The 282,190-nt window shown below is 35.2% G+C and overlaps 8 protein-coding genes and 4 long non-coding RNA genes across 18 annotated transcripts; 8 read left to right on the top strand and 4 right to left on the bottom strand.

Moving 5' to 3' along the window:
• The first annotated feature begins 54,846 nt into the window (after nt 1-54,846).
• Nucleotides 54,847-57,375, top strand: LOC149414687 (uncharacterized). Its single transcript, XR_016303889.1, has 4 exons — nt 54,847-55,498; nt 55,998-56,159; nt 56,391-56,489; nt 57,153-57,375. It is a non-coding gene; the product is annotated as an uncharacterized LOC149414687 (long non-coding RNA).
• Nucleotides 57,376-92,825: 35,450 nt separating this feature from the next.
• On the top strand, nt 92,826-97,042 carry LOC149414686 (uncharacterized). The gene is made up of 2 exons (XR_016303863.1): nt 92,826-93,028; nt 94,785-97,042. It is a non-coding gene; the product is annotated as an uncharacterized LOC149414686 (long non-coding RNA).
• A 5,995-nt stretch (nt 97,043-103,037) lies between these two features.
• Nucleotides 103,038-107,229, top strand: LOC149414685 (uncharacterized). Its single transcript, XR_016303913.1, has 2 exons — nt 103,038-103,399; nt 106,457-107,229. It is a non-coding gene; the product is annotated as an uncharacterized LOC149414685 (long non-coding RNA).
• Nucleotides 107,230-111,496: 4,267 nt separating this feature from the next.
• LOC149414684 (uncharacterized) lies at nt 111,497-114,203 on the top strand. Its single transcript, XR_016303909.1, has 2 exons — nt 111,497-111,658; nt 113,103-114,203. It is a non-coding gene; the product is annotated as an uncharacterized LOC149414684 (long non-coding RNA).
• Nucleotides 114,204-117,287: 3,084 nt separating this feature from the next.
• LOC149414683 (uncharacterized) lies at nt 117,288-119,460 on the bottom strand. The gene is made up of 3 exons (XM_089643371.1): nt 119,245-119,460; nt 117,726-117,890; nt 117,288-117,343 (listed from the first exon to the last, which is right to left on the bottom strand). The coding sequence occupies exons 1-3, from the start codon at nt 119,414-119,416 to the stop codon at nt 117,288-117,290; spliced, it is 393 nt and encodes a 130-aa protein (XP_089499497.1). The 5' UTR covers nt 119,417-119,460.
• A 14,890-nt stretch (nt 119,461-134,350) lies between these two features.
• LOC149414682 (UPF0415 protein C7orf25 homolog) lies at nt 134,351-151,103 on the top strand. Its single transcript, XM_089642867.1, has 8 exons — nt 134,351-134,582; nt 137,277-137,460; nt 137,606-137,742; nt 140,316-140,494; nt 142,108-142,331; nt 142,704-142,838; nt 147,924-148,066; nt 148,804-151,103. Exons 1-8 carry the CDS (start codon nt 134,430-134,432, stop codon nt 148,894-148,896), a joined length of 1,248 nt encoding a protein of 415 aa, XP_089498993.1. The 5' UTR covers nt 134,351-134,429; the 3' UTR covers nt 148,897-151,103.
• A 112-nt stretch (nt 151,104-151,215) lies between these two features.
• Mvd (mevalonate diphosphate decarboxylase) lies at nt 151,216-161,392 on the bottom strand. The gene has a single exon (XM_089643478.1). The coding sequence runs from the start codon at nt 161,304-161,306 to the stop codon at nt 160,140-160,142; it is 1,167 nt and encodes a 388-aa protein (XP_089499604.1). The 5' UTR covers nt 161,307-161,392; the 3' UTR covers nt 151,216-160,139.
• Nucleotides 161,393-162,569: 1,177 nt separating this feature from the next.
• LOC149414679 (uncharacterized) lies at nt 162,570-176,128 on the top strand. The gene is made up of 6 exons (XM_089643477.1): nt 162,570-163,201; nt 163,929-165,687; nt 167,967-168,027; nt 173,551-173,663; nt 174,391-174,638; nt 175,968-176,128. Exons 1-6 carry the CDS (start codon nt 162,661-162,663, stop codon nt 176,114-176,116), a joined length of 2,871 nt encoding a protein of 956 aa, XP_089499603.1. The 5' UTR covers nt 162,570-162,660; the 3' UTR covers nt 176,117-176,128.
• LOC149414680 (uncharacterized) lies at nt 169,462-173,326 on the top strand. The gene is made up of 3 exons (XM_089643344.1): nt 169,462-169,657; nt 170,594-171,121; nt 173,217-173,326. The coding sequence occupies exons 1-3, from the start codon at nt 169,462-169,464 to the stop codon at nt 173,324-173,326; spliced, it is 834 nt and encodes a 277-aa protein (XP_089499470.1).
• Nucleotides 176,129-179,701: 3,573 nt separating the features above from the next.
• On the top strand, nt 179,702-281,813 carry Agpat1 (1-Acylglycerol-3-phosphate O-acyltransferase 1). 3 transcript variants are annotated; one of them, XM_089643446.1, is made up of 6 exons: nt 180,166-180,283; nt 258,513-259,282; nt 271,205-271,338; nt 273,933-274,114; nt 280,071-280,236; nt 280,984-281,813. In XM_089643446.1, exons 2-6 carry the CDS (start codon nt 259,086-259,088, stop codon nt 281,151-281,153), a joined length of 849 nt encoding a protein of 282 aa, XP_089499572.1. In that variant the 5' UTR covers nt 180,166-180,283; nt 258,513-259,085; the 3' UTR covers nt 281,154-281,813. The 3 variants fall into 3 exon arrangements, with proteins under 3 accessions (XP_089499569.1, XP_089499572.1, XP_089499570.1); XM_089643444.1 differs by lacking the exon at nt 180,166-180,283 and adding an exon at nt 230,979-231,421; XM_089643443.1 differs by lacking the exons at nt 258,513-259,282; nt 271,205-271,338; nt 273,933-274,114; nt 280,071-280,236; nt 280,984-281,813 and adding an exon at nt 180,657-185,790 and having other exon boundaries at nt 179,702-180,283.
• Nucleotides 187,162-195,609, bottom strand: LOC149414678 (uncharacterized). The gene is made up of 3 exons (XM_089643103.1): nt 194,949-195,609; nt 188,141-190,412; nt 187,162-187,389 (listed from the first exon to the last, which is right to left on the bottom strand). The coding sequence occupies exon 2, from the start codon at nt 190,357-190,359 to the stop codon at nt 188,488-188,490; it is 1,872 nt and encodes a 623-aa protein (XP_089499229.1). The 5' UTR covers nt 190,360-190,412; nt 194,949-195,609; the 3' UTR covers nt 187,162-187,389; nt 188,141-188,487.
• On the bottom strand, nt 243,478-250,954 carry LOC149414677 (uncharacterized). 5 transcript variants are annotated; one of them, XM_089643172.1, is made up of 8 exons: nt 249,225-250,954; nt 248,782-249,123; nt 248,247-248,697; nt 247,901-248,166; nt 247,559-247,669; nt 247,249-247,456; nt 246,900-247,087; nt 243,478-246,804 (listed from the first exon to the last, which is right to left on the bottom strand). In XM_089643172.1, exons 1-8 carry the CDS (start codon nt 249,762-249,764, stop codon nt 246,544-246,546), a joined length of 2,367 nt encoding a protein of 788 aa, XP_089499298.1. In that variant the 5' UTR covers nt 249,765-250,954; the 3' UTR covers nt 243,478-246,543. The 5 variants fall into 5 exon arrangements, with proteins under 5 accessions (XP_089499298.1, XP_089499302.1, XP_089499303.1 ...); XM_089643173.1 differs by having other exon boundaries at nt 246,662-247,087; nt 247,349-247,456; nt 247,545-247,669; XM_089643174.1 differs by having other exon boundaries at nt 246,662-247,087; nt 247,349-247,456.
• Nucleotides 281,814-282,190: the final 377 nt, after the last annotated feature.

Here is a 282,190-nt window from a genome sequence, read left to right as displayed (position 1 = left end):
GAGTGTTTCAGGCTAATAATTATTGCTTATAAAAATAATTATTACCCTTTATGTTATGCATAAAAAATCTTGTCTTAAACATTAGTTTACCAAAAAATATTAATGAATAGTATATTAATCCGTCATTAATCCAATAATTACAGTACAAAAATTAATACTGAGAAATATATTTAAATGCCAACCTACCCACCCTTCCAATTTGCTATTTGCTAAAATCAGGGTCTTAGACAGCGGCGTAGCTACCTAGGGGCTACGCGGGGCAGAGCCCCGGGGCCCTCCAGCTCAGGGGGCCCTCGAATCCTTACCAGAAACCTCGATCGAACTGAACTTTTGGAAATTTTCAAAATAAATATGACAGGTTGCAACTTACAACCCCACTTTAATCATGACAACACAGTTGAGAGAAGTTCAAAAGTTATGCCTAGGGAATTCCCCTAAATTCTTTCTATAGGTTGGCAGTGTTGTCAATTTGACGGATAGTGATATGTGCGTCATTCCCCAATGGTTTATTTATGTTCCCCAACGACACTTAAATATAAAAATATGGATAAAAAGAAGAAACCCAGTGGTGCATTTAAACGCAAACAACGCCAAGAAAGAGAAGATAGTAAACAAAAATTGCCCAAAATTGACAAGTTTTTTAGTCAACCTTCTGCAAGTACATCTGTCCAAAATATTTCTATTAATAGTGACTCAAATAATGTGGTAACTGCAGTGTTGGTTGAGAAGCCTACTGATAAAAGATTCTACAATTTGATTCTACAACTTTGCCTAAGAAGATTCGACAATTATTGCAGTTGGAGATACCTCCGCCGCCGATCGTGTGAACGTGGATGATGTTTGCATGACACACATAAGAGCGGAGGGTTTGGAGGAACCACAGATCTCAAATCTTCTTATGACTTGGGAAACTTCACGAACAAAATATTAAGTGATGACGAAAAACGTCAAATTCTTGATATGGGGCCTTTACAGCCTTCAGGACCTTTTCCAACAGACATCAACCAGAACAATAGGTGTTTTTCAAAATCGTACTACTTTTCGTGTTCTAAATATGGGCCAGTTAATCGTTTTTGGTTGTGTTATTCCAAAATACTAGACGCTGCCTATTTTCAACCCTGCTGCTTATTTGCTTCACAAAGGAATAATGTTTGGTGTACGGGAATTCGAGATTGGAAGCATTTATCAGAAAGAATTAAACAACACAGTTGTTCGAGTGGCCATTCGGAAGCATGTGGTGTATATGAATTTTGGAAAAAAACGATACTTATACTATCGACAAGGAACTTGAAAATAAAATTCGCAAAGAAGCATCATTTGTTCTTCAAAGGTTATGCGATATCATACTTTCCCTAGCAAAGAGTTCTTTGGCTTTGAGAGGACATCAAGAAGACTTAAGTCAGGAAGGATACCACGGAAATTTTCTGTCCTTTTTAGAGCTTGTCGCCCGATATGATCACATTTTGCGGCAAGTTTTGGATATTCCCAAAGGTAATAATAATTATTTCTAAGTTTTTTTATCGTTTTATTTTGTTAATTAACTGTTTAAATTGACTTGACTTTTTTGAAATTGTGTTTTTTTTATGTTTTTAGGATCTACAAGATATCTGAGTGCAACAATTCAAAATGAAATGATTGAGAGCTTGGGGACCAAACTCGAAACCCATCTACTAGAACAAATTAGAGCGTCGCCGTTTTTTGCTATCATAATGGATACGACTAAATAGAGGGTCAATACGATATCTGCAATAAAACTTTGTTATTTTGATATTATCAAAGCATTATCAGAAATAGTTCTAAATATTCCTAGTAAAGATGAGCATAGTGAAGCAGAGAGTATTAAAACAAAAATGCTAAATTTCGAGTTCGTGTTGCTTTGCGAATTCATGCACAGTGTATTGAACGACACCAATTATGCATCCAAAACTTTACAAAAATGCGACATCAATTTGGGCGAGGCGAGTAAAGTTTTAGCAGAGACCAAAGCAAAGTTGCAAATTTATAGAAATGATTTCGAATTATTTAAGTGCAAAGCCAGTGAAACTGCAAGAAAATATGGTATTCATACCCATTTTCAAGAAAAAAAGCAAAAGTTAAAAAACGCTGATCACCGATTTCCAAACCGAGAAAAAATATTTAAAATTAAGATTTTCAATAATGTACTAGACACAGTAATATCTCATTTACATACACGTTTTATTGGTATGAGTGCAGTCTGTCATATATTCGATTTTCTAACACCAAAATTTTTATTACATGTTGATGAAGCAACTTTATTACAAAAGTGTGACGAATTCCAAAGAAAATATTCAGATATAATAGGCCCTAGTTTTTCACTTCAATTTATTAATTTTTTTATTTTTTATTTTATTTTATTGGGAACATTAACAGGTTTATAACATAACATGCATAGAGAGAGAGAGAAAAAATAAATAAAAGAATTAGGTTACAACCCAATAACCAATGTTCACACCATGCAATAAAGATAAAGAAGGTTAAAAAGCAATAAACAAACAAAGAAAACAAAGAAAGGTTAAAAACAAAGAAATGTTAAAAACAAGGAAATAATAAGAGAAAATGTCTAATATATTTAAATGTCTAATACAGATTTAGATAACTTAGAAAGATTAATTAGAACTACGCTAACAAAGTTTAATTGCCATCATCCAAATTCAGCTATAGAACGAGTAAATTTACCTAGAAATTTAGGAGGTAGAGGTATAGTCAAAATAACTTCTTTGAAACATAATCAGGTAGAAATGCTAAGAACTTTTTTCCATAGGAAAGCTCATAGCTCAGAAATGCACAAAATAATTTGCAAGGCAGATATAAATATTACACCTTTAAATTTATATGATGAGAATGCCACCATTTTTATAAATCCCAACCAGGAATTATTAGATTCCTGGTCAAATAAAATTTTACACGCAAAACACTTCAATTATCTCAACCAAACGTATGTTGACAAAATTTCGTCAAACAAATGGTTGAGTATTGGAGAGTTGAGCGTAGAAATAGAAGGATTTATGCTTGCTATTCAGGATAGAGTCATTAATACTAAAAATTATAGAAAGCATATAATCAAAGATACAAATCAAATTGATGATTTATGTAGAAAATGTTTGGCTTTTCCGGAAACTATAGAACATATTATATCGGGATGTTCTATATTAGCACCGTCCGAATATACATTTAGGCACAATCAAGTTTTAAAAATAATTCACCAAAATTTGGTAATTAAACATAACTTGATTGACTGCCGTAATGTAGTACCATATTATGAATACGAACCAAATTCATTTTTAGAAAACGAATTTTATAAAATATATTATGATAAAACTATACTAACAGACCGAGCGATTAGTCATAATAGACCCGATATAGTTTTACATGACAAAATTAAAAAAAATAACTTATATAATTGATGTCGCTATACCAAATTCCTGTAATATTCAAAAATCTGTTAGCGAAAAAATAAGAAAATACATAGATTTAGGAAATGAAATAAAAAGAATTTGGCATTCTCAGACTATAAAAATATTACCATTCGTTATTTCGGCTACTGGCATTATACCTAGCTCTCTAATTAAAAATTTAGGCGTATTAGATCTATCAAAAAAATTATATATAAAGATGCAAAAGTCGGTCATTTTGAATACATGTAGGATAACAAAAGATTTTTTAAATATTTATGTTGAGGGATCAGTAGGATTTATAGGCCCTGTTAGAAGTTCTACCGAGCCGAACCCTCTGATATGAAAATATCTGGAGTCGGTGAATTATTTTCCCATTTGATCTCTGGTGATTTGACGTGTTGTTGTTCTTGTATTGTTTTGTATTTATTTTGCTTATATAATGCACTTACGTAATGTTGATTGACTAGATGATCATTTGTGGAAAAGTGAGTGGAAGGGTTAAGTTTTTCCTTTGGGGAAGATTTAACCCGGACAACTAAATCGGAAGTTAAAAAAAAAATATATATATATACACGAATAAACACATACATACATATATATACAAACACATGCATATAGGGTAGTTCCGGGGGAGATGGCCTTAGTAACTTTAAGACGCTATTGTGAAGGAATTATGATGAATAAAACATTTAATCACTATAGAACATAAACTTTATTTATTTTTCGGAATAACTTTATTGAGTAAAACCTCAAATTGTAATATTTAAATATTGAAGACAATATTAGTGATTTCTAAACGAAAATCTGAAACAGAAAAATCAGAAAAGGAAACGGTCACATCTGGGACTCGAGTCCCAGATGTGACCGTTTCCTTTTCTGATTTTTCTGTTTCAGATTTTCGTTTAGAAATCACTAATATTGTCTTCAATTATAAACTTTATTTATTAATCTTTTCAAATATTAACAATAAATCACTTCAACTAATGAAAACAATATAATTTTAAACTTTAAAAAAAAACTAGGACTGGCCATCTCTCCCAGAGTGTCCGGGGGTGATGGCCATAGTGGTTGGGGGGAGATGGCCAGTACTTTTTTTGCCTTTCCCTTTGCCCTTGTGACATTTTAACTCCATTCTTTTCTTATTGCCGTAATAAGAACACATGTCCTCAAACTCGGTGCAATTTTCATGCACCCAAAGCATGCAAATATTGCATTGTATCCAATCTTCAACTAATTGTGTCCTGTAATAATTATCACCGCAACCTCGGCAATTATCTTTTTCTCTATCTTCAGATTCACTTTCAGAGGTATCGTTGAAAACGATGGGAATTTCTTCACAACTGCTATCAGACAACCTACGAATTGCCTTTCGTTTCTTAACAGTATTTTTTTCTTAGGTCTTTCAGTCTTAATTTAATTTCAGTTTTTATTATTTTTTGTTTTTTTTATCTTTCTTCCCTTTTTTCCTTTTCATTTTCTTTCATTTTTCGTTTTTCCATTGTAGCAGTCATTTCCTGCCCGCTACAGAGCATTAGCATTATTCACTGCCCATCTCTATTTACAACTCCGCATCTATGGCAACTCTGGACAACAAGGAAGGGGCTCGCGATCAAGACACGCACCTCAACAATTTAGTATTTATCTGGCCGCGGTTTCGGGACGTCGTGAAACTAGGGGAAGACAAGAACCACTCCATGAGCGAACACGATTACGAACAAGGATGACGACACCGTTTTGTGGTTTTACCTTTGGTCATCCTTGTCTCTTCATTTAAATAACAGCTATGCATAACCGCATCGCTTGGCGCCCGTTATTACATTCTTCAGGTTAGTTTATTATAAATGCCACCCACTTGTTGCTTTCAATGCAATATTTAAAATTAGCAATCGTGCTTTCATCCTTCGGATGTAGCACACGCCTGAGATAAATGTCACAAAATAAAGAGTTCTCATGTTATTTAAAGGTTAATGAAGTGTTGTAGAAATAAATGTTGTGTCATGGAATTCATTTCCCTTATCTTTTATTTAATACACTGTTGTTACATACATTCCTGAGGCACTCATGCCCTACACCTTTTATAATTTTGTTTCAACACCGCCCAATGTGGCAATAATCCTCTTACAATGGCGCACCACGTGGTTTAACCCGATTGGCATTTAATTTTATTTATTTCGGTCTCGTTGGCATTGAGAGTTGAGAATAATTTTTGCAGGTGGCATTTTTTTAACTAGCTTGTTGAAGGTGATTCTTATGTCGGCTCATGGGGGTCTCTCTGTTTCGCGACGTTCCGGCCGCATTTCTTATAATATTTGCTATGCATTTCTTATAATATTTTGATATAACCATAATTATACGATAATTATTTTAAAATTAATTTTTGGCCGTGAATACTCTGCGGGACTGGTGGGTGTCCCGTATATTTTATTTTATTATTGTTGTAATGTTGTTCCAGATTCCCACATCTGAAATTATAGTATTGGTGTATGTCAATTTCTGAACTTTTGTCCATTAGATGTGTAGGTACAAATAATTTTACACCCATTTTTCCTCTTTTGGGAATTTTACTTTTTATTATTGCCGTCTTCGGACGTGATTAATGTTGCCTTGTTTTTTTTTCCAATTAATCTTTAGGTACATCTAGTCACAATGCCTGATACAAGGAGTCAAGTAAAAGAATCCGCCATGTCTTCCGTCAAGGACTCGGACATTATTGTTCCCACATCTCCGTTGGTTCCACTGCATTTATGGAATATCAAGTATGATGGCACTACTTGCATTAGGAAGTTTCTTGAACGTGTTGAAGAACTCGCCCTGTCTCGCTCTGTAAGTAAGCACAATCTTTTTTTAGGCGCGTTTGAACTTTTTGATGGGATTGCCCTTGATTGGCTGAGGGTCAATCGCTCCCTTTTCGAATCCTGGGATGACCTTGTGGGAGGCCTCAAGGAGGAATATGAAATTCTCGATTATGACCGTAGACTCCTTGCACAGTTGAGGTCAACTATGCAAGCACCTCATGATTCACTTGGCACCTTTATCACTAATGTTCTCATCCTAAATAAAAGATTAAACAAGAAATTGCCTGATGTAGAAATTTTGGAAATTCTCCAGTGCAATATGCTTCCCAGATATATTCAGAAGCTTGCATTAAACTCCATTCCGGACATAACTACCCTAAAAAGATTGGGCAAACTAATTGAATTGGCAGACAGTCGTTCTGACCAGAGGAAAGGTTCAAAGTCCCCTCAAACCCCTTCAACTGCCAGCGTAAAGGCGCCACCAAATACAAATGCTCCTTCTAAACCTAATTCTTTCAGGCATGTGAATTCTTCTCATAAAAACATGTCTTTCAAACGTCATAACGTGAATTCCAGGGAGGAGATTCATTGCTTCCGCTGTGGATGTCCAGGCGTTAAGACTCCCGACTGCACTTGCGTTAGGTCAAAAAACGCGAGAGCCGGACGTTAGCTGTGCCGCTGGCGGAAGACGTCTCCACCAGTATCACTGCTCTCGATCCGGCGTGGCAAGAATGGCTTTCGGTAGTCAGGAATTTTTACAGAAATTTAGGAGCATCAGGTTACGGAGGGAAGGCTGACAGGGACGGCCGTCCTTTCGTATCCTTTTCTACACTTGGAACTGTTTTTTCTGGCCTGTTGGACTCAGGCTCACATGTTTCTATTCTCGGTAACAATTTTCATTTAAAACTTTTAAAACTTGGTGCCAGGTTGGCTAAGCTCAATAATTCATTTTCTTTAACCTCTGCGACGGGTCATTCCGTTTGCTGTAACTTGAAAATCTCGCTTCCTATAACATGTAATAATGTTGTAAAAGAGTTTATTTTTGTTGTCATGCCAGATATAAAGACGGATGTTATTCTCGGTATTGATTTTTGGAAATCTTTTAACATTTGTCCGGATATTTATAAGTTTATGAATACGAAGGTAGTAAAATCTGCTCCTCGGGTTACTTCTGAAGTCAGAGGTATTGTGGACAAACATCACTTATCCAAATATCAACAAAATTTACTTGATAATGTAGTTAAAGATTATATTTCAATTTCTGGGGACAAACTTGGTCGTACGCATTTAGAGGAACATGTCATAGACACTGGTAATAGTATACCTGTAAAACAGCGCTACTATCCGATTTCACCTCACCTGCTCCCGGTTGTACACAAGGAACTTGATAGAATGTTGGAGATGGGCGTCGTTGAACCGAGCAGTAGTGCTTGGAACAGTCCCATCTTACTAGTACCAAAGAAAAATGGCACTTACCGCCTTTGCTTGGATTCCAGACGAATTAATTCGATCTCTAAGAGGGACGCTTTTCCGTTACCATACATTTCAAATATTTTAGACAGCTTGGGGGGAGCTCGTATTCTGTCCACTATTGATCTAAAAGATGCATTTTATCAAATTCCACTAGAACGTAGTTCAAGGGAAAAAACGGCTTTTACTATTCCTAAAAGGGGTCTTTTTCAATTTACTTCCATGCCTTTCGGTCTTCATGGAGCCAGTTCGAGAATGATGCGGCTCATGAGTAAAATCTTTGGCCCAGAATTTGATGGTAAAGTTTTCTTTTATTTAGACGATATTATTGTAATTTCCAGTACTTTTGAAGAGCATTTAGCATTACTTAAACTTGTGAAACGTAAACTGTTCGAGGCGGGTCTCACGATTAACTTTGAAAAGTCAGTATTCTGTAGAGAATCTCTTAAATATCTCGGTTATGTCATAGATAGTAATGGTCTGAGAACTGACCCAGACAAAGTTAAGGCTGTGGTTGATTTTCCGGTACCTACCTCACAAAAGAGTCTGAGACGTTTCATCGGTATTATATCATGGTACAAGCGTTTTATTTTGAATTTCTCTATTACTGCTGCTCCGTTACTCAACTTAACCAAAAAAGAGTTCATTGGTAAAAAATTTTCTTGGAATAATCAAGCGCAGGCGGCGTTCTCTAAATTAAAGGAAACTCTTGTCGCGGCTCCGGTTTTAGCATGCCCAGATTTTAATAAACCGTTTACTATTTCTTGTGATGCATCAAACGAAGGTTTAGGCGCAGTACTCTCTCAATTAGATGAACAAAATAGGGAACACCCTATTTCCTTCATTAGTAGATCGTTATCGGCTCAGGAAAGGAACCACTCTACTACTGAGAAAGAACTTAATGCGTTAATTTTTGTTTTGGAGAAATTCAGGGGTTACATTGAAGGGTCACCCATCCCTGTAAAAGTAATTACGGATCATTATAGTCTGAAGTGGCTAGTAAACTTAAAATCACCTTCTGGAAGATTAGCTCGGTGGGCTGTCAGATTGCAGCAATTTAACTTTATTATTGAACACAGGAAAGGGAAGGAAAATTTTGTGCCAGATGCTTTATCTCGCGATCCTTTAGTTATTTCATCAATTGTTCAATCTCCCATTATTAGTACTGATCGGTGGTACAATAAAATGTGTCGTGACGTTTTAGCTAAACCTGAGCTATTTTCTAAGTGGAAACTTGTAGAGGGAGTTTTATATAAGCATGTGCAGAGTATGGAAGCCCTGCATAAGCCTAATGATTGGAAGGAAGTTGTTCCTAAGGATCAAAGACAAGAGTTGATTGCGTTACATCACGTACCTCCTACATCTGCCCATTTTGGGATTATGAAAACTCTGAATAGGATTTGTTTGAAATTTTACTGGCCTAGAATGTCCTCAGACGTAAGGAAATTTGTTTCTAAATGTCACACTTGTTTAGGACAGAAAAGTTCAAATCAGGCTGCACCCGGTCTTATGGGAGATCCTAAGTTGGTCCAGCGTCCTTGGCAGGTTATCTCGACAGATTTATTGGGACCTCTTCCCAGCTCCTACAAGAAAGGTTATAAATATCTATTAGTTGTCGCTGATTTCTTCACTAAATTTACAAAAATTTTTCCGCTGAGAAGTGCGAATGGGAAAAATGTCTCTGCTATTATAGAGGATGAAATTTTCCTAAAATTTGGCGTTCCGGATTGCATCATCGCAGACAATGGTCCCCAATACATTTCGAAAGAACTGAAACATTTAGTTGACAGATATCATGTACGTCACATGTTTTTTAACTGTAGATATCATCCACAGAATAATCCTGTAGAGAGAATTAACAGAGTTTTAGTTACAGCCTTAAGTTCGTACGTGGGAACGGATCATCGAACTTGGGCAAATCATTTACCTGAAATAGAGCTTGCTATCAACACTGCTGTACATGAGGTAACAGGTTACACCCCTTTCTTTTTAAATTTCGGCAGGGAAGCCATTATTTCAGGCAAAGATTACAAATCACCTGATTTTTCTTCGGAAGATTTAACATTCTCGAAACGTGACACATGGGCTCAAGATGTTTCTGAGCTTAATGACATTTTCTGCCAAGTTAGGACGTGTTTACGTCAATCTTACGAACGGAATAAAGTTCACTATGACCTTCGTAGAAGGAATGTGGAATTCAAAGTTGGTGACATTGTTTGGAGACGCTCTTTCGTGTTGTCCGATGCTTCTAAGCATTTCTCCGCTAAACTTGCTCCAAAATTTTTAAGAAGCAAAATTATTGATAAGGTCTCGGCCGTCGTTTACAAACTGGCAGATATGAAGGGAAAGCCTATTGGAACATTCCATATTAAAGATTTAATTAGGGCAGAAAATTAATTGTTTTTATTATTATTTACAAAGGGAAAAAAGTGAACGGGTTTTCGGTACCTACACTGATCACGTGGGTACAGGAAACTTATTTCCTTTTTGTTACCTTGTTGATTGGGAGTAATGGTTTTCTTTTCCCTGGAGAATTCCATTCCGCCTTTCAACCTGCTTTGTATGTTGCTATGTCGTCATTTCTAATGATTATTACGTATCTATTGTTAATTGTGTTTTGTCTGGAAATTGTCATACACATCTATTTCTCTTATGAGGATCCGCTCTCTTCGTTATGTTTATTGTTTACCGCTATTTTCTCAGCATCATTGATTAAGATGTGCTTATTTGGCGCTCTACCTTACTTATTAAGTTGTCATGTCTGGTTGAATGACCTTATCATAAGCTTATGAGCTTCGTGCTTTTGTTTTCACACATTAGCATACTAGCTCTTCTGTTGTGTTTCAGTATGTTGAAGGAAATATACCTTCTATCTAGATGCTGTCATTTCAGCACTTATTTGGGATAGTTGTTGTGGGGTTATAATGGCTTAGGCTCTTTAGCACATGATAGCCCTCATCAGGCTTACAATTAAGATATTTTTGTTGTTTTTTTTATGAAAATTTCAATATCAATAGTCGGTAAGCCATTATCACATTCACAGGTTTATGGTGGTTGGTTCTGTAATGGGTTTTATGTCTTACATATTTAATCATAGTGCATGTCCTTAAATTTTTCTTCGTAATTTGATTCCTTCCCTGCTTTTCCAGAGCTCGGAAAAGTATGGAATGAATCAGGTGTTCTGTCAATTATTCATCGGTATTCTTCAGCCACCCACTGGTTCACTTGGTGACGGAAGAATATGTGTATGAATATGAAATTATTTATTAAATTAATTTTCGAGATAATTTCTACAAACTATCGGTACACTGTTCTATAATAATTCCAAGAAGATTTATTATTGTTCATTTAATACATTACTGCCATCTATGTCGAGATGAGCTAACTATTACCTACTGATCTTCAGTTTGGTTTAATTTCTGGATGCTTTTATCAATTTTTCACTGGAATGTTGTTTGTCATTTTTCGTGGAGATTTAATTACAAATAAAATTACTTCATAGGGAATTTTAAAATAATTTCTAGCTGTCACGTAGACACTTTGGGTGGTTTTGACTTGTCATATAGTTAGGCATTGTTCATTTAAGCTATTCACAACTCTGTTGCAAATTTTGCTCAACCTTTTTTAAGATTGTTTTTAAGCTATTACTATTAAATCTTTGTGTTTAGAACAATGATTCTTTTATATACATTATTTCTTCGATAAGGGCCTGCCATTTTACTCAATATTTCTTTTTATTTATTTCAACGGTGACCAAGGGTTGAGTATGTGTAGACTTCTTCAATCTTCAAGGAAACTTCGCCATACTACGTCAACTGAAGACATCTGGACTACACTCTTCTCTCGTCATCTCCAGAATACGTCAACCAAAGACATCCGGACCGCTCTCTTCTCTCGTCATCTCCATGCGGGGTTTCAACCGCTCCAGACCTTACCGAACCTCAGGGAATATTTGGATTCGGAACTCTGCAATGCCGAAGCCGCTACTACCCGCCTAATCCGCACCATACATTTCTACTGCTGGAGGGTGCATCAAACTTGTCAGGAGGTGTCAGGCGAACCTCAGACTTATAGCCATAAGTCCTTTGGCTGAGGGGGCATTGTAGCAGTCATTTCCTGCCCGCTACAGAGCATTAGCATTATTCACTGCCCATCTCTATTTACAACTCCGCATCTATGGCAACTCTGGACAACAAGGAAGGGGCTCGCGATCAAGACACGCACCTCAACAATTTAGTATTTATCTGGCCGCGGTTCCGGGACGTCGTGAAACTAGGGGAAGACAAGAACCACTCCATGAGCGAACACGATTACGAACAAGGATGACGACACCGTTTTGTGGTTTTACCTTTGGTCATCCTTGTCTCTTCATTTAAATAACAGCTATGCATAACCGCATCGCTTGGCGCCCGTTATTACATTCTTCAGGTTAGTTTATTATAAATGCCACCCACTTGTCGCTTTCAATGCAATATTTAAAATTAGCAATCGTGCTTTCATCCTTCGGATGTAGCACACGCCTGAGATAAATGTCACAAAATAAAGAGTTCTCATGTTATTTAAAGGTTAATGAAGTGTTGTAGAAATAAATGTTGTGTCATGGAATTCATTTCCCTTATCTTTTATTTAATACACTGTTGTTACATACATTCCTGAGGCACTCATGCCCTACACCTTTTATAATTTTGTTTCAACACCGCCCAATGTGGCAATAATCCTCTTACACCATATACTCTTCAGATGTCAAGAGAATGCTTACTTGTTTGGCTCGTTTCCGAACCTGGTTTAGTTTTACAGGCAGTGGAGATACTTCGTTCAGTAATCTAGTGTTGATTGGTCCACAGTCTGAAAGGATGTACTCGGGCCTGAATCTGAAATTGATTGGACCTGCGCTGCATGTTCAATGTTTCTTTCAATAGGTTGCTCGATGTTCTCACTAAATGCGTACTCCGGAATGGCTCCTGGATTTAATGGAAAACTCCTGCTGCCCTGAATCCTGATATTGCATTTCCACTTGTCGCTGATTTTTCCCAGGCTTGGTTTAATAAGAAGCCAAATTGTTGTCTTGTTAGACGGCTTCCGGGGTGCTGTTTCATCCATAACCTGCAAGATTCGTAGAAGAAAGTTTTCACAGACTTGAACACAGCCACATCCAGTGGCTGTCGATAGTGGGATGTGTGTGATGGCATTGACAGTAAAATGATGTCATTATCATTAGCAAACTCCAGCATTTTAACTGAGTTGCAGTGTGTAGAATGACCGTCCAGCAAAAGGTTTTCGAGGAAAGAAATGCGATTTCATCCATTCTAGAAAAATGTCAGAGGTTATATAGGCAGATTTTTGTGACATATAAACCACTGAACCTGGAGGCAGTCCATCTTCAAATTCAGGTTTCTTCTTTTGCCCTTTCATAATACATGTAGGAGGTATAAAATTACCTTCAGCATTGCAGCAACCAATTACCGTGATCGTTTCTCCTTTTTCTGTAGACGTTGACATAGCTACAGCTTTGGAGCCTCTTTCATCCAAAACGTGACCTGGTCGATTATTCAATTGCAACCCATACTTGTCCATGTTGTAAATATGGCCAGGTTTATTTATTAGGTCATTATCACTGAGAATCCTCTCAAGCATTTCAAAATAGGCGTTTACTTCTGCTTTATTCATCCCTTGACTTTTAGCATATGACACCCCTTCTAATTTCCTTAATGAAATATTGGAATTCCTTCTCAAAAACAATTGAACCCAATCATAGCCCGCCTTTTCAGATTTCATATTGAATCTGTGTTTAATTCCTAATTGCTCAGCATACCTACTTGAATGAAATTCTTCTTAAATCATCGATAGTCAAAGGAAAGCCTCTCGATTGCATGTCTTTTATATGCTTGCTCAGTCTTTTTTCGTTATCTGCACCAAAGGTTGATGATGGTCCCATAGATCACTTTGTGTAGTTGTTTTGTTTTAACCTTCTTTCTAGTGTTTTTCTTGGGATATGATAGATAAAAGAGGCCCTATAAACAGTCATCCCTCCACTTTGTACTTCTCCCATAGCATTTTTAAGTCTTCTTGGCTCCAGGCACCTTGTCCAGCAGCTGCCTTCCGTATGTATTGGTTAGGCATCTGTAGAAAATATTAAATATTAAAAATAAATTAAAATTATGACATTAAATTTTATGCCTATCTCTCCCGTAAATACTATGGCCATCTTTGCCGATTGTCCGGGTGAGATGGCCACATGACATAATAAAAGCAACTTCTCAATTTATTAGTTAATTTTGAGGTTAGAACACGCGAAAGTTTTTTACTTCACAAAGAAATCACCAAAACCGTCAAAACTTTGAAAACTTTAATGTAAGTATGTTAATATCTTAACCCCTTTAGTTTAAATCGAACGTGTTATTAAAAAAAAGTCAAATTACTCACCTTTCCATATTTTTTACGCACAAAACTCCGCTAATACTTGTTGCCCGTGCCGAAACGAAGCGAACTAAGTTAAAAGACGCGCCATCTATGAATTATTCCTAGAACTTTTTTCTATTGGCCATCTCTCCCGTACGGCCATCTTCCCCGGAATTACCCTACAGATATAAATACATACGTACACACATACATAATACATAGTTGCATACATACATACGCATACATACATGCATACATACATACATACACACACGTACATTTGATATTAAATACAAATAATATGTAAGAGTGATAATGAATAAATGATGAATGTAATGTATTAAATTTAGAAAAGGGTTAATTATTACAATACTCTGTTAACAATTTTTTTAAAAGCTCCTAAGGTACACGACAGGATATCAGCATCAAAATAAGTTTTATTATAATGATTGCAAGTTCTTAGTAAGAAAGAATTTTGCCTGAGACTCGTTGAAGCAATTTCGATATGAAACAATGATTTGTCTCTAGTTTTCTTACTTGGGACTCTAATATTGATTGATGACAAAAGGGCTGGACAGTCAATATGACCACTCAAGACTTTGTCTAAGTAAATCATGTCCGCAGTGTCTCTCCTGCTTTTTAATGTTTTAAGTCCGTAGTGCTTGATAGAGCTTTCCATATCGTAATAACGTAATTGTCTCCTGAAGTTCAAGTGATGTACTAACTTTCTTTGAACAGCTTCAATGCGTTTTGTGTGAATGTTATAAAAAGGATTCCATATGGCAGAAGCGTACTCAAGATGACTACGGACGTAGGAGTAATACAAAATTTTGAGTGTATGGATATTGTTGAATTCCTTTCCAATACGGAATAAAAATCCTAACATGCTCAATGATTTCTTGACAATCTTATCCACATGTGCCTTGAATGAAAGTTTGTCGTCAATCAGTACACCGAGGTCTCGAATTTGATTGACTTTTTGAGTTGTTGACTGTTTGTAATATGGCAATTATATTCAATTTTATTTTTATTTTTTGTAAAGGTTATTACATAACATTTGGCAGTATTCATGTGGAGATAGTTGACAGTACAATAATCACTAAGCCTATTAAGATCTTGTTGCAGTTTATAACATTCAGTAATAGAGTTAATAGAAAGAAATATTTTCATGTCATCAGCAAAAAGTAAAACTTTAGCATGCTTAAAGCATTTTACAATGTCATTGATAAATATTGTAAAAAGCAACGGTCCCAGGTGAGATCCTTGAGGGACACCTGAAGGTACATTGACAATCTCAGAATTGGAACCGTTTACTGCTATTTTCTGGGAGCGTCCGTTTAGGTATGAAACTAGCCATCGGTACAAATTACCGTGTATTCCTAAAGCTAAAAGTTTAGACAATAATAGGCTGTGGTCGATTTTATCGAACGCTTTGGAGAAATCTGTATATATAGCATCCACTTGGATTCGTTTGTCCATTGATTTTGAAATATGTTCGGTGAATACTGCAAGATTGGATATAGTTGATCTTTTTTTCATAAAGCCGTGTTGATTATTAGTTATAACAGACTTAACACAGTCATAGAGTTGCTCATGAACAATCTTTTCAAGAATCTTACTGAAGATAGATAGTTTTGAAATTGGCCGATAGTTCTGGACGTCGTTTTTAGAGCCGGATTTGAATACTGGTGTAATGAGAGCACATTTCCATCGGTCTGGGAAGATGCCTTCTTTCAGTGATGATTGAAAAAGCAGTAGGAGAGGCTTAGCTAATTGCTTGCTGCACATTTTTATAAAGTAAGATGGTATTTTGTCATATCATTCTCCCAACGACCATGAGATATCATTAATTATTTTTTCTATCTGTTCCTTGGAAATTGAAATAGTAGAAATATTTATAGGATTATCGGTTTGGGGTTATTAGCGAAAGCCTTTGGAGTAACATTATGATTATAAGTGGATGCAAAATGATTTGAAAACATATTACATATAGCTAAAGGATCGTTAGCAGTTACATTCATTAGTTTCATAGTGTTGGGTAACCCCGTACTATTTCTTTTACTTCTAACATAGGACCAGAAATTCTTTTGGTCATGCGATATTTTGACTTCTGCATTTATTATGAATTGTCTATGACATTCGTTCGAAACTTTTTTTTGTCTCGTTCGCAGAACACAGAATTCATGATAATCTAAAGGATTTGACCATTTTTTCCACTTTTTAAATATTCTGTATTTTTCTTTTGTTAATTTTATTAAAGCCGGGTTATACCAATATGGATATGTGCTGTTATCCTGTACTTTTTTGATGGTACGTTACAGTGAATGATTTCATCCAATATATCGTAAAAACGGTTAATAGCTATATCGGTTGTTAGATTAGAAAATTCAGCATCCCAATCAACATTGTTGAGGAAGTGTTTTAATATTAACCATCTAGTTTTACCTCAACTAACTCAAGCATGGACTGTTCACCAATTATGTAAGGAAATAATGAGCAAATATGGAGTGCTAGAATGCGACCTAACGGAAGTATTTACAGCAATATTATTATTCTTTACAATTCCTGTCACTTCTGCAGCAGCTGAAAGGTCATTTATCAAATTAAAAATTATTTAAGAAATAAGATGGGCCAAACTCGACTCCGACATTTATCGCTAATAGCAATTGAAAACAAAATCGCATCAAGCCTGGATTTAAACGAAGTCATTGATTCTTTTGCGAAAACTAAAGCTAGGAAAAAATTGTAAATATAATTGTTATTTAGTCAGTTGGTAGGCCCGACCTTTATATAATAAACCCTTGAATCTTCTCTATTTCGTTTTATTAGCCAAACCTACAACGAGTATTAATTGTAATTTATGTTGTTACTGTTTAATATTTTTACTACCTGCCCTGAAGTCTGCAGTGCACAAAAAATAGCTTAAGTAGCTTAGCATTTTTAAAGTGTTTGTATATTTCATATTTTTATTTGATAAAACTTAATCAGTTTACATAGCAGTGGGGCCCCATTTTTTAATTTGCCCCAGGGCCCTTGGTTACCTAGCTACGCCACTGGTCTTAGATATTCACCAACTATTCACTGAGACAAGTTTATCCTACATACGTAAAAATAGCCAGCTGTTGGCTCCACAACATCAAGTACACACCCGCTTTTTATCAAACTTGGGATGCGAGCTCCCAAAAACTAGAACCACATTCGCTCGGCGACAATCCTGGTTCATCGCCCCTAAAATATACAACGCATTGAGCGCCGATATAAAATCAACTGATAACTAATAATCCCTTTTTACTATAGGTGTTCAACGCTGGATTTGAAAGGGGGGAGAATTCTTTAAAGAATTTCAAAAAATTCTAAAAAATATATATCTTATATCTTCACCTTTATATTATTTTAACCCTTTCACATCCGCATTATTGTTTCCACATAAATAAGATATGTAATGCTTGATAATACCTCAAAAAATTATTTAAAAAATTTTGACATTTAATTTTTTTTTTTTTTTAGAAATTATTCTATGTTTATTTGGATTAACATTGGATGTCAGAGGGTATTTTTAAAATAGTAAGGTAAAATAAACATAACACAAAAGTAATACAAATGAGTGTTTCATGTCAAAAATGCTCATTTACAATGTAGTGATAATCTCTAAAGGTACAAACAAATAACATTTCAACTAAAATTCATTCAGAAATAAAGAAATATTCTAGGATAATAAATCTTTAAAAATTCGCCATACTAGTAGAAAACATTTTCGCCACTACCAGTGTTAATTTGAATGAACATTGCAATTCATTTACAATATTCTGAAATGACTGTGAACAGTGAATTGAACTGATGTTATTATTATAGAACACATCCCAATGCGTTATAATATTTGAAATTTGCGTATAAAATATTGATATCTCACCTTAAATTCAGTAATCAATGACGGCAAAAATTCGATGAAACTCACAATCAGCAGATGTCAATAATTATCGTTTTTGTGGCGGGAATAAGGATTTCAACCGAGCGAAAAAAATAAAAGCCACAGAAAAGACTACACAGCTATAAGAAAAAAAACGTGGCTTTTCTAAATCGCTACCGTTACGGTAAAAAAAATCACAAAGTTCATGTTAATTTGAATTAACACTGGGGCTGAAAGGGTTAACACTTTTTATTTTTTTTGTTCACATATTATAATTTGTATGATTACCATAACACGGCATTAGCCTATTATGGTAGTTGACAATTGTAACGTTTAAAAATCTATAAAATAAAAAATAATAAAAATATCTATTAGTTACCAAAAAAATGTTATTTTCGAAATGTATTTTCCTTCTTTTGTGTTTGAGAGATGCTTATATGTTCTTTACGATGTCTTTTATCAGGAATCCACTTCAATGTTACAGTATATTCCAACGGCGTGGCCCATGGTGCAAGTATTATTTTGGCGCCTCTTGTCAAACCAGATGGTGATTGGCCTAGGTTGGTTATTAGTTATTACATAACAGAACTGTAATCAATACTATTTGTATGGTTTGTATTTTTGTGTTGTGCCGTTTTAAATTCTTGACCGGCCAGGATGCCAAACACAACGTCTGTAAGCAAGTGGGTCTTCCGTCGACTCCATACATTTTCTGTCTTATGGTCTGTTAAAATATAGAAATCCCAATTATTCAGTCAATTATTATTGTTAAATTATGTTTTTACACAGAAATACGTAAAATGATTAGTCAAGTATTTAAGCTAATACAGAGTTTTCCAATAAGAGGTGTTATTTTGATATTCAATCGTAAAAGATCAATGGTTTCGTTGCTTGTGTGGAACGTAGCGCCGTCTTTTTGAAAACAAACGTTGTCCAGATCAATACCATCCAATTTCTGCCATAAAAAATCATTAATCATCTCTCGATAGCGCAATCCATTCACCGTAACTGTTGCTCAAGCCTCATTTTCCAAAAAGTAAGGTCCAATCACTCCACTGGACCATAAACCGCACCAAACAGTCACACGTTGCGGGTAGAGAGGCTTTTAAATAATAACTATTGGGTTTTCCAAGCCCCAAATGCGACAATTTTGATGGTGACAAAATAACACCTCTTATTGGAAAACCCTGTATAAGGAGGATAGTAATTTTGGGAACTACCTACTCCCCCACCTGGCTGCGGGATAGTTGAGAAAAATAATATCAAGGGCGACGTGTTAAGTGTTGGTATGATCAGTGCCTTGGCAATTCGACGCTTGCTCCAGTTGCGCCCGCACAAGGTCGGCCCTGAGTACACAGTAAAGAACGCTGGGTTATTCAACACTCAATTTGGCACAAATGTTAGTTACCCACGTGTCGCTCTCCGACGTCGTATACAGTTACGTTATTTCTTAATTTTTCTAAGTTTAATTTCATTTTAATAGAGTCCATTTTGAAGACAATATTAGTGATTTCTAAACGAAAATCTGAAACAGAAAAATCAGAAAAGGAAACGGTCACATCTGGGACTCGAACCCTTTAAAAATAAAAAAATAAGATAGGTTTATCTAAAAAGACGCTGTCTGGATTGCATTTAGTTCGGGTTGAATCTTGCGATCATACATAAAGATAGTTGCCAGTAAAAATGTGCGGTGAAAAAATGAAGACAATGTTAGTAGTTCTTATTCGAAGTATGATACAGTTAAAAGTGACCGAGGGGAATATAGGGTCCCATTAGCTCAGTGGTAGAGCACTGTCCCGGAAAGACAAGGGTCCTGGGTTCGAGTCCCAGATGTGACCGTTTCCTTTTCTGATTGTTCTGTTTCAGATTTTCGTTTAGAAATCACTAATATTGTCTTCAATATTTAAATATTACAGTTTGAGGTTTTACTCAATAAAGTTATTCCGAAAAATAAAGAGTCCATTTTATTTACAAACATATTTTGTTTCCTATAAAATAATTGTAAAATGGGAACCTAGGTCTAGGCCTAAGCAGTAAGCACCCATTATGGGTGCAAATTAACAAACAATATTTTATTAAAAAAATACTGCTGATTTATCAATCATAAAATATAAATAAATAAACAAAAACATTTAAATTTAGACTAAAAATAAACGATACTAAAGATAAACGATAATTTAGTATGCAATAATTGTTTTTTAACTTCATTTGTGCAAAATTTAAAAAACGTTTAATAGTAAAGCCGATAGTGTATATTTTATACCCTATGACATAATACATATAATAGAGAAAGAGAGACAGATGTCTAGAAATAAGCCAACAAAACATACCAATACAAATACATAATAAAGGGCATTATGGGTTGGTATTTCGGGAATGTAATGGATTTTGTAACCATATTAACTGTAGGTTAGCACATAATCCGGCTCTATAGCTATGGCCAGGTATATCAATCAGCCCGTATCCTCGCTATGTACGACATTCCTCGCTCAATGCAGGCTAAAATCGACCGCCCAAACCAGGATAAGCAGCAAAATAGTTCCCATTTTAGACGCCGAGACGCTGTCAAACTTAACGTTTACCTAAGCAAATAACTGCATACTTACATCTCACAAAAATATACGTAAATTGCCTAGTTTTATCAATGTGGATATTATATTAATCGAACGATGATTAATTTCGATGTTATTAATCGATCAATCCATCATTATATCAAACTACAAATATATTAATGTATCCTCGCTATTTCAGACACTCCTCGCTCAAATTTAAGCGGGCTAAATATGCCGCTCAAGGCTTGATAAGCTGCAGAAAATTTTTAGACGCCGAGGTGATAGCAGTGGGTAACACGCGTGAAATCTGTAGTTTACGCTCACTGAAATTTTCGTACATTGCTTAATTTTACCATCAATCATTAAAAATTGTCTGGTAAGGTTTTATCAGAAGGATTTTAAAGTGTCAACGTCAGGACAGTTTGTTGTTAGTTCGTCGTAATTTCACGATGAGTGCACTACTCCAGCTAAACAAATATTATTTAAAATTAGTATCCTCGCATATACCATGCCGATTGAAGTGGGGAACTTAATCAAAATCAAATTTTAAAAATACTGCGGTTGTTGACATTTTGAAACATCGCAATGGCAGTGGCTTAATTTTGCAAATACTCAAAAAATTATAGTCGAAACATGTAATATTAGTGATATCGATGCTAACGACCAATACATGAATTTATGTGCTAAGCTCGACATTCCAAAAAAGCCGAGCTTAAAATCAACTGATATACCGGGCCTGAGTGATTCAAACCGCGATGAAACCTTCACTTAAACATCACAGATGGTAGTTTAGTAATGCTGTGTTGTCGCTAGATCCTTAAGCTGACAGCTTGCCGCTAGGTCAGCTGAAATTTATCATAATGGCAAATGAATGAATTCATTTTTATTTGCACTTCGGTGGCCTCCATAGTGCAGTAGCATTTGATTTGTGGATGTCACAATACATTGATATTAAATCGTAAAAGATCAATGGTTTTGTTGCTTGTGTGGCACGTAACACCGTCTTGTTGAAATTAAACGTTGTCCAAATCAATACCATCCAATTCCTGCCATAAAAAATCATTAATCATGTCTCGATAGCGCAATCCATTCACCGTAACTGTTGCTCCAGCCTCATTTTCGAAAAAGTAAGGTCCAATGACTCCGCCGGACCATAAACCACACCAAAAAGTCACACGTTGAGGATTAGAAGGCTTTTCAACAATAACTCTTGGGTTTTCCGAGCCACAGATGCGACAATTTTGCTTGTTGACGAAGCCACCGAGATGGAAATGGGCCTCATCACTCAAGATGATTTGCATTTGATTCACTCAAGTGAATTTTAATAATTTCAATGCGTTGTTGAAGCGTGCATTGTTCCATTTTTATTAATGGCGTAGTTTCTACTTGTCAAATGTTAAAAATGACAGCTTCAAAAGTAACATCTAGCGAAATAGCGGGTTATTCAAAATAACACCTCTTATTGGAAAATCCTGTATTTAGATAATATTTCTCCTTATTAACAAGACATGGTTGTGTTTAATTAATTGCATCACTGGCGGTACAATACTTCACTTAACGCCGGCTGATTCCTTCACTGCACGCCAAGGTCAGACATACAAATGCATCATTATTTATTTAATGAGTCTAGCATGCTCCATGAATACATGTATAGCCTTTATTATAGTCTGATGTACACGTGAAGGTACCATCAGTATATGATGCATTCAAAGAACATATAAACATGTCAAATAAACAACCACATTATTATTTAAAAAATTCACTTTTTTGGTATAAATAATAAGGAAAAATATATTAATATCGTCAACCAAACTATAGGTAAACAAACGCTGATTCTGAATTTATAAGTTTTAACACCATGCCATTAAAACAGACTGTTTGGTCGTTTGGATTGAACTTTCAGTGTCATCACAACCAGTCTACGTAAGTAATATATTTATGGTCTTAAAAATCGATATCAGGGCTGCCATTTCGTGGAGAATTCCCCAAATTTTAAATAAATTGTTTTTTTACGGGGAGAACCTTTTTGGGCGGGTATTCTGGGCATTTCGTGACCATCCAATATTGAAAAATAAAATTGTAAGAACGTTTTATATTTCATTTTCTTTCACAATTAATTTTTAAAAAAGTCTATTTTTAAATCCAGTCGAAAGAGAAAATCCTACAATGACTGGATACTAAAAAAAATAAACATATTGCTAATTTCAATAGAATTTTATTTAATTTGGGAGATAAAGTAACATATGCATTGACAAATCTGTTCCACATTCACATCTAAACCGATGGAAATTTGAATGAATGTGTTGCAGGGCAGACCTCCGAACATGTGGTCAACGAATGCCCGCTCCATTCATTCCCCGGCTGGATTGATGAGGTCCACATGGCGACGCCTGAGGCCCTAGACTGGCTCGCAGACCTAGATGTCCCCCTCTAACCCCCCCACCATACGAAAGAAGAAGAAGATAACAAGTTTTCAAACAACAGGTGCGGTCACGAATGCATATTTGCATTTTGATTCAATACGATAACATTAGTGATACGATGCTAACATTTTATCTCGTGTTTTTTTATTCTAAAAGCGGGTAATCTTATGAATAAAAAAACGTCTAGACCCCATACAAAGAGCTTTTTGTAACTGGTCATCGGTGAGGTCACGGATCACGTATACCTACAGATTTGATGGGTTTTTTAGAGACCCAGAAAATTAAAACATTGAAATTATTTTAACTATCAAAACCAACAATAACAATAAACAAAAATATACTGGTATTTAAGTTAGAAGGTCATTATTAATAAAATTATTAAAAAAATGGATTTGCAGTTCCTCATTAAAATTAGAATTAAATAACTTAGTTTGAATATCGTACATTGGTTTTATAAATATACTAAAATAATTAGAGTTACTGTACATTACGCTGTACCATTCTTTGTTACCTGGACACTGTAAATTTGTAATTAATTTAGCACGTTTATAAATCCCTGATGAAGGTTTAGCTCGAATCAAAACCGGTTGTTTATAAATTATATTCAAATAAAGTGGTATCCAAAGTAATTTATTTCATTTTTCCGACTTTATGTCCCCACAGGAAAAACTAAACCCTTCCACACACTTTTCCACAAATGATCAGCTAGTCAATCCACATTTTGCAAGTGTATTATATGAGCATAATAAATACAAAACAATACAAGAACAACACGTCAACTCACCAGAGATCAAATGGGAAAATAATTCACCGACTCCAGATATTTTCATATCAGAGGGTTCGGCTCCGTAGAACTCCTAACTGGACCTATAAATCCTACTGAACCCTCAATATAAAATTCTTTAAATCATACTACATGTATTTAAAATGACTGATTTTTTGAATTTTTATGTATAAATTCTTTGATAGATCTAATACGCCTAAATTTTGAATGGGAGAGCTAGGTATAATGCCAGTAGTTGAAATAACAAATGGTAATATTTTTAGAGTCTGAGAATGCCAAATTCTTTTAATCTCATTTCCTAAGTATTTTCTTATTTTTTCCGAAAACATTACAGTAAATTATATTTTTCCGATTTTATGTCCGGGTTAAATCTTCCCCAGAGGAAAAACTAAACACTTCCACACACTTTCCACAAATGATCATCTAGTCAATCCACATTATGCAAGTGCATTATATAAGTATAATAAATATAAAACAATACAAGAACAACACGTCAACTCACTAGTAGGCCAGTGCAATTAGCGCCAAAAAGGGGGTCGCGATCGAAGTAATTCCGGTAGTCCCAATTTTTTTATATGTTATATAAACTGATCCCCTGATGTAAAATCTGATTTTCCGACCTTGGCGCACCTGTGCTCGCGCCGCCATTTTGAAAAAACTGGCCGAAATCGGGCCAAAATCTAGTTTTTCCCAAATATCTCATTTCCAATGCAAATTTCGGCTAAAGTATCTTAACAAGTATAATATAACATAAAATAACCTACAACTTTTTTTGTAAAAATTTCTTCTATCTCTCATAGATACCGAGGTAGAAAGTCGTAAAGGTGCGTATATTTTTGCAAAAACAAGTTTTTTGCGGGACTAAGTTTGGTTTTTTATAAATACCTCGTTTCCAGTAGAATTTCATGAAAATTTTATTGATACCAATTATGTAGAACATAAAATTTCAAAAAAAGCTGTGCCGTTTTTATGTTTATATAGTTTTTTACCGATATAAAGAATAAACAAATCTAGGTAGGTACGCACAGAAAATCTATCACGGTTTATTATCACGTTATTAGATTTTTTTTTGCATTTTTAAATACAAACATCTATAAATTTACTAGAGGGCACTTCGGTATGGGGGGGGCTACCCCCCACCCTTCTACTCCTACCCTCTGGTTCCCTTCAGTTGCCGCATGTCACGTCTTGAGCCTGGAGCGGAGCTGGACAGCGTCAGTGTCACAGCAGCGTTCAGTTCGAAATGATTCAGTGCAATCGAGTATGAAAGATTTACAAAAGAGGGCTACTTTACGATCCGACGGTCTCATAAATTTTGGTCAGGGATTTGGTCTAACATGACCATCGAACAAACTCTGATGAGATCGATGAAAACATCTGGAGGTTTGACCCAAGGACGGGGAATCACAGACAGTTCCATCCTTCGTTGGACTGCTGGATTCGTTTATCTGCATAACATTTGTGAGGGTATCGAGTCATTTTGTGGGATTGAATCAGGAACGTTAGAGCAACATGTAGAGATGAGGCCTGCAAGAATTAAGAGGGATGATCGAGACGTTCAAACTCTCATTGATTGGTTTGCTTGCCATGAACCATTTCCTAAAACAAACGTGATTATGTCTATTAGCAGTGGCACAATCGGGGATAGCAAAGTCACTTGTCACATGGCTGAAAAGATGGGGAAATTAGCTATGTCTAAAGTTATCAACAAGAACTTTGGAAACCTACACTTAAAACGTAATGATGCAATAGTTTCTCTTGCGGCGGTGACCAGCAGTGTCAAAAATCAGGGTGTGACTATGTCAATAGATCCATTAATGCTATTCCATCGTATGTGTATTGCCAAAAAGTCTGAAAGTGAACTTAATAATATTTTCAATATGAACTCTCTCCGGTACCATTGTCTCTTTTCTCAGAAGAAAGCATGCGCAAAAGAACGAAGTCTATATTTTATTCATCATTATACCCTCTACCAAATAATACAGAACTGGGAAGCAGTAAAATACAGGTAATTGATGGAGGATATTTAATGCACAAAGTTGTATGGGGCTCGTGCTCAACCTTTTTCAGTAATTTTCCAGCAATATGTCAGATATGTACAAAATCACTATGGATCCAATGCAGTAGTGGTATTCGATGGATACCCAGATTCTATGGAAAAGAAAAGCACTAAAGGGGTGGAAAGAGCACGGCGTGCCAGAGTTACAACTTCTGCTGAAGTTTTGTTTTTTGAAAGCATGCACCCACAAGTGCCACAGGAAAAGTTTCTGGGAAATGAGAAGAACAAGTCTCGTTTTGTTTCCCTACTCAGAACCTCATTTGCACGATCCCACATAACGACAGTACAAGCTGAAGAGGATGCTGACGTTCTCATAGTGAACACAGCAAATTCGTTGTCATCTCAACATGATGTAGTCATAATCGTTGGTCAGGATATTGATCTGCTGGTACTCCTCACAGCTCTCTCACCTCTCAACGTATATTACCAAAAAGTTCTAACGCGTTGTACTCGAAAAAATGTTTTAAACACATTGAAATAGTTGAAAACATTTTATTACTTCATGCCATAAGTGGTTGCGATACAACTGGAGCTCCGTTCGGTCAAGGCAAACACAAATTTTGTAATATTCTTCTCAAGAACCACTCAGTGAATGAACTTGTTCGTGTATTTCAAGACCCAAAAGAAAAGACAGAAACAATCACTTTGGCTGCCGAACAACTATTTGCACTTTTGTATGGCGGCAACGAGAAATCAAATTTGAAAAATTTAAGGTACATCATTTTCGTCAAAGGAGTAAAAAAAAACAAATTCAATTTATCCAGGCTACCACCCACCAAATATGCAGTCCAGCAACACGCTTCAAGAACATACTTGCAAGTGCAGACTTGGCTTGATCACGATAAAGATCCGACTGAATGGGGGTGGAAAAAGGATGCTGTTGGGTTACTTACTCCAGTAACAATGTTGAAGGAAGCTGCACCTCAGGCCTTGCTGAACTTCATATCATGTCAATGTAAAAAAGGTTGCGCTGGAAAGTGCGGGTTTGAAATGTTCCCTACTCTGCATTCATTGCAATGGCAACTCCTGCGAGAATGCTGTAGAAGCCTTCGTTGATGACGATGACAGGAATATGATGACCCAGTCGCCACAAATTTGGGTGATAAGACAGATGAAGAAGCTATTCAGGGCCAGAAGTAAGAAACTATAGTCAAGGGCTCGTACTTCTGTCTAAACTGATCTACCATTAATTTTATTTTTTGTTATGCAGACAACTTAACTAATAAAGAAAATAATGTCAATAAATGTGAATTTTACGAAAATACCAATTTTTTATCTTTTTTATGTACCTTATCATCTTAATTGTATTAATAATCTTAAATGTATGTTGTGATTACGTTGATAGGCATGTCAGACCAAGCTGCGAGCACAAATGTAGTGGCTTGGCCTATTTTAGTGGTCTTCTCATTGGGAATGTATGGCGACTGATATGCTGAAATAGTCTATCTACTATATTTATAGCTAGGTCTGACACAGGCATGACGATTGTTGTCAACGTATATGTTCTTAGAACAATAATTGTTAAAGAAAAATAAAATCAAGGAATGCCAAGTTTAAAACACCTAACCTCAGTTTCAATTTTTGGCCTGGTTTTGGTGGATTAGAGTTTGGATACGTAATAGAGATAAAAAATATAAATTATATACCTATTTCTTTAACGAAATTTTATTTTCTACAAAATTACTATCAATAAATTTTTCACAAAATTGTACTGGAAACGAGGTATTTATAAAAAACCAAACCTAGTCGCGCAAAAAACTTGTTTTTTCAAAAATATACGCACCTTTACGACTTTCTACCTCGGTACCTATTAGAGATAGAAGAAATTTTTATTAACAAAAGTTGTAGGTTATTTTATGTTATATTATACTTGTTAAGATACTTTAGCCGAAATTTGCATTGGAAATGAGATATTTGGGAAAAACTAGATTTTGGCCCGATTTCGGCCAGTTTTTTCAAAATGGCGGCGCGAGCACAGGTGCGCCAAGGTCGGAAAATCAGATTTTACATCAGGGGATCAGTTTATATAACATATAAAAAAATTGGGACTACCGGAATTACTTCGATCGCGAATCGCTAATTGCACTGGCCTATAGAGATCAAATGGGAAAATAATTTACCGATTCCAGATATTTTCATATCAGAGGGTTCGGCTCGGTAGAACTCCTAACTGGACCTATAAATCCTATTGATCCCTCCATATAAAAATTTTAAATCATACAAATGACTGTTTTTTGAATTTTTACATATAAATTCTTTGACAGATCTAATACGCCTAAATTTTGAATGAGAGAGCTATAATGCAAGTAGTCCGAGAATGCCAAATTCTTTTAATCTCATTTCCTAAATCTGTGTATTTTCTTATTTTTTCAGAAACAGATTTTTGAATATTACATTAAATTATTCTAATTATGTATTTTCTTAATTACTCGCAGAAAAGCGTTAGTCACAAAGAAGGCCTTTTATCGAATTCTTATGTGCGAAAATTATTAGTTCAGTTTTATACCTAAAACAGTAACACATAATAATGTTTCGACTGTGCGTCGCCAGAAGCCGATATTGTCAACCAAGGAAAATAAGTCAATCGTAGTAAGGGCTGTTATTTCTCGGTAATTTTATCAGTCGGCTAAAGTTTACTGTACCAGAGACGAACGCAAAAAGAAACTGAAATACCAGCTAGTAATAACTAATACCATTGCTAGCTTCCAAGAGTGCACGTCTCTTGGAAGCTACGAGTAGCAATGCTTTCAGATTAAAGAAATAATATCAACAATCCTTTGGCAGTAAATCGGTAGAGGTCGTACTTAATACATAGTGAGTCCTCGATACGAGGTAACTGCTACATATAAATCGCCCAAATGGACGTTCATTGATAGATTGATTGTTCGCAGACTGGATTTGATACAATCAATATGATAATGTCTTATTTCTTTGAAACATTTTTTATTATTTTATTTTATTTATTGTTCTTCAAAGTACAATCCCAAAACCGCAATTAAGTAGTTTGTCAACAGGATGTTCATGTTCAATTACAATATAACATATTTTCATAATATTATTACTTATTAGTTATTACAATACAACATATACATCATATTTATCACCAACCACTGCCATAATCAAAAGTATTACTAATACAGAGTATCTCTGCTTAGTAGCCATGTTTTCAGCATATATCTGAATCTCTGAGGTAATTCGCATTTTTTTATATTGCTTGGTAGCATGTTGAATATTTTGGGGACGTTGTATTCCAGGGTTCGCTGTCCGTATTTATTGTTATGTTTTGGTACAAGCATTCCTTCATTTTTTGTGAATCTAGTATTATGTTCATGTTCGACTTTCCTCTTGATAGATTGATTATTAATTATTTTCTATTAAGTCTATTAAAACGAGAAGTTGTCTCGTAGTTTTCGTGTGCCCGGAGTAAACTCATTTTTTTCTTCTTTCTTCTGGTGAGATTAATCTAAACTAAAAAATTGTCAAAAATTATTTAGTTTCATGTCAATACCACACACAAGAGTCCCAACTGCTCCCAACCATCTGGAGCCAGTGAGACTATGGCATCTTCAACTGGGCGATACAGAACTTATCTATCGCTCTGGAACTAAAAATGCATAAATTAAAATCAATAAATTGTACAAAAAAAATAATCCGTAAAAAAAAGAATTTTCAGATTGAAATTTATTTAAAATTTTCGTTTAAAACTTAAAAAGTGGTTTTACTGAGAATTGAACCTTCCTATCCAGGAACCATTAAACGACATATATTTTTCGTATATAAAATGCGTGTATTTTCGCGTGTCTATACGTGATTTCCACCAAAGGTTGATAGAATTCGTTGTAATCAACGGCGATTAGGTATATCTGCCGAGTTTTAGATCGATCGGATCTGGAGAATGGGCTAATTTCTGCTTCCAAGATTTGCATTCATTCATTCATTCATTCATTCCTCCCAAAACAAAAGCATTTAATAAATGAAAGAAAATGTACTGGATCGTAATCACTAAACCACGGAGGTAGTCAATCAATTATACTCAGATCAAACTTCTAGCTGTGATCTATTCAGTTGTAGGCAGCAAACTTTATTTTATTTCTGTTAGAATACAAAAAATAACATGCAATGCAAACCTGAAAAAAAATTAGTATCTACTCGTACTTACAGATAAAAAAAGTATTAGTCACGTATTATTTCTGCTTAGAAATTGATTGTAAAAAACGGAAAATTCATGTTGTAGCTCAAAAAGCATGACGTGCCGCGGGTTTTCGTAAAGTTTTCAAGAAAAACATTATGTCGATGAATTATCAAAGGAGATTGTTTACTTATTGCTGATAATACGTGAACGCTGGCACGGGATACGGGAATTTATTCATACATCGGTTATATTAAAAGAAATTGATTCAACGTTTTTCTGGGAACGTTGCGTCAAACTAAGTATGTATTATTTACGCTTTCATTGCTGAATAGATAATACGCACTAGAAATGCTTTCTATAAAACCAATGTTGATGGTGACTATACATTTTGGTTCTAGAACATTCAGCATGCGATCTGTCTTTCTTATTGAAAAAATTTCTTAATGTCAAAGAATTTATATGTAAAAATTTAAAAATCAGCCTTTTTAAATACATGTAGGATTACGAAAGATTTTTTAAATATTTATATTGAGGGATCAGTAGGATTTATAGGTCCAGTTAGAAGTTCTACCGAGCCGAACTTTCTGATATGAAAATATTTGGAGTCGGTGAATTATTTTCCCATTTGAACTCTGATGATTTGACGTGTTGTTCTTGTATTATTTTGTATTTATTATGCTTGCATAATGTGGATTGGCTAGATGATCATTAGTGGAAAAGTGTGTGGAAGGGTTTAGTTTTTCCTATGGGGAAGATTTAACCCGGACATAAAATCGGAAATAAGACTGATTTGTAAATCGCCATTTTTTTGTGAAAAATCACCTCAAGGGCGCTGTACAAGTAAACATATACTAAAATTAATATAATTGGTTTACAACTTAGATTTCTAATTATAACTAATGACTTACATATAATAGCGAGTGACTTACGAATAAGACTAATACTTAAAACTAGTGACATAAAATGATGTACATATCTACAACTGTAGTTTAAAGTAAGAGCCTTACAACTAGCAAAATTATATATAGATAATGCAAAAAAAAAATTATGAACAAAATATCATAGCGGAACAGTAGAGTTTATTATTTTGATGATCTCATAAGGTTAGCAATGTAAGCGCCCGAAAATTATTTTTTTACCACTCGATCACAAAACATCAACTTTTCTATGCTTTCTATAAATAGAATATGCATGTATTAAATATACCGGTAGAAATTTTCTAAATTATAGTAAAAACCATATCAAAATCCGTTGCATAGTTTATAACTACCAAGCGCACAAACTGACCGTCGCGGATAGCTACTTTGTTTTATACTATTTAGAGATGAAACGCAGTTCTTCATACGAAATTTAATCAAAGAATGATCAGACTTTTGGATCACGAAACACGTCCACATCGAATTTCTTGAGTTCTTTTCTATTCTATGCTTCTGATAAATAAACGTTTTTTTGCGCATATTCAACATAGGGACTTAGCTTAATAGTTCTTACGGCCGCTGTTCCCAACTTTTTAATCGTTATCTAAGTTCAAATCTTTGTTTTTGCTCAGCCAAGCGATTTTTAAGCATTTTGTAGGGAACGTTCGATTTGCGTTGTTCCCAATCATTTTATCTTTGAAAATCTTAAGTAGCCCCACACACTACCGCACATTACCATAGACAATAAAATGACATCAAATTAAAAACTTTCTATGTTAAATTAATATGAAAGAATTAATTATTGTAGCTCTTATTAATACACATTACTTCTTTTAAATACCGTTATTCATAAACTGGTATTTCATATTTTTTAAACTAACGTATATAATATATTAAAAATAAAGTGACAACTTGAACGTGATGCCACAATCGGGACTTCCCATTTGATTTGGCAGATCGACGTAAGTTTTTTCTCCGTGCGACAGCAAAACAAACCCAAACAAACCTTAAAATGGAGATCAAAGCAAAGCGTGCGAAGAATAACATTAAATTGATAGAATAGAAAGGTTTTCAGATCTGACATGAGGTAAGGGCAAAATATTTCGCACATTCATCGCAAAAATGACACTTGCGTAAATAAAATTAAATTCTCCTCAATTAGGTTCAAAATATACAAAAAACACGTTTTCGTCATCCGAAAACGGTCAAAAAATTCTTTGTAGTTATTTTCTATATGTACTTTTTCTATTTTACATTGTCTTTGCCCTTCACATACATGTACTCTCCATTCACTGTCATCTATGTTTTCTTATTCGTGTCAATATTATGGTTTTAATGGACATATTGTCCGTAAATTAATAAATAAATAAATAGTTCGATGTAATTGACATCCACACCCTGTCGCCGCCTGTATAACCCGATGTTTTCATCAATTACTTCGGCCCATTCCGCAATATCTAGTATATCTAATATGTCTAAAACTTCTCTATCCATTTTAAAACGATAATGACAAATGCAACACAAAAAACTGAAAGGAGCGCGACTGTCGATTGTCAGAGTGACATTTGATCATTGATTCGCGGTATTTTTTCACTCTCTCGACACTTTTTGTAACTAGCTTTTTCCTTACATATTGCTTAAATAGCTAATCCAGCTGTCCGGCTGGCTTAGACTGAGCGGCTTGCTTGAGCAATTATTGTGTGTTGGAATTACGTAGTGCAGTGGTGATTCGCTTAGAATTTGATTATTAGGATTGGGAACAGCGGCCGTTAGTATCTAATACTTGATGACTACACCAAAACTGAACGTCGAAAACCTTATTAATTTTAACAATGATTACACTGAAACATCGTCCATCAGAGGATTAAAGCGTACAACACGTTATCTCTTCTGCATACATAAACACACACTTCACCACAATCTACAGATCTACCCTGATGTTAGACACTGCAACGCTCAGTCTGAACGTGGTTTTACTCAAAACTCAATGCAAACATCACTTCACCAGACGTGTTTATTTATCTTCAGCTGAAAATTTTTTTTGATGTAATATTTGCTTGTTCGTTGAGAGACCACTTTAGAGCGTTGTTACCGGATAAAGACAGGACGGTTATTTCGGAGAATTTGAACAATTCTTCTCTTAATTTAAAAGTTAATTTTAAAGTTCTATGAAAGATTTTTTCCGAGTTCTTTTGAAGTGAAACTTCTTTACGCGCGTCATGCAATTTCGAGGACCGGAGTAAAACCGACTCATGACCGAAACGAAAATGCGGGTACCCCCACCACCGATTAAAGTTCATTTGATCTAGTCAAAGTTTTGAAGTAACATATAAATGCTTCTTAGCTCATCCCGACAACTGGCGTTGGTGGTGTAATGGTCAGCATAGTTGCCTTCCAAGCAGTTGATCCGAGTTCGATTCTCGGCCATCGCACATTATTTTTTTGTTTTTAACGCCTTTTTCATTCAATATCTTATTTTTTAGTAGGTCAGAACATTTTTTAAAAGAAAATAATATTGCAAAATAATAAAAACACTTATCTCACTGTGATAAAACATTACTCCGCTAGAGCGCGCTTTGCGTTATTGTGTTGGATTAAAATTATTATCTAATCCGTATATTATGATAATTGTATTACATTTATTTAATTAATTTATTTATTTTGATAATATGTAATAATTTACAGAAAAAAAAATTAAAACTATCTCCCTCTGATAAAATATCCGTTCGCTAGAGCGCACTACGCGATCTTGTGTGGGATTCTATTTCTGTACATTGTACATTATTTTTAAAAATATATTATATTTTGGGTGTGATGTAGGTAACATTATAAAACATAACAAGCTCTCATATTTTCAGAACCTACATAATATAATCAATTTATGCGGCTTTGCTTACAGTTGGTGCTCAGCGTGGTTGGCTTTCAATCAGTTAAGCGAGGTTCGATTCTCGGCTGTGGCATTTTTGAAGTGAAACCTTGTTGAGGTGGGGGAGCCGCTCACGAACGTTCTCTCTCTTCTCTTCTTTCCTCTCTCTCAGACACCAGCGAACTGCGCCACGCCAAGCATCAGCTGAAACTAGAAGTTTCACTTCTGTCTTGCGTAGGCTTGACACACCCACTTTTTTTTTTATTATTTCAGTTCTTTCAAGCAATTAACATATAATTATATAATAACAGAACTTGAATAGAACCCGAAAATGAACGATGAAATTGGATGAATTGTTCAAATTCTCCGAAACAACCCGTCCTTAGGAATATACTTATTCGATTTTATAATATTATCATCATTTTTTACATTAGCTTCACACAGGCGGCCCTGGGGAAACTAATTCGCTAATGTCATCTTTGGGGATGCTGTATGGAGGGTACTTTTGGGAAAGAAGGAAGAAGAGGAAGCTTTGAGAATATGAGAGATGAGTAGGAATCTGCGGGTCAGTGTGTCCAGGAGTGACAGACATATGAATCCATTCCTCCCACTGCGATGCAAGGCGATCTTTCGAGAGAGACCTGCTAGAGAGGTGACTTAACTAGTCTCTCCCGCAGATGTATAGCAGATGAATCCACCACCTAGACCCGGACAAGCCTCTCCCGTGAGCCCGGACACCCCTGCTATATCACCAAATGTAACGAACCACTTGGGGTGACCCATAGCAAAGGTGTTGGTTATCTAATAAATGATGCCCGGGGCGGCGGTACCCATAACCGCCTTCGGTATGGAGTATGGATAGTGTGGGTTATCTGATTTCTTCGATGAATAAATGTTAACAAAATTATTAATTGACAATAATTCGAAGGGCTTAATTAATTTAACACCAGAACACTAACCATCGTCGAATAGACTACGCCGTAACACAAACTTTAATGTCATATTTATTTTAATTCATTTTAAATTAAGTTTAAGCCAGTATTGCGTTTTGAACGCAACTTAAAATTCGATTTGCGAACTCATCTGTAGACGCAAGACGCAATTCATGGGAAACTATTCTCGCGTTCCGAGTACATTTTTTGTAAATTTTTAGTAGGAGACTCATTTGTGAACATCACGTATTTTCCATTTTTTTATTCGAAGAATTCTTGTCAGGTGATAAAAATAAAATAAAATCTTTACTTAGTAATATGAGGTTATGATTATATATCGCTACCAAATCTAAGTTTGGCTACCTTAAGAAAACGAACCATGCAAGTATTATAAAATCATATTACACTTAAGAAGTAGGTAAGGAACCAGCAATTAATTTATTCAACTGACCACAACAATCAGCGGAGTGATAACATAATAGCCATTTTCTCCTATTATCTATTTTCAATGCACAATAATTTAATTTCGGCTTAGAATTATTCGAAGCCAAAATTAAAGGTCTACCCACATTCAGCGTGTTCAAGCACGCGCGTCGTCGAATTTTTCCAAACCTTTTTTTTACAAACACATGTTCATTTATTTTCTGGTGAAAAGTCTAACAATATCTACGTTTTTTTTATAGTTAGTATATTTATTTTTCTTCCGACTGTAATACTTTTATATTTGGTATCAGTACTTAATCATAATTGTTTTAATATGATGGGATAGAAGTGATTTTTTTTCAACGCGCGACGGTTTAAGAACACATTAAGGCGAAGCTTAATGCTAAATCACTATTTTGATTAATGTTTATAACGAATTGGTGTACATTATGAATACCAAAAATATGCTATATATAAATTGAAGGTTTTCCTATCGTTTCGCTGAGTAGAATAAGAATTAAATAATAAATTACTCAATAAAAAATATAAATGTAAACTACTAAAAAAATTTTTTTTTTCAATAGAAATGTATGAACGCGAAAAGGAAACAACTTTAAAAAAATCAGTATTAGGGCTAAGATTATCTGTGACAGTTTGACTTGATTAACTTTTTTGCTTTCTTATGAAATTATTTATAAAATAAATAAAAACTAGTTTTGTGCTTGAAATTGAACGTTTCTAAACTCCGTTTGTTAAGCGATTTTAATGTCTATTACCTACAATATAAGGTATTCCAAAAATATACACATTTTTGGCTTGGAGCTTCCTCTTAACACTTAGCCGAACCGACGAAGGTTAATAATAATAAAATTTCCAGGTTAAGTACCTACCTATTGAGATAAATACGTTATAATTATAATAATTTATGGTAATATTTCGACTGTTGTCAAATTTAGACATCTGGCGTTGCGTGGGATAACTTGTATTTAGCTAAGACTAAACAGATAAGCACTTGTAAATGAGATGTTTATTACTACGACGATTACCATTTCCCAGGGTCCAGTGGCAGCTCGAGCACTTCTTTGATGGTGTACTGTACTGAAATCTCAGTACCCGGAGACGTATTTCGTTTTCCGTGTTCAATATAAGGCTGTAATAGAGTTTAGAAAGAGAATTAGCAAACCCGTGCGTGTTTTAAGACGGTATTGCCTCCTATTGAACACGGAAAAGGAATACGCTACCTGGAGAATTCATAAAATTTCTTAAGGCGATGCACTACATCGTGTAACATTTTAAATTGAGCCGTTATCAATAACAACCTTTGCGTATATGGCGATAAGGCTTAAATTCCCGCTTAACACCATCCAGCTGTTTTGATTTAAGCGAGAAAAAAACATGGCCAAAAAGTGCCTTTTGTTTTATTTTGTGGATGTTCAGGCATAAATATTTAAATGTTTTCCGATCATTTTATAAATAACTTAATTTTCCACATTATACAATAAAATTATAACCGAAAATCGGTTTGTAAGTAGGAGATTTTGATCTTTAAAGCAGTTTTCAGGACTTATATATTATTTTTTTCTGGGCTTATAAAAAGACTAATCTAAAAAATATTCGATTATTTCAAAGACCAAGATGTATTCTACTCGCAGTATTTAATTAAAGCATCTGAAACATTTCTAGGCGACCAAATTTTCAAACCAAAAACACATGATTTTGCATTACTACGTATGGCATTGCCTCAATTTCCTCTTGTTTTTAAGATCATATGCCGCGCGTCACAGAGCGCGACACTCTTTTAAATAAATAGATAAATAGAATTCTGCAAAATTTAATAGCCAGTATGTTTTAAGAATTGAAAAGACAGAGCATCTACAATTTTTTTTCTCTTATATTAGGTTTCGTGAATACCTGATGGTGATCTTCCCCACTGAACCGCCATTGCAAAGGCATGGGGAGATTATTGCGCCGCATCTTGTACCACCATTATCTAACATTAATCTTCATCACGATTACTAGCACTAATGTAAATTGTGATAAACTTATTCCTCTAATCATCAGATCTGAACAAAGTCATTCATAATAATTCAACTAATAAGAAGAATAAATGTGCCCCATTCACTGGACAGATAATCGCTACAAGTGTGAAATATTATACCCATACCTTTCGACTCTTCTAGCACGGACGATCGATAGGCAGTTAGCGATATTTACGAGCACGGTCAAAGACTGATAAGATATATAGATAGACAATTTGTAGTGCGGCATTAATAGTATCAAATAAGCTTCGGTTAACTGACAATATACACATTTTTTTTATTAATGTCGTTAGTTTCGCAAAATTTGGGAGTTGAATAAAACGAAGCTCTTAGAACTGAAAGAATTCGTATACGCGGCGGGTTGAATCCGTTCGCGCCAATGACGCTGTGTTGTTTGTGAATAATTACATCAATTACTCCATTTTAAGTATCAAGAAGTAAATGCGGACTACCAACGCACATGTAGGTTAGTATTTCAATTCAAAATTGCCAATTTATTAATATTTTTTACATACGTTTGACATTTCGGAATCACGAAATACGTCATTTCATAGATAATACCGCAGTATTGCCAGAGTTTGTTGACTTCTTATTTATTTATTGCATCTAACAATACTATACATAAAACACTTTTTTTTCACATAAAAATCAACCTTACTAGGACTAAGCCTGTATCGAGGTTAACAATTTACATTTGAGTGAAGCAAACATAAGAGTAATCACAAACATAAAATAATTCTACATACAAACACAAAATATTTCAAAATTAAAGAAAAATAAGTATTAAATGTGTTACCAGATGGGTAAATTGACAGAATATTGTAACAACATTTGAACCATAACTAATCATTTATCATTATTCAAAAGAAGAAGCAAAGTAGATAATATAGACAGATAGGGTTACATTCAGTTTTCAGTAAATGGGACTTATATAAAATCTCATTTTTTAAGAAAGGACAAGGATGAAAAAATATTAAGACAATCGTCTGTCAATACAAAAACCTTAATTAACTGTTTAAATTTAACTAAGGAATTGGTAGACTTAATATGATTTGGAAGAATATTAAACATAAGTGGTGCCTGATATAAATAATTTCTTTGACCAAAAGAAGTTTTAGTATGTACCTACCGCCACAAAGTTCAAGCTAATTCTAGTTGTCCGCATTTGTTGTGTTCTTTCAGCAAATTTAATAATGATAAAAAATCGACAAAGTATTTGAGTGATATATAGCTGTTTTATGCACATAACACTACATTCCTTATAAAGTAGGTTGGATGGATAACAGAATTTGTTGTTGTAAATCACTTTAAGGACCAATTTTTGAGTAATATTTAATGGTTCAACATTATTTATTACTTTATCAATATCCGACTGGCTATCAACAGCGCGACCGTTCTCGGAAAATCGGTATAAAATCGTCGGTTTCACTGTGCTAGACCCTCCTGGCAGGCCAATGAAATTGATTTTGTGTTTAGTGTAGATTTTCGAATTATAAACAAGTTTGTTCAGTTTCACCTGAAATAAACAGAACAAAGGTTACGGGCATACCCACTGTAGATCCATCAGTGGGTACGAAGCGTACATGAATATCTGGGATAGAAATACTGAAGAAACCAGTGTTTGATTATTCCGTTGCCATGTGTTTTCACTTTTCACCGTTTATTTTGGTATTTAGTATCGTGCCTAAATGTTTGAAAGTGAAAACGCCACACATTACAAGTAAGCCATGCGTCATAGGATGTGTTAGTCAAATAGGATGCCAAGAAATTTCACATAAGGTGATTTCAAGTTGACTATACCGTGCTCAGTGTTATTACCTCAATTAGTCGAACTTAATACGTGAGCACTCATACAAAGCATTTTATTGCAAACTTGTTATACGACATCAGAAAAGATAATTCTATTGAATTGTTAATTTTCAAAACTTCCTGTGAAAACTTTTCTAATATTCAAATTTTAGTCATTTCGCTTACATAAAGGCGTAAGCAAGACAAAAGGCTGTTTCTCAATGACGTTTTGCAAGAACATCACTACTATCAAATACCCTACAATATAAATTACACCTCCAACTTCTGACATTTCCCATACATTCTGATGACAGCATGCTACCCTAGCGTCTCTCATCGGCGTGAGTTGTGCGCTTTAGTTTTATTTCATACATTAATGGATTTTATGTAAAAAATCTTATTTTTACGTTAATAATTAATTTTAAATACTATATAACTTTTAATTTTGGCAATCGAAAAAAAATTACAACCTGCGTACGACCTAACTGTTTTTTGTTAATACATAAAAAATATTAAAACTACTCTGTCTTTGACGGTTTAGAAAGGTAGGATGATTATTATTATTAATTATTTTTAAATGCTATGAGGACCAATTAATATTATAAGGTATTTACTATTTATTGGAATTAATTATTTAATATTATATTATACCGGTTATTATACCGGTCAGTGGTTGAGTGGGCATAGCGCTTGGGTCTCACCCGAGCGTCGCGTGTTCGATTCCTCGGCTGGCTAAGTCCTCCATCACAACACAAGCAACATTTTCGGCTTTCTGTGGTGGTAGTAGGAGATTTTCAAACATTGTTGGGTTATCCGTGACCCGGGAATGTTTGTCTTTCTTTTTAAATAAAAAAAAAAAAAAAAAAAATATTAATTCATTTCAATTCCCACAATTATGACTAACCTGTCAATGTTTTTTGGCATACTGAAAAACGACTTGTAGTGTTTTTGTTGTTTGTAATTATTACAACTACACAAACATAACCTCATTTTTCGACTTTTTATATATATATGTGTGTGTATATTTTATATATATATATATATATATATATATTTGTATAAAGCATACTTTGAGCCACATTATATACACTTTTTTTTTAATGCCATTTTGTTTAATCAACCCTAAAAAACTACCCCCTCACAGCTATATACGTCTATGATGTATCGTTTAAAATATATATCGATACATACATCTAGAGCATACTTTGAAGACATATTTTTATTCTGTACAGACGATAGTTTGAAGACAGTCCTCAATGTATGCGTTATATATAATTTCCCGTCGTGGTCTCAAACAATGCTTTTCACAGAGAGGTGTTTCGTGTACATATAGCATACTTTCGACCTATGGTAAGTAGGAAACTTCCATTGGAATAATGTGTAATTATTAATATTCTTGACGCCAGATGGCACAAATAATAATATCAAATATGTAGATATTTACGCGCTGTGAATTTGGTACATTATGATAAAGTAATGTTTCGTCTTCAAGTCAAATCCTTTATGAAACTTATTCGCTGAGTTTTTCGAAAGATAAAAGAGTGAAAAATTTCATCCATCTCGAAAAAAATAATTTTCAATACTTATTGTTAATTTTAGCTTTTTTATGGGTACCAACAAACTTTTACCCATAGATAATAGAAACAAATCGGATATGGCATGGAAGCGTGCCAACTGTCATCGAGCTTAGACCATACTGCACGGGTTGTACGTTTGGTGACTATGTAGGAGTGTAGATGCAGGGTATTGTTAAGTTATCTGATGTTGGCGACACTACACACAAACTATCAACGATTAATGGCCTATCTTCCCTGTTCCGTTACACATTTTGACTTATCTGTTAGGTAGGTACCTAAATGGCTTTACCCATAGATAATAGAAACAAAGCAGATATGGCATGGAAGCTTGCCAACTGTCATCGAGCTTAGACCATACTGCACGGGTTGTACGTTTGGTGACTATGTAGGAGTGTAGATGCAGGGTATTGTTAAGTTATATGATGTTGGCGACACTACACACAAACTAACAACGATTAATGGCCTATCTTCCTTGTTCCGTTACACATTTTAACTTTTGTGTTAGGTAGGCACCTAGATGGTTTTATCCATAGATAATAGAAACAAAGCTGATATGGCATGGAAGCTTGCCAACTTTCATCGAGCTTAGACCATACTGCACGGGTTGTACGTTTGGTGACTATGTAGGAGTGTAGATGCAGGGCATTGTTAAGTTATATGATGTTGGCGACACTACACACAAACTCACAACGATTAATGGCCTATCTTCCTTGTTCCGTTACACATTTTTACTTTTGTGTTAGGTAGGCACCTAGATGGTTTTATCCATAGATAATAGAAACAAAGCTGATATGGCATGGAAGCTTGCCAACTTTCATCGAGCTTAGACCATACTGCACGGGTTGTACGTTTGGTGACTATGTAGAAGTGTAGATGCAGGGCATTGTTAAGTTATATGATGTTGGCGACACTACACACAAACTAACAACGATTAATGGCCTATCTTCCTTGTTCCGTTACACATTTTAACTTTTGTGTTAGGTAGGCACCTAGATGGTTTTATCCATAGATAATAGAAACAAAGCGGGTATGGCATGGAAGTTTGCCAACTGTCGTCGAGCTTAGACCATACTGCACGGGTTGCACGTTTGGTGACTATGTAGAAGTGTAGATGCAGGGCATTGTTAAGTTATATGATGTTGGCGACACTACACACAAACTAACAACGATTAATGGCCTATCTTCCTTGTTCCGTTACACATTTTAACTTTTGTGTTAGGTAGGCACCTAGATGGTTTTATCCATAGATAATAGAAACAAAGCGGGTATGGCATGGAAGTTTGCCAACTGTCGTCGAGCTTAGACCATACTGCACGGGTTGTACGTTTGGTGACTATGTAGGAGTGTAGATGCAGGGCATTGTTAGGTTATATGATGTTGGCGACACTACACACAAACTAACAACGATTAATGGCCTATCTTCCTTGTTCCGTTACACAATTTAACTTTTGTGTTAGGTAGGCACCTAGATGGTTTTACCCATAGATAAAAGTAACAAAGCAGATATGGCATTGTATTTTTTCACAATTTATCTTTAAAAATAATATAAGGTATATTTGCGATACGTTCCAGATTGGAGGGTACTCTCAGTATTGCCCTGGTGTAATACCATCATTCAGAATTGAAAATTTGATTGAAATGGCTTTAGCCGTGTTTGGTGACCAGGTACTTCCCCACCTTTCTCTTCCACATCTCCTTCCTCTCTCCAATACTTTTAGCTTATCAACAAGCAATTTCGAGCTACCGGCATCTGTTTTTCCTCCATCCTATAATCCGAGCCTCTTCAAGGCCCGCAATAACAAATCCCTTCCTACAGCCCCTACCTTATTCCGCCTCACAACGCCGCCCAACCGGGTGGTGACATAGTTCCCCTGTCTGTACACTGCACAGGCAGGGACGCTCTTGTGAGGTGTTACATATATGTATATAAAAACATACCCCAATTATTTGGGATGCCCTCACTGCAATCTCACTGGCTCCAGGCGGTTCGGAGCACTCGGGACTCTTGTGATGTATTCACATAAATTACTATTATACCATCGTTCTACCATAGCGACCATCTGTAAATGTATCTTTACTACGAATCATTTATGTAAGTATCTCTATTATTCGACTCGGTTTACAAGGTGAACACCAATAAATATGCTTTTGATAAAGTTTTTCCCATCCTTTTGCTTGAGTGGAATTAACATATATTTGTTCAATTACTTTGTATCATTGTATAATTTTAAAATATAATTGTAAAATACTAAAAACTGTATTTTATCATTAGAACGCACATGAGTAACTAGGTACTTAAAAACACACAGAATTATGGCTAAGATTATCTGTGACAAAAATTAACTTTTTGTCTTTCTTATAAAGATGCGCTGAGGAACCAGCATCATTGATCCCTTCGGCACCTTGTCGTTTCGTTTTTAACACTGGTTCTTGAGTTCAACAGCTCGGCTGTGGAACGATTTTATCAAATCAAATTTACTTGCGCACGCCGGAATTCGAATCCGCGACCTCAAAATGCGTAGCCAAGGATCGTAATCTCAACCTCATACTATTAACAACTATTTTGTAGTTTTTAAAATATTGCATTATTAATTTAACATGGCGATACTGAAAGTACTTATTTTCATTCTTCAACATGCCGCAAATATACGATATAGTTATTAACGTATTATTTTAAACTAATAAATATTGTGAAATTATACAAATTTATCAATTAAAATTCACATTCGCACGCCGTAATTTGAACCCGCGACCTCCGAATTCATAGCCAAGGATTGTTATCTCAATCTCAAAGTAGAAACTGGTAACAGTCATTTTTGTATTTTCTGTTTCGTTCGGGCTATAATAATACACATTTGTTTCAAAAAATTGCCGCAAAAGAAACCCAAATTAGATAATTATTGTAAATATTACTTTTTGAATAATAATATGATAGTAGGTATATGAGGCTGGCTGGGCACTACATGGGCCGATGCGCGACGACCGGATGTGCAGATGTTTTTTTTACTGTTTTTTTCGTTGTTGACATTTTTTGTATACAATTATTATTAGTTCTCAAACTGTGAAGATATGTTCGTGTGTTTTTTTTTAAATATTATTTTTTTATACTTTTAAATACACCTTCTTGAATTTCACATGCGTTTTCTTAAATGAATGTATGAATGAAGTGGATATTCACCCATTTTCCAACATCCAATAAAGCTGAAATTTGGCAGATAGACTCGTTGTTGATTACAATGAACTGGCGGCAATCACGTGAATACACGCGGACATATTTGCATTTCTCTGAAATTGAATGACATTACAGCAGTTAATATAAAAAATAAATGCCGGTCATACCAAATCGGGATTTAGTTCATTTAGTTGGCGCGGTTGATTCCAGTCCTTGGAGAGGAAGATTCAATCCTTAATCAAACCAAAAAATATATTTTCAAATACATCTTTTGATAAATACAGATGTTTCATATATTTAGTAGACGAACTTTTTACGGGTTGATTTTGAATTATTGTTGCTTACTACGGGGGTAGTGGGAGAATATAAAACATTGTCAGGTTATTCGTATTTGGTGTTCGTCTTTCTTTTAAATTAAACATAAATAAATAAAATTGTAACCGTTGTATAGTTCAAAAAGATAAGAGATTATTTCAAAAATTTAGAAAACATAATATATATCCGAAGATAAGATAAAAAAGAGGTATTATAAGATTGATGCCAATTGCGGTATTTTCGTTCCTTTCCCTAATTCGTGGTTCGACTCGATAAAACTTTGCCTGTTTATACGCACCCTTTTACTATACATTGTAAAATATAATAAATGTTGGTTTTCCGTATTAAAATAAATTACAAAAATTTAATTTTATAAAAAAAAAAAATATTAATCAGTAATCCTTAAAGTTGGAGAATTATCGGCAGTTAAAAGTAGACGCGTTCTCGACCGCGAGTTGTCAAAAACCACCGGTAGTTAAAAAGTCCACCTATTAAAAAGAGTTAGTTTCAGTTAGTGTTCGACGGGAGATCCCGCCTGGCGCTTTTTACTTATTGCAGATGAGTACTCCATTATTTTAAAATGACTTGCCCCGCGCAGACTAGACAAACCATACGCACTAGCCCAGTCAATGAAGGTTTTGTGTCGGAACTAATTCCCCGGAAGCTGAATTTTTCACAGATGTTAGAAGACCTTTAGACATGTATTTTTACAAAAGTCCCCGACTTTCCCCCTTGTGCTTCCTTCCCCACCCCCCCTTGAATATATTTTTCAAAGCCTTTCGGAATACGCTAATATCTCCTTAATGGTTTTATTAAATCATATTATTTATTTTTTGTTTAGTTTCTTATTAGTTACTCTAAAAAATTGTACTCTTTCATTTTTGCAAGAAAAGCTATACAATCTCTACAATTTATTAGTAAAGGAAAAATATTAGTTTTTAAAATAGTATTTCAGAATATATTTGCCCATAAATTTTTTCTGAGCCTGTTAACGAAAAAAAATAAATCAACAAAACTTGTAGACAATATTTCTAGCTATAAAATTATGTATATAATAACGGGTTTTAATTTATAATAAGGCACGTAGGCTGTCAATAAGGAGCACGGCGCGCGGCGGCTCGAACGCGCAGCGGTTCGCGGAGCAGCGAGAAATTACAAAAACCTTAGGAAAGTAATGATTAATTCATGTGTTTGCTTTTTTTATAACAAATTCATCTAACGTTGAAGAGTTTTATTGTTATTTACCAGTTTTAGTTCGGAGGGGAGGGGGGGAATATAAATATTTTCCCTGCCCAATGAAGCGCCTTCATTATCAGCCAACCGCCGTGCCCCGGTCTGGCTAAACAGTCATATTATGTTGTATGATTGTTTGTAACTTATTATTTAAATAAGCCAAAAATACCTACAACAGCGTAGGACTACCCTTTCACAACATTAAAATATTGCAGACCTTATGTTATTGCGAAGTTCTGAAAAATCTTTTGTGGAGATTCTCACTTGTTTTATTATGTGCACCTATCAACAATAAAATACCGAAACAACAAATCACTTAAAATAGTGCATAGATCTAAAATGGTTTACTTTCAAACAAGCTTCTTAAAATATACCTCAAAAAATATTATAATGAAAAAACGGTTTGTAAATTATATTATATACTTATCAATATTAGGTATCTATGAATCGGTATAATTGAATCGGTTAAAGGAAAGATAAACAAGTTGATTTACTTTTTCAAAAACGTGAGAAATATACTGAACATATTTGATATTAAGAATATATACCTCGCAATAGCACAATCTATAATGGAATACGGCATTATTGCCTGGGGCTATGCCAGTAAAAAATACATTAACACACTATATAAAGCTCAGAAAACCTTAATAAAAGTAATACTTAAAGTACCAATACTAACACCCACTTCAACCATATTTAAACAATTCCCAGTGTTGAAGATTCAATAACTATATTCAAAACAAATACTTACTTTCCTTTACAAGAACCTAAACACATTTAAAACTTCACAAACTTCTCGCAATACCAGAACAAGACATGCACACCAACTACTAATACCAAAAACCAACACATCCTTTGGACAAAAACACTACAGATTCCAGGCTATAAAACTATTCAATTCACTTCCAACACAATATAAAACATCTAATCTTACAGAATACAAAAAACACATATGGAACTGGCTACAATCCTGTTAATATTTAATTTTTTATATTTCACTTTTTTGGAATAACTATGGAAAAACTACTGTCATAACTATGGAAAAATCGATTTTATATTTTAATTTTTAATGTTTCTCTGTGTAACCAACTCCACTGTATTATTTTAGAATTATATAACTTTACAATTGAAAAAGTCCTCCACAACACAGGTGAACTCCTAGCGTGGAGGACAATATACTATACCATTGTTTAACAAATATATTAAAGAATAAATAAAAATAAAATAAAATAAATAAATAAAAATGAAAAAATTAGGCAAATATTTAAATAATTTTCTAGTCAAGAGAGTCTTCCATTTATTCGTCATACTGGGGTGTGTTCAGACATGATAATCCGTTACGGTTGTAGCACATGGCAGAGCAGGTAAATCCAGATTTTCTGCAGCTACAGTAATTTCCACATCCAGACTTGCAGGAACAGTACACCATAGAAAGAAGGTCATCAGGAGCAAATTATTTCAAAAATTTCTTCTTTCCACCATTTTCATTTACATTTTCATACCTCCATCCCCAGTTTATAGGGTTTAGTTTGTTTCCTAACCAAAACTGTACTTGCAAATAAACTCTCAACAAATCTTGATGACACGATTCTGAAGTCGGTGGTAGTTTTGCCAAGTCAAATTTAGTTTTTAAAGCTGATTTTGTCGTTAATCTGGTAAACTTATAGCATCGAGCTTCGTTTCAATTAGAGTAGCTACCAAAACCATACATGGCGAGAGCGAATTTTTCTCCATTTTGCAAAAAGTTCTCTTCAGTTGCATTTTTTTCCAGAAATGCCTCAGCTGCGTGTTTTGCTTCGAGATTGTTTTTCATCATGTCAACAACTTTTATCTTTCCTAACCCATATAAAGATAGGGTAGTATCGCAGCCCGTAATGGCATGGGTAAATAGCATGTGTTTTCGAATATCTTTATGTAAAATTATAGGTTTCTCTATGATGTAGAATTTTCTTGAAGGGGGCTTTCCACCAACATTACAAGTACATTACAAGACTTACAAGTAATACCAAAAGATCACTATCCGTGCCAACAACAATCACTTTTGAGAAGATGTTGAGTTGTTCGATGCCGGTTAGTACAATGTCAATATCGGCATCACCTGCGGCCGTGACTGTTTACAAACCAGATTCGCTAAATTCATGACACAGTGCTTCAATCATTATTTTTGTTGTTTTTCTTATTAGATAAGAAAGCTTCCTTCTTAGTCAAACAACTTGTAGTGCAGTTTAATTCAATATCGCACGATGAGTTGTTAGCCGACCTTCGTTTTTGCTCTTCATATTTTACAGTTGGTTCTTCAGGGTATCCATCGAAAACGACAATAGAATGTTTGCCAAATTTAGTATGGACGAAACGTGAGTATGATTTAATGATGTCTCCGTAAGTAGTTTAAGTTTGCCAAACAACAGAGTGTATCGATGACTATTGCAGCATTTTCCAAATCAACTTCGTCATGAATACTTTCGATTAATACTTTCGCCATACATGATTTTGTTCCTTTACGAAGGGAGACTTCATCAAAAATGGGAGGGGTCTTGAAGCCAATTCATTTCCTAAGTAGGTCTAAAGCTTGCTAGGACTATCACTAATGCACAGCATTCTGTTAAATAGCTGCTGGGGGCTTACTGCAGCTTGTCTCGTCCCAACAATTGCGGATTTGAATCTTGCTGGGTAGTCGCCATGTCTTTCCTTTTCAGTCGTATATCTCCAAAATTACATCCTTTCATTTTTTGCATAGCTGCCAGGCCCACCTCATAAGCGTTATCACAATTGACACTATTATCCGAAACAAACCCTGAAGATAAAGACACCAGCTCCCCCAAGAGCTTGGTGAACGGGCTGTGCTGTCTTAGCCATGATATATATTTTCCTATATCGAGCTAATCCCTTTTCTTCTGCGATTCGCGCAGCTCAACATGCTGTTCAGTAAAATGAAATTCTATACCGATGAATTCTTCAATGCTCTCTTGCACTTTCACGCAGTAAGTGGTTCCAAGTTTCCACTTTGACAAAGCGCTGTCAGTGATTCCGCGCCCAAGTGTCAAACCTCCTACTGACTTCATTGGTCGCATGAGACACTGCTCGATGATCATGTCCGTCCACATACCGGACCAATATCTGTCGCTTCTTCTTAATGTAAAGTACCCATTTTCAGTGAATAGTTTATATTCTTCTTTAGTTATTCTTGATTCGAGTTGCAACATACTTTGAACGTACATATGTGCTGATTTTGCGTATGGTAAATGTCCTGCCGGGTGGAATAATGGAAGCATATCAACAATAGTATTTAGGTGCATTTTCCGATTCTCGGACTTCTCTGCAAATATAAATCTAAGCATGAGGTCGATACAATGTAGAAGGTAAAGCCACAACTTGGCAGTCCTACTCGATGATTCCTTAATCCTGTCTTCACTTGCTTCAGTATATGAAATCGTCTCTTTTAGATTGTCATCATTATTACCCTCCTCATATCTTTTTTCCACGTAACACGTAAAATCTTGATACATATTTTCTATTTGTCTTAATTTCCCATCAATATCTCGGTATTCTTCTCTGATTACGTGGACAAGAGACGCTGCTGTTAAAGTGTAGGCTCTGTTTGCCCGAGAATATTCATGTCCCTGGAGCATCTGGGTTACTGTTGAGGACGCGTAAACTGATTCCCATAAATTTCCCACATACCTTTATTTAAATAATAAGTTACATACAATCATACAACATAATATGGCTGTTTAGCCAGACCGGGGCACGGCGGTTGGCTGATAATGAAAGCGCTTCATTGGGCAGGGGAAAATATTTATATCCCCCCCCTCCCCTCCGAACTAAAACAGTGTAAATAACAATAAAACTCTTCAACGTTAGATGAATTTGTTATAAAAAAGCAAACACATGAATTAATCATTACTTTCATAAGGTTTTTGTAATTTCTCGCTGCGCCGCGAACCGCTGCGCGTTCGAGTCATCGCGCGCCGTGCTCCTTATTGACAGCCTACGTGCCTTATTATAAATTAAAACCCATCATTATATACATTATTTTATAGCTAGAAATATTGTCTACAAGTTTTGTTGATTTATTTTTTTTCGTTATCAGGCTCAGAAAAAAGTTATGTGCAAATATATTCTGAAATACTATTTTAAAAACTAATATTTTTCCTTTACTAATAAATTGTAGAGATTGTATAGCTTTTCTTGCAAAAATGAAAGAGTACAATTTTTTAGAGTAACTAATAAAAAACTAAACAAAAAATAAATAATTTGATTTTATAAAACCATTAAGGAGATATTAGCGTATTCCAAAAGGCTTTGAAAAATACATTCAAGAGGGGGTGGGGAAGGAAGCACAAGGGGGAAAGTCGGGGACTTTTGTAAAAATACATGTCTAAAGGTCTTCTAACATCTGTAAAAAATTCAGCTTCCGGGGAATTAGTTCCGACATTGGGTCTTTTTTTCCCTTCATTGACTGGGCTACACGGAAACAGAAGCTCGTATGTCACTATATCAAAAAAATACGGAAGAGGTAAAAACGAAAATATTTTTAGCGTCCATTCCAGGCAATTTTTTGAAGAATCAACTATACTTTCCAGAACCGAAAAGCACCTTGCTTGGAAACATATATGCAATGTATAAAATGTTTAGTATTTATATTTTGATGTTTTGCTTTTCTATTGCTAAACTAACTTACCAACCATCTCGCCGTTTCACCGCAGGGGTAGGCAGAGAGGACGGACCGCAAAACAACTCGGTCTTGGCACACACTTCTTGCCTCATTCACATTCACACATACTCTTCTATTATTCTGAATCTTTACATGGCCCGACTCTAGTATCTGATTCACTCGATCGTGCCACATCTTCCTCCGGCGTCCCCGACTTCTGCTACCATTCACATTTGTATCATATATTCTCCTTACACTCCTATCTTCGCTCATTCGCTCTAATGCCCAAACCATCTAAGCGTCCATTTCTTGATTTTACTCATTACACTTACATCAGCTTTACACTATTTGCGGATCTCCACATTTCTCACACGAGCATTCATGGTTTTACCACACAAACTGATTTCTGTTGCAGCAGCATTAGCTTCCAAGCATTTTTTTAAATTTATCTTTTGCAGTAATTACCACTTACTTCTGTAAACTGCAGATCGAAACATTTTTTATTGGTGTAATTTAAATAATTTTTTCATTAATTTTTAACGTTTTTCAAATTCATGAAATGACCTGCCATTTAATCTATTTTTTATTTATGTTAATATTAACCCGCATAAGAGCCCCAACTGCTTCAAACCATCTGTAGCCAGTGAGACTATGAAATCCCCAATTGGGGTATGTTGCGAAGCTGATAATAGTGGGGAGGGTAACCAAACACAGTTAAAGCCATTTCAAGCCACGTTTCAAGACTGGTGGTCTTACACAAGGGTGATACTGAGAGTATTTTCCACTTTGGAAAGTTCAGAAGCCATCTGGTTTGAAAAAGATAATAAAAGTACTAGAAGAGGCTACCAATAAATAATACTGTAAGTGCCATTGAGGTGATTGAATCACAGAGCGGCTCTGTATTCACTGGCGAATTGTAATAATTACCACTAAATAATGAGTTTGTAGTGTTATATTTTGAATTATGATGTCACATCACAAAGTATCTGCTTCCTATTCAAATATTTTCATTAATTACTCTTTGTAAACCTACTTATACAAAATTTGATATTTTTTATTTATTTAAAATGAGATAAAAATTATTTTCTTGTCTGTCAAATCATTTTTATTTTATTTTATTTGCGTGTTAACAATAATAATACTAACCATAAAAATGAAGACATGAAAGTATAGGCCAGTAATTTTCAAAATAAAATCACTGTGCGCCCGTGAGCGCATTCTGTAGCAAAAAATAATCACGCGTATTTTGCGTGTCAGTTGGTTTCACAAAAAAATTATCACGTCTTCGGCGCGTGATCGCTACGGCTGGCTGTAAGTACCTATCTACATGTACCTACATATTTGGTTGGGACATGTGGTTACAAGTTCATGCTAAACAAATTCGGGAACGGACATTTTTACCAAATTATAGAAATGATAATATTATATTACCATAAGTAGGTACCTATTGATAGGTGCATATTATCTCATGGTCCGATGGTTTCATGATTTAGATTATATATTTTACGACAATTTGTAGGAATGTAGTTATGTTACAAACGTTTACTAGTACCTGGTACGGGGATGGGAAGGGGATGAGAAAGAGGAAGGTAAAGAAGTACCTGACTATTCAGATCTAGCACTATTATATTTTTAATTATAATGTCAAAACACAAAGTATCTGCTTCTTATTAAAATAGATCTATCTATATATGTAATAATTACCCTTTAGGTCTGAGTCCCACCCAGGCTTAGTGAATTCAATTCCTCGGCTGGCTAAGTCCTCCATCATGACACAAGCAACATTTTCCGCTTACTGTGATAGTAGTGGGATATATTTAAAGATTGTCAGGTTATTGGTCACCTGGGTATGTTTGTCTCTGTTTAAAAAAATATTACGTGGGCCCCACTGTTGTACAAATCGCTAGCCAAATAGCCAAGAGCCTTAAAATAATTGAAAAGACCTTTTTCCCTGTGCAGAAAACTATCTTTAGAGAACAGCCGTGAAGTATGTGTGCTCTTATTGATCTACCGGTATTACAATGAAAGATGCTCTGAAGAACCAGCATCATTGATCTCTTCGGTACCTACGACTGGTTCTTGAGTTCAACAGCTCGGCTGTGGGACGATTTGCCGGCCTCTGTGTTTCCTCCCTCCTACAACATGGGTCTCTTCCAGTGCCTTGTTCAATCCTTCCTCTCATCCAAAAGACCCTTCATACAGTATCCCCAAAGATGTCATAAACCATGAGAGAAAATATTTTCCTCGGGGCCTCCTATGTGATATTAATGTTAAAAACAAGTCTGAGCGGAGCGCATCATCGTAATAAAATATGGATCATTTTATTTATATTGCGCTGTTTTTGTGAAAGATAGGCGGTATTCAAAAAAGTCACTCAAGAGTCTGCTCCTAACCGCCTGGCGACACTGAAAGTACACATTTACAAATGTTCCGAAAGAGCCTGTGCAAAGTGAAAGTGCCGGAAATATACTATAGTATATGTACCAACGTCAACTTAATAAACTGTTAATTACACCTATTTACCAAATATTTTTTTCTTGCGCACGCCGTAATTTGAACCCGCGACCTCCTAATTCGTAGCCAAGGATCGTAATCTCAATCTCAACGGCGAAAAAATTAACAACTATTTTGTAGTTATTTAAAATATTGCATTATTCACGTAACATTATGATACTGAAAGTACCTATCTACCATTCATGAACGTGCCGCAAATATACCATATAGGTACTAACGAATTATTTAAAACTAATAAATATTGTGAAATTATAGAAATTTATCAAATAAAATTTACTTGCGCACGCCCTAATTTGAACCCGCGACCTCCTAATTCGTAGTCAAGGATCGTAATCTCAATCTCAGCTGCGAAAAAAGTTATTTAAAATATTGCATTTTTCACGTAACGTGGCGATACTGAAAGTACCTATCTACCATTCTTGAACTTGCCGCAAATATACCATATAGGTAGGTACTAACGAATTATTTAAAACTAATAAATATTGTGAAATTATAGAAATTTATCAAATAAAATTTACTTGCGCACGCCCTAATTTGAACCCGCGACCTCCTAATTCGTAGTCAAGGATCGTAATCTCAATCTCAGCGGCGAAAAAAGTTATTTAAAATATTGCATTTTTCACGTAACATGGCGATACTGAAAGTACCTATCTACCATTCTTGAACTTGCCGCAAATATACCATATAGGTACTAACGAATTATTTAAAACTAATAAATATTGTGAAATTATAGAAATTTATTAAATAAAATTTACTTGCGCACGCCCTAATTTGAACCCGCGACCTCCGAATTCGTAGCCAAGGATCGTAATCTCAATCTCAACGGCGAAACAATGAACAACTATTTTGTAGTTATTTAAAATATTGCATTATTCACGTAACATGGCGATACTGAAAGTACCTATCTACCATTCTTGAACTTGCCGCAAATATACCATATAGGTACTAACGAATTATTTAAAACTAATAAATATTGTGAAATTATAGAAATTTATCAAATAAAATTTACTTGCGCACGCCCTAATTTGAACCCGCGACCTCCTAATTCGTAGTCAAGGATCGTAATCTCAATCTCAGCGGCGAAAAAAGTTATTTAAAATATTGCATTTTTCACGTAACATGGCGATACTGAAAGTACCTATCTACCATTCTTGAACTTGCCGCAAATATACCATATAGGTAGGTACTAACGAATTATTCAAAACTAATAAATATTGTGAAATTATAGAAATTTATCAAATAAAATTTACTTGCGCACGCCCTAATTTGAACCCGCGACCTCCGAATTCGTAGCCAAGGATCGTAATCTCAATCTCAACGGCGAAACAATGAACAACTATTTTGTAGTTATTTAAAATATATTGCATTATTCACGTAACATGGCGATACTGAAAGTACCTATCTACCATTCTTGAACTTGCCGCAAATATACCATATAGGCTCTAACGTATTATTTAAACAAATAAATATTGTGAAATTATGCAAATTGCACGCCGTAATTTGAACCCGCGATTTCTGATCTCTTTTTTTATAGTTATATTATTATTGCATTATTCACGTTACATGAGAGTAGGAAGTATGTACTTCTCATTATTATTTTACATACATTTATACTTTTGAATAGGTAACAAGAAAAAAAACCATAAAAATAAAAAGTATAAAACTCAGTATGGGTAGTGAAGCCCACATTATGACAAAGTATGAAAATAAATTTATTTTGAAAATACATGTATCTGTAATATGATTAAAAATTATGAAAGTATTTTTTTGTAATGTTTACACAAACGTTATATGTGTAATTATTTTATTAGATTATTTTATAATCAGTTTTTAATACACCATCATATTATGTACGAGCATATATTATAAGCATGTTAATTTTATTACTATCTAATGAGAAAAAATAATACTAACAATTAAATAAAAAAAATATTTGCGGACACCGGGTTTAAAAATACGACATTCTCTGACAAAAGCAAGCGAAAAAGAATACAAACATAAATTAGGTAAATAGGTACCGAGCCTTTGCTAATTCGAAAATTCACAATAGAAAATTTCAAAAATCTGAGAACGATACGATAGTGGCATCTATGGATATTTTAGTAATGTATGGCTCAAAGCATGCCTTCTGCATAATTTTAAAATTGGCTTCAATCTATGCGTTGCGTATATAATGCAAAGTGTTAGTTTGGGGACAGATACTTTGGGCCTGTCCCCAAACTATACAAATGTCCCCGAAGTATGGGCGCGCTCGAAAAACTGTCCTCATTCTATGCTTCCCACATATATATATATATATATATATATATATATATATATATATATATATATATATATATATATATATATATATAGGTTTATGATACGGCACTTTGTACATCTTAGCGTCTGCAAATAACCGGAACTATTGGATCATTTCGACTTACTTGATCATTGAGCACTTACTTGATCATCGACAAATTGAGATTTAAATGCCATTTTAATCGTCTCGGCGAGACGAGATCAGTGGCATTTTCAACTCAATTTGATGTGACAAGTGCGATTTTCGTGAGCATTAGATATGCTCCTATATGCGATTTTATCTCAGATATTCAACCTGACTTTGTTAATTATTTCTATCGTATGTTAAACTAACTTCATTGATCTCAAAAAGCGACGTTGCCATCGTTATTTGTGTCAAACGCAGGTGTACAAATAATTTTCTAAAGTAATTAAATGTTTTAACAATTGTATGCAAAAATAGCCTCTAAAGTAATATTATTTAGAGCTTATTATCGTACGACATTGCGTATTGGTCTAAACAATATTCGAAAGGAACTATAAGGCTCAAGAATTGTATGCAAAATTAACCTCTAAAGTTATATTATTTAGAGCCCATTATCGAATGATGTTGTTTGCTAGCACAAGGCTGGTTTGTTTGTATTGGTCCATTTGAAGCTAGCTTCAGGTTAGTTTTCTGAAACACTTAATGACTTGTAACTGGCTAACAGATAATATTAAATATTACCGTTATTCAATGTTCGTATATCACGAATCAGTTGACAGGTTGATTTGTTTTTGCGTTTTATTAGCTTTATTACGAAGGAGATTTAATAAAATCTTTCAGCTTTGCGAAATGGATTTTAAATACGGTAAGCTATTACATATTTCTAAATAGGTAATAACCTAAATTGTAAAATATAGAATTAATATAATAAATATAATATTAACAATTTTAATCTATGCTTATCAAATGAGTACAGAATAATTACCGTATTTTATTATATAGGTCATGATTTTTTTCTTTCTTTTTTGAGAACCCAAGCAGTAAAATTATTTTGAATAATAGATATATATTATGTATTAACAAAATTCAAAAAAGCTAACCTAACAACTTGTGGTAAAAATGTCAAATCAAACTAAAGCCATATTCCTATACTAAAATATGCATTTAAAAGCATGTTTTGTTTTCAAACAGTTGTTTCTTAAAATAATTAAGTTAAAACGAAGTTTTACACGTCGGATAATCACCCATTAATTTGTTCATATTCAAATTAAACAAATTCCTTTGTGGAAATAAAATTTGCAAAAACAGAAAACTGCAGGTACATATATGTATGTTTCAATGTGTTTGTTCTTGATATTTTATAGATGTTCCAAGAACCAGTGATTTACGTACATCAATAAACAGTACTGACGACATGATCTCGTCTTCACCCTTTTCGCTAATTTCCAAAGGACAAAGTTTAATCATCAGCAATATGCAGAGCATACTGGGCGAAGAAATTAACCATGAAACTTCCTCAGATTCAGGTAATATTCACTGATAATAATCTGAAATATTACAGAGCTACCTTAGCTTATAGTAAATTGTTATAGGTAATATCAGAAATGCTGCTAATTAAATATTCCGTTGCAAATGCTTAATTAGTCTGTTGTTTTGTCATTATATTAGGTTAGGTTTCATATTTGTGCACATGACTTACTTACTACATTGAGATATTATTATTGGATAAATATATAATATATTATGCTTTATTTTAGAAACCAAAACTGAAGTAATGTTAGAAAGGAGTCCGCCGACGTCCGAAGATGATGATTCACTATACAAACCGAACAACGTTACTTCTTCGATAGAATCAGGTATCTACAGAAAACATGTTTAATACTCTTGAAACAATCAATACGTAACATATAATTTGATTATTATATGGTCAGAGGTGCGGCCCAGAAAGCCGAAGGTCCGGTGCGAGTCCCAGATGTGACCGTATCTTTTCTGTTTCAGATTTTAGATTGAGTGATGCTAATATTGTCTTCATTTAATTAAATAATTTAATTTAATTATAATTATTTTAAAAGCAATAATTATTCGCCTGAAACACTCATCCACATTGAAAAATCTCCTGATAAAAGATATTTTATTTATTTATTTATTTATTTAAACGCCCATAGGGCTTTTACAGATAATAATGTACATCTTTATTTATTTATATATTTTTTTAATTATACAGATCTTATATCTTATATGATAAATATATGTTATACAAAATAATATAAGAAAATATCCGAGTTAACAAAATATAGGTACAAATAATTGAGATTTACATAACGCCAACGGGACTCGAACCCGTGTCCCCTCGATTTCCGGTCGACAGCTCTGACCACTGAGCTATGGCGGCTTATCGCTTATCCGCGAAATAATTCAGTATATACTAGTGTTTCATTCAACAATGACTGCTTTCTTATAATTTGAGGTTTTACTAATTAAGTTTAAAGAAAGCTAAATAATGTATTGTTACTTTTTAGATATGAAAATTTCCAACGCCGATGATGAGCAACATCATTTAGAGAAGCAGGAGGCAATCGAAGTGTCATCGACTACAACTCGAAGCACTATTTCTACTAGTAAATGAGCACGAGTGCATGACCGTAAAAACTCATGTCCATATTGTACTAAACTGGTAACGAACATACCTTCAATTTCAACCTTTGATTTAGCGTTTGACCCTGTGCATTTTGATGTTTTTATTAAAGCCGTACAAATAAATAGTGGTTACGATGAAATTACAGGTTCTGTAAAAAATCCTAGCATGTCTCAACGACTTTGTACAATCTTTTATAGCCGTACAAAGTCGTTGAGACATGCTAGGAATTTTTACAGAACCTGTAATTTCATCGTAACCACTATTTATTTGTACGGCTTTAATAAAAACATCAAAATGCACAGGGTCAAACGCTAAATCAAAGGTTGAAATTGAAGGTTTCTGTTCTTTAATAACTATATACACCTTGGCTAAATCCCTCATCTTCGATGTTATATGTGTATTCAAATGGTGTTCCGTGTGATTACTTAATAATAAAGACCCATATGAACATATTAATGGGTCAGACATTGCTATTTTTGCAATATTTTCATTTTTAAATACATGAAATATTTGAGTTTCTTAGAGATTCTGAAATTTCAGAATTGTCTGGGCATAATAATATAGAAGATGATTTTAGTACTCTAACACGATCATGTGGATTTTTCTCAGGTAACGTACTTTTTGTACATTTTAAAGATAATTACCTCTGTTTCTAAAGGATGAGTTGAATTTGCATTTTCTGGCTGTTCTGAAGGATGAGTTGAATTTGCATTTATTGTAGTGTCTGTAAAAGTTGGTTTTCTAAATATTTCAAAAGTATGTTTATTATTATTCTTTCCAATTGTTAGATCTAAAAAAAATATTTTACCTTTGATCTCATGTTCGACTGTGAAGCAGATTTTATTATTAACAGTGTTGGCCCAATTAATAAAGATATCTAATTGACGGTTGGTGCCTTTCCAACATATTAAGATATCGTCTACATATCTGACATAGTATATTATATATTTAGCTAAGGGAGACTTTAGAATAATATTTTCAATATGATCCATAAATATCTCCGCTAGAAGTGGGCTTAAAGGGCATCCCATGGGAAGTCCGTCCAATTGCTCAAAATATGTATCATTAAAAAGAAAATAATTTGTTTGTATGCAAATTTTATGAGCTGGAATAACTCTTTTCTTATTATTGGGTTGACATTAGATTGTTCTAGGATATTTTCAATTATTTTAAGGCATTCTTTAATGGGGATGTTGTTAAATAAGGATTTTACTAAATAAGGAAAATTAATTAGTTGAAAATGAATGCAATTTTTTTTTAAGTGTGATTTATTTCTCTATTTTGTTAAACTCTGATAATGTCAGTTTGGTATGACGTTTTCCATATTATTTTAAACTGAAATTATGTAAAAATCATTAATTAATTATTTTTTAAGTATGTTTTATTTCAATCGATTTTGCTATTATATATTTTGTTAATATCTGATAATGTCAGTTTGGTATGACGTTTTCCATATTATTTTAAACTGAAATTATGTAAAAATCATTACTTCATTATTTTTTAAGTATGTTTTGTTTCTCTCGATTTTGCTATTATATATTTTGTTAAACTCTGATAATGGCAGTTTTGTATAACGTATTGTATATTTTTTAAACTGCAATTATGTAAAAATCATTACTTAATTAGTTTTAAAGTTTGTTTTAGTTCTGTTGAATTTCCTAATGAAAGTTTTTAAAAATGTCTGAAAATAAATAAATTAAAATGTGAATTTTTTCAAATTTGTTTTTATTTTACCAAACAATGAATTTGTGCAAAATTTTATTAAAACACAAGACTTGTGCAATATGTGGCTATGGTAGATTATACTACAGCTACTGCCGGGTACATTCCAGAGTGGAAGACGTGACTGGTAACCCCATGGGGAATGGCGACCATTCAGGAAAGTATCTTCTAATCTATTTACAATTTGGTACTGCCACCCCGGGAACCATTTATTGGATAACTACACCTCTGCCATAGGTCACCCCAAGTGGTTTGGTGACTGTGCCCGGGTTCATGGGGTGAGGTTTGCTCGGGTCTTGGCGGTGGATGTGTCCTCCAGCTACGTGGAAGGCCGGAGAGACAGGTTGAGGGAAACCTTTCAGGCAGAACTCTTTGGGAACATCGTCTTGCACCGCAGTGGGAGGGATGGATTCATACGTCCGTCACTCCTGGACCCACAGACCCCACCCACCCACCCCTTATCCTTCCTCTCCTTCCCTTCCTTTAAAATACCCTCCACACAGCATCTTCAAAGATGACATAGGCCTGAGGGAAAATATTTTCCTCAGGGCTTCCTGTGTGGAGCTATTGTTAAACAAACAAAAAAATGGCTCAGTAACATAACTAGTTCGAAGGTCGCGGGTTCGAACCCGGCGTGCGCAAATAAATTTTATTTGATTAATTTGTGTTATTTCACAATTAATTAATTAAAATAATATATAGTATATTTGCGGCACGTTCCAGAGTGGAAGATACTACCAGTATCGCCCTGGTGTAAGACCACCATTCAGAATTGAAACGTTGCTCCAAATGGGTTTAGCCGTGTTTAGTGACTAGATCTGAATAGCCAGGTACTTCCCCACCTTCCTCTTTCCCTTCCCCACTTACCCTCAGCCACACAACATCCCCCAATTGGGGATGCCATATTCTCACTGGCTCTAGACGGGAGCAGTTGGGACTCTTGTGAGGTATTCACTATAAAACAATTCACTATAAAACAGTTCTGAATATTTCAATTAATTGAGGTTAATGAGGGCGTACTGTACAGGGCCCGCAAATACTTGAATAGTACACAACTGCTAACCCTGTACAAATCACAAGGGCGCCCCACGGTTGGATTTGGCAGCCACCTCTGGTGTGAAGCCCGAAAATACCTGAAAAAACCCTCGACTCTGTGCAGAAACGGGCGGTCTGTTTGATAGATTCTCCCATCTTAACAAACGGATTGCAATTTTTAGAGCATATGCTTGTTCTACCGGTATTTCTATGGAAGATGCTCCGAGGAACTAGCATCATTAATCCCTTCAGCACCGGAGCATAGTCGGGAAACACGCCAAATGCATGCCCAACATATGTACACGGTTAACATTAGTCGCATGAGAACGGGTCGTTTCTACGACTCGTTTCGGTGTTCAACGGCTCGGCTCTGGATCAAATTTCCGGCCTCTGTGTTTCCTCCCTCATATGACATGGGTCTCTTCAAGACACATGTTCACTCCTTCCTCTCCTCAAAAAGACCCTCCACACAGCATCTTCAAAGATGACATAGGCCCTGAGGGAAATTATTATCCTCAGGGCCTCTTGTGTGGAGTAAATGTAAAAAAAAAATCAAAGATTTATTCCACTAAAAAATAATAATAATATCTTTATTTAGGAAAGTTTACACATTACAACTATACATACATATTATGGTGTACATTGATTTGTAACTTTTATATTTAAGGTTATAAAATTAACAAAAATGAAGAACTATTAATACAAAATATGTATTAATAGTTATTATTATACACCAGCACAAATATTGTGTACAAAAATCGTTTTCTGAAAATCATATAATAGGTATTTTATAATAAAAGGAAAGAAAACAACTCAAATAAATCAGATTTTATAAAATATACTTCCAATAATACTGTAAACACAATACTAATATTATTGAACTTTGGTATTTTAATTGTAAATCAATCTACATTTTCAAATAATAAATTAATGCTATTAAAAAGATAGAATATCTTATAAAAGCCTGTTCTACAAAACTAATTTTAAAATAATTAATTCAACTGTAAACGTAATATAAATAAGTTTTGATTGTATAACTTTACTTTTAAATAAACCCGCAATTTTAAATATTCGCGCCAAACGTTCCAATGCATTACGTATTTTCGAATATTCAACCAACAAATAAATCTGTTCAAGTCCGTCCAAACAGAAGCTCGACAGAAGGACAAAAGATTTGGCAACATTGCATATCAAGTAAGTGCTTTCATAAAAAAGATCAACATGCGTTCATGATTTAATGATGAAAATTTTGTGAGCATATGCATAAAATAGCTGTATATATAATAGCTGACCACATTTTAAATTTATTTCACAAAAAAACATGTTGCCACGTAATTTATAGCGTTATATATCACATGTGAAAGGATGATCAAGAAAGGTGGTTTACTCAAAGATGTTCCAATAAGTGTTGTCCGATATAAATATATATATATATATATATATATATATATATATATATAGATGTGTATATATTTTATCAATATTGATCAAAATACAAATTAGAAAGCGCAAAACACCACCTAAGTAAATAAATTCAATTTTCCGCCATTGAAGGGAATGTCAACGTCAATATGCTACTCTAACGCCTCTAGCGACCAAAATTGTTGATAATGCCATAATGATAAACATAATGTTACACTCCAAACCAATACATACTTATAAAGTGTGTGATGGTCGTCTCAACTCGAAATATGCAACCTATTACCTGCCTTAAGGTTAAACGCAACGCTCGTTGTATTCTACGTGTTCACAGATGGCGTTAATGAATTAATTTTGTTTAAATACGCTTTTGCAAGGTATTGCTTTGCAGTATTAAGACAAATTATTTGTTTGCGCCCTCATATACGCAATATGAATATGAATAAATAGTTTTGTCCATATAAAAACTCAATTCTATCGAGAAAGGCATACAAATACAATATTGGATTGAATCATCGGTAAAATATTGTATTTGTGTGCCTTTCTCGAAAGAATTAAGTCTTTAAACGAACAAAACTATTGATTCATATTCATATTGCGTATATACGGGCGCAAACAAATGATTTGTCTTAATATTGTAAAGCAATACCTTGCAAAAGCGTATTTAAACAAAATTAATTAATTAACGCCATCTGTGAACACGTAGAATACAACGAGCGTTGCGTTTAACCTTAAGGCGATGCACTACGTCGTTTAATATTTTAAATTGAGCCGTTATCAATAACAACCCTTACGTAGATGGCGATAAGGTTTAAATTCCCGCTTAACACCATCCGCCTGTTTTGATTTATCCGTGAAAAAAATATGGCCAAGAAGTGCCTTTTTTATTTTGTGGATGTTCAGGCATAAATTTTTTTTTTCGATCATTTTATAAATAACTTAATTTGCCACATCATACTATAAAATCATAAACGAAAATGAGTTCATAAGTAGGGGATTTTGAACTCTAAAGCAGTTTTCATAGGCAAAAATATGAAAATACTCGATTATTTCAAAGGCCAAGATGTATTCTACTTGCAGTATTTAATTAAAGCATCTGAAACATTTCTAGGCGACCAAATTTTCAAACCAAAAACACATGATTTTGCATTACTACGTATGGCATAGCCTTAATTATAATGCCCATCACTTTTGTAGGTAATTACCGGATCTAGTTATAATGAGTACAAAAAAAATGTATGGGAAAAAGATACATTTATTATTTTTTTAAATCCTTCGTTACGTTCCCACTTCAGGTAATAAATTTAATAATGCTCAATTTAAATTAATCATGAGTTTTTTTAAGGTTTACCAAATTATCCATAGTTGTTATTTAACTAACAATTAATTAATTAGTGTGATGTATGGTAATAAGTTGGGCATTTAAGCGATAGATGGCACCAGTCATAAAGCTTACTCCAGAGTCCGACGGATGTCGCTAGAGTGTAGAAATTGCCTGTGGGATATTATTAATTATTGTAAAGAACCTTTTACTTTATCAAGAGTTCCCAACACACTAAGGCAGAGATATAACAATTAATTAATTAATTTAACAGTAATTAAAAACAAATTAATGTTTTTTAATAGCTTACTCATTGAATAAAATTATTAAGAACTATTAATGATATTCTTAATAGTTCTTACATGAACCGAGCGCGGGGTTTCACCGAGGTCGAAAACTATGAATAGTAAACACCTTTCCATTCACAGTTTTTCTAACCAAAAAATATATGTTCAGAAAAACTAAAAAAACACATCAGAATTAAAAAAAATTCGTGCCATACACATCCAAGTACATCTAAAGGAAAAACCCTACTCTCTTTTATGTACCTAAATGTCAGAAGCCTGAGAGGTAAACTAGATGACATCAAATGCTTACTGAAATCCACTAACTCGAACTTCAACATCATCCTCTTGTGTGAGACTTGGCTTAAAGAAGCGGACCTGAAGTACTTCAACTTAGAAGGATACAAACACGAAGCATCCTGCCGGCCGCAGGGAGCTGGACTTGGTGGCGGACTCTCTATATTTCTACAAAATTCTTTAGAATACAATGTGATTGCTAACACGTGTGACTCTGATAACAACTTTCTATGGATTCATGTAAACAAGCTCAATCTTAAAATAGGATTAGTATATAAAAAACCAAATACTGTTTTCAAAGACTTCTTAGAGACACTTTCCTCTCAGCTAGAAACAAATAAAAGAGGTATTATATTTGGAGACTTTAACATAAATCTGCTTGATCCAACTAATACACACACTCGTAAATACACAAATACTATTAGTTTAAATAATTATACCATTTTGAACAAAATAAACAAAAAACACGCAACACGCATCACAGAAAATACAAACACAATCATTGATCATATACTCACCGACATAAAACTAGAATACTCATTAACGAACTATGATAATTCAATATCCGACCCCAATATATTACTCCTTGATGTAATTCACACATATACTAAAAACACATCTATAAAGTCGTCCCGAAAATATACACATATTGATTTTGATAATCTAAAGAATGATATCATCCAAAATCCCTTTCATCTTAACATGAATGACGACTCGGTATTAAACTATGACAATCTTGTAAACTACCTCACAAATAAAATTAATTATAATAGCATCACTAAAATTAACACAAAAAACATAAATAACCCAGACTGGATAACCAAAGACCTTATAAAATTAATCAACAAAAGAAACAGATTACACCTGAAACTAAAAAAAACAACCAAACAACACGTTATTGAAAACAGAATTCCTAGTAGTAAGAAATAATATCACTAAGAAAAAACGAAACTTAAAACAAACACACTACGGTGATCTTTTTAAAAAATGCGAAAATAACAGTAAAAAAACCTGGAAGTTAATAAACAACATCATACAGAACCAATCGAATACTTTGAATACTTTTTGTAATAAATTAATCATTAACAACGAAATAATCACAAACAACGTAGAGATATGCGACCACTTTAACAATTTCTTTTGTAACATTGGCTCCTCTTTAGCTAATAATATACACAACAAAATCACACACAATATAGCCAATGAAATAACATTAGTGCATGATAGCATGGAATCATTATATCTTCAACCTACCACGGAATTAGAAATAAGTAAAATAATAAAATCCTTAAAACAAAATGCAAGCGCTGGTTATGATACACTCAAATGTAAGACAGTTCTAAATCTCTCCACAGAATTGGTTCCTATTTTATCAAAGTTAATTAATCAGTGTCTTAAAGAGGGAACTTTTCCAGATAGTTGCAAAATTGCTAAGGTAATACCAATTCACAAAGGTGGGTCCAAAACGGATACCTCAAATTACAGACCCATTTCTATCTTACCAATCTTATCTAAAATCTTTGAACGTGTAATCTACGATATATTAAACAACTTTCTATCAAAAAAATCGTTCTTATATAAAAAAACAATATGGCTTTAGGAAAAAATCAAACACACTTGCGGCAATAAATGACTTAATCAGTAAACTTAGAAGCAGCATTGATGGTGGAAATTATATTTTATCCATACTAATTGACCTTCAAAAAGCCTTCGATACAGTAAGCCATGACATGCTTCTCAAGAAACTCGAGAAAATTGGTGTAGTTGGTCCTGCTCTTAATCTATTCAAATTATATATATTTTATATTTTATTAAAAACATTTTATATGTTCTTTGAATCTAGTTGAGAAAGCCCTTCCCGTCTGTCCGATATAAGATATAATAGCCCAGTCAATGAAGGGAAAAAAAGACCCAATGTCGGAACTAATTCCCCGGAAGCTGAATTTTTTACAGATGTTAGAAGACCTTTAGACATGTATTTTTACAAAAGTCCCCGACTTTCCCCCTTGTGCTTCCTTCCCCACCCCCTCTTGAATGTATTTTTCAAAGCCTTTTGGAATACGCTAATATCTCCTTAATGGTTTTATAAAATCAAATTATTTATTTTTTGTTTAGTTTTTTATTAGTTACTCTAAAAAATTGTACTCTTTCATTTTTGCAAGAAAAGCTATACAATCTCTACAATTTATTAGTAAAGGAAAAATATTAGTTTTTAAAATAGTATTTCAGAATATATTTGCACATAACTTTTTTCTGAGCCTGTTAACGAAAAAAAATAAATCAACAAAACTTGTAGACAATATTTCTAGCTATAAAATAATGTATATAATGATGGGTTTTAATTTATAATAAGGCACGTAGGCTGTCAATAAGGAGCACGGCGCGCGATGACTCGAACGCGCAGCGGTTCGCGGCGCAGCGAGAAATTACAAAAACCTTATGAAAGTAATGATTAATTCATGTGTTTGCTTTTTTATAACAAATTCATCTAACGTTGAAGAGTTTTATTGTTATTTACACTGTTTTAGTTCGGAGGGGAGGGGGGGGATATAAATATTTTCCCCTGCCCAATGAAGCGCTTTCATTATCAGCCAACCGCCGTGCCCCGGTCTGGCTAAACAGCCATATTATGTTGTATGATTGTATGTAACTTATTATTTAAATAAAGGTATGTGGGAAATTTATGGGAATCAGTTTACGCGTCCTCAACAGTAACCCAGATGCTCCAGGGACATGAATATTCTCGGGCAAACAGAGCCTACACTTTAACAGCAGCGTCTCTTGTCCACGTAATCAGAGAAGAATACCGAGATATTGATGGGAAATTAAGACAAATAGAAAATATGTATCAAGATTTTACGTGTTACGTGGAAAAAAGATATGAGGAGGGTAATAATGATGACAATCTAAAAGAGACGATTTCATATACTGAAGCAAGTGAAGACAGGATTAAGGAATCATCGAGTAGGACTGCCAAGTTGTGGCTTTACCTTCTACATTGTATCGACCTCATGCTTAGATTTATATTTGCAGAGAAGTCCGAGAATCGGAAAATGCACCTAAATACTATTGTTGATATGCTTCCATTATTCCACCCGGCAGGACATTTACCATACGCAAAATCAGCACATATGTACGTTCAAAGTATGTTGCAACTCGAATCAAGAATAACTAAAGAAGAATATAAACTATTCACTGAAAATGGGTACTTTACATTAAGAAGAAGCGACAGATATTGGTCCGGTATGTGGACGGACATGATCATCGAGCAGTGTCTCATGCGACCAATGAAGTCAGTAGGAGGTTTGACACTTGGGCGCGGAATCACTGACAGCGCTTTGTCAAAGTGGAAACTTGGAACCACTTACTGCGTGAAAGTGCAAGAGAGCATTGAAGAATTCATCGGTATAGAATTTCATTTTACTGAACAGCATGTTGAGCTGCGCGAATCGCAGAAGAAAAGGGATTAGCTCGATATAGGAAAATATATATCATGGCTAAGACAGCACAGCCCGTTCACCAAGCTCTTGGGGGAGCTGGTGTCTTTATCTTCAGGGTTTGTTTCGGATAATAGTGTCAATTGTGATAACGCTTATGAGGTGGGCCTGGCAGCTATGCAAAAAATGAAAGGATGTAATTTTGGAGATATACGACTGAAAAGGAAAGACATGGCGACTACCCAGCAAGATTCAAATCCGCAATTGTTGGGACGAGACAAGCTGCAGTAAGCCCCCAGCAGCTATTTAACAGAATGCTGTGCATTAGTGATAGTCCTAGCAAGCTTTAGACCTACTTAGGAAATGAATTGGCTTCAAGACCCCTCCCATTTTTGATGAAGTCTCCCTTCGTAAAGGAACAAAATCATGTATGGCGAAAGTATTAATCGAAAGTATTCATGACGAAGTTGATTTGGAAAATGCTGCAATAGTCATCGATACACTCTGTTGTTTGGCAAACTTAAACTACTTACGGAGACATCATTAAATCATACTCACGTTTCGTCCATACTAAATTTGGCAAACATTCTATTGTCGTTTTCGATGGATACCCTGAAGAACCAACTGTAAAATATGAAGAGCAAAAACGAAGGTCGGCTAACAACTCATCGTGCGATATTGAATTAAACTGCACTACAAGTTGTTTGACTAAGAAGGAAGCTTTCTTATCTAATAAGAAAAACAACAAAAATAATGATTGAAGCACTGTGTCATGAATTTAGCGAATCTGGTTTGTAAACAGTCACGGCCGCAGGTGATGCCGATATTGACATTGTACTAACCGGCATCGAACAACTCAACATCTTCTCAAAAGTGATTGTTGTTGGCACGGATAGTGATCTTTTGGTATTACTTGTAAGTCTTGTAATGTACTTGTAATGTTGGTGGAAAGCCCCCTTCAAGAAAATTCTACATCATAGAGAAACCTATAATTTTACATAAAGATATTCGAAAACACATGCTATTTACCCATGCCATTACGGGCTGCGATACTACCCTATCTTTATATGGGTTAGGAAAGATAAAAGTTGTTGACATGATGAAAAACAATCTCGAAGCAAAACACGCAGCTGAGGCATTTCTGGAAAAAAATGCAACTGAAGAGAACTTTTTGCAAAATGGAGAAAAATTCGCTCTCGCCATGTATGGTTTTGTTAGCTACTCTAATTGAAACGAAGCTCGATGCTATAAGTTTACCAGATTAACGACAAAATCAGCTTTAAAAACTAAATTTGACTTGGCAAAACTACCACCGACTTCAGAATCGTGTCATCAAGATTTGTTGAGAGTTTATTTGCAAGTACAGTTTTGGTTAGGAAACAAACTAAACCCTATAAACTGGGGATGGAGGTATGAAAATGTAAATGAAAATGGTGGAAAGAAGAAATTTTTGAAATAATTTGCTCCTGATGACCTTCTTTCTATGGTGTACTGTTCCTGCAAGTCTGGATGTGGAAATTACTGTAGCTGCAGAAAATCTGGATTTACCTGCTCTGCCATGTGCTACAACCGTAACGGATTATCATGTCTGAACACACCCCAGTATGACGAATAAATGGAAGACTCTCTTGACTAGAAAATTATTTAAATATTTGCCTAATTTTTTCATTTTTATTTATTTATTTTATTTTATTTTTATTTATTCTTTAATATATTTGTTAAACAATGGTATAGTATATTGTCCTCCACGCTAGGAGTTCACCTGTGTTGTGGAGGACTTTTTCAATTGTAAAGTTATATAATTCTAAAATAATACAGTGGAGTTGGTTACACAGAGAAACATTAAAAATTAAAATATAAAATCGATTTTTCCATAGTTATGACAGTAGTTTTTCCATAGTTATTCCAAAAAAGTGAAATATAAAAAATTAAATATTAACAGGATTGTAGCCAGTTCCATATGTGTTTTTTGTATTCTGTAAGATTAGATGTTTTATATTGTGTTGGAAGTGAATTGAATAGTTTTATAGCCTGGAATCTGTAGTGTTTTTGTCCAAAGGATGTGTTGGTTTTTGGTATTAGTAGTTGGTGTGCATGTCTTGTTCTGGTATTGCGAGAAGTTTGTGAAGTTTTAAATGTGTTTAGGTTCTTGTAAAGGAAAGTAAGTATTTGTTTTGAATATAGTTTTTGAATCTTCAACACTGGGAATTGTTTAAATATGGTTGAAGTGGGTGTTAGTATTGGTACTTTAAGTATTACTTTTATTAAGGTTTTCTGAGCTTTATATAGTGTGTTAATGTATTTTTTACTGGCATAGCCCCAGGCAATAATGCCGTATTCCATTATAGATTGTGCTATTGCGAGGTATATATTCTTAATATCAAATATGTTCAGTATATTTCTCACGTTTTTGAAAAAGTAAATCAACTTGTTTATCTTTCCTTTAACCGATTCAATTATACCGATTCATAGATACCTAATATTGATAAGTATATAATATAATTTACAAACCGTTTTTTCATTATAATATTTTTTGAGGTATATTTTAAGAAGCTTGTTTGAAAGTAAACCATTTTAGATCTATGCACTATTTTAAGTGATTTGTTGTTTCGGTATTTTATTGTTGATAGGTGCACATAATAAAACAAGTGAGAATCTCCACAAAAGATTTTTCAGAACTTCGCAATAACATAAGGTCTGCAATATTTTAATGTTGTGAAAGGGTAGTCCTACGCTGTTGTAGGTATTTTTGGCTTATTTAAATAATAAGTTACAAACAATCATACAACATAATATGACTGTTTAGCCAGACCGGGGCACGGCGGTTGGCTGATAATGAAGGCGCTTCATTGGGCAGGGAAAATATTTATATTCCCCCCCTCCCCTCCGAACTAAAACTGGTAAATAACAATAAAACTCTTCAACGTTAGATGAATTTGTTATAAAAAAAGCAAACACATGAATTAATCATTACTTTCCTAAGGTTTTTGTAATTTCTCGCTGCTCCGCGAACCGCTGCGCGTTCGAGCCGCCGCGCGCCGTGCTCCTTATTGACAGCCTACGTGCCTTATTATAAATTAAAACCCGTTATTATATACATAATTTTATAGCTAGAAATATTGTCTACAAGTTTTGTTGATTTATTTTTTTTCGTTAACAGGCTCAGAAAAAATTTATGGGCAAATATATTCTGAAATACTATTTTAAAAACTAATATTTTTCCTTTACTAATAAATTGTAGAGATTGTATAGCTTTTCTTGCAAAAATGAAAGAGTACAATTTTTTAGAGTAACTAATAAGAAACTAAACAAAAAATAAATAATATGATTTAATAAAACCATTAAGGAGATATTAGCGTATTCCGAAAGGCTTTGAAAAATATATTCAAGGGGGGGTGGGGAAGGAAGCACAAGGGGGAAAGTCGGGGACTTTTGTAAAAATACATGTCTAAAGGTCTTCTAACATCTGTGAAAAATTCAGCTTCCGGGGAATTAGTTCCGACACAAAACCTTCATTGACTGGGCTATAAGTAGCGTTGCAGTCGGCGTGGTCACATTTTAATTCATATATGCCACTATTATTAAGTCTTCTTCTTATTAATAATAACAAAATAGATTCTCTACATACCTGAGCTTTGCCCTCTTTCAAGGCCTATAATAGAATCATTAGACCAAGCGACCATGCTTTTTTTGTATCAATCATCAAGACGTATTGTGTCCGAGATAGATTTAACAATGCAGCAAATGGGAAGATAGCAAAAAACATGATAGATATTCTAAAAAAATGGTTAAAAAAATACGGTCTAGCTGAGTTATTTTGCCACAGAGATTTTATGTATTCTATCAAACTCATCTAACCACTGACCAGTAAATTCCTAGAAGTGTGATCTACAATGATTTGAAATAAAACTGATGTGGCTAATTTACATAAGACTTTTCAACCTCTAGGCCACAGACAAGCATATGAAATTGATTATATTCTGTCCAAGAAAGAACATCGATATTTGAAAATGTGATTCATTGTGGGATCAAATTGATCTTACTTCAGGCAACCAACGAGATGCAAATCGCAAACCAAGCCACTGTACCATCTGATATCAGTACCAAAAATCGATTCATAAAAAAAGGCGAGGTATTCATGTATAAAATCACGTATTCCTTATAAAAAATCCTGTTTTTTACAAATTCGTCGCGACTGGCAAATAAAGGAAATTACGACGAATTGTGTGGCTTAATCGAATGCGGTGTTCTCTGTGATATTTAAACATTTCAAGTATTGGTTTTACTAATGTTTTGCAAGTAATCTAGCAAATAATTTAGTACATGCAGAAATTGATGTACTAAATATATCAACAACATCGGAGTATTTGTTTCCTAGCTGTTGAATCCGTCGCACAGGAGTGTAATTTTGGGACTTTGATGTAGAATTGCTACAATAATATGGTAGGTACTATCTACATATAATAAATCAGGGGTATCAATCAATGAATTTATGATTTTATACAAACAGGTTAAATAAGAAATGATTTTACGATCAGATAATTTTATTAAATTTAATGAACAAAGTACTTTATCGTAATTTAGGCAATCTCTAGGAATGCCCATTTTTAAATTTACATAAAATGGGCATTCCTAGAGAATTAAACAAATTCCAGAACCAATATATTATGTATGCACCAGGGAAAGCCCAAAAGTAATATCTTCTTTTATTTTAATAATTTTTACATGTTTTAAAGCTTGAAAATTTATGTATTTTTCCATATAATCACCCATTTCGCACACACGTTCCGATAACGTCAAAAAATCGAAAGGTGAAAGACGACCACCAGGTGAAAGAAAGATTCAACGCTTCATCAATAACGTGGCGGCGAGCTGACGTGACATGGGCATACAAAAATTACACTGGTCGACATTTATTTTTTTAAGTGCAGTCCCTTAAGCATAGCTAATTTTTTTATATGTATTTAGTATCCATAAACACGACATGAAACAATTTTTTTTTATAGGTCAGGTTTTTGTATTATTTAACAATGTTTTTTTACATAATCCTTCCATAGTATGACGGGTACTTACTTAACAAAATTTCAAACCTAATTCAATTAAATTTTTTTGCTCCTGATTTGCGCTTGTGAGTATCTTGAGAGTCTCTCTGCAGGGTTCAGCAATAGTCTGCTAGCATAGATGGACTCCACTTTCCTTGGTATCGCTTTTCCATAGCCGCAATGTCCTGGTGAAATCGTTCGCCGTGCTCGTCACTGACATCTCCTATATTTTCGGGGAAAAATTCAAATAAGAGTGAAGGAAGTGTATTTTTAGTGACATGTTACATCCCATATTTTATAGGCCATGAGAATTTCAGACACAATGCTGATATAGTCTTCACTTTTATGACTTCTAAGAAAGTTCTCGACAACATTCTTGAAGGCTGACCAAGCGGCTAGCTCGACTGTTCTCAACACTGCTATAAAATTCGGATCAGTCAAGATCTCCTTTATTTGTGGTCCCACGAATATTCCTTCTTTGATTTTTGCGTCGCTGATCTTAGGAAACTTTTGCTGTAGTAAATCATGCCATTTCCATCATTAGACAAGCCTTTAAAAAAATTTCATCAATCCCAATGTAATGTGTAAGGGTGGAAGTAAGATATCTTTAGATTTTACTAAAGGATGATGTTGAACATTCTTCGTGCCAGGTTTAAGGTGCTTTCTAGTAGGCCAGTCCTTGGTCTTTCCTGTCTCTGCTGTCCCACTCGCACAGAAAACAACAATACTTTGTGTATCCCGCTTGCAGTCCTAGTAGGAGCTCTATTACTTTTATATCACCACATATTTTCCATTCGTATTTTACATATTTAATTTTTGTTAACAGCAGCTTCATGTTGTCATAGTTCTCTTTCATGTTTGTGAGATTCAAATGACATTCGAGCCTAGTTTTGCCATATTATAAAAAAAATCAATGATAACTCACGAATAAATATGAATTAATACACATTTTAGTAAAACTTAAAACCCATAAAAACCTTACGTGATAGAAAAAAACTAATCACATATCTGAAATCAGCGTGAAATTTCCTGTCAGATTTGGCTACTTTCGTTAAAGGGACAAAAAATGTGTTGACCAGTGTTATCGCAGCTCTTACAAAAGTGAATCGACCAAAATGAAGATTATGTATAAAAATAGATAAATATTCAGGCTTCAAATAATGTAAAAAAGAAAAATTAAAAATAATACTTATTTTGGGATTACCTTCTTAGCTGGGTAATTATATTTCAAGCCCTTCCATATTAAATATTACGCGGCACGTAACTCCAGAACAGTGAAGAGCTTGACTTATTACCATTGCGTTTGTTTGGTTAAAACGGTCTTATACCAGGCTCAAGGCCGGCTTTACCACACCAACGTTGAACGCGCGTGTAAGAATCTAATTGGTAAGACCGTTTGTCTACTACTACACTAATTCACATTTGACTATCTAACCGTAGGTACAGAATTTACAAAATAAATCATTATTTATAGTGTTGCTCGGATTACAAAAAATATAGAAAGGTTTATGTATTTTGAGTGCGTAATATCAATAATAATATTTATAATACCGATACACATATTCGTCTAAGCAAGGTTAAAAATAATTATTAGTCTTAAACGTAAACATGCATGATAAGATGTTTAAAATTGACATTTTTAATAGTAGGATAAGCTAAAACATCAGAGTTTTACGATGTTTTTTTGATGAACCTAAGTATTACCAATAATAATTTTATTACATGTCAATATTTATTCGAGGTTTTAACGAGAAAGAAAATATGGCTTAGTTACGACATGCCAGAGTGGTAAATACGCGAATGTACGCCTACTTAAGGCGATGCACTACGTCGTGTAATATTTTAAAATGAGCCGCTATCAATAATAACCCTTACGTAGATGGTGATAAGGTTTAAATTCCCGCTTAACACCATCCGCCTGTTTTGATTTATGCAAGAAAAAAACATGGCCAAAAGTGCCTTTTATTTTATTTGTGGATGTTCGATCATTTTATATATAACTTAATTTGTCACATTATACAATAAAATCATAACCGAAAATGGGTTCGTAGGTAGGAGATTTTGAACTTTAAAGCAATTTTCATAGGCCTTATACATTTTTTTTGGCTTTTAAAAAGATTTATCTAAAAAATACTCGATTGTTTTACAGGCCAAGATGTATTCTCGCAGTATTTAATTAAAGCGTCTGAAACATTTCTAGGCGACCAAATTTTCAAACCAAAAACACATGATTTTGCATTACTACGTATGGCATTGCCTCAATTTCCTCTTGTTTTTAAGATCATATGCCGCGCGTCACAGAGCGCGACACTCCTTTAAATAAATAGATAAATAGAATTCTGCAAAATTTAATAGCCAGTATGTTTTAAGAATTGAAAAATTTATTTTTTCCTAAGCAGTACTGAGGCCGATGGGAGGGGTTTGAACAACTTAAAGTCCCCTTCCCCACAATCGTCGCAAAAACTTAGATAGGTCTAAAAATAAGTTCAAATAACCAATTATTTACTTTGTCAAAGTGTCGCACACCCATTCGAGCGATATTTTACCATATTATGGCAAGTTCGCAAAAATGTTTTGAGCGATCGCTCGTCATAATCTGCCAAATTTACAAAACCTAAAAATATTGCATAACCTGCGAAATCTAGGTGGATTTATTGGCTTACAACTAGCGATGGCATGAATATTGATGAGTAAGCAGCATAATTGAGCTAGCTCTTTTCGATGAGCCGTATTACGGCTCAATTGAACTGTTACCTTTTTCTTATCTGGAGACATTTCTGAAAACAAACGCCATTAAAATTATCCTATTATTGATTGTGATTACATATTATAATCCGACATCAGGACTATGTACCTACACCTACTAACAACATAGGATCTTATTTATCTCGTGTATCGTGTACCAAAAGTCTTACGATTCATTCATATGCTGGGAGCCGTATCAGGGAGCCGTATTGTACAAGTCGTATCGGGCGAGCGCAGTGTTCTCACGAGAGCTCACGGCTCCCGTTAAATTGAGCCGTCGTTCAATTGAGTCGACTTTTGAGCCGTGCTAAAATATTGATCTGGTACCGTGGCTCCTGCTCTTAATAAAATGAGTCATGGCCCATAGTTTTACAACCAATCGCTCGAGTGGATACATGGGTATATTTTGAGACACGACAAACAGCGTGGTAACAAGGTAATAATATTATTTCATACTTCTATTAAGTTCCCTTGAAATCAAGTAGGTAATTTGTATTAAGAGGAAGCTACAAGCCAAAAATGTGTATATTCTTGGGTTACCTTATATTGCTGGTAATAAGCATTAAAATCGCTTGACAAACGGAGTCTAGAAACGTTCGGTTTCAGGCAAAAAACTGGTTTTTATTTATTTTGTAAATAATTTTATAAGAAAGCAAAAAAGTTAATCAAGTCAAATCAGATAATCTTAGCTATAATAATGTAATTTTTAAAAGTTGTTTCCTTTACGCGTTCAAACATTTCTATTGAAAAAATATTTTTTTTAGTAGTTAACATTTATATTTTTTATTGAGTAATTTATTATTTTATTTGTATTCTACTCAAGCAAAACGATAGTAAAACCTTTAATTTATCTAAAACATATTTTTTTTGTATTTATAATGTACACCAATTCGTTAAAAAGATTAATCAAAATAGTGATTTAGAATTAAGCTTCGCCTTAAAATTAGGTCGGTGTGTGTAAATCCGGTTACCTAAGTAAAGTTGTACCTAACCTAAATGCATAAAATATCAATTCTATGCATTTTAACCGGTGGATTTGTACCTTTTTCTGATATTATGTGGTTTATATTTATTATAAGGCCAGAAATGGATTGCGTACAAACATTTATTATATAATTAAATAGATTAATAGTCGCTTACGTAGATTTGCAGGCACACCACACACATCATTCTCAAATGAGTCAAATGGAACTTTGAAAACGTGGCAACATTTACTACAGGTGATTTGGTGCATTTCACTAATCACCGCCCAACTATTGAATTTGGGAGCCACCTTTGGGCTGGTGTCCCAAAATACTTAATAAACCTGCTTGAATCTGTGCAAAGGAGAGCGATCCGTCTGATTGACAATCCATTGTTAACAGACCGATTGCATTCTCTAATGCATAGACGCAATGTAGGCATGCTGTATCTGTTCTACAGGTATTTCAATGGAGCCTGCTCCAAGGAGCTAGCAGCATTGATTCCTGATGCACCGGTGCACGTGCGCTAAACTCGACGGACACGAACTGATCACCCGTTCACGGTTGACGTTGGCTTCATGAGAACGGGCCGTTTATACGACTCGTTTTTGTGTAAGTCGGCTCCCGAGCCTCTTCAAGGCCCGCATTAACAAATCCCTTCCTACAACCCCTACCTTATTCCGCTTCTCAACGCCGCCCAACCGGGTGGTGACATAGTTCCCCTGTCTGCACACTGCACAGGCAGGGACACTCTTATGAGGTGTCACATAAAAATAAAAAAAAATGGTGATTTCTAACTTCCTTTCGTTGAAAAACGAAGCCAGCAGGTTTGTGAAGATTATAGTAAAGTAATATGTTATTGAGTGAACAAATGCGCCGATTTGCTGCCGTAAGTCTAAGGCTCTGTTATAAGAGTTCAAAAAGAAGAAAATAAAAATACTAAAGATTGTATGAAACGGAGATATGTAAATAATATTTAATTATTGAAGACAATATTAGCGATTCCTAAACGAAAAATTTAAAACGGAAAAGATACTGTCACATCTAGGACTTGAACCCAGTGCTCAGACAAGGCAAGGGTCAAGGCAAGGCATAATTAAATTTTACAATTTGAGGTTTTACTCATAAGTTATTCCAAAAATAAAATATTCATCCTAGACTTGCAGAAAAACTCAACAGATGTCGCACATTAAAATTAAAATAAGATATATTTATCTAAGACACTGTATAGGTTGCATTTAGTTCGAGTTGAATCTTGCGATCGTATATAAAGATGTGATATGACCAATAAAAATGGCATAGTTAAATTTTACAATTTGAGGTTTTACTCATTAAGTTATTCCAAAAATAAAATATTCATCCTAGACTTGCAGAAAAACTCAATAGATGTGGTACACTAAAATTAAAATAAGATATATTTATCTAAGACACTGTATAGATTGCATTTAGTTCGAGTTGAATCTTGCGATCATTTGTAAAGATAGCAGTCAATAAAAATGTGTGATGAGAAAATTAAGACAATGTCGTTAGTTCTTATTCGAAGTATGTTACAGTTAAATATGACCGAAGGAGATAGGGTCCCATTAGCTCAGTTGGTAGAGCGGTGCCCCGGCAAGGCAAGGGTCCTGGGTTCAAGTCCTAGATGTGACCGTATATTTTTCTGACATTTAGGAATCGCTAATATTGTCTTCAATAATTGATTAATTGAGGTTTCACTCATTAAGTTATTCCAAAAAAGAAATTAATAATATTTAAAAACATAAACGAATTTAATTAATAGGCGTAAGCAACTTGTGTGAAAATAATTTTAAAAAAAAATCAATACTTATTTCAAAGAGAGCAAAAATCTCTTGGCATGAGGAAATTAACAAACACGAAGATCATTGAAACATGACGTAACACCAATCGCCTCGGAACAGGAATCCCTAGTGAGGAGGACTGTAAATAAACTGCCTTATTTTGTATTTGGGAATAGTCGCATTATGTAATAAAAAATAAAAAAAACATATAAAAATTAAATCGTTTTAAATAGAGGTATAAATAAACAGTGTATTTTTAAATTCCTTAACGTGTTAAATAAGATAACCAGATGTATTTTAATTCCTTGGCGTGTTAAATAAGATAACCAGATGTATTTTAATTCCTTGGCGTGTTAAATAAGATAACCAGATGTATTTTAATTCCTTGGCGTGTTAAATAAGATAACCAGATGTATTTTAATTCCTTGGCGTGTTAAATAAGATAACCAGATGTATTTTAATTCCTTGGCGTGTTAAATAAGATAACCAGATGTATTTTAATTCCTTGGCGTGTTAAATAAGATAACCAGATGTATTTTAATTCCTCAACGTGTTAAATAAGATAACCAGATGTATTTTAATTCCTTGGCGTGTTAAATAAGATAACCAGATGTATTTTAATTCCTTAACGTGTTAAATAAGATAACCAGATGTATTTTAATTCCTTGGCGTGTTAAATAAGATAACCAGATGTATTTTAATTCCTTAACGTGTTAAATAAGATAACCAGATGTATTTTAATTCATTAACGTGTTAAATAAGATAACCAGATGTATTTTAATTCCTTGGCGTGTTAAATAAGATAACCAGATGTATTTTAATTCCTTGGCGTGTTAAATAAGATAACCAGATGTATTTTAATTCCTTAACGTGTTAAATAAGATAACCAGATGTATTTTAATTCCTTAACGTGTTAAATAAGATAACCAGATGTATTTTAATTCCTTGGCGTGTTAAATAAGATAACCAGATGTATTTTAATTCCTTAACGTGTTAAATAAGATAACCAGATATATTTTTTTATAATTATCGTGACATGTTTTGCGTTTTTTTCCATAAAGGAAATTTCATATTAGAGATTATCTTAAAAAATAAAACTTTATATTTTTTAAGACCATAAAAACTTAAAGCATCCAAGAGAAGTATGTTTCATGTCGGTAGAAATTCAGAATTCGGGATCCCCTACTCATTTATTCCATCAACGCACAGCATCGAAATTAATAATTTCCACTAATGGAATTGAGAAGAAAACAAATATTGTCAGGTTGGTCGTAACCCGGGAATGTTTGTCTTTCATTATTTTTTCTTAATACTTAACACTGTGGTGATCGAGTGTTTGCGAATGTGGATGCGACCGCTTGCCTGAGGGAGACAGCATGAATGGCAGTATAAATAGGACGTACGTTGTCCATTTTGTATCTATTGTCTTTCATTTTAACGGAACAATAACCTTACATTGTACACCTTTCCGAAAAACGAACGTATAAAGTACCTACGTATCATTATTATCGCAAAGAAAAATCTGAGTAATTCGTCGGCCACGACTCACAATTACTACAAACACTTCTTAATAAAAAACGTGGTGAAAATTTATTTAATTGATAAACGACCGTGTATGTGAAAACCGTACTAATTGAAACGTAAAATAGAAACTGGCATATAATAGTTTATGGAAAGATACATAAGATATATAAATATCTTACCCAGTCACAGGAGGTTGTTTATCTGTTATGTAAACTTGAAATAATAATAATTTCTCATCGAATTTTGATGTCGTAATTTTAGAATAATTTCAGCTCGGTCTTTGAACAATTTACTACCAGTACTGTACCTACCTACTATTATTTCGTACCTAATAAGTACATTTTTATTTTTATATCTTATTTTTTCTAAGTTTAATAACTATTATATTATTTAAGTAATATTTTTTATTTTTTAGTTTGTAATTAAATTTCTTATTTTCTTAATTATATAGTCTTTGAACAATTTACTACCAGTACTGTACCTACCTACTATTATTTCGTACCTAATAAGTACATTTTTATTTTTATATTTTATTTTTTCTAAGTTTAATAACTATTATATTATTTAAGTTATATTTTTTTATTTTTTAGTTTGTAATTAAATTTCTTATTTTTTTAATTATATAGTGTTATCAAATTTATCATCTAGTTTTATAGCTATTTGTTAATTTTTAGCTACATCAACTAGTGAAATTTTACAACCTACAAACCATAATGACTCACAACACTTCCCAACTCAAACAAGAGAAATAATTTCTCAATTGAGTTGGGCAATTTTTTGTTAAAAATTTCTAATTTTTTCGCAATCAGCCTCGAAATATCTACATTTGTAAATTTTGTAATGTGTTTATATATTCAATAAAAAAAATTGAATAATCATACCATTTTAGAATCTAGATAAAATTAACTTTTAGATTTTTCTATTCTAAAATACTTAAAAAGTGCAATATTTCCAATTCAAACATTAAAAAAGGTGAAAAAAATCACAAACAACTTGAAAAAAAAAATTCCTGGAAACGACATAAAACAACTAAAATGTTTAACGCATTGCTTGCACATTTAAAAACGTTTATTTCTTCACTTTAAGGTAGTTCTTGTAAAATATAGAACATAAAAATCAATTTGTATAATGGCATAGCCGTTTTAGACTAACTTTATGACATAACATGAAAGTAGATTATTAAAAATTCTATTATTATACAATTACTTGTCTAAAACTGACGAAAAATAACACAAGTAAGTTATAAATATGTTTAATAGCACGAGTAATTCAATAATTTTATGAACAAAACACGATCTGTGAAGATATTTCAATAGACAGCTGTCAACTGCGGCTTTCGCGCTTGAAAAATATTTTAATGCGCATTTGTGAAGTGGCAAAAAACATTGCTACCAAATTTAAAAACAGAGTTAAAGTATTTTTTTATTGTTACCAACTCGAATATTAACTTTCACATCCTTTATACACTGTGCGACGAAAACACCGTTTATAGAATGTGAAGTGGTTTTTCTTTAGTAAGGCTGCTAGTAATAACACTACTCCTATGAGACACACAATTTTTTTATACTAAAAAAATAGCCATCACTTAGCCTTACGTGAAACATCGAAATTGATTTTTATTGAAGGGAGTGTAAATAAACAAATTATTTTTTATTATTAAAGCATGCACAAAGACATAATATTACAAATTAAAACAAAATACATTTACATTGTATCGAAAACGAAAAAATTTTCACAAAAACATTTATTCTCTAGAAAATATTGATGATTTTAGTTCAAATATTGATATTAAACAAAGCATTACTGCACAACAACAAACCATTCCTTCCATTGATATGCTTGGTGTAACTATAAGTGACCAGCTCAGGTACGGGGGCTCCATCGAAGCTAGAGTAAAGTTGGCCTCTCAGAAGCTGGGCGTACTGTACAGGGCCCGCAGATACTTTAATAGTACACAACTGCTCACCCTGTACAAATCGCAAGTGCGCCCTACTGTCGAATTTGGCAGCCATCTCTGGTCTGGAGCCCCAAAATACCTGAAAAAAACCCTTGACTCTGTGCAGAAACGGGCGGTCCGTTTGATAGATTCCCCAATCTTAACAAACGGACTGCAATCTTTAGAGCACAGGCGTCAGGTAGGTATGCTGTCCTTGTTCTATCGGTATTACAATGGAAGATGCTCTGAAGAACTAGCGTCATTGATCCCTTCGGCACCGGTGCGTAGTTGGGATACACGCCAAACGCGCGCCCAACATTTGTACACAGTTGACACTTGTCACATGAGAACGGGTCGCTTCTACGATTCGTTCTTAAGTTCAACAGCTCGGCTGTGGAACGAACTGCCGGCCTCTGTGTTTCCTCCCTCCTACAACATGGGACTCTTCAAGACCCATGTTCACTCCTTCCTCTCCACAAAAAGACCCTCCACACAGCATCCCCAAAGATGACATAGGCCCTGAGGGAAATTATTTTCTTCAGGGCCTCCTGTGTGGAGTAAATATAAACTTTGCTTTAGAATAAAGAAAAATATTTAAGATTAGCTTCAGGGCAAATCTGAAAACATCCCACAAAGTTTACTCATCGCTGAACCTTCCCCGCACAGAGTTTTAGCCGCCAGACAAAAAGATTTTTCATATCAATAATAAATTAAATAAAAACCGTTATGGTAAAGTTAATTGATTGCACACATAAATGTTATCAGATGCAGTTAATATGGGCACTGATAATAATGTTGACATTGGAAATGAACTAATGTGAATCAACATCTTGAAGTGTTATTTCAGTGGATTCAATGGGTATTGTGAATATACTGAGTGTGGCAGTGTCCAGAGGCGGATTTGCAGTCTTGGCCGCCCTAGGCCCTAAGGCCCCAGACCATGTAGCCGCCCCTTTCTCAGTACCCATCATATTGACCAGGAGTATCCAAACTTTTCAGTAAGTTCCTAGGGTCAAAACCGTTTTAATTTTCCTGCCATTATCATTCATGGTTCATGGGGTGAGATTTGTCCAGGTCTTGGCGGCGGATACGTCTGCCCACCTGCTGCGTGGCGGGCCGGATCGAGAGAGACTGGGTGAGGGAGGCCTTTTGACCTTTACAGCCGGACTATCTTGACCCATCGCCTTGCACCGCAGTTGGAGGGATGTATTCATACGTATGTCACTCCTGGACACACTAATCCCCAGATTCCTACCCACCCCTCATACATTTTCCTTTTCAGAACTTCCTATCCTTCCCTTCCTTAAAAAGACCCTCCACACAGCATCACCTAAGATGACATAGGTCGTGAGGGAAAATATTTTCCTCAAAGCCTCCTCTGTGGAATTAATGTAAAAAAATACGCTTGCTAAATTCGCTAGTTCAATTACTGTATAATTGTAATATAGCTGACAAGTACTTATGTATGCACCTACATTACTGGAAAGCAGTTTAGACAAATCAATAACCGATCCACCACCCCTTTTAAAATTATTTTTAATTTCCTACTATTTTACCAAAAAGATATCAAGGCGATGCACTACGTATTAATGCAAAATCATGTGTTTTTGGTTTGAAAATTTGGTCGTCTAGAAATGTTTCAGATACTTTAATTAAATACTTCGAGTAGAATACATCTTGGCCTTTAAGTCATTTTATAAGCCCAGAAAAAAATAATGTATAAGGCCTATGAAAACTGCTTTTAAGGTCAAAATCTCCTACTTACGAACCCATTTTCGGTTATGATTTTATTGTTTAATGTGGAAAATTAAATCATTTATAAAATAATCGGAAAACATTTAAATATTTATGCCTGAAAATCCACAAAATAAAATAAAGGCACTTTTTGGCCATGTTTTTTTCTCGCCTAAATCAAAACAGCTGGATGGTGTTAAGCGGGAATTTAAACCTTATCGCCATCTACGTAAGGAGTGTTATTGATGGCGGCTCGATTTAAAATATTACACGACGTAGTGCATCGCCTTAATGTTAACAGTTTTGTTTTCATATATATATTTTTAGTGGATGTTTTGGGTTTGAAGTGAAATAGCTTTTTGAATAATACTGTTTTGTGTTACCTGTAGTTCATTTATATATGTTTATAATAATTACGTAAGTTATAATAGGTACGTACCTACCATTGAACCGCAGATCTTCGTTTTTTGTCGCCTCATTGTGATTCGTTTCGTCATGTACACATTATTAATATGCAATCGTATTTTCGTGATTAATGTGTATGTAGGTCCAAGTGATATTTGATTATATGTGTGCGTTTAAATTAATTCATTCAATAGTACGTACTTATTTTCAAGTAAGTTCTACATGACGTAGGTACAATACAATTCAGCCCACATGTACATTGTAGATAAACAATTGGATAATGTTAAACATCCTACTCGGGCATATAATGGTTACATAAATTTTTTTAAATAATATTTATGTTAATGTGTATTTTTAACAGGTACCTAGTAGGACCGAGGTTTTAGAAGTGAGGAAACGGTCCGTGTAATCTTACTAGTAAATACAAATTGTCCATCTAAAATTTGTGACAGAAAAATATTCCGTCGCATTTGGAATTCATAGTATCTATGGGATCAACTGATCGCTAAATTATGGGAAATTATTGCCGTTATGATTTTTTTATTATCAATATGAAGTTGTTTTACAGGTGTTTTTCGATATCTGTCTCACTAGGATATACCTGTGTCGAGACAGACGTATTGGATTCTTAAATGAGTATTTACATATTATTTGATACATGCATACTATAACTAAAATACAAATTATAAAGTTGTGTAGGGTAAATTAAATTAAAAGTTTACATCTCCCGAAAATAATGACAACATTACTTTTACCTAAATTCATGTGAGACTGGTATCACTGTAAGCCTGCGCGCGGCAAATAATTATTCTGTTTCCAGCAGTCTAGCCGTTGGTTTAGCCCAGAGGTTCCCAAAGTGGTCTATATGGACCCCCAGGGGTCGATATTGGCTTGGTGGGGGTCTATGTTAGCAAGAAAAAAATTTGGGGGTCCACGAGATTCAAATGGGGGTACATACGAGCGGACCCCCATTTACCTCAAGTCAACATTTAAGAGTTCCGTAAATGACACAATCGACCTAACACAAATATAATAGATTGGGAAATTACTTATTCGATATTTGCATTTTTATATTTTTCTAAAGTTGTTAATTGAGGTATATAAATAGAGTCTACGTTCCTTTTCTCGTCAGAATTAATATATTGAAGCAAAACATTGCACATTGGAAGCCGCAAACTTTCCTAGTTCCCCAACTTGTTTTTGAAAAACGTCAGGGTAATAATGACGTTTAACATTTAAATGTACTTCACACAGACTTCAAAACTAAGTTTGAGGACATTTTGACTATCGAAATGGAACGTTGAAGAATCGGATATCATGTGACAAGAAGAACTGACCGGAATAAGCACTGACAAATAACTTAAGGGGCAGTTTTGTATGGCCAGCTACAGAAAGAAATTCCCGTTGCTTATCCTGCTTCATTCATGTGACAAGAAGAACTGACCGGAATAAGCACTGAAAAAGAACTTAAGGGGCAGGTCTGTAGGGCTAGCTACATAAAGAAATTCCCGTTGCTTATCCTGCTTCATTTTCATTTGGTGTAATACCTCACAAGGGTGCCCCTGTCGCACAGTGTAAAGACATAGGAACTGTACCGCCACCCGGTTGTTGGACAGCAAGGGAAGGGAATCTTTTCACTAAAAAGATAAATGATTATCACATGGGACGTTAATAGTTTTAGGAAAATTCAATATTCGGCAGGCAGGGGGTCTACGGAAAAAAAAGTATTTGGCAAGTGGTCTACGGGGCAAAAAGGTTTGGGAACCTCTGGTTTAGCCCTAAATCTCCTCTAGCGAACGCGATCTGTTTTGTTCATAAAATTATTGTAACGTGAGTTTGTTAAAATTAAAACTAAATTGAAAATATTCGAATTCTCATTATTACACACCGAGAGTAATCACTTCACCTTGGATTCTGCGGATTGGAGAACCACAGAATCAGTAAGCCAAAAATACATTTAAATTGGCGATAATCTCAATCCTCCAAAGTTTTATGAATTTTAAAGCGTTAAGACATAATAGAAGTGTAGGTTATCCTACAGGGATAACAATATTATAAATGTATATGGAATAGTTAAGATAGAAATGTATATGGAATAGTTAAGATATAGTTAGTTAAATAATAAATGGAAGTTAATATAAGCAGTATAACCTAAGATAACATATATAACAATATCAATAACATTAAATGACAGAGGTCAATCAGCATGTAGTTGCAGTACATACTTATGAAGAGGTTTTTATAAATTGTTTGATCTTAGATCTGTCTTGGCTGATGATCCAAGATTTGGTGTCTGTTTCACATTTAAAAAATATTGTGTTTAGTATAAAACAAGGAAAATGTTAATAATTATAATTTTTTTTTCTTTTATAAATTTATACTGTGTACGGAAAACCGTGGTGATGTAATACCTTTACCTAGAAACTAAAGATTATCGAGTAGTTTTGAACTAGGTAAAAGTTGATTACGAGCGAGTAATTCTTTGTAGTTGTCAATGCACCTAAAAAGGACGTTGAGAGAAATCTATAAATTTTATCGGAATCGGTAAAAGTCGCCAGGCACCCGGTATCTTTGGGAGAAAGATGGAACTGCGGGCGATACTATCGGGGTTCACAGAAACATTGAAACGTTTTGCACACTTGTCAATGATACCCCATTCAGACAGAGCGATTTTAGTTGATCAACTCTATGTTGAATGACACTTGAAAGTTAATCGACAAGTGTGAACACCCTTTCAACAGAGTTGATCAAGTTTTTAGTTGAGCGATGAATGTAAAAATCCCGTCTACTTTTGTTGTTCAGGTATGAGTCATCGTTCGATTTTCCGGCCGAATCGAATCGTGTGAACATATGTTTCAAGTCGCTTGCGATTTTTAGTTACAGTCGAAAGTAGACATTAGACGTTCCTAGTGAGTGGTTTAATTATGCGTACCTAGTACCTACCAACATGGCATCTACTTCAATGAAAGAATGTATTGAGTTACAAAGCCATCCCTGTCTTTGGGATCAGAAGCAAGAAATTTACAAAAATAATAATGGCCGTGAATCTGCAATTAATAATATTATTTTTGAAATGTTACTGTAACTTAGTAGTTATTATAATTAAATAACACGTCTCTGAATGTTAGAAAAAATATATTTTTTTTACTATTAAAAGGTCAGAAATCACAGGGACGCACGCAGCGACAACTTCACTTGACGCCATCTTGATTAACAATATCGGTTCGAGTTAAATTGAAACGTCTGAATGAAAATTTCTTCAAAATTTTTTGTCGTTCAATAAAAGTCGTTCAACTAAACTCGCTCTGTCTGAACGGGGCATTAGCTTGCAAATGTCTTTCAACAGAGAGTTGATCAACTAAAATCGCTATGTCTGAACAGGGTATTAAGAATAGTACAAAAAAGAAATTAAATTAGTCGAAGCAGAGCTATACTTGGACAGTTTATTTAATTATATTTGTTGTTCTACTTTCCGATATGAATTCTACTAGACCTGTTTATATTTAGTGATTGACAGCATCATCCTAATAATCATTACCGAAATTCTGTATACGGCGAATGGGAGTATAGGTACAATTGTGATTCCGTGTTGTAGTTGTCGCAATAATAAGTAAATATTGATGTTTGTTAGGTATACGGAAAGAAATAAAGTATAGGGTAGACCGAGGCTATTCGGATCATTTTTTATGTTTTATTGAAAAAAATTAAAACTAATGCATTTTCGAAAAAAAAAATTATATTATATTAAGCATTTGACATTTTTAATGATCATAACATAAAGTAACTTTAAAAAAACATATGACTATTACTGTAGACCTCTCCACTGATCCGAATCACCACATATATATGCTACTCGGCTACTCGGATCAAACCCGAAAAAATAGTTAAGTATGAAAAAAAAAACGAAAACCAAAAATACGTTTTAGAACCCATAACTTTTATGAAAGTATCATGACACTTATTACACTCTTATTGGCTTACCCACCGCACAACTAAAAACTTTATTAAAAACTTTCTTGTCGTAACATTTTTCGTGGCACCATTCTTCGCAAGAAGAACATTGAATCCAATCTTCCTTTGGAGGATGTACAAAAGCTTCATTGCAATAAATGCAAAACCACTTTCTTGAAGCCCCAGCCGATGAAGAAGCTGTTACGGAAGATTTTTTTAACTTTAAGTCCCGGGGTACCTTTTCCTTTGAACTATAATTTTGGGCGGTTTTTGGCGAGAGTTATTTTGATTTCCTTTGCGTTCGAGGCTTTTATTTTTTCTTCAGTAGTCTAATTTGGAAACGTTTACTGGAGATTTAATATGAAAAATTGGCACCTTTGCAACGCGGGAGTACTTTTTAGTTGGCACATCCTTTTCAGGAGGATATGCCAACTACAATTGTTGTGTATGGGATTCCGTAGCTCACAGCAGCACTGCGTAATCCCATTTCACCGGATTCTACTTTCCTAACGGTTTCATCCATTGCAATTTTCGAACATGATTGATTAGTCGTCTTTTTCACATAGTTGCTCACCATCTGTTTCAAATAAAAATATAAAACAATTAACGCATCGAATTTTAAAAGCATTAAAATATGATCCAAATAGCCCCCCCACCGTCGGCCCGTTTTACCTCACATTTATTAATATGATATTTACTCAAAGTAAAGTACAAAAACATACAAAATGCAATTTATTGCGCTTTAATTCTGTTTAATGTGCATTTGATTGATAAATATATAACATATGAGCATGACTAAATAGCTTACCTTTTCAGAAAAAAACACTAAGAACGCAGAGAACAATATTACATTAGGCATTTATTTGAGACGTAACTTGTACAATCTTCACACATATCGATTTTTAGCAGTCAACCCACGCAATCTGTAATATCGGTAATTTTACTATTATGACATATGGTAGATGGGGAAGCTATGTCCAAATTCTTTCATTGTCATTTGGTTACAATAGCCGAGATATATCCATATTGCTTAGCTTGATCCGAATAACTCACCCGATCCGAATAGCCTCGGTCTACCCTAACAGTTCAGCGTATATAATACTTATTATAATATATTTTGTCCAAAAGAAAGCTAGCTTAGCAGTCCATAATGGAGTTCTAATAGCAACCCCGATGTATATACCGTGGGCAGTGGAAAAAAAGTAGACTGTATGTATGCATATATAAGATCTCTAAGGCGTGGGTGTGGTACATCCGTATATTTATGAGAAGATCCAAAAAAAGCCAGGATTAAGAGCCCGATCTTAGATTTGGTTATGTGGAGCAGACGGATGGAGAAAGGAATGTCGGTATTTCGACTGGAGATGCAGTTTTTTACGTGAATATCACACAAAATCTCAACTATTCAGAGCCAGTGGAGCTAAGGCATCCCTAATTGGGATATGTTAAGGATATTCAAGGCTGAAGGAAGTGGGGATGTTAATGGTAAGGTTAGGAAGTACTAACCTGGCAATTTCAAGAAATGATTCGTTTTTAAAACTTGGTCTTTCACCGGAGCTGAAAGTACCCGCAACCTCCTGTACAACATAAAATACATCAATCAGTGCCAATTTTGGAAATGTCACACACGTACGCCACGAGGAAAATTTTATACTTTTTTAATCACAGATTAAAAAGCAAATTAAAATATTTATACAAAATAATAGTTAGATATCCCATTGTAGTACCTACTTGATGAAATGCAATGTGGTATACGTGTATTAATTTGCTTATTTCCTGGTAATTTTCCGCTAATCGCAAAATCCCGCACCAGATATTCCCAATGAAAGAAGATAGAATAATGGTAGGTACCTACATACTATTAGTGTTGTACTATAAATACAGATAGCGGTATTGCTGTATTGGTGTTGAAGTTTTACTAAGGAAACGACTCATGCCCGTTTCGACTCATTGGTAATGATACGAAGGAGGTAGCCACTTTTGAAAGGAGAATATAATTTTTAATTTATACATCGCCAACTTGTGCGATTGCATATATATAATTCTGTTTGTTGTTCTGCTTTTAGTGACTGACAAAAACATCCTAATAATAATTATCCGAAATTCTGTATACGATGAATGGGAGTATAGGTACAATTGTGATTCCGTGTTGGAGTTGTCGCAATAATACGGAAGATATTGCCTCGATGTTTGAGAGGTATACGGAAATAAATCAAGTATAATAAATAGTTCAGGGTAGAATAATTTTCTCGGTTTAACCGCGTAACGTGGTCCTTAAAAGGACTTTTAACTCCTGACGTTTCACTTAGGTTTTGATTTCTGGATCGAACAGACACGCGAAAGCGATCAGTTTGAGACAAAACTCAAGAAAACGCCTGTGAAGATGGACAGTGAGATCTGTCCGAAACGTCAGAAGTTAAAAAGTCATTTTAAGGACTACGCTTCGCGGGTAACCTCAACCATAACACATATATACAGAGTTCTCCAATAAGAAGTGTTATTTTGAATAGCCCGCTATTTCAGTAGATTTTACTTTTGAAGCTGTCATTTTTTGACATTTGACAAGTAGAAATTACGCCATTAATAAAAATGGAACGATAAACGCTTCAACAACGCATTGAAATTATTAAAATTCACTTGAGTGAATCAAATGCAAATCATCTTGAGTGATGAGGCCCAATTCCACCTGGGGCTCGGAAAACCCAAGAGATATTGTTGAAAAGCCTCTCTATCCTCAACGTGTGACTGTTTGGTGCGGTTTATGGTCCGGCAGAGTCATTGGACCTTACTTTTTCGAAAATAAGGCTGGAGCAACAGTTACGGTGAATGGATTGCGCTATCGAGAGATGATTAATGATTTTTTATAGCCGGAATTGGATGGTATTGATCTCGACAACTTTTACTTTCAACAAGACAGCGCTACGTGCCACACAAGTAACGAAACCATTGATCTTTTACGATTGAATATCAAAATAACACCTCTTATTAGAAAACCCTGTATATACCGTATATTTAATTGACACCATTCCTAAAATATTAATATGGAATTATATGAACTGCTTACTGCGTCTTAAACCCAATAAATCCACATTGATTTCGCCGTTCATCCCATATTTTTAGGTTTCATAAAAATGGCAAAATTTGAGTGATCGTTTGTCATAAAAATTATGACAAACGATCACTCAAAACGTTTTGCAAACTTGGCATTATATGCCAAGAATCGCTCCAATGGATATTGGTTTCATTACTCATTTTCTATCAGTTTCATAACTTTTATTTTTGAAGTGAAACTTCTTTACGCGCGTCATGCATTTTCGAGGACCGGAGTAAAACCGACTCATGACCGTCACGAAAAACCGTGATCATTTGGTGGTGGGGGTACGGGACCCCCACCACCGCTCACCGTTCACTGTCGCTCTCTCACTGTAGTCGCTTACTGAGGTGAGGGAGCCACTGACGAACGTTCTCTCTCTCTCTTCTCTCTTTTCCTCTCTCTCTAGCCAACGACGCCACGCCAGGCATCAGCTGCTTGCTTCGTGTACTGCGAGGTGAGTGTAATACGAGTGAAATACGTAATTGATTGTGGTTTATTCGATTTGGAACAGAGTTTTAGTGTCAAAAAAGAGAGAATGAAATGAAAAGAGAGAGAGAAGAATACTAAAAGTTTCACTTCCGTCGTGCGTAGGCTTGCCACACACTGTATTTTTTGTTATTAGTGTAAGATAGATGTTGTTGTATAGTGGTAGTTGCTAGTGACACGTTTTACCACAGATTAATTATTGGCTACGTCCAGCGCAACGCACAGAGCCGCTCCCAACTAGCAAATGAATAATTAAGTACTCAAAAGGTTTACATAAAGTGTATCTTAAGGCGGTGCACTACATCGTGTAATATTTTGAATCGAGCCGCCATCGATAACACTCCTTACGTAGATGGCGATAAGGTTTAAATTCCCGCTTAACACAATCCAGCTGTTTTGATTTAGGCGAGAAAAAAACATGGCAAAAGAGTGCCTTTTGTTTTATTTTGTGGATGTTCAGGCATAAATATTCAAATTTTTTCCGGTCATTTTATAAATAACTTACATTATTAATTATACAATAAAACCATAGCCGAAAATGGGTTCGTAAGTAGGAAATTTTGAACTTTAAAGCAGTTTTCATAGGCCTTATACATTATTTTTTTCTGGGCTTATAAAAAGACTAATCTAAAAAATACTCGATTGTTTCAAAGGCCAAGATGTATTCTACTCGCAGTATTTAATTAAAGCATCAGAAACATTTCGACTAAATTTTCAAACCAAAAACGCGTGACTTTGCATTCATTCGTAGTGCATCGCCTTAATCGTGCCTTCGCTTAAAAGGGATAAGTCATAACAAATACAAAATTTGTGTCGTTTGAGTCAACTCTAAGTGCGCGCTTATAACAATATTCCAATACAAAATGTAGTGAATGGTTTCTTCACAACAAAACCCCGTGTCTTTAGTTATAATAAATACTGTTACAATCAGGAACAAGTGTGTAGGACACCCTCTATACTGAAGTCTCTGTTGCTAGAACCATCTAGAATGCAACTACAAGCCCACCTCGGTTCTGAACATGAAGTGTGGAACCTAGTAAGCCCTAGACCAAGGCTGCCCAACCTTTTTAGCAGTTGGGCGAAATTGACGATTTTGAATCACTGGCGGGCCACTGAATACCTGACGGTTCCTATTTCCATGGGGGGGGGGGGGTTGTTAGAGAATTTCTATAAAACATAATTCCCCACAAAAAAAAATCTAAATATTTGAAATCCATGGGGGGGGGGTTGTTACGGAACTTCGCTGAAAAAAAATTCCGCACGCCCGAACATCATATGTGATACCCCACAGCAATTTTTCGAATTCCATGGGGGGGGGGTGGGTACAGGATTCCATTTCGACGCAAAAAATATTATGTCGAAAACCGGTGTATTTTTGTTTCAAAAGTAAGTTCAACAGGTTAGATTTTTTCGTCGCTGATTCTCGTTCTGAGTAGCCTAAATAGCGATAAATCGCCGTCGTTGGCAACACTGGTGACCGCGCGCAAGCTGCATTGTTTGTTTTACTGCGGGCCCGCGACACTTTTTCAAATTGGCGGATTGGCAGGTTTTTTGAAAATGTTTCACGCGGGCCACTTATAATTCGTTCGCGGGCCACATTGTGGCCCGCGGGCCTGGGGTTGGGCAGCCTTGCCCTAGACGGAACTATTGTAGAACAATTTGAAGCCGTATGTTGAGGGGAAGATGTTTTAAAACTGTGGAAGTGCTCCATTTTTTAATTGCAAGTCCCATTCCCTGTCTCATCAAATACCAAACAAATCGTAAGCCGTTATAATTGCATTAAAAATAGGAAATTAAATTAAAATGGTGACAATAATACCACTTCACACATTAATCGTTTCAAAAGTTTGTCATACAAGATGGCTGCTAGTCAATTTCCCCTCTCCATAGATTTGGCCTCAGTACCATTCATACGAAATCGCACTAATTCTCTGTCCAAGGCTTTTTATGTTTATGACATGGAGGGGCACATCTAAATACTACCGACATCTGTCGGTAAACTTAATAGTTTACTAAAACTAAGTTTAACTTAAAGACATTAAAATTCAATTCATACTTCAAATTGCTTTATATAGCTCATTATTTGGCTCAGGGAAACGGTTGCAAATAATTGACAAACATTTTAATGAGTGAGATCCCTTACATTCTTAAATCCGTATACTTCAGACGTAGGTTAGCTAATCTGGCACATGGCATTCCTCTGCTATTGACTTATAAACATATTTACCTTTCTAGGTATATCCACTTCAGTTCGCATATCAACACTATTGCAAACTTCTAACCATACAATTACATAGTAAGCACTGAAGCGCGGTATTATAGACTAGAGACTTGCTTTAGTAACGGCAATCGAAATAAAGTTTCTTAAAGAGATAGACGTGAAATCTATGATCGCTTCAAATTTAAAATTAGATGTTGTTTGCCGTCATAAGATAATCGTGTTTATTCAAGAAGTTAGTATTAAAACAGTGTGAAAACCAAATACAATAACAGTGCTTGTAAAACAGGAAATAATTCATTGTTTTAAAACATCTCTCCAGAACGAGTTGCTACGATATTTTACAGTGAGTTATTTTATGCTCTTCGTAATTTTTACCTGTGACGATTTTATGTTTGTATGTTTATTGTGTAGGATCTGTACAGCTAAAAGTATTTATAAAGGATCTCTTTTCAAAAACAAATATGTATTGTGCCAATTTTCTTTATAATAGGTATGCTCATTTTTTTGTTGAAAAAATAGAATTTAACACCGTTAGTAAAACCTTGAAAAATAACCAAATCTGTAAAAATATTTAAACAAAAGAAATACACATTTCAAATATAAATTTATTTTTTTCCTTCTATCGCTTGTATGAATTAACACAATCAGTTATATTTTTTGAATTTAAAAATAATTTCCACGCGGGAATATTTCACTATGTTTATGATTATTATATGTATGTATTATTATTTTATTAAAAATGTTTTTAAAAAGTTGTAGTTCAACATAATAATACTAGTTATAATTTGCAATGTGTGGTGTGTGCTACAAATTAACAATTTAAAATGTATTATTGGAAGTTGCAATAATTTTGAAAATTAATAACCCGAAACGTTTTCATAAAAATGGAAACTGGTGAATATACATCATATTACTTTGGACACGATTATGTAGTACAACTTATTGGGTAGTATAACTTATTTTGTAGTATAACTTATTTTGTAGAATAACTTTTTTTGTAGAATAACTTTTTTGTAGTATAAATTATTTTGTAGTACCTACCTATAACTTAGTTTGTAGTATAACTTATTCTGCACTATAACTTATTTTGTAGTATAACTTATTTTGTAGTATAAATTATTTTGTAGTAGGTACCTATAACTTATTTTGCAGCATAACTTATCTGCAGTATAACTTATTTTGTAGTATAACTTATTTGGTAGTATAACTTATTTTGCAGTATAACTTATTTTGTAGTATAACTTATTTTGTAGTTTAACTTATTTGGTAGTATAACTTATTTTGCAGTATAACTTATTTTGTAGTATAACTTATTTTGTAGTATAACTTATTTTGATTCGAGCTTTCGCTATCGAGTAAGTAGAGTGGGGACTTAAGTGGGGATTTTTTAATATAAAAAGCGAATAAATTTGAAAAGAAAAATCAAAACGTTAAAAAATATTACATTACATCTATTTTAAAATTAATTTTAAAAATTAAATAATTTTCGAAATAAAATACAAAAGAATTGTTTGATAAAATCAACAAAGTTTTTTTTTACAATTATATATTTTTAAATGTCTTTCAAATAAAAGAAAAAATGGTTTGATCGAAGAAATTGATTGAGAAGGAGTCGACAAGTCTACCAACCTCGCCAAATGCCGATCGGGTCGGACCGACATTTGTTTTGTATATTAACTGCTGTAATGTCATCAACTGTTTTTACGGGTTGTTGAACTTACCGGGAAGACTTTATGTAATTTAGCTCTCAATTTGTTTTAACTGACGCTGATGAACCGATGAACACCTGATGAAGCGCATCTGATATTAATTTTCCAGTCAGTCAGTATGTTTGTGTTTATTTTAATAGAAACCAATGTCAGTGTACCTTTTGGTTCTAGCCCATTTAGCACGCACACTCTCTCTTTCTCTCTTACACTTCCTGACCAGGTAATATCTAACCCATTTGAACTTCATGATGATGATAAAACACGGTTTTGTGTTTGAAATCTAAGCCTCGTTAGCCAGATTTTCTGATCACGAAACACGTCCTTCGCAATTTATTGTATCCTTTGTTCTATGATGTTTGGCATCTAAAAACTTTGTGTCTTTTTTTGCAGATAAATCGAAATACCCTGAACTTTAAAAATGGCCGATGAAGACAGGATCGTGTTCGAGGACTCCACAACGGTAGAGAGCACTCCCCCCGCCACCGAGGTGCAGCAGGAGCCCGACCAAGAAGCGGAAGTGTCGCTGACCACCAGGAACATGATAGACGCTCCGATAGGCGACTGTCCCCCAGGATACGCGAGGGACGCTAACGGGGAGTGCCGCCCCATATTCTAGTGAAAGGAGAACTCTTCAATAACCCTTCATACCAAATCCACATATTATCTTGGAAATCACATAATGAGGTTGTCTCCCAATAGTCACACGGAAAAAACGATCCTGCTTAAAAGTGATAGCATGCCGATTCCCTAACAAAACATTAGTCATTCAGAACATATCTAGAACACGTGATCTTTTAATAATAAATATCATAACGGAATGCACAATATCAGTATGTTAATATCAATATTTGTCTGAACACGTATTCCGCAGTCCTCATTAAACATTCGCTTTTCACTGATAGGTACTTTATTAGGTACTCTGTCAATTTATTCGTTAAAGGCCTGAAGTACCGTTTTTAACAGATTTTTTTTTCAATTAATTAACAGTGTTTAATATAAGTATGTTTTTGTGCCCATGCTAGTAATAATTGAAAAGCTGTAACGTCAGTAAAATCAGTTTTTCGATATCTACAAAATGACGAACCTTCAAAGTAAACTTGAGTAAAACCAATAATCATAGAGTATTAATTTTCTCTGATTATTTTCACTCATAAAAATACCATAATAAAGCCATTTTAATTTTTTTATTTATTCATTTTCGGTAAATCGACAGTTTACATTTAATCAGTTTGTACAAAAGTATTATATAGTAAAATAAAACCAATTATGGATTTCCTCCTTGTGACTTTAACTGAGATAGCATAATATGGAATAAGTTATTTAAATTTGTGAGAAAAGAATATGAATTAAAAAATTTATACAAAACAAAAGATTATATAAAACGAAAAATTTACAAAACAATTCATTTATAAACATGGAGAGAGGTTGTAGATATAAATCAAATCATAATAGAGATATAAACAGTAGAGACAAACATTATTTATGGACCTCTTGTATTTGGTAAATTCGCAACTGAAAATATCAACGTTGGATAATTCGCTATTGTAATTATCGCATAGTCTGTTCAGGCAAGAATTCTGTTTAGAGTTCGTTTTGCTTTGATCAACCCTGAACAGGACACAAGAGCGTGTTGAACGCGCAGACATTTTAACGATTTAAAATGTGTAATTTTTGATTTGCCGCGAAAAATCACATGTTCGTGTTTTTGTTTGTGAATATGGCGTTGTTGAAGTCACACCGGCCAATGTCGGTGACAGCCGTCTTCTAACAGCCAGTGAGAAGCGTTTTCTACGTCATAATGACCTTGCGGCCGGTTGTAACCGTTTCGGGGTGTGCGGTTTTACATCGTTTTTAAAATCACTAATAATCATTAATGAAAATGTTAAAATACACATGTTTTAATGCGATGGTCAGAATCGGAAACTAAACTTTAAATTACTCATTTTTAATGGTATTAAAAGTTTACGAAAATATCCCATTTAAATGGTATTACAGCATACTTAACATCAATTTTTTGACGGCTTGTATCTTCGGTACTACAAATTCGATATTTAAAAAAAATTCCGCGTGCTCTAAATATGATAAATTTGTAATAACATGACATATCATTGTAGGAGACAACCTCTTAATATAGAAATTTGATAAAAATCAAACAATAACAAATCATGGCCATGGATGGCATCATTGAGTGACACCGATTATTAAAAAAAAGTTAAACTTTGAGGTTATGATCGGAAAAAATTACATAACTCAACTTTTATTCACACCAACCGCACATAATCGACTTACGACAGTAGTAAGTTTACAATCAGACAATATAATACTTTAATTATTTAAATATGTATTACTTTACAAATAAATAAGCTACTTTTTATACTATTACTTATATTTATTTATTTACGATACAAGTACCTTTAACTACAGATTCTAATGTAACTATATAATCTATTTTTTAACAAAAAAGGAATTACAAAAAATGCTATAGGATACAAAATTTTAATTAATAACTATTTTAAAAAAATATGTGAAATGCTTTATAATAATAACTATTTTATAATAAATTTATGTAATGTATCTATTCTATTTTACGTTGCAAATAAAATTGTATGTGAAAAAGTTCGATGGATTAATATTAATAAATAAAAATGTTTGCTTTACGTTCATAAATATTTTTCTTCGTCATCTTTCTTTCTCACCTTAACATATTCCTTTCAGTTAGTCCCATCACTTTCCTTTAGGCTAGATCCTCTTACCGCATTCCTTTCAGTTAGTCCCATCACTTTCCTTTAGGCTAGATCTTCTTACCATATTCCTTTCAGTTAGTCCCATCACTTTCCTTTAGGCTAGATCCTCTAACCATATTCCTTTCAGTTAGTCCCATCACTTTCCTTTAGGCTAGATCTTCTTACCATATTCCTTTCAGTTAGTCCCATCACTTTCCTTTAGGCTAGATCCTCTTGCCACATTAATTTCAGTTGATTCTGCGTCCCATTGTTTTCATATTGGCTAAATCCTCAACATACCACTTTCCTTTCAATATTCCTCTAGTCTTTTCCTTTAAGTTAAGTTTTCGCCTCGTGCGTTTTGTCAGATGGTACTAGATACTTGATTGAACAAGTATATTTCTATAATAAAACAATATAAATTTCAGCATCCTACTTATTATTTTTGTCAAAAGAGTTGGGAAACAACTGGCATCTATCAAAACTCGAGAAAACAATGAACAACGAATATCCAATAATAATGTATGATAAATAATACATTTATATATTATACATCTCATTTCTATTGATAATTACCGAAATAACCATTTATTACGGAACCGCGATTATCGTACATAAAAGCATTTATTTTTTTCACCTGTAAGCAGTAATTGTTGATTGAGGTACTAGTACATATTGAATCATTTGGCGGGTTGGAAATAAGCCGACATAGCTCTGTGGATACAGAGCACCTGACCGGACATCAGAAGGCACGGGTTCAATTCCCGTTGGCGGCATTTATTTTTACTCGGGAGATATTTTCAATTTGTATTAGTATTTCGGATGACTAATTATTGCTTATATTTATTTAAAGTGAATCGTATATTGTGAGAAAAGTATTACCTTTTTAAATCAAATAATAAAAATCTCCGTCTTCTCAATTGCTAAGAGTTGGCAAAATACTGCCATCTATGAAGATGGTAAAAATTGGTATAAATAAGATTATTCAATATTCATTACCTGCAATCAAGTGATAGCCGTGTTTTACTGTGCTCCCTAAGGCTGGCCGCATACATACGTTTTTCGTATTCGATTTCCGAATTCGTTTTCCGTATTCGCACATCCGAATGCACGGAATCAGTAGAAAATACATTAACTGCCGCACACGTTCGTTTTAGTTCCGAACGGAACAAATTCCTTACGCACGTTCCGAATGCGAGCCGGCGCGTTCGGAGAAACCGAATGGAAAAAACCTAATGACGTCATGTGGAACGCAGCTATTGCATACAGTTTGTTTGTGCCGACGCAAACGTACGGAAATTTCATAACATAAGGTAGCGTAAAGTAGCCGAATTTGCTGTTAGGTGGGACATGTTAAAAATTGATGTTTTTACGTGAAAATAAAAATTTTGTGGGGGGGGGGTGGCTAGAGAATTTCAAAAAAATAAAATTTGTCACCAGAAAATAAAAAAAATTCATGGGGAGGGTGGCTAGAGAATTTCAAGAAAATATAAAATTTGTCCTTAGAAAAATAAATTTCATGGGGGGGGGGTGGCTAGAGAATTTCGGGACATCTGACGTTTATACATTCCGAATGAAGAAAAACGAACGTTTGCGCTAGTCTCACGGAATTCCGAATACGGAAAACGAATTCGGAAATCGAATACGAAAAACGTATGTATGCGGCCAGCCTAAATAAACTTAAAATAGGTATTATGTTATAGTGAACTTTTTGCACAAGACGACGCTTTCTGTTTGCTTGGAAGTAATTTAACAAATTTGAGAAGTGGTGAAGTTGAGTGTATTTAGAGTCATTACGTTGTAGATTTTGAAGTAATTAGGCATCATAGGGTTAATATTTTTGCCTCGTACTTTCGTTTATTCTGCAAGGTGTACACTGTACAATGTAAGGTTATTGTTCCGCTGAAATCCAAGATAAGAGAGATATAAAGTTTATATAAAAGATATAGATTCTTATAACGTCGTCATATGCGCCTATATGAGGCATAATGGACAACGTACGTCCTATTTATACTGCTGTTCATGCTGTCTCCCTCAGGCACGCGGTCTCTTCCACATTCGCAAACACACGATCACCACAGTGTTTAGTACTGCCGCTGTTCAGCTTCGTGTTTAGTTCAAGACAAACATTCCCGGGTTACGACCAACCTGACAATATTTGTTTTCCTCTCGATTCCATTAGTGGAAATTATTAATTTCGATGCTGTGCGTTGATGGAGTAAATGAGTAGGGGACCCAGAATTCTGAATTTCTACTGGCATAAAACATACTTCCCTTGAATGCTTTAAGTTTTTATGATCTTAAAAAATATCATGATTATTTTTGAAGATTTCTATTCAGATGCCGAGTTGATAAAATAATTTTATGAAATTTCCTCTATGGAAAAACCGCAAAGCATGTCAAGATAATTATAAAAAAATACATCTTCTCGTATTTAACATGTAGAGGAATTTAAAAAAATACTTTGTTTCTTTATGCTATATATATATAAATGTATGTTCTATTTATAATTTTTTTTTTTTTATTCTTTTTAATGGCCGCAAGCAGTTCGTCCTTCTTCCTTTTGGAGATGAATTTAGCCACCACGTTTCGAGGGCGGGCGTCATGGAGAGCTGCTGCTATCCGTCTTGAGAATGTTGGCGAGGTTTGGCTCGAGTAACAAATTCAATGTCCTCTTCTTTAATGATTTGTCCAATGATAGATGCGATTTTTATTAGACTGTCTGCTAGGTTTTCATCCTTATTTTCGGGGAGACCGAAGATTCCAATGTTATTGAGGAGCAGCTGCTGTTCTCTTTCATTGTTTGTTTTGTTCAGATAAGTTACGAACTTTTTTAGTTCGATTACTTCGGCTTCAAGCTTGTCCATTTTTTCAGCTTTTCTTCTAAAACCAAAATTTTGTTTTTGTAGTCTTCGATGGTGCTATTGTTATAAACGATCGTCTGTTCAACGGAAGCTAGTTTTGAGTTCATTGAGTGCATCTGGGAAGAGAGTTTCTTGATTTCGCTAAGAAGAATTGACAGTTCTCAAATCGACAGAGTTGAGATTGCTGGAGAGCGGTGATTGGCCTGTTTTGCATTTAGCGCACATCCATGACTCCCTGTTCTCCTCCGAAATCTTCTTAAAAAATGCAGAGGTAGTTTTGGCACAGCTGAGATGCATTTGGTCTTTACAACTTATATAACAACTTGATGTACAGTTGTCTAAAATTCAAGAAAAAATCCAAAACAGGACACAGTTATGCGTGCGGCTGTCCCGGCAAAAATTAAGTTACAAATTACGCTAAGATAATTGGCAAAAAGGGGGATTCTTTGTCAAGTCTGGCTTATATGTACAGAGTTCCAAAAAATACGATATCATTGTTTATAAAAGAAGTGTTCGTTGCAATAGTTGATGCCCTAAAATCTGTTACGAAGGAAAAAAAAAGATATTATTTTTTCTAACGTTCAGAGACGTGTTATTTAATAATAATAACTTATAATTAATAATATAATTAATTGCAGTGTCAAAGACATTATTATTTTTGTAAACTTCTTGCTTCTGATCTCAAAGACAGGGATGGCTTTTGGTATAGATCCTTAAATCTTTGGGGATCTAGTGAGAGGCACGAAATGAAAGACGGTGATGAAGGTCACAGTGTTCATTGAGTCAGTTTTCCGTGATGAGAGTTGACGTAGGACAGATGTAGTATTCTCCGGATGTAGGCTGTGATGGCTGGTCAAGCGCGGGTCAGTGAGTCGACGCCGGGCGCTGGTGACCGGACTCGTTGACTGTCAGGCACTGGCGATCTTGGCAATCAGTACTCCAGTGCTGACGGGAAGGCCGAAGGTGCGGTGGACCTTGTAGGCGGTTGAGCGGGAGCTGCGTAGACCAGTGAGGCGCTGGAACCAGGGCGTTGTAATCCGTTGTAGCGCTGGCCAGGGACGGTGGAAAAGGCCCTAGGATGATGTCCCGATGGAGTCCATAGTTGAAACAGGGCGGAGCCGGGAATATCTTCCTTCGCGTAAATAAGGTGCGCGGATTATCACTCGTGAGACTTGTAAATAGTTGGCGGCAGATTGATGACTGACTGACTGCTCGCTGCGTCGGGCTTATTTATACTGTACAGCCGACGGCAACAGTAGGTAGATGAATTGCAAATAAATCGGAGCCATTCACTCACTCTAGACGGGCTTTCTACTCTCATCGCTCAGCTAAAAACTTGATCAACTCTGTTGAAAGGGTGTTCACACTTGTCATTCAGCTTTCAAGTATCATACATCATAGAGTTAATCAACTAAAATCGCACTGTCTTAACGGGGTATCATCGACAAGTGTGAACACCTTGAGCTGGTACCAATCCTGGTGTAATTTATACTTGTTAAATAGGTACAGGCAAATCGTTAAGAAGATACGTTTGAATGTTTTTGTGAACCCCGTTAGTATTGCCTGCAGTCCCATTTTTCTCCCAAAGATACCGGTTGCGTTTTATATTCCGATTCCGATAAAATGAATAGACTCTTCTTTGAACGTCCTTATCAGTACGAAGTACGCCTTGTAATAAACGTGTTTGTAGAACTGAGGTGCATTGATGACTTTATAAAATAATTACCCACTCGTAAGTAACTTTTACCTACTTCAAAACTACTCTAGAATGAATTAATTTAAACGCACACATATAATCAAATATCACTAGTACCTAACTTATACACTCATAATTTCTTAAGGGGATGTTACCGCAAGCGCAGCATAATTGCGGTTTTTGGCGCAGCTTTTAGAAATTTCTATATTGTTTATCAGAAAATAATATTATGTTTTGAACAGAAAATTTATTCTTCTAAACAATGAGAAAACAAAACGTATTAAAATGTTTAAAACAATTGCGTTAAAAAAATTAACAGAACCTCTAAAAATAGCTTTAACTTCGATTATATCCTTTTATTCTAAATACAGGAGAATTTTAAATATATACATTATCACCACGTCAATGTCGTCTAAACGATTAGAGAATAAAATTATTTTAAAAAGTATTAAAACAAGGCTTAAATAAATAAAAACAGTTTTTCAATACTAAGATATTATTCCTTGTATCACCGCATTATATAAATCACAACATTTAATTTATTAGTAGTAAAATATAAAGAAATTAAAATTAAATTCACAAGGGATGTTGGAACGCCTATTTATTTATGTCTAAATTGCTTTCTAGTGATGTAGGTGCGTACATGACTACCTGTCAGATATATTATACGTTTCTCTAGCTTTTGTTATAATGTCTTAAAATGTGTCTGAAACACCGTGACTGGTATCTGGAGATGCGTTTTTTTTACGTGAACACCTCACAAAATCTCAACTATTCGGAGCCAGTGGAACTAAGGCATCCCTAATTGGGATATGTTTAGGATATTTTAGGCTGAAGGCAGTGGGGAAGGTAAGGGTAAGGTTAGGAAGTACCTACCTGGCAATTTCAAGAAATGATTCGTTTTTAAAAGTTGGTCTTTCACCGGAGCTGAAAGTACCCGCAACCTCCTGTACAACATAAAATACATCAATCAGTGCCAATTTTGGAAATGTCACACACGTACCCCACGAGGTAAGTTTTATATATTTGTAATCGCAGACTAAAACATAATAGTTAGATTTCCCATTTTAATTCTTGAAAAAATGCAATCGTATACGTAATCATTTGCTTATTTCCTGGTAATTTACCGGTTTCATTTAATTCAATATTATTGTTTTGCACCGAACGCATTAATTTCAAATAATTTGGTAATTGATGTTTATCAGCGCTTGTAGATCAGATAAATAATTTCACTTTGTAGATTGAGTAAAACTGTATTGATTTAGTACCGGAGTTTTAGATTAGGACACTTATTTTTTATTGATTATCACAATAATTAAAGAGACTCTTAAATATACCAGTCACCGATGTTTATCAACTGTCAAACGTTAGTAGGTAGTATTATATGAATTAGGTATATCAACTTCAGTTCGCATATCAACACTCTTGCGCATACGATTACATTGTAAGCACTAAAGCGCTGGATTATAGACTATTAGAGACAAAATATTGCTTTAGTAACGGCAATCGAAATATAGCTTCTTAGAGAGATAGACGTGAAATCTATGATCGCTTCAAATTTAAAATTAGATGTTGTTTGCCGTCATTGGATAATTGTGTTCAATTCAAGAAGTTAGTATTAAAACAGTGTGAAAACCAAATACAATAACAGTGCTTGTAAAACAGGAAATAATTCATTGGTTTAAAACTTCTCTCCAGAACGAGTTGCTACGATATTTTACAGTGAGTTATTTTTTGGTATTCGTGATTTTTACATGTGACGATTTTATGGGAAATATATATAATTAGCGCGGAGCCGTAAAACATCACCGGACATTATATGTATTATGTAGGATTTGTGAAGCTGAAAGTATTTATACAGGATCTCCTTTCAAAAACAAATACGTATATTACCTATTTTCTTTATAATATACTCAAAAATAACCAAATCTGTAAAAATATTTAAACAAAAGAAACACACATTTCGAATATAAACTTATTTATATACCTGCTATATAGCTTGTCTGAATTCTCACAATCAGTTCTATCTTTAAAATGCAAAGCAAATTTCACGCGGGTATATTTCATTTTACGCGCCGACAGCGAAATTAGTATTTTAATGATTATTATAATTTTAATTTCCGACATTATGTCCGGGTTAAATTTTTCCCCACAGTAAAAACTAAACCCTTCTACACACTTTTTCACAAATGATCATCTAGTCAATCCATATTATGCAAGTGCATTATATAAACATAATAAATACAAAACAATACAAGAACAACAAGTCAACTCAAAAGAGATCAATTGGTTAAATAATTCACCGACTCCAGATATTTTCATATCAGAGGGTTCGGCTCGGTAGTCCTAACTGGACCTATAAATCCTACTGATCCCTCAACATAAATATTTTAAAAATCTTTCGTAATCCTACATGTATTTAAAATTACTAATTTTTGCATTTTTATATATATAAATTCTTTGATAGATCTAATACGCCTAAATTTTTGATGAGAGATCTAGGTATAATGCCAGTAGTCGAAATAACAAATAGTAATATTTTTATTGTCTGAGAATGCCAAATTATTTTTATCTCATTTCGTAAATCTGTGCATTTTCTTATTTTTTCACTAACAGATTTTTTGAGATTACAAGAATTTGTAATAGCGACATCAATGATATAAGTTTTTTTTTTTTTTTAAATTTTCCCCTTCCATACACAAGCAAATGCTTTCAATGGAAGAGTAGTAAAAAGACCCAAGATGTAAAATGAATTATGTACCATATAAACATATTATTAAAAATAAAAAATAATTACTAAAAAAAAAAAAAAAAAATTGTAATGTAAAACTATATCGGGTCTATTATGACTAATCGTTCGGTCTGTTAGTATAGTTTTATCATAATATATTTTATAAAATTCATTTTCTAAAAATGAATTTGCTCGTATTCATAATATGGTACTATATTACTGCAGACAATCAAGTTATGTTTAATTGCCAAACTTTGGTGAATTATTTTTAAAACTTGATTGTGCCTATAATTTTTAGTATTAATGACTGAATGGAAAGCATAAATCTTTCTATTTCTGCGCTCAACTCTCCAATACTCAACCATTTGTTTGACGAAAATTTGTCAGCATACGTTTGGTTGAGATAATTGTAATTGTAATTATAATAAAAGTGTTTTGCGTGAATAATTTTATTTGACCAGGAATCTAATAATTCCTGGTTGGGATTTATAAAAAAATTGGCATTCTCGTCGTATAAATTTAAAGGTGTAATGTTTCTATCTGCCTTGCAAATTATTTTGAGCATTTCTGAGCTATAAGCTTTCCTATGGAAAAAAAGTTCTTCGCATTCCTACCTGATTATGTTTCAAAGAAGTTATTTTGACTATTCCTCTACCTCCTAAATTTCTAGGTAAATTTATTCGTTCTATAGCTAAATTTGGATGATGGTAATTAAACATTGTTAGCGTAGTTCAAATTAATCGTTCTAAGTTATCTAAATCTGTATTGGACCATTTAATTATGCCAAATGAGTACGTTAATAGAGGTATTGCCCAAGTATTTATTGCTTTTACAAAATTTTTAGCAGATGGATTGCATTTTAAAAAATTTCTGATCCTAGTTTGAAATTTAATCCTAATATCATTTTTAATACTAGTATGGTCTAATCTTTTTGTTTGTGGGTATCGTAAATATTTATAAACCTCATCCCTTTTTATACTAGTAATTTGGAAATTTCTAAATATACTCTCGTCCCCATCTTCAATTTTGCCTTTCTCTATATGGATCGTTCTACATTTATCTAAACCAAAAGTCATTTTAATATCATCTGAAAAGTTTTTAACCACCTTGATCATTTTTTCTAAATTTTGTTCAGAATTCGAAAATAATTTTACATCATCCATAAATAATAAATGCGAAATTGTACTACTCTCCCTTGTATTACTCTTAATTTTTATTCCAAACTTGCTTTTAATTAACATTTTAGATAGAGGATTCAATGCTAAGCAAAACCAAAGAGGACTCAATGAGTCTCCTTGAAAAATCCCTCTTTTATTTGAAATGCCCGGTATTACAATTTTCTTACCTTTAAAATTGATAATTAAATTGATATTCCAAAAGTATATAGTATTTTCCAAAAATCTAATAATAATGTGGTTAATTTTACAAATATTTAATACTTTGATCAGCCACGAGTGCGGGACACTATCGAAAGCCTTTTGGTACTCTATATAGCAAGTATGTAAATTACGCTTTCGAGTTTGAATCTATTTTAGAATTAAAGAATCATTAACTAATTGTTCTTTACCCCATATATCCCATATGTTTTCTGCGACAACCTTTTTGTTGTTCAGATAAAATATTTTTTTCATCTAAATGAATATATATTAAATCTGTCAAGTCACAACTGTTTTTACGGGTTGTCAAAGTTACCGGGAAGACTTTACTTTAGTTATTTAACTCACAATTTTATTTCACTGACACTAATGAACCGATTTGAATTTTCCTTTCAGTCGGTATTTCCGTGTTTATTTTAATAGAAACCAATGTCTCCACTGACTTAATACCTTTTGGTTCTAGCAACTCTCTTTCTATCTCTCTTACACTTCCTGACCAGGTAAATAGCTTACCTATTTGAACTTCATGATGATGATAAAACACGGTTTTGTGTTTGAAATCTAAGCCTCGATTAGCCAGATTTTCGGATCACGAAACACGCCCTTCGCAATGTATTGTGTCTTTTGTTCTATGGTATTTGGCATCTAAAAACTTTGTGTCTTTTTTTGCAGATAAATCGAAATACCCTAAACATTAAAAATGGCCGATGAAGACAGGATCGTATTCGAGGACTCCATTCCGGTAGAGAACACTCAGGTGCCGCAGGTGCCCGACCAAGAAGTGGAAGTGTCGCTGACCACCAGGAACATGATAGACGCTCCGTTAAATGACTGTCCCCCAGGATACGCGAGGGACGCCGGGGGGGAGTTCCGCCCCATATTCTAGTGAAAGGAGAAATCTTCAATAACCCCTTATACCAAATCCACATATTATTTTGGAAATCACATAATGAGGTTGCCTCTTAATAGTCACACGGAAAAAATTACCCTGTTATAAAACTGATTCTCCTAAAACATCAATTTTTTGACGGCTTATATCTTTGGTACTACATATTCGGTATTTTTTTAAATTCTGCGTGCTCTAAATATGATAAATTTGTAATACCATGAAGAATCGTTGTAGGAGATAACCTCGTTATCCAGAAATTTGATAAAAATCAAACAGTAACAAATCATGACCATGGCATCATCAAGCGTCACCCATTATTAAAAAAAATGGTTATTTTTTGAGGTTATGATCGGAAAAAAATTACATAACTCAACTTTTATCCACACCGACCGCACATAATCGACTTACAACAGTAGTGAGCTTACAAATAAATAATCTACGTGTTTATATTTATATATTTATTTACGGTACGAGTAACTTTAAGTACAGAATTCTATGTAACCATATAATTTAATTTTAAACAAAAATGGGATTAGAAAAAAATTATACAGTGTGAACAAACAAATATGACCACTAAAATGTACAACCATGCTATAGGATACAAAATGTTAATTAATGACTTTTTTTTAAATATGTGAAATGCTTTTATAATAATAACTATTTTTATACTAACTTTATTTAATGTGGGTATCTATTCGATTTTACGTTGCAAATAAAATTGTGTGAAAAGTTTAGATGGATTAATAAATAAAATTGTTCGCTTTACGTTCATAATTTTTTCTCTTCGACATCTTTCTTTCTCACCTTACCACATTCCTTTCAATTGGTCCCATCACTTTCCTTTAGGTTAGATTCTCTTACCACATTCCTTTCAGTTGGTCACATCACTTTTCTTTAGGCTCGATCCTCTTACCACATTCCTTTCAGTTGGTCCCATCACTTTCCTTTAGGCTAGATCCTCTTACCACATTCCTTTCAGTTGGTCCCATCACTTTCCTTTAGGCTAGATCCTCTTACCACATTCCTTTCAGTTGGTCCCATCACTTTCCTTTAGGTTCGATCCTCTTACCACATTCCTTTCAGTTGATCCCATAACTTTCATTTAGGCTAGATCTTCTTACCACATTCCTTTCAGTGGGTCCCATCACTTTCCTTTGTGCTAGATCCTCTTGCCACATTAATTTCAGTTGATTCTGCGTCCCATTGCTTTTCTATTGGCTAAATCCTGAACATACCACTTTCCTTTCAGATACCTCTAGTCTTTTTCTTTCAGTAAAATTTTCGCCTCCTGCGTTTTGTCAGTTGGTACTGGACACTTGATTGAACAAGTATATTTCTTTAATAAAACAATATAAATTTCCAAATATAATATATAATCAACCACCACAACACGGACATGTGTCTAGCTTGGTGGTCTTAACATACCCAAAAATTGTAATAACCAAAAAACACTGAATATACTGATATACTGATCGATAGAGTCCTGTTGGAAAAGTCAAAGGGTCTCAACCAGTGTCTCCGGATCTGGCCTGCAATGCAGTAGGTGAGCAGACGAATCCGCCGTCAGGACCTAGACAAACCTCACCCATGAACACGGGAACCCCTGCTAAGTCGCCAAACGTATCAAACCACCTGGGTTAACATATGGTAGAGGTGTTGGTTTTCCAATAAATGGTTCGCGAGGCGGCGGTACCCGCCTCCTAAATTGATCTGATCAACATCAATCAAATCAAATATATTATTGTATTGGTGATTTGTATGTCTTTCTTGGAAGAATTTAGTTTTTATATGGAAAAACTATTTATTTATTTTACGGGCGCAAAAAAAATCATCTTAATATTTTACAGCATAACTTTCAAATGGTTTTTTCCTAAAATAATTAAATTACCGCCATCTATGAATGAGCAGATTATAAATTATTTTATGTTTACCACTAAGACGAGACAATACCCTTAAGGTTAAACGCAACGCTTGTTATATTCTACGTGTTCATAGATGGCGTTAATTAAATAATTTTATTAAAATACGCTTTTGCAAAGTATTTCTTTACAATATTAAGAAAAATCATTTGTTTGCGCCCGTATATACGCAATATGAATATGAATCAATAGTTTTGTTCGTTTAAAAACTCAATTCTTTCGAGAAAGGCATACAAATACAATATTGTACCGATTATTCAATCCAATATTGTATTTGCATGCCTTTCTCGATAGAATTGAGTTTTTATATAGACAAAACTATTTATTCATATTCACATTGCGTATATGCGGGCGCAAACATATAATTTGTCTTAATACTGTAAAGCAATACCTTGCAAAAAGCGAATTTTGATCAAATTAATTAATTACGCCATCTATGAACACGTAGAATATTACGAGCGTTGCGTTTAACCTTAAATAAAGTCAGAATCATAAGGACATAAGTGAACCAGCCGTGCACAAAAAATTGTGACGCGTGGACCTGGTGTATTGAACAGACCTGCGGTTGAATTTGCCCTATCAAATCCCTAAAATAAAGTGGGAATCACGACATGAGTGATAATTTTGCATAAGGACATTATTCGATATGAAGGATCTACGGTTGACTGGCCTAGAAAGTTGAAATTTCCGTGGGTTTTATTTTGATTATTTCTGATAAACGTATTACTAAATTCTCAAATGTTTCTAGAGGGATCCCTCGGAAAGTTACTAATTCACCGTCTATAAAAATAAAATTTGCTGCTCACTGCTAATTTTATAGTTTTTAGCCACGCGGCGGGGCTCTCGCAGGCCGACCTCCGGGAAGCCCGATTACAGGTGAAGCCGCGCCCCCGGTCGGAGAGATTGACAAATTACACCATTTTAATTGCGGGCAGGGATCAAATCATTAATTATAAAAATAACTCTCAATCTTTAGTTATATTTTTCTTCTGGTGTCCTCTCTAATTGGAGGTTGGCTTTGTGTCCGACAAAACATAAGCAATAGACAGCTTACTCTTAGGTCAGCAGATCTAGAAGTTAGTAATCGTCTAATCGAACTTTCTAGATCAAATCGAGCCGTTTACTATGATCGCTCTTTTAGTGTAACAGGCCCGCTCATCTGGAATAGACTTCCCTCAGCTCTTACTAATCTCCAGAATTTGGCTGAATTTAAACGGGCTTTAAAAACAAAATTATTTAAAAAAATCTTACCATTCATAAATCTTAACTTCTTTTCAATATTTTATAATAAGCCATATTCTAAAACTTCCGGTAATTGTTTGGTTTCGGTTGCCTTCTCATTGTACCTTTTAACATATCTGCTTAAAAGATTCTCATTTCTGAGCACAAACTGCCTCCTGTTTTATATTATGTTTTAGTTTTAATATTCTTGTTTTGTTCTGTTCTGCTTTTATTGTTATTCTAAGTTTTGTCATCACTTTGTATAAACAGTATATTTAGTGTTATAATATTATTTCTTTATTTATTTATTCATTTTCGGTAAATCGACATTTTACATTTAAACAGTTTGTACATAAGTATTATATAGTAAAATAAAACCAATTATGGAATTCCTCCTTGTGACTTTAACTGAGACAGCATAATATGAAATGAAGTTATTTAAATTTGTGAGAAAGGAATATGAATTAAAAAATTTATACAAATCAAAGATTATATAAAACGAAAAATTTACAAAACAATACATTTATAGCCATGGAGAGAGGTTGTAGATATAAATCAAATCATAATATAGATATAAACAATAGAGACATAAACATTATTCACAAACCATCAGAGAAATATTCCTTTATGGACCTCTTGTATTTGGTAAGTTCACAACTGAAAATATCAACTTTGGATAATAAGCTATTGTAATTATTGAATAGTCTGTTCAGGCAAGAATTCTGCTTAGAGTTCGTTTTGCTTTGATCAACCCTGAACAGGACACAAGAGCGTGTTGAACGCACAGGTACATTGAATTAGATCTGTATTGAGTAAGGCACACTGTAGGAATAATTTTAAGAACATGACCACCTATACTGAATTACCGTTTTTAAGTTTGTTATAGTAGAGCGCACTTGAAGTGAAATGACAATAAACTAAGCCATATAAATGCCATGTTATTATTATTATTATCATACCATTATTCTTGCATACAACTTATATTACTTATTTGTTTAAAAAAATCATGCACTAAAAATCATTTCTATAATATTTCATTAAGATAATTAAATAAAAAATCATAAAGCGGCCTGTCAGCAGAATATGTAACTCTAGTGATAAACATGTTTAAAATTAGAAATGCAAACAAAATTATAATCACACTAATTTCAATTATTTATTTATTTATTATAAGTTGTCGATGTATCGGAGTTTGCATAAAGTAATTTGAAATATTCCTCAATATTCGTATTCCTGCGACAAATTATTCACGTTCAAATCTTCAAAATTGAAACTCCATTCTGACGAGCGATTAATTAGTTTATTAGTAATTAGGTAATTAGTATCTAATTGTGATTTACAATTACTAATGAGATAATTTATCATTGTGATTCAATTAGTAATTACCAAAAATATTTTCTTTTAACAATATTGCTGTATTTTTAAATGTTTATTTTTTTACAGATGTCACATCTTTTCAAGTAAATCGGTGTTCATTAGAAAGATAAATTTCTGACGTCTCTTTAATTTGTCAACCAAAAATTATAATTATAGAAAATTGATAGTAAATATTTGCATATTGACACACTACGCACAATATACTTTCATAGTAAGCACTGAAGCGTTGTATTCTAGACTAGATATGAAAACATAGCTTTAGTAACGTCAATCGAAATATAGCTTCTTAGAGAGATAGACGTGAATTCTATGATCGCTTCAAATTTAAAATTAGATGATAATTGTGTAAAATTCAAGAAGTTTGTATTAAAAGTGTAAAAACCACATACAATAACAGTGTTTGTATACTAGGAAATAATTCATTGGTTTAAAACTTCTCTCCAGAACGAGTTGCTACGATATTTTACAGTAAGTTATTTTTTGCTCTTAGTATTTTTACACGTAAAAATTTTATGGGAAATATATATTACTAGTGCGGACCAGTAAAAAATCACGGGACATTATATTATGTAGGCTTTGTGAAGCTAAAAGTATTTATAAAGGATCTCCTTTCAAAAACAAATATGTATATTGCCAATTTTCTTTATAATGTAATCATATTTTTATTGACAAATAGAATTATACCTTTCGAATGAACACCGTTAGTCAAACCTAGAAAAATATTAAAACAAAAGTAATACAGATATCAAATATAAATTTATTTCTATACCTACTCTATCGCTTGTCTGAATTCTCACAATCAGTTTTATTTTTAAAATTTCAAAGCAAATTTACGTTCATTGAACGTGACTAATTTCACTTTATAATTCGCTTTAGTGTTTTGATGATAATAACACCTTTTTATTAATAATGTTTTTAAAAAATCTTTTTTGTAGCACGACTTATTTTGATTTGAGCTTCCGTTATCGAGTAAATCGAGTCCGAATTGAGATTTTTTTGGGTTGAATAATTTTGGAAGTAATATATAAAAAAAATTGAAAACAACCCGTAAAAAGCAAAGTTTTTTTACAATGATAGATCTATTTTAAAATGTCTTTTGTAAGTTAAATTTTGTAAATAATATACTTTGACATTAAAACATGGTTTGACTGTGAATTAAAGAAATTGATTACCCAGGAGTCGTCAACTCTACCAACCTCGCCAAATTCCGATCGAGTAGGATTGACATTTGTTTCTTATATTAACTGATTTCAGTTGAAATGCAAATCTTGGATGCGGAAATTAAGCCACTTCCCGACATCCCATCAAGCTGAAACTCGGCGGATATACTCGTTGTCGATGATAAAACATTCTTTTAACTTTTGGCGGCAATCACATACGCAGACATATTCGCATTTCTCTGAAATCAGATAACATTGCAGCAGATAATTTACGAAATAAATGTCGGTCCTTTCCGATCTGCATTTGGCAAAGTTGCTAGAACTGTCAACTCCAGTTCCTAGAGAGGAAGGTACAATCCTCAGTCAAACAAAACAAAAACAAGATTTTTTTAAGACATTTTCAAATAGATGTATTATAGTAAAAAAACCTTTGTTTACCGATTGTTGAAGTTACCGGGAAAACTTAACTTCAGTTATTTAACTCACAACTGTTTTTACCTGAACGGTTGTGGAAGTTACCTGAAAGACTTTACTATAATAATAATTGCACAGTTTGTATAGCGCCGCTTTTGTGAGATACCACCTCAGGGACGCTATTTATTATAACTGTTTTTACGGGTTGTTGATTCAAGTCTCAAATTCAAGCCTCGATTTTCCAGACTTTTGGATCACGAAACTCACCCGTCGCAATTTATTTTGTCCTTTATTCTATGGTATTTGGCATCTAAAACTTTTGTGTCTTTTTTGCGCAGATAAATCGAAATATCCCAACCTTAAAAAATGGCCGATATAGACAGTATCATATACGAGGACTTCATTCCGGTAGAAAGCACTCCCTCCGCAACCGATGTTCCGCAGGTGCCCGACCAAGAAGTGACCACCAGGAACATGATAGGCGCTTTGACAAGCGACTGTCCCCCAGGAAACTCAAGGGACGCTACCGGGGAGTGCCGCCCCATATTCTAGTGAAGGGAGAACTCTTCAAGAACCCTTCATACCAAATCCACATATTATCTTTGAAATCACAAAATGAGTTTGTCTTCTAATAGTCACACGGAGAAAAATGATCCTGTTAAAAAAGTGATCACATGCCGATTTCCTAACAAAATATTAGTCATTTAGGATTTATCCAGAACACGTGTTCTTTTCTTAATAAATGTCACGAAGGAATGCGACAATATCAATACTTGTATGAACACGTGTTACAATACTTTGTTAGGAACTCATTCGTTAAAGGCCTGCAGTCCCGTTTTTAGCAGGAAAACGAAACATTTGACCATTTTTTAATAAATTAACAGTATTTTATATCAGAAAGTTTTCTCCGTGCAGTAAATTTTTCGATTTGTATAAAAAATTACGAACTTATAAGCCATCAAAGTAAACGTTAGTAAAACAAATATAAAGTAGATATTTGATAAATTTGTAATTACGTGAAATATCGTTGTAGGACAACCTCATTATCTAGAAATTTGATAAAAAACCAACAATAACAAATCATGACCATGAAAACATCGAGTGAACCGATTATTAAAAAAATAGGTTAAACATTGAGGTTATGGTCGGAAAAAAATCACATATCTCAACTTTTATTCACACCAACCGCATATAATCGACTTACAACAATAGTAAGATTACAATCAAACAATTTAAATGTGTAGTATTTAACAAATAACTAACAGACGTGTTTATACTTTTATTTATTTACGGTATAAGTACATTTAACTACAGAATCCAATGTGATTATACAATCTATTTTTTTGTTAAAATACTACATGTTAATTAATAACGATTTTTAAAAAATATGTGAAATGCTTTTAAAATTATTTTTATTTTTGTTTTATTGAGTTCTATGTTCCAATGGTATATTGAGTTTTATTGAGTTCTATGTTCCAATGGTATATTGAGTTTTATTGAGTTCTATGTTCCAATGGTATATTGAGTTTTATTGAGTTCTATGTTCCAATGGTATATTGAGTTTTATTGAGTTCTATGTTCCAATGGTATATTGAGTTTTATTGAGTTCTATGTTCCAATGGTATATTGAGTTTTATTGAGTTCTATGTTCCAATTGTATATTGAGTTTTATTGAGTTCTATGTTCCAATGGTATATGTGTTACTTAAATATTGTTTACTTTGCTACCGGTTTTGACATAACTAGCAATCTTAAAACATAGTTAATGACACGGTTGTGTTGAAAATTGTAGCAAAGTAAACAAAATTTAAGTAACACATATATTATTGGAAAATAAAACTAAATAAAACATTTGAAAATAAAATTATGTATGAAAAGTTTCGATGGATTAATATTAATAAATAAAAATATTCGCTTTACGTTCAAAAATATTTTTCTTCGTCATCTTTCTTTTTCACAGATTCCAGATTCCTTTCAGTTGATCCCATCACTTTCCTTTAGGCTAGATCCTCTTACCACATTCCTTTTAGTTGGTCCCATCACTTTCCTTTCGGCTAGATCCTCTTACCACATTAATTTCAGTTAGTTCCTCTCCCCATTACTTTCATTTGGGTCAAATTAACATCATACACTTTTCTTTCATTTGATATCACTCGTAGCATTGCTTTCCTGTTGGTTAAATCCTTATCATACTACTTTCCTTTCGGTTGATTCATCGTCCCATTACATTCCTGCTAGCTAAATCCTTATCGCGACACTTTCTTTTCAGTAGATTCTTCGTCCGATTGCTTTCCTGTTGGCTTAATCCTCATCAAACTACTTTCTTTTCAGTTGATTCTGCGTCCCATTGCTTTCCTATTGGATAAATCCTCAAATACCACTTTCCTTGCAGTCTTCCTCTCGTTCTTTCCTTTTAGTTAAATTTTCGCCTTATGCGTTTTTTCAGTCGATTCCTCATCATGTCTTCTTTACCCAAACTTTTCGAAAGCCTAGAACTAGACAAGTTGAAATCTCACTTTAAACGAGTAATCTCACCCTTTCAACATGAATTTATTAAAGGAAGATCAACGCTTTCCTATTTAATGATATCGATGATCTTTAATAATTGATACAAATCAATGATATCGTTAATGCCTTTAACGCATCATATCAAACTGAATCCATATATACTGACTTATATGTAAAGCATCTGATAAAGCACACCACAGAATCTTAATACGAAAATTAAAATTGTTAGGAGTGAGAGGGAGCATGTAAGAAAGGTTTAAAAGTTGGGTCTGTTGGGAAGGTACTTACCGGTAAAGGTGGATTCATTCACTTCTTACAAATTTGCGGCATCAAGCGAAGTACCGCAAGGATCTCATTTCGGCCCAATATTATTTTGTTTGTTCATCAATGATATATTTGTAGTAAATAATTTTAGCAAAGTCAAAGTTCTGTTGTTTGCCAATGATCTGAAGATCTACATAGTAATTAAAAATTAAAGTTGAACCAGAATAAACTATTTGCTTGGTGTTCAGAAAATTATTTGAAACTGAATATTAGTAAATGCCAGATTATTAGTTTTAGCAAAGGTAAAAATCCTCTTCATGTTTCTTATTTAATTAATGGCGCAAATCTTCTTAGAATTTCACAGATTCAAAATCTCGGTGTCTTATTCCACGAGAGTCTGCAGTTTAACTTAACATCGATGAAACTTGTAATGTATGCCAAATGTAGTTGGTGCCAATGTGGTGTAGAGGCTGAGTATTATTGTAGCGGGTGAAGGTAGTACTCAATAATGATACTTGATCTTGTACTGATATTTATTGGGGAGCTGCTTCAAACAAAAGAGGCACACAACTAACGTGCATCGCTTTTTATAAGATCTTGCAAGCATTCCATCTCGCTTGCACTCATCCACATTCGTACAGACATCACAAAACTGCAAGCGATGCGATGAGAATGCTCGATTATATTTTGAGAATGGAGGCACAGTTTAAAAATGTGTTAACTTTAAAACATCTATATTGCTCATTAGTACGAAGTAAATTAGAATATAATTCAACAGTATGGTCACCGTACTACATAGTCCATTCTCAAGCCTTAGCAAAGGTACAAAACAAATTCCTTCGATACATAAAAATATTTTAAAATGAACATTTCCATGGAATTTATAAATTATAATAACTTACTAGCTGAAACCAGATTTATTAAACTAGCACATAGAAGAGTTTTAACGGGTTTATTATTTTTATTCAAAATTATCAAATTTCTAATTGACAGCCCTGAATTATTGTAATTAATTTATATAAATGTACCTGCCAGACAAACTCGAAGCAAAGACACTTTTAAATGTAACAATAACCTCAATACTAACTACTCTATGTATTCACCAATTCCAAGAATTCATCACCTTGCAAATAAACACTAAGGCCAGGCTACACGAGCGGTTCTCCCGCCGCGGGAGAACCGCTTGTAAACCGCTACAGACGGGCCCAGGCTACACGAGCGGTTCTCCCGCCGCGGGAAACCGCTCGAGAAAGCGACCGCGGACATTATTTGGTTCATTCTTCAAAATGGATCCGCCAATGATCACTGCTCTTGCAGCGCTTATTTTAATAGAGTTATTAAAAAAAAAAAAAACGACGAAGTGTTTGGGTGGCACCAATATTAAGTAATCGTTTAAATTCCGGAATATTTCATTTAATGTTTAGTGTACACCGAGATAATCCTCAAAAGTTCTTCACATACTACAGAATGTCTGTGAACTCGTTTGATGAACTTCTATCAATTGTGAGCCATAGTATTAACAAACAAGATACAAACATGCGACGATCCATCAAACCTGCAGAACGCTTGGCTATCATACTCAGGTAAATAAAATCACATAATATTATTTATTATTTTATTTAAAAAAAATTATTAATAAAAAGTAGACCAGAGTAATTTATTGAAGAGGTAGGTAAGATATAATATTATAATAATCATCATTTTCTTGTGATGTGTCAGAAGCAGTCTCATTTTGTGGCGATGCTACTCTGCTTATTGGAGAAAATGCTTCAGAATATGTTCTTGAGCCTGAGCTCCCATCCTGGTTTCTGCGGTAAATAAATTCAGACAAGTTGCTGGGAATATCGGGATTTGTATTTTCATTATTTGCGTAGGTTGTTTGCTTTCTTTGTATATTTCTGAATAAACTGGTGATTTGATATCTGGTTTCCATAGCCAAATCTGGTGTCATCGAATTCATAATGGGTACAAACGACATAAGAAATGCACGATTTCCCTTTTCATCTTTATCCTTGTTATCTTTTTGCAATTGCAAACTTTCGTTCAAAATTTTGGTTATTTGAGGAATTGCATTTTTTTCTTTTTGGTTTTTCTTCATAGAAACTTGTCTTTCTTGAGGTGGTCTCATCAGAACATCTGCTTCTATCTCCTGATTTTGTGTTAAAACCACAGGAGAAATATTAGACTCACGTTCGTCTGAAGTACTGGCTGCAGTAGGGCGTAAAAAGGACAAGAGGTCAAAATAAATATATCTTTTTTTTTGTGCTGATTGTCCCGACACTGTGTTGGTTTCTGACTTTACTTCTTTCATATAACTGTCTTTGATGTTCTTCCACTTCTTCATGAGATCTTTTACTGTAAAAAAAAGAAATATATTATATTTATAATGCATCTATTATTTTTTAAGTTGTGGCGAGCTCTGAGACAGGCCTATGTTCAGCAGTAGACAATATTGGCTGATGATGACAATGATTTATTTTTTCAGATATTTGGCTTCAGGAGGAACATTCACAGATTTGGAATACGATTTTCAAATTTCACGAAAAACCATACCATTTATTGTAAAAGAAACATGTCAAGCTATTTGGGAAGAACTGGCACCTTTAGAAATGCCAAAACCAAATAAAGAAAAATGGATCAATATTGCTGAGAAATTTTACAAAGAAGCGAACTTCCCTAATTGCGTTGGCGCCATGGACGGCAAACATATTAGAATTATTTGCCCTCCGAAAGGTGGATCTAAATATTTTAATTACAAAAAATACCATTCTCTTATTTTATTTGGAGTGGTGGACGCAGACTACTGTTTTACATCCATTGATATTGGTGCTCCAGGTGGAGAAGCTGACTCATCAATCTTCAAAAGTTCAAATTTTGGGCAAAAGTTAATAAATTCTCAGTTAGATCTACCAGAGCCCGCTTATCTTCCTGACAATATAGGACAACCACCTGTGCCTTTTGTATTTGTAGGTGACGCTGCGTTTGGTCTAAACAAAAATGTTATGAGACCATTTTCTTTACGAAACATAACATTGCCCAAGAAAATTTATAACTATCGATTATCAAGAGCTCGCCGTTTTGTCGAATGTGCGTTTGGTATTCTCAGCGCAAAGTGGAGAATTTTTTATTCAAGCATCATGATCAATCGACCGAGTGCCATACCCATTATAAAAGCAGCTTGTGTGCTACACAACTTTGTAAGACGCAGAGATGGGTATCGATTTGAAGACACGATTGAATGTGATTTCGAAGAATACGATGTAGTTCAGGCAGTTGCAGGCCGATCTACTGGCATTACAGTAAGAGATTCGTTTATTCGATACTTCAATGGTCCTGGTGCCGTTCCTTGGCAAAACAGGATGATTCATTAAGACGCTGGTTACTAACATTAAATTTCAATTATTATAACATTATTATTTAGCGTTTATGATTTTTAAAAAACTGTATATTCGTAAATGCCATATGGTTACCCTGTGATCCCAAAAATATTGGTGAAACTTTTCAAGATGGAGAAGCGTTCATTATAATCGTCAAATTCGCGTACATTTATTCATACTCACGTTAACTGCATCGCAAAACCAAACAATTTCAAGCATATTTCAATTAATAGGAACTGATCTAGAATGTTCATTATCGATACAAAACCACCCTATAAAGTTTCTCTAACATTTTTGAGGTCACCCTGTATAAGAATAAAAAGTATACTCACTAGATCTGTTTTTATCTTCTGGTCCTAAATCATCCCAATGATCCATCATTTGTTGTCCTATCTCCATCCATAACTTTGCTTTTAATTCTCGATTGGCGTAATCATTTAACTTTACATCATATAAAGCAGGCCGATCTTGTATTTCTATTATGAATCGCTCCGTATCAAACATGTTGTAACATGAATCCTTCACGCGCACGACCGACCAACAACGCTCTCTCGCAGGGAATGATCAAAAGCGGGGAAACCGCTCGTGTACTATGAACGTGGCGGTTATCCGCTGCGGGAGAACCGTTGCATGCGGCGGCGGTCGAATTTCTCCCGCCCGTGAACCGCGAGCGGCCGCGGCGGGAGAACCGCTCGTGTAGCCTGGGCCATACAACGTTCATAGTAAATTGTGTCTGGAGCGGTTTACAGCGGTTCTCCCGCGGCGGGAGAACCGCTCGTGTAGCCTGGGCCTAAGCACTCTTTTCAGGGTGAAATGCCTAAAACCAAAAACAAAAAAAAACACTGTGAACTTATTGAGATATTTGGTGTTATCAATTTTGTGAGTTTCAAAAGGAAAAACTAATTTCAGACCTATTTGCTAGTTATTAACTTGTGTTATTTATTAGCTTTTTTAAAAAAAGTCTCGTCTCTATACCTTCCAACGTTTAAATCACATAGTACTCCTTAGTTTATTTGTTTTTTTTTATACGCATACTAATGACTGTATGCATGTACGGACATACTTGATATGTATATTATACTTTGATTTATTTACCATTTCAAGTATTACTATTTAAATTCGATATTAATTACAGCGTTGGTATTTTGCCATTACTTATTTTTTTTTCTATAGATACAACAGACATTATTTTTCTTCTTTTTTTTAAATTTCTATTTTATAATTCATGTCAGTATGTTATATTTTTACCGTTTTTTCTTTTATATGGACAAAACTATTAATATTCATATTGCGCATTTACGGGCCCGAAAAAATAGTTCATCTTAATATTTTACAGCATAACTTGCAAAGGGTTTTTTTTCCTAAAAACAATTAAATTACCGCCATCTATGAACGAGCCGATGCTAAATTATTTTAAGTTTGTTCGTTGGATGGCATTAATTAATTTATTTTATTTAAATACGCTTTTTTCAAAGTATTGCTGTACAATATTAAGACAAATTATTTGTTTCGATATTTCCTTAGGGTTTATTATAATTTTTTATGATGAACGTATTACTAAAATTTCAACTGTTTCTAGAAAAACGTTCTAGTGGTACGCAACTACTTCATTCGAACGAAATTCTTGAAGTCTCGATTGTTCCAAACAAGCTTCTTGGATGTTCTTTTATTTTTTATTTATTTGTTTGGAAAATTTTACATAGCAACCAAATTGTTCCAGAAGCTTCTTCACCTTTTAAAAGCGACAGCGTGAAGAAAGCAGTCAGTCAGTCGAATAGTCGAGTCAGTGTCGAGCGTGAAGGAACTAACGAGCCACAGTCGAACTTCAGTGTAAAAAAAAACCAGCAAACCAGAACTCAGGCCAGCCGAGTCAGTCGGAGTCATGAACCTGACACAAAACCTCGAGTCGCTACTGAATGACCTCCGCACCAAAAACCCACCTCTGGCAGTCATTCAAGCTTTTATTACCACTCTCCCACCAGCCACCACAGCCACGACCTCGCTTTCGACCACCACACCACCACCCAGGCTCCCGACTACAAACTACACTCCTCAGCTCCTGTCTTCCATAGTGTCGCCCGTAAAGGCCCCCGCCCCGCCGCAAACCAAGCTTGCTCCCAAGACCCAGCTAAACCTCACCACCATACTCCAACCGACCACCACCGCACAAATCCACGCCCCCCAGCCCACGGAAGATTTCCCCCCGCTGAACGGTGAATGGAGTGCCCCTGCCCGGAAGAAAAGGAGGGCCCCCGCCTCTTCCCCCCGCCCCTCTTCACCGATACCGACCCATAACAGCTTCACCATCCTGACCACCCCGGACTCCGACCCAACTGAAACCATCATCACCGACGTACCCGCTACCGCTGGCCCCTTCACCACCCCCACCGCACACTCTCACCGCACGGCCATTTTAATCAAATCTGCAACAAACTGGAACGCCCTCCGTACAAAACTGATGGCGGCGGGGGTAAACATCGCCCACGCAAAGGTCATCCCCCACGGCATCGCACTCACCACCTCCAACTCTTTCAGTTTCCGTCTTGCGACAAAGATGCTTGATGAGCAGCTGACCCCCTTCCACACTTTCGAGTTGTCCGAAGACAAAACGACAAAGGCAGTTCTCCGTGGCATCCCTACATCAATAACCACCGAAGAAATTAGAGTGGAGCTGGAAAACCAACAACTCCCGGTGATTTCAGTGACAAGAATGCGAGCTGGACCCGACCGCACCGACGCGACGTACCAATGGTGCTCGTCCAGCTCACCCACGGAGAAACAGGGAGGCAGATCTTCCAACTTACCTCCATATTCCACCTTATCATAAAGGTGGAATTCCTTGATCAGAAATCTGCCCCCTCCCAATGCCACCGATGCCAGTTCTTCGGACACTCCTCGAAGGGCTGCCACCTCCCCCCCCGCTGCGTCAAATGCGCGGGGCCTCACTTCACCGCTGAATGCCTGAAGCAGAGGGAAGACGGCCCCGGCAAATGCGCAAACTGCTCTGGACCCCACACCGCCAACTACTCTCTCTGCCCAAAGAGACCAGCACCATCCGCCCTCCGAACAAACTCACGTGCGCAGGTACCCTCCCAAACCACCTTCTCCTCCCGCCCATCTGACCCAACCATCTCCTACGCCAGGGCCTCAAACCCGAGCGCCCCCCCAACCCTTACCGCCCCCCTTAACATTAACGCCCCCCATACCGCCCCCCTCACAACCACCACCCCCCTTATCGCCCCCTTATCGCCCCCTCTATACCGCCCCCATATCTACCGCCCCCCTCTCTACCGCCCCCTCTCTACCGCCCCCTCTCTACCGCCCCCCTCTCTACCGCCCCCCCTTTCAGTTTTTTCGATTTTATCGCCAAAATAAATTTCTCCAAGATCGGAGAACTCTTCTTCGATCTCCTCCCAAAGTTCATGTCGGCGGGCTCACCGTCCGACTACGTCACCATCCTTCTAGCAGCAGTCCCCCAAATCTTTGGTCTTTTCTCCAACTAAAATGGCTAGCTCGACTACCCTGCCCTCCGCGCTACGCATTGCATTCTGGAATTCAAACGGTATCGGAAACAAACTCCCAGAGCTCCGTCTGTTCACCAACACTCACAAATTGGACATTTTATTAATCAACGAAACTCACCTCACCCCCGCTCACACACCAAAAATCGCAAACTACACGATGTACCGGAATGACCGCACACACTCTCGCGGAGGCGGCACCGCCATCTACGTGAGAACTAAACTCGCACACTTACACAACCCCACACCCACATTAACAACGCTCGAATGCACCACCATAACCATATACACGAAACACTCCGGCCCGCTGAGACTTAGCTCGATTTACAACCCCCCCCAGCAGCGGCTACGGGAGTCGGATCTCGAGCTACTTCTTGCCGGCGACGTACCTACTATCCTAGCGGGAGACTTTAACGCAAAGCACCCCGCCTGGAATAGTAGAGTCACCAACCCCAACGGCATCTTTTTACACAAATTTCTCGATACCCATCCAGACACCATAGCCGTCGCCCCCGTGGACCCCACCCATTTCTCCGACCTGGGCTACACCCCCGACGTACTCGACATAGCTCTATTCTACAAATCACCCTGGAATTACTGTATTGAATCCAACACCGACCTCAGCTCTGACCACAACCCCGTGTTGTTAACCCTCCAACGTTTCGCCCCCACGCCACCACCTACAATGAAAACCAAAACTGATTGGACATACTTTTCGCACAGAGTCGGCGAAAAAACCCAAATAAATTCATCCATCCAAAACACCGCGGACCTGGACCTCGCGGTTGACGAACTCACCGAAACCATCTCCTCAGCAATATCCGAAGCCTCAAAATCTCACCTCATGAAAAGCCCCCCCCCACTCCAAGATTCTCTCCCCTCTCCAATAAAATCACTCATCCAAACAAAAAACTCCCTTCGTCGCCAATGGCACAAATATCAAAACCCCAGAATCAAAACGGTCATCAACCGCCTTCAAGCCCAAATTAAAAAAGCACTAACACAGCACTCCAATTCAACCTGGAACGACAAGCTACAAAGCATCAACCTACAAGATGGCTCCTTATGGAAACTTGCAAAAGCCCTTCAAACCACCTCCACACCAAACCACCCCATCCAAACCTCATCCGGGCTCGTCTTCGATGACCCGGACAAAGCTGAGGCGTTCGCAGACAGCCTAGAAAAACAATTTAGCCCCAGCCTCAAACACGCCGACCCCATACACATTACTAACGTCAACCGCAAAGTAAACTCAATCTTCAACAACCTCCCCTCCACCAACATTCATTTCACCACACCCGCAGAAGTTCGCCGAACTATAAAAAGTCGGAAGAACAAAAAAGCTCCAGGTCCCGACGGCATCACAAATTTCGCACTAAAAGCCCTCCCCCGCAAAACAATTCTGGCCCTAGTAAACCTCTTCAACACCGCCCTTCGACTGCGCCACTTCCCCAAAAGCTGGAAGCACGCACACGTCATCGTTTTAGCCAAACCTGGCAAAGACCGGCTCCAGTGCGAAAACCACCGACCAATCAGCCTCCTCTCCAACATTGGAAAAATCTTCTAACAAATCCTCCTCACCAGGCTCCTCAAGCATTTACACGAAGTCTCTACACTTCCCGACGAGCAACACGGCTTCAGAGCTGAACATTCTACCCTTCATCAACTCCTAAGAGTCACCGAACTCATTCTCGGCGGCTTCAACTCCCAGCGGTCAACTGGCACCATATTCCTGGACATAGCCAAAGCTTTCGACAAAGTATGGCTCAACGGCCTACTTTTCAAACTCCACGACACAGGGATCGATCCCCAGCTACTCGGGACCCTAAAATCTTTCCTACATCGCCGCACCTTCCAAGTGAAGTACGGCAGTGCCCTCTCCACCACTCGCTTCATGACAACAGGCGTCCCCCAAGGATCCCTGCTGTCCCCCACCCTCTTCAATATCTACACACACGATATTCCCCTTCCAGAAAATTCAACCCCCCACTCCAAAAAAGCAATTTATGCCGACGACACGGCCCTTCTGGCGCAATACAGTTCTCCCAGGATGATAACTTACCGACTCCAACAAGACATCAACAAACTCCAAGACTGGTATGACAAGTGGCGCATCGATGTGAACCCCTCCAAAAGTGTAGCGGTTTTCTTCTCCCATAGAAAGAACCGTTGCACCCCTTGGAGGGCTGTAACTCTTCACGGCGAAGTCATACCATGGCACAACACCGCCAAATATCTTGGAGTGACCCTTGAAAAAAAACTTTCCTGGACCGCCCACATTTCAGAAACGCTTAACAAGGCCAGGAAAACCTCTAGTGCCCTCTACCCCCTCCTTCATGCAAACTCAAAAACCTCTCTTTACAATAAACTCACCATCTACCGCGCTAAAATCAGACCTATCATTACCTACGCCTCCCCCATCTGGGCCACGGGGAACACCAAACGTCTGGAACAATTCCAAAATGCAACGCTCAGACGATACACCAAAAGTCCATGGTTTGTCAGAAACTCGATAATAAATTCAGGCACGAAAATCCCCCCTCTTAGGAAACACATAGTCGATCTGGCCAAAACTTTCTTCAGCAACCTAGCATCAAACCCCAACCCCAGCATCTCTAGCCTGGGTAAACCCAATCCAAGCGACACCCTCTCCAAATACCCATACCCCATCTCCATTCTACTCCCCCCCTAATGTGCGGGCTTAAAACAATATATTTTTAAAAATAAATAAATAAATCACACATACCAAAATAAAAAATAAAACAATCTCACATCACTCAGTCGCCTAAAGGCAGCCCGCACATAGGGCACAAAACCCCCCCTCCAGGTACCTGCGCACTTCAGACAACGAGAAAAAAAGCTCCTAACAAGAGACTTTGCACCTCGGAAAAAAAAAATCCATTAGATATCAAGCAGTCAGTCAGTCATCAATCTGCCATCAGTTAACAAGGTGCTCAACGAGTGATAATCCGCGCACCTCACTTGCGCGAAGGACATTCTTCCCGGCTCTCATCATGGACTCCATCGGGACATCATCATAGCGCTTTGACCAGATCGCCGTTCCTGGCCAACGCTACGTGGATTACAGCGCCCTGGTTCCAGCGTCTCTGACCAGCGCTTCATCCACTCACCATGACCACCACGAGGACACGCAGCATCCTCACTGGTCTACCAGCTCCCGCTCAACCGCATACAAGGTCCACCGCACCTTCGGTATTCTCGTCAGCACTGGAGTACTGATTGCCAAGATCGCCAGTGCCTGACAGACACGAGTCCGGTCACCAGCGCCCGGCGTCGACTCACAGACCCGCGCTTGACCTGCCATCACCGCCTGCATCCGGAGAATACTACACCTGTCCTACGTCCACTCTCATCACGGCTACCTGACTCATCAAATATACACTCTGACCTTCACAACAACATCTTTCATTCCGTGCCTCCTCACCAGATCACCAAAACGTTTTGTAAAATTTTCGAAACAGTTTTACATAAAATATTTTAATGGTAAGGTGCTATTTGTGTTAATCTTAAATATAAATAACTTACATCCAAAGGCATCCCTTTATTTATTTCACGCCTATTAAGGCTTTTACATACATATATATAATATATATAAAAAATATTTACGAAATTATACATGAAAATAGTGCAGGCGACTATTTAAAACAATTGCAGAAAAATAACTATAAAGTCAAAATATCACTGAACTTTATCTACACAGTATGCAGGCACAAAACATAAAAAATCCTAAATATTTTTTTCTGTTTCAGTTGACAAAATTATTATGTGTAAAATTCCACTACTTGATGAAAAAACTTCAATAGGGTATTTTTTTTTTTTTTTTTACAGTGAATACCTCACAAGAGTCCCAACTGCTCCCGTCTGGAGCCAGTGAGACTATGGCATCCCCAATTGGGGGGTGTTGTGAGGCTGAAGGTAAGTGGGGAAGGGAAAGAGGAAGGTGGGGAAGTACCTGGCTATTCAGATCTAGTCACTAAACACGGCTAAAGCCATTTGGAGCAACGTTTCAATTCTGAATGGTGGTCTTACACCAGGGCGATACTGGTAGTATCTTCCACTCTGGAACGTGCCGCAAATATACTATATATTATTTTAATTAATTAATTGTGAAATAACACAAATTAATCAAATAAAATTTATTTGCGCACGCTGGGTTCGAACCCGCGACCTTCGGAATGGCAGTCCAATGCGTTACCACTGGACTATGCCGGCCGTCAAATATGCTATGTATGCTTATATATTGAAATTGATGTACTAAATATATGCTTGGATTTGTTCTTCGTAATGCGAGATCATTTACTTATGGAATTGCAATACGGAGAACATATGAAGCACTTGTCCGCAGCATCCTGGAATACAGCTCCATTATTTGGGCCCCTTCTAAACAAAACCATATCTTAGAAATAGAAAAAGTACAAAAAAGGTTTATGCGTTACCTGTATATGAGGGAATATACATACTATCCATTCCTGTATCCATCCTTGTTCTTAACAGGAATGCTCGATTTCAATACATTAAAAGCCCGCAGAAAAATATTTTTAGGTAAACACTTTTTTAAGTTAATCTCTGGTACTCACAATCCGCCTATGTTGAAAGAGGCTAACAATTATACTCGAGGGAGATGCCATGCACTCTTATATGCTCCGAAAGCGAGGACTTCTGCCTATCAGAACGCGCCAATAAACAGCGATTCTGCATTAGCCATCGACATTTTCAATGTCACCCACAGACAATTCAGTAAATATCTTTTAACACATGTCACAAAATAGTAAAACTGCCTCTGTAAACTTTTTAATTTGTAATCTTCTCCGTGATATATTGGTGTATAACCGTTTTATGGAGAACATGAAAAAATAAATAAATGTGTAATTTCACACAGATCTGAATAGTCAGGAACTTCTCCGTCTTCCTCTCCTACATCTTCTTACCCTCCCAACTACCTTCGGCCTAACAACTCATACTCAACATATCCCCCCATTAGGGATGCAACAGTCTCACTGGCTCCAGACGATTGGCAGCAGTTGGGATTCTTATGTATGGATTATTAAGTGCCTTCCATACTAATTTGAATGGAAACAAATATCGTGAAATGTGAATGAAAACAAATGGTCCAATAGCCCAGGGCACCTTCTTACTTACACGCGCCAGACATCGAAGATCTACATCCTATTAGAAATTCGTAAACACAGTTTTGTATTGGAATTTTAAGCCTCGCTTAGGCAAATATTTGTATCACGAAACACGCCCACAAGGCACTTTTGTGTTATTATTTATTCTTTATTCTATATTCTTGATTCTTTATTCTTGATTCTTGATTCTTTATTATTTATTCTTTATTCTTTATTATTTATACTTTATTCTATATTCTTTATTCTTTATTCTTTATTCTTTATTCTTTATTCTTTATTCTTTATTCTTTATTCTTTATTCTTTATTCTTTATTCTTTATTCTTTATTCTTTATTCTTTATTCTTTATTCTTTATTCTTTATTCTTTATTCTTTATTCTTTATTCTTTATTCTTTATTCTTTATTCTTTATTCTTTATTCTTTATTCTTTATTCTTTATTCTTTATTCTTTATTCTTTATTCTATATTATTTATTCTTTATTCTTTATTATTTATACTTTGTCTTTATTCTTTATTATTTAAACTCACTTTCACAGCAAATTTTGAATATGTGCTAAAGAAGGTATCAAAAAAGTCAATTTTGTTAAACTACAAAGCTCATTTATAAAACTATAGTTGTTCCACATTTAGATTATTGCTCTACTATGTTATATTTAGCCAGTGAAGGAAATTTGAACAAACTAGATGTTATACAGAATAGATCTATGAGATGTATACTGGGAAAAGGCAAATACGCAAGCATTAATCAAATGAGAGAGCAGTTAAATTGGATCCCAATAAAAAAGAGACTGTTATTTAATGTGTTAATTTTTGTGCATAAAGTCATGAGCAACTAAATGCCAAAATATTTTAAGGATGAAATTGTTTTTAATAGAGATGTTCATAATTATTAATTACGAAACCAGAAATGTAAATAGAATTAGATTTCCACATATGAAGAAATCAAAATCACAGAACTGCCTAATGTACAAAGGACTAAAGATGTATGATGAAATGCCTGAAAGTCTGAAGAATTAATGTATTTAAGGCGATGCCATACGTAGTAATGCAAAATCATGTGTTTTGATGAAAATTTGATCGCCTAGAAATGTTTCAGATGCTTTAATTAAATACTGCGAATAGAATACATCTTTGAAATAATCGAGTATTTTTTAGATAAGTTTTTTTATAAGAACAGAAAAAAAATGTATGAGGCCTATGAAAACTTCTTTAAAGTTCAAAATCTCCTACTTACGAACCCATTTTCGGTTATGATTTTATTTTATAATGTGGCAAATTAAGTTATTTATAAAATGAAAAATTAATATTTATGCCTTATTTATCCACAAAATAAAATAAAAGGCACTTTTTGGCCATGTTTTTTTCTTGTATAAATCAAAATAGGCGGATGGTGTTAAGCTGGAATTTAAACCTTATCGCCATCTACGTAAGGGTTATTATTGATAGCGGCTCAATTTAAAATATTACACGACGTAGTGCATCGCCTTAAAAAGAAATGTTGTGTTTATTGTAAAAATATTTAAAGATACAAAATGAAATATTATCTTGTTTATATTCAAATGTTGTATAAACTAACTCAATAAATAATAAATAAATAAAAAACTACTCGCATAAAAAAAAGTTCTCTCATTCTGTCGTTCTGTCATTCCGGCATAAGAGGAAGCTACAAGTCATAATTGTGTATATTCTTGGTATATTGTAGGTAATAGGCATTAAAATCGCTTGACAAACGGAGTCCATAAACGTTCGATTTCAAGCACAAAACTGGTTTTTATTTATTTTGTAAATAATTTTATAAGAAAGCAAAAAAGTTAATCAGGTCAAACTGTCACAGATAATCTTAGCTATAATACTGTATTTTTTAAAGTTGTTTCTTTTACGCGTTCATACATTTCTATTGAAATAATATTTTTTTAGTAGAAAAACCTTCAATTTATCTAAATCATATATTTTTTATATTCATAATGTACACCAATGCGTTATAAAGATTAATCAAAATAGTGATTTAGCATTAAGCTTCGCCTTAAAAAAAATGTATATTATAAGACGGCCCCGATTAGGGAGAAAATTAGTTTGCAGTTGTGCAAAAAGGCTGTAGTCGCCCCCGTCGCGTCCATGGCTAGCCCATCCGCCGACTAGTATTCGGAACCCCCGCACACGCGTTGGCCCTCCGCCCCCACCGAGCGGGCGGGTCGGTCCCGCGGGCCGGCGCCCCCCCCCGGCCGCGCTGCCCGACGCGGCCTGGGGGCACGGCGCGCCCGACCTCCAGTAGGTGCAGGCCGGGCGGCGACGGAGCGCGCGGGCGGGGGCCACGCGGCGGGGCTCCCGCAGCCCGACCTCCGGGAAGCCGGATTACAGGGGAAGCCGCGCCCCCGGTCGGAGAGAGCGACAAATTACCACTATTTCAATTGCGGGCAGGGATCAAATCCTGGTCAAAACATTCATTATGAAAAAAAAACTGTCCATCTTTAGATATATTTTTCTTCTGGTGTCCTCTCTAATTGGAGGTTGGTTAACATCAGACGATAATTATTATTTATATGTAGGTGGTACAATTTTAATGACAGACAGTTTTGAAACATGAGAAAGAAATAATAAAAATAAAATTACATTAAAAAATAATATATGCAAGAAAAAAAATTAAAAATAACAAGAACATAAATTAAAAAATACAGCGATTTCACTGGTTTACAAAAATATATTTTCCATTTAGGAATAGTGTTGAAATAAATCTTTTACGTAATCCACAAAATTCGCAAAGTTAATATTAAATATATCGACATCACCTAAGTACCTATTGGTTTCCTATAGTGTGAAACCGTTGTATTGGGGAGTTCGCAATGTAATTGCGCTTATGTTTGTTGCAGTGGAATAGTGTATTTTGTCGTGTTGTTATTGTAGGTATTCGTAAGTTTATGAGTTGCAGAACTAATTTCACAACAGTCGAATTTAGAGTTTAAAATCTTGAATAAAAAAGTTAAGTCGTTTATTTTACGCCTGTGTTCCAATGTGTGTATATAATAAGAAATTATATTGTAAGTCTTCTAGTGGGATATTTAATTATATTCTTACATACAAGTTATGTCTTAATTTTTTCAAAAATATTCTGCTATCCTCAAAGCAATTTTATTTTATTTTTGGAGAGAGGCATTGAAAAATCATTTCTATAATATTTTATTAAGATAATTAAATATAATTACAAAATTCCTAGTTCGGCCTATCAGAAGAATAAAAAACATTTTTTTAATTAGCAATGAAAACAAAATTATAATCATGCGAATGGTATGATTTTTTTTATTTTTTATTATAGGTTGTCAATGTATCGATGTTTGTGTGAAGTAATCTGAAGTATTCGTATTCCTGCGACAAATTATTCACGTTCAAATCTTTAAAATTGGAACTCCATTCTGACGAGCGATTAATTAGGTTATTAGTAATTAGGTAATTAGTATCTAATTGTGATTAACAATTACTAATTAGTAATTGTAATTTAATTATTAATTACCAAAATGACTTTCTTTTTATAATATTGCTGTATTTTAAATGTATATTTTTGACAGATGTCGCAATTTTAAGTTAAGTTAATCTGTGTTCATTTGAAGATAAATTTCTGGCGTCTCTCTAATTTGCTAACCAAAAATTTTAACTATAGAAAATGTATAATAAATATTCGTTTTTCAATGGCAGCGATCTAGATGCAAATATGTAATAAATAATTTCCGCTTCACAAATCCAACAATAATTATAAAATCCCATGATTTTTCACTGGTCTGCGTTCTCTATAATTTACAAAATAATCTTCAAACAATATCGTAATAATAAGCAATCTTGTTCCCAAAGTAAGGTCAATTTTATCTTACTTCGGGTGAAAATGGAAATATTTTCAAACATCGATATTCTTTCTTTTCCCCGTAGTTGAGGTGTAAATCTCCCGACTGCGAATCCGGAGGTCCCGGGTTCGAATTACTAGTGACGGCCTTATGAATCCATCCCTTCCGATGCGGTGCACCCGCCCCGAAGCCGGTGGGTAGACGAATCCACTGCCAAGACCTGTATAAACCATGAACCTGTGCACCCCTGCTAAGTCACGTCTTGGCGGTACCCATACCCGCCTCCCAAATAAGTAAGAATAAATGTATTAAAAAATTTATTATATTATTTTACTAAAGCAACGTCACTTTCGTCTAATTTCACAAACATGGGAAGATCAATGTGTATTTTTCGATATTGAAATATTCGTTGCTGTCGTCGAATTCTCATAGATGGCAGCACATATCGTCTTTTTCAGAAATGAGAAATTATTTCATTCCAATATTATTTTTGTTTTCGATAATTAATTAATGTAAATCTTGGAAGCGGAAAATAAACTGCTTTCCGATATCCGACCGAGCTAAAAGACTCGTTATCGATGACAATGCATTCAATCAATTTTTGTTGTCGTGTTCACACACGCAGTCATAAAGCATTTCTCTGATAAATGTCGGACCTACCCGCTCTGCATCTGGCAAGGTTGGTAGAGCGGTTGACTCTGGTCCCTGGGAATTAATGTTCATTCCTCAGCCAAATCAAATCTATTTTTATTTTTTATTTTTAGTTATTTAATTTTTATTTGACAAAAAAAGTTTTGTCAAAGAAAATGAGAAGTAATTAAATGGTTTGCCATTTATATATTGGGTTATAGTCATTGACTATATTTATATACATCGATGGTTATAGTAAGAAATATACATGATTATTTTGCACATCATACTATTATTCTGACGGCAGTGAAAAAATATTAGGTTGAATACGTGGTTAGGTTAGGTGTTGACATTAGTGGCTGCTCAACTGACTACATTTGTCGGCAGAAAACATTTTAGAGCTTGTAACCAAAACCTCAATATTGTGTATAATGCTAACCATTTAATGTTGGCCAAACATATTATTTAAACACACTTACAGTATATTTTCATTAGGTACAATAGGTACCTACGTGGTACCTACCTATATCATAGTATGTTGGCAGTGGCGGCTTGGAGTTGAAAAGTGGGGAGGCACAAACTTTTAGAGTCTATTTATTATATATTTATTTATTTATTCATTTTCGGAAAATCGGCAGCTTACATTTAATCATATATAAGTATTATATAGTAAAAAAACAATAATGGATTTCCTCCTTGTATCTTTACCTCTACTGAGACAGCATAATATGGAATACGTTATTTAAATTTGTGAGAAAGGAATATAAAATCAAAAATTTATACAAAACAAATGATTATATAACACGAAAAATTTACAAAACAATACATTTATAGCCATGGAGAGAGGTTGTAGATATAAATCAAATCATAAAAGAGATATAAACAATAGAGACATACACATTATTCACAAACCAGAGAAATATTCTTTTATGGACCTCTTGTATTTGGTAAGTTCGCAACTGAAAATATCAACCTTGATTCAGGCAAGAGTTAGTTTTGCTTTGATCAACCCTGAACAGGACACAAGAGCGTGTTGAACGCGCATGTACATTGAATGGAATCTTGTTTAGCAACTCTGGGCATTGAATATTATTTTTAACTACTTTATACAGGAATAGTGCATCCTTATGATGCCTCCGTACAGTCAGTGAATCAATTTTAAAGTATGAAGCTACCTCTGCATAATTATTAAATCTTACAAATGACTTGTAACAAAGATATTTTAGGAATTGCTTCGATTTTATTTTAAGTGGATTTTGTAAAATGGAGATCAAACAACTGATGCAAACTCCAAATGACTTCGTACATAGGCAAAGTAGAGTTGCAATGATATCGATGCTATTAAAAAGTTTCGTGTTTCTTATGATGAAGCCTAACATTTTAGCAGCTTTATTTGTGATTTGATGTATATGAAGGTTGTATTGTAGTTTACTATCAAGGGTTATTCCGAGATCACGAATATCTGAGACTGTTGCAATGTTGTTGTTTAAATAATATTTTATTTTTATTTATCGAAAAGACAATGTGACGACATTTTGAAACATTTAGATATAGTTGATTTTGTTGGCAATAGGTGGATATATTGTTTTAAATCATGTTGTAAATTGACACAATCGTTTAGACTTTTTATTGACTTGTATAGCTTAGCATCATCAGCAAATAATTCTATTTCAGAGTATTTTACAATCCTATCAAACAGAAAAAAATTGTAAAAAAACATTAATTTATTATGTATATATTACAGCCCTCGTGTAATTATATTTTTTGATTAGTAAATATGATGCAGTTTTAAAAATAATAATTACCGTTGTTACAAGCTTTGTTTTATAACAATTTTAAAGGTATGAACATAAAAAAACCACTCACGGTATAAACTTTTATTTTAAAATTTCAAACCTTTCAAACGCTTTGAAAACAATAATGAACTCAATGTTATAGCTAATTAGTGAAAAAATCACAGCCATCTTCTAAAATCCATAATATTTTGTTAAAAAATACCTATTTGTTGAGTTCCTGTTTATTTTGCAAATCTCTTTGAAATATAGGTTCCGAATAACTTAACAATATTATTTTGAATTCACTCTTCCATCATCATTAAAGTCCTCCAAGCTTAATTATATATATTTTTTATTATGTTACAATGTATTATTATAAGGTTTGAATTTTTATTTTCAATGAGTTCCGTTATTTTCAAATTTCTTTATTACATTCGTAAAAAAAGTTCGTACTTACTTGTTAACTTATTTTGTCTAATATAATTTTGAATTTTGCATTATGGCAGCACTACAAAACAGAACATAGCAGCTGTCAAAGTTATACCAAATGTTGTCTTTCGTCAGCTGATATTATTCATAGTGAATTAAATATATATTTATTTTAGTTAATAATGGAGAAAAGCAACGAAGAACTGTTGCAGGAAGTGGACAGAAAGATCCACTTTGGAGAAGAGTTGATAGAGAAGCTCACAGACGTGCTCAATGTCGACGGAGTTACGAAACTCCAGCGAAAAATCAAACAAGAAATCGTTTTTCTGAAGAAGGTTCGTCTACAAACTTTATTTTCTTTATTCTGGATGATTTATAAATCATCTGTGCGTGTAAATTAAAAGTTTAGCAAATATTGTGCTACGGTTTTTGATAGAAATTTGTTGATCAAAAATATGTTAGCTAGCACGTCTTGTAGCCTTGATAGTTTGTATAGCCCTTCACAATTCACGTCAATACCGGTTACCAATGTTGAATGGCAATTCAGTCCCTAACTCTTTATACTAGTCCTAATGCTAAACATATGAATTATTAAGACTTTTTATGTGTAATTTTCTATTGTTATTTTAACCTTTCCTGTGTTGTTAACCGAGTTGATATCATTTGTAATTTAAGTAAATATACTAAACACAAAGTTCATATTTTGTGTATTCCTCCGAAATAGATTTTTGACTACTAAGTTTAATATAAATATTATACCAAAAGCATATTGTAAGTCTTGTGATAAGTGATGTGATTTTTGGGGTATTATGCCTTGTTGCACATTCTCCTCCTTTAGCCTTCGTTTCAGACAGTGTTACAGTGCCCATCACATCTGCCCTGGTAACATACACAATAACACTGTCCGAAACATTGGCGAGAGGAGGAATCGCAACACGGCAGGCGTAATACCCCAAAAACACTATAATACTTTTGGCCGTAAGAATCTCAAATCATCTAAGGGCCAGTTGTTTCACCAATATTCAAATTTAACAATCACGGGTTCAACCCACTGCTAACTAAGTCCTCCATCATTGTTCAAGCAACATTTTCCTAGCAGAGAGACGTAAATATTTACTATTTAGACTACCCTTAATACGCACGCACACCAAAAAAACTTTGTTTCAAGTTTACTGTGAGAAAAAAATTATTTAAATTACCTGAAATGGAAAAATACCTAATAGTAATTTCGTTCAAATCTATAAGGATAGTTGTCTAGTTTGCGGCCATCTTGAATTTTGATGGAACTATTACCTATAAATACTATCAATGTGATATTTGCCAAATAGGACGAAATTAGAAAGAAAAGTCCAAAATATTGACATTATGTCAAATTTAGTAGTCCGCCGCGTATCTAGACATGTGCACCGACGGGTCGGGTCATTTTACTCTTAAACACTCAGTTACTATACCGCCGTCTGCTTTGCTAGAGATTACTATTTTACCAGTCACCAGGGTTCATTATTGTTGTTTTATGACATTTCGGTGTATTCTCACAACAGCTATCGCATAATATGTTTCTGTTCTTTTCGTTCTGCCACGTTTTTTGTTTGAATTAGTTTACAAAATGGACTCTTCTCCCAACGTAAATATGACGCTTTGACTTTAAACCATAAAATCAAAATTTAACGAAAGCTCAATAGCGATAGGTTGATCCCGCCGATATCACACCACTTACTGAAGCTCCAACATCAGATCCCACTGATAGCACACTACTTACTGAAGCTTTAACTACAGATCCCACCAATAGCACACCACCTAATGAAGCTCCAACAACAGATTCTTTACCGGCAACTGACAACACAATAATACTTTCTCCGCAGTTAGATAATCGGAAAATCGTTTCCATAGTCATTCTTGCGGCCTGTAGTTGTTTTATAGTTTTCACTGTTTTCCTGGCGTTTTTCTATTTTTCCCTAAGGCAAAAGTTAATTTTGCAAAGTAACACCAAAGTTACTGAACCCATTGATAGTATTCCTAGAGTGGTGCTAAGAAAACAAGAGGTAAAATCTACGATATGTGACATGCCAGTAGACCAAAAGTCAGTTACTAATTCCAGTAGCCAATAATGACCCAAACAGGTTAACATTTTATGATTTAGGATTCTCTTGTCTTGGGTTATCATGTTGATTGATACCTTTATACCCTCATACCTTTTTCCTTCCCAGATCTTTCTCTCCTTCTTCTCCATTCTTTTCTTTAAGTTTGTTTATTTTATCTAAACAATCTTATTTCCTTCCACAGCGTGTATTTCCATGTATCTAAACTATCTAATCTTCTTCCCACCAATTTCCTATCAATATGAAACATTGCACAGCATGTCTTTCCATGTATCTAAACTATTCTAATCTTATTCATACCAATATGAAACATTCCACAGCGTGTCTTTCCATATATCTAAACTATCTAATCTTCATCCCACCAAAATTAAACATTGGCACCATAGTCGAATCGAAGATTTATTTAAATCTATTTTTTATTGCATAATATAGTTAAAGAAATATAAATATTTCACTTTCTAACACACATAAAAATAATAATTTTACACAACATAACAATAGTACATAATACCTCATCTTAACAATCACTCTACATTCTGTTCGCTTATCTTAGGATCCAACAGTTTTTCTTAAATTTACTTATTCGATTCTCGGTTTTCAGGCTATCGGGAAGGACATTGTAAATATTTAAACCCTCATGGGCTACGCTTCTCTTAACCAATTTCAGTCTTTACTGTATTAGTGTACAATTTATTATGTTGTCTTGTATAGTTTTTGTGTACTTTTGACGTTTTTATAAATGTTGTGTTTGTACTTAATAATCCATTTTGTATTTTGTTGATTAAAAGACATATGCTATATTCGTACAATTTTCAATAAGTTCATTTCTTGGTATAGTTTTTTCATGGGGGTATCTAGGAAACGATTGCAGATTAAATGCCTACATTGAACAAATGTTTTTCTATTCTTACGAAATGTATAATTTTGCAGTTGCGTAGCTTGGGTGCGGTGAAGAAGGAGCAGCTATCCTGTTCCAACCTGCGTCACCTGGCCTGCGTGGTAGAGTGCTGCTTGCGGCCCGGGGTCCTCTCCGTCAGCAAGGGTATGCAGTGTCGGGGCGGTGGGAAGGTCAGCATCGATGTCATCAGCGACAACGGACGCGTCTGGACCAAAGGTGCTTTCAGCTATGAAGAATTAAATACTCTATTACTCTATTACGCTCTACTGCCACATTTATGATGATGCAGTACCGAATTGAAGAAACTGATGGCTCTGATATGCTAACTGTCTATCTAATATGACTTTTTTGTATTTTCCAGTGATAGCCAGGAACCCCAAATCTCTGTCAGCCCTCAGCGGGGGAAATGCATCGTACGGAGCCAGATCAGTTCTGGACCAGGCGCAGGACTATATGGAGTGTGCTATGGAGCATCCATCCTTCTACCAAACTCCACAGGTTGGTATAGAGAACAGATCTATCAATCTTAGGACATGTTGTTTCACAAAAATTCAAATGTAACATTGTCTTTTTTCTTTGACATTTGAAAGGTTTCAAAATCCATTTCGGCTTTGGATTCAATTTTTATATGTAAAAGAGGACACCAACTATCATGTTGTTGAGCTTGCCAGCTTATTACAATTTGATGGAAAGCTGAAACGCACCCAGCATCCGCTTTTAACAGGACCTTTCAAATGTCAATGAAACAATGAATGGCCATTTCATGACTTTATCATACGTGAATTTCTGTGAAACAACTGGGCCTAATTGACTTTGTCACAGTACTCACACAGATGTATAACTCTTACATACAGCGTGTTTCGTTCAGACTTGATGTCGGTTATATAAAATGTATTGTTTTATTTCATTGTTATTAAAATACAGTTTGTCTGAATGTAATAATCTTTAGGACTGAATTCAAATGAAAAATATACAATGACAAGTCACGCACTCTTAGAATATTCTAACACAGTGAACATAATATATTATAAACTTGCTGTCCCTTACCTGCTAGTCACAATAAGTAGGCTTATACGAAGAAAGAAAATTTTTGCATAAAAACTAACACAAATATAACGATGCGAACATGAAGTAATGAAAACTGAGATTATTTATTACCTGATCGAATTGGAACCTCATATTTAATTATTTATTTATGTATTCATGTTATCCGTAAAAACGGTTATGCACCAATATATTACGGAGAAGATTACAATTTTCAGGTACATGTAAGAATAAAAGGTCATGGAGACAATTTTACTATTTTGTAACATGCGTCAAAAGATAGTTGCTAAACTGTCTGTAAGTGACGTTAAAAATGTCGATGGTCGATGTAGAATCGTTAAGCAGTTGAGTCGCTCTGTTGATTGGCGAGTTCTGATAGGCAGCAGTCCTCGTTATCGGAGATTAAAAGAGTGCATGGGATCTCCCACGAGTATACTTTTATGGACATATTAATTAACCTCTTTCAATATAAGTGGATTGGAGTATAATTCCAGAGACTATTTTTTAAAAAATTTGCCCAATATATACGCTATGTTGTAGGCTTCGTAACTATATTATTTTACAAGCATCGTATCTTCCGATAGTGACAATAAGTAGGTGTAAACGAGACAAAGGGCTGTTCCTCGCCGGTGGAAGCGTATACCGATGCACAAATACAAGGGTAAGGTTAAAAATTTCCGGCCTCATCGACATGAAGTAACTGTAGGATAAAAATTCTATTGCCGTCCGATAGACGGCCTTAACATTTGTAAACTGTAAAAATTTCAAGTCATTCTGAGCATTACTTTGTCTATGGCACTCTTCCAAAGTTGTCAACTGACATTGTCTGTTAACAATAGAGAAAATTAAGTGTCGCGCAGTGATAAAATTCCTTTATTCGAAAGGTAAGAAGACTCAGGAAATAAAAGATAAGTTAGACTCTGTATATGGTGAAGCCTCCCCTTCATTTACTCGGTCAAACATTGGGTGGCCGAGTAGAAACGAGCATTTTAGACGAGAAACGTTGTGGTCGCCCGAAAACCGCTACAACTGACGAAGTGGTCAGTGGTCTGAGGCTCGTGGGATATCATCTGAACGGGTGCACAAGATTTTACATTAAGATTACATGGATATGAGAAAATTATTCGCGCGCTGGGGGACGCGCTTGTTGACGATCAACCAAAAGTGCATACAGACGGACATGTCACGCGAGTGTCTTAGCCAGCATCAAAAAAATCCAGCAGAATTTTTGCGACGAATGATAACCGTCGATGAAACCTGGGTACACCACCATCAAATCTTAGCTTTGAAAAATGTGTTTTTCTTAAAAAAGCCGGAAACTTTTCGAATGACCCTCGTATATTTAATGCCAAGCTTGTTTATTGCAGTCCATTCTCGCTGCGTTACCCATACTACTTTTCTAGGAGTCAGAATGTACATATGTGATGACTCCATACAACAGCCAACTGTATGCGTTTCACATTAGTTGGTTTCTAGTTATGTTGCGTTTCACATTAGTTGGTTTCTAATTATGTTGCGTTTCACATTAGTTGGTTTCTAGTTATGTATATTCAAGCATATTGTCGGTTGAATTGTGAAGCTGTTTAAGATTAACTAACTAACTAACTAACCATCACGCCTTTGCTGATTTTTCTATTGTTCTGACTCTTGACATGGCCCGACTCAAGTATCTGATTCACTTGGTCGTGCCATGTCTTCCTCGGGCGTCCCCGAATTCTGCTACCATTCACATTTGCATCGTATATTCTCCTTACACTCCTTTCTTCGCTCATTCGCTCTACATGCCCAAACCATCTAAGCGTCCCTTTCTTGATCTACTCATTACGCTTACATCAGCCTTGCACTCTTTGCGGATCTCCACATTCCTCACATTGTTTAAGATAATTACAAATTTAGTTGGTTTCTAGCTGTGTATATTCAAGCATATTTTCGGAACGCCTAATAACCGACGTGGCTAAGTCTAATGAACTCCCCGCATTCCCGTATGTACACATTATAGAATATTGCTAAGCACCGTCTGTTTTCAGGTTGTGTTTGAGTTTGTCAGTGGCATCGAGGATGCATTGGCCTCCAAACTCCAGGAACTGGGCATCACTGTGAAGGGAACCATCATCCCCACCTGCCACGGCTCCGACAGCGAGGAGTCCAGCTCCGACTGCAGCGGCAGTGGCTCCGAAGAAGACTATGAAGATGACACTTGCATTAGGTACGTTAATTCATTCTGTTGCACCACTCTAGACATATTAACCATCCATTTACAGTACAAGATTTTTTATTTTAAAATTGTTAACATTTGGGAAGATAGGTAAACAAAAAGGTTCAATACAAAGTGCCATGCCTCTTGTCATGCTATGCTTGGCCGTGTTACGACAAAACCATGCAATCCGGGGTGCATGTTTTGTTGTAACATCGCTTATTTGATTCCACTCATCTATATCCATCCACCCAAAATTCACAGATGTTTTTAATATGCTTTCCTTAAATAGATTTTCCTACTGAAATATATCACGGTTTGTTATATTTCAGTAGGAAAATCTCTAAATCTTCAAACGCGATTTACTTAATTGCCCCTTTTTTGGATTGCATGGTTTTCTCATAACACTGCAGTGCTGTGGTAGAACACTTTTTCTGTCGTGAAGTTTTGGGTTGCTTGGTTTTCTTATAACACTGCAGTGCTGTGGTAGAACACCTGTTCTGCCGTTAATTTTTGGGTTGCATGGTTTTCTCATAACACTGCAGTGCTGTGCTAGAACACCTTTTTTGCTGTGAAGTTTTGGGTTGCCTGGTTTTCTCATAACATTGCAGTGCTGTTGTAGAACACCAGTTCTGCCGTGAAGTTTTGGATTGCATGGTTTTCTCATAACACTGCAGTGTTGTGCTAGAACACCTGTTCTGCCATGAAGTTTTGGGTTGTATGATTTTCTTATAATACTGCAGTGCTGTGCTAGAACACCTGTTCTGCTGTGAAATTTTGGGTTGCATGGTTTTCTCATAACACTGCAGTGCTGTGCTAGAACACCTGTTATTAATGCCATCTATTAAAACTAAGTATTGCAAGATTTGCATAACATCTGGTTTCTAGGCTAAATCGTATTAGTCCATACGGTGCATGAACCTCGGATAAATTCCATGTATCCGAATTAGTGCTGCGTCAAAATATAACTAGCATTGAAAATAATACTGCACGTATTCCTTCAAAGCCCATCGCTGTTGAAAGTAATAGCTGCACATATTCATTCAGCAAAATTTGTGTCAACAGTTATAATATATCACCTATACGCGAATATTATTCAAGGAAGTCAACGATTCAACTGCCTATGTACCTATTGTTATTGTTTTGGTGAATAAGAACGCCTTACAGTTTGCACTTCGCGAATGATATTATACCTAATTTGGAATGGTCTTTTGGATATGTTCCTTCCTACTATTTTCTTTCTTCACTCTTTCTCTCTTTCTGGATTTCTTATTTTTCTTTTTGGATCCTCTCTTGGCCATTTCATTGATCCTCCAAACAGCATCCCCAAAGACAGAATCAATGTAAAAAAAATAATATATCGTCGTCAACGCGAAAATACCTCCCATGCGTCAAAAACGTAATTTTTCAGGAGGAGCTAAAGCTGATTTTAAGAGTTACAGATTACTGAACAATTACGTTTTTGACACATGAGAGGTATTTTCGCGTTGACGACTTTATGATCAACATTGGGTATTGGCCATGTCCTTCTGGAACATTCATGTTATATGTATAAATATTCTCGAAATTTGGTCTTGAAAGTTTGTGAAGATTAATAGATGAAATTTGTTTGCATCTTGTTCTAGTTCGGCGTCCCGTCTAGCCCCACGTCCGCCACCTCCCTCCCTCGGCCCCAACGACCTAACAGAGCTGGACACGCTGAACCTGGATGTGACCAGCATGATGGCTTATGTCAGTAACCTGACCAACGGCAGCCGCCACTTCCAGTTCCGCCAGCCACTGCTCAGCCAGCAGGCGGCCTGGGAAGCTCTGCGTCCCGTCAAGCCCGTGCTGGAGAGGCTGTTCGAAGGTGCGTACACGTCAAGCAATCAAATCATTATATCGAGCAATACTTCAACACCTGACCCGGCTGGACACGCTGAACCTGGTTGTGACCAGCATGATCACACTGTTGTGTGCATAATTACATCTTCTTCACAACAAAATACTGTCTTTTATTTAGATCAAAAACTCTTATAAAATAGGTTAGGTTTGGTTATTAGTCCGTAGAATAACATACATACTCTCTATTATGTTCTCAAAATGTCTGTGGTTAGAAACCTAACTGCTCGCCCATCTTGGTTCTGAACATGGACGAGCAAACCTGTATACTACCGACATCTGCACTAGAGCCATATATGTCTTGTAGCTCGAACTATCACATACACTATTCTGTCTCCAGGGAAGAAGTTGGTATGCTGTGAGGCCGCCTGGGATGACTTCCACAAGATAGTGGAGGTGTTGGGAGGTCCCCACGAGAAGGAGCGAGCCGCCCAACTGAGAACCCGGCTCACCGTCATGCAAGATGATGAAAATGGTAAGTTTTTCTTATAGAAAATGCTGCTTACAGTAACCAATGTAATATGTGATTGAATCACTAAACGGCACTGTATAAAGTTAACTATTCATTATAATTGAGGACACGCGGAAGAATGACTTAACATCCTTTAACCCTTACCAATCCTTTGTCGGATGCCAGCCGACATCACTATTTGTACGCTACAACTCAGTTGTCGGCTGGGGGCTGACAAGATAAGACGTGCGCGCTCGGTGTATTTTCGTTCGCAAAACTTTACACGTGACGTTATTTCTTGTGATTATTCAACAATAAAAACATTTAAATTCACGTTGCCATTAATTAAATTAGAGTTGGCTGACAAAAAATATTAAAAAATAATGGAGTGGTAAGGGTTAAGTCGTTTGTCCGGCCAATGCATGTTATTTAGTATAATGCATGTCTTAGCTGTCACTAAACAATAAATAGTCACTCTACATTGTTAACAGAGGTCTCTTCATGCAAGAATATCAACATATCAACAATAATGTAATAACAATTCTCACTTTTACTTCAGAACAGTAAACCCTAGTGAGGAGGACTGTGGAAAAAAAAAATATTTATACTCAAATTATACTTTATACCTACATCATGTACAAACTTTGCAATTGCAACTAATTTTACCGCCATTATCGCTATTTCTAACCTCACTTTCATCTGTCAGATTGCCATTCGTTAAAGGTTAGCATTTCGGTTTCAGCTCATAAGATTTGCTTCATTACTAGCTAAAGTCCCCGGCGTTGCCCGGGCACACTGAATTTTTCGAAATCAGACCTAGACTGTAGTGTTTTGAAGGTCAAGTGTGCCAAATTTCTTAAATTTCGAAATAAAACTGCAGATTTGTATAGAAATCAAACAAACGCCGCCCGCCCGCCACCTCTTCTTTATGTAAATAGATTATTTTTATTCAGTTGTATAGTGTAAAAGATGATGAAAAGTGAACACATTTTTTTATAATCCCATGTAGGCCAGTGCAATTAGCGCCAAAAAGGGGGTCGCGATCGAAGTAATTCCGGTAGTCCCAATTTTTTTTATATGTTATATAAACTGATTTCCTGATGTAAAATCTGATTTTCCGACCTTGGCGCACCTGTGCTCGCGCCGCCATTTTGAAAAAACTGGCCGAAATCGGGCCAAAATCTAGTTTTTCCCAAATATCTCATTTCCAATGCAAATTTTGGCTAAAGTATCTTAACAAGTATAATAGAACATAAAATAACCTACAACTTTTGTTAATTAAAATTTCTTCTATCTCTAATAGGTACCGAGGTAGAAAGTCGTAAAGGTGCGTATATTTTTGAAAAAACAAGTTTTTTGCGGGACTAAGTTTGGTTTTTTATAAATACCTCGTTTCCAGTGGAATTTCATGAAAATTTTATTGATACCAATTATGTAGAACATAAAATTTCAAAAAAAGCTGTGCCGTTTTTATGTTTATATAGTTTTTTTACCGATATAAAGAATAAACAAATCTAGGTAAGTACGCACAGAAAATCTATCACGGTTTATTATCACGTTATTAGATTTTTTTTGCATTTTTAAATACAAACATCTATAAATTTACTAGAGGGCACTTCGGTATGGGGGGGCTACCCCCCACCCTTCTACTCCTCCCCTCCGGTTCCCTTCAGTTGCCGCGTGTCACGTCTTGAGCCTGGAGCGGAGCTTCACAGCGTTAGTGTCACAGCAGCGTTCAGTTCGAAATGATTCAGTGCAAACGTGTATGAAAGATTTACAAAAGAGGGCTACTTTACGATCCGACGGTCTCATAAATTTTGGTCAGGGATTTGGTCTGACATGACCATCGAACAAACTCTGATGAGATCGATGAAAACATCTGGAGATTTGACCCAAGGACGAGGAATCACAGACAGTTCCATCCTTCGTTGGACTGCTGGATTCGTTTATCTGCATAACATTTGTGAGGGTATCGAGTCATTTTGTGGGATTGAATCAGGAACGTCAGAGCAACATGTAGAGATGAGGCCTGCAAGAATTAAGAGGGATGATCGAGACGTTCAAACTCTCATTGATTGGTTTGCTTGCCATGAACCATTTCCTAAAACAAACGTGATTATGTCTATTAGCAGTGGCACAATCGGGGATAGCAAATTCACTTGTCACATGGCTGAAAAGATGGGGAAATTAGCTATGTCTAAAGTTATCAACAAGAACTTTGGAAACCTACACTTAAAACGTAATGATGCAATAGTTTCTCTTGCGGCGGTGACCAGCAGTGTCAAAAATCAGGGTGTGACTATGTCAATAGATCCATTAATGCTATTCCATCGTATGTGTATTGCCAAAAAGTCTGAAAGTGAACTTAAATAATATTTTCAATATGAACTCTCTCCTGTACCATTGTCTCTTTTCTCAGAAGAAGGCATGCGCAAAAGAACGAAGTCTATATTTTATTCATCATTAAACCCTCTACCAAATAATACAGAACTGGGAAGCAGTAAAATACAGGTAATTGATGGAGGATATTTACTGCACAAAGTTGTATGGGGTCGTGCTCAACCTTTTTCAGTAATTTTCCAGCAATATGTCAGATATGTACAAAATCACTATGGATCCAATGCAGTAGTGGTATTCGATGGATACCCAGATTCTATGGAAAAGAAAAGCACTAAAGGGGTGGAAAGAGCACGGCGTGCCAGAGTTACAACTTCTGCTGAAGTTTTGTTTTTTGAAAGCATGCACCCACAAGTGCCACAGGAAAAGTTTCTGGGAAATGAGAAGAACAAGTCTCGTTTTATTTCCCTACTCAGAACCTCATTTGCACGATCCCACATAACGACAGTACAAGCTGAAGAGGATGCTGACGTTCTCATAGTGAACACAGCAAATTCGTTGTCATCTCAACATGATGTAGTCATAATCGTTGGTCAGGATATTGATCTGCTGGTACTCCTCACAGCTCTCTCACCTCTCAACGTATATTACCAAAAAGTTCTAACGCGTTGTACTCGAAAAAATGTTTTAAACACATTGAAATAGTTGAAAACATTTTATTACTTCATGCCATAAGTGGTTGCGATACAACTGGAGCTCCGTTCACTCAAGGCAAACACAAATTTTGTAATATTCTTCTCAAGAACCACTCAGTGAATGAACTTGTTCGTGTATTTCAAGACCCAAAAGCAAAGACAGAAACAATCACTTTGGCTGCCGAACAACTATTTGCACTTTTGTATGGCGGCAACGAGAAATCAAATTTGGAAAATTTAAGATACATCATTTTCGTCAAAGGAGTAAAAAAGAACAAATTCAATTTATCCAGGCTACCACCCACCAAAGATGCAGTCCAGCAACACGCTTCAAGAACATACTTGCAAGTGCAGACTTGGCTTGATCACGATAAAGATCCGACTGAATGGGGGTGGAAAAAGGATGCTGTTGGGTTACTTACTCCAGTAACAATGTTGAAGGAAGCTGCACCTCAGGCCTTGCTGAACTTCATATCATGTCAATGCAAAAAAGGTTGCGCTGGAAAGTGCACCTGCAGAAAGTCGGGTTTGAAATGTTCCCTACTCTGCATTCATTGCAATGGCAACTCCTGCGAGAATGCTGTAGAAGCCTTCGTTGATGACGATGACAGGAATATGATGACCCAGTCGCCACAAATTTGGGTGATAAGATAGATGAAGAAGCTATTCAGGGCCAGAAGTAAGAAACTATAGTCAAGGGCTCGTACTTCTGTCTAAATTGATCTACCGTTAATTTTATTTTTTGTTATGCTGACAACTTAACTAATAAAGAAAATAATGTCAATAAATGTTAATTTTACGAAAATGCCAATTTTTTATCTTTTTTATGTACCTTATCATCTTAATTGTATTAATAATCTTAAATGTATGTTGTGATTACGTTGATAGGCATGTCAGACCAAGCTGCGAGCACAAATGTAGTGGCTTGGCCTATTTTAGTGGTCTTCCCATTGGGAATGTATGGCGACCGATATGCTGAAATAGTCTATCTACTATATTTATAGCTAGGTCTGACACAGGCATGACGATTGTTGTCAACGTATATGTTCTTAGAACAATAATTGTTAAAGAAAAATAAAATCAAGGAATGCCATGCCAATTTGTGCCAATGCCAATTAAAACACCTAACCTCAGTTTCAATTTTTGGCCTGGTTTTGGTGGATTAGAGTTTGGATACGTAATAGAGATAAAAAATATAAATTGTATACCTATATCTTTAACGAAATTTTATTTTCTACAAAATTATTATCAATAAATTTTTCACAAAATTGTACTGGAAACGAGGTATTTATAAAAAACTAAACCTAGTCGCGCAAAAAACTTGTTTTTTCAAAAATATACGCACCTTTACGACTTTCTACCTCGGTACCTATTAGAGATAGAAGAAATTTTTATAAACAAACGTTGTAGGTTATTTTATGTTATATTATACTTGTTAAAATACTTCAGCCGAAATGTGCATTGGAAATGAGATATTTGGGAAAAACTAGATTTTGGCCCGATTTCGGCCAGTTTTTTCAAAATGGCGGCGCGAGCACAGGTGCGCCAAGGTCGGAAAATCAGATTTTACATCAGGGGATCAGTTTATATAACATATAAAAAAATTGGGACTACCGGAATTACTTCGATCGCGAATCGCTAATTGCACTGGCCTAATGATTTTGGTAAAGAAAATTCATACCTGCGCTCATTTTTACTTAAAAAATGTATTCAGATAACAATAAATAAAATAAAAAAACCTCTTTTAATAGCTAAATAACAAATTAAACTTTTATAGATAACAAAATATTTAACTTGTCAAGCGCCAAAAGTACCTATCGGATATTAAAAATTTGTATTCTTTGATTGTCAGCATATCGAAATGATAATCAGAAAATAATTATTTCTGTTTGTTAGATTTTTACTCTTTGGACACTACAGAGGTATTAAGCACATCAAAAATTTTTAATAAAAAATCCAAACGTATGTACAAAAATCCTTAAAAAATTTGAACAGAGATTTTCTCAAAACTTGTAGGTTTGGTTGTTAGTCCACCAGTGTCCTCAATTATTACTAACCATTGTTTGTTTGTGTCCAGGTCCCGATGAGTCGAAGCGGGGAGATCTGAGGGTCAGAGGAAGGATCCGGCTGCGCTCCAAAGTGGTCTTCAATTTCGGGCAGAGGATCAAAGCGCTGACTATATCCGCTAATGAGGGATTTGTGCGGGCTGCCCAACAGCAGGTTAATCTATATTTAAATATATAAACATCACGCACACCTTTGCCCTTCTTCCGATTTACTGATAAAATAATTGTGACAATAGATTTCATATTCTGTGGGGGTATTTTGAAGTCTGTTTTCCCCACATTAATGTTATCTCAATTGTTTAATAATGATTTAGCAGTTATTAATATAAATTTTAATTTAATATAACACATTTAAATAAATTAATAACAGTTATTAATTTTAATTTTAACTTAATGTAACACATTTAAATAAATTAATAACTGCTACATCGATACTACTAATATAAACACTTCCTTGCAAATAGAGTAGTAGAACAATGGAACAAACTTCCACAACATATCATTGATACTACTAATACAAACACTTCCTTGCAAATAGAGTAGTAGAAGCATGGAACAAACTTCCACAACATGTCATCGATACTACTAATATAAACACTTCCTTGCAAATAGAGTAGTAGAACAATGGAACAAACTTCCACAACATGTCATCGATACTACTAATATAAACACTTCCTTGCAAATAGACTTAGATATCAGCAAAATGCTGCCCTGCTCATTAAATAATGATAATAATAAATGGGATTGAACCAAAATGTATTAAGTCAGTGGCGACATTGATTTCCATTGAAATGTATATGAAAGGCATTTCTAGTGTATATTATGTAGTCGTTGGTCCAGAGTCATAGTATTAATGATAGGTATTTGATAAATAATTGATAATGATTTCAGGGTATCACATACGCGGCAATAATCCACGAATCCCGCGCCCTGACGGAGCAGAAAGAATCCACCGCCACCCCGTGTCTGCTGCCCACATCCTGACATCAGATCTCGCCGCCCTACTTCAATCTACGTACCGCCACAGCGGTCATCTCTCATTAGTTACGCCTTTAAAATGCTGATGTGTTACAAGTATAAAATATCAGCTAAGCTATTGTCCAAAATATGTAATCGAGTATTTCATACACTGAACGAAAAACGGTAACGATTTGAAAGGAAACTTCTGTCACCATTTTACATAAGATCTTTCGACTCCCAGACAGGCCAATGATGAAAGAATGTTCATATTTGTTCAATTTCAGCGGAAAATAAGCTTTTTTTAGGGCACACCATCGCTCCCACAATTCCCTTCGTTTATCTCTGGGGCTAAAAACTAGAAGTGCCCATGTCAAGTTTGTGAATCACTCGAGATTGAAGATTGTTAAACTAAATCAATATTTTGATGTCTACATTAGATGGTAACAATTTCCTGGATCTAGCGCAACAGGTATAGGTGTTAATAATATTCAAATAAGGGACGCTAAAAAATACTTTCTGGTACGAAAATACCAAAAAACTGGCACTTTTAGCGTTAACCCCTAGGTCTGTTTTCAGTGGTTTTATACTTACTCATCCCAAATTTTAAAAACATCAGTCAAAAATACGACGATTCATCAATTTTCTTCTAAATTGATCTAACGGCAAGTAAAAGCTCGAAGCAGATGGCGCTAGTGTTGTCAGCGTTCATTTACACGTTATGGTAGCTATGGATTTTATGGGTGTTGAGGAATTAAAGGCTTTTAAAAAAATGGTTGATTGGTTATTATTAGTTGGAGTTTCAAAGAGTTCAAAAATGAATTGAGAAATAGAAATGAAAAATTTGGGATTTAATAATTAATTATTTTATTAATCTATCTTAAATAGTCCTTTAAAAGTTAAAAAAAAAATGCTTCGACTTAGGATTGAACCTTCCTAACCAGGAACTGGAGTCGACAACTCTATCAACCTCTCCAAATGTCGATATTGCGGGACTGACATTTATTTTCTTTGTCTGCTGTAATGTCGTCAAATTTCAGAGAAATGCGTATATGTCTGCGTATGTGTTCGTGATTGCCACCAAAAGTTGAGAGAATGCATTGTCATCGACAACGAGTATATCTGCCGAGTTTCAGCTCAATCGGATGTCTGGAAGTGGGTTAAATTTGCTATCATTCATTACTGAAAAAAAAAGTGAAATTCAGATAGAAGTATTTAAAGAGGAAGACTTAGTTAGTTGTTTATAACCTCGTCTTATTTCCGATTGATTTCCTATTAACGTATTTATCTACACATACTTTTAACAGAATAAGATGAATTTATGCTGTTTAATTTCATATTGGCGGCGCACAATAGAAATATCAATCATCAGATAATTTTCTCAGAGACATAAAGTTGAAAAGTGAGGTTAATCAAGTTTTGAAAGTGGTGTACTTGTGCTTATTCATATGTATATTGCCATTCAACAGGGCCGGCCCTGAACCAAACGGCGCCTGGCGAGAGTTAAATGTTGGTGTCCCTTGTCAAAACCAGTAGACGTCGGTAGAGGTGATCACTATAATCAATAATATTTAGATGATTTGTATTTTTAAGTAGCGCCGTTTTTAAGAAAAAAAATTTCAAGGGCGATTTGTTTGGACTGTTAGGTGTTAGGTATTATCAGCGCCTTGGCAATTGGGCGCCCGGAGCGGACTGCTCCAATTGCGCCCTTAAAGGGCCGGCCCTGCCATAAAAATATCATTTTGCTCAAATTAGACTGTAGTTACTATTAGAACAGATTCCAGAGGCATCACATAGTCTGATTGAACAAAATGTTTGTTGCAAATATGAGAATTTTTTTTATCAGTTTATATTTATCCTTTTCGTAGCATAATCCACACTTTTCTTAACTTATCAACACTAACTTGGAAATCTACTTCCAGACGTTCTCGAGCAGCTCGAAGGCACAATACAACATTGAGAAATTTTAACCAAAATGAGGAATTGTAAAGGAACCTTGTAACTTTAATACCAGTATTTTGTTTTTTTAAATGTCATTTTCATTGTTAAAATAATTATCAAAGTTTGCATTTTTTCAAAGCCCGTCAAAATGATTGAAATCTGACTAATGTAACGTCATACATACCTCGGTTTTATCAGTTAACAGTAATATCAATCTCACTCGGTTCAGTATGAAAACAAAAAACCCAATTTAAATATTAAAATAGAAAATAAAACATTTTTTAAACTTATTTCCACTTTTTTTATTTGAATAAAATAATAATAATAATACTTTTTTTATTTTTATAACCCAATAATATGTACCTACCTTGACATTGTGTACCTAATTTTGTATAAATTCTGTAACAAAAGAATTTCAATTGCCAGCCTGAAGATGTCCATAATAGGATGAAACCGGTAGTGGTAAAATAAAAAAAGTGGAAATAAGTTTAAAAAATGTTTTATTTTCTATTTTAATAATATATAATTCCACCAAGTATAACAGTATAATAAATAAAGTCCAATTTAAATATATAGCAAAATTTTAAAAATACATGAATTCTTTTGAAATAATTTGTAGACCGCCATAGTGACCGTGTGCAAGTACACGCATCGTAACTCAACAAAAATTGTCCGTATTCTTAATGCACGTGGCCAGTCAACCTGTGAGGTAGCGGTTTAAGTGCTGGCAGAACCTGCCAATCAGTTCTAATTCTTTTTAAATGACAATTTATTCATTCTGCTTGTAATTATCTGTAATCAAACTTATGTACTCAGAATCAGCGTTTGTTGATCTTTGTGAATTAATGTTTTTTAAGCCATAATATTTTTCACAAGTTCCTATATAAACTTTAAAAAAAAAGCTTTTATCTCTGAATAAACAAAGATTGACAGCTAGCGTAACCCCCAGCTGACCAGCGCCAACGGCTAATTCCAGCATTCCAGATTACCTGTCATTATGCTCGGATGTTGTACATCGTAGTTATATGCATGCGTTTATAAATAATTGTTTAATGTAATAAAAAATGTAACATGAACTGTATTTATATTATCTATTTAATTAGCAGAATGATTACTTTGCAATTAACTGAGCTAATGCTTCACTAGCCTTGCAGTATTTTTTTGTGATACTCCACTAAAGACACAACTGCCCTGGAACCAGCAAGATTGGCATCCCCAATTTTTGGGGAGTGTTGTTGGCTGTAGGAAGGAAAGGAAAGAGAATGGTTAGGAAACGCCAACTGGTCTGTTCATATCTGCTCACTAAACATGTCAAAAGTCATTTTAACACATTGACAGACACTTGCCGAAAATCAGAGATTCGTGATATGATAAATGCTGTCACATGTCTTTTTGTGAACTCAATTAAAATCGGTAATAAAAAATGTTAAACTTGAGTGTGACCCTATCGAGTATATAAGTCGCACACCTAGATAAGGGTAGCACAACTCGAAATAATTCAAAATTGAGTTATTGCGATTTTCGGAATCTGCGCCGAAAACTACACAAACTACAAAGACACCTGTTTTAAAATCTCCATCAATAATAATGTGATGGCGATGTAAGTTAGTCTTTCTGAGTTGCTCCACGTACACCCACCACCAACAACAGTAACACATCACCAATTACGACATACCAGCTGTAGGGGAAGGTGCTGTCAATACGCACAAAGACTGGATTATTTCGACTTAGTTTTGTATTCGTGATTAACTGCAGTCATAAAGCGTGAATTATTTTAGTTGATTTGGTATTCGTGATTGAACCTGTCTTGTTTCTCGGGCGTTCTACATATCAACTCCACATACTCCGGTTTTGTTTACAAAAGTAAGTAATTTTAATTTTACTAATTCATAATAGTTGATTAATTTGAGTTGATAAAATTATTAAACAATGATTTAGTCACGAATACTAAAATAACACGAAGTTAATTAATAAACAAGTGATACGTGTATTTGATGATAAGTAATTGAGCAAATAAATATCCTAGTAAAATAAAATACAACATTATATAAAAATATTTTTAATCGGTCACATAAAAATCGAGTAAAATGTTTTTTGCTGTTCCTGAAAAAAGAGGTATTTTGAGTTGTACTACTCTTCATCTAGGTGTGCGAAGTGTTCACATTGTGACGCAAATGGACAAGCTGCATACTATTGGAATACAAAACTTGACTTCCCTGGCCGTTGTTTCGGATTGCGTCTCTGACTAAAAGACGTATTTATGTACATTGTGTCGTAAAACAACATCAATAGATGTTTTGTCTGTGAATGTGTTAAGCGTTTTTTCGATTCTGAATGATGATTCTTGCCTCGGTCTCTCAGTCTGAGATGCAAAAACACTACAAAAATGTGATCATACAAAAAAGTATTTATTAATTTTTTTTACATAATATATAAAGATCTGTGTAGAAACATCGTAACAACAAATAATATATATATATATCCAACAAAACACAACTACAATGTTTATTTTAATAATACCCTGAATATTTATTTTATTTTCCATTTTATAAATACATAATCCGTTAATCTAAGGGAAAATAATATATAACCTTCAATTCTTTTTATCCTTAGGAAACATCTGTCGGTTTCGAAGGAGGAATCAGTCGGTAACTGCTGTAGGATTTAAAGTCAAATCTCTCTAAAGCTAGCCCAGTTTTTTTAACACTGGCTTATCGACAATGCTGTCTGAACACTTCAAGGTAAATCGTCATATTTGGCCACGTGTCGGGAAAGACAAAATACATTTAAAATTTATACCTATGTATTACAAAATTATGGTAGAATCTAATTTCTTTTGTACAATGTTTAACTCCTTTACATAATAAATTTATAAAGTTGTACAAATGCATACAGAGTTTGTCAAAATGAAATGTTATATGAAATAAAGACATTGAAAAAATTTAAGAAAAACTACCAAGTTTTATAGCTCGTGCAGGTGACTGCTCAAACGCTCTTTAAAGCCTACTTTGTATTATCCACAGTCATAACGATAAAAAAGAGCATAATAATAAAGACAGCGGTAACGGCAAAGTCAATAGCAACAGTTTAAAATCAATAATAAAATATAGATAGTATATTTTAAAAATACATAAGCACCTGATAACACAACAGAAACTACTAAATGCTTTTTACAACCACAATTTATTTTTATTACAGACTAATAAAACCTTGTCATGTTTTCAAACCTTCCTTAATCTTTCCCTTATTGTGCTAAAAAAATCCACGCTTTCCGGTGTTGTGTAGTCAATACACATCTCAAAATAAGCGATTTAATATCGGAAAAATATTAATATTCATAGCTAATCGATTATGTTTATTATATTTTATATCAAAAGTGATAATAATTGTAATTTTATTGCTGAAAACATGAAAAAACCATCGGCAGATGCTAAAAAAAACGTGCAGGGCTGGCGGCTGGCACAAACACAGCTGTGCGGTCGTAGGTATCGATGGACTAAATCAAAATATAACTGCAGACGTGTAGATGTCTCGTGTTCCCGCATAGCGAATTAAAGCGGGACATCAATAGCGTGTCATTTCCTCACACACTCTTCGCGTGTTGGTATCACACGGTTGATTGTATTGGTGTATTTGTTCCCGATTTTTGACAAAAATCACCGATTTTTAATTGAATTTGAAAACTATGTAAAATATTATTTTTTAATTCAGTGCATAAATGTTTAGCGGAGAAATACTTAAAATCTGAACCCTGAATTTATTATATTTATAGAGTTATCAAAGTTATTAGAAGCAATGTGTAGTAAATACACACCACAGATAAGGAAAGGTTAACAACAATTTCATGGAACTCTTTGCTCGAGCCATGATGGAACATTTAAAATCACCACGCAAAATCATTCGCACATGCCTTCATAGAGCAGTGTTTAATAAATACATTACTAAAGAGATTTCAAATTATGGCGCTACTGTCTGCAACCTGATCTTGTCAATACCTAAAACTTAACAACTAAATACAATAATATCTTATTATTTTTAAGCAATAATTATAAGCCTGAAACATCTAAGTACATAAATAAGAAAAAAAATATCTAATAAGCAATAATTGTTTGATGATAAATACCAGTACATATTGAATAATTTGGCAGGTTTTGAATAAGCTGACGTAGCGCGATTAGTAGAGCACCTAACCAGCAATGAGAAGGCGGCAAGATTTTTTAAATTTATATAGGTGTTTCAAGCTAATAATTATTGCTTAAAAATAACATCTTATCATAAAAAAACCTTGTCCCTTAAACATTAGTTTATCATTAAAAATAACAATAATATCTATTCACCGGAAGACAAATGAATCTATTTTATTTTTCAAAAATGCACTATTTCTAATTCTAGTACCCTGCACCTAAACTAAGGAACGGATATAGAATGAAAACATAAATAATAATAATATAAGGCACTTCTTCTACAGGGAAACACAAGTATCCGATACTCAAGTATGTGTACTCACGTCGCAAACAACTTGCAGTCTGTGCACGTCGCTACTGAACTCAAAAGACTTACGTCGCCACCAATCATTATTGAATTCTTGAAACATCGAAACTAGAATGCTTTCATAATCACAATCTGGTTGTCAGTCTTTGTTGACTGTTTTGTTTCTAGTACATAATGATCTAAAGCAGTGATAAGCTAGTTAGGAGAGTTGGGACTGAAAAAAATTGACACGGATACCTATGCAGCCAGAGACATTGCGGCCATATACAGAGTGTTGAGGAATGTGCTTGACTTACTTTAACCAGTGATTCCTGGCATTATTTGGTGTAAAAAATATATTGAAATTTTGGATTCCGGTGACATTTTTTTGATGTTTTTTTTTTTTAACTTAAATCATAAAATTAGTAGGTAGAGTAAAGACGCCATTTACCGGGTAGTTGCTCAATTCCGGGTACCCCTTTATGTCGAAACTGGTGCCAACTGCGGAAACCAATCGACCGGTAAAACAGAGATCTTACCATCCGCCATCATAAGGCAAAGATCGACAACTGTCACTCGCACGTTCATTAAGTGGCAGGCATTTTTGCAAAAAATCTGATTAATAGTTTATCAAGGTAGTTTTAACACGGCATATTTTGAACACAAGGGTAAGTGTTTTTTAGAGTTATTATTATTTTTCTTTTAAACTATGTAGTTAAGTTCACACGACATGCATTCTTTGGACATTTTATCGCTCTGTTACATTTCTGTCATCATTTCATTGTTCAGATTTGTGATATCCGCAATACCAGGTACCCGGTAATGGCCAACTTCGGGTACCCGATAAAAAGCTTAATTTATTCAGCTAATATTTGTTTTAGATGGCAACTTCAACACGCAAAAAATGGGATCCTTCAGATATGAAAAGAGCTATAGAAGCTGTTCAAAACAAAACGATGGGATATATGAAAGCAGCCCGGGAGTTCCATGTCCCACAGACTACTTTGGAAGATTACGTGAGAAATAAGAAGCAAATAAGTTGCATCGACAAACTGATTTCCCAGAAGTCTGGAAGAAAGCCTACACTTTCAGCAGGATTTGAAAAACAGCTTGTGCGGTACTGTATTCAAATGGATGAACGGTTCTACGGACTCACTCTCGCTGATGTCAAAAGTTTAGCTTTTCAACTTGCCGATTTAAACAAAATACCACATCCGTTTAACGTCGAAAAAATGTCTGCTGGTGCGAAATGGCTTAAATCATTTTTAAAGAGACACCCTCATCTTGCCAAGAGGAAGCCCTAAGGCACGTCTTTGGCACGTATTAAAGGTTTCAACCCAGACAATGTTTCAAAAATTTTTGATATTTTGGAGGCACAACTAGACAGTGTTGATAATTCCCCAACTAGAATTTACAACGTAGATGAAACCGGTATCAGCGTTGTGCAAAGTAAATTGCCAAAAATATTATCGCTGAAAGGAAAGAAGCAAGTCGGAGCTATAACATCTGCAGAAAGAGGAGCCCCCATAACTGTTATAACATGTATGAGTGCATCTGGCAACTACGTACCTCCGATGCTCATATTTCCCCGTAAAAACATAAAAGCAGAACTCATGAATGGAGCTCCTCCAGGAGCTATATCGGCGTGCCATCCTTCAGGCTGGGTTCAGCAAAATATTTTTACTGATTGGTTTCGCCACTTTGTTAAATACACCAGGCCTTCTAAAGGGGATCAAATTATTCTTTTTCTTGATGGTCATTACTCGCATACACGAAATATTGACGTAATCAACATTGCCCGCGACAATGGCGTTATAATAATTTGTTTACCGCCACATTCAACTCATAAGATGCAACCGCTAGACCTAGCTTTTATGGGGCCATTTAAAACATATTATTCAAAAGCTGTAACTACGTGGTTGAGGAATAATGTCGGAAGAATAGTGACTCCATTACAAGTCGCAAGTTTTATGGGGCAAGCATACCAACGTAGTGCAACTGTTGAAGTGGCCATCAATGGTTTCCGCAAAAGTGGCATATTTCCTTGCAATCGTTTCATATTCAGAGACCACGATTTTGCTGCTCACGATGTTCCAGAACCGGAAGAATCACAAAATATTACGCTAGAAGAGTTACTTGATTCTGGCACACATCTCACTCAGGCGTTGGCAACTGTTGGCACTGTAGATACCCCTGCTGCATCTTCGAGCAATGATCCTATTAGATGTATTGACATTAAAAAACTACCCACTGTTAAACCTAACACAAGTAAAAGAACCGGATCTGCTTGTTTAATTTCAGGATCCCCATAAAAAAACAATTTAAGTGAGTCTTTAGCTAAACAAGATAAGAAAGGCGTCAGTAAATTAAATTTGGTTATAGGTAAACAACGCATTATGAAAAAACAGACGAAAACTGAAAATACAACGAAGATGAAACGGAAGCAAAAAAAAGTGGACACATCAGATTCCAGCAGTGGTGAGAGTAACGATGACTCTGTTATTTTCATGGATACCGACGATGATCCAGATACCGATGAAGAAGATGCAGCGTGCGTTTACTGTAACAAAGCATATTCATCTAATTTCAGAGGAGAAAAATGCATTGCATGTAAAAAATGGGCTCACAAAAAATGGGCTCATGTATAATGTTCCGGTAACGGGAATTTCGATTTCATATGTGATATTTGCCTTAACGGTTGAACTTAACAGTACGAAAATAAACAGCCTTTTTATAACTTAATTAACTGTGTTTTATTAAAAAAAAAAAAAATTTCAAAGCACCTGTAGAAATACTTTTTATGCGTATTACCGGGTACCCGATAAATGGTAGGCATCCTATCACCGGGTTCCCGATAAAAGGCAGGTATGGTACCCGATATAAGGACCTCTTTTTTTCAAAGACAAAATTTCTCCTTTCACATATTTTTCTTTTTGTGTTTTTAAATATGGCCGCTAAATTATTTTTATTGTACATACATGATAAAAGATTAATACAGTTATACACATACAAACTCATTTTCAGAAATTTCAATCATTTCTTCGTTTTATGGCTGATCAAAAAAAAGTACCCGGTAAATGGCATCCTTACTCTATTGGACAGTTATGATCAGGTTGAGGGGTTGGTCGGTTAATAGGCTGAGTGACCAGTGACGACATGTGAAAGAATTTTTTTTTTTAGTTTGGTTTTGAAAAACTAAAAAATAAAAACCAAAAAAAAAGTCGCTGGATTCCAAAATTGCAATTAGATTTTTTACTCCAAATAATGTCAGGAATCACTGGTTCGTCCCTTAACCGTTTGAGTGCCAAAAAATTTATACATTTGCTTGTAAAATGTCACCAAAAAAACATTCTTTTTTATGAAACTATATATTTTTTTAAAACCCCATAAATTCTTTGAATTTTCAAGGATTTCGATAAATCATAATATGATATTGGTTTAGAATCACGCGGAGGAGGATCCCGAAGTCCAGGCGTTTCGAAAAAATGAGAATTTTCCGTAGAAAAATTGGTTCCGGGAGGTACATTTGAAAATGAGTAATTTACGGTGTTACTCTCCATTTCTTGGTCACGATCCGAAGAATTACTGGAAATTCGCATCCTGCGGTTGGGAAACACAGGTATGACATCACTGACATCACTCTCATCAGAGCTACTCTTACTCGAACTTGAATTAGAGGAGTGGAAATCGTCGCTCCCGCTGTCAGACATTTCAGAGGACGCCCTCGACGTTATATTTTTTCAATTAACTAAAATAAAAAAAATAATAAATGAATCTGAAATTTAAACGGTTTACTACGATCTTACAACTATTAAGATAATATTAACACCCTGTTTATAGGGATTACAGTGCAAAAAATCAACTAATCTGTCGTAGAATAAAGAAGAACACGAGAAATGCGATGTGAGCGTGCTTTATGATCCAAGTCTGGGAGATTTACCCTAAATTTCGATCAAATGAGATGGCAATATACAATATCAGGCAAGTGTAATAGAGCCAGAGCGCGTGCTAGATGAGCTAGAACCCAAAGGTATTAAGTCAGTGGCAACATTGGTTTCCATTCAAATTTACAAAGAAGGCATTTCTAGTGTTTATTATCTACTACCGGCATTGCTGGGAGTTATCCTTAGGACATAGACATATTGACTTTTCTGTAAACCTTTTTGAAGTTATACAATTCCTTAAATGATTACTGTGGGTATCCTTATTAGATACACATATACCACTGTGGACTTTTCTGTAGGATTTTTCAAGATATACAATTCCGTAGTACATTATTTTGAGGTATCTCATAAGGTTTAGCTAGCGTTAGCGATGTAATCGCCTGAAAATATTTTTTTTACAACTTGATTACAAAACATTGACATTTCTATACTTTCTATAAATATAATATGCATGGATTATATATTTAAACCTTCCGGAAGAAATTCTCTAAATGATAGTGAAAATCTTATCAAAATCCATTGCGTTGTATGGAAGAACAAAGAGAAACTAATTTTATACTATTTAGAGATTCAGTGAATATTACATATTTCCATTGAACAGATGTGTAATGTACTTTTACTGATTTGAGGAAAAATTGCTGAGATGGCATCGCCCAGGCGTAGCATGTTCAATTCCTCGGCTGGTCAAGTCCTCCATCACAACACAAGTTCACATTTTCCGCTTACTGAGGAGTAGTAGGAGATTTTTAAATATTATCAGATTATTCGTAACCTGGGAATATTTGTCTTTCTTTTGAAAAAAAAAAAAATAATATATTAATCCGTTCCCTACTTGTAACAAATAACTCAATTAAAACAATCAAATTCTATTCTAATACCCCGTACCTAAAAACAAAGAGAAAGTCAATTTCTATGTCATGTAAATTTAGGAACTCCGGCAATATCCAAAAGGTGGCTGTTTGCTTCGACCAATTGCTGTGGCCCTTCCCCAACTTTAGTATGAATCAAATATTGCAAAAGATTCAGGTCTTGTTTATCTATGCTTGATCTAACATTCTCCGGTAACGGTTTCAAATCCACAGCGATACCTTTTAAAAATTCCACATCTTTGTTTAAATCTGTTGGAAAAGTTTCTTTAATCAGTGACAGAGCAAATGGTACTTGTTCCTCCAGCATGTACAAGCAAGCGTTCGGTCCTGCGTCAAACGTGTACGCAATTTTATTACCGCCGCAAGCGACGTTGTATTTGTGGACCATATCAACGATTGCGTGAGAAACTTCGTTCATATATACGCACGGTGGAAAAGTATCCAAACATATCGCGTGAAATTGATTACTGTCTTTCATTGTGATTTCGGCGAATTTTTCAAAGTCCTTTTTTAATATGGCTTCTTTGATTGCCGCTGTGCGTTCTGGTACGCATTTTTCGATGCGTAGTTTCAAGAGATCAGACGTGGCGACACTGTTCTTCATTCCGTTTGTAGAGCTCGTCTTTTTCTTTTTGTCGCTTACGACGATGATTAAAATTCTCATTTGAGGCCAATGGTCGGCTGGAGCGACTTGAGATGCGATCGAATCCGTTCCATCGTCTTTAATTCCCGCGTGCCATTGCACAAATCCGCCATAAACACTTCTGCAAGCACTACCTGATCCCAATCTTGCGATGCTGCTTATTTCTCCATCAACTTTATACAGTTTGGCCAGGGTAGCAACTAAGCAGGCGTAACCTGCGGCGGAAGAAGCGAGACCCGCAGCAGTGGGGAAGTTATTTTCGGAGCAAATATGCAAATTCCAAGAGAGTAGGTCAGAGGTTACTGTCGACTGCTCCGCCGCCCTTTTCTTTATCTCCTTCAAACAATTGAGCAATCTCGCATTGTCGAACGACTCTTCTTTTCCGTTGAGCCAAAGCTTGTTTTCTTTTAACGTGGCACTGGCTAAGATACTAGTTTTTGCGTGCATAACATCCGTAGACAAAGTTGCGCTTAATGAATCATTTAAAGGAATGATGAGAGATTCGTCCCTTTTCCCCCAGTATTTTATCACCGCGATGTTAACGGGGGCGATGCAAGTCACTAGACTCATGTTTAAGATAGTTTTATGCGAATATACTTGGAACACTTCACAACGCAACTTTCCGACAAATTCCGACCTACTGACACTGACAGAAAGTAACGGAATCAATGATCAATTTGACATTGACATTGACAGTTGAGTGTGGCAATAAAGAAAAAATACCTCAATTAATATAAATAGTACCTACATAAAATATTTTTATATGTTTATGATATAATGTTGTAAGTCGTCAGATTTTTTTAGAGAACTAGGGAAATAATTATTTTATTCGGTAAATATACAGAAAAGTGAGAAATGGTTAATAGTTCGTACACACTTTCCGGAAATATAAAATAATGAATTTTAATAGTTATTTCGTTGAAATTAAAATTGAATGTTCACTTGGCACCTATTATTATTGATGTAAAAGTTTAAAGGTTAGTTAAATTTCTTCTTCTATTTAACCCAAAATATGAACTTAGACACCTTAAATCGGTTCTTAGTTTTGGTTTAATTTTTAAAAATACATAAAACTAGCTTAAAAACTTTTTAATATGATTGTTTCAAAACGTATTAAAATAGTAGTGGCGTAAAGAAAGGATGCCAAAACAAAAAAAGCTTTTAAAGTGAAATTTATGAAAAAAAAATTAAAAATCGTTTTTCCATTTTCGGTCACTGAAAAAGTTTCTCATTGTTATTTACCGCATCCCACTTTTTGTGTATTTACCTTTTATTCGTATTCCGATTAACACACGTTTGCATGTACACGAATAAAATGCAAGAAACACACAGATTTTATTTACATATAAAACAATACTCCGAGTTTTGTTTTACGTTCCGCCCTTCCCTCAATTTTTTTATAATTTATTTTTTTGAATATTTCAATTTTTAAAAATAAAAAGAGTCGCTCCTTCGGCATCATGGTGGTACAGGTTGACATAATCAACTTTGGAGTAATTATTGCAAATTTTAGGTATGTATGCGAAAAATGATTCAAGTAAAAAATCGTTAGTTCCTACTTTAGCACACTGCACAAACAGATTTTGATAATCCATACACACTACTACGAATCTGGGAAAACTTTTGTACCTAGCCGAAGGGAAATTTTTTTTTGGGCATGACAACACTTCTGTTTTCTATTCTCTATGCTTCATATTTATTTGAATTTTAAAAGTTTGTTGAAAATCTTTGATCGCTGGTAAATTTTTGACATTTCGTTCGCGGAAAACAGAATAAACTAACATTTTCGAACAAAGATCATACAATTGACTGGCAGCGGTGTTTACAAACTCTAGTATTTTCGCTTAAAAGTTTATCAATATAAACTTGGAAATAAACATATTATTTCTCAACGGGCAAGGGTTATTTTGCCTTGAATCTAAAAATGAAGGAAAACTGCTCCCCATCTTACAATCAACAACCTAAAAAGCAAGTCCGCTTCAATACCTCACTGAAGATGGCCTCTTCGCCATCGGACCACCAGTTCCCGAGGCCTTTATCCGATATTCAAAACACAAACATCGAGAGAAAACAACACGAACAACATTTATTACTAAAGCAATGTGAAACACATGAACCGATATTCAATTCAAATGTCGTTATTAAAAATAAACCAAACCCGAGTGCGTATTTCGATAAGGACTGTGTTATAAACTTACCTTCGAAACAAATCTATCCCAAATCAAAATTACAAGCAACTGGACAAAATTTTGCATTGCCGAAGCCTTCTGATGATTTGGATTTGAGCATTCTAGATTCGTTTGGTGTTTTCAAAGGCAATGGACATGATAATAATGACAAAATGAATGGATTAAGCCGAAAGATGTATGAGAATGACACGCCATACTGTTTTTCACCTTCTAAAATGCCTTTACAAAGTGTCTACAATCAAACGCCATCTGAAAAACTGTTCAATCTTACTCCAGGTAACTATACCTATTTACTATATTATTTTATTTTATATATCGTGGTGGACAATTACCAATCTCCATAAATAAACAATACATTTAGATGAAATCAATTTAAAAAATGAATAGGCCTTTCCTGTGTTTGGTGACCAGATCTGTACTAATAGTCAGGTACTTTTTTAACGTTTATCTTCTCCTTCAGCTTCACAACATAGACTAGCTTCGGGCTGTTGGGACTCTTGTGCTGTGTTAAAAAAAATTAGCGCTTATAACTCCATTGTAACCTCTTTCTCATGAGTGACACATGCAACAAACATAAAGGTTACAGTGGAGCTCTAAGCGGCAGAAGTATAGGCTTACCCGGAACCAAATATCTGCAGTTGGGTTACCAGTAATGCTGTAGATACTCTCAGTATCCATTCAGAATCGAAACGTTGCTTGAAATGGCTTTAGCCGTGTTTTGGCTGAGGTTGGGTGACCAGATCTGAATAATCGTATACTTCTTAACCTTCCTCTTCCTCATCTCCTGGTGACCATCACGTTTGGTGTCCTTGTTCATGGGGTGAGGTATGCCCAGGTCTTGGTGGCGGATGTATCTGCCCACATACTGCGTGGCGGGAGAGGCCGGAGAGATGTATTCATACGTTGGTCACTCCTGGACTCACTGCACCCCAGGTTCCTACCCCTCGTACCTTTGTTGTTTTCCTCAAGTATGAAGTTGATGTAGAATTCTTTTCTCTTTTAGGTTTGATGAGTTCAGCTGCTCAATCTAAAAAAGATTTTCATGCTGACAAATCTGACTCCAATCCTGGTCTGGGTTTTTTCACCTTACCTAACTCCGCCGGATTATACCAAGATAAAAAATCTGCGGCAACACCCGGTGACAATGTTGCCGCCGCTAAAAATAACCTGATGAATCAGAAAACCAATCATTATGAACATAATTTTGGTAATAAACAAGATTTTAATGTCGATTCGCATAGTGCCGGTGTGTTGAGACAATTTGCTGCTGATAAAACTAATGTTGGTTTTATGTCTCAATCTCAAAATGGTAATGGATTCAACAAACAAGAACAAAATTCTAATGGATTCAACAAACAAGGACAAAATGCTAATGGATTTAGCTCCCAAGGACAAAGTGCTTATGGGTTTAGTTCACAAGCACAAAATGTTCATGGTTTTGGTCTGCAAGGAAAAAATGCTAATATATTTGGCTCACAACATCAAATTGTTCAAGGGTTTGGCGCAGAACGGCAAAATGCTGATGGATTTAGCACAAAAAGACAAAATTTTCAATGTTTTGGCTCAAAACAGCAAAATGTTAATGATTTTAACTCACATGGGCAAAATGTTCACGGTTTTGACTCACAAGGGCAGAATATTCATGGTTTTGGCTCACAAGGGCAGAATATTCATGGTTTTGGTTCAGATGAGCACATACAATCCCATGGTACTAATTCTCATGGTTCTAAGACAAACGGTGCACAAGTTCACTATAGAAAAGACAATGTACAATGTTCTAGAACCTCAACTGACCATAACCAACAAATCATAAACCAATCAGAATACGGTCAGAGCTATGAACAATGTTTGCATAGTGATCCAAATAATTACTTTTGTCCTCGCAATGTGAACACGAGACGTCCGTGTTGTAATCAGAGAGATTGCGATCCGCATTACGAAGAAACCATTACGAACAAAGCCGAAATTATTACAAATGGTTTAGAGATGAAACAAAAAGCTATAGAAGCTAGGGAAAAGCTTGCAAAAGGGGGTCAAAATATATTAAAAAACATTGGAAAATGTGATGATGATAAAGAAAATGTTTTAGTTTGTAGTCAAAATACAAACGAACCAACCGTTTCAGATTTGTATGAAATAATCAAATTACAAAATAAACAGTTGCAAATGTTGCAAAATAGAGTCGATAGATTGCTGACTGTTAACGAAGCGAAAAACAACGATCAATGCGAACTTCCCGAAGCTCGTAAAATGCAAGTATTAACTAATGGACAAAGCAATTGCAATTTGCCGCAAGCCGACGTAAATGTAAACTGTATCGAACATATATCAATTGGTGTAATGACGAGTTTTGAATTAGTAATGAGTTCGAATTATGTTAATAAACGAAACGTTACATTTAATCCTGAAGCCATCAATAATCAAGATAACCGTAGAGACGAATGCGTACAAACTACTCCAAGTAAGTCTAATAGCGTATTGTTACAACCTAATAATGGAAAATCTCCGATCTCAGAATATGGTGGTAATTTCTTGGATGGTATAACCCGTTGTAACAAGGCTTGCGCTCCAAATGATCCAGCATCGGAAACTCCCAAGAAACTTGGTGATGATGGAAGAAAGCTCGGCGTAATTGAAGATACCACGCAAATCGATGATCAGGTTACTCCGAAAATGAATGATTTGCACCGAAAAGCTAGGACTTGGGTTCAAAGGAGTGATACTTCACCGGTTGCAGAGAACGATGAGGAGTGCTTTGATGAGTAAGTGTGTTTTACCAATACTCTCAGTATCGCCCCTGTGAAAGACCACTGTTTAGCCTTGTAAAGTGTCCTTGAGGTGATATGGCGCTATATAAATTATCTAATATTATTTTCTTTGTTCAGCTTTTTATTAAATACAGCTATTTGAATTTTGATTTTGTTTTCGTGAATGAATGATTGCAAATCTAGAGTGTGGAAATTAACCCACTTCCCGACATCCGATCGAGCTTAAACTCGGCAGATAGTCTCGCTGTCGATGACAATGCATTCTATCAACTTTTGGTGGCACTCATGCAATCAAACACAGGTTGATTTTTTGGTAGACTGAAGGACTATCTTTGAATAAGGATTTTAATTTTACTATGTACAAACATATTTACTACTTTATTTAATATATTTTAGTTCATATTGGATTTATTACAATTTCTTATCATTGATTTTATTACTTCGTTTTGTTTCTCTAAATAGTATAAAATAAATTGGCTATGTGCGTCTATCTGTTTTTGCGCTTAGTTCCTCTAAACTACGCAATGGATTTCGATAGAATTTTTACTATCATTTAGATAATTTCTTCCGGAAGGTTTACATATACGATACATGCATATTATATTTATAATCAATCAAATATTTTTCCAACAACCGTAATTAAACTCATGATGAAAGAGAAAGGGGCCTTTTTGGCCCGCAGCTCTGTATGCCATTATTTATATCAAAAAGTCGAAAAATATTTATAATCAATTCGTAAAAATATATTTTCGGTCACTACATTGCTAAACGCTGGCTAACCCTTATGAGATACATCAAAATTAAGTACTAAGGAATTGTATATCTTAAAAAGGTCTACAGAAGTGTCCGCGACGGTATATCTCTTAAGGATAACCCCCAGCAACGCCGAGTACACGTCAGCTCGTATGTATTTAAGAAAGTCAAACATTGACAAGTTACAAATTACCTGACAATATTTTACTTGGAGCATTTTACGTGTGCAATAAATAAAAACTGAAATCAGAAGACCCGCGTCACCACCAATCAAGACTAGAATGCTTTCATAACCTCACTCAAAACCACTGTTGTAGCTGTCTTTATATTTTGTTGACACACATTGCCACAAAATGTCTGGCGCTAGTGACGTCATGTTTAAAGTCTCGACTACGTAAGTAGCAACATGTGGCTGTGTACAAACCTCCACGCAGATGTATGGTGGTAGTCAAGTATTATTTTTTGCAGATGACACACTTTTATATATTATAGCAAATAATATTGAAGATGCGTTGTCAAAAATACAATATGAACTTAATGAATTATCTAAGTGGTTAAACATAAATAAATTGAAATTAAATGTAACTAAAAGTAAATTTATGGTATTAGGGAAAAAACTAAACGTACATACTGTCCTAAATATAGACAATCAAAATATGGAAGAAGTAAAAGAAATTAAATACCTGGGAATCATAATAGATAACAAGTTAAAATTTAACACTAACTTTGAAATTTTAAATAAAAAAATGGCGAAAAAGGTTAATTTCTTAAGTAGGATAAAAGGAAAATTGGACATTAAAACAAGGATATTGGTCTACAATACCACTGTAGCATCCCATCTAAATTATTGTACAAGTGTAATATTTCTAACAAAACCCAAATTAAGAGAATGGAAGTAATCCAGAACAGAGGCATGAGGTCAATACTGTGTTGTAGCAGGTACACCAGAAGAAAAACCATGCAACGTCAACTCAATATTTTAAGTGTGTGGCAACGATTAGTTTATAATACCTTAGTGTTTATTTATAAGCTAAAAAATAAAATGTTACCTGACTATATGTCAAAGAATGTTAGAATTAATAGTGCAGTTCATTTATATCCTACGAGAAACTGCAACGATTTTAGGCTTCATAAAACACACTTATCAGAAACACAAAACAATATTTATTATAAAGGTTTTAAAATGTTCAATGAACTCCCGGTAATTGTTAAGGAAGCTAAAAGTCTTGCAGTTTTTCGTGGATTATGTCTCAATGTTGTGAAATCTAAATTTTAGTATGTAAGAAGTAAATAATATTGTAGTAGTCATAGAAAATAATATATTAGGTATAAGATGTAAACTCTTATAACTAAATAAAATATACATTAAAAAAAAAAAAAAAATTATAGTGGAGTATTGGATACTTGCTTATCCCTGTTGACGAAGGGCCTTATTAAAAATCCATTGTAGATTCCTGACCAAAATGCTCCTTGTGTACTGTGAATTAACTGGACTTAAATATGCATTTTTTAATTTACAGGACTGAACCAAATGAATGCTCACAGCCAAACGTGGGATGGACCTTCTACAATAATGTTATGGTTAGTATCATTATTGTATTCCCTGAATAAACATGCATTCTATAATCATTTTAACTAAAACTAATTACGCATTTTCGTCATCACAAGAAGCAAGCTGGAGTGTATGCTAGTGGTGTATGGACTCTGCACCAAACAGAATACATAAATAATTCTGGAACAAATCCTATGTGGAGGCATGGAACTTATCCGAGGTTCATGCACCAAAGGGACTTGAAGCAATCAATAGATTTATCCTAGAAACCAGAGCAATGCAAATCTTGCAATACTTAGTTTTAACATAGTGCATAACTCTTGATAGCCCATTTCCCTTAGAATTTTATAAAAACTTCAGACTTAGTTGTTCAAGTAACCTTACGGCAGAACAGACATTCTAGCACTGCATAGCACGACAAGAAGAATGGTGCTATTAAATGAAATGTCTAAAACATTTGAAGTATTTAATTACTCTTTTAATGATCTTAATGTTAGATTTCCGATGATTCGTACTGTTGGAAACTCTACCGGTAGTACAAGTTGTTCAAGAAACCTCACGGCAGAACAGACGTTCTAGCACTGCGTGCATGACAAGAGGAATGGTGCTATTGAATGAAATTTCTACAACATTAGACTATTTAATTACATACTATTTAGTACGAAGAGTAATTATAATTTAAAAAAAAAAAATTATGGGCGAACTCGGTTTACACATAGTTCCCGTGAGCACTTAGGCCATAGGCCCATTGTGCTATCTCCCTTTTTACCTCATTCCTTTAACCTTTCCTCATCTGTGGTGTGTATTTACTACACATTGCTTATAATATCTTTAATAACTCTATAAATATAATAAATTCTGGGTTCAGATTTTAGGTATTCCTCCGTTATACATTTATGCACTGAATTAAAAAATAATATTTAACATAGTTTTCAAATTCAATTAAAAATCAGAGATTTTTGTAAGAAATCGGGAACAAATACACCAATACAATCAACCGTGTGCCATTGCTACGTGAAGAGTGTGCGGGGAAATGACACGCTATTGATGTCCCGCTTTACTTCGCTATACGGGCACATGAGAAATCCACTTGTCCCCAGTTCTATTTAGACCATCGATACCTACGGCCGCATTGTGTAGCTTCGTCTCGTGACCAACTTGTGCAGGGGTACTAAAGTGAATCATTATTTCCGTTCGATAATTAAATTAATAATTTTTGGTAAGTACTTTTTCATTTATTTCCGAATACTGTGTTATACTATTACCTTATATTATAGTATTGAAAAGTGTGTATTACGTAACTATTTATCCGTGCGCTTTCGTCATTTAATCATTGATCTAAGATTTATTTTTGAATATTTATTTCAAATGTTACATTTTTTTTCTTTTTCGTTATAATATTCAGCTAAGCAATACTGCGTTTTACATTATTTACAAAAACACTTACATTTTCAGGAAGAATAATGACTGTCAGAAATTTAACAGAAGAAGAGATAGCGCAAGAACTTGATTATGATAGTGATATTGAGTTTGAAATGAACAATGACATATCAGATACTGAAGATTTGGTTGAACATTTAGAAGAATCGGACTCGGAATCGACTAGTGAAAATGAAGACGAGGGAGAAATACTAGTTTCAAAACATGGATTCGAATGGAGTGTATTACCACCATCATCATCGAGACGTCGGCAATGCAATATTGTCAATGAAACTTCCGGCCTGAAAAATGGTAGTTTATTAGCTAACACAATAAGAGAAATGTTTGCTTTATTTATAAGCGCAGATATGGTGACAGAAATATGCCAAGAAACGAATCGTCAATTGAGGCGTTTACCCGGGAATATGATTGAGCAATTATCCGAAGATGAATTATATGCATTCATCGGTATAATGCTTGCTTCCGGCAGAAATCGCACCCGAAAACTAAGTTTGAATGAGTTGTGGACAAGTGAAAGTCCATTTTGTCAGCCGTTTTTCACGGCAGCTATGTCTCGAGACAGGTTCATAAATATTTATAGTCAGATCCGTTTTGATAATAGAGATACAAGACGAGAGAGATTTGAAGCTTCTTCAGACAAGCTAGAGCCAATTAAGTCGATTTTCAGTAAATTGGTAGATGCGTGTAAATCAAATTACTCTCCATCGCTTGACATAACCGTGGATGAGCGTTTGGCGGCGTTTAGAGGTAAATGTCCTTTTCGGGTATATATGAAGTCAAAGCCAGCTAGGTATGGCATCAAAATATGGATCGCTGCAGATGCTAAAACCGCATATATATGTAACATGCAAATATACAGCGGTATGATAAATAATAAAAGAGAAATAAATCAAGGCAATCGTGTCGTTATGGAATTGGTGGAACCTCAATATGGCACCAATAGAGGCATAACCACAGATAATTTTTTTACGTCAGTACCACTGGCGGACAATCTTTTGTCTAAAAATCTGACCATAACTGGCACTCTTCGCAAAAATAAGAGGGAAATCCCTAAAGAGTTTTTGCCATCAAAAGAAAGGCCATTGTATAGTAGCCAGTTTGGTTTTACATCAAATAAAACACTTGTGTCATATGTGCCTCAGCAAAATAAAGCAGTTTTGCTGCTATCAACTCAATTCCTTGGAAATGAAATAAGCCAAACCGATACAAAAAAACCAGAGATTATTTTACATTACAATAAAACCAAAGGTGCCGTTGACACAGGGGACAAAATGACCTCCGAGTATTCGTGTGTAAGGTCGACAAGAAGATGGCCGTTTCGTTTATTCATGGAAATGTTAGACATTGCTGCACTGAACACATATTTATTATGGATTCAAAAGTATCCGGAGTGGAAAAAAAATAATAGAAGTAAAAGGAAATTATTCATAAGACAGCTAGGTTTAGAGTTGGCTAAGCCCAATGTAATGAAAAGAAAAAACAGCACGGTCAAATTTCACAAACAACAACAAGATGCTTTCGAGACAGTTTTGTCATATTATCAAGAAACACCACCCGCAACTGCTGTTACGAATGATATTACGAGTGATTCAAGAAATGTACTAGTGTCCCGAGCACCGTCGAAAACTTGCAGATTTTGCCCATACAACACAAAAAAAAGAAGCACCATAGTTTGTCATATTTGTCAAAAATCTGTATGCAAAAGCCACAGAAAAGAAAAAAAATATATTTCCTGCCACAATTGCGATGCAATTTAGATTAACAATTTTATATATTTGGTTTTAAATTTTTATTATTTTTAATTTCGCTGTATTGTTTTGTTCTTACATAATTTTGCTGTTATATTTAAATATAATGCATGTGGAATTTTTGATGTTTAGTTTCTCAATATAATATTTCTTTTTACACATTTGTTTATTTCATTTAAAAAAAAAAAATAAGTTTGAAACCCCTGCAAGACTGGCAGCGTAAACACGCGAAGCTGTGTGCGTATAGTCCAGCGCCCATCAGCGGAATCAGCCGCCATTCGGTCACGGACCGTCGTTAGATAAGCACTCCTCGCACGTTTTTTTAGCATCTGCCGATGGTTTTTTCATGTTTTCAGCTATTAAATTACAATTATTATCACTTTTGACATAAAATATAATAAAAATAAGCGATTGGCTATGAATATTCATATTTTTCCGATATAAAATCGCTTATTTTAAGATGTGTATTGACTACACAGCACCGTAACGCGTGTATTTTTTTAGGACAGTAAGGGAAAGGTTAACAACAACCCAGTTCCTTTAATAAAGTTCACCAGGGTTGTTATTGGGTATGTGGCTATGTCTTCTAGTTCTACTGTATGTCTCCCAAGGTATCTGAGCCTAGTTCCCACCAGAGCAGGACATTGGCACCATAGGTGAATTGGAGTCTCTTCATCCTCTTCACATTTCCTGCATCTGTTGGTGTTTTCCACTCTCAATATCTGCATGTGTCTCCTGAGATGGCAGTGTCCCATTAGTAGTCCTACCAGTTCCCTCAGCGAGTTTCTGGCCATATCTAATATCCATGTCCATTTGTCCATATAAAATAGGGAATTCTCTTCACACCAAAAAATCACTTATTATTAATTATTCACATGTAGAAACACTTCAGACACAAGAATACATAGTTTTTATAATTTAAAAAAATCATTTATTAAAGTTATAATGACTTTAAAAACAGGCGCGAACGAAATATTTCAATGCAGCTAAAAACGCCCGGTGATTGATCAAGCGTTCAAGGGCGAACGATGATGTCACTGTTGACCGGCCCGAGTAGATCCTGCAAACCGATGGCGGCAGCGGCGGCAAAGGTGTGACGTAGCACTTGTGACGTAGCGGTCAAAATGGCGCATGACCGTTTTCAGAGCCGAAATAGCACGCAATTTTTAAAACAACTACAAAAAATTGAAAATGCATTTTAAAAAAAAGAAAAAAAAGAGGCACATAATAAAATAATTATCTTTATTGAAATAAATTATAGTTGCGCGTTAGGTTTTAAAATTGAATAGCCTTAAATGTGTACCCTTCACCCCCCTTTGCCCCTTGTCCCCTTTCCGTGATCCGGGCCAGAGACAAGGAGTATTGTTATCAGTGTTATCGTTGCATCTTACCCGCGAACATTTCGTGTCATATTGAAACCCGCATATGTTGAACTCGGCTGTGATCATTTTGGAGCACAATCGTCCAGTGAAACGGTTTTACCCGCCGCAGTGAATTTCACTGTGTTTTTTGTTTTGTGTTAAGTGTTAATGTTAATTGTATGCAAACTGATAAGAGAGCAGAACCAGCGGCTTAAGGAGAACGAGACCAGGGTAAGACTTTGGCCTTTCCCACTCATTTTCCTCTTGCAAACACTAAGGCAATTCAATTCGTTTTTATTTGTCTTAGTCTATATCGCATCCGCAATACCGCAACCCCCCGCACAATTGCGTACGAAAGAGTTCCGCACAACCAAATTATTTACAAAATGCACGAGAATTCCCTATTAAATACTTCTAGTGTTTTAGAAATTTCATTCAATAGCACCATTACTCTTGTAATGCTATGCAGTGCTAGAAAGTCTGTTCAGCCGTGATATTTCTTGAACAACTCGTACTATAAATGATCTTAATGTTAGATTGCCTGATGATTCGTCCTGTTGGAAACTCTACCGGTAGTACGAGTTCTTGCGCAAAACGTCATGCTGGAAGACTACCGCGATCCTACTAGCAATACGTGTTTTGTATGGAAATATTTCCTTCTCCTTCCAGCAGTGCTCTTGAATGTGCCCGCCATGTCCAAACGTCTTGCGGAAGTGCGCAAGCTCTCCTCGTGTATACTAAACCTCCATAACGTTCCGACTGATGGTCCTTCGAGCTAGGCAACTGTTTTCTATGCAGTATGAAATAAATTCTCTTTGTTTTCTTTATTATTTTGTATATATTCGATTCTTTTTCTTTTTTATCTTACAATATATTTTTTTAACTTTATATTCCACCCCGAGATCTGGAATAAACAATGCTAAAAAAAATGTACTGTCTTATAATAATTTAAATAGATATAAAAGTATATTATAGATCTGCGCTGTTTTTGTTTTACTTTCAGAGCCGTGTGAATAATATGCTTAGTCCTCCCAACACAAACAACTCATCACCAAATGTTGTGTCCAGGAGACACGCCGCTTTGGAACAAAGTCAGCAAGGTGCCAGCACACAGAGGTAAATATATTTTTTTAATTCTATTGTATATGTGGTTGCCACCAAAAACAAACAAAAGTTCAGGCCTGTTTTTTTCTCGTGCTCTTCGGCGGTCAACGTACAACTGATGTCGTAGTTTATTCAAAGCATTATCGAACCCTCCTGGTGCCAAAAATATGGTCACCTGTTTTGTCTCTAGCTTGTCGGAATGATAACCTAGATTTTATATTACGGCGAGTCTATCAATCTTTATTCAGTGTTCCATGCCTCACTGCCATAAACGGAATTTCAAAATAATAATGTATAATTATAATGATATTTAGCATAAAGGGTACATTCAAACTTGTTCGTGTCACCTACAGAATTCCGAAATTTCCACTGCAGGTTTTGCAAGTCAACGACTCAGATTTTGAAAGAAGGGGGGGTGATTTTAGATAAGGCTCGATAGAAGAGAGGATGTTTGTTTAGAGAGGGACAACTCAAAAATGTATTATGTAGATCTAAAGTTACCACTTCTAGGCCAAAGAAAGTACAATGTTGTTTCACAGAATTACTTTTTAAAAATTCGGAGAAATATATGGCAAACTTTTAAATGCAAATACAAAGGATGGTGTTCTGTGTTTCTAAAACTATTTAAATTATGTATTTGATGACTTGCATGACTTTTTACGAGTCCGTGTCAGGCCGAGAGAAATATCTCACAAAAATGCTCTAGGGGTTGATTTAATGCAAGATCTTTAACTTTCAGAGTGATCTACGACACACCAAGAGATTTGGCAATTAACCAATTCTCTTGCCCCTCTTCAGAAGTGAGTCTCCACATGACACAGCTGGCTGCAAAGTACAACGTTGCCAGCAAAGCTGTGCTCCCCAAATCCTTCACTGCTCCTATCTTGGCACAGTCACCGCTGTACGCTAATGCTAATAGGGGCGACGCCAGGAATGAAATGTCGTTTGCGACCATGCAGTATATGCAGAGATATCAACTTCTATCTGGTATGTTTAATTTTTATATTAATTGTGGAAACGGTGTAGAGGGAGGAGAGAAAGTTCTGGGAAGGAAAAAGGTATGAGGGTTGGTTAGGAATCTGGCGGTCAGTGTGTCCAGGACTTATGGACGCATGAATCCATCCTTTCCGCTGTGATGCAAGGCGATGGGTCGAGAGACTCCATCTGGAGAGCTCAAAGGGTCTCCCTTAACCAGACTCTCTCGACCCGACTCGCCACGCGGCGAGACCTGAATAAACCTCGCCCCTGCTAAGTCACCAAAGGTAGCCAACCACTTGGGGTGACCTACGGTGGAGGCAAGTCAGGCGACGTTCCTGCATTACGAATAACCTGATAATAGATATGATTTGAGATTTGCCAAAATTATTATGGTGATTTATTTTTGGGGTTTTATGCCTTCTTTAGCCAACGTTTCGGAAAGCATTACAGTATCCGTCATCACTGCAGATGTGTAATCAAAGATTTTGTTGTAAGTAGATGTGATACTGTGCTGTCAGCTCAATCCTCTGAGAGCTGGTATTGCAGTATTTAAAATAGTTTTTTGCATTTAGTTTTGGTGTAATTACCGGATACCAAGAACTGTTGAACTTTATTAATATTTATGGGGTTTTTGTGAATTTCAATTGCCTCCGTAACTAGGCGTGCTTTATGCATTTTGGACTTCAATCTTCCCAGGACTTCAGGAACAAATTCAAAGTAATGACTGATTTCAATTAAATGCTTCGTAATTGCCGATTTGTCAGGATGGCCGAGTTTACATGCTTGAAAGTGTTTAGAATACAAATTCTAAGTTTTAAAATGGATATTCCAGCAATTTTGTTGAACTACAAGACTCTTTTAATTAATATTAATATGCTTATATTGTCAGATAGAAGAATTTTCAAGAAGAGTTATAATATAATTATAATGGTACTTCTATATAAAATTCTAAATTAAGCATTTGATAATCCAGAATTACTTGAATTGATAAACTTTCAGATTACACTAAGTAATACTCGAAGTCGGAATTTATTTCAGTTCAGAAATTCTGGAACTGACCTCCACTTATTTATTCCTCATTCCCAGAATACTAATGGAGATAAATATGATGCCAAATTGTGGACATCTTCAATTTATCTCAATAAATTCAATAGATTGTTGCTAGGGCAGTTCATGTAAAAAAATGTGTCTATTTTTTACTATTCCCGTGTAAAAGACTCTACAAAAGTTGATCGCAATTAATAATTACATAAATATTTTGATAGTGTTTAAATATGATTTGATATTACATTTTGTAATTTACCACTCATTATTTAAGGGTTTTGTTTATTATTACAGTGTCGAATGAGCAGCCGCAAGTGGCAGTGGATAGAGGAAATGCTAACTATGCCAACCATCGTCCTCGGACGCATTTGAATCCTGTTTACAATAATCCCTCGAGGATTCTGGACATCACTACACTGAAGCAACAATCCAAGTTGCTATAAAATAGAATATATTTTACAATCATCCCTTCCGAGTGACCTCCACAAATATTCTCAACGCTTTGCGGTCCAATTCGCCTCCAGTCCTCTGTACTTTCCGTTGTCCACTAACTTTCTTCCCACAGTCTGACCGCTAACCCATTCACTCATTCTTCTCCTCGAGTCAAGGCTCCTCCACTCCTCGGGGTTCTGCGTTGCATGAAGAGCTGCAGAAACTGACATACCGGACGCCAGTGATACAGCGCGTCGGTGACCTTTTTCTGCTTCTCCTGCTAAACACTATGTGTCTCTCCATGTTGAAGTCCTCAGTTTGGCGAACAACCTGTCTGAAGTATCTTAAAATGTGCTGTAGGCAAACAGTTTCAATTCAATTTATTATTTTAAAAACATTACGAAATTGTTCATTTTAATGCGTTTTTAAATACATCTTTAACCGTTTGGGTGCCAATCGTCGATTTTCGTCGATTCGTGTTTTAGCGAAGATTGCCGATCGTCGATTTCCGTCGATTGCGTCAGTCGTGTTCTGATTCGCGCGTACGTCTGTACGTAAAATTCTCATTTTTTCGAAACGCCTGGACTTCGGGATCCTCCTCCGCGTGATTCTAAACCAATATTCTTTAATAAAACACAGAAAATATCATCGAAATCCTTGAAAATTCAAAGAATTTATGGGGTTTTAAAAAAATATATAGTTTCATAAAAAATAATGTTTTTTTGGTGGCATTTTACAAGCAACTGTATGAATTTTTTTGGCACTCAAACGGTTAAAGAAGAATTACAGTAAATTATAATTGTAAATAATATATATTATAGATATACACAGTGCATATATTATCTCTACTATACTCGTACATAGTATCATATTGTTCCAATTCAATAACAATAGTGACGAGATGCTGACATTTTACAATGTGTTTTTCGGTTAAAGCGGTTTATTTGTAACGAGAAATATCAGTTATTTAATTACTAAATTTAGCCTGTCGAAAGTAAAAGTAAGTTCCTTGTGATGTCTCACAAACATTAAACAGATTTGGTGCGTTTTTTCGAGACTCGAAAAATTAAACTATAAACAAAATATACTGGTATTTAAGATATAAGTTTATTGATTAAAAAAAATTAAAAATGGACTGGAGTTCCTTATTATACATACAAAATATATTAAATAGTAATAAACACAAAATGTGAAGATTGGGTTTTGCCATTCGGTTATTATTATAAACGTTTATTGCTCAGTGACATTAGTCACGTTCCAGAGTGGAAGATACTCTCGGTATTGCCTTGGTGTGAGACCTCCATTCAGTTGCTTGAAATGGCTTTGGCTGTGTTTGGTGACCAGATCTGAATAGCCAGATACTTCCCCACCTTCCTCTCCCCCATCTCCTTCCCCTCCTCGCTACCTTCAGCCTCACGACATACCACAATTGTGGATGTCATATTCTCAATGGCTCCACATAGTTGGTACTAAAAAAAAAAACAGTTATTAAAAATCAAATAAAAAGGAAACATTCATATATTTTTTAATTTCCTGTGATTTTTTAATTTCCTGTGATTTTTCACAGGGTGAGCTAGTTTGTATATTATAATCCTACTTTTCGTAAGATTTGTTTTGTTATTTGATGTAGGTATGTTATTTTTAGAAATGTGTTAATATTGTAAAACTTACTGACAAATATAATGATACACTTGATAATAATATTAGCAAATATTTCATTATTCACATTTTACCAATGAATGGGAGTCACAAAGAGGTAATTATTAAAAAAACATATTTTTTTATCAATTTATTGACATTGGAAGACAAGTACCTACCTAATCTTGAAATATCAAAGGTAAATAAGCTCTAATGAAATATTGGTTCTACGGCAATACAGGACAGTGGCAATGGTGGCAATTCAATACACTTTAGAAATGTCATGATGAAAAAAAAATACTATAAACCAAACCTATAACATCGTTTTTTTTTTCAATACTTTCATGACTTTTAACACTTTCCAAGACAGTGTTGAATTGCCACTGTCCTGAGTTGCTCGGTTACTGAAATATCACTATGTTTCAACTACAAGAAACCATAATCTTTCAGCGTCGCTGGACGTGGTTAATACAAATATATTTTTATCTACTGTAAAATACAGCTATTTCCATCGGTGGAGATGGTAAATGATGCATTTTTGTCAATCTAAGTTTTAAAATTTCATTTGTTTTGATAGTTTCTCAACCAAGTTTTTTTTACATACGCGATTCTGAAAATTTCCCTAACATCGGGGGAGATGGTAAAAAATGCATTGGTTTTTTTTTTTCTAAATTTCCTGTGTTTTGACACATTGTGAAAGATAACCAGGCAACTCAGACAGTGGCAATTCAACACACTTTCGAAAAGTGATATAAAGTCATGAAAAAAGTATTACGTAAATATATTACGTTAGGTTTGGTTTATATGCCTTTTTTCATCACTTTGAATGACTATTTCAATTTTCAAAAGAGTTGCCATGGAACTGTTTTGAAGCCATGTTTGATTATTTATATGATGCAGTGACATTACAATATATATAGACGCGCTGTAGAAATCTCAAAGTAGCAAGCAAAAAGTATGTCAATTGTAGTGCTTTCGATTTCATAGTTTTAGTACTAAACTGACACGTCGCATTAGGTTGTGCGCTAGCTCTAATGACCTTAAAAATTCCAAAATGCCCCCAAATTAGCAGTATCAACGCAAATCGCCGTCATTTGCAAGCTGTCGTTGCTCTATTATGGCGCGGCACTGACTTATCACTTGACACCTCAAAATCTGTTATGCGCCAAGGCTTGTTACTCTAGTCGGCCACGAAGTGAATGGTTTACCTATGGCCTTGAGGTAGAATTCGATTCAGGTTACGAAAACGCCGCTCGGTCTTATCGTTATTTCGTTCATACACATTTTTTAATGTTTATCGTTGTTATACCCCCCACCACTGTAAATAGTTGTTTCTTGAAACGAATTTTGGGAGTGTTATTGTTAATTTACTAGTTAATTATTTAAGCAGAACCGAAGGGTTTTCGCATTAATTTGGGTTATTTAGAAGAATGCGGAGTACAGAAAGGTTATAAAATTAAATTATTACAAACTCCTTGCAAGAAAATGTGATTTATCTTCGAAAGTGACGTAAATAAATATTAATTGAAATCCCGCCAAAAGAAAGCTGTCAAATCAACCAGGGTACTTGGTTCCATCAGGCCTAGCAATGTCATGCGATAATGGGCTCTAAAATAAGGTACTTTTGACTTCATTATTCCATAACATTGCCATGTCAGATGTGACCTTGTAATTTTGGCTAATAGTTACTCATCAGATAGTTCGTTCGTACCACTTGAAAAAACAAGGTTTCATTTGACTCTGCAATGTTGTGCAATAAAGGGTTTTAAAAAAGTTACTCTAGAGTTTATTATCGCATAACATATCGTATCAAATGAAACCTTATTTTTCAAACTGTCAATAGTACATCAATAGGCCGCCAGAGAGAAACGCTAGCCCGAACGATGGTTTTGAGAAACGCGAGCTTAACGTTTTTACGACAAGATTTAGAACTATCGTGAAATTGTCATGGGAATTGTCCTTTGTGTTGTTAGTTAAAGTTTTTTTCGCTAGGTAAAAATAGTCGACTTTGACAAACATTTAGTAATATATTAGATTTGTCAAGAGTTTCCTAACATTACCAGCTGCTTTGTGTAAAATCACTAAACAGTTCTTCAGTCGGCCGCTAGAGTGAAACACTAGCCCGTGGATTTCATTCCGGGAAGAAATCGCCGCAGAGGGGGTACCACCCCAGCCCGCGGCCCGCGGCCCCCCCGTCTAGTTCTGCGCCACCCTCGCGGGAATCTGCCCATTCGAGGCACAGCCCTAACTGGCCCTAAACGAAATGGCCGCCAGCCCGAACGCATCGCGTCTACTCTGAAAAAACGCCAATAATTTCAATTACCTAATTGAGGCGGTTTTTTGTTGTTATTGTGTACCACCCGCTGTTTATTATCGTCCGTGGAGACATGGAAGAAGACTCATACATCGTTTCCAACTTCCACTCGATATGTCGGCTGTGCTTGCGGAAGAACGGGGTGATGAGCTCGCTATTCGAGTACGTGTTCGAGGATAGCGAGGTGCCCCTGTACGAGCGCATCTCCGAGTTGGCCGAACTGCAGGTATGTCTACCATTACCTCAACCGACTTGTAGTCTAGTCTAGTCTAATTGTAGTATTATTGTCTGGAAGGCGAGTTGTCGCTCGTTACGAGTGTATCTATCGATTGTCCGGCCCGTATCGTATTATGTTTGTTACGTTTCAATCAGTATCAGTGAATACAACAACAGATCTCTCATAACTGTCTGTAGTACTAGGATAGTACTAACTTGTAGTCTGTCTGTACTTAGTATTGTCTGGAAGGCGAGTTGTCGCTTTGAGTGTACCTATCGATTGTCCGGCCGGTCTGTCGTATGTTAGTTGCAATCAGTGAGCAAAACGTAAACATGAGTGAGATGATAGTTTGTTTAAACAGTGTGGTGTGAAACATTTCCAGATCCTGCCTAACGATGGCTTGCCGGGACGCATCTGCCACCGCTGTCTGTACAAGACGGAGAAGTGCGTCAAGTTCCGGTCGCGCTGCCTCGCCTCGGCAGCCAAGCTGCGGCGTCTGACACGCCAGGGGCCCGCCGAGGTGCTCGTGGTGGACCCCGGTCTCGACAGCCCCTCCAGCGAGCCCGAGGAACCCCTCGCTAGTCCTCCCGCCAGCCCCCCCGCTAGCCCCCCGTCATCCGTGTTCATGTGCCAGTACTGCGACCGCGCCTACACCGAGCGCGCGCGCTGCAGAGAGCACGAGCGCGCGGAGCACGACGAGAGCGCGCCCTACGGCTGCGGCGCGTGTGGCCTGGTGTTCGCCGAGCGCGCGGGGCAGGCCGCGCACGCGCGGGACGTGCACGCGTGCGCGCGGCCGTATCCTTGCGGACAGTGCGCGCGTGCGTTTAGCCGGCGCTCGGACCTGCGGAAACACGCCGTCGTGCACACGGGCGCGCGCCCCTTCCGCTGCAGGCACTGCGGGAAAGCTTTCAGCCGCAACACCAACCTCAGTAAGCACCTGAGGATACATGCCGGTCACCGCCCGCACGTCTGCCCCGCGTGCCCGCGCTCTTTCGTGTCCAAAGGAGACCTAGCTCGCCACGCACTCGTGCATTCGGGCGCGCGCCCCTTTCCCTGTCAGCACTGCCCCCTGGCCTTTGGAAGGCGCGATAAGCTAGCAAAGCATGAAGCGCATCACGCGCGCATACTCCAGGGAGACAGTAGGAGCCAGCACCCCTCCCCGGGAGACTTCACGCTGCCCAGCATCCCTGACCACATGACCGGAGAAAGCTTCTTCGACGCTAGTCAACTGCTGAAAGAAGAGGCGCGACAAGCCCACCTACTCAAACAAGAAGAAGAAGACATGGTCGTCAACGTCGATCCCTACAAACGGGAGGATGAAAATGATGAAGATCTTGAAGATAATGATGGGTTCCTCCCGAGCATCCCGGACCACATCTCCGGTGAAGGCTTCTTCGACGCCAGCCAACTCTTGAAAGAGGAACCGGAATCAAACGAAGATGAGGAAGACGAACTTGAAGAAGATGAAGTCCCAAATGGAGATACAACAGAAATAAAAACAGTGAAAAAACCTCCCATACCATCCCCTTTGGTGCAATGCCGAAACTGCCCGCTGAAATTCTCATCAATTGTCGCTTTTAACAAGCATTCTGTGATACACGACGGTACCAAAGATTTCCGCTGCAAAATCTGCGCCAAATCATTCGCGCGCAAACGTGAATTAGACCGTCATGCAGTTGTTCACACGGGGTACAAACCTTTCGAGTGTACGCGGTGCGATAAGAAGTTCGGACGCAAAGATAAACTAGTACGACACGAACGCATCCATGATGAGAGAAAAGAGTTTTCGTGCTTCGAGTGTGCCGCGTCCTTCACGCGGAAAGACTCTTTGATGTCGCATTTGAAGACCCACTTTCCTGATCTGCTGCGAGACAATAGTTTAAACTCTGAAGAAGAGGATGACGAGGTGTTGTCGAAAGACGACTGAGCCCGACGTTTGTATTGCTGAACCCTTTGACTGAAGTGAACTTTATCTACGATTAGAAGTTTAATTTAAATTGAACCATTTATTTAACAAAGATCATAAAAAATAAATTGATGGACATTTTTATCAAAGTCGAATCTTTTGATGTCTTAAAATGTGTGATTAAATGAACAACCTTCGCAATGATATGTGAAATTCAATAGTGACCGCGGAGTCGGCTCAATTTTTCCTCACTTCTGGGGTAAAATTCATCATTTTCAAATGTCAAAATTCTTTCTTGAACCGATGTTCGAAAATCGAACTTAATTGAATTGATTTCATTCGTCTGTGGGATGGTCTATCAGTAAAATCCTATATCAATACGATATCGACTAAATCCGCCGTCTATGGTTATTAGGCGATGTGTTTGAGCATTGTCAGCAATTGATAAGAAATATTCCAATACCACGGCGACTTGGCTGTCATTGATCTTCGGTTAATTATCAGTTGTGTTACTAATTGAATAATGTCTTCGTTATGTCAAAAAGTACATGCAGACTGCTAATGTTTATTAAAGCGAGTGTATTTCAATTTGACATTATTTGTTTGTACCCAGCCATTTGACGTTTAGGAATGTTGATCCATAGACAATACCCGCCAGTGTTGCTATCGTAAGGCGATTTCTTAAAATTGATTTTTTTGTCAATATCCAATATCGGCTTGGCTACAATACACCAACGAGCGCAACCGTGCTTAGGAAATCGTTGTCAGTTAAGTCTATGTATCTGCTATTGTTGTGACTATCTGTTTTATCCCCTTTGTGGGTAATCAAAAACTTAAAGCTAAATCAAACTCCTAGGTTAATGAAATTGATTATGTGTTCAAGAAAGAAAATTGACATTTCTTATATTTATAATGCACACTAACATGACTGCATTGTACGTCTATCAGTTTAAATATTCATATCTTCGAGTATGGGTTGCGCAAATAGAGGTGCTGTGAACAACATGTACTTAGGATTGTGTGTATCGGTGCTTATGAAAATCTACAAGCGAGAAAGGTATAACAAATCTATACGATGATTAAATTAGGTCAAATCGAAATGCTTTTTGTGAATTTTATTATCGTTAAAAATAAACGTGTTTTTTTTCTTTCTGAAGTTGAATTAGTTGTATGCAAGCAATGCATCTGTGTGAGTAGTGTGTTCATCTCAACTCTGGTTGCGACACCTATTTAACTATTGTGCTGTCTTTGCATGAATTGCGCTCTTTTGTGAAATAATATTTGGACAATTGTTAAAAGTGTATTTAAAACTAAAGACTTTTGTATTATTAAATTATATTAGTGTATATTATGTAATCTTTTTTGTATTTAAGCACGGTGTCAATATAATTTGATCCTTTTAAAAAAAATCTCAACTATATAATTCACTTGTGCGTACGCGCACATGTGTGATATTTTCAATATTGCAATTGATGTATGCATGTGGTAAGAAAATTAACACATTGTATAAAATTATATTTTCAAATCCAGACAAGCTGTAAATCACCGACTCGAACATGTTTTGAATTTAAGTTTTGCGTATTTTCAAATTTGGAACAGACTATTTGGAGAATTTAGACGAGTGATAAAGTAGCTACCTATAATATAATATTTTATTAGAAAATTATTTTAACTGGCATTTTTCAAGAATTCAGACAATTCTGTCATTCTTTACGTATATTTCTAAAACTGCAATCTTTTTCTTATTGAAAAATATAATTCAAACAATTTTATGTTTGTTTTAGTAGAATGAAAATTTCAAATTTCCGTAGCTCATATACTTGACACTGTAGATTGTTGCTTAGAATGAAAATAAAAAGCTGTGCAAATTTCATGACAATGCCAGGTCTTACTTTCTGAAAGATTTTCTTTCCTTTGTTTTCACAGTTGGATGGATATTTCAAAACTCCACAGCTAAACAGATTCAATGATTTATAATCAAAAATTTTGTTTTTGTGATCTGTTCAAGGAATCTCATTTAATTTATACTGACAGTTTCAAATTTCCTTTTGAATTTGGATTTTTATAAGGATCAATTTATGTTGTCATATAACATAGTAATCATTATTTATAATTATAACTAAGTTATAATGTATTATAATTTCACTGAATATACTCTCTTTAGAAAATTTCTAAATCTAGTCTTTTAAAATTATTTTTTTGTGTAAATGTTTTTTACCATGTAAAATGTTTAAATCCTCTGTCTGAAACTATACAACATTTTAAACATTGTTAATAAGAAAAAATTATGTATTATACGCAACAAGAGTTGAAGCAAAAACCATAACTTAGGATTGTATGTACAGGTGCATATTGTATACAATTCAAATGTCACTAAGATCACACTTGTAGGGATTTTGTTTATGTTCAGTATAACTACTAACTACTACTGTGAAAGGGTTGTTAATTTGTTTTTCACACTTATTTGCAAATTTTTAGAAAATATCAATACATTGTTAATTTATGATTATTAACCATGTTACATGCACAACCAACTTGTACCATAAATGTAATATGTAATTATTTATTCATTATCATCATCAGCACCAGCTATCTGTCTTTCTGCTGGATGAAGACTTTAAAAACCTCGCTTTCTTATATCTATCTATTCGGTTATTATCTGTGGTGTCGTCCTATTTTATTTAATATCAATTTTCAGACGAGTTCGGTAGATATTCTCTGTACCGTGTTTGGTGACCAGATCTGAAGAAGCAGGTACTCCATCTCCTCCGCACTACATCCAGTGGATGACCGTTGAGAATTTTTAAGAAATCTTTTCTCACCAATTTTCCATTACCAATGTGTAGCTCTAAAATTGATTTATGAAACAAATAATTTAAGAAAAGTTTCTGGAAACCTACTAGATAACAGTCCAAAGCCTGTGAGACTATGGCATCCCCAATTGGGGGGTACATTTTGAGGTTAAAGGAAGTGGTAGGGGAAGATGAGGAAAAGGAAGGTTGCGAAGTACCTGCCTATTCAGATCTGGTCATCCAACAATGCTCCGATGGTCTGAATGGTGGTCTTTCACACCGAAAGACCACCATTACCACTCTGTATGACATCACAGCCGGCAAAAATATTTCTTTCGTACTTAAATAACAACATTACTTGTTAAAAAGACATTATTTTTTCACTTACACTATAATTTATAAGTATGTATTATTACCTTCAGCCAAAACTTTATTATTTATATTTATGCTAGGATTTTTTTTTACATTAAAGTTTACTTTCTCGGAGCAGATGATCACATTAATAATTATTTATTTTTATTTGTTCAGTATTCACATTTATTTTTGTTTTCACATGTAATATATTATCAATGAACGTAATATTTAAAAGATGGCTTAACCAATCGCAAACATGGCCTATGTGTTTTTGAGTTATAATTTGTAACTTGACGATTTCTTCGAACTGAATGCAATGAAGAATTACAATACATACATGTTTCCATTCTGTTTATAACTCGCTCACTGCCGTGAATAGATGGTTTTGGCTAATTTTTTTTTATTAAATTTAATGCCCTTGTGGTGATATTTATCTATTTAAATAAATAAACTATACTTAGAAAGCTACCTTTTAAATTTTGTTTTATTTTAAATTAACGCTGTAGGAATGAGAGTCCTGATGTGTGTGGTGAAACCATGTTTGACCGTTTTACAAATACATTATTAGGGATCGAAATGATTGCCGAAGTAATCTTCTATTGATATGGTTTGATGGAACTACAAAACCCACGTGTAACTCTAAGTGACCAGCTCAGATAACGCTCCATCGAAGCCAGAGTTAAGTTAGCCTCTCATAAGCTGGGCATACTGTACGGGTTCCGCAGATACTGCAAGTAGTACACAACTCCCGACCCTGTACAATTCGCAGCCCCCAATATATCTGAAAAAACCCCTCGACTCTGCTGAAACGGGTGGTCCATTTGATAGATTCTCCTATGTTAGCAATCTTTAGAGCACAGGCGTCAGGTGGGAATGCTGTCCTTGTTCTACCGGTATTACAATGGAAGATGCTCCGAGGAACTAGTGTCATTGATGCGTCCACAAAGATGAAATAGGCCCTGGGGGAAATTATTTTCCTCAAGGCCTCCTGTGTGGAATTGATGTAAAAATAAAAAAAAAATATGTGGAGTTCTGGAAAGACTGAAAGGCTGATGTAAGCGTAATGAGCAAGATTAAGAAAGGGATATTTAGAGAGGATGAACGAAGAAAGGAATGTGTTGCGAAATTGAATGGTAGAAGAAGTGGAGGACAACATAGCGCTATCAAGTGAATCAAATATTTTAATCGGGCCATTTTTTTTGTATGTTGCTGATTTCTCTATCCATTGACAATATTTAATATTTATGAGCAAGAGCCTGCTGTGGATGATGTATTGAAATGGCTCTAGCTATGTTTGGTGGCCAGATCTGAATAGCCAAGTACTTTCTAACCTTGCTCTTCCCTATCTCCTTCCACTTCTTTTATCCTTACAACATACCTACATTTGAGATGTATTTGTCTCGCTGACTCCGAACAGGTGGGACTCTTGTGCGGTATTCAGATAAAAACAAACTTGTGATTCCTTGAATTTACGAATAAATGTTCAGGGGATGGTATTGGCTGCTTCAAGTAACTGATTTTCGCCATGAACAGTCAAAATAATAAATAAAAAAAATGATTAATATATATGGTTTTATTTATCATTTTTACATAATAAACTAATTATTCTAATAAATATTTTACAAAAATATAGAATTTTAGCTGCCAAAGTTGCTATAATTTAGCTAAGACTTTTAAATACACTTCGAAGCATCTGTTCTAAAAACATTCGCTAAATGAAATTTATTAAAAATTATAAATTGAATAATATTGAAAAAATTATATTGCCCTATGAATTATGTACATACTTCCAACTAAAATCATTGCTGTTAAAGCAACTACTATCAACTAAATAAAATCATTGCTGTTAAAGCAACTACTATCAACTAAATAAAATCATTGCCTCTAGATTAGCTACTGTCATCTGAACAAAATGATTGCTTCTAAAGTATGTACAGTAAAATTATTGCTGCTAAAGTAGACTGTCAACTAAATAAAATCATTGTTACTAAATTAGCATCACAAAATCATTGCTTCTAGAGTATATAAAATTAAATCATTGCCACTAAAGTAGCTACAGTCAACTAAGGCCACGTCCGCACAGGCAGGCGGCTTGCTTAGCGCCTAGAGCCTAGTGGCTTGCATTCTGGCTACTTGCTAGGATACACGGTGTCCGCACTGAAGGTGGTTTGCGTGGTGGGTCGCTAGGTGTCTTGGTCATTTGCTTGTCGTCACGTTGACGAGATGTCACTTTCAAAAATAGCTCTAAAACTGCTACTTACAGAAAATTCATCTTTAAATACCATTTCACGACCTTTTCTATCATGTTGGGTTCATGACATAAATAAGTCACGGGCAAGTCATGGGGAGTTTAATGTTCTGTATAAACAATTGCGTAATTTTGACGAAAAATTTTACCAGTCCAGCCCAGAGAATCATTTGATCTACTTCTTAGTATACATAATCCAACGCTATAACTATAATTAACGTCTCATTGTAAAAAAAAAATATGACATAATTATTATTTTTTTTAAGACAACTACATTTTTATGTAGTTCATTAGCTGGATCCCACAGAGGTTCTCTTTTAAAAACAGATGCAATTAATATTTCGTCCATTTTTCTCTTCAAAAATGCCTCGCGCCTAGTGACAAAAAACCAACACGTTCGTTCACTTCGATACCCGCAAGGCGACTATCATAGCGACTAGCTAGACGCCAAGCGCGCAGTGCGGCCAGTCGCGAGTATTCTAGAACGTTTGTTTTACTAAGCTACTCGCTAGGTGACTCGCTAGACTCTAGGCGCTAAGCAAGCCGCCTGCCTGTGCGGACGTGGCCTAAATAATCATTGATGCTAAAGTAGGTACAGCTGTCAACATTCTTTTTATTTATTTTAATAAGAAAATTTATGAAATATGTAAACTTTGACTGTCCGACAAGGAAATTCCCGTTTTAGGACAGTGAAAATGAATTTATTATATGCGTAGGTACATGGAAAATAATTTTCGCAAATACAACAGGAATAGTAATAAATATATCATAGAACTGTCTCGAAAGCTAATCAATTTTTTTTATCAATGATACACAGCTACGTAATTGTTAAAAAATCATAGTTTTATAAATAATAAAAAAAGAAAAGAAAAAATATATTAAGCAATAGAATGTTTAATGAATATGAAGATATTCACTGTTGGGGAGGAAGCTTGCAGGCTGGCCTTCCACACACCGGAGCTTGGGCGCTTTTAACTTCCTTGGTGCATTTGCCATCTTTGTCGCACTTGACATCCTTTCCGCATTTTCCATCTTTGTCGCATTTAACTTCCTTGGAGCATTTTCCATCTTTGTCGCACTTGACATCCTTTCCGCATTGTCCATCTTTGTCGCATTTAACTTCCTTAGTGCATTTGCCATCTTTGTCGCACTTAGCTTCCTTGGTGCATTTGCCATCTTTGTCGCACTTGACATCCTTTCCGCATTTTCCATCTTTGTCGCATTTGACTTCCTTGGTGCATTTTCCATCTTTATCGCACTCGGCTTCTTTGGTACATTTGCCATCTTTGTCGCACTTAGCATCCTTGGTGCATTTGCCATCTTTGTCGCACTTGATATCCTTTCCGCATTTTCCATCTTTGTCGCATTTGACTTCCTTGGTGCATTTTCCGTCTTTGTCGCACTTGACATCCTTGCCGCATTTGCCATCTTTGTCACACTTGACTTCCTTTGTGCACTTGGCAGTATCTGCGTCACATTTGCAGTCGTCTCCACACTTGCAGACGCAGAGACACTTGCCTCCCTTGCTCCCTTCACATTTGCAATCTCCGGTGCAGTTGCATCCAGAGGCACACTTGCAACCTCCCTCGCACTTGCAGTTGTCTCCGCACTTGCAGACGCAGACACACTTGCCTCCCTTGCTGCCTTCACATTTGCAATCTCCGGTGCAGTTGCATCCAGAGGCACACTTGCAACCTCCCTCGCACTTGCAGTTGTCTCCGCACTTGCAGACGCAGACACACTTGCCTCCCTTGCTGCCTTCACACTTGCAATCTCCGGTGCAGTTGCATCCAGAGGCACACTTGCAACCTCCCTCGCACTTGCAGTTGTCTCCGCACTTGCAGACGCAGACACACTTGCCTCCCTTGCTGCCTTCACACTTGCAATCTCCGGTGCAGTTGCATCCAGAGGCACACTTGCAACCTCCCTCGCACTTGCAGTTGTCTCCGCACTTGCAGACGCAGACACACTTGCCTCCCTTGCTCCCTTCACATTTGCAATCTCCGGTGCAGTTGCATCCAGAGGCACACTTGCAACCTCCCTCGCACTTGCAGTTGTCTCCGCACTTGCAGACGCAGACACACTTGCCTCCCTTGCTGCCTTCACACTTGCAATCTCCGGTGCAGTTGCATCCAGAGGCACACTTGCAACCTCCCTCGCACTTGCAGTTGTCTCCGCACTTGCAGACGCAGACACACTTGCCTCCCTTGCTGCCTTCACATTTGCAATCTCCGGTGCAGTTGCATCCAGAGGCACACTTGCAACCTCCCTCGCACTTGCAGTTGTCTCCGCACTTGCAGACGCAGACACACTTGCCTCCCTTGCTGCCTTCACACTTGCAATCTCCGGTGCAGTTGCATCCAGAGGCACACTTGCAACCTCCCTCGCACTTGCAGTTGTCTCCGCACTTGCAGACGCAGACACACTTGCCTCCCTTGCTGCCTTCACACTTGCAATCTCCGGTGCAGTTGCATCCAGAGGCACACTTGCAACCTCCCTCGCACTTGCAGTTGTCTCCGCACTTGCAGACGCAGACACACTTGCCTCCCTTGCTGCCTTCACACTTGCAATCTCCGGTGCAGTTGCATCCAGAGGCACACTTGCAACCTCCCTCGCACTTGCAGTTGTCTCCGCACTTGCAGACGCAGACACACTTGCCTCCCTTGCTCCCTTCACATTTGCAATCTCCGGTGCAGTTGCAACCGGAGGCACATTTGCAGTCGCAGTTACAAGTTCCCTGGGCTGTGCTCAAACACTTGCAGTTTCCTCCACAGTTGCAGGCCATGATTGTCTTCGGTATTAATCCTCAGTCTTGAATTTGAATATGTAGAAATAGTTCTGAAACAAAGAAAAACACATTATTAGTAGGTACCTACATGAAGTTTGTTCAACAATATGAAATTTACATGCAAGAGATGACATTATTGTTTTATATTATATTGGTGCAACTAGAAAAGTTTGACAGGGAATATAGCAAAGTACAAATATAAAAAAGTCGGGGGGGGGCAGTTTTTCTGTTTTGTGATAAAAGTTTTGTTAAAAGACAGTCGCTAAACTGTCTGTAAGTGACGATTTCAATGGTAAATGTCAGATATTATATGGGAGTTTTTCACATCAGCCGATTGCCACTTCGAACTGTATTCTGGAGTGAGAGGTGACTAGAGGAGGCTCTCTCCTACCCGAATAGAAGTAAACAGGAGGCAGATCGTGAAGGAGTGACATGGAAGAAGATTGGAGCAGGAAGGGGTGAAGAGATGAATGGCCAGAAACTGGAACCGGTGAAGAACATTTGTGGATTAGCTCAAATCTCTCTGGGATATAGCACCATATTGATAAGGAGAAAAATAACTGCACACAAATAAGTAGATTAAAGCATGAATGAAGTATTATTTTTTTGCATTAGCACCACACAGGAGGCTCTGAGGAAAAGTATTTTCCAGGAAGGTCCATATCTTCTTTGGAGATGCTGTGCGGTGTTATTTTTAAGGTAAGGAAAGAGAGGAAGTTCTGGGGAAAAAAAGGCATGACGAGTGGTTAGGAATCTGGGGTGACCTATTGCAGAGGTGTTGGTTATCCAATAAATAGCTCTCTGAGCGGTACCCATAACCGCCTCCCAATATCAAAAAGACTTACAAGCATATACCTATATGAACTGAATTTAATTATAAATTAAAATTCATGTAAACTGTGAGAAAAGTGTATTTATTTATGTCAGGAGAACGGAGCTGAATCTTCGTTTTTTAATGGTTTAAGATAGATAGGTTAGTTTTGGTTATGCTTTTACAATAATTTGTCGTCTTGTAAAGAATGCATCTGCTAATGCGCAGAATTCACACACGTCCGCTGTCCGTCAGAAGCCGATCCGTTTGTGAATGTACGCAACGGATCGGCTCGCCGATGACCTCATTCACAGTCGATGTGTTGTCATTCAATGATGGTATAACTAATAACTACTAACCTATCAATTTTGGCCTGAGAATTTTGATTACAAAATTTGAAAATTATAGATTTGTGCTTTTTCCCTTTTCGCCAAAAAGTTTTTTTTCCCTTCCTCTAGGGAAATTTCTCTAGGCATACATATGTAGTAATGTGAGATGCTCGCCATTCGAGTTCGAATGTCCAAATGTCCGGGCGTCCGTCGGCGGATTTGCTCGGCGGACAGATCCGTGAGTGAATTCTGCGTATTTGATTGATGACGACGTACAAAATTAAATGGCGCATCAAAAACCTGTTATCTTTGTAGACATAGAATGCTTCCGAGTTTATTATTAATATTTGTGTTGGTAATCTGATAAAGACAAGTACCTAGATACATTTTTTTTTGAAGGTAGATAAAATAGATAAAATTTTACATTGCAGTCGTTGTACCGTGTAACTGTCATAAATAAAGTAAACTACATAGATAAGTACTGATATTATTTTGATCTTATCGAAGGAGGCGGGTGCAATACGAAATACACACGCCACCAGGGCGATACTGCAAGCATCCGTGTGAATTCTTGTGAATAACATCGCGCACACGCGTGTGCATAAGCCTGGAAACTTCAATTGAACAATTTGAATGATTTATGAAATGTAGTGTTGTGCAATTATTGTCGGCGATATTAAATTAATTATAATCGATTCACAAATCAATAATGCGTGTTCATTGTAAAACATTATTTTCATTGCAACACAATAATGTTGATTGCACACGATTAAAAGAAAGAGGTTTATCTTATTTAATTGACATGAATAGCAAACAAGGTACAGACATAAAGGCTGAGCAAATTTCATGATTACCAGGCTACATGTTCGATAGTTTTTTTTAAACTTTATTATTAGTTAAGATACATATTCTACTATAAGCTTACGTTTTTCTATAGCGACATTCACACGAAAAAAACAACATCCTAGACTTAATGAACCTTGAAAACTATGAACTGAAATCCAAATTCAATTTATGTTAATCCACTAAACTGACAAATAATAATTAAAACAAGAAACCGTAAATATTGCGTGTTCCATATTATTTTAAAATAATTTAAAATATCGAATCAAAAGTTTCCAGAATTTTAAACACTATTGCAAAACTGTTCCAAATATTTTTTTCTTATCTTATTGTGGTTCCATGAATAGATTAGTACAATAGCTTTATCTATACACTATCAAATAATAATTAAATTTTCGATATCAGACGATACGACCAGCCTTGACTACGCGTACAATGACTAACTTACCATTTTGCGGTTTATAATGGTCAATGGTTATTGGTTTTGAAAAAAATTGAATACAGAGAATTCGATTATCGAGTCATAATAAAATTTAATGAGGTTAGGTTACTGATTTGTTACACCATCGGTCGTAAACTGCGGCTCGCAAACCACCCGCGGCTCTTCGACGAATGACTTGTTTAAAATACATTTTATTAAATACAATTTTCTATAAGTTAATCATTTTAAAATTAAATAAATACAATTTTTTCTCTTAACATAATTATAGATAATTATGTCCCCGAGTGTGTACGTGTTTGCCTTAAAAAGTTCGTAGAATGCATTGTCATCGACAACGAGTGTATCTGCCGAGTTTCAGCTCGATCGAATGCAGGAAAGTGAAATTAAATAGAAGTATATAAAAATGTATCAATAAATAAGGTTTTCACAAATTATCAAACAAACCTTTACCGACTTTTAAAAACAGGGTCCTTGTAGAGAAATTTAGCCCTCAAAATAAATCAAAATCCTTATACTGCTGATATTTGGTGATTTTGACTAATAAGTTTGCCGACCTCTAAGCTACAAATATTACAAGAATACAAGTCACCTGATTGAAATATTTTTGAAAAAAAAAAACTGTGGTAGTCGCTACTAAAGGCTGTCAAATGACGCGAGGCTGGCAGTTCACAGTGGAATTCTGATACCAACCCTGATATACAGCAGTGTGGAGTGAGAGATCCCTGAGGCAAATCTGAGTCAATTCCGAACATCGCAAAAATGTGGATATCCGGAAAGTATGAGAGATCGATCTAATCGCAATGAAAAATATTAGGAAAGCGAGGATTAGATGGTTTGGTTATGAACTAACAAAATTTATATTATGACACGAAAGTGAATGTTAAGTTTCAGTAGCCCGAGAAAGACATGGCACGATCAAGTGAGTTATATGCTTGAGTCGGGTCATGTCAGGTCAGGAGTCAGAATAACAGAATCGTATTTTAGTATGAGATGATGTATAACTATCAGATCTATGTGATGTTAGATATCCATAAATATACCCAATTATAGACGTTAAATGCATTGAAGAATTTCAATCGTTTACTCTATTAGAAATAAATCTTTCAAATAATTGTAATGATTCAGAAATAAGACATTTAAAACTCTTTCAATTCTATTTATATTAGATATTCGAATGAATTTCAAATCAGAAATAGAACATTTTAAACTATTTCAATTCTAGTTATATTAGATATTCGAATGAATTTCAAATCAGAAATAGGACATTTAAAACTATTTCAATTCTAGTTATATTAGATATTCGAATGAATTTCAAATCAGAAATGAGACACTAAGGACGGGTTGTTTCACAGAATTTGAACAATTCATCAAATTTCAGTGTTGATTTTCTAGTTCTGTTATTTTATCAATATTGGCCAGTTGTTTCACAAAACTGAAATAATAACAGAACTTGAATAGAACCTTCACAGAACTTAAAAATCAACTTTGAAATTTTATGAATTGTTCAAATTATCATAACCCGTCCTTAAAATAATTAATTCAATGTGTTCTAATGAGTTAATGAATTTTAATTTTGTTCCAATAAGGAATAAAGATTTCAAAAGCCTAAATCAGATATTGGTCAATGGATAATTTATTTTAAAGACATTTCAAATGTAAGCAATAAGGATCTACGTTAATATTTTAAATGAATTTCGTTTAATTATATATATAAAAATAAGGCATTCAAAAGAATTTAAATGTTTTTTTATCAAAAATAAGGTGTTTCAAATTATTTAAAACTCTAATAATACTATAATTGAATTATTTTAAATGTGTTTCAATCAAGAATAGAAATTTTACAACGATTTCAAATTTCAACGTCGTATAATGCGATATTTAATGAATTTCAAATTGTTTCAATAAATACATTTAAAACTATTTCGAAGTGTTCCAAATCAAATAAAAGACATTTAAAACTATTTGAAAGTGTTCCAAATCAAAAATAAGACATAACAAATTATTTCAAAGTGTTCCAAAAAAGAAATTTACAATTATTATTATTTTAAAGTGTTCAAATGAGATTTAAGTGAATTTTCAAACCACCTATTAGAACGACTTGATAAAACTGTGACTATGTAACAAAGAACAATATTTTTTTAAATGATTAAAAAATATTTACCTTGTTTTCCGCTAGGAACGCTGCTGTTCACTTTGAATGACGTTGTCGGCAGTTTGCTCTGTTGCTTGTGTTAGTGGCTCGTAGCAATGCTGATAACGACTTGTAGTATTAGTAGACTGGTAATAATGAATGGAAACTGCGCAGTGCGTAGGTATTATAGCGGAATTTTGCCTTTGCGCACGGCCATACGGACATTGCACACGTGAGTTCTGTCAGTGGAAGGGAGTTTGTTCTAGCAGGGTTGGCACATAGTCGAGAACTTTCGAGAATTCTCTAAAAAATTAAAACGAAGGTTTGTTTAATTATTTTTTATTTATGCGAATGCCGCCAAAAATTTCCTACTGTTTGCAGCCAGCGTGACTATGGCTTTCGGGTATGTTGTGAGGCTGAAAAGAGTGGGGAAGAGAAGGATACGGGAAAGAGGAAAGTTGGGTTAGGTTAAGTTAGAAGTAAAAAAAACCTTTTTTCAAAATTACATTTTTTTTCCATACAAAGAATCCAATTTTTGAAATTTCTGAGAGCTCCATTCAAACGTTGGAATTTTGAAAAAAGTTATTAGTAATATTTACTTAACCGCCCCAATTTTATGCACAGATTGAGGAAATTACACTTCATTTCGACAATTACTACAATAAACAACTATTTAAATGCATAAACCAGGGTATTTGGTTCTTAGTTTAGTTTATTTACGTAATTTTTGCGTATTAGGTTGAAATGAAACTTTTGCGAAATTCAAAATGGCGGCACAAGATCGTTCTATAAGGGAAATTTTGACTGTATAAAAATGGAACTTTAATGCATCTTTTACCATCCCTCCCGATGTAGATTTAAGTTTCTCGTAGCAATTAAGTTGAAACGAAGTGTAATTTCCACAATCTGGGCATATTAAAAGTGCGGCGGTTAGGTAAATATTTACGTATGCGCCGTAATGGGGCAACTTTTTAATAATTTATATTATTATATTTCTTTATAATAATATTTTTTGGGCAACGTGGATACAATGACACTTCGAAAAGTGTCTGGGGGTAAAGTGCACAAACTTCGAGAGGTGATTCTACATAATAGTAGAAGTTAAAAAGAATAATATAATAATAACTTGTTTGGAATTCCGCTGCGTTTTTCCCCTCTATAATGTATTTTCCAAATGAAAATATTAGTTTCTCCATACGAACAATTCAACTTTTGTACATGAAAACTACCTTTAAATGATAAAGTTTAGAAAAGTTATATTTTTTACTTCATTGTAGAATCACTTCTCGAAGTTTATACCAAAAAATTACTTACTAAAGTAAGTAGTTGGAAAGAACATTGGGTAAAAATATTAGCGCAGCACCCTTGGGGTTATTTTTCACAAAACGACGCCGTACAAATTATTATATATATTTTTTTTAATTTGTGGCAACCCTGCTGAGTATTGCACCCGCAGTTTTGTACACATTATCCCTACCACAACGATGTGTATATATTTGCACCCGACTGTTAACGGTAACCCCGTACGCAGTGCGCAGTGCGCGCCGCTACACCCGGGTTAAACAGTTGCACACCTCCTATGACTCACAGTGATAACCAGTCACGCTGTAGATAACCCAAGGGCCTGTGAGTGTGCATTGTGCACACGAATTACCAAACCGGGCGATACGCAATAAATTTGGTATGCAGATATCCTGGAATCATTCATTGGATAACCAAAACCTCTCTCACAGATGCTTCGTTACGTTTGGTGACTTAGCAAGCGTTCCTGGGTTCATGGGGTGAGGTTTATCCAGGTCTTGGTGGCTGATACGTTTGCACACCAGTTGCGTGGCGGGCCGGATCGGGGAGGACGGTTGATGGAGGTCCTTTGACCTCTCCAGCCGAACTCTCGACCCATTGCTGTAGGTAGCATAATATTTTATGTAGCAAAATATTATTATAAAATAGTCAGGCACCTCTGCTACGAATCCGAAGGTCGCGGGTTCAGATAATATGTATATAATAATAAATATTTATCTTGAGTTATTTCATATTATAATATGTAGTATAAGTATTTGTGGCACGCATTCTAGTTCTAGTGTAAATCGAAACGTTGTTGTTTGAAACGGCATTAGCCGTGTTTGGTGATTAGATCGGAATAGCCAGATTCTTCCCGATCGTCCTATTCCCATCTCCTTCCCTTCCCACTCAGTTTAGCCTTACAATATACACCAGTGGGGAAGCCATTGTCTGCGGAAATGTAAAATAAATCTGCATTTATTCTAATTTTATTTAATACTAGCGCAGACCGGTGAAAATACACGCGATATTACATATTTATTTCGTTAACTAATTGCTGTTTATTTTTTATTTATTAAATATAATGTCATCCGATTTCAGAAAAAAATGCGTGTGGGTGCTTTAAATAATAATAATAATAATTGGATGACTTGTATAGCGCCGTTTTTGTTAAAAATCACCTCAAGGGCGCTGTACAAACTTATAATACATCTCTACAGTGATCTATGTTATTACTTAACTATTTATGGAGATAATATACAGTACCATACTTACCTGGTAGGTCACTTGAGATTAACACTTAATTAACATTATATAATTGTTTATTAGCGAAATTTAGATACAAGATTTAGGACATAATTGGAAAATTGAATATAACTGTACTTTCTCTTAGGAATGGTATATTTAATTTAAGGGTACGACAGCTTAAAAAGGTAAGTTTTTAGTTTAGACCTGAATTCTGTTGGACTTGTTATGGAGGAAGTTTATTCCAAGCCTTCGGCCCAGATACTCCGAAAGCGCGATCACCAAACTTAGTATTTGGCTTGCGCTTAGGTTCTATCAGTCTGCCTACAGCTGGTGATGTAGCTGATCTAAGAGTTGATGCCCCAGACCAGTGTTTTCCGGGACGCATAGTTCAGAGATGTAGGGTGGGGCCATTTCATTGATGGATGTAAACACCATCCAGCACAGTTTGTACTGGATTCTTTCAGGGCACTTGAGCCAGTGAAGGTTAAGCGGCCGCTACACTACTCGCTTCGACGCTTCGACGAAGTCCTCGACGAAGTTAGCCGAAGTTCGAAGTGCGTGCCCACACACTCGTGCAACTTCGCGTAGTAACTCAGTCCAACCAGTCAGTGATTGGTTTATTTATGCCGTGACGCTTCGAGTCCTTCGACTCGGGCGCATTTACCGACAACAATCGGAAGTCGGGCGAAGCGAAGCGAAGTTTCCCGAAGCGAAGCGAAGTTCGTGCCCACACTATCGTATTCGGTCAACTTCGATCAACTTCGCGAGTAGTGTAGCTGGGCTATTACGAAGGTGTTCTGAAATGTGCGAATATTTTGAAACCCCGGTTATGAGCCGTGCTGCTGCATTAAACACTGATTGAAGTTTGTCAATTTGATATTTTGGAAGGCTGGCATAAATGCCGTTGCAGTAGTGTCAAAAGTTAATAGAATGCATTGTCATCGACAACGAGTATAATTTTCAAGTTTCAGCTCGTTCGGATGTCGGGAAGTGGGTTAATTTCCACTTCCAAGATTACATTTAATTCATCTATACATTCATTTATGTATTTATTCATTCAGGAAAACAAAATGGAAATTCAGGTAAATGTATTTAAATTAAAAAAACATATTAAATAAACAAAATTTAATAATCTTATTAATTATTAACCTTATACTTTCGTATGGACAAAACCTCAAATTGTAATATTTAATCATTGAAGACAATATTAGCGATTATCAAATGAAAATTTAAAACAGAAAAATCAGAAAAGATACGGTCGCTTCTAGGAATTGAACCCAGAACTTTAACCTTTGCCGGGGGGAGGCAACACTTAGGGGCTGTTTTTGTTTCAATTTTTTTGTTTAAGAATATATTTTATATCATTTTTTTTTATATAATGTGAATTTTTGTTGGAGAATATTTTCGAATATATTTTGATTTTTTGTTTGGGAATATTTATGAATATATTCTATAGATATTTTTGAATATATTTTGAATTTTTCTTTGATAATAGCTAAAATTTTCTTCTATGATTAAATATCAAAAGTGCTATATTTAGAATTTTTGTTTAAGAATATTTGAATATATTGGTAATATATTTTAATATATTTTATATTTTTGAATATATTTTATATATTTTATTTATTTTTTAATATATTTTGAATTTTTCTTTGAGAATCGCCAATATTGTCTTCAATGGTCAAATATTAAAGGCGCCAGATTTTGCCTAAGGCGGCTTGCTACCCAGACACAATTGGCAATTGCATCAGCTGAAGCTAGCTGATTGGTACTGGCAGTAGTTGCAGTTTACAGTGAACTAGTTCAGGATGACTGTTTGGTTGTTTGGTTTTTTCGCTATGCTATCTGCCATGATGTGATAATGTGTGACGTCGGTGTTTGATGTTGGTTATGGAATGAAGCGGAGTTTCCTAAGTAAACAACACTTATCGTGTTTATTAGCGCCATGGTCAAGAAATATCTACAAAAGTAGTGCGACATTGGCAAACGTTCGCGAAATTAGACTCACATACGTTGATCACAATAAGCTCTTTCTTCAATAAATTCCATTAAAATCAGATCTTAAAAGAAAAATGTAATATATCATTGAAGAAGATACTTAATATAAATAAATCTAACCAAAACATGAACCAGAACAAGATAAAGAAACATAAAAGATAATGGTCCGAACTAGGAATTGAACCCACGCTCTCTTTGTCTTCAATAAAATAATTGATGGTTCAATGTTGGAATCTTTTAAATCAAATCAGTCGCCACTTTCAGCTGTTTATTGTATTCTATATCTTTACGTGATCAGTTTCTCACTTTTACCACTGATTTCCGGACACTGTGTACAATTTTAGGCTTTACAAGGTTGTGTCGATTTGGAAAAATAATGTTTTTTTTTACGAAAATGGTCAATTGGCATCTTCAATAAATTGTATAACAACATTCAGTAATCTCTAAATAGTATAAAATGAAGTCGCTATCCGCGTCTGTCTGTTTGTGCGCTTAGTTCTTCTAAACTACGAAACTGATTTTGATAGGGTTTTCATTATCATTTACAGATTTTTTTCCAGAAGGCTTACATATACAGGGTGTATCGGCACTAACCCGACAAACTTTAACCAGCTATTCCTTAGCACATTTGGAGTAAAAAATGTTATTAGCACTTTGCTGTCCGGTAGCATTTTTTTTTTTCAATTAAAAACAAAAAAATTAAAAATTTCCACACTACATCACTGTCATTGGCATTGCTTTTCGTGTTGAACAGCTGTTATAAGCAAGTATGTCGAAAAGCGTCTTCGCTCTTTCGCACACACTAAATAATAATAGTTAAAAATGAGACGAATGGTGCCGTGCCATTTCGTTGTGATTGTAAAAGTGCGCCAATGTAGGTACACACGTGCATTATTCAACGGAATTCGAATAAAATATTGTCAGATGGGTTTTCAAACTTTGACAAAGGATAAAACAGTGGTGACATGTGGTGTAAATATAAATAGTAAATTTTTTATTAAAAAAAACGTTACCGGACAGCAAAGTGCACCTAAGATTTTTTACTCCAAATGTGCTAAGGAATAGCTGGTTAAAGTTTGTCGGGTACGTGCCGATACACCCTGTATAATACATGCATATTATGTTTATAGAAAGTAGAGAAAAGTCGATGTTTTCTAATCAAGTCGTAAAAATATATTTTCGGGCACTACATTGCTAACGCTGGCTAAACCTTATGAGATACATCAAAATAATGTACTACGAAATTGTATATCTTAAAAGTCCCAACTGCTCTCAACTGTTTGAAGCCATTTGGACTATGGCATCCCCAAGTATTGGGGTGTGTTGTTGGGCTGAAGATATAAGGAGATTGGGAAGCCTCACCTTGCCCTTTCTCATATCCCCGTCCTCACTTCAGTCAGCCTTACAACATACCCAAATCGGAGATGCCACAGTCCCACTGGCTCCAGGCAGTTGGGATTCTAGTGCGGTAATGACATCCAGCCAACAAATCGGAGATGCCACAGTCCCACTGGCTCCAGGCAGTTGGGATTCTAGTGCGGTAATGACATCCAGCCAACAAATCGGAGATGCCACAGTCCCACTGGCTCCAGGCAGTTGGGATTCTAGTCCGGTAATGACATCCAGCGTCAAAAGTTTGTCTTTGGTCTGTGTTCGTCACTCGCCACTAATTGTTTGAGAGTGATATAGGGGCTTTGCTCCCGGCATTCCGCGGTTTGTGTTCGTGTCATTGATAATGATAATCTACTGCGGCTAGTAGTATTATGCTACGTATCCACACGCGCCAAACTGCAGCCGAACTGCCGAACTGAAACTCAGCTTATGGGAAAGGAACGAAGCAATCCAAATAACGCGAAACGCCGCGCCGCTTCCAGTTTCCTCGATTTTTTCTCGTAATTCGTGGCTCGGTTCGCAAATGTACATGTACCATGAGCTATCAATACTCCTGACTAATAAACTAAACCGATTTATATCGACATTTTTTTATTTAAGAAACTAGCCGAACTTCCCGGCGTTGCACGGTTTTTACACAGAGTTTTTCGTAATCAGACGAATATAAAAGCCTTGCAGCTTTTCGTGGGTTATGATTAAATGCAATAAAAAAGTTTAAGATATTTATAAAGGTTTATACTAGATAAAAAATACAGTGTGTGGCAAGCCTACGCACGACGGAAGTGAAACTTCTAGTACTCTTCTCTCTCTCTTTTCATTTCATTCTCTCTTTTTTTCTGTCTATTGACATATTTATAAGTAGCATGTGATAAAAAAAATTAAAAGTTATAAAAATATGGGATTCGAACCCGGGTCCTGCATAACGAGTGTCGAACGCTCTGCCTCTAGACCGCGAGGAGAGATATTTCGCTCGACGCGGCGTTATCGGCCTTGATTAGTAATTTTAATGATTCAAAATAAAAATAATTAATCAAAATACCGAGCGACTCTACCGGCTCGATTTGTAAGCTATATTTCGACCAAAATATTATATAGGTACCGTAAATTAAAGTAAAGGTAAATTAACAAATTTATGTAATTTTTTACTACATTATTACAAATCGTTGATAAATAAAAATAATTAATCAAAATACCGAGCGACTCTACCGGCTCAATTTGTAAGCTATATTTCGACCAAAATATCATATAGGTACCGTAAAGTAAAGTAAAGGTAAATTAACAAATTTATGTAATTTTTTACTACATTATTACAAATCGTTGATAAAAAAAAATTAAAAGTTATAAAAATATGGGATTCGAACCCGGGTCCTGCATAACGAGTGTCGAACGCTCTGTGTCTAGACCGCGGTTATTACGTATTCGACCAAAATATCATATAGTCAAAATATCTAAAAGTCGCAGCACGAGAGCATTAATTTTATCACTTTTCCTCGTATTAAAAAATCACAAAAAGAAAAGTCGCAGCACGAGAGCATTAATTTTATCACTTTTCCTCGTATTAAAAAATCACAAAAAGAAAAGTCGCAGCACGAGAGCATTTTATCACTTTAAAAAAAATTATTATTAAAAAAATCACAAAAAGAAAAAATTAGTTAAAGCGGGGATCGAGCCTTGGTTCTTCACGACGACAATCGGGCGCCCTGCCTCTAGACCGCGAAGCTGAATTTGGAGAGTGACCTAAACTAGGTATATAATATTGGCTAGGCTCCTATAGCGAAATGATCACGGTTTTTCATGACGGTCATGAGTTGGTTTTACTCCGGTCCTCGAAATTGCATAACGCGCGTAAAGAAGTTTCACTTCAAAAAACATTAAATCTAAAAAATAAATTTTAAAAAGACGTGGACAGTAATTTTCTTCTTATTGTTTGAACGTGAAGTGTGCAAAATTTTGTCACAAATCATTAAAATTCTGCTTTAAGGAGTGGGAAAAGAGGATAGGGGTGATTCAAAAAAAAATAATTTACATAGTGACCTTCCTCTTTTTTGGTCAGGTGTGCAAAATTTCACCAATCTCGGAATAAAAGTGTAGATTTGTGTACAAAACAAAGCCAGCCCTCTCGCCCGCCACAGACACTCCTCTTTATGTATATAGATGGTGACCGGATAAATCATCAAAATGATAATTCATCACATCTTTAAAAAGTTATATAAAGTCATGGAAAGTAATGAAACAAAAACTTTATTAACTGGGTTAAGTAGGTTAGGTTAGGTTAATTTTTTTTTCATCGTCTTTAATTACTTTATATCACTTTTTAAAAGTGTGTTGAATAGTCACTGTGTTGATTTAGCATGGAACCATATAGATATATGTATAGAAGATAGATACCTACATTTACTGGGATACGTGTCGGAAATACCTATAATATTATCCACAAGAATTATAATTCAACGACTTGTATAAAAAAATCATATGTATGACTTACAGGAAATTTATAATAACCGATAACAGTGATAACTCATCAGAATTCGTAGAATTACTTTGAACTTGTCATGTCATTATTTACAGTGGCGTAGCAACCGCAAACGACTGATCATTTTGGGCAATCTCCCATGCCCACAACATAAACTATATTTATTTTTATATATTACTATTATAAGTCATTTTTTATCGTTTGCATTATTCTTTTTATTATAAAGATAAAAACATGATCCGAGAATGACGACGCTTGAGGTAGGTTTAAATAGTAATTTATAAACACATTTTTTTAAAAATTTAATACTTCACCGGAGCTTGCGAAATATTCTAGCTCGGGAAAGGTAATTATTTTAACTTTTTCGCTTTAACGCTGTGTCAAAATTTGAAAGCAATCGGTGAAGATTTTGAACAAACGAACATTTACATTATTATTTATATACATTGAATGGCTTTACCACATACATGGTACTTTTCTGGAGTATTCAGTCTACTATTTACTTGTCCCACATTGCATTTGTATAAAATTAATTGATTGAGTTGTCGTTGACTTTGGGGTTCCTTATCAAAATATTATATTGTTTTTCAAAATTATCATTGCTGTCAGAAATACCAAGCCAACAATAATGCGTTTTCAATAATTATTCTTATCGGTACATAATAAAATGAATAATTTTCTAGAGTTATGAACTACACTGAAACATTTAAATGAATTATTGTGTTCCGTGGTTTAAGGTCTACCTTCGATAAATAGGTAGAATTATTGTGTTCCGTGGTTTAAGGTCTACCTTCGATAAATAGGTAGAATTATTGTGTTCCGTGGTTTAAGGTCTACCTTCGATAAATAGGTAGAATTATTCTGTTCCGTGGTTTAAGGTCTACCTTCGATAAATAGGTAGAATTATTGTGTTCCGTGGTTTAAGGTCTACCTTCGATAAATAGGTAGAATTATTGTGTTCCGTGGTTTAAGGTCTACCTTCGATAAATAGGTAGAATTATTGTGTTCCGTGGTTTAAGGTCTACCTTCGATAAATAGGTAGAATTATTGTGTTCCGTGGTTTAAGGTCTACCTTCGATAAATAGGTAGAATTTTTTTCCATTATTATCGTATATATAGTTCATACGTAGGTACAGTTTGACATCGATAACTTTGCAGTTTGCAGGCAAAAGAGGAACTAGCGTACCAACTACTTGTTTTTTGATTCCCAAGATTTTTATGTCTGTACCATACATAGTAACTAATACCTGCAATATATTAAAATGGTAACTTATATCTGCAGTATATTATCAATGGTAACTAATATCTGCAATATATTACAATGGTAACTAATACCTCAAATATACTAAAATGGTAACTTATTTCTACAATATATTACAATGGTAACTTATATCTGCAGTATATTGCCAATGGTAACTTATGTCTGGAATATATTACAATGGTAACTAATACCTCCAATATATTAAGTTTACATATATGTATTTTTTTAAATGATATAATTGTAAAGCTGCACATCTTGATACAGGAATGCCCTAGTGAGATGTGCAGAGTGTGTTTTTTATGTTAAAAACTGTTTTTTTTAATAAATAAATAAATTTTAAATGATAACTTATATCTGCAATATATTACAATGGTAACTTATATTTGCAGTATATTACCAATGGTAACTAATATCTGGAATATATTACAATGGTAACTAATACCTCCAACCTCCAATATATTAAAATGATAACTTATATCTACAATGTATTACAATGGTAACTTATATCTGCAGTATATTACCAATGGTAACTAATATCTGGAATATATTACAATGGTAACTAATACCTCCAATATATTAAGTTTACATATATCGCACACCTAGATGAAGAGTAGTACAACTCAAAATACCTCTTTTTTCAGGAACAGCAAAAAACATTTTACTCGATTTTTATGTGACCGATTAAAAATATTTTTATATAATGTTGTATGTTATTTTACTAGGATATTTATTTGCTCAATTACTTATCATCAAATACACGTATCACTTGTTTATTAATTAATTTCGTGTTATTTTAGTATTCGTGACTAAATCATTGTTTAATAATTTTATCAACTCAAATTAATCAACTATTATGAATTAGTAAAATTAAAATTACTTACTTTTGTAAACAAAACCGGAGTATGTGGAGTTGATATGTAGAACGCCCGAGAAACAAGACAGGTCCAATCACGAATACCAAATCAACTAAAATAATTCACGCTTTATGACTGCAGTTAATCACGAATACAAAACTAAGTCGAAATAATCCAGTCTTTGTGCGTATTGACAGCACCTTCCCCTACGGCTGGTATGTCGTAATTGGTGATGTGTTACTGTTGTTGGTGGTGGGTGTACGTGGAGCAACTCAGAAAGACTAACTTACATCGCCATCACATTATTATTGATGGAGATTTTAAAACAGGTGTCTTTGTAGTTTGTGTAGTTTTCGACGCAGATTCCGAAAATCGCAATAACTCAATTTTGAATTATTTCGAGTTGTGCTACACTTTATCATAATAAATAAATTTTATAATAAAAACACATAAATTTGTTTTTGACCACTATTGTTTTATTTTCACTCTACCGGTTTCGGAAGAACCCTTCCTTCGTCAGGAGAATATTAAAAACTGTTACAAATTTATGTGTTTTTATTATAAATTATGATGAGCCACAAAGTGAATGCTTTTTACAATTACGAAATAAATTTTAAATGATAACTTATATCTGCAATATATTACAATGGTAACTTATATCTACAGTAGGTATATTACCTATGGTAACTTATATGTACAATATATACATTTTTAATTATTATTTCTCTAAAGTAGGAAATAACCTCGCTGAAAAAATATCTAAGCCTCTAAACATGCCTAAACCCGCAACCAGTAATACACAAAACCGAAATACACTATCCGTTTTTTTTAACTACTGAATCCGAAATACAACATATAATAGAAAACACGAAAAGCGGCTCTTCTCCAGGTTTTGACCATATCCCTGTAAAAATACTCAAAACGATGAAAATGTACTTACACCTCTTAGCCACTTTATTAATCTCAGTCTGACCAAAGGCATATTTCCCACAAATTATAAAAAATCTCTAAAATCGCCTAGCTTTAAAACTGGTGACCCACAAAATGTCTCAAATTATAAACCGATATCTCTTATATTGAATATACCAAAAAAATTTGAAAAGATTGTGAAAAAACAAATTGTAGATTTTCTGGAGGAAAATAAAATATTACAATGCAATCAACACGGCTTCATAAAAAACAAAAAGCACGCAAGATGCGATATCAAATGTTACATCACTTATATACTCAGCACTTGATGAAGGCAATAAATGCGCAGGAATTTTTATAGACCTAAGAAAGGCTTTTGTATCTCTCACGTAAAGCTTATTGAAAAACCAAAATCTAATAACTTCAACGATAAAGCCGTTCAATGGATAGAAAGTTATTTGAAAAATCGCCCACAATAGGTTAAAATTAATGACACGATTAGCGACCAAGAAACGTAAAATTTTGGTATTCCACAAGGCACAGTTCTGGGACCGGTACTTTTCATTTTGTATGTAAATGACATACTTGTTCAACCATTACATGGGAAAATTGTCTCTTATTCTGATGACACAGTCCCTATAGTTAAAGAAAAAACATGGGAAAAAATTAATTTAAAAGCCACAGAAGATATAAATAATATAAAAATTTGGTTTGACGATAACCTTCTGTCGTTAAATAGTGAAAAAACATATATCATCCCCTTTGAAATAAATACCAACAGTATACCTCCAAATCTTCAAATCATCCTACATAATATTATCTCACTCAAAACGACGATAATCACTGTCGACAAACATGCTCATTTCTTAAAACAGCTGATAAAATTACATACCTACAAATAATCATTGATATAAACCTAAAATGGAAAGATAACATCTGCTATACAATAAAGAAAATTAGGAAATTAATTTGTATATTCTTACGAATCAGAAATTTCTTATCAATGAAAAATCTATACTCAATATATTATGCATTAGTACAGTCTGTTCTGCAATATGCCATTATCGGTTGGGGAGCAGCTTACAAAACTAGCCTGGCCCCCATAGAAATTGTTCAAAAACTCGTAATAAAAATAACACTAAAAAACCTCCAGACTTCCCCACTGAACGCGTATTCGAAGAATTCAAAGTTCCTACATTTGATCACATTTACGAAAAATTCAAAGTTCCTACATTTGATCACATTTACGAAAAATTCAATTATTCAAATTATAAAAGAAAAAGATAAATACTCATTCATAACTGAAAATCGAACTTGACATAAATATATATTCGCGTGCCCTAAACTGCACACTTCTTTTGCCCAGCACCATTATACCTACCAAGGAAAACATTGGTTCAATAATTATATAATTATTAATAAATTAAAACGGTATGACTTGTAAACATTCAATATTTATTGTAAAAAACACAATATTAAACAATAAATATCCTCATTATACGGACAAAACTATTTATTCATATTCATATTGAGTGTGTACGAGCGCAAAACAAAAAAAAGTCTATTGTAAAGCACAACTTGCAAAAAGCGTAGTTTAATGATATAATTAAATTAACGCCATCTATGAACACGTAGATTATTCACGTTTTGCAGAAAGCAATGCCGAAAATAATAAATTCCTGTATATTATCCTCTGTATTCTCAAGTCTAGTTGGTGATAAATTACATAGATGGCAGTACGCAGTTTTTTTTCTTCATACAAATTAGTTACAATTTTCCTCAATAGAGTTTTAAGGTTAAACGTGTAGTGGTACGCCACTACTTCATTCGAACGCAATTCTAGAAGTCTCGATTTTTCCAAACAAGCTTCTTGGATGTTCTTTTATTTATTTGTTTGAAAAATTCTACATAGCAACCAAATTGTTCCAGAAGCTTCTTCACCTTTTAAAAGCGACAGCGTGAAGAAAGCAGTCAGTCAGTCATCAATCCGCCATCAGTTAACAAGGTGCTCAACAAGTGATAATCCGCGCACTTCACTTGCGCGAAGGACATTCTTCCCGGCTCTGCGCATGGACTCCATCGGGACATCATCATAGCGCTTTGACCAGATCGCCGTTCCTGGCCAACGCTACGTGGATTACAGCGCCCTGGTTCCAGCGTCTCTGACCAGCGCTTCATCCACTCACCATGACCATCACGAGGACACGCAGCATCCTCACTGGTCTCTTCAGCTCCCGTTCAACCGTCTACAAGGTCCACCGCACCTTCGGCCTTCCCGTCAGCACTGGAGTACTGATTGCCAAGATCGCCAGTGCCTGACAGTCAACGAGTCCGGTCACCAGCGTCCGGCGTCGACTCACAGACCCACGCTTGACCTGCCATCACAGCCAGCATCCGGAGAATACTACATCTGTCCAACGTCATCTCATCACGGCTACCTGACTCATCAAATATACACTCTGACCTTCACGACACATCTTTCATTCCGTGCCTCCTCACCAGATCACCAAAAACGCAACGCTCGTTGTATTCTACGTGTTCACAGATGGTGTTAATTGATTAATTGTGTTTAAGGTTAAACGCAACGCTCGTTGTATTCTACGTGTTCACAGATGGCGTTAATTAATTAATTTTGTCTAAATACGCTTTTGCAAGGTATTGCTTTACAATATTAAGACAAATCATTTGTTTGCGCCCGTATATACGCAATATGAATATGAATCAATAGTTTTGTTCGTTTAAAGACTTAATTCTTTCGAGAAAGGCACACAAGTACAATATTTTACCGATGATTCAATCCAATATTGTATTTGTATGCCTTTCTCGATAGAATTGAGTTTTTATATGGACAAAACTATTTATTCATATTCATATTGCGTGTATGAGGGCGCAAACAAATAATTTGTCTTAATACTGTAAAGCAATACCTTGCAAAAGCGTATTTAAACAAAATTAATTAATTAACGCCATCTGTGAACACGTAGAATACAACGAGCGTTGCGTTTAACCTTAAATACGCTTTTGCAAGGTATTGCTTTACTGTATGAAGACAAATTATTTGTTTGCGTTTGTTTATGGTATTGTTGTTTGTTTCAGACCACGAGCGCCGAACGCAACATTATCAAAAATCAAACAAACCACGAAATTGTCTACCTTTCTTCAGTTTTTGACGATTTTAACCCTGAAGAACTAGTTTTCGATTATAACCATCTTACGTTTTCAAAGTAAACTAAATTTGCCACAATTTGAGTCTAAAATTGTCTCTATAGACCCAATAATTTCCAAAATACAGTTTTTCAAAATTTATCAATATTTTATAACTCGGATTTTTTTGTAATATTTTGTTGTCCTGCGGGAATTTGACAATCTAGCATCAATCAATCAATCTGGCATCTTTATTATTTTAGGCAGTGGTACACCGGTCACGTGGTAGTTTTGTGTTTTTTTTTTAAATTTTTGACACTGTTTGAAACTTGGATTATTGATTGGGCAAACATCATAAATAACTCATCAAAAAATCAGAACTAGCAGTTCTGACGCAAGGTGACCCACCTTTCAGGCGACAGGGTTACTGGACTATTGATAATTTCTCACAAAATGAAACTAAATTGTTTTATTTTCTAATGGCCAACATAAGTTGTCATGGATGGTAACAATGCATTTAGAAAATGATTGCGAAGATGCCAGGAAACTCAGTATTAAGCATGGAGAAATACGGAAATATTTCGGAAAAACAAATGCATCTACTAAATTATAAATATCATCGATATTTTGTATTATTATTATAGCGCAGACCCGCGAAAAATCATGGGTTATCTTCACCTAAGTTGCACAAGGTTCTACTCGTAACTTACCTTTTTTTAAATGACATCTAAATGCAAAAGCTATTGAAGTCTTTTGCTCATTTCTGTAACCAAAATAACTTTCAGAATCATCTTCTGTGTTGTATTTCCATTGATATTATTGTAAGAAGAAATTATAACATGACGTTTTTAAAGCCTCCTTTTATCTTACAAGGTTCTAACATCACTTTGAATCTACAATTGCCATTTTGACAGTTGATCGTTTTCACGATGCGTATATGAAGCGAGAATTCGTCACTTTAGTTGGATAGGGTTCTATCTTCGACTTACCATGTTCAATCTATTTAACATTTTCTGATTTTGTGGTTCAATCTTTCGTAAAGTATAAATATTTAATTAGAACGTGTCCCTATCATACAATGGGATTAGGAAAATTTAGTTCGAACCTTTTGCATTGAATTATTATGCCTTAGTTGATTGCATATGTTTCTAGTATCTGCACGTTTAGGTATAATATTTTCCTTTAAAACAAGATTCCACTTCAAAATCTGAAATCGTCTTAGCAAAATTTGACAGCTCATATCTCGGAATAAGGTAAAGTGCGGCTGGCCAAAGAAGGATGTAGCGCAACACGGCATAATAACCCAAAAATAAATATGTATAATATTTTTAGCGTAGAATCAAAATTTGTTAGTTCTCATATTGAATTCCCATATAACTAATATTCCAATACCAGTTGCGTGGAAGATACTGTCAGTATCCCCCTGGCTAAAGACCATCATTCAGAATCAAACTGTTGCTTGGAATAAATTTACTGACCAGATCTGAATAGTTAGGTGCAATTTGGGAGAAGGATATGGGTACCGCCGCCCCGGGAACCATTTATTGGATAACCTCTGCCATAGGTCACCCCAAGTCGTTCGCTAGGTTTGATTACTTAGCAGGGGTACCTGGGTTCTTGGGGGGTGAGGTTTTTCTAGGTTTTGGCGGCGAATGCTTCTCTCTTTCAGCAGGACTCTCTTTTCCTTCTCAGAACTTCCTTTTATTATAAAGACCCTCCACACAGCATCCCCAAATATGACATAGGCCCTGAGGGAAATTATTTTTCTCAGGCCTCCTGTGTGGATCTTCATCTTTTGGTGACAATCAAACATACACAAGTGAACATTTCTCTGAAATGGTACGACATAACAGCAGTTAATATAAGTCAATAAAATATGGTCCTACCTAGTCGGAATTTGGCTAGGTTGTTAGCGCGGTTAACTCTAGTCCCTCGGGAGGAAGGTTGAATCCTCAGTCAAACCCCAAAAAATATCTCTGAAATTGGCTTCTAGCCGGCCCAAGAAATGACGCAACTAAGTCGAACATTAAAAATAGATGTATTACTTTAAAAAAACTTTGTTTTTTACGACTTTATTTTTTTTAATATCATACTATGATGAGCTTCCTAGCTTACTTCTATGAAGATTTCTAACAAAACAAAATTATTAAAAAGTTTAATACTTTCCAACATTTCTCTTTTACATCTCCATCCTCTCCTCTCCTCACTCCGCAATCCACACTTCCTTTAAACTCACAACATACTCCAATTGAGGATGCCCACTGGTTCCAGATAGTTCGGAGCAGTTGGGACTCTTGTGCGGTATTCACAAGGTCAAAATAATGTGTGTCAATCTGGTTTTATATCATTATAATAGTGATTAATACATACTGTAAAATTTTTTGTTTTTATTTTCGTATTTTGTCAACAATAAGACAGACGCCAAAGTTCAAGGTAAATAACACCATTTACGTCAATTTACAAAAAATACGTAACCTTAACTAAAATATCAGGTTTTTGCAGTTACTTTTACATCATTGTCAAATATATTAAGTCGCAGGAAAACATAATATAAGTAATAATTTATTAATAATTCTTATATATTGTTCGTCTAAATATTTGTTGACAGTTGATCATTATCGTTTATGATAATGTTTCGATTATCGTTAAAAAGATTAATTAGCGTACCTCCGATTTGCGCAGTAAATTATTTTCAACATCCGTAATTAACCCTACATATGCCGCGGAACACTATTTATTTATTTATTAAACTTAAAATAGATCCATTTCACGTGGTCAATCATTTTTTTAACATTTTAATTAAACTTTGTTCCTTGCTAATGTACATAAATCGAGTTCTTTCTCATAAATAACCTCACTAGAACTAAGCCTGTATCGAGGTTAACAATTTAAATTACGTTTGAGTGAAGCAAACATAGAGTAATCACAAACATAAAGTAATACTACACACAAACAGTGTTGCCAAGTTAGCATATTATATGCTAAATTTGACATAATTACTCCATGTTTAGCATAACTATTATGCTTTTAGCATATAGCATATTTATTTGGCTTATTTTTACAGAAACATGAAAATAATAAAAACCAATTTTTTAACTAACAAAAATGATATCGATTGAAAAACTGGTGTCTCAATGGAGAAACATAGTTCACATTAAATGGGAATCCTCGACTTCCACTGAAGAGTTTTCGAATGAAGTCATGCAATATAAAGATGCAGCTAATAATAACCCCTTCGGTGATTTATGTCAGTTTGCAATGTCTATTTTAACATTGCCGCATTCAAATGCCGACATTGAACGTGTATTTAGCCAAATGAGTCTGGTCAAAACAAAACTCCGAAATCGTTTGGCGGTGAGAACCCTGAATGCCATTTTGTACGTGAGATTTGGCCTAAAGAGAGCAGGAAAGTGCTGTTATTCTTACACTGGGACCGCATTTGCAGTCTTGGCCGCCCTAGGCCCCAGACCATGTAGCCGCCCCTTTCTCAGTACCCATCATATTGACCAGGAGTATCCAAACTTTTCAGTAAGTTCCTAGGGTCAAAACCGTTTTAATTTTCCTGCCATTATCATTCATGGTTCATGGGGTGAGATTTGTCCAGGTCTTGGCGGCGGATACGTCTGCCCACCTGCTGCGTGGCGGGCCGGATCGAGAGAGACTGGGTGAGGGAGGCCTTTTGACCTTGTGGCGAGGGCGGCTGCGGGGCGTGGGGGCGCGCTGTGTGCTGTGTGTGAACACGCTCTTGCATATCGCTATTTCGTACGTAGAATATTTAGGTACTTAGGAAGTAATTTCTTCTTATCATCTGTGACTTTTTTGTCACGATTGGCCGCCCCTAATATCTGGCCGCCCTAGGCCCGGGCCTACATAGGCCTAAGGGCAAATCCGCCTTTGGCTGCTGTTAATGAAGAAGATGAAGATGAAGGCATTGATATTTTATTTCACTGATTTTATTTCTAAGTTAAATTTATGTTGGCTTTTTTTTGGCATTTTTTAAAGGAATTTAGCATATTTCTGGAATATTTTTCCCATCACTATAGCATATTTTGAAGTAGTTGAGTTGGCAACACTGCACACAAACACTAAATATTTCAAAAAGAAAGAATTAAATATGTATTTGATGTGATACCAGATGGGTAATTTGAGAGTATATTATTATAACAATATTTGAACCATCACTACTCATTAATCATTATCCCCAAGATAAAACAAGTAGATAATAAAGACAGCTAGGGTGACAAACAGTTTTTCAAAACGTCAAACGACTCAGATAAAATCTTATTGTTTAAGAAAGGACAAGGATGAAAAAAATATTAAGACAATCGTGTGTCAACACAAAAATATTAAGGCGATGCACTACGTCGTGTAATATTTTAAATCAAGCCGCCATCAATAACAACCCTTACGTAGATGGCAATAAGGTTTAAATTCCCGCTTAACACCTACCGCCTGTTTTGATTTATGCAAGAAAAAAACATGGCCAAAAAGTCCCTTTTATTTTATTTTGTAAATGTTCTGGCATAAATATTTAATTTTTTACGATCATTTTATAAATAACTTAATTTGCTACATTATACAATAAAATCATAACTGAAAATGGGTCCGCAAGTAGGAGATTTTGAACTTTAAAGCAGTTTTCATAGGAGTTATACATTATTTTTTTCTGTGCTTATAAAAAGACTTCTTATCTAAAAAATACTCGATTATTTCAAAGGCCAAGATGTATTCTACTCGCAGTATTTAATTAAAGCATCTGAAACATTTCTAGGCGACCAAATTTTCAAACCAAAAACACATGATTTTGCATTACTACGTATGGCATCGTCTTAATTAACTGATTTTAAATTAAATGATTAGATAAATAATCTTACACTAAACATTATTGTTCTACCAGCTTCAGAATGGGTGGGTACCTGCAAATTAATTGCATACATTGGCGTTTTTATAATATTCACTACGTATTATTAATATGTATTAACATTTCAAATTCTTTTTTTTCAATTGACCTTCCACTTTTGGACCTCTGGTGCCCGGGTTCATCTGGTGAAGTGTGTTCAGGACGTGCCATCCCACCAGCTGCGTGGCGTGCCAGATCTGGAGATGCTGGTTTGGTGAGACCAATTGACCTCTCCAACTAGACTCTCAACATATCGCCTTGCACCTTAGTGCAAAGAATATTTTCATATGTCCATCACTCCTGGACACACTGATCCTAAGATTCTTACCCAACCCTCATACTTTTTTCCTTACCAGAACTTCCTCTCCTTCCTTACAAGATGACCCTCTACACCAGGGGTCACCAAATGGCGGACCGCGGTCCGGATCCCCACCGCCGCACAGTGGGCTGAAAATCGCCTTTCAAGGCATAGAGACTTGAATTTTCAAGGGTATTTTTTTTGGCTAGAAATGGATTCTGCTGATCATTACTATGCTATAAAATTTCGTACGAAGCAATTGCATGTACAAATGAAGGAGTTATCATTTTTTTAAGAAAAAATTGTATGGCACTGACATTAAAAATGAGGCTATCTCCGGAATCATAAGGTTGGCCATTCTATCCTTACACATAGATATACTACCATTTATTTGTATTTTTTTGACATACTTCGTATTTTGGCGCAACTTGCGATTATTTTTTTTTTAAATCCTCCAAGTTGAAAAAAACACTTTTTAATGTTGATAATTAATTCATTTTAAAGCTTAAATGCTTTTAGGCTTGCAGTGTAAATAAAATATTGTAAACTAGACAAAGCATACTCATATGTAAGTCTTTTTATAAGCCCAGAAAAAAATAATGTATAAGTCCTATGAAAACTGCTTTAAATTTCAAAATCTCCTATTTACGAACCCATTTTCAGTTATGATTTTATTGTATAATGTGTCAAATTAAGTTATTTATAAAATGATCGAAAAAAAATTGACAAAAAGCATGGCCAAAAAGGGACTTTTTGGCCATGTTTTTTTCTTGCATAAATCAAAACAGTCGGAAGGTGTTAAGCGGGAATTTAAACCTTATCGCCATCTACGTAAGGGTTGTTATTGATGGCGGCTTGATTTAAAATATTACACGACGTAGTGCATCGCCTTAATGTAAAAATAAAACATTCCAGATACTAACCTAACTAACCTAGAACCTAACCTAACCCAATCCTCATACCCTTTACCTTCCTGGAACTTTCTCTTCTTTCTTTCCTTAAAAAAGACCCTCCACACAGTATATCAAAAGATGACATAAGCCCCGAGGGAGATTATTTTCCTCGGAGCTTTCTGTGTGGGGTTAATGTAAAAAAATAAATAAACCATAAATTGTGTTTTTGATTTCTTCAATGTTTTCTTTCTGTTTTGTATGGGGAGTGTGGAAGTCTTTATTATACTACCGTAAACTGTCTGTAAACTAAGTTGATAGTAAGATAAAAAAATTAAAACGTTTTAGAAAATTATTAAATTAACACTCATTAAATCTAATTCCTTAACCCTCCAGGCCTCGGAAGGACATTACTAGCCACCAACATCATGTTCCATTATAGACTCAGGACAGATCTGACCGGTGCGTCAATACATACAATACAATACAATAAAATTATTTTTAAATTTTTTCTACAGGGTTTTCCAATAATAGGTGTTATTTTGAATAGCCCGCTATTTCGGTAGATGTTACTTTTGAAGCTGTCATTTTTTTAACATTTGACAAGTAAAAACCACGCCATTAATAAAAATGGAACGATACACGCTTCAACAACGCATTGAAATTATTAAAATTCACTTGAGTGAATCAAATGCAAATCATCTTGAGTGATGAGGCCCATTTCCACCTCGGTGGCTTCGTCAACAAGCAAAATTCTCGCATCTGGGGCTCGGAAAACCCAAGAGTTATTGTTGAAAAGCCTCTCTATCCTCAACGTCTGTTCCCCTGTATCCTCACGACTGTTTGGTGCGGTTTATGGTGCGGCGGAGTCATTGGACCTTACTTTTTCGAAAATGAGGCTGGAGCAACAGTTACGGTGAATGGATTGCGCTATCGAGAGATGATTAATGATTTTTTATGGCTGGAATTGGATGGTATTGGTCTGGACCACGTTTACTTTCAACAAGACGACGCTACGTGCCACACAAGCAACGAAACCATTGATCTTTTACGATTGAATATCAAAATAACACCTTTTATTGGAAAACCCTGTATAAGCGGTATAAAAAGTGAAGTGTCAGTTTTATTACTCATTACCTACACAAAAAAAAATGATTTATGAGAGTCAAAATATCTTGTTATGTTTCTTTGTTAACATTTTCGTGTTTGATATTAAAAATTTATTGTTTAGAAAGATCAATGTTTTTTTTCAAATGCAAATATTTCAAAGATAATTTAATCTAATTTCTGAAATAGTATTTCTTTAAACGACAACTTGAAGGGTTAAGCAATTTCCGTATTGATTTATTTTTATTACACTTGTCACAAAATTTGTCTCACTGCTCTATTCTAAGGACGAGTTATTTCACAGAATTTAAATTATTCATCCAATTTCAATGTTAAAAATGCATGTTCTGTGAAAGTTCTATTAAAGTTATGTTTTGTTATTATTTCACAAGGGGCCATGGTTGTTTCACAATAAAAAGAACTTGAAATAAAATTCGACGAATTGTTCAAATTCTGTGAATCAACCCCATTCTTAGATAGAGAATGCTAGAACAGTTATCCATATCCATATCCATTATACATATCCGTCTGTATTATTTTTTTTATGATAAACTAATGTTTATAAGGCAAGGTTTTTTATACATAGCACAAAGGATAACAAATTATTATAACCAATAATTATTCGCCCGAAATATCCATACAAAATTAAAAATATCTCCCGAGTAAAAATAAATGCCGCTGACGGGAATTGAACCCGCACCTTCTGATGTCCGGTCAGACGCTCTGGACCACTGAGCTACGTCGAATTATTCCCAACACGCCAAATAATTCAATATGAAGGGTTCAATTCCCGTCGGCGGCATTTATTTTTACTCGGGAGATATTTTTAATTTTTTATGGATATTTCGGGCGAATAATTATTGCTTATACTAATTTGATATCCGTTTGTGTTTGTCCAAACATATCTGGCCAAAAGAATCGCAGGTATCTACTAACTTCCTCTTGGTAAGTACAGTCCTTGGTAAGCAAATAAACTCATTGTAATGGGTGGCCAAAAACATCGCCAATAATTATTATTGCATTTTAATTCTTTAACTTAACGAGTTCATTGTCCATTCGCTACTTGTGGGATTAATTAACACTTTTATTGCTCCTATCGATACTTCATTGATCTCAACTATAAAAAAATATTCCGTTTCCTGATGCGACGAAAACATTTTGAAATTTTGTAGCGCAACTCTTTTTTATTCGCAACTTTGTTTCAATCGTAATGTATAGAGCTTTTAAATCTTCAATTTACTATAAAAAAATAATAAGTGTCGCCATATTGCTTTCACAATAACATTCTATTGACCAAATAGTATTACAAAGTACCCGTGTTGGCTTATCAGCCACAACCCTAAAACTGGGCAGTACGTTTAAAGTCGGCAACAATAACATTATACTGACCAAATAGTATTACCAAGTACCCGTGTTGGCTTATCAGCCACAACCCTAAAACTGGGCAGTACGTTTAAAGTCGGCAACAATAACATTCTATTGACCAAATAGTATTACAAAGTACCCGTGTTGGCTTATCAGTCACAACCCTAAAACTGGGCAGTACGTTTAAAGTCGGCAACAATAACATTATACTGACCAAATAGTATTACAAAGTACCCGTGTTGGCTTATCAGTCACAACCCTAAAACTGGGCAGTACGTTTAAAGTCGGCAACAATAACATTCTATTGACCAAATAGTATTACAAAGTACCCGTGTTGGCTTATCAGTCACAACCCTAAAACTGGGCAGTACGTTTAAAGTCGGCAACAATAACATTATACTGACCAAATAGTATTACAAAGTACCCGTGTTGGCTTATCAGTCACAACCCTAAAACTGGGCAGTACGTTTAAAGTCGGCAACAATAACATTCTATTGACCAAATAGTATTACAAAGTACCCGTGTTGGCTTATCAGTCACAACCCTAAAACTGGGCAGTACGTTTAAAGTCGGCAACAATAACATTATACTGACCAAATAGTATTACAAAGTACCCGTGTTGGCTTATCAGTCACAACCCTAAAACTGGGCAGTACGTTTAAAGTCGGCAACAATAACATTCTATTGACCAAATAGTATTACAAAGTACCCGTGTTGGCTTATCAGTCACAACCCTAAAACTGGGCAGTACGTTTAAAGTCGGCAACAATAACATTATACTGACCAAATAGTATTACAAAGTACCAGTGTTGGCTTATCAGTCACAACCCTAAAACTGGGCAGTACGTTTAAAGTCGGCAACAATAACATTCTTTTGACCAAATAGTTTTACAAAGTACCCGTGTTGGCTTATCAGCCAAAACCCTAAAACTGGGCAGTACGATTAAAGTCGGCAACAATAACATTATACTGACCAAATAGTATTACAAAGTACCCGTGTTGGCTTATCAGTCACAACCCTAAAACTGGGCAGTACGATTAAAGTCGGCAACAATAACATTATACTGACCAAATAGTATTACAAAGTACCCGTGTTGGTTTATCAGCCACAACCCTAAAACTGGGCAGTACGTTTAAAGTCGGCAACAATAACATTATACTGACCAAATAGTATTACAAAGTACCCGTGTTGGCTTATCAGCCACAACCCTAAAACTGGGCAGTACGTTTAAAGTCGGCACCAATAACATTATACTGACCAAATAGTATTACAAAGTACTTATGTTGGCTTATCAGCCACAATCATAGGACCACTCTGTCAATGACAAGAGGGATAGTAGGAATAATTAAAAGGGTATTTAAATTCTAGGGTAGGCGGTTTTTTTTTTAATAAGGTAAATTAAATGAAAGTTAAAAGATTAAAGAAAAATAAGAATATAATGCTTTTAATGTAAGTACCGCACAAGTGTCCCAACTTTCACTTGGGGTGTAAATGGTTACCAAATTGAAAAATCACATCAAGGGTGCAGTATTTTTTTTACTTTAGCTCCACACAGGAGACTCTGAGGTCATCTTTTGGGATGCTGTGTGGAGTGTCTTTGTAAGCAACATGTAATAATCAACATTTTTTAGTTCTTTTATGTCATTGTTATTATTATTTCATGTATAACTACCACAACACGGGCATTAGCCTAGTATGGTAGTTAAAAAAAATGTCTAAAAATGTAACTTGTAAACATTTATTAAATAATAAAAAAAAAAAAAAAAAAACAAGTGTCTTCCGATCCGGCCCGCCACGTAGTAGGTGGGCAAACACATCACCGCAAAGACCTGGGATCCAAGACCTAATACCTCACCACATGAACCCGGGCACCCCTGCTAAGTCATCAAACGTAGTAAACCACTTAGGGTTACCAATGGCAGGGATGTCGTTTACCCAATAAATGGTTACCGGGGCGGCGGTATTCACACCCTCCTCTAGAATTAAAAATTATAATAATATTATGTTTTTTATGTGACACCTCACAAGAACAGTGTAAAGGTAGGAGAGCCATGTCGCCACACAGTTGGGCAGCCTTGTGAGGCGGGTTTTTTTTTTTTTTTTACTTTATTTATTTTCATTTCTTTACACATATTATACATATTAATAGATAGTATAAAATAACATAATATATAATACCAAATAGTTTACAAAAGAAATGAAAACCCACTAAGGCACTGACTGCCTGAGTGTGGGTAATATAAAACGATTACTATATTTCAAGTACCTAAAGTATAATAAACATTAGTAGAAAAAGTTTTTTTTTGTTTATAGTTATTATAAAAAGTAAAGAGAAAAACATTATGTACAATAATTTATAAAGTTTCAGCAAGTGAGTTGTAGAAAGGATAAATAAATTTATAGTAAAAGCGTTTCAATATCTGCGTCAATCAGCCATAATTTTACCTCTTTAATATATTCTATCTTTTTATTTATCATTTGATTTTGTAGTGGTAGAAGGTTAAATGTACGAGTAAAGTTCTAAAGTTCTACGAGTACGAGTTAAAGTAGGTTTTCGGAGCGGGAGATACTCTCAGTATGGCCCTGGTGCAAGACCACCATTTTTACCATTGAACATTTGCTTGAAATGGCTTTAGCCGTGTTTAGTGACTTGTGACATGGTTTTGCTACTACCCATCTCCTTCCCACCCACTACCAACAGCCTTTCAGCTTACCTCAATTGGGGATACCATAGTCTCATTCAGAGGCGGTCCCTGCCTTAGTGCATTTGTGCACTGCACTGCCAAACATAGATATATACGTTAGAAATGTAAATTCGTATATCCACTCACGAAGAATTCACGCCAGATCATTATAATATTCTTACCAATCAAAGTTTGTACTAGACTCCCGCGCATGCGAAAAACAGTGTAATATATCAACCCGTGCATTTTCGGCTTTGCCCGAGACATGCCATGTACCTTCTGTAGGCACTGTCTCTAGAGGTCGGAACCGTGAAATGAGCGAGACAGGTAGAAACCCATAACGGCTGTTGATGTGTTAGAGCAGTGGAGATAGAAGCTGGTCGGTGCATTATCGGCGCATGCGCCGAAACATCCTGATATATGAGTAGTTGAAAATCAAAAGGTACTTAACCACCATTTTGACTTTTTTTTAGATTTAAATGCCAACACGTTCTCCTGGATCATAGCCATGTTTGAAATATTATTTCAGTGCCAAAACATGGTTAAATCCTTAGTTATAGCTTGTTAAAAATCGTCTTCAATTTCAAAACGTACTTAAATCCAAAATCGTTTGTTTTCAAAACGTACTCAAATCCAATAACCAATAAGGGCCATTGAATTGGCAGCCATATTGGTTTTTTAACCAATCAATGGGCTGCTTTCTGTGCAATGGACACCATAACAAGAAACACGTTTTTTGTGAGTGGTTTTGAAGTTGATTTGGTCGTGATTTTTTGAGTTATTAACGGTAATTTTGAAAATTAAACAAAAATGAGTGAATCAATTTGTTCTCCAGTTGTACCAGCATGCACTGGAAAAGGCAGAAAGCGTTTTAGGCGACCGGAAGAGTAGACAATCAATAAACAAAAAGTTATAAGATGAGTTCCATCATGCTACTAAGACATCAGTGGTGTATTCAAAATTTTATGGTTTTTGTCAAAAAAAAAATTGTTTATATAATAATTACCTATCTTTTCTATATTTTATACTTCAGTGGAGTATTTTTATACTACCGAAGTGGGAATATTTCCTGTAGGAATATTTTCCGTGCCATATATACTTTCCTTCATTTGTGTAACTTGAAAGTACTAGTTTTTTTGGCGGTATTTTTATTATAAGCTTGAAAATCAGTAAATATGTTTATAATGATCCATTTATTCCATAGTGTTATCATAATGTAAATACATTAGTGGATGTTTGATCATTACAAAAGGGCAATTATCTATCTACAACACTTGAATTAGGATCTAATGTCAATGATTTATTTACTTATTTGAAATTTATGCAGAGTTTCTTTTCTCTTAGGACCATATATTGGGTTCAAACAAACATTTTCTGCACACATATTTCTAAATAATATCCTTCTCTTATTTTTATATATTCTGCTACTGAGCCTCCTAGATATCCGTTACCCTGCAATCATCAGACAAAAGCACTCAACTGTAGCGCTTTGAGAATGGTTGACATAGAATCATTAGAAGATATTCTGCTACTGAGCCTCCTAGATATCCGTTACCCTGCAATCATCAGACAAAAGCACTCAACTGTCGCGCTTTGAGAATGGTTGACATAGAATCATTAGAAGATATTCTGCTACTGAGCCTCCTAGATATCCGTTACCCTGCAATCATCAGACAAAAGCACTCAACTGTCGCGCTTTGAGAATGGTGAATCTCAAGTAGAAGTATCAGGATTAAATTAGTATCAGGATTTAATGTATGAATCAATCATTTTGCATGAAAGAATTTCTGCATTGCATTGTTATTTTTTAAATAAAGTGTTTTCCATTTCATAGAATCTAAAATTTGTTTTTGTTTTTTGTTTAATGTATACACGTTAATCTAACCTTTACAATATTATCATTTATTAAACCTATTTGCAAAAGTTTTTTACCCACGTATTTAAGGTATTCGCTTGCAAGGATTTCTGCATTGCGTTTTTTTTTATGTAGTGGTCTCCATTATACATGGTGTCCGGAAACTCGTAGTACAAGCTGGAAACTGGTGAATCTTCATCACATTTGGAGTCGATTTTGTAGTATTTTTTTTTTTGATTTGAGCTTTCGTTTTCGAGTAAATCGAGTCAGAAGTTGATTTTTTTTTGATCAAATTCTTATAAATTATTACTGAAGATCAAAGTACCCAACTAATTAAAATTATTTAAAAATTTAAAAGTAAAACAAATAATGACGAAAAAATTTGAACCCTGAAATAGCCGAAAAATATATTTTTTTGGTTTTTTTTTTTTTAATAAAAATGCTCAAATCAAAAAACTTTGTTTATTTGGGTTCCCCGTGTGGTATACATTCTCCAGTTTCCGGCTTGTACTACGAGTTTCCGGACACCATGTATAGAATCTAAAAATTGGGATATTATCTTTTTCTATTTTCCTGTGTCTTGTTCTCTTTCATATTTTCGTTTAGATTATTATTATTATCTTCTTCTTCAATGATAGACAAATTGGTCTATTTTTATTATCCGCAGGTAATACTGTATTTTAAAATAAATAATGTTTGGCTTTAAAAAGACTTTTATTTTTTTGTTAATATGAATTATGTTTCATCTATGCATATACAAATGATGTAATTTCTTCACTACACCCCTGGCAGAGAAGTATTATCAAACACAGTTTATGAGTTTCAAAATGTGACTAAATCCAAAGACTTCACTTTCAAAATGTATCTAAATCCATGGTTCAATATCAAAATGTATCTAAGTCCATTTTTAAATATTAAATAACTAATTAATTATCTATCAGATTTTTATTTCAAAAACGCATTTAAAATGTTTTATTTTACCTTCATTTTTACAAAACATTTAATTTTACTTTATTATACTTAAATGCTATGAAACAGTTTTCTTGCTTTTGCCAAAAATTTGGTTCGTGGAGATAAGTACGTTTTGATATTAGACTACTCATATATCAAAAACCTTAAACATGCGTAAAACGTTGGGATGTTGAAACGGAATGCAGTAGTTAGGATTGACAGATTTCGAACTAATTACCAATGTTATAATATTCTAGCGTTACCGGCGCGATCTACATATCTGCAAACTTGACAGTATTCATTATTGGCGATTGACGCGACGTTTTAACGGTTTTTACGAGTTTTGCTCTGCAAAAAGCTTTTTAAAAATGAGTGCTAATGAAAACATTGCGGTTAACATTGATTTTATCAAAAGTAACCGAAGTTCATTTAATCCCAACAAACTAGAGATGATTTTGCGAATGCTGACGGAGCAATATCAATTTTACAATTATTTTACAAGTGTAACTTGGTGGAGTGTTTTAGTGAAATAGTGAAACTGTTAAACATAATTTGTACTATTCCGATGACAACTGTCGAGTGCGAAAGGTGTTTTTCTACGTTGAAACGTGTAAAAACATTTCTGAGGAATACTATGTCCCAAGATCGTCTCAATGCTTTATCAATGATGATCATCGAAAAAAGTTTGATCTCGTCTATACCTTTAATAATCTTGTAATTGAAGAATTTTCTCAAATGAAAGAGCGACGAATGGATTTTCTCTACAAATGAATTATTTGTACTGGGTATGTAGTTCCCTTTAAATCACTTTATTTTCCTATTTTACATGTTACCATTATTTGTGAAATGCACTGCTGGCAAATTCTGTCACGAGCCGCCTCTGGTCTCATTGGCTCTTAACGGATCAGTTGTGACTCTTGCGCGGTTTCACATTTAAAATAAAAAGTTGGGGCTATAGGAAGTGATTTATTAATGCGGATCTTGCAGAGGCACGGATTATATGAAGGAGGAAAAGCAGATTCCGGTAGCTCGTTCCACATATGAGCGGTATTACAAAAAACCAAGTCGAAGAAGCAACCCGTTCTAATGCAGCCAACATCAACTGTTCCTTCAACCCTTCAATTTATCTAAAGCATATTTTTTGGTATTCATAATGAACACCAATTCGTTATAAAAATTAATCAAAATGGTGATTTGACATTAAGCTCCGCCTTAACGGGTATTCCGCTATAGAGCGGGCTCCACTAAAATACCTGTATAACAGTCTCAGCATGCTTGCATTGCGTCTGTGAATTAGAGATGACAATCAGCATTGTATTGTCAATCAGGCGGATTGCCCTCCTTAAGTTAACCTTACACCAGTTACTTTCAACTAAGACTTAGGTATAAGGCTAGCATTACACTTGTAAGTTTTTTCGTAAATTTACGACTTCTAGCCAATGGGCGCATTGGATTTTCAAAATGCAAGATGCCCATTGGCTAGAAGTCGTAAATTTACGAAAAAACTTACAAGTGTAATGCTAGCCTAACTAGTGATTTAAAATGAATACATATTTATGACCACACGTGTTAATAAATAAATAAGGAATCAATAATTATTAAGGTTTACAGCACAATATGCGTTTGTAGGAAATTGGCAAAGTCACCGTTGATTTAAAATGTGTTATCTGAAATGCAATGCAAATCTACATTATTTTATTTGATTTCAAGCGAATGATTCGATACCCCGCTCGTCAAGTTAAATTCGTAGATAACATTATCAAATAATACGGTTAAAGGCGTAAGGATAATTCATACTGAAATGTTCCGCAAACACCGTTTATTTATTTATTCTGGGTTTTTAAAGATATTCTCACTTACGTGAGAACATAAATGTACAATCTGTTCACACATCTAAATAAAAATTTAAAAAGAAAAACATATAAAAATACAAAATTATATAAAAGCTCAATCATTTGAAAAATAATACAAAGAGATGCAAGACACGAATAGAGACACAAGATACATAATACAGGGTTTTTCAATAAGAGGTGTTATTTTGATATTCAATCGTAAAAGATCAATGGTTTCGTTGCTTGTGTGGCACGTAGCGCCGTCTTGTTGAAATTAAACGTTGTCCAGATCAATACCATCCAATTTCGGCCATAAAAAATCATTAATCATCTCTCGATAGCGATCCATTCACCGTAACTGTTGCTCCAGCCTCATTTTCGAAAAAGTAAGGTCCAACGACTCCGCCGGACCATAAACCGCACCAAACAGTCACACGTTGATTATAGAGAGGCTTTTCAACAATAATTCTTGGTTTTTCCGAGCCCCAGATGCGACAATTTTGCTTGTTGACGAAGCCACCGAGGTGGAAATGGGCCTCATCACTCAAGATTATTTGCATTTGATTCACTCAAGTGAATTTGAATAATTTCAATACGTTGTTGAAGCGTGTATCGTTCCATTTTTATTAATGGCGTAGTTTCTACTTGTCAAATGTCAAAAATAGACAGCTTCAAAAGTAACATCTACCGAAATAGCGAGCTATTCAATATAACACCTCTTATTGGAAAACCCTTTATAATACATATATAATAAAGAATGCATAATATAATTAGCGCAACATATTTTTTAGGAACAGCAGAACATTTTTTTCTGAATCAGGGTCAGAGGGCTAAAATATGCGATATTATTTTGAAATTGGGAACATTTATTTCAATAATACAATAAGTGTCTATCAATCTGAAACGTGCGCAAATATACGATATATTATTTAAAATTAATAAATTTTAAAACAACACAAATTAAATTTTCTTGCAACATTTGAACCCGCAACCTCCGTATTCGTAGCAAAGGATTAAACCACTCAACAACATAGGCCGCCAAGCAGCGCATTGCGAGACTACTTCGCTTGCGACTCTTCCCCTAGGTAATACCGCTAATATCAATGTCATCCAGAGAGTTAGGTTACAACATTAACTTCTCAAAACAATACACATTTTCCTAAACATATGAAACACATATAAAATAAAACAATTGAAAACATAGACTGATGTCATGTATTAGTAGTTTTTTTAGTATTACCTTTAAGATCGTTTTCTGTGCGGTTTCTATGTAATTGATAGCCGAGTTTGTTGCTCCTCCCCAAGCAATAATTCCATATTCTATTATTGATTGGCAAAGTGCAAAATATATTGTTTTCAACTAAGGCAAAATAGACAGTTTTTAATTTCTCTTTGTCCAATATGAGTCGAAGTTCTTTAAAAATAAATGAAAATCTCCTTATATTCTTTGTTAACATATCGATATGGTAATTCCATCTTTAATAATATCAACCTTTACACCTACATAGATACATGATGTAGTCTATACTTTCCAAGGGGTGGCAATTACAAATTCTGCAGACAATTTTGTATAATTATATTATGAGTGTCAGAAGGTTGACTTTTTGATGATTTAATAAATGTCACATATTTAGTTTTTATTGCATTCAAAGATAAGATGTTATTTATTCAGTTAACTCTTTACCGCTCTTAATCCTAAGTCACATTTGTTGAAAGCATCTCTCCAGGTTTTACCCACAATTATTAAAGCAGTATCGTAATTCTAAAAGTCGGGATTTATTTCATTAATAATAATCAATAATAATTGGATGATTTGTATAGCGCCGTTTTTGTGCAAAATCACCTCAAGGGCGCTGTATAAATATATAATACATTTCTACAATGATATATGTTATTAATAACTATAAATGGAGATATTATACAGTACCATACTTACCTGGTAGGTCACTTGAGATTAACACTTAATTAACATTGACTAATTTAGGACATAATTGGAAAATTGGATATAACTGGTCTTTCTCTCAGGAACGATATATTTAATTTAAGGGTATAACAGCTTAAAAAGTTAAGTTTTAGTTTAGACCTGAATTCTGTTGGACTTGTTATGAATCTTAGTTCCTGAGGAATTGTAGAAATTCTGGGACTAACTAATAATGCATTATTGTGTGTTCTTCATTGCTCAGAAAATAATGGAGGGAAATAATTATATTGAGTCAGTAGACATCTTTAATTTATCACTAAACAAATACAAAATATTGTTTTTACTAAGGCAGTTCAGATCTGTTCAATTTTTACTATTCATATTATATAAAGGCCCCTAAGCGTTAATAAATACATAAATAATGTATTATTAATAATTATTTTATCAAATATGACGTAAATGTTTAATGGAATTCGTATGTTTTGGAAATCTTGTTAATTATTTAAATTGATTTTTTTGTTTCATACCCACCCGAGTGGGATTGACCTTACTGTTAACCGACAGAAACGAGGTACATGTGACGTCACGCGTACCCTTCAGATTTCGATCGTTTTGGCAGGCTTAGAAAGTTTTAAGTTAGAAGTTTCATTTAAAAAACAGGAACATTCATGAAACGAACGTCGATCGGTAAATGCACCCCAGATATTTTCAACGGAATTCTCAGAAACTCTAAAGGCAAGTGTTTTGCTAAGCCCAGGATAATTTATTATCCCGACCGTCGCTTTTTATTGCGGGCAGAATGCACCACTTCAACAATCACCAGGAACAGGATTACATGGAGATGAATGATGGACTTGCCGAACGTCACAGCAGTGCTGCCAGGGTCTCTTATCTATGTGAGGTATCAGCGCTTTATTAGCAGCAGACACATACCTGGACGGATGACGAACCTCGTGCTGGCACTGTTGGTGGATGCAGTGGACTCTTTCGCTGCAGCAGCTGGTCCAGTTTCTTTACCACCAAAGATTCTTGCTGCAGAGTCTCCATTTTCTATCTTCGTCGAACGTCACAGCGGTGCTGCCAAGGTCTGGTATCTGTGAGAGGATATTGTTTCAGCGCTTTGTTAGCAGCAGACAGATACCTGTAAGGATGACGAACCTCGTGCTGGCACTGTTGGTGGACGCGGTGGACTCTTTCGCTGCAGCAGCTGGACCAGTTTCCTCACCACCTAGGATTCTTGCTGCAGAGTCTCCATCTTCTATCTTCGTGTCACCTGTTCCTGTACTTCATTTTACTTAACTTAACGTCACTTTTTTTGTAATATTTATATTTTTTATCAACTGTAAAGCGCCCCTGAGGTGATATCTCACAAAAGCGGCGCTATACAAATTGTCCAATAAATAAATAAATAAATTAGGAAATAATTCCTTATTCAGTTGCTGTCACATTAAATTAATTTACCCCTGACATGGTTCAAAGTTCACGCGGTCACCCTAACTACAAGTTAGTTTCTGTAATGAGTTCAATTTTTCCCTATATCGATTGCTATAACGGAAATATGACTGTACGGGGTGGCTGCATTAATACAGTACTGTCTTGTGTTCGTGTGGTGGGTGTCTTTGTGTGCGTTTTGTGTTGGGACAGCCGGTACTGCCCCCTCCACTTTTCTCCTTCCCTAAAAACATGTGCGCGCGAGACTACATTGGAGGACAATCTTTGGCACGCGTACCTGTGAAAGACCACATAAAAAAGGTTTTGATGCAATAAAAAACAATAATAAATTTCTTATTTGTATTAACTTCGAAGAAACAACAATAGACTTGAGGTGACCAATTCAAAATTTGGATTGTGTGTATTGTTGCGGTTAATATTATAACTCAACACCATGACAATGACGCAAACCTTTGAAAAGTGATATATAAAGTCATATATATAGCGACGGAAAAAAACTGACGTATAAACCTAACCTACGTAACCTGTTTTACCTATTTTTTGTTTCATAACTTTTCATGACTTTATATCACTTTTTAAAGGTGTGTTGAATTGTCATTTTGATGCGTTATCCGGTTATAATGGTTCCATGATAACTCAACACAGTGATAATTCAACACACTTTTACAAAGTGATATAAAGTCATTAAAAGAAGTGAAATAAAACTATACTTTTTATAACATATTAAGTCCTTATTATTAGTGATGAATCTATAGTCTTAGCTTTAAACAGCTAACTCTGTTGTGTGGCGTTTACTGGCAGTTTTCTTCTTTATCTTATGGGATAATGTACTAACGCCGTTGAGGTGATTTTTCAAGAAAATGGCGCTATATAAATTAGCCAAATATTATGAATAGTTTTTACAGTAAATCCTTTCAGCCCCAGTGTTAATTCAAATTAACATGAACTTTGTGATTTTTTTTACATTAACGGTAGCGAATTAGAAAAGCCATGTTTTCGTTTTCTTATAGCTTGTTGTCTTTTCTGTTTCGTCTATTTTTTCCGCTCGGTTTAAATCCATATTCCCGCCAGAACACCGATAAATATTTTGGCATCGGCTGATTGTGAGTTTCATTGAATTTCTGCCGTCATTGATCACTTAATTTAAGGTGAGATATCAATATTTTATACTCGAATTACAAATATTTTAACGCATCGAAATGTGTTCTATAATAATAATATCAGTTCAATTCACTGTTCACAGTCATTTTCCAGAATATTGTAAATGAATTTCAATGTTCATTCAAATTAACACTGGTAGTGACGGATATGTTTTCTACTAGTATGGCGAATTTTTAAAGATTTACTATCCTAGATTATTTCTTTATTATGAATGAATTATTTTTAAAATGTTATTTATTTGTACCTTAGAGATTATCACTACATTGTAAATGTGCGTTTTTGACATGAAACAGTTATTTGTATTACTTTTGTGTTATGTTTATTTTAATTTACTATTTGAAAAATACCCTCAGACGACCAATGTTAATCCAAATTAACAGAGTTAAATTTCTAAACAAAAAAAAAATTAAATACCAAAAATTTTCAAATAATTTTCTGAGGTATTATCAAGCATTACATATTTTATATATGTGGAAACAATAATGCGGGTGTGAAAGGGTTAATAAGTTTTACAATCTGTACTTTTCATTATACTTAAACGAACTTTTCTTCAATTTCACAGCAATTTTCTCTTCTAAAATCTAATGGTTTTTTAAAAACTTGCTGTACCTATGCAGGCTAAGCACTTTTTTGACGACTGTGTTCGCAGCATCTCTCACTGCGATATCTGGTCTAATCTAGGCCGTATCTAGATTGATAATCAATAAATTAATATACTAATTATATTCAACATATACAAACATCACACGCTTCCTCTTTTCCATCTCCTTCCCTTGCCTATTCCCTTCCCTTCTATATTCCATCTCATATTCCTTACTCTTTCCTATTCTTTTAACTATTTCCCTTCCTTATTCTTTACATATTCTACCCTAACTGGGATGTGGTAGTTCTACTTGCCTCGGAAAGTTGTGAGTAGTTTTTATGACATTTTTTCATCCGAACATTATTGAAAAGTTTCAGAACTCCTGCATCACTGTCTGGCCGGGGATACAGTCCACCCAACGAAATAATATTACTCCGCACGCGTACAGTAGTCAACATCCAGTAGCACGCCAGCGGGCGACTCGCGAACTAGCAATACAACTCGGCAAACCGATTCGCAATCATTTACCTACCGCTTGTTAAATTGCTTTGTGGTCTAATGTTTTCTTTAAAACCACACGTGCGTTTATCAAATGGACATTTGAAAATACAATATTCTATCCTATACTACTCTATAATGTGCACAGAACAGTTTTTGCAAAATAATTTGACAGATCTCTTTGTCGTTTGCATTTAGAATATTCTGTTGTACTACACAAGGCAGAATAGCAATTTTTGAGAAATAATTTGACGGTTTAGTGTAGTTTGAATGTAGAATATTCTATTCTATAGTACTACAGTTTTCGCGGAATAATTTGATGTTAGTTTGACAGAATACTTGTCTCACTGTGATGGATTATTGTGCGCCGGTTTCGCGGATTTATTTTTGACAATTTCGTGTGATTTTAACTCTGCTTTGGAATATTACACATATTATTGATCAGGTAAATAAAACTATTTTATCCTTATCATACTACTAAAGGGATAATCGCGATTTTCGTGGAATAAGTTGACATTTGACAGATAATTATGTTTTCTCTGTGTGGTTTTTTGGGATAATTCTGCGCTGGTTCCGCTGAATAATGTGACAGTAGTAGTTATTGTTGACAGTTACGAGTGAAATTTTTGGAATAACTGGGGTTTTTTTGACCAAGTAAATTTATAGAACCAGGAATCAATTGATGAAAATTAATATTAACTTCTCTAAGGAAAATAATTTCCCTGGAGAGTCTTTATGAGGAAAGGAAGGAGTGAACATGAGTCTTGAAGAAACCCATGTTTTGGTTGTAACTCAAGAATAAACCCATGATACATGTTGTAGGAACAAATGAAGGGCACGCATTTGGCGTGTTTTTCGACTGTCCCCCGGTGCCGAAGGGATGAATGACGCTAATTACTCAGAGCATCTCCAATTAAAATACTGGTAGAACAAGGACAGCATGACAGCTGACGCCTGTGCTCTCAAGATTGCAAGGTATGGGATCCATCAAACGGCCCTGGAAAAAAATCTGCAAAATTAAAAAAAAAAATCTGTGAGCGAATATTAGAAGTCTGTTGATTTCTATATTTTATAAAACAAATATAAATACATTTAAGCAGCAATAGATATAACACCTATACATTATTATTTAAAAAAGATCATCCGGTTTGAATGGATATTTTACCTCAAATCCAAAAATAAGTTTGGTATGAAAAAAGCAGCGTAGACGTTCCTAAAAGATGAAAAACTGAACTTTTATTTCACCGGCTGTATGTAACAATGCTCGCTGTATATAAAATTAGATATTATGTTTAAACATCTTACGTTTCTTATTTACTTAACTACTTTTATATGATATTGATTTTGTACAGAAGGGAAGTGTATATTATAAACTATATTTGATATCTCTAAATAGTATAAAAAAAGGCGCTATCCGTGTTTGTCTGTTTGTGCGCTTATTTCTTCTGAACTACTCAACGGATTTTGATAAGGTTTTCACTATCATTTAGAGAATTTCTTCCGAAAGGTTTATGTATATAATACATGCATATTAAATGTATATAAAGTAGAGAAAAGTCGATGTTTTGTAATCAAGTCGTAGATAAAATATTTTCGGACGCTTTCATTGCTAACGCTGGCTAAACCTTATGAAATACATCAACATAATCACTACGGAATTGTATATCTTAAAAAGGCCTACAGAAAAGTCTGCGATGGTATATGTCTATAACGGAAACGCGCTCTTTTCCAAATAAACTTAATTTTGGGTTTGAGGCCAAAATATCCAAACAAACTGATTAATTGACTGAGCGTAGCGAAATCCTCTTTTAACTTGACCATTCGGCATTTCATCTGTCTAAAAAATTGTTTGTTACGTTCCGGTTCCGGTTCAAGATGGCGGCATTGTTGGATGCTACCTTTTTATCCCTCACGATCGTACTTCCTATTGCGAGCTGTCAAATAAAAATAATCAATATTACAGCACCCACTGGCTTGAAGAAAGTTTGAAAAAAGACTTGTCATTGAGATGGTGACATTTTTTTGGACAAATTGTATAATTGCTTATTTATTTATTAACGGCTTTTTTAGGGGATTTTACATATGAATAGTAATTATACATAGGGAATAATTATACATAGTTATAAGCGTTTTTTTATTTAGTCATTGGTTATAAGCGTTAATAAATACATAAATAATGTATTATTAATAATTATTTTATCAAATATGACGTAAATGTTTAATGGAATTCGTATGTTTTGGAAATCTTGTTAATTATTTAAATTGATTTTTTTGTTTCATACCCACCCGAGTGGGATTGACCTTACTGTTAACCGACAGAAACGAGGTACATGTGACGTCACGCGTACCCTTCAGATTTCGATCGTTTTGGCAGGCTTAGAAAGTTTTAAGTTAGAAGTTTCATTTAAAAAACAGGAACATTCATGAAACGAACGTCGATCGGTAAATGCACCCCAGATATTTTCAACGGAATTCTCAGAAACTCTAAAGGCAAGTGTTTTGCTAAGCCCAGGATAATTTTTGAAATAACTGGGGTTTTTTTGACCAAGTAAATTTATAGAACCAGGAATCAATTGATGAAAATTAATATTAACTTCTCTAAGGAAAATAATTTCCCTGGAGAGTCTTTATGAGGAAAGGAAGGAGTGAACATGAGTCTTGAAGAAACCCATGTTTTGGTTGTAACTCAAGAATAAACCCATGATACATGTTGTAGGAACAAATGAAGGGCACGCATTTGGCGTGTTTTTCGACTGTCCCCCGGTGCCGAAGGGATGAATGACGCTAATTACTCAGAGCATCTCCAATTAAAATACTGGTAGAACAAGGACAGCATGACAGCTGACGCCTGTGCTCTCAAGATTGCAAGGTATGGGATCCATCAAACGGCCCTGGAAAAAAATCTGCAAAATTAAAAAAAAAAATCTGTGAGCGAATATTAGAAGTCTGTTGATTTCTATATTTTATAAAACAAATATAAATACATTTAAGCAGCAATAGATATAACACCTATACATTATTATTTAAAAAAGATCATCCGGTTTGAATGGATATTTTACCTCAAATCCAAAAATAAGTTTGGTATGAAAAAAGCAGCGTAGACGTTCCTAAAAGATGAAAAACTGAACTTTTATTTCACCGGCTGTATGTAACAATGCTCGCTGTATATAAAATTAGATATTATGTTTAAACATCTTACGTTTCTTATTTACTTAACTACTTTTATATGATATTGATTTTGTACAGAAGGGAAGTGTATATTATAAACTATATTTGATATCTCTAAATAGTATAAAAAAAGGCGCTATCCGTGTTTGTCTGTTTGTGCGCTTATTTCTTCTGAACTACTCAACGGATTTTGATAAGGTTTTCACTATCATTTAGAGAATTTCTTCCGAAAGGTTTATGTATATAATACATGCATATTAAATGTATATAAAGTAGAGAAAAGTCGATGTTTTGTAATCAAGTCGTAGATAAAATATTTTCGGACGCTTTCATTGCTAACGCTGGCTAAACCTTATGAAATACATCAACATAATCACTACGGAATTGTATATCTTAAAAAGGCCTACAGAAAAGTCTGCGATGGTATATGTCTATAACGGAAACGCGCTCTTTTCCAAATAAACTTAATTTTGGGTTTGAGGCCAAAATATCCAAACAAACTGATTAATTGACTGAGCGTAGCGAAATCCTCTTTTAACTTGACCATTCGGCATTTCATCTGTCTAAAAAATTGTTTGTTACGTTCCGGTTCCGGTTCAAGATGGCGGCATTGTTGGATGCTACCTTTTTATCCCTCACGATCGTACTTCCTATTGCGAGCTGTCAAATAAAAATAATCAATATTACAGCACCCACTGGCTTGAAGAAAGTTTGAAAAAAGACTTGTCATTGAGATGGTGACATTTTTTTGGACAAATTGTATAATTGCTTATTTATTTATTAACGGCTTTTTTAGGGGATTTTACATATGAATAGTAATTATACATAGGGAATAATTATACATAGTTATAAGCGTTTTTTTATTTAGTCATTGGTTATATACATAACTAAAATGCCTCAGTAATAACATTTTGTACTATTTGTTTAGTGATAAATCGAAAATATCCCCCGACTCCGTATAATTATTTGCCTCCATTATTTTTCTGGGCAGATAGGAATATATAAATATGGTAGTTAGTCCCAGAATTTATTTTTTTTAACTGAAATAAATAACAAAATACTTATGGATACATCATTATTTCTATCAATATTACTTCTTCAAAAACAGAAAACCATTTCAATTAAACGTTATCAACACTTATTTTGTTAGTTTTAACATTTATCAAGGCTCACTTCTTCCCTCTCCCTCTCATCCTTTTACATCTTTAAATGTAGACCCCGTACTGTCACATCGGGCCCAGACATTTAGTCTCAAGTAAGCGAACTTTGAGGTAGGTAGAAAATAGCATTTATTTAGCTCTTTTATGTGTACAACATATTGCATTTATTGGAGTTATCTCGAATGTGTTTATGTGTACAACATATTGCATTTATTGGAATTCTCTCGAATGTGTTTATGTGTACATACAACACATTGTATTTATTGGAATTCTCTCGAATGTGTTTATGTGTACAACATATTGCATTTATTGGAATTCTCTCGAATGTGTTTATGTGTACATACAACACATTGCATTTATTGGAATTCTCTCGAATGTGTTTATGTGTACAACATATTGCATTTATTGGAATTCTCTCGATTGTGTTTATGTGTACATAAAACACATTGCATTTATTGGAATTCTCTCGAATGTGTTTATGTGTACAACATATTGCATTTATTGGAATTCTCTCGAATGTGTTTATGTGTACATACAACACATTGCATTTATTGGAATTCTCTCGAATGTGTTTATGTGTACAACATATTGCATTTATTGGAATTCTCTCGAATGTGTTTATGTGTACATACAACACATTGCATTTATTGGAATTCTCTCGAATGTGTTTATGTGTACAACATATTGCATTTATTGGAATTCTCTCGAATGTGTTTATGTGTACATACAACACATTGCATTTATTGGAATTCTCTCGAATGTGTTTATGTGTACAACATATTGCATTTATTGGAATTCTCTCGAATGTGTTTATGTGTACATCATATTGCATTTATTGGAGTTCTCTCGAATGTGTTTATGTGTACAACATATTGCATTTATTGGAGTTCTCTCGAATGTGTTTATGTGTACAACATATTTCATTTATTGGAATTCTCTCAAATGTGTTTTTCAGTACAACATATTGCATTTATTGGAGTTCTCTCGAATGTGTTTATGTGTACAACATATTGCATGTATTGGAATTCTCTCGAATGTGTTTATGTGTACAACACATTGCATTTATTGGAATTCTCTCGAATGTGTTTATGTGTACAACATATTGCATTTATTGGAATTCTCTCAAATGTGTTTTTCCGTACAACATATTGCATTTATTGGAGTTCTCTCGAATGTGTTTTTAAACTTTAATAATTTTTGAAAAATATTTAATTACAGAAAAATATTGTCTAAATACGTATGAATGTGAAAAAATAAAATAATCAAAGATAAGTACAAATATTAAAAAAAACTCACGAACAAACAATCCAAACAACGCATTCTTAATTGACTTAACTTGACGACGAACATCCAGCGATGATAAAGCGAGCGAAAATCTACCAAATTCTTAATTCAAATTCGTTTACTGATATATATTATTATGTTTTCCGTGGTTTTCATATAATAAAACTAGTTTCTTTACTTGGTTTGTGTTGCTTGGGTTTTGGCCCAAATAACCGGCTGTCCCTATAAAGCGGTTTACCATTTAAGCGGAATCGACTGTATTTGTCATTTAGTTTTCCTTAAGGCCCCGTAGTAAGCGTTCAAAGATGGTTTGAAAGGGAGATATGTGCATACGAATGTTAGAGAGAGCGCAGTAATATTAAAAACGATGGCGAAAATGGTGAAAATATTTAATAAAACACGACTCATTTGAAATTGAGCAAAAATATCTCGACAAATGCTTTAGTTGCATTTAAAGATACACTGTTCATTTTTTCATGCCTATAACATATTAAATAACAGAATAAAACGTGATTTTTATAATTTTCGGAGCTTACTTTGCGATTTTTTTCTATCGAAGGAATTTCATATAATTAACGTTTCGGCATTACAAATGTATAGATTATCTTCGAAAATAACTTATTTTTTTGGAGCTTAAAAACATAGACTTACGATAAATTGTAGAAATTTGTAGGATTTTAACGCTGAAAGGTGATCATTGCTTACGAAACATGTCGGGCTGATTACTTTCAACCAATATTATTTGTTCAAAGATTTGTTCCGTGGGTCCAACAGTGTTTAAATGATTTACGACGACATCCTAGTCTTTGAGACTTAAGGAAGGAAGTGTCCAATTAAAGCAATTGTCTCTCAGTATTATATTATACAGACCCACTGGACAATATTATTATATCTTATACACATGCACTTTCCCGGCCATTTCTTGGCTTTTGAAATAATAAATAAATAAGTATTTTTATAAAGCTCAGAAAAATAAATAAAGTATCAGGCATATAAAAACTGCTTTAAGGTTCCAAATCTCCCTCTTAAGAATCCATTTTCTGTTTTCGTTTTATTTTATAATGTGGAAAATTAAGTTATTTAGAAAATGATCGTAAAACAATTAAACATTTATGCATGAACTTCGCAAAATAAAATAAAACACGCTTTTTTGCGATGTTGTTTTTTTTTCTTTTCTGGAGTGTTATTGTTAATGGCCCGATTCCAAATATTACACGACGTGGTGCATCGCCTTAACCTAAAAACAAATACAATCAGGTAACAATAAGAATAAAACAAGTATATGTATAAAATAACAACGACAACAAAACAAGAGACAATAAAGTTTGGGTGAAGTGTAAACAAGAAATTCGAGATACAGTTAGAGAGACGAGAGACGAGTTACGAGACCCAGTTTTTACACATAAAATGGCCCAACACTGACTTAAAGGCGAAGCTTAAATGCCAAATCACTATTTTGATTAATCTTTATAACGAATTGGTGTATATTATGAATACCAAAAAATATGCTTTAGATAAATTAAAGGTTTTTCTATCGTTTCGCTTGAGTAGAATAAAAATAAAAAAATAAATTACTCAATATAAAATATAAATGTAAACTACTAAAAAAAACATTTTTTTCAATAGAAATGTATGAACGCGTAAAGGAAACAACTTTGAATACAGTTTTATAGCTAAGATTATCTGTGACAGTTTCACTTGATTAACTTTTTTGCTTTCTTATAAAATTATTTACAAAATAAATAAAAATCAGTATTGTGCTTGAAATCGAACGTTTCTAGACTCCGTTTGTTTGTCAAGCGATTTTAATGCCTATTACCTACAATATAAGGTATAACAAGAATATACACATTTTTGGCCTGTAGCTTCCTCTTAAGTAAAGTTCTAGCGGCTGTTACTAAATATGTCCGGAATCTTAAGCCGGGAATACACATGCCTGTAGCTGGCACACTTGCATGCCAGCTCCTTGCACATGCCAGCTACTATCATGTGTATACGCGAACTTGCATGCCTGTACCTGCCTTGCAAGTAGATTGCACAACATTTGATTTACTGGCATGCAAGTTGAGGGAGGGGACGAGGGGGGCTATGAAACCGGCATGTGTGAACGTCGTGACAAGTACGGGCATGCCAGTAGCTGACCTGTTGTTCGCCGCGGCCTTTTCTCTCATTAAATTAGCCACACATTGTACTGCCAATTGCAATACGATGATATTTAATTCACTTCGAATGTTTTCCATTGCCAAAAAGCTTGAGACTACTCAGTCTCAGAGTGATTTGAGACACGTACTGTCTAGTGACTGGCATGTGTATACGTCTTGCAAATACAGGCATGCAAGGACGCAACTGGCATGCAAGTTTAACTTGCATGTGTATTCTCATTGCGCCAGTAGCTTGCACATGCCAGTAGCTTGCATGCAAGCTACTGGTCCACTTTACAGGCATGTGTATCGCCGCCTTTAGCCACTACAGATGACGTTAATGTAGTCGAAACATTCGCACAAGAGGTTAGGAGAAAGTTAACTTGGTTCTTTAAAAAGGAATATGGAAAGTTTCCGGGTTTCTTAGTAGACGGTGATTGATATTGATTTTGATTGTGGTTAGGTTAGGTTAGGTTAGGGGGGAAGATTCTATATTTATAAAAATCTAAAGAAATTTGATGTAATTTTTGTGATGGCGTTCATTTCTAATTTCTAATTTGGAATATTCTAGGATGTTCTTATATTATTTGAAATGTAATGTCAATATGACTCGAACACAGAACAGATTAATCGCTTGCATACAGCATGTTTCGAATTTGTTATTCGAAAATGTTATTTTTTTAAATAATTTAAAAAAACATACTGTTTGATGATCGTCATCCCTTTTTCGCAAACAACAACATGTAGCAACAACAACACTTAAGCAAAACAAAAAGCTGTTTCTCAGTAACGCTTCGCTATGATACCGCTGCCGAAAGTGTAGATATATATATATAAGGTTACACCAATACAAAACCTTAAGTATCTGCTTTTCGCGTCAACTATAATTACGCCAATTTGTGTTTTTTCATTTCTAATTCCTTCCTGAAGCGAAAAAATTGTAGTGCTAGTTGCTAATTATTTTAAGTCAGATATTCCATAGAATAAAGATTAACACAAAAATTGCCTTGTAGGCATGTTTCGTGATTCAAATATATGCCTAATCGAGGCTTAAATTCCGATGTATGAGTAAATAAGACAGAGCACTGGGCTGTTGGGCTAAATGGAATATTATTTCCATTCAAGTTTGTATGGAAAGCACTTCTAGATTTATTCTTTATTCTATGCAATGTACATAAATATAATGTTATCTGCTGATATAATTTTACATTTTCACAGCCAAAAATGTTATCGTGATTATTTTTTGGGTTATTTTGCCGTGTTGCGCTTCCTTATTCTTCAGCCAATATTTCGGGCGGCGTTACGCTATCCGAAACATTGGCTAAAGAAGGGTGAAGCGCAACACAACATAGTAACCCAAAAAATAATCAGAGTGATATTTATCTTCTTCGTTTTACAAACGCGAAATAATACTTACATTTTTCGTTATCCTATTTGCTAAACTGATTTTATCTCTCTAGAATTCTATTCAAACATTATTCATTCTACTTATACTATAGCACACGTGTAAAGTGATTATCTACTCGTACGTTCATGGGTACAACTCCATTAAGTAAATAAAAATGTCTGATTACACATGTAATGCAAACGAACTTGTAAGTGGTACCCTAAAAATAAAATATAACAAAGTATTTAACCCCCGTCGGCTAACGTTCGTCAAAATGACGAGCATGAAATGCAAATCTACCTGTCTCTTTTGAATGCTTCTACCGAGAGTATTCGTCTCGTGTCAGATTATTTGCGAAGGAGTTTGTGTTTAGTCGGTTCTAGTCTTAATTTCTTTTGTTTATGATATATCTAGTGATACGTTATATGTTGACTGGTTAGTTCAGTTGTCATCGTTGGTTTATATATTTTCTGTTCACTATGTCAAAGGCAAATGAAGGTGAAATTATGTTAAAAGATTAAATTTATCTAAAAAATGTATTGTTTTTAGATTGATTGAGCCTAGCAAAGCTGTAAATTTGTTTGCACTTTCCATTTTTGTTTCAAGATGGTGGTAAAGATTATTGTTTAGTTTTCATTTATTATTAAGAGAAAATTAGTATTAATGACACTTTTGGATGCCATTTAGTACTTAACTTGATTACGTACAAGTTTTTGCTATTATTTGTTTTTAAATTATAACCTCATAATTCTCTATTTTCCTACTAAAAAAAAGGATAAAAAAAATTGGACTTCAAAAAAATGTTCGTCAAATAGTCGAATGGTTAGCTTATTGAGATAGAATAACAACGTTAGCTATTTGGGTTTAAAAAATAAATAAATAAATGGGGCGTGTCCTTATGTTCAAAGAACGTGAATTTAGTTCTTAATTCTGGAGAAATAATTGATTTTGAAATATCGAAATGTTCTCTTGTACTAATTGATCTTTAATTTATTTGGTTTTCTTGGACCGAGAATTTGAAAGGTCGAAAAAATCGGTATAGACCAACTTCTAGTTATTTTCTGTTCAGTATAGGAAACAGATTAGACCCGAATTCTGCATGTATTTTTGTACTTGCCCACGAGAGGTCCAACAATTACTATCGCGGTATGTTGCGACACTGACGGGAGTTGGGAGGTTAAGGGGGTGGGGAAGAGCTGCCCGCTATTCAGATCTGGTCATCGAACACGGTTAAGTAATCAGTTAGCCAATTCAACATTCCGATTGTGAATCCTCCCCTCCCCATGGTGTTAAGCGGGAATTTAAACCTTATCGCCATCTACGCAAGGGTTGTTATTGATAGCGGCTCAATTTAAAATATTACACGACGTAGTGCATCGCCTTAAGGGCCATCTCAAAACATTTTTCGAAACTTTACGCCGATAGATGGTGTTATTTTCAATATCGTCTAATAAAACACTTTTAACACGTTATGCTTTATAATATTGAGATGAATTATTGGTTTGCGAACGTATATAAGTAATATTAATCTGTATAAATTTTTTATGGTACCTATAATTACATAATCGTAGAAAACGGCTGAAAAATGCACAATTTCATTGCAAAAAATACGTGCAAAAGACATTTCACGCAGCTCCGCGCGCGTTGGTACAGGAAATTTTTATTTACCCAACCAAAACCATTTGCGAAAAAGACTCCATTTCAAAAAATTTACGATGTTTCGCATGAGTATGAAAGAGACACGAGATAGAGGTTTGTTCAATTCACTAAACTAAATCAATGCCTGGGAAGATTAAATAATTTATAAAAGGAGCCGGCTAGGAACAACGGTATGTGTGCCGGGAGCTGGCGTTAACTGGACCTTTTTTTTAAAGGCTGCTTTTGCTAAATGGACATAATCATACCAAGCGATGTAGGTATATACCTACATAGTAACCATGTATTCGCGCGGTTACTTGCTCACAAATATTTCGCGAATAAGTCAAAAGGTTACACTTTTTCTTACATTTCTATGGGGCGCATTCATCAAACCAACGAAGTGGTTAGAATTGCCAGACGGAGAAACAAATTTGTCATATGCACAAGCTCTCGTAACATCATCTCGCATATAAATAATATTATAGGCATTGTTTTGAAATCAGCTCGCCACGTGCGTCGTAATATTATGAGTGTCCACAAAGACGATGCCTACAGTGTGCATATGAAGTCGCCTTTTCACATTAAAAAACTTTTTGTATTTTGTAAATGGGTATATTTTATTTTCACAAATGACAAACATGTCATGTTAATAATAGTAAATCCTTTATAGGGCAGAAAGGTGATTGAAAAAAAAAAAACTTTTTGTACAAATATCTTATACACGGTGTCCATAAACTAGTTGTAAAACTGCCATCACAGTAAGCGGAAAGCGTTGCCTGGGTCGTGATGGAGGAATTAGCCAGCTGTGGAATTGAACTCACGATGCCTGGCGGGAACGACGATAGTAAAAGATTTTTTATTTACTTATTTATTTATTTTTTATTCTTTTCACATATTCTGTCCATATTTCTTTTTTTTTGTAAGATCCTTTTTCTTTCAATGTTTGTTTTAATATTTTGTCCGATAGCTTGAATTGGTCTACTTTGTCCAATTAATTCATCATCTTTCTCACAGAGAAGCAGTCCTGGATTTATCAATAGGCCTTATAGGCCGCGGCCTAGGGGCGGCAGAGTTCAGGGGGCGGCACTCGCTCGCTTTGGTAAGCCGTGTATGCGATTATAAACAAAAAAAGTCCCTGTGGATAGACAGAGTTTTATAACTATTAGATGATAAATATTATTTTTTAGAGGCGCTAATTCTTAGTACTTTAGTTAGATAGTTACTTATATTTATGCTACTGCCCGGGCGGCAAGGGTAAAGGGTGGCGGTGGATCGGGGGTGGGTGATGTAACAGTCACCCCCGCTACCCGCCCGTACGAACACATAATATATCAAAAAATTTATAAAAATCCCTACATAAGTATGTACTCTAACTAGATGCTGATTAACAAATGTATCATTTATTATTATTATTTATTATTTTCTATCTTCTTTTTCTTTTCTATCCATGGTCAAAAATTTTATAAAAATCCCTACATAAGTATGTACTCTAACTAGATGCTGATTAACAAATGTATCATTTATTATTATTATTTATTATTTTCTATCTTTTTCACAATGTCATTTAATGTAATGAAATATTTAATGTATCGAAAAATATGTAAACATTTTTAATGTATCAAATACGTCTGTCTCGACACAGGTTTATCCTAGTGAGACAGACATCGAAAAAAAAAACCTGTAAAAAAACTTTATATTGATAATAAAAAAAAAAATAAAAATACCGTATCACGCGCGCGCCGGGCCGGCCGGCAGTGCAAAGCGGCAGTTTCGTGTGTATACTTGTGTCAATTTCGGAAACATCGCACTTGTCGCAACTCGAAACGTTTTCTTCGATTTGATATCCTACCAGATTGTAACGAGTCCGAATACATTTTACTTCTTGTACATTGTTTGTTGCAAATTTTAAGTTAAGTGGAAGTGCGTTCTTGATTACGCTCCAGTTTCTGTTCACAGGGGTGTGAAAGGTGAGTATGTTAACACAATAATAAATAATACTATTACATATTCTGGTTCTGCTGGGCTAGATAGATAACACTAAATAAATGATTTCGGCTCGCTAACAAAAAAAAGATTACTCAAGTTACAAGTTTCAAAAACATTAAAATTCAGAGTGTCTATGACCTTTATTACAGCGTCATCTAGTCCAGAACCTTTAAAAGTCGGCATTTTACATATATTTTTTTCTTTTAACAGATTTTTCAAAAAACTTCATATTCATACTGACGAAAAATGAGTGATGGAAGGAAGCGACTGAGTGGTGCTGAGTACAGAAAGATATCAAAATTAAAAAAGATGAACAACAACATGCTTTTCAGAAAATCAGGAAAATAGAAACTTTTTTAAAAAGTGAAAACAGCAACGATTCATTAAATATTTCACAAGAGAACTCGGGGAGTGGGAGTAGTAGTAATAAGGAAGATCAAGGTACTGGTATTCCAATTGAGCTCCGTATTCTGCGGACCCTGTTTGGCATTTGGATCTATTGAGAACAGGACCCAATTTGACCAGCAAGGTTTCAATGATTGGAAAAATGCAGAAATTCGAGTAGCTCAACACGAAAACTATCCAAATCATAAGTCCTGTATTCTCGCTTTAAGATCTAGAGGTTTGATTCACGGTTGTATTCAATCTTCACTAACTGCCCAACTAAACGAGGAAATTGCTTATTGGAAGAACATTTTAAAGAGGATCGTTGCTGTAATGAAAGGATTGGCATTAAGAGGTCTCGTTTTCAGAGGAAGTAATGAAAAATTTGGTGACCCGCACAGTGGGAATTACATTATGCTACTTGAACTAATAGCAGAGTTTGATCCATTTTTAGTCAAGTATATTGAAAGACATGCAAACCAAGGATCTGGAACTACTAGCTACCTATCAAAAACTGTCTGCGACGAAAAAAAAAACTGTCTGCGACGAGTTCATTTGCTTAATGGCTGAGAAAGTACTGAAATGCATTAGTGATGAGATAGAAGAAGCGAAATACTTTTCTTTAATTGTAGACTCTACACCGAATGCAGCACACGTAGATCAACTGACACTTGTGATTAGATATGTTTTAAATAATGGAGAGCCATGTGAGAGATTTCTTAAATATCTTACCTTCTTATTTCTTACCTTCTGTAGGAAACAAGGCTCAAGATATGTTTGATGCCATTATTTTAGAGCTAGAAAAGATGAACATAAATCTAGAAGACTGCCGGGGTCAGTCATATGATAATGCCTCGAACATGTCAGGAATTTATAATGGTTTACAAGCCAAAATTCAAGAACAAGCACCACTTGCCATGTTCGTCCCTTGTGCAGCTCATTCATTAAATTTGCTGGGAACCTCGGCCGCTGAGTCTTGCACAGAAGCCTGTCACTTCTTCATGTTGACGGAAGAGGTATATACTTTCTTTGTGAAGTCAACCGATCGTTGGAAAAAATTGGCTAATGAAATAGGAAAACGAAAGACGCTGAAGAGAGTAAACCTCACACGTTGGTCAGCAAGAGCAGATGCCTGTCAAAGTGTAAGAGATTCCTGGGATGAAGTACTTACGGTTTTAAAAATGATTGAAAATGACGCTACACAGAAACCCATCCCACGAATTGAAGCATAGGGAATTCGCCTTAAATTGGAAAAACTGGAAACGGCATTTATGATCGTATTTTGGAATGCTATTTTGGACAGATTAAATAAAGTGAGTGCTCAGATTCAGAACTCATCTGTTGATGTACTGACGGTATCTGATATTTATGGATCTCTTCTCGAATTTACAATAGCAGAGCGAGAAAACGTGCAAAATTTTTTTCGAAAAAAGTGCAATTGAAATGAGCGCACTTAAGCAATATCAGGGCGACAAGAGTAAGAGGAACCCTAAGAGAAAAAACTTCATAGATGAAGCATCAAATGAGGAAATTGAAACAACCTCCAGAGACTCTTTCAGAGTCAACACCTTTTTGGTAATTCTGGACAGACTGAAACCTGAATTAGAGAGAAGACATGGTGCATATGTAATCTTTAAAGAAAATTTTTCATTTTTAACAAGAATGAGTGAACTTTCAACACAAAGAGTCTCAGAAAAAGCTCAGTCTCTTGTGCAATATTACTGTAATGATTTAGAAGACGTATTAGTTCAGGAATGTGTACACTTTTGTAGTCACATTTCCTCCAATAAGACGGCAGAGAAACCTGAATCGACATCATTACTGAATCTTTTTAAGTTTTTGAGGAAACAATCTCTGTGTAATGTTTATCCAAACTTGGATATAGCTCTCCGCATTGCACTTTGCACCCCGGCCACAAATTGTTCTGGAGAAAGGAGTTTTTTCTGTTTGACCACTGGAAAGAAATCGGTCCGTTTTTGGACCGATTTTATTTTTCTAGGTTTGAAATCGGTCCATTTTTGGACCGATTTTCCTACCATTCGTAGAACATTTTTTTAAATTTTTTCAAATATTCCCGCGTTCCACAGTTAGCTTTGTTTGAAAAATGAAAGTATAGTTCTCATTACGGCCAAGAGATGTCACTGTTCCTATTTGTATTTAATAAATGATTTTGATTTTAAAACAGTTTGGAGAAATTTTATTGGTGAAATGTCAGCTGTCAAAGTCTTGCCGTTTTAAAATGTTGAATTTAAGTGTTTTTGTTGGTTTTTCTAATATATTTGTATACCAGTGTAATAATGATTGAAATATCAATGCTTTTAATGTATTTACTTGTCCAAATATTCAAAACTCAAGTTAATGTGATCAAATTAGTGATTAGTGGACGGTAACTGCGTAAATGACAGATCGAAATGGTGCGCTATTTGTTTCCTTTTGTCTTCTTCTCGTTAATGGCATTTAAGATTTGTGGTGGATCTAGGCAAATGTATCCTGCGGTATATCTGCCTAACACCAATTCCGGCAGGACGCAACTTCGGTAGAAGGAGATTAGTTTCTGCATCATGACATCGATGAAAGGCTCGTCTGCTTCTACTTCTACCACACAGATGTCCTCTGAGGCTTCAGATTGCGCCACATAGTAGCACTTATGAAAACGTGTTACGCGTAATTGTCCTTGAACCTGTTGGTTGAATATGTCATTGTAACAGAAAATAATAAAGAAGTTAATCGTATTACTGATTTAGTCATTTATATTGCAGACTGCACAGTACGCACCTGATAATAGTGATGGTGTTTTTTATTAAGTCGAAGAGTACCCATTTCATCCAACTTTATTGGAAAATCCTTCTTCTCTCTGATGGCGTGCTGCATGATATTAGAGGATATTTTACATTTTTCCGCCCATCTCTTTAATGATGGAAAACATTTTATTTCTACCAGTGAAGATTCTCCCTGCACTACGCCTGAAATAATAATGATAAAATAACACATAAAATAATACAACAATACGCCCCTTCCATGATCATGGTACATATAAGATAAAATAAAATAAAAATGTTAAAATAATAATATGATTATTTTTTTTAATAATAATACCATATTTTTATATAAAATATAATAATACCATCAGGACTTGCTGCTAAAAAGCCGTATTCCTGGTCAATGAAAAGGCCCGATTTCCTAACTTCCTTGCCGATTTTTTTTTCAAATAAATTTCTAATCACCGGCTCTTGCTTTTTCCCTTCAATGGTATCTTTTGTCGCAAAATCACGACCGTACAAAATGGTTTTAACGTGATTGTGGCATGGTGTTGTTGGTTTTCTTTTACATATCTGTAAGAATTAGAAATTCACCAGTGAAATATTACTTATATAATACGTAGATTATATTATATATACTTGAAAATAATGATCAAATGACCCTAAGTTAGCTACCATTCCAAATAGTGAAGCTGTAAGACGATTCGACCGCAGTGTTTTGTAAAGTTCACTGTCGAATTGCTCTCTTGTATTTGATTCGACAGAAAGTATTTCTTCTGCACTTAGCTGAAAAAAAATTATATATATATATATAAAAGTAAATTTATAATTTGAGCAACAAACCCCTTATCTCGGACCATCATTTTTACGTGTGCTTTTTTTGAAAATATAATAATGGGATAAAACGTATGTTTATTATAATGATAAAATACTTCCAGACCTAGTTTTGACCAAATTTAATGATTTACTAGTGCTAAATACCCGGAAATAAAATATATAAATAATAGTAATAATTACCCGGAATGTATTCAACTTTGCTTCGCACTCTTCTTTTAATTCTGCCTCGTTCATTTGAGGAGGAGGGTTTGTCGCTTTTGGACCGTAATCCTTGTCAGCATTTGCAACAGGTTTTTTAAATAACCTTCGACGAACATAGCCTTTCTGCCGAATTTGAGATTTTTCTAACCGCTGCAGATGTTTTTTAAAATTTAAACCAGGGCTACGTAAGGTGGCTTTTTTCCAAGCCTGTGTTTGCCACTTGCTTCCGCAGGATTGTGCAAGGCCTGTAATAATAAAGTGAACTATTTAGTAATAACATGTTTGCAATGGATTTTCATTTATAAAGATACAAGTGCATAAATACCTGCAAGTTGAGCTCTGCGTTGGAAAGATCCGCTTTTCGTCAAACAAATTCTCTTCCCACAATTGAATTTCGCCAGCAGACTCATCAAATTTTCGGCAACGTTAGTTGTTTCGGTCGATAGCCTATCCGATTTCATTATTATGGCCTCATTGGCTGCGCAAATTTGACTCCAGACTACGGCCTCTTTTTTTATCACCGGCAAAAGATTTGTGTCTTCCATGATACTTGCAGTATTGCCCTCTTCCTTTGCCTTTTGCCACCTACAGTAATAAGAAGCACAGTCACTATGTTCGCCAAAGATGTGAACAACACCATTTCTGAGATCTTTTCGCATCATTTGCGGGTTTTGGTGATTCTTTATTATGATCTTTCTTGCTAACATACTTAACTTACAAAGCCGAGGTTTCAATAATTTCCTTCCCGTTAATGGAAGTTTAGTATTAGCTAGAATCTAAAAAGAAAAACACATTATTATTCAAATTATTATATCGTAATAGAAATGGGTCTCGAAATTATCTTTGTGGTTTTTAGTTACCTTGTACAGAGCCTTTGTATAGTTCTTCACCACATGATTTTTACATTCAATTTTTTTTATTTTATCGCCGTAAGATACATTTTTACGCAGATTTGCATATACAGAGGAATCACCATCCCCAATATATGACAAATATTGCACACCATGCAATTCTTGACTGCGCCGGAAGCCTTCGACAACTATGTCGGTTTCCATTGCGGTAGAAGCCCCCGAGTAGTTACGGTAACAGTCGTGCTCTTTTGGAGTGATATTTTTTTTGTCATAGTAATGACACATGGAACAGTATTTATTTCTTATACCTAAGTAAAGGCACTTTTTTGTCTCCTTCCCGATGATACACGCCTGTAAAAAGTTAAAAGCAATCATTTCACGCAAGTAAATAAGTAGTGATAGGTTGATAGGTAATATTATGTATCGAAATTACAGAAAAATGTAATGCTCACCATTCCGGATGCAGCATTATAGTTATGGCCATACGACCTTTTGGACCAGCCTCCATCAACGTACACTGTGATGGATGGTATCCCGTCTGCATTGAAATTTCCTTTTTTAATAGCAATTTCCTTCTCCATTTTGCCAGCTTCACGCATTTGTTCTGCGAGATGCCCCTCCCATAATTTGCCCAAATTTCTCTCTATTTTACTAAATGTGTACCCGGACATTACTGGGACATCCATGGCACTAAGAATTTGAGCAGCTTGGGTGTAATAGCTGCCACTTGTAAGCGTACCCCACACAAAAGACTTATTGATAAGTTTTTCCGGTTCGGGTTCTGAGGTTTGCTTCCATGTGGTGTCACACATATTACATTGAAAAAAAAAAATAGAATGAAACCCAGTACGCAATTCTTTCACCAATTCAATTTTGGAGAACGTGCATTTCAAGTAATGCTGTGACATAGCGAACGCCCACTTCAGGACGTGCTGAATGTCCACAATTCTATTGCCTTTTATTGAATGTTCATTATCATCACTGTACGCCATCACCTCTTTAATAAGATTATGGTTTTCTAAATCGGGGTCCAGAGCAGGCCAGTTTACATCTATCGTGGCCGCTGTTTCGATTGTGGTATTTGGCTGGTCGGATATACTCGTAGATGGAAATGTAGCTTCAACACGCAACAGTTTTGAACAGCTTTTATACGTTTTCACTCCACGTTCCCCAGACGTAATGTTCGAGGATGGGATTTCTCCACAAAAATTAATTTTAGGGGTCTCGTCATTCGAACACTTGTTTTCTTTATTTCCGCGCCAGTGTTTGTGGGAACTAAAAGATATAATATAAAGGCATTAAAGGAGTATAATTTTTGAGCAACATTAAATATGAATCACCCTATACCAAACGAGCGACATGGGTCATAAAATAACAAGCGTGATGGTTAGTTAGTTAGGTAGGTACCGAGAAAATATTTAAAAAATAATAAAATATTTTGAAATAATTTCATAATACTTACCTGTATTCCGATTCGCCGTGCTGACGTTTCATCCCGTTCGCACTTAGTCTTGGATTCACTCTTTTCCCGGAATACTGATGATTCTTATAAAGGGCACGCCTCATTTTTATGGAATGCTGTACAAAATCGAAAAAAGTCACTTCAAACCGCGGCAGACAATGACTGTAGAATGAATGAATGAGAGAATGTGAATTGGCGGGCGTCTAGCTAGTGATAGTTACAGATTTAAGAAAGTTCTAAATAATTACAACCGCTCTCACTATAATTATTATACAGTTAATTTTGCCTTTTTTACTGCGTGCCAAAACCGCAAATGTTCCTTGCGACGAGTAATACTGGAACATTCGTAAAAAAGCAAAACGAACATTCTATCAGAATAACAAATCAAGCCGCGCAAATTGACATTTTTACTACAAATTTACTGACCACTTTAACACCGTAGGAATGGGCTAATAGCGTGCACGTGAAACATATGGCTCGCACATATGTTTGTCTCCTTCTAACACGGATTCGAGCATTTCGGTTGGCGGTGCCCGCATAAAATAATTACTTTTGTTAATTTAATTACTTGGTTATTATAAGTGATAGAACAGTGAAATTTTCGTTCGCGATAAACTCATTACGAGTATTATTTTTCGGTACTAAAATAAATAAAATATTATCTGTAGTTTTCAAATGTGGCTGAAAAATAGATTGTATGGGAATTGTCACATCTGTTTCACCTTAAGGAGTTTCACTGTCACGTGAAAACTGCCACCTCATTTTTCAACTCGTTCAAAAAAAATTATTTAAAAAAATTGCTTTTGATTGCCTGGAAACAACATTAAAAAAATAAATGTTTAACGCATTGCTTGCACATTTTAGAACGTTTATTTCTTCGATACATAGTTCCCAACACGTGCATTAGGCATTTATGTTATAAAAAAAAACTTTAAAAAGTTCTTGTAAAATATAGACTATAAAATTCAATTTGAATAACCGTTTTACCCAACTTTACGACATAACAAGAAAGTACTTGCCTAAAACTGACTAAAAATATCACAAATATGTTGAATTACACGAATATTGACCATTTTATGAACAAATCACGATCTGTCAAGATATTTCAGGAAAACATAAAACAGCTGTCAACCGGGGCGTTCGTGGTACACAATATATTGCGAATGCGTGAAGTCACAAAAAACATCGCTGTTAATGTATACAGAATACAAAGTATTCAAGTATATAGAAAGTACAAAGTGTGTAGCTTATAGGCACATCCTATTTCTTACAGCTAACCCAATTCACAAGAAGTAGAGTACATATTATAATATTGGAATATATCGTGTATTAGTTAGACTGGTTAGTCAGTTGTTCCAGTTGTTACCTCCGCTAACTTAGTTTTCTATCATTGCACAACATAGGGAGGACTAAAAATAAATATTGTCAGGTCATTCGTAACTGTTCGTAACCTGGAAATGTTTGTCTTTCTAAGAAAAAAGATTATCTGACCTTTTCCGCACATTTTTAATGATGTAAACATTTACTAAATGCGTACCAGTCAATTTACTATTTATAGATAATTTTAGCGCAAGTATAACGTCTCTCTCGGTCAGTTTCGCGTAAAATCTTAAAAAGTAAAGCATAATAATTTGGCTAACCCAGTGATCGACAAACCTTGACTTTGGAGCAATAATTGACTGAGCATAGCGGAGTCCTATTTTAACGCAACCGTTTTGCATTTCGTCTGTCTGTAAATCTGTTTGTGCGTCCCGAATCCTCATTATTATTCAAGCAAGCATTATTTTGACTAGATGGCTAACTTTGTTCAGTAAAGATTATTTTTTTAAATGTAAAATTGACTTTCTTTTTCGCACTTTTTCAATTTATTATGGTACCAACCCAAGGGTCGCCGAAAATGTATTACATTGGAAACAACCCACCTGAAGAAAGTTTGAAAAAAAAATGACATGAGATTTTTTTTGGACATATTGTATTGTTCCTTACAGGGTTTTCCAATAAGAGGTGATATTTTGATATTCAATCGTAAAATATCAATGGTTTCGTTGCTTGTGTGGCACGTAGCGCCGTCTTGTTGAAAGTAAACGTTGTCCAGATCAATACCATCCAATTCCGGCCATAAAAAATCATTAATCATCTCTCGATAGCGCAATCCATTCACCGTAACTGTTGCTCCAGCCTCATTTTCGAAAAAGTAAGGTCCAATGACTCCGCCGGACCATAAACCGCACCAAACAGTCACACGTTGAGGATAGAGAGGCTTTTCAACAATAACTCTTGGGTTTTCCGAGCCCCAGATGCGACAATTTTGCTTGTTGACGAAGCCACCGAGGTGGAAATGGGCCTCATCACTCAAGATGATTTTTCGATGGAATTTTTTTTTCGATCATTTTCACGCATTTCAAGGACCCAACCAGCAAAGACACGACGTTGTTAATGATCGGCCGCCTTGAGTTCTTGTGTTAACTGAACTTTATAAGCCAAAAGACACAAATCTTAATGCAAAATACGGTGTAATGACGTTTGTGGAATGCCTAATTCCAAAGAACGACGAGGAATGGACAAACCTGGGTTTTCTTCAACACTTTCGGCTACAGCAGCAATATTCTCGGCTGTTCTTGAGCGACGTGCACGGGTTTTATTCTTCACATCACTAAGTTGTCCCAACAGCTCGCATTTTTCCACCAATTTCTGTATTGCGGTCCGACAAGGTGCTTCACGACGACCCAAAAATGTTCGAGTTTTACGAACCGTCTCTGCCAAATTTTCACCATTTTTATAGTGAATTTTAATAATTTCAATGCGTTGTTGAAGCGTGTATCGTTCCATTTTTATTAATGGCGTAGTTTCTACTTGTCAAATGTCAAAAAATGACAGCTTCAAAAGTAACATCTACCGAAATAGCGGGCTATTCAAAATAACACCTATTATTGGAAAACCCTGTAGCTTATAAAAAATTGTAAGTAGGTAATTTATTAAATCATAAACTGTATATTTGGACGAGAGGTCTATTTTTTGTTCACGGGACTACTAGTTTATTTGCGGTAAAGAGTCGTAGATATTTTCAGTATCGCCCTGGTGTACGACTATGAATTCAGAATAGAAACATTGCTTTAAATGGTTTTAGCCGTGTCTGGTGACCAGATCTGAATAGCCAGGTACTTCCCCTCCCTCCACCTTCAGCCTCACAACATACCCCACTTGTGTATGCCATAGTCTCACTGGCTCCACACGATTGGGATCGTTTGGGAATATTGTAACGTACATAAAATAATGAATCTCGGATATCATAGTAATAATTTGATCGCTAGCGTCGATAACTGATAAATGACTGAGCAATCTTAATCCTTAATTTTATTACTTAAGATAATAATTATTTAAAGCTGATGAAATAAAAATTAAAGCAAGATAAATATCAAATCACTTGATTTTTATTTAAAAAAGATAATGCAGGGTTTTCCAATAAGAGGTTTTATTTTGAATAGCCCGCTATTTCGATAGATGTTACTTTTGAAGCTGTCATTTTTTGACATTTGACAAGTAGAAACTACGCCATTAATAAAAATGGAACGATACAAGCTTCAACAACGCATTGAAATTATTAAAATTCACTTGAGTGAATCAAATGCAAATCATTTTGAGTGATGAGGCCCATTTCCACCTCGGTGGCTTCGTCAACAAGCAAAATTGTCGCATCTGGGGCTCGGAAAACCCGAGAGTTATTGTTGAAAAGCCTCTCTATCCTCAACGGGTGACTGTTTGGTGCGGTTTATGGTCCGGCGAAGTCATTGGACCTTACTTTTTCGAAAATGAGGCTGGAGCAACAGTTACGGTGAATGGATGATCGAGAGATGATTAATGATTTTTTATGGCCGGAATTGGATGGTATTGATCTGGACAACGTTTACTTTCATATTTATTTAGATTATTGTGATTAAATGTATGCAATCTCAACACAATGAGTCAATAATAAGCATCAGACATTTTAATTTTGGTTAATGCGTGCAGTGTATTCCTATTGCTTAAATAAAAGGAATGTGTTTTTTTTTTAATTTTTTGACGTTTTTAGTAAAAATATTTGTGGAAAGCTTTTTGCAAAACAATATCCATGTTTGAAATTAAAATATTACAATTTTGAAATATTAAAGTTTATGTCAAATAGGTAATTTTATCTAGTTTCTAAAATGGCTTCTGTTTTTATGACAGCTTCAAAATGAACACATTTACAGATAATTAAAAATAACTTTGATAAATTCTAAAATTCTATGATAATTTTTTATTATTTCAAGTTTACACCAAAGATAAACGACTCTCTTTGGCTTGATAAACAATGTAATTATATGTATATCTTTCCACGATCTATTTTATCTGTCAGTTTCTATATTAGTAAGCCTTAAAAACTATTGAATAAAACCATAATTTAAAAAAAAAACTTTTATTATTATCCTCAAATGGACATTTAAAATTGCAACCACAAAATACCCATTATATCAAAAGAATCAGTTTGTTAGTGAATTTTTACTCTACGGGGACGATTTGTGTTTATGGTAAATATACAGAAAAGTGGATTAAGGTTACTACATGCTTATAAAAACCCACTTTGTATCTGTTAGGCGAATCTAGCAGTCCATAATGGAGTGCTAGTACTTACCCTGATAAAATGCAGTGAGGCATGGAACTGGCAGAGAAAGGGTAAAAGTAGACTGAATTATGTAGAAATGAGTTCCCTGAGGCGTATGTGGATCCGCAAAGAATGCAAGGGTGATCTCAGCGTAATGAGTAAGATTAAGAAAGGGATGCTCGGATGGTTTGGGCATGTACAGCGAATGAATGAAGAAAGAAGTGTAAGGAGAATATATGACATAAATTTGAATGATACAAGAAGTCAAGGACGCCGGAGGAAGACATGGAGTCGGACCATGTCAAGAGTCAGAATAATAGAAGAGTACGTATGAGACGATGTATGAATGTGAATGAGGCAAGGAGTGTGTGCCAAAACCGAGTTGTTTGGCGGTCCGTCCTCTCTGCCTACCCCTGCGAGGAAACGACGTGATGGTTAGTTAGTTAAGAATTTCTTTGGGAAATGGTTGTTTCGCACAGACATATGAATATCAATAGACGAGAAGTTAAAGGCGAGGGGTTAAATCAAGAGTTGCGGGACGAAGAGAAGAAAGCCGACAATAAATTCGTCAATAAATCAATCTAACAGTAAATAGGCATCTCGCATTATGATATCACCATTTAGTTCTTAAAAGTAAAATCTGCTTTTGAATGAATAGACATTTTTACATGGGAGCGCAAATTACTCGCCACGTTATGAACAAATTTGCTAAGTCCAAATTCGGCAAAAAAAAATTCTTCTATTTTCAGAGTCGAATATTTTGTTTCCTTATTGATTCAAGACACTTTTACAAATGTTCATAATTTACTTACCCTGTTACTATGTTGTTTCGTTAAAATAAAAATCGATTATGTACTTGGCGGCCATTGTTATTGATGTGAAAGTTTGAAAAAAAAACTGGCCTAAATTAAAAAATATATATTATTATGTCAAAAAATGGCATGAAGAAAAGACGTCAAATTATCAGTTTTTTCTCAATGTTATCTAACTGGTATAGTGTTTTTTTAAAAATAAAATTTGCATATTAACCGTGTCCCAATATTCTATGTATCTATTGTCAGTAAATTGTAAATAAAACGTTGTTTGAAATGATATATTAATCGTGTATGGTCATCAGATCTGAATTGCCAGGTACTTTCTCATATCCTTTCCTTCCCTACTCCCTTCGCATTAACAATTGTGGATTCCGTTGTCCCACTTGCTGTGAACAGTTGGGCCTCTTGTGCGTAATTTTTATTATTATTTAAATTTCAAATAGTTAGTTTCGCAATCGGATATTTTTTCGACAATGCCTCATCGCTAATCAGAATACTTTAAGGAATGTATGCCATGTCCTTTTTTCGGTCATCGAATTCTCTGATAGTATGCGACATGCATTCATAATTCACGAGCAGACAATACATTAGGTTCTGCCACACGTACACTTTGGAGCGGCGGTACCGCGCGCCACTCCAGGCCGCCGCGCAGAAAAGTAAAGTCATAAAGTAAGGTAACGGTTTACAATGCAGCCCATTGTGAGACTTTTCTGTTATAATGCTTATGCTGCAGTCATAGGACATCCAAATTCATAGACTTGCTCTAAAGTGAAATTGGGGTATCATTTCGACGAGCTAGAACAAACCACGTGACCATATTTTCGGCATCAAGAGGGCACATTGAAATAATCCGACCCTTTGCAGAAAAGTAAAGTTCTCTAAAGTAAAGCAATCATTTGCACCGCCGTGCACTTGTGGAACTTTTCTTCGCAGAACTGTATGTCCGTTTTTAAACGAACCGCCTGGCTTAGCGACGGTAAATTTGAGTTAGGTGGGTAAATTATAACACATTTGTAAAAGTGTCTAACTAAATAGTGTAACAAAATATTAAATTTTGTAAACAAGCCCGGACTTATGTTTACCCGATTTGGGATTTGTAGTAAAGTTTTTTAAGCAGCCAGCAATTTGTAAGCAGATTTTATTTTCGAGGATTGAATAGTGATATTACTGTGCGAGGTGCCTGTATTTGAATTTTATTTTTTTTATTTTTTAACGAGATTTTTTTCCTGAAAGTACTATAATGTGTAGCGGCTAGGATCGGAAGACCCTCTGTCCGCTCCATCTGAACTCTCTCGACCCACTCCTCGCACTGTCCCCCAGATTCCTACCCGCCTTTTTCCTTCCCAGAACTTCCTCTTCTTCCTATATTTAATAAGAATCATTTAGATGTATGATACCTATTACTTTGTTGTTTAAAAATACTAGAAAATCCACGTGACAAACAAGAAACTTTGCGTTATATGCCCGAATGTCGAATTTCGCGTTATTCTTATGAAAATGGCAACATCCGTGTTTTCACGTAAAAATAATAAAATATTTCGTCAAAAAATTCCCGTTATCACAAATACATAAAATGTTGTAGGTATATGTTTTATATCTTAATTGTTAATCAATACATTATTTATGCAGTTATTTTACGCGAGATTGTTATCTAAAAGTATGATTAACTTTCACACTCCTTTCCGAGATTCGAGCGAGTCAGCGAGCACGCGGGTTGAACATATGCCTTTTTAAATTTATTTATAACGAAGATGCAGTAATACAGGATTTTCCAATAAGAGGTGTTATTTTGATATTCAACCGTAAAATATCAATGGTTTCGTTGCTTGTGTAGCACGTAGCGCCGTCTTGTTGAAAGTAAACGTTGTCCAGATCAATACCATCAGCCATAAAAAATCATTAATCATCTCTCGATAGCGCAATCCATTCACCGTAACTGTTGCTCCAGCCTCATTTTCGAAAAAGTAAGGTCCAATGTTTCCGCCGGACCATAAACCGCACCAAATACTATTTGGAAAATAGTCACACGTTGAGGATAGAGAGGCTTTTCAACAATAACTCTTGGATTTTCCGAGCCCCAGATGCGACAATTTTGCTTGTTGACGAAGCCACCGAGGTGGAAATGGGCCTCATCACTAAAGATGATTTGCATTTGATTCACTCAAGTGAATTTTAATAATTTCAATGCGTTGTTGAAGCGTGTATCGTTCCATTTTTATTAATCGCGTAGGTTCTACTTGTCAAATGTCAAAAAATGACAGCTTCAAAAGTAAATCTACCGAAATAGCGAGCTATTCAAAATAACACCTGTTATTGGAAAACCCTGTATAATAATTCTGTGAAAATATAAAACGCAATAATTCATATCTGGAGATGTCAAGTAATAAATCAAAGCCCCCGTCGAGAGTCCGAGCCCTACCTATTATGCTTATTAACACTATTGTGACAGTGAGACGACTATAGTCTGAGCATTGACTAATCGACTAATCGGACACTTTTAAGCAACTGTTTGTATTGTTTACTCGTGTTAGCAGGTATGCCTTTACTGCCGAAATCTCGGTAGATCTACCGATTCTCTTTGTGGTCCACCTAACCTCAGCAATATTTTAATTTGGCCCTCTAAACGGTTTAGGTTGAGCATCCCTGGTCTAGAGATTTGTTATTAATTACATAGGGGTATATATGGATACAAACTAGATGAAGCTACCGAACTAAACATTGATTTGGACTTATTTGCTATTTTATAATCTTTCAGGAGGAATTCATCGCAATATAAATTATCCAAATACAATTATTATCGATATCGACGCATATTTTAACTATGTTTTTAATTTTGTTTCAGATGTCCTGAATTCGAGTTCCTGAAAAAATCTGCAAAGATCTCTACAACAATTGTTTTTTTTTAAATAACCCACAAAATATTTGAATAATTTTAAAAAAAACTTGTGATAATATGTTATATTTATTATCATTGATACGTCAATAAGTTTCTAAATAAATACCAAAAATATCAATCAATTAATTAATAATAATTTACAGTCATAACGTGTAATAATTAAATATTATCTATAAATCAGTCAATACGATAAGCACTACCTCATTCCTGTATTAATTTATTTTATAAATTGATCTCAAATAATACTTATTTAAAGTACATAGTAATATCGCTGCACTGTGAACGCAATATTTTTCATAAGTGGTCAAAAAATTATTTTTAAATTGTGTAAACAAAAATCATACTAAGAAAACAGTGCACGGTGGAGGCAACATTTGCCGAAGTGGTCAAAATTATTATATTTTTTTTAAATTGTGACAAAATTGTTTACAAAACGACATCTAACTAAGAATTTCAGTATTATAGGCTTAATAATAATAGTGTTTCATGTTAATTAAGTCGTGTTTTTGAGATTCCAAAATGGTTTCGCTCTGCACGGTGTTGTACGCGGGATTGGTGTTGCTTTTTGCCTATATCATAAAGCAGTTACTGTCCAAAGAGAATAATGCCATCAAGTTTCAGTCAAAGTTCTTCATCTTCTACTTTCTATCGTCGTGTTTGGCCGTTGTATGCATTCCATTCTTCGCACTGAGGCCCAAAAGTGTGAAAAACTGCCTGTGAGTATATTTTATTTTACTAAGTAACTTAACTGTAGGATTTGTGAAGCTGGAGGTTTATGTAAAGGACACATCAGAACAAGGACAATTGATGAAAAATGTTTAAGAAAAAATATTAACGACTAAACGAAATCTGACTTCTTTTTCTGAAATCTTTACTTGTCTTTCACATTTCGAATACATATACAGGTGTATCGGCACGTACGCAACAAACTTTAACCAGCGATTCCTGAGCATATATGGAGTAAAAAATGTTATGGCCACTTTGCTGTTCGGTAACGTTTTTTTTGTAATAAAAAAAATATTTTTCATATTTCCACCATATGTCACCACTGTTTTATCATTTGTCAAACTCAACACGCGTACCTACATTGGCGCGCTTTCACTACGCTCATTTTTAACCACTATTATTTAGTGTGTAGGAAAGAGCGAAGGCGATTTTCGACACACTTGATAATAACAACAGCTGTTGAACACGAGAAACAATGTCGACGGGTATTGGCACAATTTGTTTCATTTTTAACTATTGTGATTAGTGTGTAGAAAACAGCGAAGACGCTTTTCGACACAATTGCTAATAACAGCTGTTGAACACGAGAAACAATGCCGACAGGCATTGGGTACATTGAACATAACACACTTCGCACGGGCAAAAATAACGTTTTGAAAAATAACCATTTGAGAAAATGTATTTTGTTTTAACCGCTGTATCTTTGAAAACAATTTGAATGATTTTTTTTTACATAGTACTCACCAGGATTATTACTCATTCTACGTATTTGATTCTATCTAGTTTGATATTAGATTCGAGTTAGGTTATTTATATAAAATATTGTTTCACACAAAAGACACGAATATAAGAAGATGGTTAAGACTTGAATAATAGTTCTTTTACACATACACATTGGACCATTACAAAGAGATTGATGTATACTATTCATATAAAATAATAGGATAGCAATGCCTTTCCCGCCATTCGAGTAGGATCGGCGTAAAGGGTAGAAATGCCCTTCACGAACAAAGTGTGAATTTTGAGAATTTTACCAATAAATAATAAATGAAAATGCGGACACTTAGGTTATGTTATAATATTTTTTTATTGGAGCATTTGTTCGAAATGACTGCTATTTGTATCAATGCAGGCCTGTAGTATTGTAATATTTTGAGTTCGCAGGATTTGCTCTCATTTCTGCAGCGGCTCCCATCAGGCATGATGACAGGCGAACTCTGATCGCTGACACTTTCCGGACAGCAAAGTGCTCATAACATTATTTACTCCAAATGTGCTAACGAATAGCTGGTTAAAGTTTGTCGGATACGTGCTGATACACCCTGTATGATATAATTACTTTGTGGCTTCTCTGAATTCTTGACACATCAGTTCCAATTTTGAAAAAGACAATAAAATAATTTTCTGTTAAAGTATTTTATTATATTACCTTATCGCGCTCGTCTGAATTCTTGAAAATGACACTTGAATTCAAAACAAATCCGAATTTATTGGACTAGAGTTAAATTCACTCACAGACAGACCCACAACAAAAATGATTGAGTTTGATTAAACAGCTTAAGACGAATAAAGATTTGATAGGTGAAATGAGACTTTAGAAGGAGGGAACACTGAAAAAGTAAATCAAGTAAAGTGTGTATAAAGTAAGCTAATTTTTGAGAAATTGATCCAAAATTTTCAAATATCGAAAATCTTTCTTGAACAGATCATCAATCCATTCATTGGTCTTTCAGGCCTATGAGTCGAAATTTCATATTATGTTTGCTTGCGACATCAGTTTTCTTTCTAATTCGCTATAGATCACACTTCGAGATTATCTCTTCAGTGTATTAGAATAAAGAATTTTTTGACTGGGCGTAGCGAAGTCCTGTTTTCCTCGAATTTTCAATATCAGATATTTTTAAAGCCAACAATAATTAGGTTGTGCGACGGTTGTGTAAGTAGGTAATTCCTGGTGCTGTTTTATTTATGTCCCAATTAATTGCATCATTCGACCAATTATTATCTCAAATCACAATTATTTACAATATGTCAGTATTTTCCGTGTACTTAAACCTTGGAAATCAAAGATAAATTAAAACAATCAAGATATTCACGGAGACGTTGGAACCGTTCAATATTCATTTAATAGATCTGATAAGAACACGTCAAACATCATTTTAAATAGTTTATACAATTAATAACCTGGTCCGTTAAGATCTTCGACTTCGGAACCAGAGGTTCTGGGTCCATATCCCGGCGTACGCAAATACATTTTATTTTTTCTGCCGATATATCCTTGTTCTAATTTATACTGTATAAAGTTTCGATTCTGGATGGTGGTCTTTCTCCAGGGCAATACTTACACAGTCTTACTTAAAAAGATTCCCTGATACGCCACGGCAGCATTGATATTGAAACGAGAAAGAGGGCCGTAATATTCGTGCCAGATTTGTTTAGACTGGTATCACTTTGTTACAAACCTCAAAAACACGGTCATTTTAGCATTTTGCGTTTTATTTTTGCCAATTTCACGTTTCTGCAGATGACATTTTCAATATCATTGACCCGATCTGTCATTATTTTTCACATTTGTAAAAGCATTACATTGTGGCTCGCCATAATTTATAATATAATTTTTTTATATTGTTGATTCGATTATGCGTCTCGTATTTGCTTAGATAAATCGATATTTCTATTTTTAAAGATCCCTCAGATAGTGCTGCAAATGGGTTTACTGCTTTTTACATTTTCATTACGCGACAGATTGATATTTGCGAAACTTCGCGAAAAAACTATCCTGACGCTATACTAAGGGGCCAGCCGATATAAATTTGACAGTATATCTCGGTATAAAGACGGACAGTATCTACCATTCTAGGCATTGATGTATTATACTAGATTAGCCCTGTCTAGTTAAATTCATTTTAAAAATGACACCACATAGCGTACGTCACAAATATGGAGATGAACTTAACAACCCAACTCTGTTTAAACTTCTTGTACACGCGTTCAAACTCGTAAACGAAACCAAGGAACAGCGTTTATTTTGTTACCGAGGTGTTGTTGTAATTTGAATACAAAGCCGTCACCAAACCAACATTTTTTTGCTAAACCAGGTCTGAATCAGGTAAAGGACCAATAAATAACACAAAATGATTTTCGCTAAATTATTATCGTTTTTTAATATTAGCTCGCTCCCTCTAACATTCATATTTACATATCTCATTTTCAAACCATATTTGAACGCTTACTACGGGGCCTTTAATGTTTTAAACCCAAAAATGCGTATCAGAGCACCACACTTCTAGTCAGGAAGTAGTAGCAGGTCAAAGTAAGTAAGGACGGGCATCACTTTAATTGACCGCATTATGACAGCATTGTGACCGCATTATAACCGCGTGCGAGGTAGCGTGCGGTCACATACCGCACTACATAATAATACAACTATGTTACCCTAACAAGTACAGTAAACTTTACAATGCAAATCATGTGTTTTTGATTTGAAAATTTGATCGTGCATAAATTTAATACGTACGAGAGATGCTCGATTACAACACGATGCGTTCTATTCACAGTATTTTAAAAATCAACCAAATTGGTTTGTTTGACTGAGAACTGAACCTTCGTACCTAGGAACTGGAGTCAACAACTCTACCAACTGAGCCAAATGCCGATCGGGTAGTACCGACATTTATTTCGAGTATTTACTGCTGTAATGTCATCCGATTTCAGAGAAATGGGTATATGCGTGATTGCCACCAAAAGATGATAGAATGCATTGTCATCGACAGCGAGTTTCAGCTCAATCATCCGATCGGGAAGTTGGTTAAATACCACTTTCAAGATTTACATTTATTCATTCACGAAAACAAAATCCAAATCTAAATAGATGCTATTTTTAAGCAATTAGCCTGAAACGCCTATATACAGGGTTTTCCAATAAGAGGTGTTATTTTGAATAGCCCGCTATTTCGGTAGATGTTACTTTTAAAGCTGTATTTTTTGACATTTGACAAGTAGAAACTACGCCATTCATAAAAATGGAACGATACACGCTTCAACAATGCATTGAAATTATTAAAATTCACTTGAGTGAATCAAATGCAAATCATCTTAAGTGATGAGGCCCATTTCCACCTCGGTGGCTTCGTCAACAAGCAAAATTGTCGCATCTGGGGCTCGGAAAACCCAAGACTTTTTATTTTATTTATTTATTCGAGACACAAACAGGATATTTATAAAAACATTAATTATGGTTTACAAAATAAAAAAGTACAATTATAAATATCCCTAGACTAATGTGTCTGCAGCATCACATTTGCACATTCACATAAGCAAACATGTAAAACAATAACAGTATTTATTATACAAAACATAAAACTTAATTACAAAGATTGAAGCACATAATAAGGGCGGCTTGCACCATAAGTTAAATTTGATTTAAATATAATTTTAAACACATTATTTGATTTAAGTCGACTTGGCGTCTTGCACCACAAAATTTAATTCGTTAAATGCGTTTAAAGAACTGTCAAAGTTAAATACCCAAAAGCGGCTGTTTAACTGAGTTAAACGTGTTTAGCCCTACTCGTAAAGCAGTACTGTCAAAAATATTTAGGTTATCTCTTCGATTTCTGATTGTGTTTAAAATCTATCTCATTTTAATTTGTATTCACAATGAACATTTGGGATATGTATTCTGACGATCATGAAGAAATTATGTTATTGAAATTATAAACAACTTAAATAAATTATAATATAGTCAGAAAAGTAAACAAGAGAACAAATTTATTTGAAACACTCAGTGCCAAGAAGTTTCAAAGAATATTTCGTCTCAGTAAAGAAATGACATCAAAATGAGGTGCTCGTCACTTGGAGCTAACCAGAGCTAACACTCCTTATCGAGGAGTACTTTGCAAGGTTGTAAACTTCTAATCATACCTACAGCATTCTTATAATACTTTAAAACAATATAATATGTAAAAGAAATAAAAAAAAAAAAACAAAATTACTCGGATAATTGTATTTTTAATTCCAACAACAGAAGCTCTTTTTGTATTATTTCATCATTATGTCTATTTGCTTTAACTTTTTCTTCATAAAATAAATGAACACACTATTAAACCACACACACAATCACAAAATATTTTGACACTTCAAGTAAAATGAAACATCGTAGCTGTTTTATTTACGCGTAAATGGCGGTAAACACGCGGTAACTGTTTTACCGACGCGTTAAACGCGTTTAACTAAAATTGCCACCGAACTGCGTGGTGCAAGACGCAACTAAACGCATTTAAGTTAAATGTATTTAGGGTCTTAAATACGTTTAGTTAAATACAATTTAAGATAAAATTTGCGATAGTTGGTGCAAGTCGCCCTAAGTAGAAAAATTTAAAGAGTACATATTAAAAAAAAATTCTAAACCACTAAACAAGTTTTTTTTATTTTTTTTAAGTACAGAAATCGTGGAGATATTTCTTGAAACACGTTATATTATTTGCAAAAATATCTATGACAGTGTGTATTTTAGCAAGATCACTTATTGTTGAAAAGCCTCTCTATCCTCAACGTGTGACTGTTTGGTGCGGTTTATGGTCCGGCGGAGTCATTGACCCTTCCTTTTTCGAAAATGAGGCTGGAGCAACAGTTACGGTGAATGGATTGCGCTATCGAGAGATGATTAATGTTTTTTTATGGCCGGAATTGGATGGTATTGATCTGGACAACGTTTACTTTCAACAAGACGGTGCTACGGGCCACACAAGCAACGAAACCATTGATCTTTTACGATTGAATATCAAAATAACACCTCTTATTGGAAAAAACTGTATTTATAATAATTCCCGTCGGCGGCATGTATTTTTTCCCGAAAGATTTTTTCAATTTATAAAGATGTATCAGGCTAATAATTCTTGCTTAAAAATAATATGTTATCCTTTGTGCTATATATAAAAAAGCTCGCCGCTTAAACGTTAGTTTATCACTAGCAGATAAAAATAGCTCGGTAAACTTTCAAAATACTTTTTTCGACATCATAAGTTTAGCAAATTTATATATTAGTGGCAAATTTTCCATGTTAAGAAAATGTTCAGTTTTCTGGAAAAAAAAACTTTCGGGAAAATTGGAAAAAATCAAACATTTTTAGAGAAAAAAATGGCTTGGAATGGGTAGTGTAATTGTGTAAAGTTTTTGAAACTGCGAAATTCAAAGTTTTTAAATTTTATTTTTATCATTTTCTCATCGGGATATTGTTTTAAAATGATTCTGTTAGAAAATAACAGAGTGCGTCACTTCCGTTTGCAACAATCAAACCTGTTAATCTGATAGCATTAGTATCCAGATACGAATGCTATCAGATTAAAAATAATTAAATTAAATAGATGGATTTAAAAAGCATCTATATTTCTAGGAGATCAAATTTTCAAACTAAATCACATAATTTTGAATTACTTCGCATTGCATCGCCGTAAGTGACAATTTCAACCTTATCGCCACCCGCGTAAGGTGTCCGTGAAACTTTTGTTACGTCAATTTATTTATTTGCACATCATTATTGACAGATTCACAATAATAATAATAATAATGATTGTATTCAAAAATCTGTTAACGAAAAAATAAGAAAATACACAGATTTAGGAAATGAGATAAAAACACAGACATAGGAATTAATAGACGAGAAGATAATGGCGAGGGGTAAAATCAACTGTTGAAGAACGAAGGGGGTGAAGCTGACTGTGATTCGTCAATAAATCAATCTGACAGTAAATAGGCATCTCGCATTATAATATCACCATTTACTTCTTAAAAGTAAAATCTGCTTTTGAATGAATAGACATTTTTACATGGGAGCGCAAATTACTCGCCACGTTATGAACAAATTTGCGAAGTCCAAATTAGGCAAAAAAATTCGGTTCTATTTTCAGAGTCGAATATTTCGTTTAAGTATTTAGTTAAGACACTTTTATAAATGTTCATAATTTACTTCCCAGCAACCAACCAGCTTTGTGTTTCGCGTCCAGACGTTTCTCGATGTGATAGTATATTATGTTTCTACAACTGATCCATATTATACGATGTGAATATGCTTAAAATAAAGTAAAATAATGCTTATATATGGAATGTAATACGACAATTGGGTTTATTCTCTTTTTCACATCTATTTTTACAAGTTTTCATAGCACAAGTCAACATTTTGCTGAGTTATTTCGTAAAATGAACCGATGATGCCTCGACCATAGTTCGCACAAGAATGATGACGTCACGTTTTCAAATTTCACTTGAGGCCATACGCGAGCACAGCCGGCTCCAACGGAACCGGTATGGGGAGTGGGGATAATACGCTTTTAATCACTTAGGGCAGGTCTACTAATATTCATATGTCTATGGATAAAAAGAATTTGGCATTCTCAGACTATAAAAATATTACCATTTGTTATTTCGGCTACTGGCATTATACCTAGCTCTCTCATTCAAAATTTAGGCGTATTAGATCTATAAAAAAATTATATATAAAGATGCAAAAGTCGGTCATTTTGAATACATGTAGGATAACGAAAGATTTTTTTAATATTTATGTTGAGGGATCAGTAGGATTTATAGGCCCTGTTAGAAGTTCTACCGAGCCGAACCCTCTGATATGAAAATATCTGGAGTCGAATTATTTTCCCATTTGATCTCTGGTGAGTTGACGTGTTGTTCTTGTATTGTTTTGTATTTATTTTACTTATATAATGCAATTGCATAATGTTGATTGACTAGATGATCATTTGTGGAAAAGTGTGTGGAAGGGTTTAGTTTTTCCTATGGGGAAGATTTAACCCGGACATAAAATCGGAAGTTATAAAAAAAAAATATATTGCGCCGTTTTCGTGAGAAAATCACCTATATTCGTCGCTGTATATATATAATTCAAATAAAGAATTTAATCTATTCCAGCGTTTTTAGATTGTTTTTTTATCTATCTAACACATCTCCGTGAATATCTTGATTACTTTATATAACTATCTGTGATGTGATATGATTCACACATTGTGGGCAATTTACACAAATATTATGCATAAATAACCGTGATTTGCGAAGATGTAACTAATTGATTAATTTTATCTAATCATAAAATCCCTACAAGAATTTAATTTTTTACATTACGCCAATCGAATACGGAGATTTATTTAATTAACATCCACGTTATAAATATACCATACACAATAATTACATGTCACAAAATACAATCATAATCAAACGCTAGTAATCATTTAAACAAAAATAACAATTAAGGCGAAGCTTAATGCCAAATCACTATTTTGATTATAACGAATTGGTGTACATTATGAATACCTAAAAAATATACTTTAGATAAATTGAAGGTTTTTCTATCGTTTCGCTTGAGTAGAATACAAAAAAAAGTGGGTGTGTCAAGCCTACGCAAGACAGAAGTGAAACTTCTAGTATTCCTCTCTCTCTATTTTCATTTCATCATCTCTATTTTCTCTCTTAGGTTAGTTTGAAAATTAGAGGTTAAATAATTCAACGACGAAGCATGGATTTGCTTTTTCTAATATTTTCTTATAGATGAATGACGTTCGATTAATGTATAGTTCCAAAAATTTTCAATTTATTCACAAGTATACAATATTACATAAATAACAATATTACAATTAAAAATTACAAAGAAATTACAATGACAATTTACCAATCATGTGCCATTTTCATTGTCAATTTCATGAATATCATTTCCTAATGTCGTGATAATTGGGTTATGGTAACTAAAGTGCGAGATATATACATGAGCACTTAAATCCTTAATGAATCGTGCAAAAACTGCATCGATTGTTGTCCCGTGTCGGGAGAGAACGTTCGTGAGCGGCTCCCCCACCTCAACAAGCGCATATGGTGAGAGAGGGACAGTGAACGGTGAGCGGTGGTGGGGGTACCCGCATTTTCGTGTCGATCCTGACTCGGTTTTACTCCGTCCCCGAAAATCCATTACGCGCCTAAAGAAGTTTCACTTCAATAAAAAAATAAATTACTCAATAAAAAATATGAATGTAAACTACTATAAAAATATTTTTTCAATAGAAATGTATGAACGCGTAAAGGAAACAACTTTAAAAAATACAGTATTATAGCTAAGATTATCTGTGAGAGTTTCACTTGATTAACTTTTTTGCTTTCTTATAAAATTATTTACAAAATAAATAAAAACCAGTTTTGTGCTTGAAATTGAACGTTTCTAGACTCTGTTTGTCAAGCGATTGTAATGCACATTACCTACAATATAAGGGATACCAAGAATATACACATTTTTTGGCTTGTAGCTTCGTCTTAACTGTGGTATATTAACGTACAATCTATGTGACTGTAATGCAACCTCGGGTAGCCCAACGATGCGCTACTCTTTAATGCGATGCACTACGTCGTGTAATATTTTAAATTGAGTCTATCAATAACAACCCTTACGTAGATGGCGATAAGTTTTAAATTCCCGCTTAACACCATCCGCCTGTTTTCATTTATGCAAGAAAAAAACATGGCCAAAAAGTGCCTTTTATTTTATTTTGTGGATGTTCAGGCATAAATATTTAATTTTCTTTCATAATTTTTTTCGATCATTTTATAAATAACTTAATTTGCCACATTATACAATAAAATCATAACCGAAAATGGGTTCGTAAGTAGGAGATTTTGAACTTTAAAGCAGTTTTCATAGGCCTTTACATTATTTTTTTCTGGGCTTATAAAAAGTCTTATCTAAAAAAATACTCGATTATTTCAAAGGCCAACATGTATTCTACTCACAGTATTTAATTAAAGCATCTGAAACATTTCTAGGCGACCAAATTTTCAAACCAAAAACACATGATTTTGCATTACTACGTATGGCATCGCCTTAATGCTGTTTTCCGTACAAGGCCTTACCAGAAATGCAATTTTCACATGCAGTCGTCAGGTTAATACTAGTGACTAGCGGCGAAGACAATTATTGTTAATTATTGAAGACAATATTAGCGATTTCTAAACGAAAATCTAATTCTAACTTTTAACTGTATCCTTCAAATAAGAACTACCAACATTGTCTTCATTTTTTCACCGCACATTTTTACTGGCAACTATCTTTATGTATTCATTCTAGACTTGCAGAAAAGTCAATAGATGTCGCACATTAAAAATAAAAAATAAGATAGGTTTATCTAAAAAAGACGCTGTCTAGATTGCATTTACTTCCGGTTGAATCTTGCGATCATACATAAAGATAGTTGCCAGTAAAAATGTGCGGTGAAAAAATGAAGACAATGTTGGTAGTTCTTATTCGAAGTATGATACAGTTAAATATGACCGAGGGGGATAGGGTCCCATTAGCTCAGTGGTAGAGCGGTGTCCCGGAAAGACAAGAGTTCTGGGTTCGAGTCCTAGATGTGACCGTATCCTTTTCTGATTTTTCTGTTTCAGATTATCGTTTAGAAATCGCTAATATTGTCTTCAATAATTAAATATTACAATTTGAGGTTTTACTCAATAAAATTATTCCTAAAAATAACAAAAAAACAATTATTGTTCTTATTTATATTTACAAGCTTAAAAAACGATCTAAAAGAAGATTTTGGGTTCACCCACACAACGAAATAAATGTTAATTTTAGGGAATGAGAATGATATCAAACGGACTTTTCGCTCCAACCTCCACTCATTCTCCATTAAATACTTTCTTACGTATTCCGGTAAATTATAGTTATACATATAAACATGTATGTTTTCTCACCTCCGTGACAAAATTTTAATTCAAATCATGTTCGGAAGTCATTTCTGTCATACGATTGCAACTCGCATAGCGTGCTACCTGCACTGTCAGTATCGTGCAACTTGCGTCAAACCCGTAGTCGACGCATAGCGTCGTGTACAAACACAAGCAAAATATCTGTACGGGTACACGAGCGGCGAAAGTCGAGTCGCTTGTGAGTATCTCCATGTACGAATGAACTCCACACAAGAACTCCCTATTCGGTACCTCACGCTGTGGTGGACAGATGCATCCGTCGCCAAGACCTGAATAAACCTTACCCATAACTCATACTCATAACTAGGGAATGCAATCCCGCAAGAAAATGTTAATCCAGGTACTTGCGGGACTGAACAATCTTAGTCCCGCTGGATCCAGGTATTTGCGGGATCCAGCAGAGTGGACTTAGATATCTAATCAATCGTATAATAAAGACCTCGATCTACCAACCTTGTTTTTAGAATTTTAAATTTATACCTATAATAAAACAAGTTCTTTGGGACATTTTAAATGATTTATTAATAGGTATACCTTTAGTTAGACATGGCAAAGAATAAGATAAGACATAAATTTACATAACATACCCGCCTCGGAACAGACTTTGTCTAGTGAGGTGGGTAAAAGAAATCTATGTACACAAATGAAAATAAACTAAAACTGAACTGAAACATAAATTTAAATAATAACGTTCACACGATAAACAATATTCTTGTACAATGAGCATCATAAGTTTAATTAAACATTATTTTGCTTCGTAAAAAAGTTAAAGTATTAATTGTGTCATCTGATAAACGGCTTCTGATATTGGACGCAAGGTAGCCAGCGGCTGAAAAAGCTCCTTCAGCTTCAACGCTGGTTGGCACAATAGTCATTAGCGCATTGTAAGTGAATTGAAGGTATGTGCCTTTTAATCCACCGGACTCGAAGTAATTCAGAGTAAGTGAGGGTAAATCTGTAGTTGCTCTCTTTCAGCTTTAAAAGATCTTGAATAACCATCATTTTTAGTTTCTTGCCGTAATTATAACCATTAATTTGGTTATAATTAAGTCCTCTCGCAATGTCTCTAATTTGACCCATCTGCTCCATCTTCATCAGACCTCCAACACCCATCTTGTAATACAGAATAATGTAACATTTATTGTATTTTCTTGCAGATACGTATCGGCAGTGTTGAAGCACATCACGAAGCTGATTGGACTGGAGTGGGAACTTCGTAATCCACACATACTGGCCGAGGACAAGGGCTTTGTCATCGTAGCTAACCACCAATCCATGATCGACGTCCTTGGTAAGTCCTAACCTAACCTAGCCCAGGGTTCGGCAAACTTTCTAGTGAGAAGAGCCGAATATTAAGTAAACAGAATACCAACATTCAAAATATTAATTTTCAATTTGTTCTGGCGCTAAGACTGCCAAAACAATATCTTATAATCACAGGCGGCCCTTGACAGAAATTGCCAGACCTAGCATGTAATGTAGGTGTAGAAAAATTATTTGTATTTCTTTGGCATTCACTATGTAACAATTTCTAGACATTTTTTGTTTTTAATGAGTTTTTATTATTCACAATGCACATTTGTTACGTATAAATTACAAATTATAATTAAATTATATTTTATACTTAACAAATGTACATTGTGAATAATAAAAACTCATTAAAAACAAAAAATGTGTAGAAAAATTAATTAATGGGGGTACTGCAATTCCACTAAGTTACATTTCTAAAATAATTGAATAAATAATACTACTCCATCAGCGTTCGGAAAATCATCTCCAGAGTAAAGGACACGCATTTCATAGCTAAATCTCTTGCGAAACCGTTTAAATTCACCGTGCACGAGTGCCAACGTTTGAATGTTGTAAGGCTAACATTGTAAATTAGTATTCCGTGATTGGTGTAAAATTCACTTGCCTTCACATGCTTCGATACTGCACGGGATGAGTTATATATCTGCATTGCTCCAACATGTGATTTGTTATTATTGGCATAATCTGTCTCACTCACATCACCGTCGAGTTTTGTGCACATCGGAATATGCACAATTTGTTTGCGCTTGCGCGGGAATCTTGTAATAGAAGATACCTCAAATAATGGGCTGGGGGAATTATGACTGAAGCGTACCTTTGATATCATTGTAAGCTATGTGAAGACTGAATACATACAAGTAGTGCGATGCATTACTGCACGTACTGAGGAACCACATCTTGTATTTTGTGTTGAATAATATTCTTTCTAATATTTTTAAATAAATCCATCATTGGACATTGATGGCATCTAGCTATTTTTTATATATTTATATTTTTTTAAAAGAAAGACAAACATTCCCGGGTTACGAATAACCCAACAATGTTTGAAAATCTCCTACTACCACCACAGAAAGCCGAAAATGTTGCTTGTGTTGTGATGGAGGACTTAGCCAGTCGAGGAATCGAACACGCGACGCTCGGGTGAGACCCAAACGCTATGCCCACTCAACCACTGACCGGTCTATTTCCTTATTTTCTATTTTCTTATTTCCAATATCTAGTTATATTTTGATACATTACTAGTTCGAGCATGCGAATAGATAATATGTATTGCAATCATGCCGTTTGCCATGCACTTCTAATGAGTGGAGGTGAAGCTAGAATTGAAGAGCCACAAATGCCTACGAAAAGAACCGCAGTCTTCTGATCTCTGATCTAGCCTAGCCTAACCTAACAACAATCGATAACTACCACATGAAAAACTTGCAATTTTTGTCCCATTTCGTTGTCGTTCAGGCAAAAGTCACCAAACATTCTCAAGATATCACACGCATTCTTAAGATATTGCAAATTTGAAAACTAAATAATTTTAGACAAACTTTTATCTACTCGCGTGATGATAGAAAAAACTAAAATCATCCAAATTATATATGATCATTTCTCTAACATTCAAATTCAGATATCTCAAAACTTGTGCATGTAGATTGGTGACTTTTACATGAGAGAACTTTTACATCTTTGGATAACATACTCTCCAAGAGGAAGGATTATTGATCTTGAAAACAGTGGCAGTTTTCTCTGTGTTCCGTGGTTGAGGGGTAAGGCTCTCGACTTCGAGTCCGGAGGTCTCGGATTCAAATCACGGCGTGCGCAGGTAAATTGATTGTGTCTCTAAGTGCCTTTGTGCAGTGAACTCCCATAAAAAAGAAAAGAAAATAAGACAAACTTGTGTTATATTACAAGTAATATTAATATACACCTTAAACAGTGTGCTATTCAAAATCCACTTGTCGAATCCACAAGTGCGAGTCCAAAATGCGTCCAGGGTAAATTACATATGTGTAATTGTGGAAATGACCAACATACTATTTATAGATGAGGGAATTTTTTCTCCCTATAACTCCCAATAAGAGGTCACGAGGCCACTCTTGAAAGGCCTCCGCTTTTCAAAGAGGCCACTCCTTGGATACAAGCACCCTTCTGAGAACCGTACAATTATTTCTACAAGTCTCAAAGGATATTCTAGACAACTTATCAAGGGGCAACATGACATGACCATCATGGCTATGCGGGCGCAATTAAAGCAATCTGCTCCGGGCACCGAATTGGCAAGGTGCTGATAATACCTAACAGATCGCCCTGGAGATTATTTTTCACTAAAACATACAAATCTTCCAAATATAATTAATTACAGTGATCACTCATGGCACTAACAGACGCCTAGGTAGGCAAAAGGTATTAGGTTTTTAGAATATTTTGGTGTTTAAACTGGTTTTGACAAGGGGTGCCAAAATCTTTTTTGCACCAGGCACCGTTGGACTCGGGGCCGGCCCTGCATGGCTCCTTACGATTTTTGAAAGTTTTCTAAACCATATTTTCATGTCATCTACATGTAATTGTTTTGTTTGTTTGCAGGCATGTTCAACATCTGGCACGTGATGGACAAGTGCGCCAGCATCGCCAAGAAGGAAGTGTTCTACGTGTGGCCATTTGGTATCGCGGCCTACCTGGCCGGGGTGGTGTTCATCGACCGCAATAATCCCAAGGAGTCATACCGCCAGCTGGAGGCCACCTCCGAATTGATGGTCAAGAATAAGGTAATAATAACCGACTCTCTCCACATTTTTTATTTATTCAACCTTTGCTATGGGCAACAATAACATTTGGCTGTCATCAGTTGTTTTGTTTTGCTCTATCTAAAATTAATTTTTTACCATTCTTTTGTTTTCTGGCAAAAAAAAAGTGTAGTGTGTTGTGCCTTGAGGTTTCTTCTCCCTCCTGATCTTCCAGGAGTCACTTTTCGCTGCTGATTTCCAGATATTTATAAACTTTTTTACTTCTGTCATTTTTCATACTATTATTGTAGTTGTTTACTGTTGTGAATAATGGAGGAAGATTTCCCTCCTGGACCCCCTACAAAGCCCCCAGATCCCTCTCCAGACCCCCCAGACGGGGAAAATGTAGAAATTTCTGACAGTGATTCTGTCATATTGACTTCTACCAAAAAAAGGAAATTTACTCCTTCTTCCCCAATAAAACTTGACTCGCCTTCGACTTCACTGTCCCCACCAGCACTTTCTCAACTTCCTCCAACAAACTTTTATTCTCCTCATTCCCGTGGCCCATTCATAGCATACGCCCAAAAAACTGAGCAAGGAAAAACCATCCACCCTCTTGAATTTGGCAAATTCCTATCAAATAGCAAGAATCTTTCAATCAAACCTGGAGGTGTAAAAGCCGAGGGTCGCTTCCGAATCTCCGTCGAATTCCTCTCAGGGCCAGCTGCCAACAGTTTCATCAAAAATATCTTCATTTCATCTAATTCAAAGTTCAAGGCATATATCCCTACTTTCAATGTCACTCGCATGGGCCTGGTCAGAGGTATCTCGACCGATCTGTCCATCGAAGAAATTCTGTCTTCACTTTCAACCCCCCAACACATTGGCAATCCCATAAAAGCCAGGAGGCTAAATTACAAGGACTCCTCTGAGGGTATAATTACCTGGAAGCCCTCCCAATCTGTTGTTATCACCTTTGAAGGTCAATCTCTTCCCTCCCATATATATTTATTCTTCAACTCATTACCAGTTGAAATGTATACATATCCCACCACTCAATGTTTCAATTGCTGCCGTTTTGGTCATACCAAAGCTGCATGCAGATCTCAACCCAGATGTTTTAAATGTGGAGAAAACCACGCAGCTGACCAATGTCCTTCTTCCTCCTCACCTAAATGTTTTAACTGCTCAGGCTCACATACAGCTATCAACACATCTTGCCCAGAACAATCTCGCCAAAAAAATATTAAAATTTCTATGGCCTCTCAGAACTTGTCTTTTCTGCAGGCTTCTAAATTATTCCCGCCTGTCAAAAAATCATTTGCTGAGGCTTTATCCAGCAACTCCTCATCCAACCCTCTTCCCTCCACTACAACAACTTCTTCTCGTTCAACTAAATTCACATACAAAAACGCTATCTCTAAACCGGCTCCTGGATACGATCAGCAACAACACAACTCACTGCTCTTAAATCCCAATGGTTCACCTCTTTCAAATGCCACAAATGGGTGTGCAAATAATTATAATCCGTCCTCAATGAACTCTCTTAAACTTTCTGAAAAACTCTCCCAAGACAATTCTTCATTTATCCAAACTCTTATTATTCTTCTAATTGACCTTATTTCTTCTCAAACTAATCTACCGTCCAACGCTGCTACTATTATTTCCACATTAAAATCATTTATTCAAAATGGCTCTTCAGGATGTCAGAATACTTCAGTGGAATAGCCGAAGTGCTATTTCTAACAAATCTGATCTCCTTAACCTATTAAATTCCAACTTTATTTCTTTGGCTGCTATCTCGGAGACTTGGTTTACTCCATCCACCCACTTTAATGTGGGAGGGTATTCCTGTCTCCGCGACGATCGCCCGGAAGGTTCGGGCGGCGGTGCTGCCCTTTTTATTAAAAAATCCATATCATTTTCCCCAATAAATAATATCAAACCCCCCAATGCTGACTTCCAAATGGTTGCAGCTAAAATAAAGGACACATCCTTTATTTCAGTCTATCTTCCCCCAACAGCCCACTTCAATAAACAAACTTGGTTGCAAATTGTAAGTCAACTAAGCCCTCCTTTCTTTATATTAGGCGATTTTAATGCCCATTCCCCCGTCTGGGGTTCTGCTTTCTCCGACCGAGATGGTCGAAGTGTGATGGATTTCCTAGATCAATCCAACCTTTTCCTTTTGAATGACGGATCTCCTACTAGGATCTCACGCCCCAGCACAAACCCCAGTGCAGTGGATCTCTCGATATGTTCTACTAGTCTGGCTTCTCTCTCCTCGTGGGTGGTGTCCCCCGACCCTTGCTCCAGTGATCATTTCCCGATCATCATTACTTATCAAACTTCTTTCCAATCGGACAAGTCTCATATTTCGACAAAGATTAAAACGAAACACACCAAATGGGATGAATTTAACTCTCATATGGACAAGTTCCTACTAAATTCACCCGCCACCGATATATTTTCCGTCAAAGATGATTATAATAACTTCAAATCAATGCTCATAACTGCAATAAATAAATCAAATCCTCCCCCTAAAACTAAATCTCTCAAAAAACTCCCTCCAACTCCCTGGTGGGATGAGGAATGTTCCAAAGTAGTAAGAATTCGGAAAGCTAAATCTCTTTCCTATCGTTACAATATGACTATGGAGAACTATCTTATATACAAAAACGCTGAATCCAATGCCAAAAGGGTATTGAGGTCAAAAAAAAGATCCGGGTGGTACAACTTTTGCAGTTCAGTATCTCCGAACACTCCAATTTCGGAAGTTTGGTCTATGATCCGAAGATTTCGATCCTCCTTCAGTTCACCATCTCCTCGAGCGTCCCATTCTAAATGGATAGATGAATTCTTGGACAAAATTGCCCCCCCTTCTGTTCCTAACTTAGATGAAATAACGCCCATCTATAATACTCCCATGTCTAATCATTGGCTAGACTCTCCATTCACCTTAATTGAGCTAAAAAATGGTTTATCAACAGTCAAGGACTCATCTCCAGGCAGAGATGGTATACCTTACAGCATAATCAAAAATAGTAATGATAATGTTCTAAACCACTTCTTAAGCATCTTAAATAAAATCTTCCAGACTGGTATAATGCCTGATGACTGGAGTTCTCAAATAATCATCCCTATTTTAAAAACAAACAAATCTCCAAATTTTGGATCCAACTACAGGCCAATCGCTCTTTCATCCACCCTCAGTAAACTTTATGAAAAATTAATTAAAAACCGATTAGAATTTTTTGTCGAGAGTAAACAGCTTCTCTCTCCATCTCAATTTGGATTTAGGAAAAAAAAATCCACTCAGGATAACCTTGCCATCATCAGCACTGATATTAATTTATCAATTTCTAAACAGGAAGTTTGTCTTGCCGTCTTTATAGATATAGAAGGCGCCTTTGACAATGTTTCCATCCCAATCCTGAAAAAAAAACTTCTAGGCCTTGCCCTTCCCCCCAATCAATTATTAATCTATTTCTAGATAGAAAAATTTTCATTGAACTTCCAGATATTTCTCCTCAAAGTAGGTCTATTTGGAAGGGTTTACCACAAGGCGATGTATTGTCCCCCTTACTGTATAATATATACACATATGATATGCATGTCACTATTCCCCCACAAATAAAAATTATCGAGTTCGCAGATGACATAGCTTTCTTCTTATCATCCAAAATCATCCCTCTTGCCGTCAAATATCTTAACGAAGCCATGAATGCCTTTTGCACATGGCTCACGTTACATGGTCTTGAACTTTCAATCCAAAAGACTCAGTGTGTCACCTTCTCAAACCGCCATAAAAACCCCACCGTTCAAATTTTATTTAAAAATTCTCCAATCTCCAACGCTTCTGAAGTAAAATTTTTGGGAGTAACATTTGATAGGAAACTTAAATGGTCTTCCCATATTAATAATTTAGTTACTAAATGCGAAAAAAATTTAAATATCATCAGATCATTATCTGGTGTTTGGTGGGGAGCTCACCCTACTTGCATTAAGTTGCTTTACAATGCACTTATTCGAAGCCATCTCGACTATGCCTGCCCACTTTTTAGTACTGCCTCAAAAAATGTACTTAATAAATTAGACAAAATTCAATCTAAATCTTTGCGAATAATAACTGGAGCGATGCAATCGTCACCCATCAATTCCCTTCAAGTAGAATGTTCCGATCCTCCTCTTTATTTAAGGCGTCAACTATTTGCTGACAAATTTGTTCTTAAATGTTTAAATTCTAAATGTCATCAGGTTATCCCCAGCGTCTCGTTGTTCATTGACTCAAACCATTCATCTACAATCAGAGCTTCAACTAAACCTATTCCTGACATCTGTAAAAATTTTAAGTCTCTCTCAGAGCTCCACATCATCCAAAATGATCTACTTCCCTTATACAAACTAAAATATAGTCACGTCACCCTATCCCCAACAATATTAGAAGGGATCGGAATCTTTAAAAATCATTCCAATCTCCCGGCCCGAACTGTCAATAATATGTTCAATTTTCTCTTTTATTTACCAAATCTCCCGACTCTCCTAACTGTGGTATAGGTATTAATGTTTACCACAATAATTCTAATGATAGAATATTTCATTCAATTTCAAATCAATTTTCAATATTTTCAGCTGAGTGCATTGCAATAATAGAATCTCTCAAATATATAATCAAAAATAATTTTGAACATTCCCTCGTTCTCTCTGACTCTCTCAGTTCCCTCCAAAAACTTAAATCCAGTCCTCTTCTTCATCCTGATGATCATTTTGTATGCCTTATTCGAGTGATGATAGCATCCATTCAAAGCTCTGGTAAATCTGTAACTCTGATTTGGATTCCTGTACATGTTGGTATCATGGGTAATGATATTGCGGATGCCTTGGCAAAACAAGGAGCGTCCAACCCTGTTGTTACCCTCGTAAACCACATTCCCTTATCTGACATTTTTTCCATCATCAAAGAAAGATCCCGCAATGTTTTGTCAGAGTATTGGCACATTGCTAGTCAATCCAAGGGAGCCTGCTATGCCTCAATACAAAGGACTATACCATCAAAACCGTGGTTTCAGCAATTCCCTCATTTTTCCAAAAAAGAAATTTCTTCACTCATTCGAATGAGGATCGGTCATTGTTCCGTTCCTTCCCATCTTTTTAAAATTCACGTCCTTGACTCCCCAGATTGTACATTCTGTGGTCTAGAAGTGGGAACTTTAGATCACATATTTTTTGGTTGTCCCTCTCTAAACAAATATCCTCTCTTCTATCAAGCCTTAACTAAAATTGCCTCCCCTCCATTCAACATTTCATCTCTTTTAAGTCTGAACTCGACTCCAATTTTCATTATAATTTTGAAATTTGCCTATTTAAATAAAATTAATATTTAAATTCACCTTTCAATACACCTTTCTCAATAATTTTAAATGATGGCCAAGAACACCCTTGAAGGGTGAAAGCCAGAAATAATGGAAAAAAAAAAAAAAAAACCTTTGCTATGCCAAGATGCAAAACAAAACTTGGTTGCCATGAGGGGTGATGTTGACGGTAACGTCATGCGGCAATTCATTTCTTTAATACGTGTAGGGGAGATGTACGATAATGATTGTACTTCTCCTTTGGGGGAAGCAGATATATGTACATCGGTTATCTCATTTTCAACAGTTCTTTCTTACACACTATTTATTATTCAATGTGTAAGAAAGAGTTGCAGCTTTATTATGATAAAGAACATACGTTTTGTGCCGTCTCCGCGCTTTACCATGGGAATTATAAAAGCGCCCTTTCCATTAATTCATAAATTTTAATGCAAATTAGAGTGCCATTATAGAACAATCTAATTTTATATTTGTGTTTGTCTTTGTGAATGTGCAAATATGATTGCTACAGACACACTATTCTAGGGCCATTTATATTGGAATAATTTTTATATTATCTACAAAGATGATTTATAAATGCCATGTTTGTGTCTAAAATAAATAAATCCATGGCGTGTTTTCAGACAAAGATCTGGCTGTTCCCAGAAGGGACCCGCAACAAGAAGAGGGGTCTGCTCAGCTTCCGTCGCGGGGCTTTCAAGATGGCCGTGGCTGCCCAGGTACCCGTGGTGCCGCTGGTCTATTCGCCCTATTATTTCATCAACCGCGAGAAGCAGTACTTTGGACCAGGTCAGTACACAGTACAATCCACTAACGTCAGAAGAGATAGACATGCCCTAACGCAAAATCGGGTTATCATTTTGACAAGCTGAAGGCAAATCACATGACAGACATGTCTTTACAGCGCATCATTTGTACATTGACCACTGACGAGCGGTCATCGAAATAACTAGTCCTTGCGCAGAAAAGTGATGTTCGCTAAAGTAAGGTAACGGTTTGCAGCGCAGTCCACTGTGGGACTTTTCTGCGCAGGGTCTGAATGTTCGTTTCTGTTAACCGGACAGTCAGGCGTTAACTAACCATTCACTAGTTATTTTACTATGGTGAGTAAATTATGTCTAACTGAAACTAAATACTACAAGAAAATATTCGATTTTGGAAACAGCTGAACTTTTTCCATCTAGTTTGCTATTCGCAGTTAAGGTCACTTATGAAACAGAGAATTCAAGTACCATTTCAGATTTCATTTTCGAAGACTATATAGTAATAGTACTATACGGGTTGCCTGTAGACTGTCAGATTCATTTATTGACAAATCACTGAAAGGGACATGCCCACACCACCTCCCTGCTCCGCGCACTTTGTTCGCCTCGCCCTTACGGCCAGGTCTGTCTCTTACCTACTCTGTGGTACCATCCATTCTGTTTCTCTGCCAAAGATCTGGCTACCATGGTCACACTGGTTTTGGGAAGTTGGGACTCTAATAGACTCTCTCTCGTTAATCGTCCAAGTCAACATAATTTTATTATATTCCAGGTCATGTGATCATAACCTGCCTCGACCCCATCCCTACCAAGGGTCTGAGTGAGGATGACATCCCCGACCTGATCGCCAGGACGCGTGAGGCCATGCTGAAGGTTTACAACGAGGTCAGCAAGGAGGTGCTCACAGCCTTGCCCGCTGACTACCCCCTCACTCCGGAATAGGTGACCCAAACACCGTGCAACAGGTTGTGTCGTCCTTACCTATCTCACAGACGATCCAACCAACTCTCAAACATAATCAAACTACAGGCAGAAGGTCTGTAATTAGATCAGTCCTAACCCTCATATCCACTGAATGGGCACACAATCTACTTCCCAATGAATAGACATCATAATAAACCCTGTGCAGGTTCAGGTGGACCAGTCTGCTCCGGGTGAAGCCGTCAAAGAGCTAAGGCGAGGATAATACATAACACCTAACTCAGCGCCATTGAGGTTTTCACTAGCGTCATGCGCCATTTGGCTCAAGGCCAGCCCTGGACATGCACGCCCGCCTACTACCGAATAGTTGACCTAGACGCCATACAGCGTATTGCGTTATCCTAACCCTCGTTGTCAAATTATGTTTTTTACAATAAATAAAATGGTTACTGTTGTACTAAAGTCAAACAAAGTTACAATAAATAAAAATTGTGGTTGTTGTCCTTAAGTCAAAAAAGGTCGACCATCTTTCCAAAGACGTCCATTGTCAAATGAAGTATTTTTTTAAATCATTAATTAGTGGATCCCGCAGTCTCCGACTTCTCCCTCCATTCACTACTGTATACCACTGTTACCAAAAAACTACGTGACATCGAATTTAATTCGACTCTTCTGAATTTTTATTAACCTCTCAGACAAAGGCATTTGTATGCTATGTGTTCCTTTGAGAACTGTCAAAACGCGGAAATTTTTGTGTTATTCACGACTTTTGCTAAAAGCATCATAACTCACGTCTTGGGAAACGTAGCTTCATTCTAAAAAATGTTTTGGAAAGATTATGAAATTCACTATCGCATTGTTTTGTTATACGTAAATATTTGCGTTTCTAAATATACATTTTCTGAAAACGTCAAAAATATGTAAAAATCGCTGACCATTATTTCAAAGCTGTGAAAAATGTACTTTTTTCTGAGTATCATAAAGAAATAACACTTTATATATTGAAGAAATATAATTAAAAACTATTGGTCACCTCAAAATATTAACCGTCCAAACTA

Source organism: Hesperophylax consimilis, chromosome 19 (assembly GCF_061612785.1).
Source record: "Hesperophylax consimilis isolate HC1 chromosome 19, BYU_Hcon_1.0, whole genome shotgun sequence".
Taxonomy (NCBI): domain Eukaryota; kingdom Metazoa; phylum Arthropoda; class Insecta; order Trichoptera; family Limnephilidae; genus Hesperophylax; species Hesperophylax consimilis.
The sequence above is the reverse complement of the archived record's forward strand: the minus strand, read 5'-3'. Positions and strand labels throughout refer to the sequence as shown.

Bases quoted from the DNA above. Each gene is read 5' to 3' on its own strand.
- LOC149414682 (XM_089642867.1), top strand. From the start codon at position 134,430: ATGGAGAAAAGCAACGAAGAACTGTTGCAGGAAGTGGACAGAAAGATC. The intron at 137,461-137,605 runs GTGCTTTCAGCT...TGTATTTTCCAG, and splicing joins CGGACGCGTCTGGACCAAAG to TGATAGCCAGGAACCCCAAA. The intron at 142,332-142,703 runs GTGCGTACACGT...TTCTGTCTCCAG, and splicing joins GCTGGAGAGGCTGTTCGAAG to GGAAGAAGTTGGTATGCTGT.
- Agpat1 (XM_089643443.1), top strand. From the start codon at position 180,131: ATGGAAGAAGACTCATACATCGTTTCCAACTTCCACTCGATATGTCGG. The intron at 180,284-180,656 runs GTATGTCTACCA...AAACATTTCCAG, and splicing joins CCGAGTTGGCCGAACTGCAG to ATCCTGCCTAACGATGGCTT.
- LOC149414680 (XM_089643344.1), top strand. From the start codon at position 169,462: ATGACTGTCAGAAATTTAACAGAAGAAGAGATAGCGCAAGAACTTGAT. The intron at 169,658-170,593 runs GTGTATTACCAC...AAAATAAAGCAG, and splicing joins AAAACATGGATTCGAATGGA to TTTTGCTGCTATCAACTCAA. The intron at 171,122-173,216 runs GTCAAAAATCTG...TTCTCCTTCCAG, and splicing joins CACCATAGTTTGTCATATTT to CAGTGCTCTTGAATGTGCCC.
- Mvd (XM_089643478.1), bottom strand. From the start codon at position 161,306: ATGAGTCTAGTGACTTGCATCGCCCCCGTTAACATCGCGGTGATAAAA.
- LOC149414683 (XM_089643371.1), bottom strand. From the start codon at position 119,416: ATGTTTGATACGGAGCGATTCATAATAGAAATACAAGATCGGCCTGCT. The intron at 117,891-119,244 runs GTGAGTATACTT...TTTTTTTTACAG, and splicing joins AGAAGATAAAAACAGATCTA to TAAAAGATCTCATGAAGAAG. The intron at 117,344-117,725 runs GTGAGTCTAATA...TATTTACCGCAG, and splicing joins AGCCAGTACTTCAGACGAAC to AAACCAGGATGGGAGCTCAG.
- LOC149414679 (XM_089643477.1), top strand. From the start codon at position 162,661: ATGAAGGAAAACTGCTCCCCATCTTACAATCAACAACCTAAAAAGCAA. The intron at 163,202-163,928 runs GTAACTATACCT...TTTCTCTTTTAG, and splicing joins ACTGTTCAATCTTACTCCAG to GTTTGATGAGTTCAGCTGCT. The intron at 165,688-167,966 runs GTAAGTGTGTTT...TTTAATTTACAG, and splicing joins GATGAGGAGTGCTTTGATGA to GACTGAACCAAATGAATGCT.
- LOC149414678 (XM_089643103.1), bottom strand. From the start codon at position 190,359: ATGGCCTGCAACTGTGGAGGAAACTGCAAGTGTTTGAGCACAGCCCAG.
- LOC149414677 (XM_089643172.1), bottom strand. From the start codon at position 249,764: ATGGCGTACAGTGATGATAATGAACATTCAATAAAAGGCAATAGAATT. The intron at 248,698-248,781 runs GTAACTAAAAAC...TTTTCTTTTTAG, and splicing joins ATACAAAGGCTCTGTACAAG to ATTCTAGCTAATACTAAACT. The intron at 247,670-247,900 runs GTAATTATTACT...ATTTTTTTTCAG, and splicing joins CAAAGTTGAATACATTCCGG to CTAAGTGCAGAAGAAATACT.